This window comes from Dendrobates tinctorius, unplaced genomic scaffold (genome assembly GCF_039654945.1).
Source record: "Dendrobates tinctorius isolate UK_male_01 unplaced genomic scaffold, ASM3965494v1 ptg000086l, whole genome shotgun sequence".
In the NCBI taxonomy this organism is placed as follows: domain Eukaryota; kingdom Metazoa; phylum Chordata; class Amphibia; order Anura; family Dendrobatidae; genus Dendrobates; species Dendrobates tinctorius.
In genome coordinates, this window is record NW_027361754.1 from 49,814,453 (window position 1) to 50,058,245 (window position 243,793).

General features: G+C 43.8%; 4 protein-coding genes across 7 annotated transcripts; 2 read left to right on the top strand and 2 right to left on the bottom strand.

Moving 5' to 3' along the window:
* Positions 1-11,893: 11,893 nt before the first annotated feature.
* LOC141097879 (transcription factor HES-5-like) lies at positions 11,894-14,517 on the bottom strand. The gene is made up of 3 exons (XM_073585381.1): positions 14,419-14,517; positions 14,127-14,307; positions 11,894-12,921 (listed from the first exon to the last, which is right to left on the bottom strand). Exons 1-3 carry the CDS (start codon positions 14,476-14,478, stop codon positions 12,653-12,655), a joined length of 510 nt encoding a protein of 169 aa, XP_073441482.1. The 5' UTR covers positions 14,479-14,517; the 3' UTR covers positions 11,894-12,652.
* A 77,050-nt stretch (positions 14,518-91,567) lies between these two features.
* Positions 91,568-201,031, top strand: PANK4 (pantothenate kinase 4 (inactive)). 4 transcript variants are annotated; one of them, XR_012234074.1, is made up of 20 exons: positions 129,972-130,125; positions 136,924-137,006; positions 143,744-143,952; positions 144,132-144,315; positions 146,043-146,135; positions 146,393-146,546; positions 147,384-147,565; positions 147,658-147,739; positions 147,919-148,019; positions 150,011-150,166; positions 150,640-150,752; positions 151,329-151,416; positions 170,235-170,386; positions 174,508-174,563; positions 175,016-175,065; positions 175,775-175,879; positions 176,014-176,114; positions 176,690-176,758; positions 183,586-183,707; positions 199,590-201,031. XR_012234074.1 is itself a non-coding variant. In XM_073585384.1 (19 exons), exons 1-19 carry the CDS (start codon positions 91,683-91,685, stop codon positions 181,964-181,966), a joined length of 2,205 nt encoding a protein of 734 aa, XP_073441485.1. In that variant the 5' UTR covers positions 91,568-91,682; the 3' UTR covers positions 181,967-182,144. The 4 variants fall into 4 exon arrangements, 2 of the variants coding, with proteins under 2 accessions (XP_073441485.1, XP_073441484.1); XR_012234076.1 differs by having other exon boundaries at positions 183,606-183,707; XM_073585384.1 differs by lacking the exons at positions 129,972-130,125; positions 183,586-183,707; positions 199,590-201,031 and adding exons at positions 91,568-91,695; positions 181,753-182,144.
* Positions 117,648-119,746, top strand: LOC141097881 (transcription factor HES-5-like). The gene is made up of 3 exons (XM_073585382.1): positions 117,648-117,991; positions 118,095-118,260; positions 118,368-119,746. Exons 1-3 carry the CDS (start codon positions 117,938-117,940, stop codon positions 118,595-118,597), a joined length of 450 nt encoding a protein of 149 aa, XP_073441483.1. The 5' UTR covers positions 117,648-117,937; the 3' UTR covers positions 118,598-119,746.
* LOC141097883 (probable glutamate receptor) lies at positions 194,994-243,244 on the bottom strand. Its single transcript, XM_073585385.1, has 11 exons — positions 243,128-243,244; positions 226,109-226,181; positions 215,735-215,766; positions 213,721-213,771; positions 213,066-213,248; positions 210,771-210,997; positions 203,370-203,467; positions 201,593-201,813; positions 200,804-201,029; positions 199,876-200,126; positions 194,994-198,501 (listed from the first exon to the last, which is right to left on the bottom strand). The coding sequence occupies exons 2-11, from the start codon at positions 226,164-226,166 to the stop codon at positions 198,412-198,414; spliced, it is 1,437 nt and encodes a 478-aa protein (XP_073441486.1). The 5' UTR covers positions 226,167-226,181; positions 243,128-243,244; the 3' UTR covers positions 194,994-198,411.
* Between the last annotated feature and the right edge of the window lie 549 nt (positions 243,245-243,793).

Genomic DNA, 243,793 nt, shown 5'->3' on the forward strand with positions numbered 1-243,793 from the left:
ACTATAAACAAAAAAAACTTTTCAATCCTTTTATCTATTGTCCTGTTCCCTATTGTTGCCTCAATAAAGTTTTTCACTTTGTTTGTAGCTCTGGACTCAGGGTCCTCCTTTTTTCTTTCCAGGATAGGATTAGATGCCGTTTTTTTATGTGCAATATAATCATTATAATTTGTTATAACTAACCACAGTTGGTTACTATGCCCAGACAACGCCGGGCTCTTCAGCTAGTCATTAATAAAAAACACAATACTATCACCATAAGTGCCGTTATACACAGGAGATCTGTACTTAGTATGCAGTGTCTGTGTACAGGTAATACAGTGATCATCAGTGACATTATACACAGGAGCTCTGTATATAGAGTGTAGTGTAAAGGTGATCACTGGTGACATTGTACACAGGACCACTGTATAAAGTATACAGTGTATAGTGTCAGTGTGCGGGTAACACATTGACTCACCAGTGACGTCTCTAGGTGAAGTCCTTCATCTTTGCTTTTCATCTTCATCCACCACTGACCGCCGTCACTTCTTCCAGCCAGGGCTCGTGTTTGCAGGAAATAACACTGCTATCAAGAGCACCGCTTGCAGAACACATTAGTTATTTTTTTCCCAAATTCGAATCTACACCAGATGAAGAAAAAAAGGCGACAGTGTCGCTCTGCACAGTAACAGGACCGCCTCCACCATTTAAAACAGTATGCTCAAAAAATAAAATAAATAGATCACTGCAGTAATAATATCCCTTAATTAGCCCTATGGTAGTAATATTCCGCATCCTGGCCCCTGTGTGTCTTATTCCCCATCCTGGCCCCATATGTTCTCCCATCTTGCTCTCCTGAGTATCCATTCTGCCCCATGTGATGTCCCATCCTGCCCCATATGATCTCCCGATCCAGGCCAATTTGTCCCAAGATCCTGCTCCTTCTGTCCCAGGATCCTACCCCATCTGCCCCATGATCCTGTCCCATCTGCCCAATGATCCTGCCCCATCTGTTTCCATCCTGCCCCATGATCCTGCATCATCTGTCTCCATCCTGCCCCATATTTCTGCCCCATTTTTCTCCATTCTGCCCCATGTCTCCATCCTGCTCCATGTCTCCATCCTGCCCCCTGTGTCTCCAATCCTGCCTCGTCTCTCCCATCCTGCCTCTTGTCTCCATCCTGCCCCCGGTCTCCATCCTGCCCCCGTGTCTCCCATCCTGCCCCGTGTCTCCTATCCTGTTCTTATGTCTTCATTCTGCCCCCTGTCTCCCTTCTGCCCCGTCTCCATTCTGCCCCCTTCTCTCCATTCTTCCCCGTGTCTCCCATCCTGCCCCTGTGTCTCCATTCTGCCCCATGTCTCCATTCTGCCCCAGGCAGGATGGAGACACATGGTCCATGTGTTTCCATCCTGCAAGTGAAACATATTGTGGCTTGCTGCTTTCAATAAAAATAAAAAAACCTTTCTCCTTACCTGGCCACGCTTCTGCGGCGATAATTCCTTCAGGCATTTCAAGCGCGCACTTGCCGGTGAATGCCACTGACATCAGCTGCCAGTATCCTATTGGCTGGCGGCTTTAACTATTACCGTGCTGGCCCGCACGGTAGTAGAGTAACTGAACCTGCATCTCGAACGCAGGTTCAGTTACTGCACCGGCAGAATCCTGCTGCTGGGGCCTGGAGCAGAAGAGACTGGGCCCAATGAGGGCCCCCCTGCTGATTGGGCACCATATGCCAGCCATGGCAGTAATGCCCTGATGGCGGCCCTGATTACATATACCTAATGATAGTGTTGCATCTTAGGGATTTACATTATATTTATGCACACAGGCAGGTATCACCATCAAAGGATCTGTCTCAACATCTTAAATGTTTAAAGAGGATGTCCGCTACTTTTTCATAACTTAGGATGGGTCATCATTGTCTGATCAGCCATGGTGTGACACCCGGCACCCCCCACCGATCAGCTATTATCGGCGGCGGGAGAAAGTACTCACTCGCTGAGCTGCTTCGTGTTCTGATAGTGGCCGGGCTTGGTACTACACACCCGCCTCCTATTCAAATCAATAAGAGGCAGATGTGCAGTACGGTAGTACCCTGCGTGGCCACTATCAGAACACGGAGCAGCTCCGCATGTGGGCACTTCCTTCCGGCAGCCGCCACTGAGAACAGCTGACCGGTGGGGGTGCCAGGTGTTGGATCATGGCCAATCAGATATTGATGACCCATCCTAAGGATAGGATAGGTCATGATTCAATCAAAAAGTAGTGGACCACCTCTTTAAAATTTCAAAATGGTTGTAAAAACAAGCAACTTTACAATTTTTATCTTTTATTAACAACCCTCTTTGATCTCAAGAACGGAGAGATTTATAATTTTATGGGTTACTGTTCATTACATAATTTATTGGCCACATTTGAAGTCTATCGTCAGTGACCCGTTTCCTAGGCAAGGAGCACAGCGCTTGCAAGCTTTTTACTGCCCAGCTTACAAGCCAGGTGTCACGGGGTCCTTCTCTGGTATCACACAATCAACAGAGCATGCGAAGAGTGAACAATTCCAAGACCTTTATTCAGGCAAAAATACGAAAAGGTCCATATTCAGTCCACCACACAAAGGATAAGATAGTCCAGAATAAGAATGCAGTCCAGTATCAGGATAAAATGTCCAGGGAAACGAGATTCCAAAACACTCTAGCACCAGAGGATAAAAATGGGTCCTTCTCTCTGAAATGCAGCCTTTTCACCATCTTGTCTCTACCGGAACTGACTTGTCCAGCTGCCGTTCTTCCCCCCACCCCCTTCCTTGTCCAGGGGTAGTCAAACAAGTTACCTCCCAGAGGAGAACAAAAGGCCTTAGGGATTAATGCACTACAGGGGGTCATCAAGAGACAGATACAATGAGGCTGTAGGCTTACAATGTAATAAGAAAAACACTATGAAAATAACTGGAATTGTTAAAAATAGGAATATACAAAAAATGACATCCACATAACATATCACACCATCACAACCTCTCCCCCCCCATAATAAGTGAGCACGCCATGAGGTCTACACAGACCTCTGGCCTGCTCACTTTAGTCCACATTGCTCAGTTATTTATAATTCCTTGTACAGTGGCGGGGGTAGGTCGGCCTGGGGAGCCTATGGTTCTTCTTGTCGAGACAGTCCATCGGCGTTCTGGTGTTGGCTTCCTCGCTTGTATTGGATGGAGAAGCTGTAGGGTTGTAAGGACAAGCTCCACCGCAGCAATCTTCCATTGTCCCCTGATATGCTATTCAGCCATGTGAGGGGGTTGTGGTCTGTAACAATTGTAAAGTCTCTGCCATACAAGTAGGGCTGCAATTTTTTTAGTGCCCATACGATGGCAAGGCACTCCTTTTCAATAGTGGCATAGGCAACTTCCCGATCCAGTAGTTTCCAACTGGCAAAAGCAACAGGATGTTCTTCTCCGGCGGCGTTCACTTGGCTAAGTACTGCCCCAATCCCAAAGGTGGATGCATCTGTCTGCACGAGGAACCTGCGTTTATAATCCGGGGCAGCCAAGACAGGAGCAGTGACGAGGGCAGTCTTTAATGCTGAAAAGGCATCCTCGCATGCAGGCGTCCATGTCACATTCCTAGGCATGTTCTTGCGGGTCAGGTCGGTTAGGGGCTTGGCCAAGGTGCTGAAGTTAGAAACAAATTTGCGATAGTAACCAGCAGTTCCTAAAAACGCAAGTACCTGCTTTTTAGTCTGGGGTCTACACCAGTTGCTAATGGCTTCCACTTTGGCAGGCTCAGGCCTTAGTGTCCCACCCCCTACTCTATGCCCGAGGTACTGCACCTCAGCCATCCCTATTTGGCACTTATCAGGGCGAATGGTCAGTCCTGCAGTAAGGATACAGTCCAGCACTATGCCCAAGTGTTTAAGATGTTCCTCCCAGGTTGTGCTAAAAATGGCGATGTCGTCTAAGTAAGCACAGGCAAAGTCCTGACATTGTTGTAACAGTTGATCCACCAGTCTCTGGAAAGTAGCGGGGGCAGTTTTCATCCCAAAGGGCATTCCCAGGAACTCATAAAGCCCAAATGGAGTAATGAAGGCTGAGCGCTCCCGAGCGTCCTCCGTTAGGGGTATCTGCCAGTACCCCTTGCTCAAGTCTAACGTGGTCACAAATTGGGCACTGGCCAGACGATCCAATAGATCATCAATCCTGGGCATGGGATAAGCATCACTCTTGGTGGCATCATTTAGTCGTCTGTAATCAACGCAGAATCGTGTTATACCATCCTTCTTGGGGACCAGGACGACAGGAGAGGCCCAAGAACTGTGAGATGGCTGAATAACTCCCAGTTGTTTCTTCTCCTCCAGTTCGTTCTTTATCATGCCTTGAACAGCCTCTGGAACCCGGTAGGCAGCCTGCTGGATGGGGCGTTGTCCGGGGGTTTCCACATGGTGACTGGTGAGAGTAGTCTTCCCCGGCTTTGAGGAGAAAGCAGCAGCCCTCGGCCTTAGTACGGCGACAATATCGTCCTTTTTGTATATCCGATAAATGGGAGCCCTGGGGCACTTGTTCCAGTGATCCTCCCGCTTGGGCAACCTGGAGGAGATCTGGGAGATACTCGTCGTCGGCGGTATCACTAGGGGGGTGGCAGACAGCTAGAACAGGCAGAGATCGGTCGTGGTAGTCTTTCAGCATGTTAATGTGGACAGTTTTCTGTCGTCGACCACTAGAGTCCAGGGCAATAACATAGTTAGTGTCATTAATTTTCTTGACAACCTGATAAGGGCCTTCCCACACTGCTTGAAGCTTGTTGGCAGGGGAAGCAGTAATCATGAGCACTTGCTGTCCTTCCATAAATTCCCGGTTCCTGGCATTACGGTCATACCAGGTTTTTTGTCTGGACTGGGCCATTCGCTGATGTTCTTTAGCGAAGGTAGCTAGCTGGGCGAGACGGTCTCTGAGCTCTAGAACATAGGGAACGATGGGCATTCCGGTATCTGAGATGTCTCCCTCCAATTGTTCTTCAGAAGAGTGAGAGGCCCACGGACCTTCCGGCTAAACAGTAGTTCGAAGGGAGAGAACCCTGTGGACTCTTGGGGAACCTCCCGATAGGCGAAGAGGAGATGTGGCAGGTACTTTTCCCAGTCTTTTTCAACGTCAACAAAAGCCCTCAGCATATTTTTTAGGGTTCCATTAAAGCGTTCACATAGTCCGTTGGTCTGCGAGTGGTATGGGGTGGTGCGAATGGCTCGAACACCACAGGTATCCCATAGGGACTGGACCAGATCTGACATGAACTGAGTGCCTTGATCCGACAATATTTCACTAGGAAACCCTACCCGGGTAAAGATGGTAACAAGGGCCTCGGCTACCTTTACAGCTGTAATACTGGACAGGGCCACAGCTTCAGGATACCTAGTGGCATAATCCACCACGGTCAGGATATATTTTTTCCCTGACCTGCTGGGGTGGGCCAGAGGACCTATGATGTCGACGGCTACACGTTGAAATGGTTCCTCAATTATGGGCAGGGATTGCAGGGGTACCTTATGTTGAGCTCCTGGATGCCGCATTCACTGGCACACATCACAGGTGCGGCAATAATGGGCTACCGACTGCGAGACGCCCGGCCAGTAAAAACTTTGGGTGAGTCTCTTTTCAGTCCTTTTTCTCCCTTGATGCCCAGCCAAGGGGATGTCATGGGCCAGTTGAAGTAGCTGTGCCCTGTACTTCTGAGGGACAATGAGTTGCCTGGTCATTGCGTCAGGGTTGCCCTGGTCACTACCCTTTGTTACACGATAATACAGTCCGTTTTCTCGAGTGAAGCCATCCCCATTATCTCCCATGTATCCAATTTCTGCCTTTCACCTAAGGGCTGCTAAGGAAGTGTCACCCTCTATTTCTCTCCTAAACTCCTCTCTGTCCCAAGACCCTCCCAATGTAGTAGCAGCGAAAGTATTGCTTACCGACTGATGCGGTTCGTGGTGGTAGCTCCCCGGTGGGGTCCGGATGACGTAGTGCTTGAAGGGCCTGTAGTCGGGTGACTGCTCCCACAAATTGGCACTGTAACTCCCCAATGTCGTTCCCAAGGAGGATATCTGCAGGAAGTCCTCCCATAACTCCAATCCAACACAGTTTTTCTCCACAACCATAATCCAAACGCACAGAAGCTCGCTGTATATATTTGCGGGCACCGCCCGCCAGGACAATGGGAATTCCCGGACCCTGGTAAATTGCCTCGGGTCGAACCACACGGGGGTCAGCGATAGTCAAGAATGCCCCCGTGTCTCTAAATCCTGACACTTTGTATCCATCAATAAAGACATCCTGCAGGTGGCAGGATGTCTTTAGCCGTTGCTCTGAGTAGCTAAAGGACAGAGGCCGGAGTCCGTACACTCCAGGAGGGGTATCTATGGTGCCATGGTCGGTGGTCCACTCTGGTGGGGGTGGTGGTAGCTCTTCCTCAGGTGTGGTGGAATGTACAAGATGCACTGGACGAGGTGGGGCTGCGTGGGGCTCCCTCCGAATCCTGGAGGGACAGCCAGACTGCAAATGTCCAAGTTGCCCACACCCATAACACCTCCTCTCTGTGATACCCCCAGGTCGTGGTCGGAACTGTTGGGGCCTAGGATTGTGAGGCGTGATTGACATCAGCTTGCGACTAGGTGGAAGGGCAGATATAATTGGAGGGGGACGGGGCGCGGGAGCAGGCCGTGGTTCATTGTCCAGAAGCCTCCTCCATTGCGGCCGGATAGTAAGGGCTTCATCGGCCAGGGCTGCAGCTCTATCCACGGTACACGGCGTGCGCTCCCGGACCCATTCCCGTACCTCTGCAGGGCACTTGGCAAGAAATTGTTCTATAAGGAACGCCTGTATAACATCTTCCACAGTAAAGGCATTTTCTGCTTCCAGCCATCTCCGACATGCTTCGGACATCTTATGTGCATACATCCTAAACGATCCCCCCGTGGTGCATGGGAGGTCTCGGAACCTGGCCCTATATGAGTCTAGGGTGATAGCATGGTAATCCAGGATAGTCCGCTTTACAATGTTATAATCCCGATTCCGCAGTGCATCAATGGTTCAGTAAGCCTCCGCCAAGCTTCCGTTCAGGAGCCCCACTAACAAACGCATCCAGCTAGAGTGGGGCACCTCCATCACAGCACACTGCTGCTCAAAGTCTTTGAAGAACCCCTCCACATCTCCAGAAGCCTCATCAAATGGCTTAAACTCTGTCCGGGTGATCCGTACAGGCTCCCGGATTGTTGGGGTTACACTCCACATTGCGTTACTCCCTTTTTCAAGCTCCATTGCTTCCTGTCTCCGCTGTGCCCGGCGGGCAGCCTCCTCCTTGTACTCCTGAGAGACGCCGGGGCCCAGAACCGCCATCTCTTCTTCATACCACACCAACCACTGGCTTTTCTGGATGGGGATCCCTGTCTCCAGTGCTCGTCCTTCAGACATCTGGGAGGAGGTGGCCGGGCTAGCGCCCACTAGTAGATCGATTAAGGCCCCTTTAGTCAGTCCCTGGTAGTTCAGGCCCAGGTCTCTGGCTCTCTCCTGTAAACTGCATACAGTCCAATTTCTGCACTCACTCTGTGGGTGGTTCTCCATTGGGTGACGCTCTGTTGATCCCACTGCTGCCACCAGTTGTCACGGGGTCCTTCTCTGGTATCACACAATCAACAGAGCAAGCGAAGAGTGAACAATTCCAAGACCTTTATTCAGGCAAAAATACGAAAAGGTCCATATTCAGTCCACCACACAAAGGATAAGATAGTCCAGAATAAGAATGCAGTCCAGTATCAGGATAAAATGTCCAGGGAAACGAGATTCCAAAACACTCTAGCACCAGAGGATAAAAATGGGTCCTTCTCTCTGAAATGCAGCCTTTTCACCATCTTGTCTCTACCGGAACTGACTTGTCCAGCTGCCGTTCTTCCCCCCACCCCCTTCCTTGTCCAGGGGTAGTCAAACTTGTTACCTCCCAGAGGAGAACAAAAGGCCTTAGGGATTAATGCACTACAGTGGGTCATCAAGAGACAGATACAGTGAGTCTGTAGGCTTACAATGTAATAAGAAAACACTATGAAAATAACTGGAATTGTTAAAAATAGGAATATACAAAAAATGACATCCACATAACACATCACATTTCTGGACAGCTTACCAAAAAGTCACAGACAGATAATACTTTTGAAGGGCACATATTAAATCATTATGCTTATCAGTGATCCAGGTCTGCAGCCCATATGTCTGATATGAAAACATCAGCTGCATTGACTGGAAACTGTAAAATGATGATTACAGTAAAAATAATCTGTAAAAATTTCTTCAGCTTAAAAAAAAGTCTTTATTTTTTTTACATACAGGGCAAAAAGTAAAAAGTGCCCTATTTTTACGGACAGTCCTGGAATTTTTGGACGGTTGGCATCCCTGATGTAACTGCAGCTCTGCAGTTGGCCAGGTCACTTCATGCTCATCAGAGGTTTCAGACGCCGAAACTGCCCCTGCGTGCAGAATCAGAGAGGGCATAGTTCATATTGGTGTCTGGTCTGAACTATTAATTTTCAGGAGCAAGCAACAAGCAGGGAGGAGAAAGGCAGAGTAGCGGTGCACTCCTGAAGAAAGAAGGTAAGACAACCCCTTTTAGGGTTCTTTTACACTTGCCGTTTTTTTTGCGGCTCGTTTTCCTGGGCCTCCTCGGATTGCCGTTTTTCCCTGTTGTAACAAATTGTTGGGAAAAATACGGCAGTACCATTGAAACGTATTGCGGCTGTGTCCGTGAACCGTGAAAAATATTGAGCAAGCTTTTTTCACGGTCGTATACACGGCCCTCACGGCCATACGGGACACAGCGCTCCAACGAATTTTTGAAGCCCGTTTTTGCGGCCCCATAGAAACGCATTGGGGCTGCAAAAATGGGCCGGAAAAACACGTGTAAAACCATCCTTAAACTAACAAGTAAAATGTTGGTCTGGGTGGATCTGTGACACTGTATATAATGTATTTCTGGAGACTAGTGTGATGCTGCCCTCTGGTGGCTATGGTGAGTTTTTCTCCTTCTTTATAGTCTGATTTTATGGTTATTTGTACATATAGATTATTAGTAAGGCGTCTGTGTCCTGAATCTATTGGTGTAGCTTGCCGTTCTTTAGGTGGATGCAGTAGTTACAGACTACTGCTTCCATCTAAACACCAAGTTTTCCCTACATTAAAAAATGGGCTAATTTACTACATTTTCATTCATTAAACAGTTTCCACCAGAAAACTGCCATAAAACTGATGCAAATGTTGCTACATAGTTCCCCAAAAAACTGTGCATGTCTTTTTTTTGGGAAGTAGACGTACTGTAGCTAGGAGGTGAGAGGTGTAGATCGCTGGACAAATTCCTTATAATTTACAATAGCAGAAATGTGACCCAGTCCCCGGCTGGAATACATCTTATGCAACTGAGAAAAGTCCCAAACTGATTAAACGTGAATATGAGGCATCTTTCTCCAGCTGTCTCTGCATACAAAATGCCACCTTTGATGACTCGTCCCCTTATCTTTTTAGAACCGTCCTATTGATCTAAACTCTCTTGCTTCTTAAGAAATTTGGAACATCGTGGTCCGTCCTGAAAAGGAAAAATAACGGGCAGACGTAAATTTGCGCTGAAACGTGAGCTTTCCATAGTGAGAAGGCAATTCTGTTGAAAATATACGAATCCTGCCCCCTCCAGAATAATCCTGCCCAATTTTTTTTTTTTGCCTGGAAACAGGTGAGAAAAGACATAAACTGATTGCACAAATATGGGGTTGTGCCAAAATGTATGCCTTTTTTTTTTTAAAGCCTAATTGTCATATCTTGTGCAAGATAATTAGTAATATTGCCCACAAGGGGGCAGAATGCACACTAATAATAAGATGGGTGAGACTGAAGACAGGACAATGTGAACAAGCCCTATATACAGTACATGATACACGGATGGACCCTAGAAATGTTGGCAGCTATGCCGGTTAATTATTCATCAAGGATCTTATCACCTTCCCTTCTAATCATAGATGAATGTCACTTCTGCATCCAGCAGGGGGCAGCATCGGTTAGTGTCATTACCGCCTTCTCGTTGAGTTGTGCACAGTACTGAATATGGAGGCACTGTGGATGATATTTTATGGACAGTCACTGTCTCCTTGTGCACAGTACTGAATATGGAGGCACTGTGGATGATATTTTATGGACAGTCACTGTCTCCTTGTGCACAGTACTGAATATGGAGGCACTGCAAATGATATTTTATGGACAGTCACTGTCTCCTTGTGCACAGTACTGAATATGGAGGCACTGCAAATGATATTTTATGGACAGTCACTGTCTCCTTGTGCACAGTACTGAATATGGAGGCACTGCAAATGATATTTTATGGACAGTCACTGTCTCCTTGTGCACAGTACTGAATATGGAGGCACTGCAAATGATATTTTATGGACAGTCACTGTCTCCTTGTGCCCAGTACTGAATATGGAGGCACTGCAAATGATATTTTATGGACAGTCACTGTCTCCTTGTGCACAGTACTGAATATGGAGGCACTGTGGATGATATTTTATGGACAGTCACTGTCTCCTTGTGCACAGTACTGAATATGGAGGCACTGCAAATGATATTTTATGGACAGTCACTGTCTCCTTGTGCACAGTACTGAATATGGAGGCACTGTGGATGCTATTTTATGGGAGGCTGTCAGGCACGATACATATAGAATTTTAGTGCAAACGCTTAGTTATTCTTCACTGTTGATCCAACCTTCGCATCTCACCTGGATTATCCACCCGTGTGATATGTATGGAACAGACCAACAATCCCCTGGCGTCTGTTGCTGAGAGAAAGAAGGATGAGCCATGCTGAATTTTAACATGCCCCATCCTTTGTCCCTTAGAGGTGATGACAGCAGCTGACATCTTTTTCTATTATCATTTTTTGTAGAAAAAAAAATCAACTAAAAATGTGCATTTAGATAATAATTTGCTTTTATTACATTTTTATAGTTGGATTTTTATTGTTGCAGTTCTTGGTTGATTCCCTGCTATTTAGTAACTATATTTACTAATTATACCTGGCTGCATTGCCAGGCTATAATTTCTGCTACCCATGGTTTGGGCACACATGAATCAGATGGCAGGTTCCTCTTAAAGGGAATCTGTCAGCAGGATTTCACACTCCAAACTATTTATATGCACATGTAGCTCTTTCATTGCCAACTCCAGCAATACCTTTAAAAGGCAAGGATGTTCCTCCATTACTGAGAAATTACCGTTTTAATTTATATGTAAATGAAGCTGAAGAGCTATGGTAGATCTGAAGCCTCTGTCACTCCAGCTCTATTCTAGTCGCCTCCTCCTGCTTGAATGACATCTCCTTTGCCTGGAATCACTCAGCACAGAGGCTGTAAGTCTAGAAGGAGTTGGAAACCCTGGGTGGGGAGCTGGAGTAATGGAGGCTTCAGATCTACCATAGCTCTTCAGGCTAATTTGCATATCAATTCAAACTCTGGTTTCTCAGTAACAGAGGAACTGACTGACCATGTAAAGGTATTGATAGACTTGTCTTTGAAAGGTCTTCATGAGCATATAAATCGTTTGGGGAGTGAAATCCTGCTGACAGATTCCCTTTAAAGCATAATGAGATATTGTAAGGCCTGTAGACTTCTATGGGCAATGTAATATGGCATATTATGTGGGTTACAATAAGCTGTAGTACAGAATAGTGCATGAAGACTTATACATGGTGCAAGATTAACACAGATAAACCCTTGTGTTATACAGTGTCCCATCAAAAATGGACACAATATATTCTTTTTTTTACTAATTATTATACAGTACTTAATACGTAATAGTTTACATAAATACGGAACTTGCATTATAATTAAAAAAGGAAAGAAAACAACATTTCCTATATAAAAGTATATTTAATTCTCACTTAATAAAGACAAGTAAAAGCGCATATATAATATGCAGACAAGAACATAATTCCAAAGTCCTCTTTAGAAGCAAAACACTTTGCAATTACAGAAGACAATCATGACTTTCAAAATGAAATACATTGTCCTCACTTCGCCTTTATCATAAAGCATAAACTATTTTATCAAAATTAACAAGTAGTAGAAATATTCTACATACATAATACATAACCCGGATCAGGACTCGGCCTGGGATCAGACTACAGGGCTTGGGAGCACATAGGGCTCGGCGTCCTAGTATTAGGGTTATGGGCTTATGTTTAAAGCTACAAGCTTTTACATCGAACCTTGAGAATTTTCTCATACAGAAGCAATCTAGAAATAGATATCGCAAAAATATTTGTATGTGCAGTCAGAAAACTGCAGGTACCATGATGGGGGCGTGTAGGGAGGCCGCTCGTCATGATACTAGAAATTATAAAATCAATCAATACAGCTGTGATAAGGTTGTACCCCACCACCGCTCTGTGGCCCAGATCTTGATAGAGATCTACAAACGTTGCAGTATGCAATACAGGTGAACAGAGGTCAGACTCTAACTTTGAGTCATCAGCCACACTCTGTTCTTTCAGAGAAGAATCTATCAACCTCCTAGCATTCGAGGTCGAGGAAAATGTTTCCTACAGAGCAAGAGGACAACGACTGAATATACTTCTAAGTCCTCTGGGTTCGTGAGTGAAGAGTCTATCTACCAAGGTCTCCAGAGTGCGCTGCAGCTGCTGCTACTCAGATCTGAGGGCTTGATGTGACAGTATCTGGCAGGAGATGAAGGAGAAGATGATGATGAAGAAGAAGAAGACATGGTGGCCTCTTCATTCAGCTTGAAATGGTTCAAAAGTCTGAGTTCTGTTGTCCTTTGATTTTGGTGGAGGGCGAGGAAGCTGAGGACTTCATTGAAGCATCTGTTGTAGCCATCACTGAACTCAATGTGTAGACTGTTATTTTGATGGACTATGTCTGAAAAAGAAGAAGAACGTTAGGTACTTGGCTAGAATGCAAACAAATTATACAAACTATATATATAGTGTAGCCTTTAAATACAAATATATTGTATATATATGGTTTAGTCTTGAAATACAAAAAAAGGAGATAAAAAATATAAAAATATATACATACTTTTTGTATTCTTTAAGACTAAACTATACTTATATATATGGTAAGTTTAGTCATGAAATACAAAAAAAAAATGTTATATATATATATATAATATAAATATTTTTCTTAACTGTTTGAAGCATGGAAAGTTATGAAACTTTACAAATCATCATTTTATTATTTTATTAGGGGATTTATTTTCATTTCTGAAAAATTTTTTTTGTATGTAACTAGGTTTCAAACCCCTGTTTTCCTCTAGTCTATGTGCTTACTTGCCTTTAGTCCATTGATAGCAGAACATACTCTTTTGGAGCACAGATGATGGCAGTGATGGGTCAGTCCCTATCTCCTCCTCTGAGTGTTCTGCTTATCAGTCCCTATCTCCTGCAGCAGATTATCCCCAGAGTTTGTAAGATAAAGGAGCTGCACTGACACTTTCTCTGCCATCATCAGTACTCCAAATGAGAATGTTCTAATATCAATGCAGCTAAAGGCTTGCAAGCAGATTGGGAAAAAGCAGGGGTTTGTAAGTTACTAGTACCTACATGCATTTGTTTTTACAAATATGAAGATAAAGCCCCAAATACGGTACGTGCAAAGTTTCAAATTTTCCATACAGACAAAAATCTTAAACAAAAATGAAAGTTTAGTTACATTTTAAAAATTAAAAATGTTAAGTTTTATTAAAATGTGAGAAGTTTTAGTCAGCGGAGATTTGGGTGCTGAAACCTTACTGATTTCTACAAAGAAGGGGCAAGCGCTGAAAATGGGCTCATGGAAAGTCTGTCTTCAGTCTCGGAGCTGTTCTTGGACTTGTAAAAAGTTTCTGCAGCCCATCTCCAGCCTTGGAGGAGCGCAGCGCTTGGATGAGCTCTTCTGCCCCTTTGTTTTAGAGATTTTTGAGGTTCTCAGCACTTGGACCAACACTGATTTAGATTTCTAGGATGATTTTATGACATTTCAAAAGTTTTCTAAAAGTCCAATTACACTTTTAACAACCAACTTCTTACAACCATGGCAAATTCTAGAAGGATTAGGATAAGCTAAATGTGAAAAGACATACTCACTGTTGGTTGTGGGTAGAGTCTGCTGCTTGAGGTAGGTGACGGCCATCTCTAGTATGTCGGCCTTCTCCAGCTTGACATTGGGCTGTTGCTTGCGGAACGCCTTTTCCATGAGAAGCTTGAGTTGCTCGATGCTGCTATTAATCCTATCTCTGCGCATCTTCTCCACGATGGGTTTCCTCATCTGTAGACGGAGGATACATCGCATTACTACATTGTCACCTTGTGTCTTCTACATGTATAGTTGTTCAATATTTCTCGATTGTTGCACTACACGTCGCATTTTGGCTCTTACCTTATTTTTTTCCTTTGGGGAGACCTTGTGCTCCTCCAGGTACACCGTGACGGGCGCCATGGATAGAGATGATCAGATCCTTGGATGTAGTGTTGTGGCGGAGCCTCCTCTTTATACTCCTCGGACTGGCTAACGATATGTGAGTCTCAGGTCTGATCTAGTTTCCCACACTCTGCAGCCAATGGTAGGACGTGGACGGACAATAGAGGAGGCGTCCATTATGTCATGCTGCATTGACAGTGAATGGCTGGGGCATAATAAGCTCAGAGGAGCAGGTGGGGAGTGTGTGAGCGGGATACAGTGTGCTGGGAAAAAGCTTCCGTTACCAGTACCGGACCACTGACTAATGCCCCGATCAATAGCATTCTGCCAACACACACTTAGCAATTCGCAGCAATTCAGGAATTTCTTAGCGCTTTGCTTTTCGCGGGAAGATGCTAATCACAAGAGACAGAAATGAGTGGGATAACACTCTAATCTCTGGTGGGATAACACTCTAATCTCTGGTGGGATAACACTCTAATCTCTGGTGGGATAACACTCTAATCTCTGGTGGGATAACACTCTAATCTCTGGTGGGATAACACTCTAATCTCTGGTGGGATAACACTCTAATCTCTGGTGGGATAACACTCTAATCTCTGGTGGGATAACACTCTAATCTCTGGTGGTACACGTGCATACACTCAGAGACCCACCAGCGACAGATAGAGAGATAGGAGGATAGATAGACAGATGATAGATAGATAATAGATAGATATGAGAGCTAGATCGATAACAGATAGATAGATAATAGATATGAGAGATAGATAGATATATAATAGATAGATAACAGATAGATAGATAATAGATAGATATGAGAGCTAGATCGATAACAGATAGATAGATAATAGATATGAGAGATAGATAGATATATAATAGATAGATAACAGATAGATAGATAATAGATAGATATGAGAGATAGATAGATATATAATAGATAGATATGAGAGCTAGATCGATAACAGATAGATAGATAATAGATATGAGAGATAGATAGATAACAGATAGATAGATAATAGATAGATTTGAGAGATAGATAGATAGATAATAGATAGATATGAGAGATAGATAGATATATAATAGATAGATAACAGATAGATAGATAATAGATAGATATGAGAGATAGATAGATATATAATAGATAGATATGAGAGCTAGATCGATAACAGATAGATAGATAATAGATATGAGAGATAGATAGATATATAATAGATAGATAACAGATAGATAGATAATAGATAGATTTGAGAGATAGATAGATAGATAATAGATAGATATGAGAGATAGATAGATATATAATAGATAGATAACAGATAGATAGATAATAGATAGATATGAGAGATAGATAGATATATAATAGATAGATAACAGATAGATAGATAATAGATAGATATGAGAGATAGATAGATAATAGATAGATAACAGATAGATAAATAGATAGATAATAGATTGATATGAGAGATTGATAGATAATAGATAACAGATAGATAGATAATAGATAGATATGATAGAAGTAAAAGATAGATAACACTGGTCAACAGCATTTTTGGTGCCAAAGATATTTCATCGAATTTAGGGTATTTTTGGGGTGCTGATTCTGAATATGTCATCAGTTTTGCCAGATTGGCTCAAGTTTTTGAGATTTTTGGTATCTTATTTATAGCACTTGTTGGTAAATGCGACGCATCATCTCATTAATTTCTTTGGATTAGTACTTGAACTGAGCAGTTCTCAATATAGTTTTGTGTTAATTAGTGTTCTAAAAGTTTGTTCATAGCTTGATTTTTGCACTAACTTTATGTTGTTGTCTGTTTTCCAGTGAAAAGCATGAACTCATCATGAAGAAGTTGTCTTAACGATCCAGACTCATTCTGTTACATTTGTGGTGAATATACACTGCCAAAACATAGAAGAAACATAACACACTTCGTAAAAAAAGTGTATTTTGCCTATTTTGGGGTTATGCTTGGGGACCAAGACAAGTTTTGGGCACCACACATAGTGTGCAAAGCATGTATCGAATTATTACGAAAATGGAGCAAAGGACAAAGAAAAAGCTTCAAATTTGGTGTTCCAATGGTGTGGAGAGAGCCAAAAAATCATCATGATGACTGTTATTTATGGTAAACACAGGTACAGGCACATCTTCACAATGAGGGACAGGCCTTCTTGCAGATTCCATGTTACTCCCATTTTCGTTTCTTATGCTTATTGAATCCTTGCACTTGCACTGCACAGAAATAACAGTCATCATGATGATTTTTTGGCTCTCTCCACACCATTGGAACACCAAATTTGAAGCTTTTTCTTTGTCCTTTGCTCCATTTTCGTAATAATTCGATACATGCTTTGCACACTATGTGTGGTGCCCAAAACTTGTCTTGGTCCCCAAGCATAACCCCAAAATAGGCAAAATACACTTTTTTTACGAAGTGTGTTATGTTTCTTCTATGTTTTGGCAGTGTATATTCACCACAAATGTAACAGAATGAGTCTGGATCGTTAAGACAACTTCTTCATGATGAGTTCATGCTTTTCACTGGAAAACAGACAACAACATAAAGTTAGTGCAAAAATCAAGCTATGAACAAACTTTTAGAACACTAATTAACACAAAACTATATTGAGAACTGCTCAGTTCAAGTACTAATCCAAAGAAATTAATGAGATGATGCGTCGCATTTACCAACAAGTGCTATAAATAAGATACCAAAAATCTCAAAAACTTGAGCCAATCTGGCAAAACTGATGACATATTCAGAATCAGCACCCCAAAAATACCCCAAATTCATTAAAATATTTTGGACACCAGAAAAAAAAATTTTTTTCGTTGACCTGTGTAATAGATAGATAACAGATAGCTAGATAATAGATATAAGAGATAGATATGATAGAAGTGATAGATAGATAGATAATAGATGGATAGATAATAGATAGGAGATGGAAACAAATACAGAACATATATAATAACAGAAAGATAGCATAAAGGAATGCATTAGATGGTAACAATTATAGAAGATAGATAGATATGTAAATATAGATACAGTGGCATGTAAAAGTTTGTGCACCCCAGGTCAAACTTACTGTTATTGTGAACAGTTAAGCAAGTTGTAGATGAAACGATCTCTAAAAGGGCTAAAGTTAAAGATGACACATTTCCTTTGCATTTTAGGAAAAAATATATATTTATTATCGTCTTTTACAGTTTGAAAAATTATAAAATGGAAAATGGGGACATTTCTGTTGATATCTGATACAACCTAGATAAATATCACATAATCCTGCAAGTCAGCGCCAAGGTTTACGTTATCTGTACATAGCAGCGCACGCATCTCATGGTGACATACCATCCAGTAAACCCCCCAAGTTCTCCCTTGTGGAACTGTAGGAGAGAGTGCCCCCGCTGTGTAACCGGGCCGGAACCAAGGGGGTTGTCACCAAGGTTCCCAGGGGATCTGTTTCCGGGGGAAGGAATTAGAGGATGGAACAGAGACTCTTCTAGAAAGTGTGGGGGGGAGCAACTATAAAAGGAGCACAGGAGACCAGCAGGGGACACTCGATGGGGAGAGAGAGAAGGAGCAGGAAGTCTAGGTGACACCGGCGAGCTGAAGGAAGTCAGCGCCTGCAAGGGAGATTAGACAGGGACTCACTGGTTCCAGGGAGAGGACGGCACCGAGCAGCGCAGCAGAGTGACATCGACCGGACACCTGCGGTTGCGCTCCAGACACAGAGACCCGTGACCGCCGCAGCCTCGATCCTGACTGCGGCTGCGGCCTGTACGCTGCCACCCGCGGCCGCCACTGCTCCACTCAAACCCGCGGCTGCGGCCTGTACGCTGCCAGCCGTGGCCGCCACCGTCTCACTCCGTCCCGTGGCTGCGGACTGTACACTGCCACCCATGGCCGCCACTGCCTCACTCCGTCCCGTCCCGCAGCTGCGGCCTGTACGCTGTCACTCGCGGCCGCCACTGCCCCTCTGTCCCGCGGCCGCAGCCTGTACGCTGCCACCCACGGCCGCCACTGCCCCGCTCTGTCCCGCATCTGCGGCCTGCACACTGCCACCCGCGGCCACCACCGTCCCGTTCCAGACCACGGCTGCGGCCCATACATCTAGGCCCGCAGCTGCCACCGCCTTGCCCCCGCGAGGGGCCTCAACATTGAGGAACTCTCCCGGAGCCTGTTGTGCCCCTTCGACTCCAGGGCGTCGGAACGCCAGAAACTTGCGACAACTCCTCGCCGGCTGGGCCCAGAGGCTGAGACGCCAAATGGACACCTCCCGGACAACAACTCTGCAGGACGTCAGAGCAGGATAAGTGACACTCCGTTGATAGTTGATAATAATCTCAGGACTCGAAGTTGGCCATATCGAGGTCATATAGTTGCCGGCACCGGCCGGGTAGTATATATCGGGTTATTCATGTGTATTGTTTTTTAACTCCCTGCGTCACTGCATCCTGCGTACCTGCGAGTACCACATTACTATATAGAAGTGCCTGGTATACCGTGGATCTTGTGGACGAGCTGGGCCAGATTTCAGGCCCGTCTTATCTTGGCTATGCAGCGAGCAATAACCCGGTAGGCTAATATACAGTGTGTCCGTAAAGTCATAGTGCACTTTTGACCAGTCACAGGAAGTATACAGTATACAATGACAAAGTCCATGACACCCTTAGACTTTTACTTTTGGGGTTATGTGAAGCAACGTGTACATTGAACGTATCAACATTAATCACTTAAAACAGAGAATCACAGACATTATTCATTCTGTTACCATGACTTTACGGACACACTGTATTGCATTACATATGTGATGTGTCTCCGGTCTGTGCCACATTTGGATATTTCCAGTACAATTGATTAGGTGCGATCGCATCCACGAGCTAATACTGATCTGAGGGAATGGCCTGATGACAGATCCTCTGTAAATACTAGGTTACAAGTATAAAATGCCATATGAACATAAGCCCTTTGTCTGGCCGGGCAGCACACTAAACACACGTATTGTCTTTTACCTACATGTAACTAAACCCAGGTAGGACTTAAGCTCATAAGTCTATTGTCCTCTCCACACTTTTGTTATAAGATCGGGCCCTTTGTGTGGTGGAGCAGCTGTGGGGCTTTCAGGCCCCTTTGTAAACTTGTGGGAAAGTGTCTGTCACTACTTCTCAGACGGCCTCATAGAAACCAAAGATTAGCTCATTCTGTGTGTAACGGCAATATGGTCCTCTGGACATCTATCCCTCTTTTTCTTCTGGTGCCCCTCAGATGGTGGTCATAGATTCTCCTAATGCCTGGAGAATGGAGATGAGGACCTCACTCATCCCAAATCAACATTGGCAATCTCAACTCAGATTTATTCCTTAGTCACAAGGGTGTCATTATATGTAATGTCATTATACTGTATGTGATGTCACGTGCATCTCTGCAAAATAAACGTCATGATCCCAGTGCAGGTTATTGAGCTGTACGTCAGGGGTTAATGTCTGGAGCTTAGTGCAGGTTTTGACCTGCACACCTGGGGTTAATGATTGTGGCCTCTCTTTGGTTCTGGGAGAGCTTCTTAAACCCCTGGGAAGCTCCAATCCCTGCCAGTTATACTTTTGTCTTTGGCCGAGTGTGGTGACCTCTGTGTGCCTGTGCCTGTTCGTTGTTATAGCTTGTTTATATAGTTCTGACCCGGTTCTGTTCCCCGTTGTGAGTTTGCCTGTTGATTCGGTACTGCGCTATCCTCTCTGTGTATGACTCGTGGCCTGTGATCTGACTACTCTCTGCTCGTCCCTCTTGTACCTTGCAGCTATCTCTGTGTATGACTCATTGGCTACGTCCTGACTATCCTCCCTGTCTATGCTCCTTGGTAACTTTGACTCGCAGTTACCCTGCTAGGAGTTCTCTTGCAGCTCCTAGCTCCCTGGAGTTTAGGCCACGCCTCTAGGAGTCACGTGCTTCAGGTCCTGCGGCTCAGAAGTACGCATCTACTCGGCTGCTGCCCGCTCCACAGGTATCGCTGAGCACAGTTCGCTTTACTCAGGACACGCGCACTGGCTCACTGAGCAAGTTCAGTGCGGTGTTCCTGACAATAAATAGACATGCTGCGGTCTGGTGAGACGCGTCGTATGTCCGTCTCCACGAGTTTGTGGACACATAGTGGGCATGGAATTTCTAGAAATCCCATCCATTATGTTCTAACATCTGGACACTGGGGGATGGACGCTGCACAAGTACACCCTCAGCATTTACTGATTGTGTTCACATACCCTTAATCGTCAAGCTGCATCTCTTCCGTGGAAAATGTTGGAAATTAAAATTTATATTTGACACATAGAATATTGAAAAAATCCTATGTGTTTCGTACCATTTTATGGAAAAATGGATCTGGACGTGGGTTTGTGTGCTACATCTGTTTGGTCATTGTTGCTCATGGGTAAGAAACAAGTTTGAAGTTAGTCACTTAAAATACGCTTGTCAATTGTGTCAGTAGAATGGGGCATGGCTTTCCTTCTAGCAGAACAAAATGTGACAGATTTATTTATTTAATTACTTGGCACTTCTCAGCCCAAAATATATACAGTGGGGAAAAAAAGTATTTAGTCAGTCAGCAATAGTGCAAGTTCTACCACTTAAAAAGATGAGAGGCGTCTGTAATTTACATCATAGGTAGACCTCAACTATGGGAGACAAACTGAGAAAAAAAAATCCAGAAAATCACATTGTCTGTTTTTTTTTCATTTTATTTGCATATTATGGTGGAAAATAAGTATTTGGTCAGAAACAAAATTTCATCTCAATACTTTGTGATATATCCTTTGTTGGCAATGACAGAGGTCAAACGTTTTCTGTAAGTCTTCACAAGGTTGCCACACACTGTTGTTGGTATGTTGGCCCATTCCTCCATGCAGATCTCCTCTAGAGCAGTGATGTTTTTGGCTTTTCGCTTGGCAACACGGACTTTCAACTCCCTCCAAAGGTTTTCTATAGGGTTGAGATCTGGAGACTGGCTAGGCCACTCCAGGACCTTGAAATGCTTCTTACGAAGCCACTCCTTCGTTGCCCTGGCGGTGTGCTTTGGATCATTGTCATGTTGAAAGACCCAGCCACGTTTCATCTTCAATGCCCTTGCTGATGGAAGGAGGTTTGCACTCAAAATCTCACGATACATGGCCCCATTCATTCTTTCATGTACCCAGATCAGTCGTCCTGGCCCCTTTGCAGAGAAACAGCCCCAAAGCATGATGTTTCCACCACCATGCTTTACAGTAGGTATGGTGTTTGATGGATGCAACTCAGTATTCTTTTTCCTCCAAACACGACAAGTTGTGTTTCTACCAAACAGTTCCAGTTTGGTTTCATCAGACCATAGGACATTCTCCCAAAACTCCTCTGGATCATCTAAATGCTCTCTAGCAAACTCCAGACGGGCCCGGACATGTACAGGCTTAAGCAGTGGGACACGTCTGGCGCTGCAGGATCTGAGTCCATGGTGGCGTAGTGTGTTACTTATGGTAGGCCTTGTTACATTGGTCCCAGCTCTCTGCAGTTCATTCACTAGGTCCCCCCGCGTGGTTCTGGGATTTTTGCTCACCGTTCTTGTGATCATTCTGACCCCACGGGGTGGGATTTTGCGTGGAGCACCAGATCGAGGGAGATTATCAGTGGTCTTGTATGTCTTCCATTTTCTAATTATTGCTCCCACAGTTGATTTCTTCACTCCAAGCTGGTTGGCTATTGCAGATTCAGTCTTCCCAGCCTGGTGCAGGGCTACAATTTTGTTTCTGGTGTCCTTTGACAGCTCTTTGGTCTTCACCATAGTGGAGTTTGGAGTCAGACTGTTTGAGGGTGTGCACAGGTGTCTTTTTATACTGATAACAAGTTTAAACAGGTGCCATTACTACAGGTAATGAGTGGAGGAAAGAGGAGACTCTTAAAGAAGAAGTTACAGGTCTGTGAGAGCCAGAAATCTTGATTGCTTGTTTCTGACCAAATACTTATTTTCCACCATAATATGCAAATAAAATGAAAAAAAAAACAGACAATGTGATTTTCTGGATTTTTTTTTCTCAGTTTGTCTCCCATAGTTGAAGTCTACTTATGATGTAAATTACAGACGCCTCTCATCTTTTTAAGTGGTGGAACTTGCACTATTGCTGACTGACTAAATACTTTTTTTCCCCACTGTATGTTATCCAAAATGTTTGTTTTATCTTACTTTATAGCTGTTTCCTGTTAGGCTGTGCCATTTAATCATAGAATCATAGAATGTTAAAGTTAGAAGGGACCTCCAGAGTCATCATATCCAACCCCATGCTCAATGCAGGATTCACTAAACCATCTCAGACAAATGTCTGTCCAGCCTGTTTGAAGACTTCTATTGAAGAAGAAATCACCACCTTTCATGGCAGCCATTTCCACTCATTGATCACCCTCACTAATTAAATCTAGGAAAATGCTGAGGGTACGTTGCAAGGATATAAATATATAAATATATGTCAGTGTAGAGCATCTCTTGTGTACTAATCCAAGAAAACACAAAAGGTTCGGATGACTGGGTGACCAGAAAAGCAAGCTACGTAACTCCAAAATGGCTGAAAACAGTTGCAGCATCTTGATCACACTTCCCAATTGCCCATACAACTTCAGTAGCTGATGGCAGAACATTTGCTTACCGACAGCTATTACTGCCAACCCCCTATGCATGCTCTGTTTGAGCAAGTGTCCATGTACTACCTAACATTAACTTTTCAGCTACAGGCTGAATTTACCGCTTTTATTCTGACGTACACTCAGCTCTATGCCGATCCACCCTTCACACTTATCACTTCATACAGTGGGGAAAAAAAGTATTTAGTCAGTCAGCAATAGTGCAAGTTCCACCACTTAAAAAGATGAGAGGCGTCTGTAATTTACATCATAGGTAGACCTCAACTATGGGAGACAAACTGAGAAAAAAAAATCCAGAAAATCACATTGTCTGTTTTTTTTTCATTTTATTTGCATATTATGGTGGAAAATAAGTATTTGGTCAGAAACAAGCAATCAAGATTTCTGGCTCTCACAGACCTGTAACTTCTTCTTTAAGAGTCTCCTCTTTCCTCCACTCATTACCTGTAGTAATGGCACCTGTTTAAACTTGTTATCAGTATAAAAAGACACCTGTGCACACCCTCAAACAGTCTGACTCCAAACTCCACTATGGTGAAGACCAAAGAGCTGTCAAAGGACACAAGAAACAAAATTGTAGCCCTGCACCAGGCTGGGAAGACTGAATCTGCAATAGCCAACCAGCTTGGAGTGAAGAAATCAACTGTGGGAGCAATAATTAGAAAATGGAAGACATACAAGACCACTGATAATCTCCCTCGATCTGGTGCTCCACGCAAAATCCCACCCCGTGGGGTCAGAATGATCACAAGAACGGTGAGCAAAAATCCCAGAACCACGCGGGAGGACCTATTGAATGAACTGCAGAGAGCTGGGACCAATGTAACAAGGCCTACCATAAGTAACACACTACGCCACCATGGACTCAGATCCTGCAGTGCCAGACGTGTCCCACTGCTTAAGCCTGTACATGTCCGGGCCCGTCTGAAGTTTGCTAGAGAGCATTTGGATGATCCAGAGGAGTTTTGGGAGAATGTCCTATGGTCTGATGAAACCAAACTGGAACTGTTTGGTAGAAACACAACTTGTCGTGTTTGGAGGAAAAAGAATACTGAGTTGCATCCATCAAACACCATACCTACTGTAAAGCATGGTGGTGGAAACATCATGCTTTGGGGCTGTTTCTCTGCAAAGGGGCCAGGACGACTGATCCGGGTACATGAAAGAATGAATGGGGCCATGTATCGTGAGATTTTGAGTGCAAACCTCCTTCCATCAGCAAGGGCATTGAAGATGAAACGTGGCTGGGTCTTTCAACATGACAATGATCCAAAGCACACCGCCAGGGCAACGAAGGAGTGGCTTCGTAAGAAGCATTTCAAGGTCCTGGAGTGGCCTAGCCAGTCTCCAGATCTCAACCCTATAGAAAACCTTTGGAGGGAGTTGAAAGTCCGTGTTGCCAAGCGAAAAGCCAAAAACATCACTGCTCTAGAGGAGATCTGCATGGAGGAATGGGCCAACATACCAACAACAGTGTGTAGCAACCTTGTGAAGACTTACAGAAAACGTTTGACCTCTGTCATTGCCAACAAAGGATATATCACAAAGTATTGAGATGAAATTTTGTTTCTGACCAAATACTTATTTTCCACCATAATATGCAAATAAAATGAAAAAAAAAAACAGACAATGTGATTTTCTGGATTTTTTTTTCTCAGTTTGTCTCCCATAGTTGAGGTCTACCTATGATGTAAATTACAGACGCCTCTCATCTTTTTAAGTGGTGGAACTTGCACTATTGCTGACTGACTAAATACTTTTTTTCCCCACTGTATGTTCCCGCAGCTGTCTTGCCATAGCGCTGCAGCCAATCTGCCCTCCTCCAAAACACTTAATTTAGGAACTGTGTTTGTGTTAGTGATTTTGAAATTAGTTGGATGCACTCCTAAGAGATCTCAGATTATTGCAGAACATTTGAACTACTTGCAATAAATCAATTTGCCGTAAAAAAAATTTTGAGAAAAATGTCTATTTAAATTTTCAAACGATTCACTCTTCTCCAATGCTCACTTACTCTTTGCAAATACAAGAGGATCTGATTAAAAAAAAATATCTGGAGCTCGTCCTCTTTCATACTTTATATTTTTGGGCTTTCATGTAATATAATAGGCAAAAAATCTAAGGGTTAATACTGTACCTTTTATGCCTCTGATATCTAAAATATCACAATGTGTCCTATTGGATGTTACATTAAAAAGGCATTCCTCCTTAAAACACCGATAATACCTCCACTATAAAGTTTCTTTTATGAAGTACAGACAATAGTGGTGCACCCGATTGACAATTGCAAAAAGTCTTATTGTACTTTTCTGTTTTCTCTATCTGTATAAATTACTTGCAAAAGAATCTTTTAAGCACCTATCTCGTCTCCAAGATTGGGCTCTGCTTCCTTCTCATATGGCTGCTGCCTTTTGCTTTGCTCCACGTCAGGTTTCACTACTTGCTCGGAATATCTCGATGACATCATCATCCAAACCCTTTTTAAGGTCGGCATAGACCTACAGTTCGGTCCATATATATTTGGACACAGACAACATTTTTCTAATTTTGGTTCTAAATATTAACACAATGAATTTTAAACAAAACAATTCAGATGCAGTTGAAGTTCAGACTTTCAGCTTTCATTTGAGGGTATCCACATTAAAATTGGATGCAAGGTTTTGGAGTTTCAGCTCCTTAACATGTGCCACCCTGTTCTTAAAGGGACCAAAAGTAATTGGACAATTGACTCCAAGGTTATTTCGTGGACAGGTGTGGGCAATTCCTCCGTTATGTCATTTTCAATTAAGCAGATAAAAGGCCTGGAGTTGATTTGAGGTGTGGTGCTTGCATTTGGAAGGTTTTGCTGTGAAGGAAACATGCGGTCAAAGGAGCTCTCCATGCAGGTGAAACAAGCCATCCTTAAGCTGCAAAAACAGAAAAAAACATCAGAGAAATTGCTACAACATTAGGAGTGGCAAAATCTACAGTTTGGTACATCCTGTGAAAGAAAGAAAGCACTGGTGAACTCATCAATGCAAAAAGACCTGGGCGCCCACGGAAGACAACAGTGGTGGATGATCGCAGAATAGTCTCCATGGTGAAGAGAAACCCCTTCACAACAGCCAACCAAGTGAACAACACTCTCCAGGAGGTAGGCGTATCTATATCCACATCTACCATAAAGAGAAGACTACATGCAAGTAAATACAGAGGGTTCACTGCACGGTACAAGCCACTCATAAGCATCAAGAATAAAAAAGGCTAGACTGGACTTTGCTAAAAAACATCTAAAAAAGCCAGCACAGTTCTGGAAGAACATTCGTTGGACAGATGAAACCAAGATCAATCTCTACCAGAATGATGGAAAGAGAAAAGTATGGCGAATGCGTGGTACAGCTCATGATCCAAAGCATACCACATCATCTGTAAAACACGGCGGAGGCAGTGTGATGGCTTGGGCATGCATGGCTGCCAGTGGCACTGGGTCACTAGTGTTTATTGATGATGTGACACAGGACAGAAGCAGCCGAATGAATTCTGAGGTATTCAGAGCCATACTGTGTGCTCAGATCCAGCCAAATGCAGCCAATCTGATTGGTCGTCGTTTCATACTACAGATGGACAATGACCCAAAACATAAAGCCAAAGCAACCCAGGAGTTTATTAAAGCAAAGAAGTGGAATATTCTTGAATGGCCAAGTCAGTCACCTGATCTCAACCCAATTGTTGAGCATGCATTTCACTTGTTAAAGACTAAACTTCTGACAAAAAGGCCCACAAAGAAGCAGCAACTGAAAACCACCACAGTGAAGGCCTGGCAGAGCATCAAAAAGGAGAAAACACAGCGTCTGGTGATGTCCATGAGTTCAAGACTTCAGGCAGTCATTGCCAACAAAGGGTTTTCAACCAAGTACTAGAAATGAACATTTTATTTACAATTATTTAATCTGTCCAATTACTTTTGGTCCCTTTAAAACAGGGTGGCACATGTTAAGGAGCTGAAACTCCGAAACCCTTCATCCAATTTTAATGTGGATACCCTCAAATGAAAGCTGAAAGTCTGAACTTCAACTGCATCTGAATTGTTTTGTTTAAAATTCATTGTGGTAATGTCTAGAACCAAAATTAGAAAAATATTGTCTCTGTCCAAATGTATATGGACCTAACTGTATGTGTAAGAGTATTCAGTCAGGGTGGTTTTCCATTGCTGTTTGTTTGGAGTTTGCCGTTGACTAGTGTCTTCAGCTACAATCATCTTTGCCATTAAACAGTGTCTTCAGCTACAATCGTCTTTCCAAACTCCTGTGATTTCTACACATGCTATTTAATCCATAGACTGTTGTATGAATTGTAAACCATTATTTAGAAACTATTCACATGAAGTTGCAATAATCTCCATGAATTCTTGTGGTTTCTGCAATCAGCAACCTCTGCTACCTGCTGTTAACCCACCATCTGCTGTATGTGTAAGAAGAACCAGGTCAGGCGTACCTTTTCCATGATGGATCTGGATCTTTCGGGACTGTCACCTTTGTTGCATGGGGGAAAGCTTAAGGCCCTGGACCGGCCTTTGCACTCAGTGACAGGGGGCGCGGCTAAGCTTAAAAAGCCGTAGCGCACGGGAAACAAGGCAGTCTTGGCGGGAACGCTTGGTGCGCAGGTGAACAGTGTGAGTGCTCCGACCTCGGAGCAGGCCCAAGTCTGAGGGGCCGCAGCGCCATGACCAGAGACTGCCAACAGACACTTGACCCGCATCCGCCAACACCGCTGACACCACTGACGCCACTTATACCGCTGACCGTGAGTTATAAGGCCCGTGGGAGGAACATAGACACACGCCCATACTGGCAGGAATGCCGGTTGATCCGTTTTGAACTGTGCCCTGATAAGTCCTCATACAGTCGCCGCACAGTGATTACCTCTGCCCAGGATAGAGACTTTTTCCTCTCTGTCCCTTCATCTTCTGGACCCAGAACCCTCGCCAGGACCACGAGGAATCATTGCTGTCGCCAGGATACAGGATGCCATCTTCTCTAGGACTATGCCGGACCCCATACGCGTCATGGTCTTGGCACCAACGTTTACACCCAGGACTCCCACTGCTGAAGTCGCTGGTTTGATAAATTTATTACCTCTGACATACTTGCCTTATCTACCTAAACCTGTTTTTAGTTATAATACTCCCCACTGATGTAAGCCCTTTCCCCACTTCTCAGTGGGGAGTATCCACTGTATTATTAACCCTTGCTCTGCCTCCGGTCCGTTACTGCATCCCGCGTTCCTGCTGCATCTTATTTATGCATTACAAAATGCATTCTAGAGACTGTTCAGATTACATTATAATCATCTCTGTAAAACTCCTGTGGTTTCTACAACCTTCATCTACATTCAGTGATTCCCAAATTCCAGTCTTCATGGCCCGCCAAAGCATCATTTTTAGGATTTCTTTAGTATTGCAAAGGTAATGGAATTATCATCAAGGCATGAAAAATTGCCACAAAGTCTCTCACCTGTGCAATACCAAGGAAATCCTGAAAACATGGTCTTTTTGAGGGGCTATGAAGACTGGAATTTAGGAAACACTGATATATATCCTAGTTCACACATGTCATTTAACCCTCCTCTTGCTCTCCATTGTTTGCCTACTGTCACGATCCATTTTTGGATTCATGGCAGCTCTGGTTCCTCTATAATTTAAATGTGGCCTTTTTCCTTTCTGGCCAGCATGGGTTAATGTCAGTTTCCCTGGCTGGCAGCCTTGTGGGTGGTGACCACTCCCACCACCCTTTAAATGTTCACCTGATGCATCAGCTGACTGTTGGTGATAAGAGTTTCTCTGGAGACCAGCCGTGCAGTTGCAGCTCTCTGATGTCAGCATTGTAGCAGCTATTTCTGGAGTTTGGTGTCCTGTTTCTGTGTCCTCTGTGGTGTGGAGCTTGGCAGTGGAGCCTGGAGCTAGGTTGTGTTTTTACTTCACCTGTCTCATGATTGTCACTTCACCCTGTGTTGCACCATCTGCAGTGGTGATGCTAGCGCCCTTGCCAGCCAGTGCACTAGCCAGGGCAGTGCTAGGTGACAGTGAGGGACGAGGTTCCTGATGACGGTGGGGGGAAGGACCCACTTAGGGTGTTAGGGGACTGCAGGGTCAGGCTCAGATTTGAGCAGGAGGTGACCTGCCCTCATTTCCTATCGGCAGGACCTTGATCTCCCCATTTCGATCCCATTGTGTGAGTGTTGTGCCGTCCACTGACCGACCCCCTGTTGGGATCGTGACATCTACACTCCCAGCTCGGTGACTTCTGCTTTGCTTGCATGGGGTCTAGTATAGTCCGTAATCATGGTCCATGCTGTTGTGTCATCATCCCAACCTATAGTTTAGTGCAGGGTTCGCCAACTCCAGTCCTCAAGGCCCACCAACAGGTCATGTTTTCAGGATTTCCTTAGTATTATTGCCCAGGTGATAATTGCATCACCTGTACAGTACAAGGGAAATCCTGAAAACATGACATGTTGGTGGGCCTTGAGGACTGGAGTTGGGGAACCCTGGTTTAGTGGATCCATCTCTCCATTTGAGCCCAAACAGAATCTGTCAGGACAAGTTTATTATTGAAACTAGTGACACGCCTGTAAAGGTCAAAGTACCGCAATTAAAACGATATCTCGCCAGTAGTTCCAATTTGCTTAGTAACCAAGCTTTAAACCCACATGCAAATAAGCCTGGAAGTGCTCTAGGCGCTCATCAGTGTACTCTGAGGGCATGGACACACCTCCTGATCACTTCTAACCTAATTTGCATATGGCTACAATGCTTGATTTCTTAGATCTAATATATAAAGCTCAATGTGTGTGTGTATGTCCGGGATTGGCATCTTCACCGTCGCAGCTACAGCCACAAAATTTTGAACAGTCACACGTCTGGACCCCGAGAGCGTCATAGGCTATGTTGTGAGGCAAAATTTTAACCCCGCGCGTTCCAATTCACCAAACAATTTTGCCTATTATTCTTATCATTTCTATGGTGTTATCGTCCTTCTGTAAAGCTGGAAATAACACAATTTATTACCGTGCCAACGCAGACCACCCTCTGACACAGACTGCAGGGGGAGCCCAGTGTCACACAGGATAGGATTAGATATACGGCTCAGCAGTCAGTATCACACAGGATAGGATTAGATACACAGCTCAGCAGTCAGTATCACACAGGAGAGGATTAGACACACAGCTCTGCAGTCAGTATCACACAGCATAGGATTAAATACATGGCTCAGCAGTCAGTATCACACAGGATAGGATTAGATACACAGCTCAGCAGTCAGTATCACACAGGATAGGATTAGATACACAGCTCAGCACACAGTATCACACAGAATAGTATTAGATACACGGCTCAGCAGACAGTATCACACAGAATAGGATTAGATACACAGCTCAGCAGTGAGTATCACACAAGATAGGATTAGATACGCGGCTCAGCAGTCAGTATCACACAGGAGAGGGTTAGATACACTGTTCAGCAGACGGTATCACACAGGATAGGATTAGATACACTGCTCAGCAGTCGGTATCACACAGGATAGGATTAGATACACAGCTCAGCAGTCAGTATCACACAGGATAGGAATAGATACATGGCTCAGCAGACAGTTCACACAGGATAGGATTAGATACACAGCTCAGCACACAGTATCACACAGAATAGTATTAGATACACGGCTCAGCACACAGTATCATACAGAATAGGATTAGATACACGGCTCTGCAGTCAGTATCACACAGGATAGGATTAGATACATGGCTGAGCAGTCAGTAACACACATGATAGGATTAGGTACACAGCTCAGCAGTCGGTGTCACACATGTTAGGGTTAGATACACGGCTCAGCAGACGGTATCACACAGGATAGGATTAGATACACTGCTCAGCAGTCAGTATCACACAGGATAGGATTAGATACACAGCTCAGCAGTCAGTATCACACAGGATAGGAATAGATACATGGCTCAGCAGACAGTTCACACAGGATAGGATTAGATACACATCTTAGCAGTCAGTATCACACAGAATAGGATTAGAAACATGGCTGAGCAGTCAATAACACACGATAGGATTAGATACACAGCTCAGCAGACATTATCACACAGGATAGGGTACACAGATACACATGTTGTTTATCAAAAGGCTCTTGAATGAGTTGAAAATAAAATACTATCAATACTTGGGTAATCGTTTAGTTAATTTGTATTGCAAATATGTAGTGTTGAATATATGATGTAAAATGTTTTTATGTGCAATATAATCATTATAATTTGTTATAACTAACCACAGTTGGTTACTATGCCCAAGCAACGCCGGGCTCTTCAGCTAGTCTGAAACAAATAGCTACAAATCCGGTGTCATGCTATTGCTATACCAAGGCTAGTTTCACACTAGCGTATGGAGGTGCTGCGGAGGGATGTGGACTTCCTCCATGAATCTCCGCCCATGGCCGCACCTCCTCCTGTCAGCTCCGCCTCCGTCAGCAAGCGGCCTGCATACCCTGTCTTTAGCATTAGGTATGCAAGCCGTGCTGATGTATGCGGATGCCTACGCATGTGTTGTTTTGATGGTGCGGTGACCTGCGCCGAACGCAACGTGTTGCATTTTGGTGTGGTCGCCGCACCGTCAAAATGACGCATGCGGAGGCATCCGCATACATTGGCATGGCCTGCGTACATAAAGCCCCCGTTATACATAGCGATATCGCTAGCAATATCGCTGTAACGTCACCGATTATGTGACGTTATAGCGATATTGCTAACGATATCGCTATGTCTGATGCTTACCTCCGACCGCTCCCCTGCTGGTCGCGCGAGAACATCCTGGATCATTTCTCGTCGGGCGCTTCCTGCTGGACTTCCTGTGGCGCCGACGAGCAACGCGTGGACATGGGAGGGAGGACGTCAGGATCGCCGCGTCTGAAGGGTAAGTAGCGACCCCCGACCCCTGCTTTGTCGCTGGTGAGATCTGCCTGTGTGGCAGCTCACTAGCAACCACTTAGCGATGCACCAGCGATCCATATCGTTGTCGGGATCGCTGGTGCATCGCTAAGTGTAACGGTACCCTAATGCTAAAGATAGGGTACGCAGGCCTCACGCCGACGGAGGCAGAGCTGACCGAAGGAGGTGCGGCCTTGAGCGAAGCTTCACGGAGGAAGTCCGCATCCCTCCGCACCTCCTCCATATGCTAGTGTGAAACTAGCCTAAAGGCCCCGTCACACATAAAAATGCACCAGCGATCCCGACAACAATACGACCTTGTCAGGATCGCTGGTGCATCTCTACATGATCGCTGGTGAGCTGCCAAACAGGCAGCTTCACCAGCGATCAGCACCAGCGAGGACGCTGGTCTCTAAGATAAATATCAGGTTACTAAGCGGCGCGCCTCACTTAGTTACCTGATGTGTACCTTAGAAACCTGCGTGCTCGCGCCGGGAACTGCCAGTACGCAGGTTTCTAAGGTACACTAACTAAGTGACGCACGCCGCTTAGTAACCCGATATTTACCTTAGAGACCAGCTCCCAGCATCTGCTTAGAGCGCTGGGAGCCTCGCTGATTGTTGGCTCCCGCGGCCACATGCAGCGATGCGCACTGGCCAGTGGGAGACCAGCGATCAAAAAATGGCCCAGGCCGATCGAGCACTATCAGCGATACCCGGCATGGGGGCCGGTCACTGATCCCCTCACACACAGCGATCTCGCTGGCGAGATCGCTGTGCCGTCACAAAATCAGCAATCTCGCTAGCTAGATCGCTGTGTGTGTCGGGGCCTTAAGACTTATACATCCAACCCAGTAGTTTCAGTAATAAAATGGTCTTAATAGATTGCATTCAAATAACAATATGTGATACCTCCTATTACGCCCATGTGCCATTTTTGAAAGTAGAGAGCATGTTCAATAAAATCAGATTTTTTTATACATTAAAATAGCAGATTTCATTAATATTCATAATTATATATAACAAAAAAATCTTAGAACACTTCCTGAGCATTGATAATTGAGCTAAAAAGCTTCTTTAAGGAGAAAAAAGGTGAGTCCGTTACTGCCCTCTGCACTTCCCCGATGACTGGAAGCCAGCGGCCTATGTTTAAGTATTCTCTTTATTTATTTGAGCAGCATATTTAAAATGGTATTTTCCTTTAAATTACGACTATGTCTGTCTGTAATTAAATACATATTTTTTTTGCTGACCGGTTCAATTTAATAAATGGTTCGCATATAAATCCCCAAATATACAATGGACGTGTGTAATATGACGGATTTATAGTTTATGCCTATCTAATCAACTGTGGATACTTTTATTCTGTATGAAAAAAATATTAAAAAAGATAAAAGGAAAAAAGTTATAACATCGCTCACGCGTCTTCTAGATTCATCATGATGCCCACTTTATTTTTTAAAGTGGCGTGAGCAGTACGACAATACCATGAAGAATGGAGGCATCAACGGATTAGTAAGAAATGCTCCCCACCAAAAAATAAAACAAAACATCTTTTGATTTTGCCGTAAAAGTCAAAATGAAATAGAATCCACTTTTCAGATAAAAGACAGAAGAAATCAGAAACGCTAAGCTTTCGTCCGAAAGAAAAAACTCGACAAATCTCATACTGGGTTGGGTTTTGGACAGATGTTAATTGTAAAGGTAAAATTATGGCAAAGAAAGAATTGTGGAAAGTTCTAAACCTTCAAAGGCTAAATAACGGTCAGAGGCTCCAAGCGTCGGCTGTGATCGCTGCATCCCAGATGGCTTTTTGACGTCCAGCATTCCCACCAAACACAAAGACAAAGTCAAGCACCATTGCTAATGGGTTTTGTTGGTCGGCACACTTCTATTATACAGGGGAAGGGATAGATCATAGGAGAATAGTGTGGGAAAGCGAAAAGAGAGGAAATATTTTACCTTATTAGCTTAATAGGACATATCATCGGCCAGAATGGCTCAATGGGCAAATGGATAAATAGACATCAGGAGTGACATGCTGAAAGCTGAGTTTGATACTGATACGACAAACATGAGATGGGTCATGAACTCAGCTTACAGGCAGGACGGCTCAGAGGATGGTGAGAATAATGGATTGTGTTGGGGTATAAAGGGTTTGCAATCTGTTAAAGATTTCAGGTTGAAAGTTGGATATACAATGGTACAGTAAAATGGGCACTGAAGGGTATTTTGGTCTCTTGAGGCTAGCTGATTTGAACGGAGTATGTCATGGTAATGTAATAATTACAATAACTAATAAAACAGTATAATATCTGCATCATACAATGTTCAGGGTATTGAAGAACAAGTAGTCCTGTGTTACACACCTGTCCCGGGTTCAGCCCTGCTGCCCTCACCACTAAACTCTGTTGTGCTCAATATTGGGCTTTGCAATTGCCCCGGCGTACTCCCATGAGATCATTTGCCAATATAGGGCCTACCAAGACACACACCCATGTCTTGATATCAGGGCTGCCACTAGGAATTTCGGGGCCCCATACTGGCAACATTTTTGGGGCCCCCTTGACACGCTGCCCATGCTCCACGACTCAAACTGTCCCCAGCCCCACCACTGTCTCTTGGAAAAACTCCACTTCGCACTAATCACACATTAACAGTTCCCAGCACCAGATCACACATATAGCCAGCAGCTTTTGTTTTGGCCAAAAGATTTTTTAAGCCACCACCACGACAAGGTAGACTCTTTTGGCCGAGCTCTACTCTACTCTAACCTATTAAACATTCGTTAAAATATCCAATACAATTTAGGTATATTTTTATTTATTTTCAATTTTTAAAATGACCAATAATATCACATATAAGGGACAAATACCTCCGCATCATGACCAGACACCATATTGCGACCACATAGAGAACTATAATACCACATACAAGGAACAGACACCACCACACCATGTCCAGACCACATATTACCACCACAGTGACCGAATAACATCACATACAAGGGACAAATACCACCGCACCATGTCCAGATCACATATTACCACCACATGGTGACCAATAATACCACATACAAGGAAAAAAAAACACCACACCATGACCAGACCACATATTACCACCACATAGTGACCAAATAATAGCATATACAAGGAACACATACCGCCACACCATGGCCGGACAGCAAATTACCACCACATAGTGTCTGAATACTACAATACTGATCATTAATAAAAACAAATTACTAATCTACTATATAATCATCTAATTCTGTCTGTCTGTAATGGAAATACCGCGTCGCTGATTGGTCACGGCCGGCTGGGCGCATCCAATCAGGGACAGGCGCTGTCCGGCCTCGAATTGGCATGAAATTCGAACGGCGCACGCCATGGCTAACGTTGGGAGATCTGCGGCGCCAGCTGCTGATCTCCCGACGGTTGCCGCGGGTCATCTCCAGTCGCACGGAGGTCAGCGGTGCTGCACCAGGGAGCTGACCGACGCAGCGCTCAATGTGCGGAATGCGGATGGTACCCAGGGTCTGGAGGACTGGAGGAGAGGAGACTCTCCTCCAGGCCCTGGGTACCATAAACCTGTAAAAAATAGAATTAAACTAAAAAGTAGTGATATACTCACCTTCCGGCGGCCCCCCCGGACTCTTTCCCTGCTCTCACCACACGCCCGGCATCTTCCGGTCCCAGTAATGCTTTGCGCGAAAGACCACTGATGAAGTCGCACTCTCGCAAGAGTGACATCATCTCCGGTCCTTCGCGCTAAGCATTACTGGGACCAGAAGATGCCGGGAGCGTGGAGAGGAGATCGGGGGCCATCGGAAGGTGAGAATAACCTTTTTTTTTAATTTTTCTAAATTATTTTTTACATTCTGTCTTTTACTATTGATGCTGCATAGGCAGCATCAATAGTAAAAAGTTGATCACAATTGACAAACACTATGCTTGACATGTGTGACCAACCTGTCAATCACATTCCAAGCGATGCTTCAAATCGCTTGGAATGCGCTTGAATTACGCACGCGAAAATCGTGTGAAAAATGCATGTTTTCCGCGGGAAATTTCAGCAGCATTTCTGCAACATGGGTACTTAGCCTCAGCGTGACACGCAGCAGCAACCAGGCCCCCGCTGTGAGATCGCTGATCGTGGTGGATCATCCTGGACCATCTTTTGAACGTCGGTCTCCCGCTGGCCATATTCTAGATTATCCAATGCGTTAAAATCGGGCCACCATCTAGCATCACCATAAGTGCCATTATACACAGGAGATCTGTACTTAGTATGCAGTGTCTGTGTACAAATAATACAGTGATTATCGGTGACATTATACACAGGAGCTCTGTATACAGTATCAGGTACAGGTAATAGAGTGATCAACAGTGACATTATACTATACACACGAGCGCTGTATATATTGTACAGGTTATACTGTGATCAATGACATTATACACAGGAGCTTTGTATATAGAGTCAGTATAAAGGTAATACAGTGATCACTGGTGACATTGTATACAGGACCGCTCTATATAGTATACAGTGTATGTTGTCAGTGTACAGGTAACACACTGACTCACCAGTGACGTCTCTAGGTGAAGTCCTTTATCTTTGCTTTTCATCTTCATCCAGCCAGGGCTCATCTCTGCAGGAAATAACACAGTTATCTAGAGCAACGCTTGAAGAACACATTACTTAATTTTTTCCCGACTTCTTAACTACACCAAATGAAGAAAAAAAGGCGACATAGTGTTGCTCTGCACAGTAAGAGGACCGCCTCCCCCATTTAAAACAGTATCCTCAAAATATAAAATAAATACATCACTGCAGTAATAATATCCCTTAATTAGTCCTTATGGTAATAATATCCCTCATCCTGGCCAACCATATGTTCTCCCATCCTGCCCTCATGAGTATCCATTCTGCCCCCATGTGATGTTGCATCCTGCCCCATCTGTCCCGTGATCCTGCCCCATCTGTCCTCTGATCCTGCCCCATCTGTCCTCTGATCCTGCCCCATCTGTCCTCTGATCCTGTGGGGAGGAGGACTCCCATAGAGTGAAGGATCCCCAAAGAGTGACTGGGCCGGAACCAAGGGGACCGCCATCAGGGTTCCTGAAGGAACGACACCAGGGGGGCAACAAAGAGAAACACACGACTGAAGGTGACATGGCAGCAAGGGGCGGGGCGAGGATAAAAGGAGCAGGGAGAGCACTCAGAAGTCAGTTGGCAGAGAGGCGCACAGGAGACAAGAAACTGTGTGATATAGAGAGGGACGGTGTTATGGGCGTTGGAGAGTTGGGAGACGTTCAGGGGTCTGTGAGGGGTAAGCAACGTATTCACCGAGCAGTGACTGGTGCTCTACCCTTACCGGGGGCCGTACTCTGCCCACGGTTGGTCGCATCTGTGCTCGCTGTTCCTCGCCCTGCTGCGGCTGGTCCGCTACCCCTAGCCACCGCCACTATACACCAACCCACTGCAGTGGCCTGGACACTGCCTCCCTGCCTCCACCCACGGCTGCGGCCCTCACATCACCGGCCTCAGTGGACGCCACCTCGCCATAGGCGGCAGTAGAGGCCTACGTCCTGTCTACAGAGGGACCCTTAGTAGAGGCCGACCAACTGTCGCTTAAAAGACTGCGAAATAACTGCGCTTTGAGGCGGGAGCCGGCTAAGACATTCTGAAAGCCCACCCCGCTGTCTCTGCAGGGGGTCATCTACACCCAGGATTACCCCAGCTCCAGGATTCCTCCAGGGCCTGTTGCGCCCCAACGGCACAGATCCTCCAGGGCCTGTTGCGCCCCCACGGCACAGATCCTTCAGGGTCTGCTGCGCCCCAATGGCACAGATCCTTCCGGGCCTGTTGCGCCCCAACGGCACTGATCCTTCTGGGCCTATTGTGCCCCCAGCGTCAGGGTTATTCCAGGGCCTGGTGCGCCCCAATGGCAAAGATCCTTCAGGGCCTGTCGAGCCGCAGCTTCCCCAGGATATCGGGGCGTCAAAACAACCGCATCAGCGTCCTCGAAGCAGCCACGCCTGTGACCCTGAAGGACGCCTGGAAGGATAAGTTGACTTTAGGAAACAAGGACCATAGTTGGCCGTACGTGGCCCATTACACCCGGTCTAGCCGAATTAGTCACATTCTCAATAAGAAAAGTGTTGTTATTGTTGAGTCCCTGCGTGGACAGATTGGTGTTATCCCTGTTGTTCATTCAGAATAGCCCCAGTGGCTCCAATTCATAAACGTTGATTTCAAAAACCATGCTCAGTCTCGTGTCTCGTCACTGCATCCTGAGAACCTGCTGTACCCTACAGTCCTGCCCCAACTGTCCCATGATCCTGCCCAGTATCCTCAAAAAATAAATACATCACTGCAGTAATAATATCCCTTAATTAGCCCCTATGGTAATAATATCCCCCATCCTGGCCCCCCGTGTGTCTCATTCCTGACTCCAGCCATATGTTCTCCCATCCTGCCCTCATGACTATCCATTCTGCCCCAATATGATGTCCCATCCTGCCCGATATGATCTCCCCATCCAGTCCCATCTGTGCCATGATTCTGCCACATCTGTCTGCATTGTATCCATCCTGCCCATGATCCTGCACCATTTGTCTCCATCCTGCCCCATGTCTCCATCCTGCCTCATCTGTCTCCAGCCTGCCCCAACCATCCTAACCCATGATCCTGCCCCATCTGTCACCTTCCTGCCCTATGATCCTACCCCATCTGTCTCCATCCTGCCCCATCTGTCTCCCATCCTTCCCCCTGTGTCTCCCATCCTGCCACCGTGTCTCCCATCATGCCACCATGTCTCCCATCCGGCCCGTGTCTCCCATCCTGCCCCGTGTCTCCCATCCTGCCCCCGTGTCTCCCATCCTGCCCCCGTGTCTCTCATCATCAAACCGTGTCTCCCATTCTGCCCCCGTGTCTCCCATCATGCCACCGTGTCTCCCATCCTGCCACCGTGTAGCCTATCCTGCCCCCCATGTCTCCCATCCTGCCACCGTGCCGCTTTCAATAAAAATAAAAAAGCTGTCTCCTTACCTGGCTGCGATCCTGCGGCAATACTCCCTCCATGCAGTTCAAGTGCGCACTTGCCAGAGAATGACAATGACTAGCTGACGGCTTTTAACTATTGCCGTGCTGGCCCGCATGGCAATAGAGTTTCACTGAACCTGCGTCTCGGACACAGGTTCAGTTACTGCACCGACAGAATCCTGCCACTAGGGCCCGCTGAGCAGAGAAGGGGGGCTCGATGTGGGCCCCCTCTGTTCATCGGGCCACACACGCCAGTCAGAGCAGTAATGCCCTGATGGCGGTCCTGCTTGGTATTAAGACTTTAGTGTTCCTGAGACCTGTCTGCGGATTACAGGATGTATCGGTCTGCTTGTGGCTTCCAGGACCACTGCTACCTGTCTGCAGTCTTCAGGACGTCTCCTGTCTGTCTCCAGCTTCCTGGACCTCAGCTACGTGTTTCCAGTCTTCTGGTCTTCTGCGGTTTCCAGTACCTCTGCTACCTGTCTCACCTTGCCTGCTGCACCGATACCCATGGCCCATGTGTGCACCCAGACCTTGGGCTTGAAGGATCCACCTCACCTAGTGAGTCTGACATACTGGAAGTGATGATGTGGTCACCACTAATCTCAACATCATCCACTCTGTCTGGGATTACATGAAGAGACAGAAAGATTTATACAAGCATCATCCACAGAAGATACTGTGGGTACCAAAAGTATTCAGACCCCTTTAAATTTTTCACTCTTTGTTTCATTGCAGCCATTTGGTAAATTCAAAAAAGTTCATTTTTTTCTCAATAATGTACACTTTGCATCCCCATCTTGATGGAAAAAAACCAGAAAAGTAGACATTTTTGCAAATTTGTTAAAAAAGAAAAACTGAAATATCACATGGTCATAAGTTTTCAGACCCTTTGCTCAGTATTGAGTAGAAGCCCCCTTTTGAGCTAGTATAGCTATGAGTCTTCTTGGGAATGATGCAACAAGTTTTTTTACACCTGCATTTGGGGATCCTCTGCCATTATTCCTTGCAGATTCTCTCAGTTCCGTCAGGTTGGATGGTGACCGTTGGTGGACAGAATGGTCACTGAGTTAAGGCCCTTTTACATTTAGCGATGCACCAGCGATACGACCAGCGATACGACCCGGTCAGGATCGCTGGTGCATCGCTAAATGATCGCTAGTGAGCTTTCATACAGAAAGATCTCACAGCGACGCAGCGCACGATACTTACCATTCACACACAGCGATCCTGCGTCCTCCCGCCCGCCTCCAGCGTCGCTCGTCGTCACAGCAGGAAGTCTCAGCAGGAAGCTGACGACAAGAAATGGAGCCGGACATTCTCGCGCGATCAGCGATGAGCAGCGGGGGAGCCGGTCGCTGGTAAGTATCACACATAGCGATATCGCTAGCAATATCGCTATAACGTCACAAAACCAGTGACGTTTTAGCGATATTGCTAGCGATATCGCTTAGTGTAAAACCCCCTTTATTCCGAAGCCACTCCTTTCTTATTTTAGCTGTGTGTTTAGGGTCATTATCTTGTTGGAAGGTGACCCTTCGGCCAAGTCTGAGGTCCAGAGCACTCTGCAACAGGTTTTCATCCAGGATATCTCTGTACTTGGCTGCATTCATGTTTCCTTCAATGGCAACTAGTGATGTGCAAGTATACTCGTTGCTAGGGTTATCTCCGAGTATGGATGTGCTTGGAGATTTAGTTTCTGTCACTGTAGCTGCATGATTTGTGGCTGGTATACAGCCTAAATACATGTGGGGATTGCCTGTTTGTTATGAAATCCCCACATGTATTCAGGCTGTCTACTCGCTCATCACTAATGGCAACCAGTTGTCCTGTCCCTGCAGCTGAAAAACACCCCCATAGCATGATGCTGCCACCACATTTCACTGTTGGCATTGTATTGGGCAGGTGATGAGCAGTGCCTGGTTTTCTCCACACATACCGCTTAGAATTATCACCAAAAAGGTCTATCTTGGTCTCATCAGACCAGAAAATCTTATTTCTCATAGTCTGGGAGTCCTTCATGTGCTTTTTTTTAGCAAACTCTATGCCGGAGGAGAGGCTTTCATCGGGCCACTCTGCCATAAAGGCCCAACTGGTGGAGGGCTGCAGTGATAGTTGACTTTGTGGAACTTTATCCCATCTCCCTACTGCATCTCTGGAGCTCAGCCACAGTGATCTTGGGGTACTTCTTTACCTCTCTCACCAAGGCTCCTCTCCCACAATTGCTCAGTTTGTCTGGACGGCCAGGTCTAGGAAGACTTCTGGTGGTTCCAAACTTCTTCCAGTTAAGGATTATGGAGGCCTCTGTGCTCTTAGGAACCTTGAGTACTGCAGAAATTCATTTGTAACCTTGGCCAGATCTGTGCCTTGCCACAATTCTGTCTCTGAGTTCCTTGACCAGTTCCTTTGACCTCATGATTCTCATTTATTCTGATATGCACTGTGAGCTGTGAGGACTTATATAGACAGGTGTGTGCTTTTCCAAATCAAGTCCTATCAGTTTAATTAAACACAGCTGGACTCCAATGAAAGATTAGAACCACCTCAAAGAGGATCACAAGGAAATGGACAGCATGTGACTTAAATATGAGTGAGCAAAGGGTCTGAATAATTTTGACCATGTGATATTTCAGTTTTTCTTTTTTAATAAATTTGCAAAAATTTCTACATTTCTGGGGTTTTTTCAGTCAAGATTGGGTGCAGAGTGTACATTAATGAGAAAAAAATGAACTTTTTTGAATTTACTAAATGGCTGCAATGAAACAAAGAGTGAAAAATTTAAAGGGGTCTGAATACAAGATGTTTGGAACAATCTCTCTGCCGAGTTCCTTCAAAAACTGTGTACCTAGAAGAATTGATGCTGTTTTGAAGGCAAAGGGCGGTCACACCAAATATTGATTTGATTTAGATTTCTGTTTTTTTGCATTCTATTGATAAAAATAAACTATTAACACTTTTATTTTTTAAAGCATTCTTACTTTTATATCATTTTTTCCAAACCTACCGAAAAGCTTTTGCAGAGTAATGTACATTATGGGGGTTGTCTTTAAAAAGTCACTGCTCGGTCCATATGCCTTAATATGGTATAAGACATCATAACAGGAGGTTTCCCAATATTGAGATGTCTCTTTGAGCCAAAAGGAGAGCCGTAATGTGTCTGAGATGCAATATTTTATGGCCAAAAAAGGTTTTAAAACCCAAAGTTAGAGAGGATAGATCCAGGACCATCGGCCGAGTATTAGTGGTCAACAATAGTGAGACTATTATTATTATTATTTATTTATATAGCACCATTGGTTCCATGGTGCTGTACATGAGAAGGGGTTATATACAGATTACAGATATCACTTACAGCAAACAAACAACCAACTAACAATCACAAACTGATATAAAGGGGAGAGAGGACCCTGCCCTTTCGGGCTTACATGCTACAGGATGGTGGGGAAGGAGACAGTAGGTTGGAGGGTTTACAGCAGTTCCAGTGATGGTGATGCGGTAGCTCAAGTAGTGGTGAGGACGCAGCGGGGATCACTGCAGGCTGTAGGCTTTCATGAAGAGGTGGGTTTTCAGGTTCCGTCTGAAGGATCCGAGCGTGGTTGATAGCCGGACGTGTTGGGGCAGGGAATTCCAGAGGATGGGGGCTATTTGGGAGAAGTCTTGGAGGCGGTTGGGTGAGGAGCGAATAAGTGTGGAGGAGAGAAGGAGGTCTTGCGAGGACCGGAGATTCCTTGAGGGAAGGTATCTGGAGATTAGTTCAGAGATGTATGGAGGAGACAGGTTGTAGATGGCCTTGTAGGTCAGTATTAATAATTTGAACTGGATACGCTGAGGGAATGGGAGCCAGTGAAGAGATTTGCAGAGGGGAGAAGTGGAGGAGTAGCAAGGAGAGAGATGAATTAGTCGGGCGGCAGAGTTGAGAATGGACTGGAGAGGTGCAAGGGTGTTAGCAGGGAGGCTACAGAAAAGGATGTTGCAATAGTCGAGGCGGGAGATGATGAGGGCATGCACAAGCATTTTAGTAGATTGAGGGTTGAGGAAGGAACGGATTCGGGAAATATTTTTGAGCTGGAGGCGACAGTAGGTGGAGAGAGCTTTTATGTGCGGTTTGAAGGACAGGGCAGAGTCAAGGGTTACTCCGAGGCAGCGGACCTCCGATACGGGGGAAAGCGTGATGTTGTCAATTGTTATAGAAAGGTCGGGTAAGGAAGATCTGTGAGATGGGGGAAAGATGATCAGTTCAGATTTGTCGACATTGAGTTTGAGGAAGCGAGAGGAGAAGAAGGAGGATATGGCTGATAGACACTCTGGGATTCTGGAGAGCAGAGAGGTGATGTCTGGGCCAGAGAGGTAGATCTGAGTATCATCAGCATAAAGGTGGTACTGGAATCTGTGGGACATTATGAGTTGCCCCAGACCAAGTGTGTAGATTGAGAAGAGTAGGGGTCCTAGAACAGAGCCTTGGGGGACTCCAACAGAGAGAGGGTGGGATGAGGAGTTAGTGTGGGAGTGGGAGACGCTGAATGTGCGATTGGAAATGTATGAGGAGATCCAGGATAGGGCGAGGTCTTTTATGCCAAAGGAGGAGAGGATCTGTAGTAGGAGGCAGTGGTCAACTGTGTCGAAAGCAGAGGACAGGTCTAGAAGCAGGAGTATAGAGTATTGTCAGTTAGCTTTGGCTGTATGTAGGTCGTTGGTAATTTTGGTCAGGGCTGTCTCAGTGGAATGATGGGGGCGGAAGCCAGATTGTAGATTGTCAAAGAGCAAGTTAGATGAGAGGTGGGAGGAAAGTTCAGTGTGGACATGCTGCTCCAGGAGTTTAGAAGCAAATGGGAGCAGCGATATTGGGCGATAGCTGGACGTGGCTGTTGGATCGAGGGTTGGCTTTTTAAGGATAGGTGTGATTGTGGCATGTTTGAAAGCAGAAAGGAAGGTACCAGAAGTTAGTGATAAGTTGAAGAGGTGGGTTAGGGACGGGATAAGTGTGGTGGTGAGGTTGGGGAGGAGGTGGGATGGGATGGGGTCAAGTGCTCAGGTTGTGAGGTGCGATTTGGAGAAGAGGCGATTAAGCTCCTCTTCAGTGATGTTGGAGAGAGGGGTTTGGGCATTGGTCTGGTATACAAAGGGGTTGAGGTGGTTGGGCAATAAAGACTTGCCGTGTTTGGTCTATCTTGTTTTTGAAGTGTGCGGCAAAGTCCTCGGCAGAGATTAGGGAAGTCGGAGGTGGCAGTGGTGGGTAGAGGAGGGAGTTAAAAGTATTGAACAACTGTTTGGGGTTGTGGGATAAGGAAGATACAAGGGATGTAAAGAAGGCCTGTTTAGCAGAGGTGAGAGCTGATTTGAATGCAAGTGTTGCTTGTTTGAGTGCAGTGAAGTCGTCTTGCAAATGTGTTTTCTTCCAGCACCGTTCTGCAATTCAGGATGCTTGCCGAAGCTTTTTAGTGGTGTTATTGTGCCAGGGTTGTCTATTGGTTCGTCGCACTCTGTTATGCATGACAGGGGCGAATGAGTCGATGGCTGATGCAAGAGTGGCATTGTAGAAACTAGTGGCAGTGGCAGTGTCGTGGAGTGAAGCTATGGAGGACAGTGGTAGAATAGAGTCAGAGAGTGTGTGAGTGTCTAGATGTGCAAGGTTTCTGCGGGAGTGCGAATGCTGCTGGACGTGGGTGACAGGTGAGGAGGACAGGGATGAGAAAGTGAGTAGATGGTGGTCAGATAAAGGGAGAGGGGAGGTGGTGAAGTTAGAAAGAGAGCAGAGGCGGGTGAAGACAAGGTCTAATGTATGTCCATCTGTGTGGGTGGCTGAGAAGGACCACTGAGTAAGTCCAAAGGATGAAGACTACATCAGTTATATACTGTCATGATAGGAGTGATCACTTCACAACAGCCACAGGTTGGAGGTTACTGCTCTAAGGAGTTTCTCTATAATTGGCACTTTTGTGATAGTGTTTCTCCATTTGGTCCCATTTAGTAGTTTGGTGCGGTTTTCAACTGTTTTAGTGTTTTTGTACTCTGTGCCTATATTGCTATATCTGTCTAAGGCTGCTTTCACATATCAGTTTTCTGCCATCAGTCACAATCTGTTGTGTTTTGAAAAAAACGGATCCGGCAACTGATGCCGCTGGATCCGTTTTTTTCTCATAGACTTGTATTAGCGACGGATTGAGACGAATGGCCTCACCTTTCGTCCGTCGTTTGCCGGATCCGTTGAATTTTTTTTGTCCGGTGGCTGGAGACGTCGCACAAAGCTACGTTTTTTGTGTCTGCCGAAAAATCGGACAGCGACGGATCTGTCGCTGTCTGTTGTTTGCTAGAATGAAAGCCTATGGGAGCAGGATCCATCGTCATCTGTCAAATGATGGATGCCGGCTATGGATCCGTTTTTTTTAACTGAGCACGCTCCTGACAGGTTAAAACAGAAAAGAAAGAATAGATATATACACATAGAATATATATATAATAATAATAATAATAAATGTTATTTCTATAGCGCCGACATATTCCGCAGCACTTTACATTTCAGTGGGGACTTGTACAGACAATAGACATTACAGCATAACAATAATCACATAGATCATAACAGATACCAAGAGGAGTGAGGGCCCTGCTCGCAAGCTTAAAATCTATGAGGAAAAAAGGTAGTATATACAGTGCCTTGCGAAAGTATTTGGCTCCCTGGAACTTTTCAACCTTTTCCCACATATCATGCTTCAAACATAAAGATACTAAATGTAAATTTTTGGTGAAGAATCAACAACAAGTGGGACAAAATTGTGAAGCTGAACGAAATTTATTGGTTATTTTAAATTTTTGTGGAAATTCAAAAACTGAAAAGTGGGGCATGCAATATTATTCTTCCCCTTTAAGTTAATACTTTGTTGTGCCACCTTTTGCTGCGATCACAGCTACAAGTCGCTTGGGGTATGTCTCTATCAATTTTGTACATCGAGAGACAGAAATTCTTGCCCATTCTTCCTTGGCAAACAGCTCGAGCTCAGTGAGGATTGATGGAGATCGTTTGTGAACAGCAGTTTTCAGCTCTTTCCACAGATTCTCAATTGGATTCAGGTCTGGACTTTGACTTGGCCATTCTAACACCTGGATACGTTTATTTGTGAACCATTACATTGTAGATTTTGCTTTATGTTTGGGATCATTGTCTTGTTGGAAGACAAATCTTCATCCTAGTCTGAGGTCTTTTGCAGACTCCAACAGGTTTTCTTCAAGAATGGTCCTGTATGTGGCTCCATCCAACTTCCCATCAATTTTAACCATCTTCCCTGTCCCTGCTGAAGAGAAGCAGACCCAAACCATGATGCTGCCACCACCATGTTTGATAGTGGGGATGGTGTGTTCAGGGTAATGAGCTGTGTTGCCTTTACGCCAAAATATAGTTTGGCATTATTGACAAAAAGTTCGATTTTGGTTTAATCTGACCAGAGTACCTTCTTCCACATGTTTGGTGTGTCTCCCAGGTGGCTTGCTGCAAACTTTAAAAGACACTTTTTATGGATATCTTTGAGAAATGGCTTTCTTCTTGCCACTCTTCCATAAAGGCCAGATTTGTGCAGTGTACGACTGATTGTTGTCCTATGGACAGACCGTCCCACCTCAGCTGTAGATCTCTGCAGTTCATTCAGAGTGATCATGGGCCTCTTGGCTGCATCTCTGATCAGTCTTCTCCTTCTTTGAGATGAAAGTTTAAAGGGACGGCCGGGTCTTAGTAGATTTGCAGTGGTATGATACTCCTTCCATTTCAATATGATCGCTTGCACAGTGCTCCTTGGGATGTTTAAAGTTTTGGAAATCACTTTGTATCCAAATCCGGCTTTAAACGTCTCCACAACAGTATCACGGACCTGCCTGTTGTTTTCCTTGGTCTTCATGATGCTGTCTCTGCTTCAAACAGAACCCTGAAATGCAGGTGCATTTATATGGAGACTTGATTACACACAGGTGGATTATATTTATCATCATTAGTCATTTAGGGCAACATTGGATCATTCAGAGATCCACAATGAACTTCTGGAGTGAGTTTGCTGCACTGAAAGTAAAGGGGCCGAATAATATTGCACGCCCCACTTTTCAGTTTTTGAATTTCCACATAAATTTAAAATAACCAATAAATTTCACAATTGTGTTCCACTTTTTGTTGATTTTTCACCAAAAATTTACATTTGGTATCTTTATGTTTGAAGCATGATATGTGGGAAAAGGTTGAAAAGTTCCAGGGAGCCGAATACTTTCGCAAGGCACTGTATGTCATTGAGACACACATATATATATATATTTATAATTCATAGAGTTCTACATAGCATAATAGCCGCTAATTTAATTGCCGGCTTCAGTAAAATCATTCCCGAACCCGACATGATATGACACATGGTTTACATATATTAAACCATGTCATATCAAAACGATTTATATATGACAGTGTTTAATCAATTTAGTAGTTTGTGTTAGGAAAAATTTGGAACTCTAGGGGGTTAAATTTAAGGCTATAACTGCAGAAAAAAATTGCTTGGGCTCACGTGCAATTTTCTCCATCAGAGATGGAAAGCCAGTGAGTGAGGGCAGATAATAATAGCCTAGAGAGGGACCATTGTTTTGGCCCCCCCCCTGGATAAAAAAATCTGCCCCCAGCCACCCAAGATAAGGCGCATCTATAAGATGTGCCTTTTCTGGCACTTAGCCTCTCTATTCCCATGGCCTTCAGTGGTTGCTCATGGGTTAATAATAATGGATTAATGTCACCTTGCTATTGAAAGGTGACATTAAGCCAGGTTAATAATGGAGAGGTGTCAATAACACACCTATCCATTATTAATCCTATAGCAGTAAAGGGTTAAAAAAGACACACACATTAATTAAAAATTCTTTTAATGAAATAAATACACAAAGTTTTTGACCACATTTTATTATTCTGCCAATCCAAAAAAAGCCATTGTTCTGTAAAAAATTTAAAAAAGCAACAATATACATACCTCTCCGCCGTTCAGTCAGGTCTCCCACTGCAATCCATCACAAGGGGTTAACTAGTTTACAACGGGGACCGGTGCTAATGCTACCGGCCCTACTGTAAACCACTGCAGAATGAATGAATTCATCTCTGTGCAGGCGCCCCGGATGACTGGAGATGAACTGATTAGCATGGGAAAGTTTCGGAACTTTTTCCCATGTTGTCAGTTCACCTCAGGTCAGCCGGGGACTATGCACAGCCTCACCGACTACCGCTGATGTCAGTACTACACGGAGTCCCTGGCTGACCTTAAGTGAACTCGATAGCGTGGGAATGTTTCTGAACTTTTTCCCACACTGTCAGATCACCTTCGATCAGCCGGGGACTCCGCGCAGACTCAGTGACGTCAGTGGTAGTTGGTGAGGCTGCGCGGAGTTCCCGGCTGACACATATGGGGTATTAGCATGCTCAGGAGAAATTGCAAAACAAATTTTGGGGACCATTTTTCCTGTTACTCTTGCGAAAATAAAACAAAATTGGGTCTAAATTTTAAAAAAATTTGAAAAAGTTAAATGTTCTTTCATTCTTTTTTCCCACATTCCATAAATTCCTGTGCACCTGAAGGGTTAATAAACTTCTTGAATATGGTTTTGATCACCTTGAGGGGTGCAGTTTTTAGAATGGTGGCACTTTTGGCGATTTTTTTGTCATATAGACTCCTCAAAGTCGCTTGAAATATAATGTGGTCCCTAAAAAAAAGGTTTGGCAAATTTTGTTAGAAAAATTAGAAATCGCTGGTCATCTTTTAACCCTTATAACTTTCTAATAAAAATAAAGAATTTTTCAAAAATTGTGCTGATGTAAAGTAGACATGTGCGAAATGTTATTTTTGAACTATTTTGTGTGACATAACTCTCTGATTTAGGCCGGGGTCACACTTGCGAGTGCAATACGAGAAACTCACGCGAGTCTCTCTCCTCAATACCCGGCTCTGCCACCGGCACTCGGGACTGGATTGGGCGGCTGCATGTCTTTCTATGCAGCTGAACACTCCGGTCCGAACCACCAGCAGCAGTGACGGATATTGAGGTGAGAGACTTGCGCGAGTTTCTCACATTGCACTCGCAATTGTGACCCCGACCTTAAGGGCGTAAAAATATAAAGTTTGAAAGTTGCAAACTTTTCCACTATTTGGCAAATTTCCATTTTTTGACAAATAAATGCAAGTCATATAGGAGAAATGTTACCACTATAGTGGAGTTCGATATGTCACGAAAAAAAAATCTCTTAATCAGTGGGATACGAAGAAGCGTTACAGAGTTTCAACCACAAAAAGTGACAGTGGTCAGAATTATAAAATTTTGCCTGGTCATGAAGGTACAAACAGCCTTGGGGATAAAAGGGGTTAATACCAATTTCTGTTGGAATCTGCTTGAATCTGGTTCCATTTAGAAGCACCAAATTAGCCATGCTTATGTCAGTGTTAGTGTCTGCTCACATCATGTTTCTGCCACACTTTTGTAACTCCATTAAGGGGGTATAAACTACCGAAGAATGGGATTCAGATGTTCTGTCATCGGAGACATAGACTTCATTTATCAAACAAAGTCCAATAATGAAGCTTTGCATTCCGTTTTAGTCTTTTTCCAGCCATATCTGTCTTTCAAGTCAGAAACAATGGCGTAGTCTGCTGTGCAGTTACGGTATTTCTAACTTCAAAGACAGTTATAGTAAAAAAAAAAAGCTGAAATGGAGTCCTAAGCAGCATTGTGGGACTTTGTTTAAAAACTGAAGTTTATGATCCGTCTGGTGCACGTCTGAATCCAATTTTTTGGGGATTCAAATGGAACCCCAATGGAGTCAGGAACATGTGGCAGAAATGTGATGTGAAACCAGCTCTAGGGTAAGTTCACACTATTGCTTGGGATCTGTTTCTGACAGATCCATTTGCAAATGGAAAGGAACAGAAGCAGATCTCAAACAGGTAGCAATAAAAAAACACAGATCCATTCAAAAAATGGAATCTTTTGCTATCGTTTGTATCCATTGTTTCTGAATACTTCTAGTTTTCTGGGCAGTGCTCAAAAACAGATCCTTTAACTGGAAAGCATAATGGATGACCACAGGATTGAGTAGACCTTATCTCTAATATCTCACCTGACTGTGTTCCCTAATGAGAAAAGAAAGAGATAGGATCTAATTAAAACCTCTCTGGGAAAGATGAGGGGATAATTGTCTATGGTCAGGGGGCATCTCACCTCCCTGATGCACAATGCAGAAAAATATGCCTTGCGTATCCTATAATTTTCTGCATTGTGCATTACGGGATGCGGGCGTCCCCTAGATCATGCAACATTACCCACAACTATTTCCCAGTTAGGCTCTAATTAGAGCTAAGTTGGATCCTATCCTTTCCCAGTTCATAGATCGGTGAGTCACAAGAGTAAGGCAAGCCATACACATTACATGGCTGCCGGCCAAACGGTGCTTTGGCCGATCGTACAGCCGACAGTCAACTCAGCCAAAACTCCCATACACAGGAGCCTGCTTAGTTGAGCGCTCATGTTTCCTCTATGAAAAAGCCAGTGGCAGTCTGAAATGCCTGATTGACATCTTCCTCAACCATCAGTCAGCCGATGCTCCCATACACAATAGACGTCAGACGAGCCTGGTGATATCGACAGGTTCAGCCGACATTAATCTATGCCGGGGTCAGACTAGCGTGTGCAATGCGATAGACTCACACGAGTCTCTTGCATCAATACCTGGCACTGCTGCCGACACTCGGGACCGGAGTGTGCGGCTGCATAGAAATACATGCAGCCGCACACTCCGGTCCCGAGTGCCGACGGCTGTGCCGGGTACTGATGCGAGAGACTCGCGCAAGTTTCTCGCATTGCATGCAAGTCTGACCCCGGCCTAATGTGTATCTTATGTGTCTATGCTATAAGGTCACCTTGTCGCTAGTGAATTGATATCAATTTTAATACAAAAAATGGTAACAGAATTCTGTAAATTTTTACACGTGTAGCAATAATGGGATTCATGCATTCATTAATTGCATTGTACTGGTCTATAGTGTTTGTAAATTGAAAAAGTGCATAAATACTAAATATTTAGATAAATTAGCACTTATTCCAAATATAAAACTGCAAAAAAAAATCTGGAATTTTACAAGACTAGAAGAAGACCAAAGAAAAACACGGTTTAAAGGCCAAAATTTATCCCTGTGCTAGAAATCCGAAGACGGCAATAACATTTCTGCTGCAGATTTGCTGCTGGCTGCACGAGGAATAGCTCCATTGTTATGGCTGAGGTTTCAGAAATCCTATTCACTTGCATGGGATAGTAATTGTTAAATTTCAGAAAGATTTCAGCATGAAATACACATAAAAATCCATGTCAAACTGGGTCTTATAGTTATTTATACGGTCTTACTTCGGTCTGTTTCCAGGAAATGTAATACTTCAGCACCTATCAGGTCTTTCATTATCAGGATATTTCCTATAAGTCAGTATAGTAAGGGCTCGTTCACACATGCTTGGATAGCACACTGACCAATGGTATTCAATAGGGCAGTTCAGCTGACATTTTTTTCAAACGGAAACCATAAGGAAAAATCAGATCCCATGAGGTCCGTCCATATTTCATCCAGTTTTTATCATTACATTGGATTTGTAAACTATTGTATTGGTAATTAAGTGATCGTAGATTCAAGCCCTCCAAGTGGACTAATGCAAAATTTTAAAAAGTTTATTTCTTTTTTTACAACATACAGTGGGGAAAAAAAGTATTTATTCAGTCAGCAATAGTGCAAGTTCCACCACTTAAAAAGATGAGAGGCGTCTGTAATTTACATCATAGGTAGACCTCAACTATGGGAGACAAACTGAGAAAAAAAAATCCAGAAAATCACATTGTCTGTTTTTTTTTTCATTTTATTTGCATATTATGGTGGAAAATAAGTATTTGGTCAGAAACAAGCAATCAAGACTTCTGGCTCTCACAGACCTGTAACTTCTTCTTTAAGAGTCTCCTCTTTCCTCCACTCATTACCTGTAGTAATGGCACCTGTTTAAACTTGTTATCAGTATAAAAAGACACCTGTGCACACCCTCAAACAGTCTGACTTCAAACTCCGCTATGGTGAAGACCAAAGAGCTGTCAAAGGACACCAGAAACAAAATTGTAGCCCTGCACCAGGCTGGGAAGACTGAATCTGCAATAGCCAACCAGCTTGGAGTGAAGAAATCAACTGTGGGAGCAATAATTAGAAAATGGAAGACATACAAGACCACTGATAATCTCCCTCGATCTGGTGCTCCACGCAAAATCCCACCCCGTGGGGTCAGAATGATCACAAGAACAGTGAGCAAAAATCCCAGAACCATGCGGGGGGACCTAGTGAATGAACTGCAGAGAGCTGGGACCAATGTAACAAGGCCTACCATAAGTAACACACTACGCCACCATGGACTCAGATCCTGCAGTGCCAGACGTGTCCCACTGCTTAAGCCTGTACATGTCTGGGCCCATCTGAAGTTTGCTAGAGAGCATTTGGATGATCCAGAGGAGTTTTGGGAGAATGTCCTATGGTCTGATGAAACCAAACTGGAACTGTTTGGTAGAAACACAACTTGTCGTGTTTGGAGGAAAAAGAATACTGAGTTGCATCCATCAAACACCATACCTACTGTAAAGCATGGTGGTGGAAACATCATGCTTTGGGGCTGTTTCTCTGCAAAGGGGCCAGGACGACTGATCCGGGTACATGAAAGAATGAATGGGGCCATGTATCGTGAGATTTTGAGTGCAAACCTCCTTCCATCAGCAAGGGCATTGAAGATGAAACGTGGCTGGGTCTTTCAACATGACAATGATCCAAAGCACACCGCCAGGGCAACGAAGGAGTGGCTTCGTAAGAAGCATTTCAAGGTCCTGGAGTGGCCTAGCCAGTCTCCAGATCTCAACCCTATAGAAAACCTTTGGAGGGAGTTGAAAGTCTGTGTTGCCAAGTGAAAAGCCAAAAACATCACTGCTCTAGAGGAGATCTGCATGGAGGAATGGGCCAACATACCAACAACAGTGTGTGGCAACCTTGTGAAGACTTACAGAAAACGTTTGACCTCTGTCATTGCCAACAAAGGATATATCACAAAGTATTGAGATGAAATTTTGTTTCTGACCAAATACTTATTTTCCACCATAATATGCAAATAAAATGAAAAAAAAACAGACAATGTGATTTTCTGGATTTTTTTTTCTCAGTTTGTCTCCCATAGTTGAGGTCTACCTATGATGTAAATTACAGACGCCTCTCATCTTTTTAAGTGGTGGAACTTGCAGTATTGCTGACTGACTAAATACTTTTTTTCCCCACTGTATGTAAAAGTTTAAATCATCCCCTCTTCCCAAATAACAAAATCAATAAGATAAAAAAGTGAATACTTTGTATCGCTGCAAACGTTATTGTCTAAACGAGTAAAACATTAAATATTTTTCCCATCTCTGCAAAAATAGGGAAAAAAACGAAATGACAGAATTGTTGTTTTTTTGGTCACATCGTCTCCCAAAAAATAGAATATAAGGAGATTAGAAAGTTGTAGAGATGCCAAAATTTTACCAATAACAACAGCAGCACATATCCACAAAAAACAAGCCCTTATACAGATTTATCGATTGAAAAATAAATTAAAGACGTAGCTATTACAATGTTGTGGCTAAAGCCATTTTTTTTATAGTAGCAAAACAAAGAAAAATTTTTATCACTATTACCATACTGACCCAAAGAACAAAATTGCAAGATAATTTTCATTGCAAAGTCAATAAATTAAAAATGGAATAAAGCGGCAGAATTGCTGTTTTTTATTTGATTTTTTTCAATTCGCCGCCACTTGAAAAAAATTTTAACTATTTTTCAGTACATTGTATGGTAAAATAAATGGTGTCATTCAAAACAACTAGTTAAGAAAAAAACAAACTATGTGGATGTAATAATAAAAAAAGTCAGGTCTCGAGGAAGAAGTAAAAATAATGCTTCTTCAAGGAGAAAATGACCCAAAACTGCCTAAGTCAAGCCTAGGTGCACAAAGAATTTTATGGCGACTTTTTGAAGCATGAAATGGAGTCTTTTTTGCAGAGTTTGTATTTTTTGAGCAAACTGAGCCGATCCTCTAAATTTTGGAATAATTTTGTATTTTTGAGGAGGATCTGAAGGGTTTCCTCTAAGTTTCTGCTCCAAAAACTCTTTAAAATACTCAGCAGAAACTCTCCGAAATCTCAAAACTTCTCAAAAACTTGGGAGTTTCTGCTCAGTTCCCGCTCCAAAAAAACAGCAAAAGGACACATACTTCAAACCCCCAATTCTAAAAAGAGCCATAAATACAAAAAAAGTGAAAAAGGGCTAAAAAAAAAAAGTAATGAAAGCATTAAATATATCTTCATTTACTCTTAGCAAAGATCTGGATACAACAGCACAATAAAGATGCAGCATTTTTATGTGGAGGCGCCGTAATGTACCATAATATAATTTCTATCGGGGCATAAAATGGAAAATAAAACGTATGTGTTGCTCCTTTCATCTCTTTAGATATTATCTCGTATTAGCAGCTAGGAATAAGTATAGTCAGGAAATGATTAATTGATAGATTTTCATTTCTTTTAGGAAGTACGTTGTAAAAGCTTTTACAATATAAGGTTTCTTTTGCACAATGCTAATGGAACCTCTGGCCCGGACAGGGGCACCTTCCGTCCTGACAGATGCCACTTTTCCTTCTTTTTTAATGGTTGACACTTTCCCGCTCGCTCCCAGGCAGATGTTAAACCCGTGATAGGATTTGGTTACAAGTCTCTGATTCTGTGAGTTCCAAGTAGCTCAGAGTTTCCCACACTTTTGCTCTATACAATTCATTCATCCACAGAACAAAAGAAGTGTGCCAGGCTACATGCTGAATTAGCAATGGTATTTAACTTTGTTTTGTATTCTCTGGATATCACAGAACACAGGCCCGGCCATCTGGAGGCAACTGTGCGCTGACTGCTGCATTGATCAAGATCTGTCGCTCCCCCCGCTTCTAATACTTGGCAAGAATTATAGTTTTTGTTTAGATTTTGCTTACAGTAATTAATAAAGTAACAACATTCAATAGTACACATCAAAAAATCAAGACATTTTTGATGGGGGTCCAAACTGAATTAACAAATAAATTGCACTTGTCTGTACCCCTTATCGGTATTAAATGTTATTTATCCCTTTCCACAAACGATGCACGTGTAAGGATGTGTTTGGATATTTTGTTTGTTTCCTTTTTTTTTATAATCAAAACCGAATAAGTGATTCCTTGCATCAGTTATGCAAACGGAAATAGAGGGGCCACATTAATTAGTATGGGGTCTGTCTGGGTTCCGTTTTTTAGAATGGAAGAAAGAGTTCTGCAAACAGACTCCAAAATTCTCCATATGGACCTGATGATAATTAGTGGGGCAACTCTACTTCCGTTTGTGACTTAACAGAAAGTCAATAGAGCCTAAATTCCCATATTTAGGGCTTGTGGACACGACCGATTTATATCAGACGAGGGTTATCTGTGGTTTTTACGGATTGCACGTGTACCTATGATATGCTATGGGGCAGTGCACATGTCTAATTTTTATTTCCTGCCAAGTGGTCCAAGGAAAAAATGGAAGAAATATCTGATTTTGACATGAGTATCATATCAAAATCAGCAATACAAGTCTAGGGGTCCATGAAAAATATTGGACTGCACTCACATAACATTTTTCACAAACTGTCAGACTGGAGAAGAAGGAGAAACTTTTTTTTGTTTCTCCACCTCTGAGAAAAACTGATGCCACTCTGACCAAACTCTGATCAAAACTTTCTGACCATTTCTCTCGGATGGATAGAAGACGGTCGTGTGCACCCACTCTTGTCTATAAACTACAGCCAATCTTCGTGCGATGGAGATCCTTGATTGACAGGTCTCTCCCTTGTGTGTAAATAGGGAGATATCTAGATCGAACCCGTTCTATCGAGCACTTCAACGCATACAAGCAGTCCCTTGCCAGCTTCAAGTACACGCTCTCTGCCGCAAAACAAACTTACTTTGCATCCCTCATATCCTCACTGTCTCACAACCCTAAACAGCTTTTCAACACTTTCAATTCTCCGCCCCACAGCACCTCCTCCATCTTCTCTCATTTCTGCTGAAGACTTTGCCTCCTTCTTTAACCCCTTCCTGCCATCCGACGTACTATCCCGTCCACGGTACCCGGGCCCGTATTCTCAATTCTGAACAGCCAATCGCAGCGTTTCTCATTGTTTCAGCCAATCAGCTTGGCTGAAACAATGATGTCCTAGGCGGGGATCGAGTACCGATGTACTCGATCCTAGAGCCGGTGCCTGGCAACGCCAGGCACCGGCAAAAAGCACCCGGATTGGCGTGATCGCCGATCTGATCGATCGCGCCAATCGCAGTGCACAGCGGCGCTATATCGCCGCTGTGCCCTGCCAGTACCGGCCAGGATCGGTGCTATATTAGCACCGATCGTGCTGGAGCCTGATGCAGGCCCAGCAGGGCCTGCAGGAGTTGGCTGGCGCGATCGATTAGATCGGCGATCGCGCCAACCACAGGGCACAGCTGCGGTCACCATGTGACCGCTCTGTGCCCTGCTGGTGACCTGGGCATGACCTGCCTAGTAATCGGAGCTGTGAGCTCCGATTCTAGGCAGTTGCCATGGTCACCAGGCAGATCAGGGATTGGTGGGATCGATGTAATCATTCGATCCCACCAATGACAGGTCACAGCAGCGATGTGACCGCTCTGTGACCTGCCCCCTGACCTGCCTCTGACCTGTCTGACCTGTCTTCAGGGGTCCTCACTCTAGCTGAGGATTCCTGCAGAGAGGTCGGATGCAGCAAGAGCTCCTGTGCTGGGTATTGTGGTGCCACAGCTTGTAGCATCACAATCCCTGCCGAAGAAAGAAGAAGAAGAAAGAAAACTACAATTGTAAGTGTTAATTGATCCCTGATCCCCTGCCCAATCTATCTTCACCCCCCCAATCTATCTTCATCCCCCCATCCCCCCTCCACCCCCCCTCTTACCCCCCTTCACCCCCCCCTTTACCCCCCTCCACCCCACTTTTGCGCCACCTCCGTGCGCAGCCGGCGAGCGTTGATCGGTGACGCAGTTCACCGATCAACACTCGCGCTCGCCTTTTTTTCCTTAGCCCCCTTTGCGCCACTTCCGTTCACACATTCCGCAGCCGCAAAAGTTGGATAAGTGACACACGTCACTTATCCAAGCTTGTGCCTGCCGTTTTTCATTTTTTTCACCCCCCTTTGTGCCACCTAACTACAACCCTAACTGTTGATCCCTGCCCAATCTATCTTCATCCACCCCAATCCCCCCATCCCCCTATTTTTACCCCCCTCCACCCCACTTTTGCGCCACCTCCGTGCGCAGCTGCCGAGCGTTGATTGGTGACGCAGTTCACCGATCAACACTTGAGCTCGTTTTTTTTTCCTTAGCCCCCTTTGCGCCACTTCCGTACACACATCCCGCAGCCGCAAAAGTTGGATAAGTGACACACGTCACTTATCCAAGCTTGTGCCTGCCGCTTTTCATTTTTTTCACCCCCCTTTGTGCCACCTAACTACAACCCTAACTGTTGATCCCTGCCCAATCTCTCTTCATCCACCCCAATCCCCCCATCCCCCTTCCCCCTATATTTACCCCCCTCCACCCCACTTTTGCGCCACCTCCGTGCGCAGCCGCCGAGCGTTGATTGGTGACGCAGTTCACCGATCAACACTTGAGCTCGCTTTTTTTTCCTTAGCCCCTCCGTACACACATCCCGCAGCTGCGAAACTTGGATAAGTGACACAGTTCACTTATCAGAGTTTGCCGGTTTCCTTTTTTTTTTCCACCCCCCCCCCCCTTGCGCCACCCCGTGCGCACATCCAGCAGCCTAGTTTTGATAAGTGACACTTATCAGCTAGGGCCTGCTGTTTTATACTTTTTTCCACAGCTTTTTCTTTACAGAAAGTTTACACCAATCACTCCCCCCCCTCACGTACACATACAGTTTTCAATAAAGTGTACACCCAAGCACCATATTTACACAAAAATGTCATCAAATTCATCCCAACAGCGCTATTCAGTGGAGGAGGCATATGCTTTACTTGCCTCCGAAACTGATAGCGATTTGGATGACGATCCGACTTTTCTTTATTTTTCGGATTCTTCATCCTCTTCTTCTTCCTCTTCCCCCTCCTCATCTTCCTCCTCGAGTCCTGCGGAACCGCCACGCAGACGCTCCAGGACAGAAGATGAGGCAGCGCCCACCATGCCCGCAGCTGACCCAGTGCTCCCCGTATGGACCTCGCCCCCCGAAAATTACGAGCCACTGATTCCTGATTTTGTGGCAGAATCAGGAATCAAGTTTGACACCACCGGCCTCACAGAAATTGACTTTTTCAAAGTCTTTTTCTCTGAGGATTTTGTTAACCTCATGGTGGAGCAAACTAATTTGTACGCTCGTCAATTTTTGGAGCAAAACCCGCGTTCAACATTTTCAAACTGGTCTCCTGTAGACGCAGTTGAAATGACGCAGTTTTGGGGCCTGGTCCTCCATATGGGGATACTGAAGAAGCCGGAAATTCGGCAATATTGGAGTGTTGATATTTTATACAACACTCCAGTGTTCCGAATGGTCATGGCCCGGACGCGTTTTGAGGCCATCCACAAGTTTCTGCATTATACTGATAATGCAGCGTGTCCCGCACAAGATGACCCCAACTTTGACCGTCTGTTCAAAGTTCGGCCGGTCATCGAACACTTCAACAAAAAGTTTGCTGAAGTGTACGTGCCCCAAAGGGACATCTGCGTGGATGAGTCCTTGGTTCACTTCAAGGGAAGGCTGCGATTCCGTCAATACCTGCCCAGTAAGAGGGCCAGGTAGGAATCAAACTCTATAAGTTGTGTGAGAGTACCTCAGGGTACACCCACAAGTTTAGAGTTTACGAAGGGAAGGACACCCGGATTGAACCCCCTGAGTGTCCTCCTTTCCTGGGAGTGAGTGGGAAAATTGTGTGGGATTTGGTGCACCCACTGCTGGATAAAGGTTATCACCTCTACACTGATAACTTTTATACCAGCATCCCACTCTACAAATCCCTCTTTGAGCGACGTACCGCAGTCTGTGGTACTGTCCGCAAAAATCAGAGAGGCCTCCCGAAGACGCTACTTGGGCAGATGCTCCGAAAAGGTGAGAGCAGAGCCCAATGTAGCGACCACCTGCTGGTGGTCAAGTACAAGGACAAGAGAGATGTCCATCTCTTGACCACCATACACGGTGATGGCAGTACCCTCTGCACTGTACGGGGTACCTCTACACAGGTCCTCAAACCGACATGTGTAGTGGGGTACAACAAAAAAATGGGGGGAGTTGATCTCTCCGATCAACTCCTCCAACCGTACAATGCATTGAGGAAGGCCAAGGTGTGGTACAAAAAGCTAGCCGTGCACATCGTCCAAATGGCAATGCTCAACGCATTCCTGCTGTCACAATGTGCATGCCCCAGCTTATACGGCGTACCTTCATTTCCAGGAGGTAGTGGTTAAGGCCATGATGTTTGGCGCTCAGGAAGGAGCGGGCCCCAGTACTTCAGGAACTGAAGGTGCTCGTATTGTCCCAGGTCAGCATTTTCCGGGGGTGGTCCCGCCAACCCCAAGAAAAGGTAAGCCGCAAAAAAGGTGTCGAGTGTGTTATAAAAAAGGAATACGCAGGGACACCACTTACCAGTGCGACACCTGCCCCGAAAAACCTGGCCTGTGCATGAAGGATTGCTTCAAATTGTACCACACCTCAATGCACTACTAATTTACATTAGATTAGTTGGGGGCACATCTAGATTTGTTCATTGGGGGTCTAGTATCCAAAATGATGTCATATGTGGGTTTTTTTCCTGTTTAGGCACATCAGGGACTCTGCAAATGGAACATGACGCCAGCAGACCATCAAAGTCTGCATTCCAAAACAACACTACTTCCCTTTCGAGCCCCAACGTGTGCCTAAACAGTTTTTTCCCACATGTGGGGTACCAGAGTACCCAAGACAAATTGGACAACGACTTTTGGGGTCCAATTTCTCCTGTTACTCTTGGGAAAATTAAAAATTGGGGACTAAATGATCATTTATGTGGGAACAAAACAGGATTTTATATTTTCACGCCTGGGCATTATAATCTTTAGTGAAACACTTGGGGGTTCAAAGTGCTCACCACACATCTAGATAAGTTCCTTAGGGGGTCTAGTTTCCAAAATGGGGTCACATATGGGGGGTTTCTACTGTTTAGGAACATCAAGGGCTCTGCAAATGGAACATGACGCCCGCAGACCATTCCATCAAAGTCTGCATTCCAAAACGTCATTACTTCCCTTTCGAGCCCTGACGTGTGCCCAAACAGTAGTTTTCTCCCACATGTGGGGTATCAGGGTACTCAGGACAAATTGGACAACAACTTTTGGGGTCCAATTTCTCCTGTTACTCTTGGGAAAATTAAAAATTGGGGACTAAATGATCATTTATGTGGGAACAAAACAGGATTTTATATTTTCACGCCTGGGCATTATAATCTTTAGTGAAACACTTGGGGGTTCAAAGTGCTCACCACACATCTAGATAAGTTCGTTAGGGGGTCTAGTTTCCAAAATGGGGTCACTTATGGGGGGTTTCTACTGTTTAGGAACATCAAGGGCTCTGCAAATGGAACATGACGCCCGCAGACCATTCCATCAAAGTCTGCTTTCCAAAACGTCATTACTTCCCTTTCGAGCCCTGACGTGTGCCCAAACAGTAGTTTTCTCCCACATGTGGGGTATCAGGGTACTCAGGACAAATTGGACAACAACTTTTTGGGTCCAATTTCTCCTGTTACTCTTGGGAAAATTAAAAATTGGGGACTAAATGATCATTTATGTGGGAACAAAACAGGATTTTATATTTTCACGCCTGGGCATTATAATCTTTAGTGAAACACTTGGAGGTTCAAAGTGCTCACCACACATCTAGATAAGTTCCTTAGGGGGTCTAGTTTCCAAAATGGGGTCACTTATTGGGGGTTTCTACTGTTTAGGAACATCAAGGGCTCTGCAAATGGAACATGACGCCCGCAGACCAATCCATCAAAGTCTGCTTTCCAAAACGTCATTACTTCCCTTTCGAGCCCTGACGTGTGCCCAAACAGTAGTTTTCTCCCACATGTGGGGTATCAGGGTACTCAGGACAAATTGGACAACAACTTTTGGGGTCCAATTTCTCCTGTTACTCTTGGGAAAATTAAAAATTGGGGACTAAATGATCATTTATGTGGGAACAAAACAGGATTTTATATTTTCATGCCCGGGTGTTATAAACTTCTGTGAAGCCCTTGGGGGTTCAAAGTGCTCACCACACATCTAGATAAGTTCCTTAGGGGGTCTAGTTTCCAAAATGGGGTCACTTGTGGGGGGTTTCCACTGTTTAGGCACATCAGACACTCGTCAAATGCGACATGGCGTCCGATCTCAATTCCAGCCAATTTTAGGTTGAAAAAGTCAAACGGGGCTCCTTCCCTTCTGAGCCCTGCCATGTGCCTAAACAGTGGTTCCCCCCCACATATTGGGTATCAGCGTACTCAGGACAAATTTGACAACAACCTTTGGAGTCCAATTTCTCCTGTTACCCTTGGGAAAACAAAATATTGGGGACTAAATGATCATGTTTGTGGAAAAAATATGATTTTTTATTTTCACGCCCGGGTGTTATAAACTTCTGTGAAGCCCTTGGGGGTTCAAAGTGCTCACCACACATCTAGATAAGTTCCTTAGGTGGTCTAGTTTCCAAAATGGGGTCACTTGTGGGGGGTTTCCACTGTTTAGGCACATCAGACGCTCGTCAAACGTGACATGGCGTCCGATCTCAATTCCAGCCAATTTTAGGTTGAAAAAGTCAAACGGGGCTCCTTCCCTTGTGAGCCCTGCCATGAGCCTAAACAGTGGTTCCCCCCCACATATTGGGTATCAGCATACTCAGGACAAATTTGACAACAACCTTTGGGGTCCAATTTCTCCTGTTACCCTTGGGAAAACAAAATATTGGGGACTAAATGATCATGTTTGTGGAAAAAATATGATTTTTTATTTTCACGCCCGGGTGTTATAAACTTCTGTGAAGCCCTTGGGGGTTCAAAGTGGTCACCACACATCTAGATAAGTTCCTTAGGGGGTCTATTTTCCAAAATGGGGTCACTTGTGGGGGGTTTCCACTGTTTAGGCACATCAGACACTCGTCAAATGCGACATGGCGTCCGATCTCAATTCCAGCCAATTTTAGGTTGAAAAAGTCGAACGGGGCTCCTTCCCTTCTGAGCCCTGCCATGTGCCTAAACAGTGGTTCCCCCCCACATATTGGGTATCAGCGTACTCAGGACAAATTTGACAACAACCTTTGGAGTCCAATTTCTCCTGTTACCCTTGGGAAAACAAAATATTGGGGACTAAATGATCATGTTTGTGGAAAAAATATGATTTTTTATTTTCACGCCCGGGTGTTATAAACTTCTGTGAAGCCCTTGGGGGTTCAAAGTGGTCACCACACATCTAGATAAGTTCCTTAGGGGGTCTAGTTTCCAAAATGGGGTCACTTGTGGGGGGTTTCCACTGTTTAGGCACATCAGACACTCGTCAAATGCGACATGGCGTCCGATCTCAATTCCAGCCAATTTTAGGTTGAAAAAGTCAAACGGGGCACCTTCCCTTCTGAGCCCTGCCATGTGCCTAAACAGTGGTTCCCCCCCACATATTGGGTATCAGCGTACTCAGGACAAATTTGACAACAACCTTTGGAGTCCAATTTCTCCTGTTACCCTTGGGAAAACAAAATATTGGGGACTAAATGATCATGTTTGTGGAAAAAATATGATTTTTTATTTTCACGCCCGGGTGTTATAAACTTCTGTGAAGCCCTTGGGGGTTCAAAGTGGTCACCACACATCTAGATAAGTTCCTTAGGGGGTCTAGTTTCCAAAATGGGGTCACTTGTGGGGGGTTTCCACTGTTTAGGCACATCAGACGCTCGTCAAACGCGACATGGCGTCCGATCTCAATTCCAGCCAATTTTAGGTTGAAAAAGTCAAACGGGGCTCCTTCCCTTCTGAGCCCTGCCTTGTGCCCAAACAGTGGTTCCCCCCCATATATTGGGTATCAGCGTACTCAGGACAAATTTGACAACAACTTTTGGGGTCCAATTTCTCCTGTTACCCTTGGGAAAATAAAAAAATTGTTGCTAAAATATTATTTTTGTGACTAAAAAGTTAAATGTTCATTTTTTCCTTCCACGTTGCTTCTGCTCCTGTGAAGCACCTGAAGGGTTAATAATCTTCTTGAATGTAGTTTTGAGTAGCTTCAGGGGTGCAGTTTTTAGAATGGTGTCACTTTTGGGTATTTTCTGCCATATAGACCCCTCAAAGTGACTTCAAATGTGAGGTGGTCCCTAAAAAAAATGGTTTTGTAAGTTTTGTTGTAAAAATTAGAAATCGCTTGTCAAATTTTAACCCTTATAACTTCCAAACAAAAAAAATGTTGTTTCCCAAATTGTGCTGATGTAAAGTAGACATGTGGGAAATGTTATTTAGTAACTATTTTGTGTCACATATTTCTCTGTTTTAAGGGCATACAAATTCAAAGTTTGAAAATTGCAAAATTTTCAAAATTTTTGCCATATTTCTGTTTTTTTCATAAATAAACGCAAGTTATAGCGAAAATTTTTTACCACTAAAGTGAAGTACAATATGTCACGAGAAAACAATCTCAGAATCGCCTAGATCCGTTGAAGCGTTCCAGAGTTATAACCTCATAAAGGGACAGTGGTCAGAATTGTAAAAATTGGCCCGGTCATGAACGTGCAAACCACCCTTGGGGGTGAAGGGGTTAAGCAGAATATCGATACGATCAGAGAAAGTTTTGGTCCGCAGCCCCCAATGCCCCTCTTAGCCGCTCAGCCCTGTTCTTCCAAAACCAGCTTCTTCACCATGACAGAAGATCAGCTCTCCACCCTCCTGTCAAGATCACACCTCACCACTTGTGGGCTTGACCCGCTCCCGTCCCACCTCATCCCTAACTTTGCCACAGTCTTCATCCCAACTCCAACATACCTCTTCAACCTTTCACTTACTAATGGTGTCTTTCCCTCATCCTTCAAACACGCCTCAATCACACCCATCCTCAAAAAGCCCTCCTTCGACTCATCCGCTGTGTCTAACTATCTCCCGATATCTCTTCTCCCTTACGCCTCAAAACTACTGGAACAGCATGTATATCTTGAACTGTCCTCCCACCTCTTCTCCTGTTCCCTCTTTGACCGGTTACAATCTGGCTTCCGACCGCATCACTCAAATGAAACTGCCCTAAAGTCACTAACGACCTACTAACCGCCAAGAGCAAGCGACACTACTCTGTCCTCCTTCTCCTGGACCTGTCTTCTGCCTTCGACACCGTGGACCATTCCCTCCTGCTGCAGATTCACTCATCTCTTGGCATCACAGACTTGGCCCTATCCTGGATCTCATCATACCTAACTGTTATGATTGAGTCACCGTAGGAGGCAGACACAAAAATAGAAGCTACGTCCAGAAAACCAGAGAAGTTGGCAACTATCAGATTGCAGACCCCTGAACCTATCAACACAACTAGCAGTAGCCGTGGGGGGTTCCTACGATGCCCTAGACCCCTCGATCACAGCCGGAGCGCTAAATAGCCTAAAGACAGAAAAGGAAATCTAAACTGCCCCAGAGCAGACCCCAAAGTAAAAGGCAACCCCCAACACATAATGACGGTGAAGCAAGATGAAAAAACACTCACACAGATAGAAAGATAGGCTGAGCAAATGATGGGGCCCAAGCTAGCTAAACAGAACAGGAAAGGAGGGTTGCTGTCTGCAATCTGCCAAAACCCTATCAAAGACATAAGCCAACAAGCTGATATGAAAAAGACCCTGAAGCAGCTAGGCTTCAAAAACTAAATCAGCACTCAGGTATTTTCAGAAGACAGAGCAAAAGGAATTCAGCACACCCCAGCAGGGAATGGCAGAAATCCAGAAAAACAAAGCAAAACAAAGTCTAAGCACAAATGCAAAAAGCCGAGCAGAAAACTTAGCTTTAGAGGAGCAGGAATTCAGACTGGTCTCCAAGGATCCCATAGAGAAATCACCCGCAGGGCAGAAGGGCGTCGGCAGCCTTATATCCAGTCAGTAACTCCACTCAGCCAGTCATCATCATCAGACTCAGGTGTTTGATAATCAGGCTCACTACCTTTCTTTACCAGAAGAGGGAGTTCCTCGGGCCTCAGTAGTGAAAGGGAAAATGAACTCACAACACCTAACAGACCGAACATTTAGTGTCTCCCTCTCAGACACCACCTCCTCACCTCGCCCCCTCTCTGTCGAAGTCCCGCAAGGTTCAGTCCTTGGACTCCTACTCTTCTCCATCTACACCTTCGGCCTGGGACAGCTCATAGAATCCCACGGCTTACAGTACCACCTCTACACCGATGACACGCAGATCTGGACCTGACCTCACCTCCTTACTGACCAAAATCCCACAATGTCTGTCTGCTATTTCAGCCTTCTTTTCTGCTCGCTTTCTCAAACTGAACATGGACAAAACAGAATTCATCATCTTTTCGCCATCTCACTCTACCCCTCCACCAGACCTATCCATCAATGTCAATGGCTGCTCTCTTTCCCCAGTCCCGCATGCTCGGTGCCTTGGGGTGATCCTCGACTCTGCCCTCTCTTTCAAACCACACATCCAAGCCCTTGCCTCCTCCTGCCGCCTCAAACTCAAAAATATTTCCCGGATCCGCACATTCCTCAACCATGAAACCACAAAAACACTAGTGCACGCCCTTATCATCTCCTGCCTTGACTACTGCAACCTCCTACTCTCTGGCCTCCCCTCCAGCACTCTGGCACCACTCCAGTCTATCCTACACTCTGCTGCCCGACTAATCCACCTGTCTCCCTGCTATTCCCCAGCCTCCCCCCTATGCGAGGCCCTTCACTGGCTTCCTATTGTCCAGAGGCTCCAGTTCAAAACCCTAACCATGACATACAAAGCCATCCACAACCTGTCTCCTCCATACATATGTAACATGGTCTCCCGGTACCTACCCGCACGCAACCTTCGATCCTCTCAAGATCTCCTTCTTTACTCCCCCCTCATCTCTTCTTCCCACAATCACATACAAGACTTCTTCCGTGCTTCCCCCATACTCTGGAACTCTCTGCCGCAACACATCAGACTCTCACCAACAACGGAAACCTTCAAGAAGAACCTGAAGACCCACCTGTTCAGACAAGCCTACAGCCTGCAATGATCCTCGGTCTACTGAACCACCGCACAACCAGCTCTACCCTCTCCTAGTGTATCCTCACCCATCCCTGTAGACTGTGATCCCTCGCGGGCAGGGTCCTCTCTCCTGTACTTGTGTGTCCATTGTCTTGCACATGTTCATTGTACTTGTCTATATTTCCCCTTTTCCCTATAAAGCACCATGGAATAAATGGCGCTATATAAATGTATAATAATAATAATAATAATAATAATAATAATATCTGGTAATCAACTGGAATGGTGTGGGGAGAAGTAAGCTAGGGGGCACTGGACTAGTCAGGAAGAATTCTGTTTCTCATGTCCTAGAATGGAATGGAGTAAAATAACTTAAAAGTGCAGTTGTGAACAGTCTAGTCTTGTTGGTCGATCGCTGGTAAAGGGTGAATTGTACATTCTAGCTGAAGGATTTGTAATACATAATGGGGAATTGGAGGTGCATGTCATCATTGATACAGTAATAGCATTACATTAAGGCAGAGATACACAACATCATATGGTCTTAGACGCCATCTTGAGCTGCCTTTGGCAGTGCATACTATGACTGTCCAAACTGATGTAGGCCACACAGAAAGGGATGGCAGGTTCAGAATTATTGCACTTCTGGTTTCATGGTGACGTCTGTCGTGCACAGCATTGCCCCCAAGGCACAGGCAGCAGGAGATGCATCCACTGTAGTGAGACAAGCTGCTGATCATTTTTGCTCATCCCTGCTTTCCTAATATGGAGCATCAAAGCAGAAAATATATTGCCCTATTATTACATTGCGTCATACCTATTTGTACACAGATATGCCGCAAACCGTGACAGTTATTCAATATAACCAAGAAGATACAGCTGCACCTTGAGATGCTATAATATGGAAACATTGAATATATGATGTTGGAACTGCATTACCGCTATAGAAAATATGTTAACATATGAAGGTACTTAGCGCACAAATTGGTCAATTCATGACAGCTGAACAGCTAGGGCAAAGCGTACCCTTCTCATTGAATGACAGAATCATACAATGTTAGAGTTGGAAGGGACCTCCAGGTTCATCGTGTCCAACCCCCTGCTCATTGCAGGATTCACTAAACCATCGTAGGCAGTTGTCTGCCCAGCCTCCATCTGAAGACTTACATTGAAGGAGAACTCACCACCTCTCGTGGCAGCCTGTTCCACTCTTTGATCACCCTTTTTTTGTTGGAGCTCTGACCTTATATGCCTCTCCAGCCTTGCTGTGGCTGTCAGGCCACTCATGAATTGGCCGAAAAAACAACGAAATAAGCCAGCCCAGCTCTGGAAAAACATTCTTTGGACAGATGAAACTAAAATCATGATCCAAAGAACACCACATCCTCTGTAAAACATGGTTGAGGCAGTGTGATGGCACGGGCATGCATGGCTTCCAATGGCGCTGGGTCATTAGTGTTTACTGATGATGTGACCGAAGACAGAAGCAGCTGGATGAATTCTATAGTTTATAGGGCAGTGATGGCGAACCTATGGCACGCGTGCCAGACAGAGCACGAAGAGCCCTTTCAGCTGGCACACGGCCAAGGCGGCACGCGGCCAAGGCCTCGCCTCACTATTAAGAGCTGCAGCTTCCTCAAACACAGGGTCAGGAAGGACGCTGCCGGCACAGAGACCGTGGAGAGGTGAGTGTGGCCGCTGGTGTGTGTGTGCCGCTGGTGTGTGTGTCGTGAATGTGGCCCTGTGTGTGTGGAGAGGGCCAGTGATGGCGGTGATGGGGAGAGGGACAATGATGGGAGTGATGAGAGGGCCGGTGATGGGGAGAGGGACAATGATGGGAGTGATGGGGACAGGGCCAGTGATGGTGAGAGGGACAATGATGGGAGTGATGGGGAGAGGGACAATGATGGGAGTGATGGGGAGAGGGCCAGTGATGGGGGGAGGGCCAATGATGGCAGTGATGGGGAGAGGGACAATGATGGCAGTGATGGGGAGAGGGCCAGTGATGGGGAGAGGGACAGTGATGGGGAGAGGGACAATGATGGGAGTGATGGGGAGAGGGCCAGTGATGGGGAGAGGGACAATGATGGGAGTGATGGGGAGAGGGACAATGATGGGAGTGATGGGGACAGGGCCAGTAATGGGGAGAGGGACAATGATGGGAGTGATGGGGAGAGGGGCAGTGATGGGGGGAGGGCCAATGATGGCAGTGATGGGGAGAGGGACAATGATGGCAGTGATGGGGAGAGGGACAATGATGGGAGTGATGGGGACAGGGCCAGTGATGGGTTGAGGGCCAATGATGGTGGTGATGGGAAAAGGGACAATGATGGCAGTGATGGGGAGAGGGATAATGATGGGAGTGATGGGGACAGGGCCAGTGATAGGGAGAGGGACAGTGATGGGAGTGATGGGGAGAGGGACAATGATGGGAGTGATGGGGAGAGGGCCAGTGATGGCGGTGATCAGTGATGGGGAGAGGGACAATGATGGGAGTGATGGGGAGAGGGCCAGTGATGGGGAGAGGGACAATGATGGCTGTGATAGGAGTGATGGGGAGAGGGACAATGATGGGAGTGATGGGGAGAGGGTAATGATGGGGAGGAGGAAATGATGGAGGTGGTGGAATGGGCATATTTCTCCAAGAAGGGGATCATGATGGGGCATACTTCTGCATGAAGGGGATCATGATGGGGCATATTTCTGCATGAAGGGGATCATGATGGGGCATATTTCTGCATGAAGGGGATCATGATGGGGCATATTTCTACATGAAGGGGATCATGATGGGGCATATTTCTGCATGAATGGGATCATGATGGGGCATATTTATGCATGAAGGGGATGATGATGGGGCATATTTCTACATGAAGGGGATCATAATGGGGCATATTTCTGCATGAAGGGAATCATGATGGGGCATATTTCTGCATGAATGGGATCATGATGGGGCATTTCTACATGAACGGGATCATGATGGGGCATATTTCTACATGAAGGGAATCATGATGAGGCATTTGGCACGTGTTGGCACTTCGTCATAAATAATTGGGTTTTAGGTTGCAGTTTGGGCACTCGGTCTCAGAAAGGTTCGCCATCACTGGTATAGGGTGATACTTTCTGCTCTGATTCAATTGATGATACAGTACAGTACAGATGGACAATGACCCAAAACATACTGTAATATACTCCAGGAGTATTTTAAGGCAAAGAGGTGGAATACTCTGAAATGGCTGAGTCTTTACCAGATCTTAACCCCATCGAGCAGCATTTTGCATGCTTAAGACAAAACTTAATTCTCACAAAAAATCAACACCTGAAGTCACTGCAGTAAAGGCCTGTCAAAGCATCACAAAGGAGGAAACCCAGTGACGTCCATGACTTTCAGATTACAGGCAGTCATTGTCTGTAAAGGATTCTCTACAAAGTATTAAAAGTGAACATTTTATTTATGGTAAAGTTAATTTGTCCAGTTACTTTTGAGCCCCTGCAATGAGGAGGCTTTGAAGAAAAATGGTTGCAATTCCTAAACATTTCACAGGATATTTTTGTTCAACCTCTTTCATTAAACGTCACCGCATAGTGGCGCAGCTACATGCAATTGTGTAGATGCGGGAGCCCCATAGAGAAGGCAAAGACAGCTTATTATCGCCTTTGCCTTCTCTATCACTGTATACATAGCACTAAACAAGTACTGTATATGCAGTAATGGGAAGTGCTGATGGCGCTTCCTCCACCATACACAGCGGTAATGTGATCGTTGTGTATAGGGAGGAAACAGGAGCTGCTGGGTCTTAGGAGAGCCAGACAACTCTGCTATGTAGCTGGAAGTCTGAATTTCTCCTGTAACTGGGGCTAATATACCATCCCCAGTTACAAATTATTATTATTATTATTATTATTATTATTAATAATATTTATTGATTCCATGGTGCTGTACATGAGAAGGGGTTACATACAAATTACAGATATCACTTACAGTAAATAAACTAACAATCACAGACTGATATAGAGGGGAGACAGGACCCTGCCCTTTCGGGCTTACATTCTCCCTCACCCATGACAGCACCACGGAGAGAGGGGATCCGCCCTTCAGGGACAGGAACCTACAGATAAAAAGGGCGGTACCTCTCCTCCGCCTTCACACTTCTATAAGTCCCAAGAGGTAGTCCTTCCTTCATTCTGCCCAAATCCTAAAAAGAAGGGAGAAGACAAATTCCACACCTTAGACGTGATGAGGTGCCTAGTGCAGTATCTAGAGGCCACCAAGAAATGTAGGAAGGAAGGCTCTCTCCTTGTGTGTTTTCAGGGACCTTGGAAGGGACTCAAAGCATCTAAGAGTACCCTGGAAAGGTGCATAAGGGATGCGATTGCCCTGGCATATTCATCCAGTGAAAATACCATTCCGGAAGGGTTGAGAGCCCATTCCACAGGAGTGATGGTGACCTCATGGGCTGAAAGATCTGAGGTATCAATAGAAAAAATCTGTAAGGCGGCCACCTGGTCATCACCTTCGACCTTTTTTAGGCACTATAGATTAGATCTAGCCTCTACGTCTGACCTGACCTTCGGGAGTAGGGTCCTTCAGGCGGTGGTCCCTCCCTAAGCTACCAATCTCTGTAATTCTCTCCGTGGTGCTGTCATGGGTGAGGGAGAATAGCTTAGTTACTCACCGATAACGGTGTTTCTCAGAACCCATGACAGCACCCGCTTATTCCCCTCCCCTTCACGAGTGTGGTGGGCACGTTTTACTGTTAGTAGAGTGTTTCCGTTTAGACACGGTGCTTCTGATAATAAGCAATATTATAATGTTATGCATATATTTCTGTTGTCTAACTAACCTGGAGACCCTCTGATGCTCTGTAACCAACTGAAGGCGGAGGAGAGGTACCGCCCTTTTTATCTGTAGGTTCCTGTCCCTGAAGGGCGGATCCCCTCTCTCCGTGGTGCTGTCATGGGTTCTGAGAAACACCGTTATCGGTGAGTAACTAAGCTATTCTACAGGATGGTGGAGAAGGAGACAGTAGGTTGGGGGGTACAAATGAAATTAGATGAAAATAAAAAATATTTCAATATTTAAATGTCTCCCAAAAGGTCTTTTATGACTTTATGGAGAGCACAATGTATAAAATAAATGAAAAATAACAGGCAAAAGATGAATAAAAATGTTATTGTCAATCTAAAAAATAGTCATTAAAATATAAAAATGGGAAAATAGACATGTATTTCCATTTATTTTCCCTCCAATATCAGCAAAAAAGGGAATAATGCAGTGAAAAAAACGTATGTAGCCCCCCAAAAAATAATGCAGAAATTAATTAAATATCTGAATGAGAAAAAAATATTACAGCTCTTTAATCATCATGCAGGACCCCACCTCCCCAAATGTGCCTGTTTAGTAAATGGGGTGAAAGGTCTAGTTCTGAACTAGTTAAAATCATACATGACTCTTTATTTTTTTTAGACCATTTAGTCCTCAAAACAACACGGCAATGTGTACAGCTCCATAGACTACAATGCATATAAGTCAAAAACACGGATAAAAGACACGTACGAGAAGAACAGACGTCTGCATGAGGCCTTACGGTTGACGAATGAGCACAATGAAGGCAGAAGGCCATTTTATGAAGCTTCTGTCTACCGCATGTTTCTATTGAGATGATAATATAATGACTACAATTATTATTGATCATTTTTAGTCTGATCAATGCCGGGACTTCATTGAAAAACGCTGCTAACGCCTCCAATCGAACTGAGATCCCCCCTGAAAATGAGCAAGAGATCCACAGGGAAATCAATCATGGTAATTTTTGTGGATGATCTGGGCCTCATGTATTAAAACTGGAACAGACCTAAATGTTTGGTTGACATAGGCAACCAATAGAATTCCAGATTTTGTTTTTTAACAGGTAAGAACATTACATTTTTTAACAGGTAAAAACCTGATTTCATGCCATGTTTTATATTAGTATTCAAACATTACTTAAATGTGAATTAAGTCTGTAAAAATTTCATTCAGATATTGAAATGCCACTTTTTATATTTGTATTTTATGCTGTAGAAGTTTATGATCCTGTAGAAAACCGCCAAAACCGCAGCGAAACCGCAGCAAAAACCGCAGCGTGTGCACATAGCCTAAAGCCTATACTCGCCTTCCCTGCTGACTCCTTTCCAACGGTGTGGGCATTTGCGGTGAGGCAATGAAATGACACGTGACGCCCAGCGCCCAATCAGCACTGGCATCACCATTTCCACATTCGGACAAACTGAACATGATGAAGTACAGGATCAGCTGTAGCTAGTGACAACATTTACATAATAGGTGCAGAAATGGTGCTGAAATTCTGCAACAACAAAACCTCACCAAGAGCTCATGGTGGGAACATAGCCTAATGCATGTCAAATCCAGATGATTCCTGACAGTCTGGTCAGTGCTCGGATCCTCCACTTTACCCACGATCTTCCACGGCAAACCAAAGATTTATCACTTGCTTCAATGTCAAGGGGGCCAAAAGTTTGACTATTCTGTCTTCATCTTTGCAATAGTAAAGAAATTTTGAACACCAACGTAGGAAGGGATTCTTTACGTAAGAGCAGTGAAAATGTTTTGGTAAACCCACTAAGACCTCATTCACATACCAGTATTTGTATGCCAAAACCAGGAGTGGAGCATACAGAGAAAAACTAATTGAAAGTTTGATCTATGAATACTGATGTGTGAACAAAGCCTAACAGAGATTCGGTCGATTTCAGGAGATAAGTTGTGAAGAATTTTTCTTGTTATCTAAGGGCTCCATCAGATGTCTGGGATCATCATATATTTCTATGAGACTGTCACGCTCGGGGTCGGTAGACGCGCAGCCAGTCCGACCATGTGATCCGAGATCGGAGCAATGATCATGGGCGCCTATCTTTGAATTAGAGAAAAAGACTGGTACCCAATTGGTATAAAGATGGACACTTACTGTAAGGAAGCAAGAGTCTTTGAAACATACAGAATGGCTTCTATGATAAGCTGTCTAGGAGGACAGGTCTAGGAGGGCTGTTTTTCTCTGCATCAACAAGGCAGCAAAATAGGCTAAACTAGCTAGACCTGTGGCCTCGATTCATCAAAGAGTTTGCTCCTGAAATCTGATGTAAAAGCATTGCAACATTTTTTGTGCAATATGTTGCCCCAAAATGTTATGACTTGCGCCGTTTTGATGCCAGCTCCTTCACGTATGGAAAACTGGGCAGCATATAGCTGGGGTATCAGCTTGACAAATTCATTATACTTTGCGTCACAAAAGTGCCGTTAATTTTTGCAGAAGTGTACTCGAGTACGGGTTGTGGAAAAAATGCTGCCAAGTAAGAATCCTTTCTAAAATAGAAGTGTTAATAGTTTATTTTTTATTAATAAACAAAATGAATGAGCAAATAAGGAATCTAAATCACATTAATATTTGGTGTGACCGCCCTCTGTCTTCAAAGTGTCATCAGTTCATCTAGATACAATTGTATGAAGGCAGATGTATGAGTAATTAGTTATACCAAACAGGTGATAATAGTCATCATTTTCATATGTATGTAGAAATAACCATTAAGTGAAACGGAAACAGTTGTGTTCAAGGCAGAAAACTGAGTGATAGACAGCCAAATTCTCCTACAAAGGTGAGGCTGTGGCAGACTGTTTCATGTGTCAGGTCATATACAGTAGCAAGACTAAGCACAGCAACAAAACTCAAGGTGGTTATACTGAATCCAACAAGGTCTATCTCAAGCAAATATTTCTAAGCAGACTGGGGTTTCAAAATGTGAAGTTCAAGCTCTTTTGAAAAATACCCAACAGATGGCCAATGTTTAAGACCGTCTATGCAGTGGTCGGCAATGGAAATTTCATGGAGCAGATGAAAGATACATCAGGCTTACTTCCCGTCAAAATCAGAAGATGTCCAGCAATGCAATCAGCCCAGAATTTGCAGCAACAATGGGACTCAGCAACACCCACCTACTGTTCAAAGAAGTTTGGCCAGAAATTATCTTAAGGGAGGAATTGTGGCAAAAAATGGAACACCGTTGACAAGGAAATGAGTCCAAGAGACTCAACTCTACATGAAAACATGGGAACTGGGGTGCAGAAAAATGGCTGTAGTCGCTGTTTACTGATGAGTCAAAATGTAAAATATTTAGCTGTAACAGAAGGTAGTTTGTCGCCGAAGGGCTGGAGAGTGGAAGAATAATGAGTGTCTGCAGGAACAGTGAAGCACGTTGTAAGTTTGTAGATGCATTTTCGCAAACGGAGTTGGAGATTTGGTCAGGAATAATGCTGAGGAATACAACCAGATACTTATCCATCATGTAATACAATCAGGGAGGCATCGGACTGACTCCAAATTTATTCTGCAGATGGACAACGATCCCAAACATCCAACCAATGTAATTAAGAACTATCTAGTGTAAAGGCCCCGTCACACTAAGTCATATCGCTAGCAATATCGCTGTAACTTCACTGGTTTTGTGATGTAGCAGCGATATTGCTAGCGATATCACTATGTCTGATACTTACCTCCGACCGGCTCCCCCGCTGATTATCACCGATCGCACGAGAACGGCCTGGACCGTTTCTCGTCGTCAGCTTCCTGCTGTGCTTCCTGTGGCGCCAACGAGCGACGCGTGGACGCGGGCGGGAGGACGTCTTCATCGCCTCGTCAGACAGGTAAGTAGCGACCCCCGACCGCTGCTATGTCGCTGGTGAGATCTGCCTGTGTGGCAGCTCACTAGCGACCACTTAGCGATGCACCAGCGATCCTGACCGTGTCATATCGCTGTCGGGATCGCTGGTGCATTGCTAAGTGTGACAGTACCTATAAGAAAGAGTCATTGAAATTATGATATGGCCCCCCAAGACAACAAAGCCCTCACCTGATTACATGAAGAGATTTGCACAAGACTATTAGCACAGAAGATCTGTAGTTAGTTCTCCAAAATGCTTGGAACAACCTGTCGAGTTCCAAAAAAGGTGTAAGGGGGTAAGGTTTCTCCTTGTGGAGAATGACATACCAGCTCTGGCTTGTCAAGGTAAGGAGGCTTATTCACCGTGCAATGCTCCTCTGGGAAATTTAATATGCAAATTGCCTCTTCAGAGAGGAAGAGGACTTGAACTCTATAGCACCACCTGTTGGTAGTAGCGATCCTACAAGTCACAATCAACCCGCTGGTATGTCACTCTCCACAAGGAGAAACCTTAACCCTTAGACCTCAGTCCAGAGCCTCTCACCTAGCCAAATCAGTTCTTATACTTTGCCCGAAACACCGTGTCTGCAAATTGAGATTCTGATTTGACTTTTATCCTAAGTCTTATTGCAAGACTCGTTAAAGGGTTGATTGTGACTTTTAGGATCGCTACTACCAACAGGTGGTGCTATGGAGTTCAAGCCCTCATCCTCTCTGAAGAGGTAATTTGCATATTTAAAAAAATTATGCGCAAGTGACAAGTGTAGAGGAATTGATACTTTTATGAAGGAAAATTATTTTTTTAAATAACATTCTTACTTTGCAGCAGTTTTTCAACACCTGCTTAAAACTTTGCATAATACTGCACATATATACGCATCCCTATATTCAATGTGGGCATACATCTTAGTGTAAATAGAGTAAGGTTGTATTCTTTTGTTTTTATATATGCATATATATCGTGTGTGTTTATGTATATACAGTATATAATATACCGTACGTAGCTAGATATAGAAGTACCCTGTACCATTATATTTGAATATGTACAGCTATAGCCATATATATCAAGTCGATTTTTATATGGCAATTAAAACTGCCCATTAATTCCTTACATCCGGCACCTGGTTGTTCTAGTTGGGGGTCACATCTTTCCCACATCGTCACACATTATTGAAGAAGTCCGTCTTTTGTCTAGCTATTCATGTGCACGCAGCTCTATTTGCACTCAAGTTTAACCCTTTTATGCAAACACCAGCATTGTCATCTTTATAGTAGCTGGGTTTCTAAGGTAAAAAGCTCATATCTGGTTTATAGGATCTTAATAAAAAGAAATCAAATATAGAAACATCAAAAATGTCCATTTTCTCCATTGATGTTAAAGAGATTGTCTGCTGAATACAACCATGGTGGCTTCTCTAACCCTCGGAGATCAGCAATTAATTACATTTTTTGTCAGCAGCCATCTGAGCTTTCCATTGAGGCCTTTCACAAGTGATGGAGTTGCTTTTACAGAACAATTTTTCCTTTTTGCTCCTAGAATGGATCCTTGTGGAGATGGGGCACCCTTTATGATGTCCATTTTCTTTAATACATACTCGTGGATATAGCTTCAGATATGCGTTTCAAGGGAATCTGCAACCAAAATCTGTCATCTCTGAACATATTGTAGTATTTATTGCTGATGTTACTTTGTATTTATTATTATTTCCTCAATTTTCCTAGTTTTGTTATTTGATTTGTGAAGCATATTAACTGTGCTTCACATGAATAAGCTGCGGTACCGAAATGCAAAACTGCAGCATTTTGTGGTAAAATTGGGTATACAATTTGGAAATTGCTGCAAGCTGAGAACTGCAGGTAAAACTGCAGCTTAGTATGCAGTGATTTCCAAATTATCCGAATTTTGGTGCACATTTGTAGACTTCACCTACAAAAATAGCTAAGCACCAAAATATAAGTAACAACTTCTATGCTCACTTTCCCTGGTGTCTCCTGGAAACAGAACCCTGGATCTCTACTGGTCTCTATGCACGCGGACTCCTGCAGCCATCATGTGATAAAATGTCATTGCAGAAGCCTGGCGGTACAGAGACCAGAAGATGACTAACGAGTCATGGAAATGCTATAGGAGGTGACATTCACCTATTTTCTAGACAGAAAATACACAGAAATTCCGCCAAGAACAAGTCCTTAGAACCTAAGAGTTGTTGGTTGGAAGATGCTGGGGCATCAAGAGATATATTAGACCGCAGGTAAGCTGTCAGTTTTTAAAGTTGATGTGTTGGAAGGAGTGATGAATGAACATGCTTGGATAATGCTCGGGTGTTATCAGAGTATCTCGGGCGTTATGTTATGTTCGAGTCCCTGCGGCTGCATGATTTGTGACTGTTAGATAGCCTCAACACGTGCAGGGATTGCCTGTTTGTTAGTGAATCCCCACATGTGTTGAGGCAATATTTCAGTTGCAAATCATGCAGCCGAGTACGCCCGAGATACTCTGATAACACCCGAGCATGCTCGGGTAAGACATTATCCGAGCATGTTCACTCATCATTAGTTGGAAGAAGAAAAATGTGCAAACATAATGATCAACTTTGACATAGGTCAAATAGTGAGAAAACGAACACCGAGTTTACAGTGTCAAACCGGCGGTATTATAGGTCTACCAGTCAGCGGTCGTTTAATAGATTGTTGAGAAAGGGCTACAGCATTTAATATGCAAACAGAATGAACAGTAATAAATTGTTCTGTGTGTATAGACTGTCATTGTTTTTGGCAGCACATGTCCTGTTTACACAATGAATGATGAGCTGCCGAGAACGATTATATGTTAAGCAAGCCAAAAGATCAATTCATTTGGAAAAAGATCGTTTAGCTTGTTCATCGGATAAACAGCAGCTTGCTTACCTGATTATCTATCTGAAAATGAGAACTTCTAAGAAAACTCTGTAGTGTAAATGCAGCCTAACTCAGGGCACCTACAAAAGGGAAAGTTTTGTGGGGTGTTACCAGTATGCAGAGGTTAGTACTTTCCAAAACATGTCCAAAGATGGTCAACTAAGGACAGGATCTTTGGTACCACAGAACAAAGTCAATGCTGGCTATGATGTAAATGTGTCAGCAATGGAAGAAGGTGACATGGTTTGATAACATTTTATTTTTTAGATCATGTAGATGGCCGGGTGCACTGGCATCACTTACATATAGGAGAGATGGCATAGGGTGTACTGGGTTGCCCTCTCACACCCAGGGCAGCGGGGTACTCAGTACCGGGCCGGTGTCAAGGCGGGAATGTGTCACAGCAGCGGTGACCTGGTCCGTGGCCCTGGGCGCCCAATATCAATGGCGGTGATGTTAATGGTGTTAAAGTTTATTAGAATAGTTCGTGACGCCACCCGTGGTGTTTGGCAAGTTGAGCCAACGCTACATGCAGATCCGCTGGGACTCATGGTGTGGTGCAGCAAACATGGTGTAGCTCCCCACAGGTGGAGCTGGAGTCCCAGGGCAGTGTAGGTGCAATGGATGAGGAGAGGCACAGAATGGTATAAATGTTGTTACCCATGTGTAGCGGTGCTGGAATAACTGGAGGACACCAGGGTGTGCGGTTCCAAGGCTTTACTCACTGTTTGCAGTTCACACACATGCCTGCCTCCGTACTGTGTTCTCCAGGTCAGGGCTCCAGCCAACCTCCAGGCCAGACAGGGTTCTCCCTTCCACACTCCGCCAATATGTACCTTACTGAATGACTCCTCCAATGTGCCTTTAGGTGCGAAGCACTCCAGTACTTAGTTACCCTGGAATGCCTCTCTCTAGGTGTTCCTAGTCTCTACTTGTATGACAGACAGCTGTAGCCTGCTTCAGGGACTCCTCACTGCGTCCCGGCTCTCTATTCAGTTGCTGTTGTGTCCCAAGTCTATGATGGGAGCAAGGCGCTAGTGGCTCACTACTCCGGTGTCTGTTGCCGGGCATAAAGATCCAATCAACCTCGGGGACCGGGCCCCGGCCTTTGCGCTCTGGACTGGAAGGGTTCTCTATCTTTCTTCAACTAGCTTCCCACCGTCCTTCTATTCTCCTTCGTTCCGATCTGTTCTCTCTCTCTCATGGAATGTTAGGTTATCAATCTTATCAGTCTCTTTCTCTGGTCTTTCTCGTGCCAGCAGCCCAGATCACTGGGACCATCTTCACTCTTCTCTCTCTCTCTCCAACTAACCAACTAACTCTCACTCTTCCCACTCTTTTGTATAATCCCACTCCACCCGCCTCCCAGCACATGTCGTGTTACAAAGCAGGGTTCCACGAGGGGTGCTCTGCTAACCCCCAGCCTGAAGCTGTTAGGTGGCCCCACTGAACTATCCTGTGTGTGGAATGCAGGTGTGGAGCGTGGTCAGGAGTTCCCACCTTACCTGGATGGTGGGGCACTATACCTTAGGAGAAGGTGCAGTACCTCTGTGGCGACTGAAGCCTCAGGGGCGCCACAGTACCATGAGAAGATGCAGGGTATGGATTCATGGATTCAGTTGGTTCTCTCCAGGTTGTTGAAATCACACCTGGTTCTCCAATGTTGGGAGCGAGATCTGGTTCTCTCCCCAGAGCAATGAAAACCTAAAGAAATGAACTGGGGTATAAGTTGGTTTGCATGCAGCATGTAGACGCTTGTTCACACTGGCCACTAAACAGAAAAAACCTACCTAAGATAAAAACAAAGTAAGCGAATACCCTGCAATAAATAAACAAATGGCAATAGTGCATGAAAATAATATAGGGTACTTGGGTAACATAATTTTAATCATAAAAACATAAAGCCATCTCATCACATCATGGTGGCCCTATTCAGGATGGTCCTAACATCTAGTATTAAAACATTACCATGTGTCAAAATGGTGTAAATGTGAATAAGGGCTGAGAAGGACTGAGGCCCTAACTAGTGGACAGCTATATAAACATAAGGTCCAGTTCAAAGAAAAGGGAGGCTACACCCTTATTTCCACGGAGTGCAAAAACCTGAAAAGAAACCTAAAGAAATGAACTGGAGTATAAGTTGGTGTGCATGCAGCATATAAGAGCATTTTCACACAAGCAACTAAATGGACAAAACGTAAGATAAAAACAAAGTAAGTGAATCCTCTGCAGTAAATAAATGCTAATAGTGCATGAAAATAATATAGGGTCACCGTGACGTGGTGGGATGGCTTTTATGTTTTTTTAATCAAAATATCACTAGGATGATGTTGCAGAGTGCCAAAAAACTTGCTCTTCACTGAGTCTGCCATAGCTCTAGCTACATAAGAAATTTTGCCACAGGCCCTCGTTGTCTATGATATCCATATCTCCTAATAGGGTCTATACAGAAATAGTAAGAACCAACTTGATAGATGCTGCATGCCGAATCACTGCTGAAACACTGACAATAAAAACTGACCAAATTAGTCTTTTTCTTGCATATGAGAAAAATCACTGATTCCTGTATGAGGTTTTAGCTTAGTGTTTCTGCGCATAGAGAGCTGTCAATCAAAGTGCCGATGCATGCTTACAGCCGCCTCTCACTATGTACTGCGCGGTGACTGAAGCCTCTCTGGCTGAGCCTCAATGATTGAAAGCAGCCGGCTCCTGGGAGGAACAAAATTGATTTTCTCCCTGCAGCTGCGCTTTCAGTAAGGCGGCTGGACCTCATTATAGCGCCAATAACCTACAAATTCTCCCTATAGCTGCAGGTTAATAGCGTTAAGTTAATAGTGTTTGGGGACATGACTTGTTCCCATTAACAGTATACCTACTTTTTGGCCACCTTGTATATTTTTTTTTATATATATATGTTTTTACTTAGTAAACTAATTTCATCCTATACTCGAAGTGAGTGCCGATGGGAAACATTTTCTTATTGCATCTTTTGGCTAAATTAAAAAAAAAAGCAATTTTGCAAAGTTAACGTGAACACTGATATTTTCTGGGTATGCGTGAAGGGATATTGGAAGATTCTTTGTAATGCTTCTATAAAATGACGGAATCTGCTTCCAATTTTGCTGTTCTAAAGTTCTAGCAAGGAGCAATTTATGTGCTATTTCCAGCCGATGAGAAGAACATTAAGCGCTTTTTCCTCCGCTGGTAAATGGAGAGCCATGAGAAAATCTTCTCCATCTTGCAATGTCCATGTGCTTTACAATACAAGGACCCTCGAATAAAGCCTGGGAGTTCATGGAGCATAGAAATAATAGCAGCCTGACAACAACGTTATTAGCGCCAGACTGTGGACGTTTGGGCTTCCTCTTCTTTCCCACAGTTTCCCCCCTCGCAGCAATTGATGACATCTTTTCTGGACACAATAGAAGTGTGTCTTGCTACTAGTACTCACATTAGTGCGGCTGTTTGAGATGAATGAATGGAGGGGAAATCTTACCCCACAAAGACCATCTGGCTATCTGTTCTCATGCGCTAATAAACCTTCAGCTTCTCTTTCCCAGGGACTAGCAAATTGACAGGAGGCCCCCCCGTGGGTGTTTTCAGCTTACCTGTTGCTTAAAGCAATGACTGTCAAATTGAATTATTTTAATGTAATTTTATATTGACAATTGGATATTTTGTAGCAGTTCATACTAGAAGTCTGTTTATTATGGCTCAGCTTCCATTAGGGCAGAATAATCTATAGCGTCTGCTACTGTCGATAATCAACAAAAACCACAAGAACATGTATGCGGCGTTTAGACCCTGTTGCGTTACATGAAAACCGATCGGCAGTTGTTTAATGGCCTGTTATCCACAAATCTATGCACACAGAAATATGGTGAGATGGATAAAGAACAGTATTTTATCGGCAGCACATCAAATCTGTACACACGAGCGTATAAAAATCGTTGAGTAGCTTCCAGAAAATTGGGACTTTTTTTTTCTCACTAGTCATCCTTGCTCAATCCGTTTTCTTTACAGTACCTATTAATCATTTACAAAACCATTTACAGAATTGCAATGTATCTGTAAAAATCGGATGCTAGACTGCACCCCGGTACGTCATCTGATTTTTTATGTGCACCTGTAGACTTGTGCACAATGCGATTTTTTTTTTTTTTTTCCACATACAGATTCAATCAGTGAAAAAAAACGCTCATCTGCTCTGTCCCTTTCAATAATGTTGCTGTCTGTTTTTTTTCACGGACGGCACATGGTTGCGTGAATTAGCCCTACCGATGATATTTTTTTTTAGCTTGCATCTAACGAACAAGCGTTTTGATTGTTGCTGCATTGTTTTGACGGACTGAGAGTTGTGAATGCACATTCCTGCAAACACTTATTCCCTTATCAGCGCGTCTAATTGGACCCTAAAGGAACCCGTACACATTAGATGGAAGTCGGCGCTCCTGAGTTCCCCATGACAGACATCTCTACCGGTGGCCTACCTCCGGAAGAACAAAGTGATCGGCAGTCCGAAATCAGACCTATCTCATCAACATCTCCCTCCACAAATCCATACACATTTAGAGTGTTGGCCGAACCTGTCGATATCGGCCACATACTAGGATGAGTGAATGGGGACAAATTATATACAAGTTGTGGAGGAATAGGCGGAATAAAGTCTGTAAGGCAACAAGACAAGACAATCCGTTGCGAAAATGGAATTTATTTTAAATTTCAAGATGGGAAAAGCGTTTTTCTTGGTATCATAAATTGGTGAAATTGCAAAATGCTTTTAATAAAAAGCAACTTTGCACTTTACTGCTTATTCTGCAATTCTATAGTGTGCTACACCTTGCCAAGGTTACCGGCTACCTCTGCAGTCTATTAGTGATGGCCAGTCTCCTAGGCATAGAGTGCAGCACTCCTCGCTATGCAGACGGCAAGCACTGCTCTGATGTTTTCGAGATTGCTAGATCCCGCCATGTCCTTGTTACGGGCTGGCGGAATGCACCCAATAAATAAAGATGAAATAATAGAAGAGGTGTGTTCGCAGCCTGGGCCCAGCGTGCAGAGGTGACCAACTGCTGCTGAGCAATGAGGGACAGGCGTGTAGGAGGAAAGCCGGACACCAGTGGGTAACCACTGAGCCGGTGCTAGCAGGCACGAGCTCCGTTACTTCACGTAACACGTACCAGCCGGCGAACAACCGCAACCTGTTAGCGTCACAGGTCACGGTAGTGTGAACCACTGCTTGCAACGTGTGCAGTGTCCGCCCTGACGGACGCCACTAACCAGCTAAACGACAGTGCTGGAAAGCGCACACATGGCGCACGGCGCTACTGTAGCGGACGCTGCAGTAGCAATGGCCAAGGAGGCCTATACTGGCCGACGCCCTAGGCGCTAGCAGTAGATGAGGAGCAACACTGCAGCGCTATGCAGTGTTAGAGCTAATGTGCTGACTCTAATTCCTAACCCTAACTCATGCGTAATATCCAAGGAGGGGGGAATTATAATGCGTCAGTCACCAGGCTCATTCATCCATCATCATACATACACTAAATACATTAGCCTCAGAATCTATCATAGCGCATGGCGGGGCGGCCATGCGAGCCTTTTCGGGACCTTCCTGATCCTCCAGATGGACCAATCAAAACTGGAGAAGGACCTGAGCATGTGACTCCTGATCCCCAATGGGAGATCGTCTCATGCGCATGCTCAGTAGACTGAAGGAAGGACTTAGACTCTGGAGTCTTTTGCTGCTGGACAGGTTGCATTGCCATAACTGGACCAGAGGTGGCAGCAGCAGCAACCGAACCCACAATGCTGGTGTGGGCAGAATGCCGGGATTGTGGAGTCTGCTGAGCAGGCTCCACTGCGGCTGGAGGGGAATGGGAAACCGCCAACGGCAAGGCTCGGGATTCCTGCTGTGCAGCGCTTGGAACCTGACACCTAACAGTCTCTATGCTTATCCAACACTGCGGAGGCATTCAGCATCATAGAGCTCATAGTTCGGACCGGCAACTCAACCATGCACCGGCCCAAACTGTCAATCTTCCATTGTGCTGGGAAGCAATGGAACGTTACACTCATGAGGATAAAACTTGAGAACAGTCCTTATTATAAACTACTAGCTACATTATTATACTTCCAAAACAACTAATTAACAATTCCCAATAATTAGATGTAAGTGTATGTTTGTAGACCAAGTATCCTGCACCAAAACATGGACACATGTCTGACTTTGCTATGAGTCACAGATCAAACTCGATAACACAAGTCTACATGTTCATGAAAACATCGGATATCACTAGGATGCCACCGGTGTGCTTTATGTTTTTTCGCAGACTGTCTGATAATTGAACCTTGAGAAACCTCCAGCACAGGGGCAGACCTACCGCCTGTGCAGACTGTTCATTGAACGGGCCCCGGTAGAGAAGGGGCCCCTCCAGCCTCCTGCACCACATGGCTAATTATTCAGCTTTCAAATTAGCCATGTGGAGGGCAGGAGGAGAGGAGAGCAGCATGAAGCATTGGCGGACCTGTGGTGACGTCATCGTCATGTGATCAGGGGCGGAGCTGATCATAGGCCTTCACCATTGATCAGCTACGCCCCGTGATCACATGACAATGACATCACCACAGGTCCTTTAGCAATAGCTGAGCTCACACAGGAGCTGTATCCAGGTAAGAATTTTTTTTTTCATTTAATTATTATGTTTCCCCGCAGGATGGAGACACATGGACCATGTGTTTCCATCCTGCCACGGCAGATTGGACACAGGGGGGAGGCAAGATGGAGACGGGCATGATTGGAGACCGGGGCAGGATTGGAGACATTGGGGTAAGGATGGAGACGGGGCAGAATTGGATACACGGGGAAGGGTTGGAGCTACAGGGGGCAGGATGGCAGACACTGGGGGCAGGATGGCAGACACAAGGGGCATGATTGGAGACACGGGGCAGGACTGGAGACACGGGGGGCAGGATTGCAGGTACAGAGGGCATGATTGGAGACAAGGGGGCAGGATTAAAGACATGGGGGCAGGATTGCAGGTACAGGGGGCATGTTTGAAGACACAGGAGGCATGATTGGAGACAAAGGGGGCAGGATGAAAGACACAAGGGGCATGATTGGAAACAGCAAAATGGAGAAAGCGGGCAGGATTGGAGACACAGGGGGCAGGATTGGAGACAGATGGGGCAGGATCATGGGGCAGGATGGATACGATGGAGACAGATAGGGAGATGATATGGGGCACAATGGATACTCATGAGGGTGGGATGGGAGAACATATGGCTGAAGCCAGGAATGAGACACACGGGGGCCAGGATGGGGGGGTATTATTACCATAGGGGCTAACTAAAGGATATTATTACTGCAGTGATGTGTTTATTTTATTTTTTGAGTATACTGTTTTAAATGGGGGGACAGTCCTGTTACTGTGTAGAGTGATACTATGTTGCCTTTTTTTCTTCATGTGGTGTAGTGTAGAAGTTGGGAAAAAAATAAGTAATGTGTTCTGCAAGTGGAACTCTAGATAACTGTGTTATTTTCTGCAGAGACGAGCCCTGGCTGGAAGAAGTGATGGTGATCTGTGCTGGATGAAAGATGAAAAGCAAGGATGAAGGACTTTACCTAGAGACGTCACTGGTGAGTTAGTGTGTTACCTATAAACTGACACTATACACTGTATACTATATACAGAGGTCCTGTGTATAATGTCACCAGTGATCACTGTATTACCTGTATGTTATATACAGAGCTCCTGTGTATAATGTCATTAATCACTGTATTACCAGTACACAGACACTGGATAGTAAGTACCGATTCCCTGTGTATAATGACACTTATGGCGATAGTATTTTTTTTTTATTACTGATCAGTATTGTAGTATTCGGTCACTATGTGGTGGTAATATGTGGTCTGGACGTGGTGCTGCGGTATTTGTCCCTTGTATGTGCTATTATTTGGTCACTTTGTTGTGGCAATATGTGGTCTGGTCATGGTGCGGTGGTATTTGTTCCTTGTATGTGATATTATTCGGTCACTGTGGTAGTAATAAATAGTCTGGTCCTGGTGTGGCGGTATTTGTTCCTTGTATGTGGTATTAATTATAGGTCACTATGTGGTGGTAATATTGTGTCTGGTCATGGTGCGGTGGTATTTGTCCATTGTATATGATATTAATGGTCATTTTAAAAATTGAAAAAATAATACAAATGTATCTAAACTGTATTGCATATTTTAACAAATATTTAATAGGTTACAGTAGAGTAGAGCTCGGCCAAAAGTGTCTACAGTGTTGTGATGGCGACTTAAAAAATATTTTGGCAAAAAAAAAAATCTGCCGGCTATATGTGTGATCTGGTGATGGGAACTGTTAATGTGTGATTGGTGAGAAGTGGAGTTTTCCAAGAGAGGGCGGTGGGACTGTGGACAGTTTGAAGGGTGGAGGCGGGGCTGGGGTGAAGCCTGGGCGGAGTCTTTCGGGGGCCCCCCCAAATTTTCCCAGTATGGGGCCCCGAAATTCCTAGTGGCAGCCCTGCCCCTGCCCATATGCTGCAGCAGTTCAGAAATGTGCGGAGTGCGGACACTGGACAGTGTGGAATGGATGGATCCTCTTTGTCTGGCCTGCCCTGCCTGCTCCAGGTAAGAGTACTACCAGAGCTGAGTAGGACTGAGGGACTGGGCCCGAGGCGCAGGCATGATTTTGGGGGGGCTCCTGGGGTGGGGGAGAACTGAACATGGCATGCATGATTTTGGGGGGCTCCGTCCTAGGGGAGAACTGAAGCATGATGGCCTGGCTGCTCATGAATGGGGGGCCCCTGGCCTGGGGAGAAGGGAAGCATGGCCTTGGCTGCTCATGAATGGGGGGCCCCTGGGGAGAAGCATGGCTGCTCATGAATGGGGGGGCCCTGGGGAGAAGCATGACTGCTCATGAATGGGGGGCCCTGGGTGAGAAGCTTGGCTGCTCATGAATGGGACAGCTCATGGGGGGGAGAAGAAACATGAATCGGGCGGCCCACATAGGGGGAGAAGCAGCATAAACTGGGGGGGCCACATGGGGAGAAGCAGCATAAACTGGGGGGGCCACATAGGGCGAGAAGCACTATGCCAAAAGTAGAACGCATATGGGGCTGAGCATTATGAAACAAAGGGAAACAGGGGTGCCTATATATGTCACCTATCTATATGTTTACATAACTTTGTTGCCCTATGAAGGACGGGGGGAGGCCCCGAAAAATTTCTTGCACAGGGGCCAACTACAGTCTCTGTCCGCCCCTGCTCCAGCAGTATTTTACCTAAGGGAAAAACTGATGAAAACTGACCAAACTAATGAATCTGATCCCAAACTGATGAATCTCAGACTGTTTTTTCACATATGAGAAATATCACAAACGGATATCGGAATGAGCCCTTATGGTGGACATACACAGCTAGACGTACTTTGATGGTTGAACAACCACTGAACATCCTCTGGTCAGCTACTGTTATGCTGATGCAGCCATTTTATTCCATATTAGCCCTGCCTCTTGTTCAGACTAGTCCCAAATGTTCAGTCACACCGGGCTAAGAATTCCAGTGATGTGTCACTTACTAGGCTGCGTTGTTTCAATAAAACCAGTGTTTTATCAGCTGGATTTTATCATTACAGGACTAGGTGTCTTTTGCCTCTTGGTCCAACTTTGCCCACACCACTAATTAGCAGATAATTCATTGTACACAGAAAGCAGCCAATCAGTGGTGTAGGCAGGGTTATACACAGCTCAGTATTCAGAGATCTGCTAGATCTGCAGCACAGAAAACTGTGATTGTATCAAAATGACAGCATTCAGACCAGTAAGTGATATATCACTGGAATCAGGATATCAGCCCCTGCATCATGCTGTTCTCAGTTTACATATCAAAAACCTGCTGACAGTTTCCCTTTAGAGTGAGCAATACACTTAAGTTTATGGGAGAGTCAGGAGAGATTGCTGTCGACTGAATGCTTGCTCGACTGACTTCTGTCTATGGTGCATGGTGTCAATATATCAATGGAGGATACATCATTCTTTATATACCTAGTTATGTTTGGCATTCAGGACAACAGACATGTTGGGTGATAGTCCCTGTACCACTAGTAATGTTATGACACTAGTCAAAACAGATGAGACATATTTGTCCCCCTTGTTTTTCAGAAGTTTAACACATAGGCAAATTAGGCATCTGACAATTAGTGAAAACCGAAGAAGAAAAATGAGCATATATCCTGTAATAAGTAAACTGTAATAGTACATATAAGTAACATATATTACTTAGCACTATTTTGATAAAAAAAAAACATAAAAGCCATTCCCCCACGACAAGGTGTGCCCATTGGGACTGTCTTGTCTGCTTTTACTCTTTTTTGATCAAAACACTGTTAACTAAAAAAACAAAAAAAAAATCACATACACGTTACCATCCATATGTCTTGTGTTTGTCAAGGATCCATTACAATTATTAAAATAGAAAATGGTATTTAACCATTTATTAAAGCACCACTCCAGTGTTTTATTTATTGAAGTACTGGAGTGGTGTTACTAATGTAAGATCCCTGCACCCAATATTGTTGTCATGCGTCTGGGTTCGAACCCTTTATCCTGTGCTTTGTGGTCAATTCTCTGTCCACCGACCCACAGCAGATGTTTAGTTTCTGTTATCCTTGATTCAGTCTTTTTAGGGTAACAGGTGTTTTCATTTACTCATTTGTCTGCACTATCATCTTTTGGGTTCAGCTTTGTACACTTTCCCCCTGCTGGTGATTGTCCTATTTGGGTATCCAGCCATAGTGCAGTAGATTAAGCCAGTTAGTGAAAGACCAGCTAGGGTTTATCACTCTGTTGTTTGTTCTTTACCCTGCACCTATATTCTGTTTCTTTTTAGGAAGGTGGCGGGATGTTTTCTAACAGTACGTACTTAATGCTTTATTTTGTATTTTGTGGCTTGTCTTACTCACTCTGGAATCTCTCTCTCTTTCAGCACACTTTCCCTTCTGTTGGTAATTTGCACTTTTCTCTGCCCTCCCGATCTTTAGGAGGAACGTGAAATGCTTGACAGTCTTTCAGGCAGTGTAGGTCTTAGTCGCCATCATCTAGTCTGTGGTTAGGGCTATCTCAGCTCACATAAGAACCACTAGGGTCTGTGGGGTCAGTAGTCTGTACAGGAACCGGAAAGGTTAGTTTCAGTTTTTAGTGTGTTACCTATTTTCCTTAGTGAGTTGCTACACAATTGTAACAGCTATACTCATCATTAGCCATCTTCAGCTCTTCCTGGTGCTGTAGCAGTCCCATAACACCATCTTAGGCCAGTTTCACACGTCAGTGGCTCCGGTACGTGTAGTGACAGTTTTCTCACGTACCGGAGACAGTGACACACATAGACACATTCTAATGAATGGGTCTATGCAGATGTCAGCGTGTGTCCGTGTGCAAAATACGCTGACATGTCCGTTTTTGTGCAACAGCACGGATCACACGGACCCATACAAGTCAATGGGTCCGTGTGAACATGTACCGCACACGGATGGCGTCCGTGTGCCATCCGTGTGCCGTCCGTGTGCGTTTTAAGAAGTCATAGGGTTAACATTGAAACCAATTTTTTCAATACATGGACACGGACACATGGACAGCACACACGAATGGTACACACGGACATACGGATAGCACACGGATCACACACGGATGGCCTACGTATCCACACGGAAAGCTCCGGTACCGGTTTTTATCTGGACGTGTGAAACCGCCCTTAAGACTGGGCAGAGTCATTGGTAACGGTAATAAGCTTTCAATGTAAGTCTACAAGAGCCAGAACAAGGTTGTCATAGACTTGCATTGAAAAGTGACCTACAGCTCACTCCAGCAGATTGCACGCAGGCGTTAAAAAAAGGACATACAGATGTGATATCTATATGAAAAACAGATAAATGGAACACAATGCAGATGGAAAAACATTTTTTTTAGGGCGAATACTGGACGATTTTCCCATGTTTGTCTGCATTCTGTGTTATGCTCTACGTCCCTTTTGTCCTGTGTGTCTTTTTTTGCCTATTTGGTAAATTGCCAACTTTACTATCGGGTTAAACAGCACGGAGAGGTCCAGCTTCACATCCACATCTCTCTTGATTTCAGCTTCCCCGTTCTATTAACCTCAATGTGCATTGTTAATTGGACTGTGCACAATTACAAACCAGATTTTGCTGAGAATGGTTGAGTCATTGGCTGCCCGTACGCTGAGAAACTGGAGCTTTCAATGGGATGTGAATTTTCTCAGAGTCCCCCACAGTTTTCCGTCTATTTGTAGCTTTCAGAATAGAGGACAAAAGAAGTGTGTCGTACAAGAAGCAAATTACTGATGATGTTTAACTAGCTATTGTGTCCAGCAGCAATTCAAGTGCCCATAGGCCATCTGGATCGCTCTTTTCCCAAGGAATACATTGATCTGGCAGCATTGTCAGAGTCAGCCAGGACCTGGGAATGCAGTGCCCCTTGACATCAAAATGAGCTGCTGAGGAGGTGAAAAGGGCCGGTTTTAAGTATTTTTAAGAATGGCTAAAATAACTGACAAGGTCCCTTTCTCCATCACGTCATTGTGCCCAAACGGCCTCATTATGTGCTCCGTGCTGGAAATATCATTTTTCTTATCGGATGGCAGTGATGACCATGATGAACACGTTTGGTCTCTTTTAAGCCAGACTGATGAGTTTGCATTGATCAGAAAGTAAAAGAGACCAAAATAATTATGCTGAGGTTGTATATAAAGTGCAGATTGGCAATGGGTCCTAACTAGGGATAAGGTGTTATCTGAGCATGCTCAGGTGTTATCCTTCAGCATGCTTGAAAAATATGTTCGAGTCCCGCAGCTGCACGTCTTGTGGCTTTTTGACAGGCGCAATACATGCAGGTATTCCCTGACAAACAAGTAATCCCTGCAAGTGTTGCGCCTGTCAAACAACCGCGGGGACTCAATCATATATTTTGAGCACACCGAAGACACTCGGATAGCACCTGAGCATGCTCAGATAACACCTTATCCCAGCACATTTGCTCATCTCCAGTCTTAACTAGTTCCAAACCTGATGAAAAAAGGCTAAATTAACACTATATTGATAACCAAACATCCTGACCGAGGCTCTTTTTAAAAGGCCATAATATGGTTATATTGGGTTCCATGTTGATCTATACTTGATTCTGTTCAACCACTTATGTAGCATTGGGAAACAACATTTGCAAAATTCTTAGAGTCACAAAATTACAAATGTGAGAAAAAAAGAATGCAGTGACGTGACTAATGCTACTACTCCGGACTGCTGGCCGGCAGCCATGCATCAGCAGGTAAGCTCCACTTTGAACAGTATTGGTTGTCAACATGATCCTATAGTTCTGTGCTGTCCTATAACTGTACTCTATAGGACGCAGGCAGCTGAAGACTTAAAGGGGTATTCCCCTCTTCAAAATCCCTTCCCAATATGTAGTAGGTGCTGTGAGACAATGAGTAAGGATTGGAATCATATGGGAGGGCCATTATGTATTCCCCAGAATGTGCTTAGAAACATACTGAACCGCTGGAGTCCATTGTCATCACAGCCACATCTGTGTTTACTATGCAAAATAAAAGTAAGTGTGGACTGGGTCAAGTTATTTGACCAAGTCAGTTTCAGAAAATCTGTATTGGGCTTTTATTTTTGGCGAGATCTGTAGGATGGTACTGGGACGGATCTCTTACGAATGGCCCATGGCCACAGTGTTCATTCAAACCTGCAGTTAAGGTTTGGGTGTGTCAGTTTTGTGTTGGATTTCACATGTAGCAGAGCTGAAGGTGCTGTGGACATATGCTTGGCTGTGTGAAGCTAACACAGAACAGAGCCAGCGACATGGATGACCATTGATAAACTGTAAAATATGTGGATTAACAGCACGTTTTCGATATGATGTCTGCAGGGGTATCCACTGCAAGAGGACCTTAGTGGTGATGTCCCATGGAAATTTACCCTTACTGACAAATTTGGCCTTATTATGGTGCATTGAATAACTTTTATGGGAATGTGTCTTCATAAATTGACCTATTGTTTAAATCAAGTGTTTTTTTTTATGTGTCTAATGAGCAAGTGCAAAGATCATTGTGAAGAGAGGGGGGGAGTAGTGTCAGATGTGAAATCATCTTATGTAATTGGTAAATCCTGTGTTATCAGCTGTCATTGGAATCCTGCCTCTGATGATAATGAGCCTGCTGAAAACTTCCTGAAAGGAGTTAGGAGGGAGACTAAAAAAAAAAACCCTCAGTGGCCAGTGTGAAAAGTACAAGATTATATTATAATTATTGTTCTTTAATCATAGGGTTGTACTATAGGGCATTGCCTGCCAACTGTCCCAAATTTGCCTGGGTTGTCCAGAATGTTGAGACATATTCGCTGTCACTGTTGATGTTAGTGTTCTGTCCACAGTAGACTCAGGCCTCCCTGTGAGCAATAGTTTCATGTTGTAGTGATGTGGACTCTTGGCAGTAAAGATGCTGCTTACAAAAAGCAGCTTTTGTGGTGTTATTTTATTGTCTGTTGTGCATGACCATGAAGTTTAGTACCCCGCAAAAAATAATAATGCAACTTCCTTAAAGTTTTTGCACCAACAAATCAGCAAGACCTGGTACCTGCATTTTTACACTTACTCATTGCTTTCTATGGGTGAAAATAACGCTGCAAAAGCATTGAAAGTTCGACATGCTGCAGTTTGCAAAAACGCAGTATTTTCCAAATCAGTCAGAAAAAAATGAATGTGTACATAAGATTTCTGAAATCTCATAGCTTTTGCCGGTACTGTAAAAGTTTCAAATTTGCATTAAAAATATGCAGCAAAAACGCAACGTGTGAACATAGCCTAAGGGTTCTTGAATGGCTCCCACAATGACACTGAAGTGCTACGCCGCTCTTATGATGCCTCAGTGTTAATTAGCTTATTAACACAAGTGGGAAGGGGAAAGAACAAGGATCTACGATATTTAATATACAGTGGGTGCGGAAAGTATTCAGACCCCTTTAAGTTTTAAACTCTTTGTTTCATTGCAGCCATTTGGTAAATTCAAAAAAGTTTTTTTTTTTTCTCATTAATGTACACTCTGCACCCCATCTTGACTGAAAAAAAACCCCAGAAATGTAGAAACTTTTGCAAATTAATTAAAAAAGAAAAACTGAAATATCACATGGTCATAAGTATTCAGACCCTTTGCTTAGACACTTATATTTAAGTCACATACTGTCCATTTCCTTGTGATCCTCATTGAGATAGTTCTACTCCTTCATTGGCGTCCAGCTGTGTTTAACTAAGCTGATAGGACCTGATTTGTAAAGGCACACACCTGTCTATATAAGGCTGTATTCACACGTTTTTACCAAATAAAACGCTTAAAAGAAGCTTCCCATTCATTTTAATGATTTCCGCACTTTCTGTGCATATTGATGCGTTTTTTTCCGTGAAAAAACGCATCGTGGAAAAAACGCAGCATGCTCATTAACTTCACGGAAAATTCCGCATTTCTAGCTATTTTCGATATGACTGGGACCGCTCCGGAAAAAACAGCATTAAAAACGCGCGTTTTCTGGGAAGCAGTCAGGTTTTCATGTAGAAATTTTCTGCGTACGTGTGCACATAGCCTAAGACCTCACAGTGCATGTCAGACCAAATGAGAATAATGAGGTCAAAGAAACTGGCCAAAGAGCTCAGAGACAGAATTGTGGCAAGGCACAGATCAGGCCAAGGTTACAAAAGAATTTCTGCAGTACTCAAGGTTCCTAAGAGCACAGTGGAGTCCATAATCCATAAATGAAAGACGTTGGGACCACCAGACGTCTTCCTAGACCTGGCTGTCCAGCCAAACTGAGCAATCGTGGGAGAAGAGCCTTGGTGAAAGACGTAAAGAACCCCAAGATCACTGTGGCTGAGCTCCACAGATGCAGTAGGGAGATGGGAGAAAGTTCCACAAAGTCAACTATCACTGCAGCCCTCCACCAGTCGGGCCTTTATTTCAGAGTGGCCCGACGGAAGCCTCTCCTCACAGCCAGACATATGAAAGCCCGCATAGAGTTTGCTAAAAAAAACACATGAAGGACTCCCAGCTTATGAGAAATAAGATTCTCTGGTCTGATGAGACGAAGGTAGAACTTTTTGGTGATAATTCTAAGAGGTATATATGGAGAAAACCAGGCACTGCTCATCACCTGCCCAATTCAATCCCAACAGTGAAACATGGTGGTGGCAGCATTATGCTATGGGGGTGTTTTTCAGCCGCAGGGACAGGATGACTGGTTGCCATCAAAGGAAACATGATTGCAGCCAAGTACAGAGAGATCCTGGATGAAAGCCCCTTCCAGAGTGCGCTGGACCTCAGACTTGGCCAAAGGTTCACCTTCCAACAAGACAATGACCCTAAGCACACAGCTAAAATAACAAGGGAGTGGCTTCAGAACAACTCTGTGACCATTCTTGACTGGCCCAGCCAGAACCCTGACCTAAACCCATCTGAGCATCTGTGGAGAGACCTAAAAATGGCTGTCCACCAACGTTCACCATCCAACCTGACGGAACAGGAGAGGATCTGCAAGAAAGAATGGCAGAGGATCCCAAAATCCAGATGTGAAAAACTTGTTGCATCATTCCCAAGAAGACTCATGGCTGTACTAGCTCGAAATTGTGCCTCTACTCAATGCTGAGCAAAGGGTCTGAATACTTATCACCACGTGATATTTCATTTTTTCTTCCTTAATAAATTTGCACAAATTTCTACATCTTTTTTTTCCAGTCAACATGGGGTGCAGAGTGTACATTTAATGAGAAAAAAAACACTTTTTTGAATTTACAAATGGCTGCAATGAAACAGAGTGAAAAATTTAAAGGGGTCTGAATACTTTCCGTACCCACTGTACCGTAAAAAAATGAGGCCGAAGAAACAGAAAACCTTTTATATATCTGTCCCTTTTAATGACCGCAATGAGAGTCTAAGGCTATGTTCACACATTATGTTTTTGCACCGTTTTTTTTCTTTTTTTTTTTTTACACAAACTAAAAGATGCTTTGTTCATTTCCAGCAAAAGTTGAGGTTTGAGAAATTTCATGCACAGGATTGCTTTTATTTTTTCCCCTGACTGAATTGAAAAACTGAGGCGTTATGAAATCTGTAGCATGTCACTTCTTTCAGTGTTTTGCAGCTGTTTTTTTACCCATAGAAAACAATCCGAAAGTGCAAAAAACACAACAAATTTTTTAATGCATTATTTGCTATATTTTTTTGAAGCATTTTTGGTGACTAAAACTAACTGTATTAAACATGTACTGTAGACAAAGCCAACATGTAATACACACTTGAAAATCACTGCAAAAAACCTGGCGTTTCAAACACAGCATGTTTTGGATGCAGATGGCTATGTTCAGACTGGGTTTTTTTTGGAGGAGTCAAAAAATGAGCGATTGGAGGCATATTGTTTACAAAAGAAGTTTTAGGAGTTTTCCCAGAATTGTTTTTCAGCTTTTTGATGCAACACAGCCTCAAATGTAGCACATTTTATGAGGAGCCACTTCAAAACAGTGACATGCACTTTTTTTCCCAGAAGTCGTTTATCATGAAAGAAAATAAAAACTCCTCACATAAAACACAAAATAGATTTTCCATAGAAATAAATAAGAAGTGTCACGGAGATACTGCGACAGAGAAGGGGCTGAAGATCATGGTGTCTGGTCACACAAAATCCTGTCCTGATTAGAACTGCTTCAGCATCCTATTAAACAGTGCAGGTTTTCCCTTGCTCTGTCATGGCAACGGTTAATCAGTTCAATTGATCTCCTGGACCTCTCCATCCTGAATTGCCTCAGCTGTTCTGTGCTGGCTACTCCCCCCTGGTATATATACTGGCCACTGGCACTTGGGAATTGCCAGTGATAGGCCGGGATCACACGTGCGGTAAACACGAGTCTTGCATGTTAATACCCTGCACTGCCGCTGGCATTCAGGAGTGGAGCGTGCGGCTGCATGTATTGCTATGCAGCCACACGCTGCGCTTCCGAATGCTGGCGGCAGTACCGGGTATTAATATGCAAGACTCGGCCGTGTTTCTTGCATGTGTGATCCCGGCCATAGTTCTACTTCCTGGTTAGGTGCGGGAGGAGAAATTCAGTGTTTGGAGTTGGCAGTTGGAGAGTTGTTCATAAGATTTCTGTTGGGAGTTGATTTGCAAGCTTATCCTTATCCTCTCCTATTTGGTTTCCCCTTCCTATCCCTCCCCTGTGCTCCACTGTTTTGTGAGTATATTTGTATGATTGTAGTTTAGTTTTCGTTCATCCCTGTCTGTCTGATTAGTGTAACACACTTCAGCCTCACACCTCCCTGGTTGGGGGAGGGAACTGATGAGGGTTAAGCTAGGATAATAGCAAGGTACGTGATCCATGGCATCAGCACCATTCGGGGAGAAGGATAGACTAGAGCGCCCCCTAGTTTGAAGGATCAGGTAGGTGCCCACAGTCACCAGTCACTATGTGACAGGAAGAGTCTTCACAATATTTTTGAAATGGCTTTTAAAGGGACTGGGTCAGGCAATTCATGCTGCTCAAACCGCAGGCAGCATGAATCTCAACCTGGCTGCACGACTGCAGCCAGGTGTAGTTTATACTATATAAAGAATTAGTTTAGGGGGTTATTCACATTTTTTTTTTTCAGAACAGATTGTTCTTCCCTCCCTCCAAAAATAAAAAAAGTTATTTCTTTTATCCTATCTCTTTTTAATGAAGGGGCAGTCAATAAAGACAGCACATAAATGGAGTTAGTGTTGAGTGAACATGCTGGGATAAGGTGTTATCTGAGCATGCTTTAGTGCTAACCGAGTAACTTCGGCGTGCTCTTTGTTTGAGTTTCCGTGTCTGCATGTCTCACGGCTGTCAGGCAATACCTACATATGTTGGGGCTGTCGAAAAGCTGTGAGACATGCAGCCACGGAGACTCAAACATAGTGTACGAGCACACTGAAGTCTAACATGTATGGGGGTCTCCCATCTCTTCCTCCAACAGATGATGTATTGATATCAGTCAGGAGAGATAAAGTTCCAGCATGTCAGACTTCAGACTGCCGAACCTTTCGTTCTTGGAGACAAAAGCCAGCGATGGAAGAATCTGGCAGCAGCTCTTTCTCTCCCTCCTCTGAGCGCTCCTGCATGTGGAGGATTCGGGAGACATGGCTGTCACCCAAACAATCAGCCGAACTATCATTTGGCAGATAGACATCTAAAGGGGATGTGGCCCCTTACTCCAGTAGGGAAACAAGAAGTAGTAGCTGCCACTTGTCTCTGATGATATCGAAGTGGCTCATTTCTATATTTTAGGAGACCTAATCAGTCTGGATGATGCTGTTCCGCTGTACAGCACCAGGCACATTTCATTTTTCCACCAAAACTTTTTTTTTTTATTAGATCCACCTAAAGTAAATGATTGCATCCCTGATTAAAGGGTTTTTATTGTGGCAGTTTTAACCCTTGATCCATCTGCTGATTTGTGTGCCCACCGGATATTGTAGATATGAGTTGGCACGTTTATCATGGGATATAAATGTTTGAGTAAGATGGACTCTGATCTTGCCGGGTTGCAGTTTTCGGTGATGAATGATATATGGCCAGAAAACTCAGTAACCCTCATCATCCAGAATATATGATCCACTCAAAGTACATTTCACATAAATTAGGGGCAAGGTTGGATTATTGGATTTGTTGGAAAAGTGGATAATTTTTCCAGTAATCTCTCCAGCATTGGATACACTGCATGCTTCAGATTTTCCCCACTGCGCTTCCATCTACATTGTGTCCTGATTTTTGTGTGTGTTGAAAGGGTAAAATCTGCAACACAATCCCCAGCAAGATCTGCATCTAACAAGTGCAGATTTGGCTGCAGAAAAATCTGTGCCAAATGCATAACGCTTAAACACGCACAAAAAATGTCAGAAAACAAGTCTGTGTAGGAGCCTTAAAGAGGTATTCCCATCTCCAATGTCCTATCCTAATATGTAGTAGGAGTAATAATAATATTAGCAAATATCTCCAATTAGAAATGTAGTATAGTTCTTCTGATTCACTATGCTGCTTACCCCATGTGCCGGGCATTGCAGTAGCTTAGGTATCAATGGTAATGACTAGAGTTGAGCAAAACGGGTCAGTCAAATTCAAAAGTCGGCGACTTTCGCTGAAGTCGGGTTTCATGAAACGAAACCCGACCATAGCGTGAGGTCGGCCATGAGGTCGGCGACCAGAGCGCCAAAGTCGCATTTCAAATGATGCTTCCAGCGCCCTTTTTCAGCCAATGATGGAGGACGCACACTTTGGGCACCGCGATGACATAGGCATCGGTCACCACCATCTTTGAGAAGGGCATGCAAGTGATTGGCTTGCTTTGTGTGGCGTCACAGGGGCTATAAAAGGGAGTGCACGCCGACTGCCATCTTACTTCTGCCGATCTTAGCATTAGGGAGAGGTTGCTGCTGCTGATTCAGAATAAGGGAGAGCGTTAGGCAGGGAAGAAGAACCAAAAAACTACTGCTGTTAGTGAGTTCCACTTACAACACAACAGTTTGTGTGTAGTGACAGGGGAGGATATATTTTTGTGCATCAGCTCTGTTGGTTATTAGGCTGCCTTATAAGGCTCCTGTCATGATACCAGTGCTGGGTGACCGGCACTTCTGGGGTTAATGTTTTGATCTCAGTGCAGACTCTTACCTGCACACTTAGGACCTATTATGGTGGCCTCTCATTGGTTCTGGGAAAGCTTCTTATAGCCTCAGGAAGCTCCCATCCCCCGTCAGTTATACTTTCACCCTTGGCATTGTGTGGTGACCCCTGAGTGTGTTTGTGCTGTGTTCTGGTTGCTTGATTCTCTGTGTACGACTTGGTCTGTTCTCTGGATGTTGCTTTGGATTCTGCTTGGTATCTTCTATGTCTGTGGGTCGCCCTCCAGTCCCAGGGCAGTGGGGTACTCGGTACCGGGCCGGTGTCAGGGGGAAAGTATCACGGCAGCCGTGACCTGGTCCGTGGCCCTCGGTGCCCAATGTCAATGGTGGTGTGTGGTTAATGGAATTGAATAGTTCGTGATGCCACCTGTGGTGTTCGGCAAGGGAGATGTTAAGCTGACGCTGCAGACAGATCCTCTGGGACAGATGGTGGGATGCAGCAATGGTGGTATAGCCCTCCACAGGCAGGGCTGTTGTCCCAGGGCAGTGTAGATGTGGGGATACCTTGATGGTGTAGTGTCTGGTACAGGGAATGTAGCAGTGCTGGCGGACGCAAGAAGGAATGGAGGACACCAGGGCTTGCAGTTTCAACGCTTTACTCACAGATCTTGGTAACCACTGGTGCCCGCTTCCATGCCATGTCCTCCGGGGCAGAGACTCAATCAACCTCCCGGGCAAGTTAGGCTTCTCCTCTCCAACACTCCGCCAACATGTACCTTTCCTGAACGACTCCTCTATTGCGCCTTTAGTGTGAAGAGCTCCAGTACCGTGGTACTCTGAAGTTCCTCCTGTCAGATGTTCCTGACAACTCTACTTGTATGACAGACAGCTGTAGCCTCTATCGGGGACTCCTCTCTGAGTCCTGCCTCTCTATTCGGTTGCTGTTGTGTCCCAAGTCTTAGTTGGGAGTAGTGCATTTACAGCCAACTACTCCACCGGTGTCTACTGCAGAACCATAAGTGTCCATACAACCTCGGGGACCGGGCCCCGGCCTTGCGCTGAGAACCTATAGGCAGGGTTCTTCTTCCAACCCACAACTCCTCTCTGTTCTCCTACTCCTTCATTCCGCGCTGTTCCTTCTCTCTCTTATGGAAGCTTAGGTTGCAGTTCTACATCTTTCTCCTTCTGTTCCTTTCCCAGTGCCAGCTGACTCAGATCACAGAAACAGCTGCAGCACTCCTTCCACCATCCCTTTCTCCTAGGGAGCCCGTTCCACTAAGACCAGTCCTCAGCCTCTCCTGACTGACTGTCTTCCTCTGCCTTGACCTCCTGTCAGCCTGCTCTCTGACTCAGACTCCCTGTCTGACTGACCTCCAGACTGATCTGCCCCCTAATTCTAAACCTTCCCAACCTTTTATATGATTCTCAACTCCACCCACCTCCCAGCACATCTCGTGTTACGAAGCAAGGACCCACGAAAGGTGCTCTGCTATCCTCTAAGCATGGAGCCGCAATCCGGTCCATTGCTGAACTAGCCCGTGTGTGGGTGCAGGTGTTGGAGTGTGGAAAGGAGTTCCCAACTTACCTAGTTGGTGGGGCACTACACCTTAGGAGAAGGTGCAGTTCCTCTGTGGCGACTGAGCCTCAGGGGCGCCACATCTGTTTGGTTTTGACTTCTGCTTGGCCCTGACTATCCGTTCTGTCTCATCCCTGGTATTTTACTGATATCTCTGTGTATGACCTCCGTTTTGCCTGACTGAGTATTTCTGTATAGTGTCCTGCCATCTCTGAAAGCAGGACGCTAAGTCCTGCCCCCTTGCAGTCACATGACCGTAGGTCCTGTGACTGCTTGCTAAATTCAGCGTCCACAGGTCCTGTGTAGCTGTACTTTCCGGCTGTACCTGACCCCGGGCCCCCCTACAGTGCGGGTGAGTCCCTGCTCAGCGGAGGCTGCACGCCGGCGCTGACAGGATCCTGACAGCTCCCTGATAGCTGCATTGCTGTTTGCACACTGCTGTGCAAACTGCTTTTTTAAGAGCAAAAATACTTTTCTTCCTCTTTTCTGCACAGTTACCAAGCATTCATTTTTCCACCCTTTTGTGTGCAGCAGTCCTGCTTATTAGGCTGCCTGCATCCATACTTGGACTGAGAGCATCATTGTCAGCCTCCTAAAATCTCTAGTGAGATCCAAATTCTCACCAATACTATATACACCCTCCACCTTGTCATACACCATCCAATTTCAGCCTGTTACATTGAGGTGTAATCACTACTGGGCCTGAGACAATAGTTCAGCGTCCTCAAATCTATAGTGAGATTCAAATTGTCACCAATCCTATAGACACCCTCCACCTTGTCATACACCATCCAAATTTAGCCTGTTACATTGAGGTGTAATCTCTACTGGGCCTGAGATACTAGTTCAGCATCCTCAAATCTCTAGTGAGATTCAAATTCTCACCAATACAATATATACCTTCTACCTTGTTTTACAGTACCATATAGCTGGTGGTATTTTGGGTACATTTTCACAAAATTGAGGAAGTATGGTGGAAGAGACTGTGGAAGTGGGTGGGGGTTGCCAGCTGGTCCTGATGGTGGTGGTGTTGGTGGTGCATCTGTTGGTAGTGGCAAAAGCACAATAGCACCTAAGGCAGGAGGTGTTGAGCCTGCGTCATCGTCTGGCTCCACAAGGCCTCGAAGGCTCCCCTTTGTGGGAGTAGGTAAACAGCTTCAGGAACAAGTTTTGGCTTACATTGCTGACACATCCTCCAGCTCTCTCGCCTCCTCTTCTGAAGTTTCAAAAAATAAAAGCACTGAGTCGTCAGTGGAGGCTCCTGGTCAGGAACAACACCTTTCCTTGTGTCCTTCACCCCTACCAAAAGTGAAGGATGCGGCAGGCCACACTTCAGATTACTCCATGGAGCTCTTTTCACATACCATGCCTGGGTTATCAAGTCAAATCGTGAATTCCCCAGTCCAAGATGAATGTGACATGGAGTGCACTGATGCACAGCCACTGCTAGATTTTTCTGATGGTACATTCACTCAGAGCACTACATTGTCCTCGCAGTGTACTGAGGCAGAATCAGACCCTGATGAAACTCAGGTGCCCCTTCCCGCATACTATACCACTACACTACACGGTGAAACAGAGGAAGGTGCACATGAAATTGAAGAGGAGGTGATGGATGACCCAGTTGTTGACCCAGATTGGCATCCATTGGGGGAAGAGGGTGCCGATGCCAATAGCTCAGAAGAGGAGGAGGATCCGCAGCAGGCAACGACATCACAACAGCTGTTATCTGGCAGGACCGTAGCAGTCCAAAAACGTGTTACAAAAACCAAAAGAGTTGCAGGACAGCTTGGCCAGACGGTCAAATTAGCACAGCGTTTAAGGCCTCAAAATGTCTTCCATAGTAGGAAGAGTGCAGTGTGGCACTTTTTTGAACAAAATCCTAATGATCAGGCAAAAGTTACCTGTAAGAAGTGCGCAAAGACCTTTAGCCGAGGGAAAAATCTGAGAAATTTGAATACCAGTTGCATGCTTAGACTTTTAACCACCATGCACTTGCAAGCGTGGACGGACTACCAAACCTCACGTACCACATGTGCACCTGCTCCAAATGAAGGTAGTCAGCAACGCTACATCGCTTCCTCCACTGTAAGCCCACCGGTTAGCACACCACCAGCAGCAAATGTCGAGTTGCCGTCGCAAGGGCAAAGCAGTCATGGAATCACAATGTTATTGCTACGAAAGACTGAATCTAGGCCATCAGCAACACCATCACCAACTCTCTCTCAGTCCGCCATGTCCACCGCTAGTTCCACCATATGCAGCTCTCAAGTCCAGCTCACCCTACCAAAGACTCTGATTAGGACAAAAAAGTACTCATCCTCTCATCCGCGTACACTGGCTTTGAACGCCCACTTTGCCAAACTAATCTCATTAGAGATGATGCCCTACCGGTTGGTTGAAAGCAAAGCTTTCCGCGAGCTCATGGCCTATGCAGTACCACGCTATGACCTACCCAGTCAGCACTTCCTTTCTCGAAAAGCCATCCCAGCCCTCCACCTGCATGTGAAAGACCGCATTGTCCATGCACTCAAGCAATCAGTGAGGGGAAAGGTGCACCTCACAACAGATGCATGGTCCAGTAGGCATGGCCAGGGCCATTACGTGTCCATCACTGCGCACTGGGTTAATGTGGTGGATGCAGGGTCCACAGAGGACAGCGGCGGTGGGACAGTGCTGCCTAGCCCACGGTATAGGAAACAGTTGGCTGTAGGCGTTCGACCCTCCTCCTCCTCCTCCAGAAGCAAAAGCTCGTCCACAGAGCGCAGTCGCACGAGCTCTCCATCCGCAGCTGCCAGTGTTGCACACGAGGTGTCCCACTATCGAACAGCTAGTGGTAAGCGTCAGCAGGCTGTGTTAAAGATGATGTCTTTGGGTGACAACAGACACACCGCGGATGTACTGGCCGACTACTTGCAGCGACAAACTGAGTCATGGCTGGGCAGTCTACATCTTGAGGCAGGCAAAGTGGTTAGTGATAACGGCCGGAATTTTGTGGCAGCCATAGCCCTTTCAAAACTCAGACACATACCTTGCCTGGCTCACACCTTGATCCTGGTGGTGCATTGCTTCCTCAATAATTATCCGGAGTTAACAGCCCTGCTCCATAAGGTATGAAGACTGTGCTCGCACATCCACCGGTCGCCCGTACACTCCAGTCGTATGCAGAAGCTGCAGCGATTGCTCCACCTTCCCAAGCACCGCCTAATTATTGACATTGCAACAAGGTGGAGCTCCACCCTGCACATGGTTCAGAGGCTGTGCGAACAGAGGCAGGCTGTAATTCATTTGTGGGAGGATACACGGTCAGGCAGTTTGCGGCCAGACATGGAGTTGTCTGGTGTGCAGTGGTCGAAGCTGAAAGACCTCTGTAAAGTCCTTCAGTGTTTTGAGGAATGCACACGGCTGGTAAGCGCAGACGATGCCATCATAAGCATGAGCATCCCACTTATGCGTCTGCTCATGCAAACTTTGACGCACATTAAGGAGCAGGCGTCTGCAGCCGAGGAGGAAGAGGAGGAGGGAAGCCTTGATGACAGTCTGCCATTGTCTGCTCAGGGAAGTCTCGTGGATGAGGTGGAGGAAGAAGAGGAGGAGGAGGATGATGGGGATTATTTTGGGGAGGAGGATGCTTCTCAGGGGGCAAGAAAAAATGTTGGCGTGGCAAGGTCAGGTACAAGGTTTGTGCGTGATTGGAAGGATGTTGATTTGCCAGAAAGTGCTCCTCCACCCAGCACTTGCAGTGCATCATTGACACCTGGAACATTGGCCCACATGTCTGATTATGCCTTGCAGATCCTAAAAAGGGACCCCCGCATTGCCAAAATGATGAACGATGATGACTACTGGTTGGCCAGCATCCTGGATCCACGCTATAAAGGCAAATTCTAAAACATCCGAAAAGAAAAAAGAAGCTATGCTTAAAAGTAACAATCTTTATTAGAACATAGTTAAAACCATGAATATAAAAATCACAATAATAGTAAAAGTGGGGGCACTACAAAAAAAAGCCACATCAAGGATAATAAGCACAAAAAGTGCAAGATATGTATGCAACAAATACTGAAACCAATGCTGAGGAACGAGTATAAATGCATAAGAGAGGAAATAAATATTTAAATAAATGCCAGTGCATTCCTTACTTAGTATAAAGCATTATAGATATGCATATAAGGTATTCAAAGCATAATCCAATTATCATACAGATAATAAAATCCCCCTAAGCATTGTACAAGAATGTGTTAGTGTAAACAAATCACTTAGCATGGGCAGATGTAAGGGCACTGTTACACCTAGCGATGCACCAGCGATCACGACTAGCGATATGACGCGGTCAGGATCGCTGGTGCATTGCTAGGTGGTCGCTAGTGAGCTGTCACACAGGCAGATCTCACTAGCGACATCGCTGGGGACGGGGATCGCTACTTACCTGTCAGACACGGCGATCCTACGTCCTCCCGCCCAGCTCCACGTGTCGCTCGTCGGCGCCACAGGAAGCCCAGCAGGAAGTGACCGACGAGGAATGGTCCAGCAGCTTCTCGCGCGATCAGCGATAACCAGCGGGGGAGCCGGTCGGAGGTAAGTATCATATGCAGCGATATCGCTAGCAATATCGCTGCAACGTCACAAAATCGGTGACTTTACAGCGATATTGCTAGCGATATCGCAGTGTGTAACGGGGGCTTAAATGAATAGGGAGCTGCATAGCCAGTATATGCTAATGCTGGATAAGGCAGCAGCAAACCCTGAAAGACATGTGCAAATAAGAAATAGATAAAGATGGCCAGTGCATATTACCTCAAGGTGTGGATGGAAGGACCCCGACGCGCGTTTCGCGGCAGCTTTTTCGAGGGGCTCCTCTTTGTCGGACTCCGGAAATATACACGCAGATTTTTAATGTTTAAACTATGCTATATATACCTGCTATCCAGTGATACTGTACCCTTTCTCAACTTTCTACAATCTTGTAGAATCCATACTGGGCCTGAGAACGTCTGAGTCTGCCTCCTGATTAGAGATGAGCGGTGTTCGAGTCGACTTGTTCGCCAAGTTAAAATTCCAGCTGTTTTGGGCGGTGTTCGAGCCGTTTGTCGAACTCGAACACTTTGCTTAAAATTCGGCTGTTCGAGGTTCCGTTTGAGAACGGTTCGTTCACCAAAAGTGTAACTTCATTTTCACATTAATAATGGTTTTCAATGTTAATAGACTGTTTCATGGCATAGTAGCGGTGTGTGTTAGCAAGCGGTGTAGTACACCTGTCAAGGAGCTACACAGTGTGTGTTTCTAATAATTTTTTACCGCATCTTGTCCAGAAAATCCTTTAGGGCCTTGTAGCACTGTCTGCTACTCAGCAGAGTAGCCCACCAGTGAACCTAGCTATGCCGCCTGTTTATGAAAGAACCAGTTTTTGACTGCATTAAGCACAGTTAATACTTTGGGCCTAGTAACTGTGTCTGCTACTCATCAGAGGAGCCCACCCGTGAACCAAGCTGTGCCGCCTGTTTATGTAAGAACCATTTTTTATCTCCATTTAGCCCAGTGAATACTTTGGGACTAGTACCGGTGTCTACTGCTCAGCAGAGGAGCCCACCTGTGAACCTAGCTAAGCCGCCTGTTTTTATGTAAGCACTGTCTGCTACTCAGCAGAGTTGCCCACCCGTGAACCAAGCTATGCCGCCTGTTTATGTAAGAACTGCGTGCTACTCAGCATAGGAGCCCAGCTGTTAAGCAAGCTACAGCACCTGTGGTTTGGACACTTAATTTTTCCATTCTTTCTGGAATGCCGGTTAGGCCTAATTCCAGTTGACCTGCACTTACTGGGAAATCCTCGTTCGCGGGGAAGAATTGGAATCCCAGATCCCCATCACTAACGGTGTTCAGTGGGTTATCTGCACCTGTAAGCGACACACGCTGGTCCTTTCAGTGTAGCGTGCATGCAGCCCCGGACATGTAAGGGCATGACAGACCTGTTATTGCTCGATCTCGCGTGTCCCTCTAGTAAGCTTGACGCGTACCGCGGGGGCATGCCGTAGTCTCTTTCGTTAACGGAATTAAGCTGACAAATCGCTAGCACAACTAAAAACGGACATCCACCACCACCCACTGAATCGACAAAGCTTGCAATCTGTCCATCTTTTCTGTAGCTGGCATGGTTGAGGTTTCCCGGGTGGAGTCGAATTAAGCGGCAGGCTCCACTCCAGGTGGTGCCCTTCTGGACATTCCTTTAAGGCTCAGCTTTGCAACCATACTACCCCCGGAAACCAAACACTTTGCCTTCATGGACGCTGTTCGGAGGTTCGTGGGAATAACGCTGCCCAATCAATCGGCAGTTGGCATAATTTATGGTGGGAAGTCCGACGGTATATGATCGTCTTCGATTTCAGATTTTTTTTTTTTTTTTGTATTTTACATTTTTATTCCAGCCTTTCTTGACTTCATAAGGGCATGACATGCCTATATCTGTGTCACCTTCTCCTCCTTTTACTACTCCACCTCTTTTCTATATGTAGTTGCCCTTTTCCATGTTGTTTTTGTATTCTGAGCATTTTGTCTGCTTTGGGACACCTTTTAAGGTGTTTTGTAATTGTTTTCTATGTGTTAGTATGTGTTTGTGTTTGCCTGCCATTGTTTTCAATGGTGTTCGACGGTGCTCGTCGAACGTTCGACGAACATTCAACGAACTTGCTTCCTGTTCGTCGAACCAAAATGAACTCGAACACTAGCAGGGTGGCTCAACACTACTCCTGATATATAGACGTACATTTTTAATGTTTAAACTATGCTATATATACCTGGTATCTGGTGATACTGTACCCTTTCTGCCAGGAAGTCCTCCTCTACCCACCACTCTAAGTGCATCATTGACACCTGGAACATTGTCCCACATGTGTGATTATTTCTTGCGGCTCTTCTTGTTATATTGTGGTGTGATCCATCCTGAGCGTGTGACAGTCTGTGGGTTACTCCTGCAATTTAGATGTACATATAAAAATTACCACAACACTAGTGTATACAGCTGTACGCTTGTGATACATTTCCCATTTCCTGCTTTTTATATTCTGGTCTAATCCAAACTGACCAAGTGAGAGTTATTTTCTGACTGTGGAAATAAATACTGAGATTGACAACAATGACCCCTACACTGTGTACAGCTGTACTCTTCAGATCCATTACCGTTTTACGGCTTTTTATATTGTTGTAATCCATACTGAGCCTGAGAGCATCTGTGTCTGCCTCCTGAAATATCTATGGAGATTTAGAGTGTTTAAACTATACTGTTGTGAGTTCATTTTCCCCTTCGTCACTGGGGTCTGGTGAACTCCCTATTCTGGTAAAGGAAGGTAATGAGCCTGATTATCAGGCACCTGAGTCTAATGAGGATGACTGTCTGAGTGGAGTCACGGACTGGATATAAGGCTGCCAATGCCCTTCTGCCCTGCGGATGATTTTTCTGTGGACTTCTAGGACACCAGTCTGATTCCTGCTCCTCTAAAGCTAAGTTTTCTGTTTTGCCTGTTAGCTTTTTGTTTTGTTTTTTTGTTTTCCTTGCTTTTCAGTATTCTGCCATTCCTTGCTGGGGTGAGCTGAATCTCCTTTTGCCTGTAGCTCTGTCTTCAGTATATTCCGGAGTACTGACATAGCTTTTTTGAAGCCTACCGTATTCAGGGCCTTTTTCACTGTCAGTCTGTTGGCTCTTATTTTTATAGGGTTTTTCACGGATTGCAGACAGCAGCCTTCCTGTCCTTTTCTATCTAGTTAGCTTGGGCCCCGTCTTTGCTCAGTCTATCTTTCTGTCTGTGTTAGTATTTTCATCTTGCTTCACCATCATTATATGTTGGGGGCTGCCTTTGCTTTGGGGTCTGCTCTGGGGCAGTTTAGATTTCCTCTTTCTTTCTTTAGGCCTATTTAATTCTCCGGCTGTGATCGAGGGGTCTAGGGCATCGTAGGAACCCCCCACGGCTACTGCTAGTTGTGTTGATAGGTTCAGGGGTCTGCAATCCGATAGCTGCCAACTTCTCTGGTTTTCTGGACTTAGCTAGCATTTCTGTTTTTGCCTCCTACGGTGACTCAATCATAACAGAATCACCCGCCATACCGCAGATCCTAGGGTACTCAATAGCAGGAAAGAATTGTGTTAAAAAAAAAAAAAAAAGTGTGTGTATATTCTTTCCTCTATATCTCTGAGGCCGTAGGGGGAATTTTTTTTTCTCTCAATGGAGATAAAGCAATTGTCTGATCGTGTGGAGCAGCTCGCTGCGGAAGTGCGGGGAATTTCCGCCTCCCTTGCTCATTCACATGCTGTTGAACCAAAGATCCCTACACCTGATGTATTTTTTGGGGATCGATCTAAATTTTTGAGTTTCAAAAATAATTATAAATTATTTTTTGCCTTGAAGCCTAACTCGTCAGGGAGCTCCGCGCAGCAGGTTAAAATTGTCATCTCTTTGCTGCGTGGCGATCCCCAGGATTGGGCGTTTTCTTTGAAACCAGATGATCCTATTCTGACTAATGTGAACGCATTCTTTCAAGCTTTGGGGTTGTTGTATGACGAACCTAATGCTATTGATCAGCCTGAAAAGACCCTGTTGGCATTGAACCAGGGTCGAGATTCTGCAGAGTTGTACTGTCAAAAGTTCCGAAAGTGGGCGGTCCTTACTACCTGGAATGATGGTGCCTTGGTTGCTCTCTTTCGGAAGGGTTTGTCAGAAGCCGTAAAAGATACTATGGTGGGATTTCCTGTTCCCTCTGGTCTGGACGATTCTATGTCATTAGCCATTCAGGTTGATCGGCGTTTACGTGAACGCAGGATTGCACGAGAGGTGTTGCCACCGGTTGAACAGACGTCTGAACCTATGCAATGTGATAGAGTTTTGTCTAAGGCGCAACGTCAGGAGTTCAGAAGGCGTAATAAGCTGTGTTTTTCTGTGGAGATGCCTCGCATATTATTTCTGTTTGTCCTAAACGAGAGAAACGCTTTGCACACACGTTTTCTGTTGGTGGTGTTCAACCTAAGTTTCTTCTGGCAATTACTCTGATCTGCTCCCTGTCCACATTTTCCGCAAAGGCTTTTGTGGATTCGGGAGCAGCGCTAAACCTAATGGACTTGGATTTTGCTAAACGTTGTGGATTTCTGATGACACCTCTGCAGACGCCTATCCCTTTGAGGGGGATTGATGCTACTCCTTTGGCTAAAAATAATCCTCAGTTTTGGACCCAGGTGGACATGCGGGTCGCCCCAGACCATCAAGAAAATTGCAGATTTTTGGTATTGCATGGTCTGCATGATGCCGTTGTTCTGGGGTTTCCCTGGTTGCAAATTCATAATCCAGTTTTGGATTGGAAATCTGTGTCTGTGGTGAGTTGGGGTTGTCGGTGTGCCTTTAGTGAGGCTCCGGTTTTTTCCACCTCTCCTCAGTCGCATGATGTTCCTGACTATTTGGCGGACTTTTATGATGTATTTAGTGAGAATGAGTCTGCGTCCTTGCCTCCTCATAGGAGTTATGACTGTGCAATTGAACTAAGCCCGGGGTGTAAATTTCCCAAGGGTCGGCTCTTCAATTTATCTGTACCCGAGCATGAGGCTATGCGGTCCTATATTAAGGAGGCGTTGGAGAAGGGTCATATTAGACCATCCTCTTCACCCTTAGGTGCCGGGTTTTTTTTGTGGCCAAAAAGGATGGTTCTTTAAGGCCTTGTATTGATTATCGTGCCCTCAATAAAATTACTATTAAATATCAGTATCCGTTACCCCTGATTTCGGATCTATTCTCTAGAGTTAGAGGTGCTTGCTGGTTTACCAAGCTCGACCTCAGGGGGGCGTATAATCTTATCCGCATTAAGCAGGGGGATGAGTGGAAGACGGCGTTTAATACTCCGGAGGGACATTTTGAGTACCTGGTGATGCCTTTTGGGCTCACTAATGCCCCTTCTGTCTTCCAGTGCTTCATGAACGATATTTTCCGAGACTTTGTCGATAAATTTTTGATTATCTATCTGGATGATATTTTGATCTTCTCCAAGGATTGGGATTCTCATGTGGAACATATTCGGACTGTGTGCCGGATCTTGAGGGAGAATTCCCTGTATGTCAAAGGATCGAAATGCCTTTTTGGAGTACAGAGGATTTCATTTTTGGGATTTATTTTGTCTCCGTCAACTACTGAAATGGACCCGGCCAAGGTACAGGCCATTTATCATTGGGTTCAGCCCACTTCTTTGAAGGCCCTCCAGAAGTTTTTGGGTTTTGCTAATTTTTATCGGAAATTTATAGCAAAATTTTCTAGTATTGCCAAGCCATTAACTGATCTGACTAAGAAGGGTGCTGATGTGTTGAATTGGTCTCCTGAGGCTGTTGCTTCCTTTCAGGAGCTGAAGCGAAGATTTACCTCCGCCCCGGTTTTGCGGCAACCTGATGTCTCACTCCCGTTCCAGGTAGAGGTGGATGCTTCTGAGATTGGTGCAGGAGCTGTTTTGTCCCAAAAGGATCCTGTAACATCTAAAATGAATCCCTGTGCTTTCTTTTCCCGAAAGTTCTCTCCATCTGAACGTAACTATGATGTGGGGAATCGGGAACTGTTGGCCATGAAATGGGCATTTGAGGAGTGGAGACATTGGTTGGAGGGAGCTAAACATCAAGTTGTGGTCCTCACTGACCACAAGAATTTGATTTACCTAGAGTCGGCTAAAAGCTTGAACCCTAGACAGGCTAGGTGGGCCTTGTTTTTTACACGTTTTGATTTTGTGGTCTCTTTTCTTCCTGGAACTAAGAATGTCAAGGCAGACGCCCTCTCTAGGAGTTTCTTTGCTGATTCTCCTGTGGTGACCAAGCCTGCTACCATCTTAGGCGAAGGGGTAGTTCTTTCTGCCATCTCGCCCGATTTGAGACTTGCTCTGCAAGAGTTCCAGGAGGACAAACCTGAGCGTTGTCCCAGTGAAAAGTTGTATGTTCCTGACCAGTGGAAGAAGAGAGTGATGTCTGAAGTTCATTGCTCTGCATTGGCTGGTCATCCAGGTATTTTTGGTACTAGAGATCTGGTGAGCCGCTCTTTTTGGTGGCCCACCTTGTCTCATGATGTCAGGAATTTTGTGCAGTCCTGTGGGACTTGCTCCCGGTCTAAATCTTGTTCTCGCTCTAGTGGGTTGTTGATGCCTTTGCCGGTCCCCAGGAGGCCATGGACCCATATTTCAATGGATTTAATCTCTGATATGCCGGTCTCTCAAAGAATGACTGTTATTTGGGTGATTTGTGATAGGTTCTCTAAGATGGTTCATCTTGTACCACTCCCTAAGTTGCCATCTTCCTCTGAGTTGGTGCCCCTGTTTTTGCAACAGGTGGTTCGCTTACACGGGATTCCTGAGAACATTGTATCTGACAGAGGAGTTCAGTTTGTGTCTAGATTTTGGAGGACTTTCTGTTCCAAGCTGGGAATTCAGTTGTCCTTCTCTGCTTTTCACCCTCAGACCAATGGGCAGACATAGAGAACAAACCAGACCTTGGAGTCGTATTTGAGATGTTTTATTTCCGCTGATCAGGATGATTGGGTTTCATTTTTGCCCTTGGCCGAATTTGCTTTAAATAATAGAGCTAGTTCTGCCACTTTGATGTCACTTTTTTTTTGTAACTTTGGGTTTCATCCTCGATTTTCTTCAGGGCAGGTGGAGCCTCCTGCCTGCCCAGGTGTTGACACTGTGGTGGAGAGAATACACCAGATCTGGGACCAAGTGGTGGATAAGTTATCTCTCTCCCAGGAAAAGGCCCAGCGGTTTTCCAATCGACATAGGACCATTGGTCCCCAGTTTAAGATTGGTGATATGGTGTGGTTATCATCAAAAAATATTGCTATGAAGGTGGCTTCTCCTAAGTGTAAGTCTAGATTTATTGGACCTTACAAGATTTTGGAGATTATTAATCCGGTCTCTTTTCGTTTGGCTCTTCCTGTCACATTTAAAATCCATAATGTGTTCCATAAGTCCTTGTTGAAGAGGTTTGTTGAACCAGTTGTTCCTGGGGTGGCACCTCCAGACCCTGTATTGGTTGAAGGTAACATGGAATATGAGGTAGAGAAAATACTGGATTCCCGTCTGGCTAGACGGAGACTCCAGTATTTGGTTAAGTGGAAGGGTTATGGTCAGGAGGATAATACCTGGGTCTCTGCCTCTGATATTCATGCCAAAAGATTGGTGCGTGCATTTCATCGGGCTCACCCTGATCGCCCTGGTGGCGTGGTTGAGGGTTCGGTGACCCCTCCTCAAGGGGGAGGTACTGTTGTGAGTTCATTTTCCCCTTCGTCACTGGGGTCTGGTGAACTCCCTATTCTGGTAAAGGAAGGTAATGAGCCTGATTATCAGGCACCTGAGTCTAATGATGATGACTGGCTGAGTGGAGTTACGGACTGGATATAAGGCTGCCGACGCCCTTCTGCCCTGCGGGTGATTTCTCTGTGGACTTCTAGGACACCAGTCTGATTCCTGCTCCTCTAAAGCTAAGTTTTCTGTTTTGCCTGTTAGCTTTTTGGTTTGTTTTTTGTTTTCCTTGCTTTTCAGTATTCTGCCATTCCCTGCTGGGGTGAGCTGAATCTCCTTTTGCCTGTAGCTCTGTCTTCAGTATATTCTGGAGTACTGACATAGCTTTTTTGAAGCCTAGCATATTCAGGGCCTTTTTCACTGTCAGTCTGTTGGCTCTTATTTTCATAGGGTTTTTCACGGATTAACACAGCAGCCTTCCTGTCCTTTTCTATCTAGTTAGCTTGGGCCCCTCTTTGCTCAGTCTATCTTTCTGTCTGTGTTAGTATTTTCATCTTGCTTCACCGTCATTATATGTTGGGGGCTGCCTTTGCTTTGGGGTCTGCTCTGGGGCAGTTTAGATTTCCCCTTTCTCTCTTTAGGCCTATTTAATTCTCCGGCTGTGATCGAGGGGTCTAGGGCATCGTAGGAACCCCCCACGGCTACTGCTAGTTGTGTTGATAGGTTCAGGGGTCTGCAATCCGATAGCTGTCAACTTCTCTGGTTTTCTGGACTTAGCTAGCATTTCTGTTTTTGCCTCCTACGGTGACTCAATCATAACACTATACTATATATACCTGTTATCTGATGATACTGTACACTTTGTCTACTTTTTATATTCTTGTCTAATCCATACTGAGCCTGTGAGCATCTCTGTGTGACTGATGGGATATATAGGGAGATTGACAATTATCGTTTGACTGTATAGAGCTGTACGCTTCTGATACAGTACCATATATCTGATGTTATTTTGGGTTCATTTTCTGCAAAATTTTGAAGTTTGGTGGAAGAGGCCGCGGATGTGGGCGTTGGGGGGCCAGCTGGTGCTGATGGTGGTGGTGCATCTTCTGGTAGTGGCAAAAGCACAATAGCAACTAAGGCAGGAGGTGTTGAGCCTGCGTCATCGTCTGGCTCCGGAACGCCTGGAAGGCTACATTTTCGGGAGTAGATTAACCGCTTTTAAAGCCGGAGCATCAGGAACTGGTTGTGGCTTACATTGCCGAAACAGACTCCAGCAAATATGCCTTCTGAAGTTTCAAAAAATGCAAGCACTGAGTCGTCAAGTGCTGGCTCCTGGTCAGGAAGAACCCCTTTCCTTGTGTCCTTCACCACCACTAAAAGTGAATGATGCAGCAGGCCACACTTCACATTAGTCCATGAAGCTCTTTCTATCATACCATGGTTATCAAGTCAAATCGTGAATTCCCCAGTCCAAGATGAATCTGACATGGAGTGTGGGTGGCCAGCCAGGGCAGTGTGGTTAATCGGTATCGGGCCAGTGTCTCAGAGGGATGTGTCACGTTGGTGGTGATGACCCGTTCTGTGGCCCTGGGCGTCCATGCAAAGGGGTGAATAACGTTTATAGGTGAATGATACGTGACGCCACCTGTGGTTTCTGATCAGATTGACCCGCGCTGCAGTGTCGCTTCTCTAGGACAGATGTTGTGGTGCAGCTAAGATGTAGAAGCCCTGCACAGGTAGGGCCGTAGTCGCAGGGCAGATGAAAGAGTTGGTAGATGGTGTGCAGTGCAGGATGTAGCAGAGCCGTGCGCCAGGCGCAGGAGAAAGATGACAGACACAGTCGTGCAGTTCCTTTACCTGTACTTGGTAAGTGCCGTCCAGGACCCAGAGTACAGATGGAGGAGTTGGTCAGCCTGGAAGCAAATTTGGAATTCTCTCTCTGCAGATAGGTAGTGTGGCCTCCGTTCTAGCGCTTATCTGAGGTACTCGCAGTACTGAGTTCACTGAAGTTCCCCCTGTTGACTCTTTTTTGGAACTTTCTCGTATGGCAGGCAGCCATAGACTTTTCCTTCTGGCTCACACACGTCGCTGCTGGGGCCTCCGAGCCTTAGTTGGGAACAGAGCATTTACAGCTGCTACTTCCTCTGGTTTCTACTGCAGGACCGTCAGTGTCCCTAAAAACTCGGAGACCGGAATCCGGACCATGCGCTCCAGCTAGGAGTGAGCCTTAACTTTGCTCATCCGCCAGCTCCCCTTCTCACATCCACACACTTCCCCTTCCCTTCATAGACTGCCCTAACTTACCTCCTCCCGACCACAGAGAGCAGCTCCTTAGCAGTCAGGTTCAGAGGTCTCCCTGCTGGCCTGGAGTGGGAACTGTGTTGTGTGTTGGTTTAACAGCTAGAGAGATCCTTCGTTGCTCCCAAGCATGACATCACACTCCCTAGGAGGAAGGTAATGCCACTGTGGCGACCGTACTCCTGGGGGCGCCACAAGTGCACTGATGCCCAGCCACTGCTAGATGATTCTGCTGGTACATTGACCCAGACCTCTACATTCCCCTCGCACTCTACACAACCAGAATCTGACCCTGATAAAACTCAGGTTACCCTTCCCGCATAATATACCACCTTACACGGTAACAAAGAGGAAGGTGCAGATGAAAGTGCAGGTTCCTTGAGCAGATGGGGGGGCATACTCACGGGCGATGGCACTGGCACAGGGCCCCTCATAGTACGCAAAAGTGTCTCTGCCGCCGTCAGACACACCGCCGTATTATGAGGGGCCCTGTGCCAGTGCCGTCACCAGCGAGTGAGCCCCCCCTGCTTGCTCAGGATCACAGCACTTGCAAAGTTGAAATACTTACCTCTCCCTGCTCCAACGCCGTGACGTCTTCCACGTTTCCTGACAGTGACATTCTGGTCAGAGAGCGCAATGACATCACATCTGTACGCCCTCTGTCTAAACAGTCCAAGTGCAGTGAGATGGAAGATGGGGATGACGAGGAGTCCAGACTAGTACAGGGATTCCCTAGCGAGGAGACTTATTTAATTGTTTTCAATGTTGGGACAGCAATTTTTGGGGAGCACTATACTCTGGAGAATGATATACGGGGCCCACCATACACTGGAGCATTCCAAAGGTGGACATCAGACACTGGAGCACCATTTACAGTGCCCATTATACACTGGAGCATTAGAAATGGGGCCCATTATACATGGAGCATTATTTGGGCCCATAACACAGTGGAGCTTCATCCATGGGGACCAACATAAACTGTAGCATTATGTGGAGCTCATCATATACTGTATCGAACATTATATGGGACCAATGATTCTGTATGGAGAAATATATGGGCCTCATTACTCTGTATAGCGCACTATGCGGTGGCCATAATACTGTATGGAGTAATATACTGTCCGTTTTTGGAGCTATTGGAGAATTTAAAATGGATATCAGTCATGAGATGTAAGAAGTGAAGTATTTTTCATTGTACTGTACCGCTATTTCTCTGCCGTATCAGAGGATCATGAATTGTGGCATGTGTTAAAGGAGCCCAGTGACACTCTTTGGCCCAGGGCCCACGAAAATCTGGAGCCAGCCCTACCCCCCCCACACACAATTTTAGCCAAATAACCCCCAGTTTTCAATGCCTAACTATTATTATAAAGTAAATTAAGGTTGACAAGCTTAAGTAATAAGAATTGATGTTTTTGGCATTAAAATGGGCACTGTAGGTGTGTTTCCTGTCCTTCACTCCCTGCCGACCTTGGTTCCCCATTGACTTACATTGGGTTTCGTGTTTCAGTCGGCCTTCGACTTTCCACAATAATCGGCCGATTGCATTCGTCCCAACTTTTGAGAAAGTCGGGTTTCATGAAACACGACTCGACCAGAAAAAAGGCAGAGTCGCTCATCTCTAGTAATGACCACTACCAGCTAACTAACCAATTGTCACTATATGAATGGTCCTAACCATGGATACCTAAAGAACTGCAATGCCCTGCACATGGGGTAAGTGACATGGCTTATCAGGAGAACTATACTACATTAATAATTGGAGATGTTTGCTAATATTATTATTACAGCTACTACATATTAGGATAGGATCTTGGAACTGTCAAGACTGGAGACTACAAAGCAACAGCAAGTATAGGATAAGTTGTGCAACAAACATTTGTGCAACTTTCTGTTGTGCGACTATTTTAGAGCTGAGATTTTGCTGTAAATAAAACAACCAAGTTGCATTTCACGTACGATTTGCATTGAAGTCTCGGGCAAGTGTATCGTATGCAGTGAGAGCCAGGAACCCCAACACATTTGGAAACCTTTGCGACTCTGTATGGTAGGTGACAATGCGACACCATAAGAAATCACGACATCCAATGTTGCAATGCGTCGCATGACACATATCGCCATGTAGCCCTTGCCTAAAGGGGATTTTGAATTTTAGTAAATCCCTGTTCTCCAGCTGCATTTAAAAAAAAAAAATTAAAAAAACACGCAAAAAACAGTGTTGGACCCCAGAACGGTGAGTAAAGCACAGTCTCAGCTGCTGCTCTCGGTTTCTGTCATTGCCTGCAGCACTGACGTCACATCAACAGCGCTGCAGCCAATAAGTGAATTAAGCAGCTCTGTCCGAATTGATGGTATGATTGGCTGCAGTGCTGTCGATGTGACGGCAGAGACTCCATGCTGAACTTGTGAAGGGTGAGGAAAGCATTTTTTTTTTTTTTTTTGCTGGTGGGAGAAGGATTTTCCGAACCTGGAAAACCCTTTTATTGGTCATACAGATCTCTCCCTAAAACAGATATAAATTTTAAGAATATTACAGGATTTACCTTTTATACTGTGTTGATAAAAGTTTATCCTTTTTTTTTTGCAATATAATTACTATTACTTATGGCCACTGTGTGCCGAGCTCTACAACATCTGTTCTTAGTGCACATGTTTGACTGGCACGCTTCAAAAAAAGAGCAGCGTCCTGCAATGTCTGTGTTCTCATCGGGACGCGGTCTGATTACAGCGATGGGAAGCCCTTTCCCACGTTCTCCCACCTCATTCTAAAGCCTGTCCCTATTGTATACCACACTCTCCACCTGCTCTACTGGGAGCAGGGTATTATCCTCCGGCAATTCACAGTCAATTTACCATGCTGTAATAGATGCCTTCTCTATTGTCCTGCTGAATGCATGTATTCGCTATGTGAGTGTGGGAAAGTCTAACAAGTCAGGGACTCATGCTTTTGTATGCAAGCTCCGGGGTATAAATAGAGGAACCCTGACTCCACATCTCAGATCACTTCTGGCTCAAGACTGGAAATCTGGCAGCTCCCTGCACACTTCTAAGCATGGCACCTACCAGCATAGCTATGGATAACCTCTCCCCAAAGGAAAAAAATAAAGTAAGTGGACATTAGTCTTGACTCATGCACATTACTCTCCTAAGATGTTTTATACTCCATGTATGAACCCGTTAACTTATATTTTTGCATTGTTTATTTTTAGATGAGAAAACCTATCGTGGAGAAGATGCGCAGAGATAGGATTAATAGCAGCATCGAGCAACTCAAGCTTCTCATGGAAAAGGCGTTCCGCAAGCAACAGCCCAATGTCAAGCTGGAGAAGGCCGACATACTAGAGATGGCCGTGAGCTACTTGCAGCAACAAAAAAGTAAGTAGAGTCATAGTTCTCACTGAGTCACACAAAGTCTAAGACCATGATGTAGCTCTAAAATCCAAACTGGAACAGTTGACTTATCTTGTATCGTTTCTTTCTAGATCAATCCCAGAACATCCATGGTGAACATCTACAGTGTGATTACAACCAAGGTTATTCCTGGTGTGTCAAAGAAGCTCTACAGTTCCTGTGTCATGACCCACAAAGCGGAGAGGCCAAAACAAAATTGCTCAACCATTTGAAGGTACCACAGAGTATTCCCAATCTCGCCTACCCTTGTGACCAGAAAAAAGTCACCAATGGTCCAGTAAAGATCTGGAGACCTTGGTGAACAGGAGGACTTTACAGAGAAATAGAAAGGAACTATGATCATAAGTAATGGACTTCTGCCAGTAAGGAACTATGTTCTACAAAAGTACGTTTGGAAAAAGCGGAAAACAGCTCTTCAGCATCCGAGAGACTATTCCTGAAGAACGTCCTATTATCCTAAGGATAACTTCAAAAAGTACTCAACGTTTTACTCGTTGGGGAGATATTAGGTTGCCCTGCAACATTTAAGTGGTTATTGTGTGACCCTATAGAGTAGGAGGGAACACCTGGTGAAGGAATTTCTACTCCTGCTCAATCTGCAATGTGTATCTTCTAAGAAGCGATTGTGTTAGACCAGTGTTCCCCAACTCCAGTCCTCAAGAGTCACCAAAGGTTCAGGTTTTCAGGATTTCCTTAGTATGGCCCAGGTGATAATTGCAGTACCTGCACAGGCAATAATTTAATCACCTGGGCAATACTAATGAAATCCTGAAAATATGACCTGTTAGTGGCTCTTGAGGACTGGAGTTGAGGAACACTGTGACAGAAGGTTATTGAGAATGGTTTCCATTCTCACCTCTTCCATGAAGAGCCATGGGGCCTTAGTATTCCTGATGGAATAATCAAAAATGTTTTGCGTTTTACTACTTCTATGAAGCTCATAACGTAAGGTGTTTGTCTACGAGGCAACTTGAGACTTCCAGGCTTCAGAAGCCATAGCTTGCCTTATTATGTCTGTAACTTTGTTTTTAAGTGTCTAAATACCCATATTGTATTCTCCAAGAAGAAAGCTATCGAGGTGATATTGTGTACCCGAATGGGTTTTATATAGTCAGCTTGCTCCACGGAGATGTCTCCGGAGCATCCTGAGAATGACGTATCTTTTGGAAAGACGACTGTTGTAAGCCATGATGAAATATTTCTCAGATGTTCTAAGGAATATTCATTCATCATTACATTAAAAGATAATTACTTTTTGTTTTAAAAAAGACGCGGTACAGAATATTTTTGTATGGTAACTGCAAATGTAGTTACTTGTATTGAATTGTATTTTGCATCCCAGGGGATGTTTTCTTATGCATTTTGTTTCTTTCACAGAAACTGTGATTTCATGGTCTCACAAGGCTAAAAGGAATATTAAATTGAAAAATAAAATATTCCCTAAACTTTATTCTATTTCATCTGGTGTGAACTTCTTTCTGACATTAACTTTCATCTGTACATTTGCACTAACAGTTAGGGGTATGTGCACATGGGACATACGCAGTGGATTTTCCATCATGGAGGAATTTACTTTTTTCCTACAGGGGTATCAATGTGTATGAGAATTTTATTTTTTACATTCTAAATGTTGTGTAAATTGACCTGCGCTACAGATGTGCAATGCGCAGCGTGTCGATTTATGCTGGAGATTTCACCCTTTGCAAAGGATGAAACTGATGCAGCATTTCCTCAATAAAATCCACATTTGCACAATTCGGCGCAGATTTTGTCACTGCGGACGTCACATCTGTATATACCCTTTCACGTTGCGTTGGTAGTGTATGAGCTACAAGCTTTCTGGCTTCTTCTGTACATGTTAAAAACCTTCATATACTCCCATTCATCTGACCGAGGCCTATTTGATCACACTTTGGTAGTATGTTGCAATTCTGTACAGTAGCATCTAAAAAAAAATACACTTTTTACAATAAAGTCCTATGGCCCACTCTCACAGACTTCTGTTAAATGTTGGTAGCTTTTCCAGGTGCATGCAAATCTGTGTGATCTAGGACCGATAATAGACGGACTGGCCGCGTCCGACCTAAGTGTGACAGTCTATAGAAATACATGAAGCTGTCATGCTCTGGTCGGAAGAGTCACGGCCAGTCTGTACATGAGCGGTCCATAATCGGACTGAGATCCACGGACTTCTGGATGAGATGTCAACAGAAGGACAAAATGCAATGTGAAGGGAACCTTTGAGAATTCCTATACTAGCAATTCCACAATGTAATGTTAAAGAGTCTATTAGCTCTACTGCAAGAATTAAATATGCACATAGTAAAAAAAAAAAAAATCACTTCTTTAATTGCTGCTTCCAATCCATAGAAACTGATGCATAATTAAATATGCTAATTAGAATATGCCTCATCTCACTCGCTGGTGATGGACAGCGCTGTCCTGCCCGAGCTTTCTCTGCAGAGATATTGCAATCCAGCTCTGTCAATCACCAGTGTGGGTGGAATGGTGCGCTGAGCCTCTTGGCCACAATACCGGTGTGCTGAGCATCTGAATTAGCATATTTGATACTTTTAGGGTTATAATTGCAAAATTATGTTGACACGGACATATACAAAATCGCTCAAATCATCCGGAAATGGGGACGATTTTTATCTTGCTCGTCATTCGCGCACAATTAATGTACAGACCGTGTGCAATAGTGTTTTTTTTTTTTTTGTTTTTTTTTTAACAGCAGTTAGTAATCGCTCATCTCCACTGCCCCATTGTATAACATCTGTCGGAGATGGTTTAGTGAATTCTGCATTGAGCAGAGGGTTGAACGCGATGACCCTGGAGGTCCCTTCCATTTCTAACATTCTAGGATAGAATAGCATAGCCACATGCGGGAAGTAAGCGATTCTCATGCATTCCTATGGGTGCGGAATCGCGGCAATTCTTTGCGATTCCGCACAAAAGAATGAACATACTGCGATTTTTTTCCGCGATGCGATTCTGCAGCGGAAAAAAGCACAGCATTAGCACAGCATGTGCGGAATGCCATAGGAATGCATGGGAGGCGTTCTGTACACGATTTTTAAACGTTTTCGCGCCGAAAATCGCGGCAAAAACGCTTAAAAATCGCATCGTGGGCACACAGCCTAAAGGTGCGTTTTGTTTTTGTTTTTTTTTATAGGGACTATATCCACTACAAGACTGTGGCCCTTATTCATCCAGACTGGTGTTTTCGCCAATCTTGGATGAAAAGTACATTGGAGGAAGATTTGCCAAATTAAGGTGAGGGTGCCTCTTAATGAATTTTGAATGTCTTTCAGCTGCCATGCACCATTGCAAGAAAAGTTCTATATCTAGACACCGGAGTACATTTGCTGTAATTTATGGCATTTAATATATATATATTTTTCTTTTTAGTAAATCATGATGAATTTGTTAGCCGCACTTGTCCATGCCCCTTCTCTTCCAAGCTCAAAAAGTTTTTCAAAAACTGGGTGGAACTGGAAGGTACCGGTGTGAAATTACCAAAAGTTTTGCCCAATATATACTTTTGGTTTGGGCTGACAACCTAGGTGAGAGTAGGACCTGTATTCTGTTAATACCTCACACAGGTGAGCAGTGGGGTATTTGGATTTTCAATGCTCCTGCAGAAAAATTGTAGAAAAGTTTTTACAAGTACAGTAAATAATACCTTGTTTTACAGAGATCTGATGTGTCAGTCATGAGAAATTTAGCAAAGAAGCAATATAAGAATATATAAGGTCAGGAGCAGGCTAAGATATTAGTGTATGAAGACAGGTGCAGGCTCAGGTATTAGTGTATGAGGACAAGAGTAGGTTCAGGTATTAGTGTATGAGGACAAGAGCAGGCTCAGGTATTAGTGTATGAGGACAAGAGTAGGTTCAGGTATTAGTGTATGAGGACAAGAGTAGGTTCAGGTATTAGTGTATGAGGACAAGAGTAGGTTCAGGTATTAGTGTATGAGGACAAGAGTAGGTTCAGGTATTAGTGTATGAGGACAAGAGTAGGTTCAGGTATTAGTGTATGAGGACAAGAGCAGGTTCAGGTATTAGTGTATGAGGACAAGAGCAGGCTCAGGTATTAGTGTATGAGGGCAGCTGCAGTATCAGGTATTATATGAGGTCAAGCGAAGGCATTAGTGTATGAGGACAGGTTCAGGCTCAAGTATTAGTGTATGAGGACAGGTGCAGGTACAGTAAATAGTGTATGAGGAGAAGTGCAGGCTCAAGTATTAGTGTATGAGGTCGGGCAGGCTCAGGTATTGGGCTATGTGCACACGTTGCAGATTTAGATGCGGATCCTCAGCATTTTTGGCCTCATGGATTTGTATCAAATCCGCAGTGTAGTGCACAGCCAATGTTAGTCAATGGGAAATTAGGGTTTGTTGTGCACATGCTGCGGAAAAATCCCCGCAGATTTGAAGCATTTTTTTTCCGCAGCATGTCAATTCTTTTTGTGGATCTGCAACATTTCTGCACACATTGACTTCCATTGTGTCAGGCACATCCGCAGCAAAACCACAGGTGTAAAAAAGATCTGCGGATTTGCTGCGGATGTGGGTGCGAGAAACGCTGCTGATCGGGAGAAAAGAAGAGTGTGGGTGGAGCTAAGCGGAGACTGTGTGCGCGTGTCTGTCTGCAGGGATCTGCGTGTATGTGTGTGTGTGTGTGTCCCCCTGTCCCTGTGTGTGTGCGCTGGTGTGTGTGGGTCTGTGTAAGCAGCCATTGTCTGATGGGACTACTGCTCCCATTCGGCTATGAATGCTCACAGTGATAGCATTGCCGATGATGGGAAAGTAGTCCCATCAGACAATGCATGTGTTCAGTAGTAAAAAAACACAAAAACATACAGAGCATACATTACAGACAGTTCATATAACATAGAGTACATACTTACCAATCACCTAGTCCCCTAAGCCCTCGATTTCCTGTAATAAAAATAATAAACCAACCTATACATACCTTTCTGCCATAGTACAGTTAATAACGAGTGTCCCACGACGATCTCCCATGTAGAACACTGACATCAGGTGATGTCAGTGCTCTACAGGGGCTCCCACGATGAACTGACAGGCGGAAGTAATCCTCCACTGTGTATCCCTCCGCCGCCGGGAAAGGGGTCCCGTAACCCTAATTCTCATGCAGCTTTGCCGTAAAGTGAGAGCCTGAACTCAGGTAACCTTTTCAGTGATGCACTACAAGAGCCATTGTCTCCTGTCAGTGCACTGTTGGAGGCCCTGTAGAGCAGTGTCATCACCCTATGTCACTGTTCTACAGGGGAGATCGTCGAGGGACACTCGTTATTAAATGGACTACATCAGAACAGGGAGTATTTGTTTACTGTATTTTTTTCTCCAGGAGATCGAGGGCACTGCATGGATTAGGCGTCTAATAAATATGGCAAAACTGTGTAGTGTTTTATTTCATTAAGACTTTTTTCTGGCTGTCTTTTTTTTTTTAACAACTATAGGTGTCTTATTGAAGCCTCTCCATTACTAACCGGGCTTGATGTCACCTTACAATACAAAGGTGACATTAACCCCTTATTACCCAATATGCCAGTGGGAAGAGAGAGGCTAAGTGCCGGAATTGGCGCATTTTAAAGATGCGCCATTTCTGGGGCGGCTGGGGGCAGATATTTGTAGCTGGGGAAAGGGGGGGAAATAACCATGGTCACTCCCTATGCTATGAATATCTGCCCCCAGTTGTCTGCTTTCCCTCTCTGGCAGAGAAAATTGCACAGGAGCACACGCCTTTTTTTCCAAAATTAAACATATTGTTCATTAATAAACATCGGCCTTGGTATTATATATCTATAGATATATATGCAGGGCCGCCATCAGGGTATTAATGCCCTTACTGCTGTATGGGGCCCGGTGAGCAGCAGTACAGAAGGGGGGGACCCGCGGGTCAGTGGCCCTGCTCCTGTGCTTCTAGTCATCAGGGCCCAAGTGATGTGCGTCATTGGGCCCCAAGTGCTGTGCACTGCGGCTGGGCCTACGGCGCACACATCAGCACAGCCACCACAGCGGCCGATGACAGAGAGCTACACGAAGTGGAAGAGCTGAAGGACCTGTGGTGATGTCGTCATTATCACAGTCCTTCACCATTTATCAGCTCCGCCCCCGATCACATGACGATGACGTCACCACAGGTCATTCAGCTCACACAGCAGCAGCTGTCCTGGTTGTGTGCACCTTGTGTTCTCTGGTATAATACCATCTTCGCCGCAGGAGTGCGGCCAGGTAAGAAGAAAGCTGCTTTTTTTTTCATTTTATTATTGAAAGTGGTAATATATTTCCCCGGCAGAATGGAGTCACACGGGGGCAGACAGGGGCAGAATGGAGACAAGCGGCAGATTGGAGACATACAGGGGCAGGTTGGAGACACGGGGCAGGACTGGAGACACACGGGCAGAATGAAGACGGGGACAGGACTGGAGACACACAGGCAGAATGGAGACAAGCAGCAGATTGGAGACACACGGGGCAGAATTGGAGATGCACGGGGGCAGAATGGAGATACGGGGCAGAACTGAGACACGGGGCAGGACTGGAGACACACAGGGACAGGATAGGAGACACATGGGCAGATTGGAGACAAGCAGCGGGTTGGAGACACACAGGGGCAGAATGAAGACACGGGCAGGACTGGAGACACACACGGGCAGAATGGAGACACACAGGGGCAGAATGGAGATGAGCAAGATAGGAGACAAGAGGCAGATTGGTGACACACAGGGGCAGAATGGAGACACGGGGGCAGAATGGGAGACAAGGGGCAGATTGGAGACACACGGGCAGAATGGAGACATGGGGGCAGAATGGAGACTAGGGGCAAGATGGGAGACATGGTGCAGGATGGATTCGATGGAAACAGATGGGGCGGATGGGACAGGATGGGGAGATCATATGGGGAAGGATGGGACATCACATGGGGGCAGAATGGATACTCATGAAAGCAGGATGGAAGAACTTATAGCTGGAGTCAGGAATGAGCCACACAGGGGCAGGACTGGAGACACACAGGGGCAGAATGGAGACAAGCAGCAGATTGGAGACACGGGGGCAGAAATGGAGACACACAGGGGCAGTATGGAGACAAGCAGCAGATTGGAGACACACAGGGGCAGAATGGAGATGGGCAAGATGGGAGACAAGGGACAGATTGGAGACACACAGAGGCAGAATGGAGACACGAGGGCAAAATGGAGACATGGGGGCAGGATTGGAGACACGGGGCAGGATTGGAGACAAAGGACAGAGTGGGAGACAAGGGGCAGGATGGGAGACAAGGGAAAGATGAGAGACACATGGTTGCAGGATCATGGTGCAAGGATCATGGGGCAAGATTGATTCGATGGAGACAGATGGGGCAGGATCATGGGCCAGATGGGACAGGATTGGGAGATCATATGGGGGCAGAATGGATACTCATGAGGGCAAGATGGCTGGAGTCAGGAGTGAGACATATGGGGGCCAGGATTGGGGATATTATTACTGCAGTGATGTATTTATTTTATTTTTTATGGATACTGTGCAGAGCGACATTGTCGCCTTTTTTTCTTCATCTGGTGTAGTTTAGAATTTCAGAAAACATTAAGTAATGTGTTCTGCAAGCTGTGCTCTAGATAACTGTGTTATTTCTTGCAGAGAGTAGCCCTGGCTGGAAGAAGTGATGGCGGTCTGTGCTGGATGAAAGATGAAAAGTGAAGATGAAGGACTTCACCTAGAGACATCACTGGTGAGTCAGTGCATTATTTGTACAATGACACTATACACTGTGTACTATATACAGCGGTCCTGTGTACAATGTCACCAGTGATCACTGTATTAAATGTACACTGACACTATATACAGAGCTCCTGTGTATAATATCACCAGTGATCACTGTATTACCTGTACATAGACACTGCATACTAACTACGGATCTCCTGTGTATAATGGCACTTATGGTGATATTAGTATTGTGTTTTTTTTTTTAATTAATGATCAGTATTGTAGTATTCAGTCTATATGTGGTGATATGTTGTCTGGCAATGGTGTGGCGGTATTTGTTCCTTGTATGTGCTATTATTCAGTCACTATGTGGTCTAGTCATGGTATGGTGGTATTTGTTCCTTGTATGTGCTATTATTCGGTCACCATGTGGTGGTAATATGTGGTCTGGTCATGGTGCAGTGGTATTTGTCCCTTGTATGTGATATTATTCGGTCACTGTGGTGGTAATATGTGGTCTGGTCAAGGTGCGGTGGTATTTCTTTCCTGTAAGTGCTATTATTCGGTCATCATGTGGTGGTAATATGTTGTCTGGTCATGGTGCGGTGGTATTTGTTCCTTGTATGTGATATTATTAGTCATTTTAAAAATTGAAAAATAAAAATATACCTAAATTGTATTGGATATTTTAACGAATGTTTAATAGGTTAGAGTAGAGCTCGGCCAAAAGAGTCTACCTTGTCATGGTGGCGGCTTAAAAAATCTTTTGGCCAAAACAAAAGCTGCCGGCTATATGTGTGATCTGGTGATGGGAACTGTTACTGTGTGATTGGAGAGAAGTGGAGGGGAGAGTGGTGGGGCTGTGGACAGTTTGAGGGGTGGAGAGCGGGGCTGGGGTGGAGCCTGGGTGGAGTCTCAAGGGGGCCCTGAAAATTTTGCCAGTATGGGGCCCCAAAATTCCTAGTAGAGCCCTGTGTGTATATATGTGTATACAGGGCCGGCGTTAGGGGCAGGCAGACCAGGCAGCTGCCTAGGGCCCCCGCTCCCCAAGGGGCCCTCAGCTAGCGGCACATCATGCCACCGCTATGGGGCCCCTATTAGGAAGGGGGGCCCGCCTGCCCCCAGCGCCGACTCCCCCGCCACCACCGCATTGAAGGAGGCAATGATGGGATTGGAGGAGAGACGCTCCATCTGACGCTCCCTCTCCCATCATTCCCCGCTCTGCCTCCGACACAGCGGGTGCGTGATGACATCATCGCTCACTCACTGTGTGCCGGGCAGAGCAGGAGACAGGAGTCGGGAGCAGCGCAGGCACGAGGAAAAGGTGAGGAGTGTTTTTTTTTTTTTTTTTTTTTAATCAGTGTGAGTACTGGAATGTGGGGCCATTCTGGGAGAGCTGTATACTATGCTGGGCTATATACCATGCTGGGCTGTATACTATGCTGGGCTATATACCATGCTGGGCCCTTCTGGGAGAGCTGTATACTTTGCTGGGCTATATACCATGCTGGGCTATATGCCATGCTGGGCTATATGCCATGCTGGGTTGTATACCATGCTGGGCTATATACAGTACTATACTGGGCTATATACCATGCTGGGCTGTATACCATGCTGGGCTGTATACCATGCTGGGCTGTATACCATGCTGGGCTATATACCAAGCTGGGCTATATACCATGCTGGGCTATATACCATGCTGGGCTATATACCGTGATGGGCTGTATACTATGCTTGGCTATATATCATGCTGGGCTGTATACTATGCTGGGCTGTATAATATCCTGGGCTATATACCATGCTGGGCTGTATACCATGCTGGGCTGGGCTATATACCATGGTGGGGCGGGGCTATATACCATGGTGGGGCTGGGCTATATACCATGGTGGGGCTGGGCTACATACCATGTGGGGCTGGGCCACATACCTTGTGGGGCTGGGCTATATACCATGTGGGACTGGGCTATATACCATGTGGGACTGGGCTATATACCATGGTGGGCTGTGCTAGATAACGTGTGGTGCTGGGCTATATACCATGCGGCTGTGTTATATACCATGGGGGGTACATTTTACATTATATTATATGGGGGAGGCTGTGTTATATAATATGGGGCTGTATTATATTTATTATATTCTATGGGGGGTGATTGCATCATACTTTGAGGGGACTACATTGTACTATATGAGGAGGCTACATTGTATTCTATGAGGGGCTAGATTATATTGTATGGGGGTTTCATTATACTATGAGGGGGCTACATTATGTTCTATGGGGGCTACATTATACTATATGAGGAGGGCTACATTGTATTCTATGGAGGGGCTACAATATACTATATAAGGGGCTGCATTATATCCTATGAGGGGGTTGCCATATATTCTATGGAGGGGCTACATTATACTATATGGGGGGGCTGCATTATATTCTATGGGGGGGTTACATTATATTCTGTGGAGTGGCTGCATTATACTCTGGTGTAGCTGCATTATTCTCTAAGGGGTGGCTGCATTATATGTAAAGTCCAGAAATAGAAGGCGAGAACCATCACAATAGTCCACACATCCGAACCATCATACGTGTATGAAAGAGACGCAGCCAGCAATACAACTGTTTAACCCTTAGGTGCACATTCATTGAAAATAAGCTAATCCACATAGCAACAAATAGTAGAAAAGAGAACGGCACTCACCAGGTCCTGTGGAAGCGCCTTTGTAGCGCGAAACGATCGTCGTTGCTATTTCCTTTTTCACCCGTTCGCCCGTTGATATGCTTTTATAATAAAGCCTTGGCTACATTACCCGGTGAGTGCCGTTCTCTTTTCTACTATTTTTTGGCTGCATTATAAGAGAAGGGCTGCATTATATTCTGTGGGGGGTTACATTATATTGTATGGTGGGGTTGCATTATACTCTGTGGGGTGGCTGCATTATGCTCTATGGGGTGGCATTATACTGTATCGAGGACTATGGGGAATACATTATATGAAGAACTATGGGGTGCATTATACTATGGGAAGTGAATTGTACTACATGGATGACTATGGTGGTGCATTATACTATATGGAGGACTATGGGGAGTGTATTATATGGAGGACTGAGGAGTGTATTATACTATATCGAGGACTATGGGGCACATTATATTATATGGAGGACTATGGGGTGTAAACTGTAGATGTGCTGCTGATAACATGATACTGTATGGGGACAGATTGATCCATTAGTGATTGTTCTGTCCCCATCATTCTTTCTCAGATGGTGTAAAGAGGCCTGGAAACAAGTGTTGAACAACTTCAAAATTGTCGAACACACTAGTTTAGGGGCCTGAACTCGGCGCATGTCAATACAACCGAAATGCTTCTGTGTGATGTGCAATATGTTAGCATTTGGGCCCACATTTTAAACTTTGCCTAAAACTGGCCCTGTATTTATATGTATGTGCGTGTGTATAACTATATATATAAATATATATATATATATAATGTATCTATGTGTGTGTATATATATAGTAATCTCGATAGATATATCGATAAATCGACAGATATATTTCAATATCTATAAATCAGATAGATATAAATCGATAGATCTATAAATCTAAAAAAATACAGCACAAAAAATGGAGCAGCACAATGTTCACCGGTGCACAACATTATATCCAATATGCCAAAATCCAAATATCAGTAAAAAGGAAGGCAGCACTCCATTTTAAAGTGAAAAAATGTGGTTTTTAATTCAGACCCACATGGCAAGCGACGTTTCGGCCACACTGAGCCTTTGTGTATGCGGACAGGCTCGGGCATCAGCACATCACCTATGCTAATATATATGCACATTCTCTGCAGGTTGTCCCCTTAGTAACGGTTTTGTGTGGCTGTGTGAGCGCTTGAGCTGCGCCCCTTTATACTCGGTCTTGCCTCATTATCATAATATATGCAGAACGTATTCAAATTTATGCGCAAAGCTTAGCAGGACATCCAACATGGCTGCAAGTGGAGGCAGAGGGAAGAGTGGAGCCAGCATGGACAAAAGCATCACCCTCCCCGCAGACGAGATATTCCGCAACTTGGAGAACGCCAAGCGCTTCGCTATTGACATTGGTGAGTCGGACGCCATTGATGCCCGGGCGAGCAAGAAGCGCTAATAAATGCCATCAGCCTCCCAGTTCTAGCAAGTTAGCCCGTCTACTCTATACTGCCCTTCACCGCATAGCCCTATGGGAAGTGTAGTTTCCTGTAGCTAATATCAGCTAGAGTCTGCATAGACTTCAAACTACATTTACCTGAAGTCTTTGCTGCTGCGTTGGTTTCTGGAAGTTGTAGTTTAAGCTGACCTCAGGCGAGTGTGTGCAACTGAGCGAAAAACTACACCTCCCGTGATACTCCTTCTGCTGTCTGTAGAGACGTGAAGTAGAAAGTAAACAACCTGCTGTAACTGTTTCCACCTCAGTGAAGTATACTGTGCGGTTTTCTGATGAATATCGTGCAGGGAGGGTTATATATGTATCAGTGCACTTACTGTTTACCACAGGAGGGCACCTAGTGGTGTGATGCAAGAGATTGGTGCGCTTAATTATTAACCCTCTCATGGGAGTGTCTGCTTTAATAATGGTGGCATACGTAAGTGTAGCGTCATATGTCAGCGGTAGCTGTAGTGTGAATTGAGACTTACAGCCCATATGGTGCTGCAGAGCTGCATGCTTAATTCTGCTGTATGGACCGTCAGACGACCTGTGTATGGCGTCATACAAAGCTACTTAGAGGGGCGTCCTGCCAGCAACGTGTAGTATCCACGGGATGAATAGGGCATTGGTGGGACCCCAACAGTTTGAGACGGGGGTTTCTGTGGAGCTCTAGACCACATTCGTGACTGACTCCATTCACTGATGTCGCAAGTGCACCCTACTGCTCTGTTCATATGGGGGATCCGGGACCCCCACTGGTGAGTGCCATTCTTGTGATGACCCCATTAAAGTGGTTGCCCAGCTTGGTGTGTAAGTTGCTTTAATGTGTGCGTAGTGCTAAAACATGAGGAAGCTTTCCTTCATTCATGCACCACTCGGAGCGTGGTCACGTCACCCGACGCATCACTGTCGTCTATTACTGTCCGATATTGCATTGTTCCTCGTCATTCCTTCCCCAGCACACCATGGACCCAGCGCTGGATGTTCTGGGTGGTCTGCTCCGGTTCCGGAAACAATGACTGCTTCAGCGGTTAGGTGATTGGTACAGCAAGTCATCAGACTTTAGGGTATGTGCACAAGTTGCGGATTCTGTTGCGGATCCGCAGCGGATTTGGTCCTACGGATCCGCGGCAGGTCTGCAGACATTGTACAGTACAATGCAAAGCAATGGGATTTCAAAACTGCAGTGCACATGCTGCGGCTTTTTCCGTGGTTTTAAATCCGCAGCATGTCAATTCTTCGGATTCCGCAGCAGTTTGACACATGTTCCATTGTCTAGGTGTCAAACCGCAAGGGAAAACCGCAGGCCAATCTTGAGATAAACCGCAGGTCACTTTACCTGCGGTTTTACCTGCAAATCCATGCGGAAAAATCCGCAGCTGAACCCGCACTGTGTGCACTCACCCTGAGGGTGTGTGCACACGTGGCGGATTGTCCTGCGGATTTTTCCGCGCGGATTTGTCAAAAACCGCAGGTAAAGTGACCTGCAGTTTTTCTGCGGTTTAGCCTGCGGTTTTATACCTGCCATGTAGCAGGTGCCAAACCGCAGTGGAATCCGCAAAAAGAATTGACATGCTGCTGTTTTGAAACTGCAGCAAATCCGCGCGGAAAAATCCGCACTGTGTGCACTGCGGTTTTCATTGATTATAATGGTACTGTACACCGCAGCAGAAACTGCTGCGGAACCACAGCAGAATCCTCAGCGTGTGCACACAGCCTTAGGCTAGTTTCACACTAGCGTTTATTCGACGCAGCGCACGGCGCAGCTAAGCCCCACCCCCTGCCGGCTCCCTGCCCGCCCCATCCGGTCATCGCCGCCTACTATCGCACATGGACGCTTGCGATCTGCGCACCCTATCTTTAGCATAGGGTGCGCAGATCGTGCGCTAGTAGGATTTTGGCGTGCGCTGCGCACTTTTGAAGGTGCGCCGTGCGCGCCGAAATCATGCTGCGTTCGGGGCGCACCTTCAAAAGTGCGCAGCGCACGCCAAAATCCTACTAGCGCACGGCGAGCGCACGATCTGCGCACCCTATGCTAAAGATAGGGTGCGCAGATCGCAAGCGTCCATGTGCGATAGTAGGCGGCGATAACCGGATGGGGCGGGCAGGGAGCCTGCAGGGGGCGGGGCTTAGCGGCGCCGTGCGCTGCGTCGAATAAACGCTAGTGTGAAACTAGCCTAACTGTGACCACTGCAGACAATCACAGGCTGCAGAGGTCCTATGATATTTGAATATTGCTGTCACTGTTTCCGGAGCAGCCTGTGCCGGCTCCACAGGGATGATGGGGATAGAATGCATTCATTTTTATTTTTTTGATAATCCATGCTGAAGAACATATATTCTATTTTATTTTTTTGAGTGCAGGTCCACCCCTTCAAGGGCTTGTTCATAGGAAGCATTTAAGGAAACCAGGATGGATGAACACAAAACTTAAGCACATGCTAAAAAGGAAGAAAAAAATGTTTATAAAATGGAAAGAGGGAGGCATATCTAATGAAGAATATAATGCTGTCTGCAGAACCTGCAGGGCACAAATCAGATTATCTAAAGCTGACAATGAATTGAGGCTTGCAAGAGATGTCAAAAGCAATAATAAAGGATTTTGGGGATATGTCAAAAGTAAAAGAAAAGTCAAAGATGCTATAGGATTTTTACAGGATGAAAATGATGAAATGGTAAGACAGGATGTTGAGAGGGCCGAACTTTTAAATTCCTATTTTGCATCTGTTTTCTCTCAGAAAGGAAATGTAACATCAACAGTTCTTCACTGACTGTCCTATTAAGGGAATAGAAGAATCCAGGATATCTATAAACAGAAAGATAGTGAGGAAACACTTAGCTAACCTAAATGAATTCAAGTCTCCAGGTCCAGATGAATTACACCCCAGAGTACTGAAGGAGATAGCAGAAGAAATTTTTGAACCCCTCTCCATAATCTTTGAAAATTCTTGGAGAACAGGAAAAGTCCCAGAAGACTGGAGAAGAGCAAATGTTGTTCCTATCTTCAAAAAGGGGAAGAAGGTGGACCCAGGCAACTATAGGCCGGTGAGTCTGACTTCTATACCAGGAAAGATCTTTGAACAAATTATTAAACAACATGTATGTCAGTACCTGGATAAGAATGAAGTGATTAAACAGAGTCAGCATGGGTTTGTAACTAATAAGTCATATCAGACTAGCTTAATTTCCTTCTATGATGGAATCACAGATTGGGTGGATCAAGGAAATGCTGTAGATATAGTATATCTTGACTTCAGCAAAGCATTTGACAAAGTATCTCATACAATCCTTATTGAAAAAATGACTAAGTATGGAATGGACAAGGCAACTGTTAGGTGGATTCATAACTGGCTTAGTGATCGGACCCAAAGAGTGGTCGTAAATGGCTGCACATCCAGTTGGAAGAATGTCTCAAGTGGGGTACCACAGGGCTCTGTCCTGGGCCCTGTATTGTTCAACATCTTTATCAACGACTTAGATGAAGGAATTGAGGGTAAACTGATTAAATTTGCCTATGACACAAAGCTAGGAGGGATAGCTAATTCTAGAGAAGAGAGAGAGAAAGGATTCAAAAAGATATAAATAAATTGGAGCAGTGGGCAGCAACTAACAGAATGGTTTTTAACAGGGAAAAATGCAAAGTACTACATCTGGGCAATAAAAATGAAAAAAGCATATGCAGAATGGGAGGAATAGGGCTAAGCAACAGCACATGTGAAAAAGACTTGGGTATACTAATAGATCACAGATTGAATATGAGTCAACAGTGTGATGCAGCAGCAAAATAGGCAAATGCAATTCTGGGATGTATTAACAGAAGCATACAGTCTAGATCACGTGAAGTCATTATTTCCCTCTACTCCTCTATGGTCAGACCTCATCTGTAATATTGTGTCCAGTTTTGGGCGCCACATTTTAAATAAGACATAAACAAACTGGAGCAAGTTCAGAAAAGAGCGACCAGAATGGTGACCGGTCTGCAAACCCTGTCTTATGAGGAAAGGTTGCAGGATTTGGGAATGTTTAGTTTGCAAAAGAGAAGACTGAGAGGAGACTTAATAGCTGTCTACAAATATCTAAAGGGCTGTCACATTGAAGAAGGATCATCTTTATTCTCATTTGCACAAGGAAAGACTAGAAGCAATGGGATGAAACTGAATGGGAGGAGACACAGATTAGATATTAGAAAAAACTTTTTCACAGAGTGATCAATGAGTGGAACAAGCTGCCACGAGAAGTGGTGAGTTCTCCTTCAATGGAAGTCTTCAAACAGAGGCTGGACAGACATCTGTCTGGGATGGTTTAGTGAATCCTGCTTTGAGCAGGGGGTTGGACCAGATGGCCCAGGAGGTCCCTTCCAACGCTACGATTCTATGATTTTTTTTTTTTTTTGCTGAATAATCCAAGTTTAGTAGGCCGATTTAATCTATCTGGATGACCCATGTTCACATATTGCATTTCTATAAAGAAAAATAGAGAAACGTTTTTGTTGCAGTTTTTAGGGGAAAAAAATGCAACAAGGCCGCGACGTGTGAACACCCCCTAATGACTGTGCTACAAGATGCAATTATAATGTAAAAGTAAATGCACAGTGAAACGTTTGTTTATGCAGAAAGTCAACTGCAGTCACTTTTTTTTTGTTCTTTGGGTCAAAACGGCATAATCTGCCTTTACTCCTAGGGTGTGAGAACGAGCAGTGAGGCAGCTGTATTCACATTGCAGCCACGGTGCATTTTTGTAGCCAAAATCCTGGTAATATCGCAACTTTATTGGCACAATTTAATTAAAACTAAAAAAAAATAAAATGTAAAAAAACAGCATGGTTGCAAAATGTGAACGCTGCTGAATGTTGAGGCCAGGAGGAGCCATCAATTAACCACTGCAGTTTTTTTTATTTTGTAGTGGAACAGCTGCGTCATCTGCAAAACCCGGTTAGTGACCCTACAGGCGATGCTCCCAATTATTCTCCATTAACGCAAACTGTCTTATATCTTCATGATGGTAAATGGCTCAATGTGCAGTGTGTACGCGCCCCTATATAATGCTATAGCGGCACTATAGGCATATAAATATATAACCTTGTGCGATCACTCGCTAAGCAGGATCAGCGCTTCTGTAATCTCGCCGAACTCTTAAAGGGACGTCTTAATCTCTCTCAATCTAGAGATCTTTGTGTAGATGTATGTTTTTGGCTATTCTTGTCATGCACAGGTCCACCTATGGATGATCGCTATTTTACACTTCAATACAATATACTACATAAGTCACAAATAACATATTTTTTTGTGATCATTGTGATTTCATTTTTGCTCTCCAAACAGTATGTAAATAGTTATTCCCATTTTTTTTAGATGGATACATTTGCAAAGTGCTTGTAAAAACTAGAAAACCAGCAAATTTGCAATTTACCTTTTAAAATGTGGCCCTGTTTTTCTTAAATTTTTACAGGAATTTTTTTTTTTTTTTTTTTTTACTCCTTGTGGCCAATGGGATCTTTCTAGCAGTGGTGGTTGGACTTTCGAAGTGCTCACAAGCTCTCTTCTCTATTGAGCTTGTAAGCACTACCCTGAGGTTGGCTGGATCACTGGAGCGCACGATTAGATGCCCCATATTGCTGCATTAGGGGCTGGTGCGTCCGTGGGGCCTGTGCTCAGTACCCGCTGGACAGAAGCTCTGTGGATCTTACTTCTCAGGATTCCTCTATGTCCCGTTAATCAAAAGCCACAACATCTGTTCGTCACGGCATTGAGCCGTCAATCAAAAGCCGCGTATACAATCCTAGGCGCTAATAGATTCACGAGCCTCCCGCCCCTGTTCAGCAGCCAGTGGCTACTGACCTGGTTTATGGTCCGCAGTCCCGCAGATAGATCCAACCATCCCAACTTGCTGGCTGTAAATCACCGATCACCGCTGATGGACTGCAGTGGTGGTCGGTGACTCGGGCAACAAGTCGTAAACAATAAAATTAAAAATCTCTCCGTTCTTGAGGATTTTTTTTAGCTAAATTGCAAAGTTGCTCTTTTTCTGCTGTCACAGTTGGAGACTTCTGATGATATGCAGGAGATTATTTTTGCAGTCCAGTCTGAGCCTAAAGGCGCAGAGATCAGCATCAGCAGCCCCGACCTATTAACCGTGTCTTGACTGTGGTCTTAGTCTCCTTTCTGCTGTCTGCACAGTCTATGACGGCACGGACTGTTCCCTGGCGCTGCCCTCTGTTTGCCAGGTTAGAAGGGAAATATTTCTCATGTAGAAAGACGCGGGTCCAGGGATTTGGGCTAGGGGTGAATAAGCTACAAATGTGCCAGACTTATGTGTTTGGATGTTTGCTCCAGTTTTTTTCTTTTCTGTTTTGTTTTTTTTTTTCCCCTATATTTACAAAGTCAGTAAATCTAAATAATCCTAGGGGTATCCCATATACAATATTTATCACCTATCCATCCATTTATAGATGATAAAAAAATAACATTCCCTGGGGTCCTTCTAATGGGACCCCTTACCCCATTGATCTCAAGAATGGAGGCGTCCGAAGTACCTTGTGACTGGTGCTGTATTGAGCATGTGCGACCACCATTGACTAGAGCCGTGGTCGCACATGCTCAATAATGCTCCATTCGCACACATGACTTTTTTAACCCCAATTCTCATAATATTCTCATGTCTGGTGTCAGTGTCTGCTGTGAATTATTTTCATTGTATGTCTGCTTTTCCTCCCCAGGTGGATCCCTAACAAAGTTGGCCTATTATTCTACTGTACAGCACAAAGTAGCCAAAGTCCGGTCATTTGATCATAGCGGGAAGGTAATGATTTATACGTTCACTTCTGCCATAAGTTACAGGGTTTTGTTTTGTGTTTTTTTTTATTACTGTGGTTAAGTCCAGATAATTTTAATTTTGAGTCAATTTCTTACAGTCTGAAGACTACTTAAGAGCTATTCTCATCTCCAAAATCCTATCCCAATATGTAGGAGGTATAATAATATTAGCAAATACTTCCAATTAGAATTGTAGTATAGTTCTTCTGATTAGCTATGTTGCTTACCCCATATGCAGAACATTGAAGAAGCTTAGGTATCCATGTTTCTGACCACTAGCAGCTAGCTGTCACTATGAGTGGTCATATCCATGGAGACCTAAGTTACTGCTTGCTTGTATATGGGGTGAGCTACATGGCTTATCAGGAGAACTATACTACATTTCTAATGGGAGGTGTTTTCTATTTTTATTATTATTCCTACTACATATTGGGATAGGATCTTGGAGGTACTCTTATCTCTTAACTAGTATTTATCATTACTTTATGGTCAATCCCCGTTACCCCTAGGCTTCCACCGATCCTAAAAATGAAGAAGCCTCAGTCTTTCCGCTGTATATCGGTGAAGTGTTGAATCCTGTAGGAGCTCTAGAGGTCAGACCCCAATGATCATAAAGTGAACTCCTAGTGATGTGCAAACATTTTTTTTTTTAAATAGAATACCTTTTTAGCAGGAATGTGAAATTGGTAAAAGTCTTGTGCTTTAAATCCTGTTCTTGTTAAATTTATTTCTCTATCGCTTCATTGGGGGACACAGGAAACCATGGTGTATGCTGCTGCCACTAGGAGGCTGACACTATACAGAAAAAAAGTTAGTTCCTCCTCCGCAGTGTACACCCCACCGGCAGGAAGTAGGATGTTCAGTTTAGCTTAGTGTCTGTCTCCGGTGGTTAACTCCGCCTCCTCCTGGCCGACTGTCACTCCGGCGGTTAGACACGCCCCCAGTAGCCTCCTTCAGTCGGCCTTTTCGGGTAGCGCCCTCTTCTCTCCCCCTTCAGTGGCGCATATTCAACGCGCACCTCGCTGAGGTCACCATTTTCTGGTGTTTGTTCCCGGAAGATGGCGTTTTTCTGAAGGAAACCGAACATCTCCTGCTGTCACTGTTAGTTCTGTTCAGGGGGGAAACTGGATTAAGAGGTAGGCTTCAGAACATGCATCTTCATGCCTGTATTTCTGCTCTGCAGACAGTCTCCCCTCAGCATATATCCTTCCGTCCCCTAACCTTCTAACTTTATGTAGAGTCACTGATGTAATAGTACTCTAGAATCGTGTAATTTCCTGGCCTAATTGTAATCTTCTGCCACATGGTCTCTAGTGCATCACTATGTCTGGTATAGCACACAGAGGCTTGGAGAGCTACGCTGCTAGCTTCTGTATTTGCCGCATGGCGTTGGCCTGGTAGGGGGTTTCACTCGCATGTTTTTTTCATCGGAGATCTGATTTAGTCACACGGCTGTTGTGTTTTCGGCCATTGCAGATATGTGCCTTGATTTCAGCAGAGCAACACTCAACCATTGCTTCACACATAAAGGTGCTGGAGCCCTGGCATAGCATCTGCTCCCATATCTACGGCTCACAGGCACTCGCCCTTCCTTTTTTCCTGCCATTTCAGGTGAGTCAGGAGTGTCCTCTTTCGCGTTCATCTGAGTCTTTTGCAGCTTTTGCCTAAGCACCCGTCTAATCACCACTCGTGGTGAGGTGCCGGCATTTATTGCTCCTGACGGGCTGCAGCTGCGGTTACAGGCTGCGTCCAGGTGAGTCAAATACACCTTTCAGATGCATATTTCATTGTTAATAACATCTGTGGTTTGTTAACACTTGAACGTAAGCACTACAATGTCCAAACGGAGCGGATCTCTGTACCACAGAGCGGATCTCGGTAGCAACATAACTTGATTCTCCACCCTCAGGTGGGTCAGACACTCTCGTGTCAGGTACGGATGGTCGCGGTTTTACTGCGGCATGCTCTGGACCCTATGTGCGAGTTGCCCCTCAGGAGTTTTTGCCACACCTTCTGATCAGTTTACAGCAGGTGTTACGTCTACCTTTAATGTTTGGCCAAAAGTAGTTTATAAGTTCTAGTCTGTCCTAAGGGCCTTCGAGCTACCACAATGCCTAAGCTCCTTATCTGTTGGAACTTACTTATTCTTTCTTACAGACGCCGGGTAAAGCCTCCAGCAGCTCAGACAGGTAACTTCTGACCGTGACTGGAAAATGTATCCCACCTCAGACAAGAGTGGAATCTGACTCTGCGCAAGCATCGACCAGGGTAGAAAGCTGCTCCAGTCTGGGATCCAAGGATGAGTCTGGTGATAACGCGTTTCTTCCTTCAGCTAGAATTGTATCTTTCCCAGTTATCCTCAGGCGTGTTGTCTTAGACTTAGGTAAGCGGGTCTACTCACCGCAATCCCCTCCCTGCTCCAGAGGGTCCAGGATGGATTTGGTCGTTTACATCGTCATACGGATTGACCTGCCTTTCGTCAGCCTAGTTGTCCCGTGGGGGTCTATTTTATCTACCTAGAGCCAACTTTCCTTACAGTTGACATAGTCCATGTTTTGCATGGACTTTTCTTGCTCGCCTAATCTCTTTTCTAAGTCCGGCTGGACTATTTTTTTCCATATCCACCCTCATCCCTGAATGATGGGTTTATCTTCCCTTTGATCTCAAAGTAATCCAGTAGCCTTCGTTCTACCTGCATAGTCGAGCAATCTGTTGTCTCTTCATAGCCATCCTGAGCCTACATCGCGACGATGAGATCCAGGTTATTCCCAGGTGCCATTCAGTACGTTTCCAGTGTTCGACTCTTTAGCAGGTTCCCAGTGGCCTGCTCTCAGGTCCTGTCATTTTCTCACAGAACGGACTTCAGCCGTTTCCAAACAAGGGGGTGCCTCGGTATAGCTCTTTTCTCCTGAGTGCTTCGCAAAATTGGACTACTTCTGCGGCTGCGAACCCTCCGGTTCCAAGTTTTGCACCACTATGGTCCTTCCTCTCCAAGAAGTGCATCCCTCAGGGATGCCAATGGCAAATTCACACAGTAATTGGTAAAATTCTATAGCTGCGTGGCCTAGCTTGCTCATCAGAGCATTCTTTCTAGACACCAGTCGGAAGATTTGACCGTCCCAACTGTCCAAAAATTTTTCTTGCATTTAGTCATGGGTTTTCGCCTATCGTTCCTATCTAAGGTTCCATTTGGGCTTTCGGTTTCATGAGCGAAATTATCCCCAAAGAAGTCCCTTACCAACTTTCCGTTCTTTCCATGTGGCTCCAATAGGCCAAATCATTGATGAGATCACCGGAAGGACAAGCGCTCTCCTTCCTCAGGCAAAACCTCGTCATTCTTCAGCGTTTTTTTCCTCAGCGTGACTTTGGGGATCTAGGTTTGAGTCCAGTCCATACTTGTTTTTCTCAGGAAGAAATTTTCTTCTTTCAGCATTTGCCTCCTGTGAATCGCATGATTTTCCCTTGTTCCATGAAGCTCTAATCCAGGTCCTGATTTCTTCAGGACTTTGGCGATATCTGCGTTTGCAACGGACGGGTTCCTTTTCCTTCCAGTTGGTAGCCTGTCCTTTCAGACTCTCAACCACCCTTGGGGTCTCACAGAGCCTGTAGCAGCCGTGGTGCACTTCCTGTGGATCAAGGGTCCACTCTCCATCATTCTGAATTCCCTTTCTTTCGTCCGCCTCAAACTTTTACTTTGTGACGCTCTCGCATCAGGCTGGGCAGCATGGTGGTCTTGCAGCGCTGGAGTCCTGGGTTCGAATCCCACCAAGGACAACATCTGCAAGGAGTTTGTATGTTCTCCCTGTGTTTGCGTGGGTTTCCTCCGGGCACTCCGGTTTCCTCCTACACTCCAAAGACATACTGATAGGGAATTTAGATTGTGAGCCCCATCACGGACAGTGATGAAAATATGTGCAAACTGTAAAGCGCTGCGGAGTATGTTAGCGCTATATAAAAATAAAGATTATTATTATTACCTTGCCACCACAACGGTATTTATCAAGCTCTGGCTTGAAGTGTACAGGTCCTCTGGCCTCCAGGTCAGCGTCTGTTTGTAGAGTCGCCGGCTCAGAAAGGACTGCGTTCTTTTGAGTATGATGTACTCTGCCCGGCAGTGTGTGTCCTCCTGGCGGTACTCTTTGTGCCTTCGTCTGGCACCTCTGCAGTGCGATGACATGTCCTCCACAGGTCCATGAGGTGTTCTTCAGAGCCCATGCCTAGCTTTGGCAAGTGCCGATTGGGGTAAAAGACCTCGCAGGTGACCTTGCAGGTGACGAGGGTGACTTCCTCGTCCTGATTGGAGTTGTTTGCTGTTCCCTCCCCTTGGGGACTGCTTTGGGACGTCCCATGGTTTACTGTGTCCCCCCAATGAAGCGATAGAGAAAACAGGATTTTTAGTTGCTTACCGTAAAATCTGTTTCTCGGAGCCTTCATTGGGGGACACAGCACCCTCGGAAGCTGAACAGCTCCATTACTACATAATATTGTTACAGTGTGGATTTGTGTTTTCTGTGTTTTTATTTCGTCTACAGATTACTTCTCCTACTGCTTTCTCACTAACTGAACATCCTACTTCCTGCCGGTAGGGTGTACACTTCGGAGGAGGAGCTAACTTTTTTTCTGCATAGTGTCAGTCTCCTAGTGGCAGCAGCATACACCATGGTTTCCTGTGTCCCCCAATGAAGGCTCAGAGAAACAGATTTTACGGTAAGCAACTAAAAATCCTGTTTTTGTCAATGTTTTTCATATCTTATTTATCTTTCAAATCACAGTCTGTATTTAAAAAAATGAATAAATAAAAAAATTGCAATTTTCACACTGAACGCTGGAGCTTTGCTAAACATCTACTTCCTATTACTGCAGGAAATGCACATGTACACCAGCAGAAATTGACTGAATCCTATCTGATCTTTTGTATTGAAGCATCTAATGACCATGTTCAGGGATGGGGAGAAGGAGAGCTGGGACATCAGCTATTGTGAATGGTGCATCCTGTATTATCTACTGTATGTAGAGGTGTTATCAGTCATTGAAAAGAAGGGGGAGGAGGTGAGCTGTGACATCACCGATTGTGAATGGTGGATTGTGTTCTCTACTGTATATGGAAGTGTTATCAGTCATTATACAGGAGGAGGCGGTGAGCTGTGACGTCACCAATTGTGAATGGTGGATCGTGTCATAAGCTGTGTATAAAGGTATTGCCATTGTAATCCTGCCTGTAATGATAATATCACCTATATATGGATACAGAATATCCATAAACCACTCACGCAATAGTATAAAATTAATATGGTTTTATTCAACATTCATTTTAAAAACGTGTATTATACAAACAAAAAAACCCCACGTATTTGAGGTTTATAACAAAGAGGGCACTACAAGTACAAGAAAGAGGGTGGTAAGTCAAGCACTATAATATAAGGCAAAAGTACCACATCAGATCAAATCAGTTCATCATAAGAAATGTGATTACCAAATGGACATTTTATAAATTATTCTGTAATAAATTTGATCCATGCCACTTTAGATTAAATCAGTTCATGTTACGAAATACGGTTACCAAATGGACAACTGATGAATAAGTCTGTAATAGATCACGGTATAGTCCAAATGAATCATGCAAATGGAATTGTTGAGAAGTCAATGCTTACCCATGATATGATGTATCAATTCATAAGACGCAAATGCCCCAATGCGCGTTTCGCTCACATGCTTTCTCAAGGGGAGTGTGTCAGTTACTCTCTCCTGTCATCGTTACATACATAAGCCACTCAAATACAGGCCAGTAGTAGCCGCCCCCAGGTGCATCAGGTCCTGCACTTTTCTCCAGTGCGTGTCAGAGGAGAAAATGTCTCCATAACGTCATCGACACACGCCAATAGTTTAGAGACGCCTTCATTGGTGCAGGGATCATGGATTTAGTGTGCATGTGCATATTGGCTCAATTTTAGTGAAGTACATCGGATATCACCATATTTACATAGTCCCCATACTAAAATAACAGATCCTATCAGCTATATAGGTAGAGTGCAGAAAATGTACACACAAACACATACAAATCTCTAATGTGTGTGCATATTTTCTGGACTCCACTTGTGTAGTAGATTTGGCTGATGGGATCTTTTATTTTAGTATGGGGATTATGAAAATTTGGCAATACCCTTCCGCCTTCCCGAGCATGGATGGGGAGGGGGGCTTCTGCCTTCCCGAGCATGGATGGGGAGGGGGGTTTCTGCCTTCACGAGGATAGGTTGGGGAGGGGGGTTTCTGCCTTCACGAGGATAGGTTGGGGAGGGGGGCTTTTGCCTTCCTGAGGATGGGGGACTTCTGTCTTCCCGAGGATGAGGATCTGCTCAGCCCAACTGAATGGAGCAGAGGTGCACACACGCATATGTTCATTGACTATGGAACTGGTGGAGTAAGCCGAGCGCCGTCCTCTGCAGTCCTATTGGCAGTGAACAGACCGGAGATCAATAACGTGCATGCATCTCCGCTGCATTCTGATGGGGCTGAGCAGTGCCCCATACTTGGGATCGCAGGGGGTCTCGCAACAATTAGTGCATTATTCCCCATGTTATGGATCAGGGATAATGTTCGGTTTTGGGAATACGCGTTTTTGGGCTTAATTAAAGCTATATGTCATGAGTGCTCCCCACCTCAGATGATTAGAAGTGTGTAAATAGAGGGTATTGTCTGTCTCTTATTAATATTTTTCCCTCTTAGGATGCAGGCCGAGCATTATTATATGAAATATCGGAGCAAGAAGAGATCACGGCCCGACTGCATTTCATCAAATTTGAAAATGCCTACATAGAAACCTGCCTGGACTTCATCAAGGACCATCTGGTGAATACGGAGACCAAGGTTATAAAGGCGACTGGCGGGGGAGCCTACAAATTCAAAGACTTAATCGAAAAGAAATTAGGATTAAAGTAAGTAATTCGTTCAGGATGAGCCACATCGTGGAGGCAGTGAGCCGGTGGGGTTCTGGCCACTAGCCATGTGGCTTTCTAGAAGAGCTATCGTATTTGGCACATGTTGGCAATGTGGCACACAGTTTTTCACTAATTACAATAATAATTACACAATATTATATATTTTTTTCCTTTAGAGTTGACAAGGAGGATGAGATGACCTGTCTGATAAAGGGCTGCAACTTCGTGCTGAAGAATATTCCTCATGAGGCATTTGTGTATGTGAAGCATGCGGATCCTGAGTTTCGGTTTCAGACCACTCACCCCAATATTTTCCCCTATTTACTAGTGAGCATCGGCTCCGGAGTATCGATAGTTAAGGTAAGTTTTAATACTTTTGTTTTTGCTATCACAATAGGTCGCCAGTTGTGATGAGCGAACGTGCTGGGATAAGGTGTTATCTGAGCATGCTTGGGTGCTGAGTGTCTTCGGCGTGCTCAAAGAAAATGCTCGAGTCCCCGCTCCTGCTTGTCTCGCGGCTGTTCGACAACCTCAACATGTGCAGGAATAGCCTAACAAACAGGTAATCCCTGTGTGTGTTGTGGCTGTTGAACCGCCGCGAGACATGCAGGAGCAGGGACACGAGCCTTTTTTTCGAGTACACCGAAGACACTCTTTTAGGATGAGCATGCTCAGGTAACGCCTTATTCGAGCACGCTCGCTCATAACTACTCGCCAGTTAAAGGGATTCCCTTTTGAAGACGCTATTTTTTTTCCAAGTTTGAAAGTTATCCTGATGCCGTGAGATAGGAGATTACTTTTCCAACTGCTGAGGTCCCCACAGGTCTCAAGAACCGGCCCAGCGTGATTGGAGACAGGGTCGATTGTGTTCACTGCTCCATTAATTCAAACAGCATCGGATGACCATCTCCAGCGCTCTCATAAAAATGTAGTGCACCATCTTTCACTTCGTTCACACCAGACTCTTCTTTGCCCCGGTTCTCAGGATCACTATATCCCTATCTCCACGCATAGGAGATAGCTATCATACTTGAGAAATACCCCTTTAAATGCATGTATTTGGAGCTAAAAATCATTTTGCAATTGGGTTGCATTACATATATTTGCCTTGTGTAGCACTGGCTACAGAATGAGTTATGAGGATCACTCAGTGAGCTGTCTAAAGGCCCCGTCACACACAGCGAGATTGCTGATTTTGTGATGCAACAGCGATCTCGCCAGTGATCTCGCTGTGTGTGACATGCATCGCGACCGGTCCCCCCGCCGGGTATCGCTGATCGTGCTCTAATGTCCTGGGCCATTTTTTGATCGTTGGTCTCCCGCTGGCCAGCATGTATCGCTGTGGCAGCAGGAGACCAACGATCAGCGAGCTCCCAGCTCTGTAAGCAGACGCTGGGAGCTGGTATCCAAGGTAAATATCGGTTAACTAAGCGCGCGCGTCACTTAGTTACCCGCTGTGTACCTTGGATACCTGCGTGCTGGCGCTGGGAGCTGGTATCCAAGGTACACAGCGGGTACCTAAGTGACGCGCGCTTAGTTACCCGATATTTACCTTGGATACCAGCGTCCTCGTTGGTCCTGATCGCTGGTGAAATCTGCCTGTTTGACAGCTCACCAGCGATCATGTAGCGAGGCACCAGCGATCCTGACAAGGTTGTATCGTTGTCGGGATCACTGGTGCATTGTTAAGTGAGACGGGACCCTAACGGTCAGTTTCTATTCTTTTTCTGCGCTTTTTTTGGTTGATTCATGATCGCAGATCACATCAAAGATAAAAAGACTTACAAAGATACATAGACTTTTTTTTTATTGAAACTCATTTGCAAAAAAAATATTTTTATCTCCAAATACATGGAATTAAGAAAATAACATTGTCCCTAAAGAGGTTGGGATGAGGCATATCACTGGGATTTTTCATGAGTATCCTATCACTAGGGGGCAGCAGTGAGCCTGTCTCCTGTCTTACGTTATGATCACTCCTACGAGCATTCCTGGCGATTACTCAGCATCTTCATGCATGACGCGACCTGCTCCATGTACAAACGACGTTTGTTCACTTTTTATGCCACCTCTGTATGTTTTGGCAGGTAGAGACCGAAGACAAGTTCGAGCGCATCGGCGGCAGCTCTATAGGCGGCGGGACGTTCTGGGGGCTCGGAGCGTTGCTCACAAAGACGAAGGTTAGGAACTCTGTATATTGAAAAAATACACTTAAAAAAACAAAAATGAAAACATAGATGTGGAGCATGTTTCTTGTTGTCCCTCTGGAAATAAATTGCCAACTCCATTTTACTTGTCATTAGGCATGTACTTCAGTCACTCCTCGTATAGTATGTGTAAATCGATGTCGTATTATTCCTGTTTTATAGCGGTTGTTCTAGTGTTTCAGACTTGTGTTTGCCGCCCTGACAAGTTTTATAACTTTTTTTTTCTCTAGAAGTTTGATGAATTGCTGCAGCTGGCCGCAAAAGGACAACACACGAATGTCGACATGCTGGTGAAAGATATCTATGGGGGCGCTTATCAAATCCTGGGTTTAACGGGAAATCTCATTGCAAGTAGCTTTGGCAAATCTGCCACTGTAGATAAAGGTACTAAACATATATAATATAATTATGCGCAACCCACACCTACCATGTGTACTCGTGTCATCAGTGGGATACATGCTGATGCCAGCGACAGGACGGTGCCATTTGCGACTTGCACAAGGCATTGTATGGATCTCGGTGTATAAATCCTCACTGTTGGCACATTTCTCCATGCTTTGCTAGTATTTTCCCTGGAGAAACGTGGTGAGGGCAAGCCGAACTGAAGTTGCACATTTGGATAATGTACGTGACTTGCTGTCAAAGACTTATGGCACAGTCCAACGCCCGTGCAAATCTATCCAAGATCGGACCGCAATGCAAGGATTTGCCTCGGGTCTCTCAGCCCAAGCATGGCCGCCTCGTAGATTTTTATCAAGCTGTCACGCTCAGGTCAGGAGACCTGCGGCTAGTCTGTGTATTGCGGTCAGATTGTGGACCTATTTGCGTGGATATCTGCGTGCCTCCGTACAGTGAGGTCTATGCGTGCATAGTCGTGTGCAGCCTTTTGATCAAAAAGTTGTGTGGTTGCTGGAGTCCTGGGATCAAATCCCACCAAGGAGTTTGTATGTTCGCCCCGTGTTTCGTGGGTTTCCTCCGGGTTCTCCAGTTTCCTCCCACATTCCAAAGACATACTAATAGGGAATGTAGATTGTGAGTCCCTATGGGGACAGTGATGATGCCAAGTTTTATGGAATAAGTGAGTAAAGGAGATAAATACAATATTGCGTCTTTTAACACTACATTTATATTCAGTATGTGCCGGTAGCCCTGGCGTTCGAGTGTCTGCAAAATTACCTTTTTTTTGGTCTACTTTATTATTTTCTTTCCTTCTTCTTCTAGAATTTTCCAAAGAAGACATGGCAAAGAGCTTACTACATATGATCAGCAATGATATCGGCCAGCTGGCTTGTCTCTACGCCAAACAGCATAACCTTTCTCAAGTATACTTCGGGGGCTTCTTTATCCGGGGTCACCCTGTCACTATGCACACCATCACATACAGCATAAACTTCTTCTCCAAGGTGAGTGCAATTACTTTGCGCATTAAGAATATCTACATGTGTTTAAAATATCTGCTGTGTACTCACTGCTGCCCTGTATTTCTGTTTTTTAGGGGGAAGTTCAGGCACTTTTTCTCAGGCATGAAGGTTACCTTGGGACAATTGGTGCATTTCTTAAAGGAGCTGAGGAGGATAGTAAGTATGAATAAGGAAAAGCTCTGTACTGTGAAGTCTCGTTCTTCTCCCCTGCACCTGATAGACTTAATGCAACCTTACTTTAGTGATCAAATAACACCCGGACCCCTCTGTCTCCTGCTCCAGACACCAGCAAAAGTTATTGTAGTGAAAAGCATATTATTTCCTTTTATACCCAGATCCCAACTTGTACAGCTGGGGAGAAAATTACGCTGGTAGTTCCGGTCTGATGAGCACCTCTCCGGACGTCTTCCCCATGCAGCGGTCACGGAGTGGAACGGTGAGTCTTGTTCTGTAGATCAATGTATTGAGAGGGATCAGGAAAGGAAGAAGTCACCAGGGACCTGCCAGAGTCTAGTCATCAGGTCTGGTTAGCAGTGCATGGGCATAGACTTTCTGCACTTCTGCAGGAGATCGCTTGCACCGATTATTTCTAATGATCATTGGGGGTCTCCATATCCAGACCCCCAAACGTGTGTGTGTAAATAAAGCTGATATCAGTATGCTGCTCTAAGCGCTAGGACCTCACGGATTACATTGCCAGGACTACATTTGTCGTGCCCTGAATCTCTCGCCTGCACTTGTGCTAGTTGTTTCATTCTTTCATGTGTCGTTTCTTACACAATTTTATCTTTTTTATGTTTCTTTTTCTTTTTTTTTTTTTTTACTTCCTCCTTCCCTCATTTTTATATCTTCAGTTTTCAGTAAGTAACTCGTTACATGTCGGTATTTGTAGAGCTGTGGTTCTGTCCCATTGTGTCTCTTGTTTGTTGTGCCAGCAGAAGTAATGAATCCACTGGGAGAGACACCCAATTTACACCTTCCCATGATGTTCTGTAGAAACGAGCGCGTGTTTCTGTGCACATCTGATTTTTCTCAGTGAGCGGAGAATCATTTCTGAAGAATAGAAGTTTTCTAGAGTTCTGATTCCTCCATAGATTGCGTGTAGAGTCGGAGCAAGTTCATTCGCAGGACCCTCATCTGTGATCTATGGCCACCGGATGGGAACCTTGTGAATGCCTCTTACCCCCCCAACATCCGCCCGCTCTTCTATTGTAAGTCACACCCCAACAATGGCGCTGGGCCGCCTGATCTAAAGAGCTGGGGATGTTGGGAGCTGGGAGGCTTTCAGTGAGTGATCTGTGTCCGATCGTTTGGGTTTTTTGAATTGATCCGCACCCTAATTGCTTGTTAAAGAACATCTGGATTTTAGGTATTAACAAAAACACTAGGGAATTATGTTCTAAGCAATTGCCTAGATGTTCTACAAGGTTTCATACCCACTTCTGTATGATGGATCCATCGCGTGGGACCCAAAACTCACTTTGGATTCACGTGAGATGACCGTGGACATAGAGAACCTATGTATTCCCACTAGTAATCTGTAGGATTCCTGATTGCTACCGTTCAGGACTCGAGAGTTTGCTTAGATCCTAAGGATTATTCCAGGATTGCCTGATGGCTTTGAATGCCCCCTCCCTCTATATAATCCCATCGAGATATATAGATACAGTTCATTGCAATTATTTTATTTTTTTTTTATAGTTGCACAAAGTGTTTGTTGGTCCTAGAGGAAGGTTTGTGGCCAATGCATGTGAGCTGTTCCATGTATACCTGCAATGTCTGATACTATACGCTGCACATAGAAAAAAGCAAAAGCCAGACCTCACTTATACCTTTTTTGTTTTTCCGCTGGGGCCTTCTATAGAAAAATGCGTCTCCTACTCAATTTAAAAAAGAAAAAAAAGTGATTTTAATTCATACCAAAATCTACTGAAATCCCCTGTCGCCTCCATCTCTGTACTCCCATAGCGTCCTGTGTCCGGGCTTCATAGATCGTTAATTTTCCCTATGTACCCTATATTAAAGAAACTACAGCTTACCACGCAGAAAATAAGTCCTCACACAACGGCATTTTATTTTATCCCTTTTTTATCTTTCGATCGCTGCAGTCAATCACAGGCTGGAGCGGTTTTACTAACTTTCAAACAGAGCGGTTATTGCTCATGGTGCAGCCTGCACTGGATCCACTGGACAGCCGGAAACTGAGTGTCCTATATTATTTTTTTTTTTTTTTTTTTTTTTTTTTAGTGCACCCATGCCTTTAAAAAAAAAAAATTTTAATCAGGCAATCCTTTTAAAAATGATCAGATGAACTCTTTCTGTCTTTCCATCCATTGAATATATTCTCGTAGACCTTTATCCATGCCTGTTATTTCCAGCTGCTAATTCTGTAGGTTATAGATCACGCTATGTCTTTGTGCTCCGCAGTTTGACATGTTGGAGATGGACCGTCTGGAACGACAACTAGTAAATCTTCCTTTGCTCTTTGATCCGTCTTCCTATGTCCCGGACACAGTGGATCTCACAGAAGACGCCATGGCTCGAGATTACTGGCTCACCTGCTTTGAAGATGCTTTAGAAGGTGTAAGTCTTGTTATAGGGTTTAGAACTTTGCTGCCCCCATGCGGTGACAATGCAGATGACAACTGATAGTATTTTTCTTTTGTTTTGCCAATGTCTAGCTTGAGTTAAAACTTTTTACAAAAAGTGTTGCAAAGTTTACTCTATTATGGTCATCTGATTAGCTTATTGTGGTATATGTTAAAATGCTGGATAAAATCCAAGATAGCCAGAGGTGCTTTTAGTGTTCGGATCGTTGTCACACAGACCCTGTAAGTGGTGTAACTAAAGTAGCCAGTATTTTGTTCATCTTTAAACTTTAATTTGTAAGGTAAGCCTTAAGCTAGGTTCCTTATTTTGGGTGTACAATGACAGTCCCTGTGCATATGGTGCTGTAGGAAAGTGACCATAGAGCATGAAAGTGGAGCGCTGTCCGATGTAAATGATGAAATGTAGTCTGTGCAGTGTAATGATTCTAATAACAATCTTTGTATTAGGTGGCGAAACGAGCTGTTGCCAGTCAGCCAGATGCAAAGGATGCAGCAGATCGGGCTGAGAAGTTCCAGCAGAAATACTGGAATAAGCTGCAGACATTGAGACACCAGCCCTTGTAAGTATCGGGATACGTTGTAATCATGGAGACTGGATGACTGCATTTATTTTATTTTTATTCTCTTTGCTCTCATTATATAATCTGAAACAGTTTATACATTTACCCACACAGTTTATTAAAGGGGTGTTACGGTCTACACAGATTATCAGAATGGGGACTAGTCTCCATCATTCTGGATGACCCTGGCCACTCAAATATGCCAGCTTGTATGTATCATTCTGAAATGCTGCAGTGTTTCAGAGAAAACCTACTTTAAAACACCTGCCGAGAACGATGCAAGTAAGTCCGCCGGTCTTTGGCACCTTCTTTCCACCCGATTTTCCCCTTGACTAACCAGTGTCTGATTGTGTATGGTGATAGAGCTGTCAGTTTCGGGGAGCGGGGGCTGGGAGGAGGCACAAGGGACCGACCTCTTCTACCAGTTATCCTAGAGACATCATCCCTCAGCCAGAATTTTAACGTATGTTTTCATTAAAGCACCGCAGAAATTCATAGCGACTCGTACACGGCTGGAACAATGGAGCCGGTGTCTGATGCACATTAATGCGTCTTCTACTCTTGAATCTCTTGCAGCGCCTACGGGTCACTGACCGTCCGCAGCTTACTAGACACACGGGAGCACTGCCTAAATGAGTTTAATTTTCCGGACCCCTATTCAAAGGTGAGCAAGTATTAATGTGGTTTTACCAGTGTGGTAATGACATTCACAAAAGTGATGAGACCCCATAGAAATGATGATAAATTGCCACCCAGGCCAGAAGGACTTGGTTTGTCCCCCCTCTTCATGTCCTTTCCTTGACCTTGGGACCATTCCACATCCTCGTCCTCACTAATAATGCAGTTTCTCTGGAAGAGGGAGTTCTGAACAGGTTATTGCTGCCCAAAATCAGAACAAATGGGACAAGGACTTTGCCCCTTCATTATTGGGGTCCCAGAATGGCATTTGTAGCCTGTGTGCTCGCCTCCCCCCTCTGCCTCTCGCCTTTCCCTCATTTTTTTTGTCTTTGTCATTTAATGTTGTGACACATTGTACCCATGGAGGCTGGTAGTAGATACAGAGTAGGGTATTTGTCATTATTTTGTTTTCTCTACCCCTTTAACTGTGACCAAATAAATAACTAAATATTTTATATTTTCATTTTTTTCCACGAACAAGAACTTTTTAATTTTTTCAGTCCAGTTCAACTGGACTTGTCTTGTATTGGGGCATTATGTAGACATTGTCATGATCCAAACATGGAACAAAATATGGGATGTTTGGACAAAACCTAAGGAGGCTGTCTGAGGGTAAGAATCCACCCTTGGCTTCCCCTTTAAATTATCATCTGAAAATTTTTCTATTTTCATGTTAGTCACTGGGGCTATTTTAGCCTCATACTTCCTTTCCTTTCAGGAAGAGTTTTCAGAAGTCTCTATCAGCAGAGGCAGGATTGTCACAGCTCACCTCCTCCCCTTCTCTTCGCACATGCTCATTAGTCACTTCAATTCAAAAGATGGTCAGGATTAGTGATGGGCGAGCACTAAATTGCTTGGGTGCTCGTTGTTCGGGTTGAGCAAATTGGAATACTCGGGTACTCGGACAGAACAACAAACCCAATGTAAGTCTATGGGAGACCCAAACATTTTTACCGTGATCCCCCCCCCCTGGGGGTCCTTTAATGGTCTAAAAACGTCTGAAAATGATGGAAACACTGCTCATATGACACAGGGACATCATGGGGATCGCCCCTGGAAGCAATTCTCACTCATTCTAGTTCACAGCTTTAAACAATGTTGTCAGAGTTTCATGCCATTTTTACCAGTGCACCAAAAAACATACCAAAACGAAATCAAAACGGATTTTGCTGGGAAATATGTTAAAGTACATCCTTTCCAGGTTAATGACTTGTATATAAGGCAAAATAAATAATCCCAGACCAAAATGTTCCTCCACCACTTGGGCTATGTTCAGACGCAGCGTTTTTGAAGCGTTTTTCAACTTTAGCATTGCTTTCAACCATTACAAATGCATTCACTGGGAAATGTCATTGTAACATTTACCAACCCTAGCTGGCCATGTGGTGTGTGACACATAAGCAGGCACATCTTGTTTCATTTATGAAGGAGGGACTCTTAAAGTCACAGAGCCTATTTTTACAGGGGCATCAGGCAGCATTAATCTGCTTAAAGGGCCATTATTAAACAGTGGGTCTCCTATGCTGTTATTGTCTATGCAGTGAGTGGATGGGCTGCCAAGAATTACGACACACCCCAATACCCCTTTCACAAGAGATATCCAGAATGGCTTCCATAAAAAATGTTGCATTGAATGCAAGGCCTGCCCTGCTACCAAGTCATATGCACCTCAATAAGCCTTTGAACCCAGGTACTGGATGGGCCCAGGAAAATCCACTTCACATTATTCATTTTGTCTTCCCATTCTGTTTTCTTATGCATTGACTGCAAGACCTGCCTGTAACGTCCGTCTTCGGTTCTGGGCTGCAGCCAGGCAACACCCCGAGAAACACTGATACCCTTTACCCCTATACAGGGATCTGGATTTACAACAGAGCCCAGGAGGTACTGTCTGAATAGGAGCAGCGGCCAGAGCAGGACGGTCGTCAGAGTGAAGTACAAAAGCGGCAGGCAATAGCAGAGTCAATTTCAGGCCAAGGTCAGAGTCAAAAACCATGAGGGCGGCAGAGGTACAGAATCGTTAGGAAGTAGCAGAGTCAGAATATCCAGGCCAAGGTCACAAACCAGGAGAGTAGCAGAAGTACAGAATCGTCAGGCAAAAGAGGGGTCAGAAATCCAGGCTGAGGTCAGAGTCAAACAGAAATCAATCACTAAGTAACACACGGGAACCAAGAATATATCCGGCGGCTTGCAAGACCAGTCCCAAGGTATTTGAGGGATCAGGTCATCCCTCACAGGTTCCTGGACTGGTGATGTCATTAGGGCCGCCCCCAGGACCAGGCCAGATGGTGTTGCAGTAACCCTCTGATGACTGACAGAGGGGCGGAGCCTGCACCCACCAGATGCCTGCGCAGGAGCCACTTCTCTGTCACCACCATAACTCACGGGCGGACCACGGCGCCTCCCAGTGGCCGAGGCAGGAACAGCCGTCCCCGAGTCTGACAGTGAAGTGGCGGTCTGGCGCCTCCTTGTGGCCGTGACCGGAACAGCAGGCCTCGAATCCAACGGTGACGTGACAGACCGGCGCCTCCTAGTGGCTAAAGCTGGGACCATAGGCCCTGAGTCTGACGGCGACGTAATAGAACCAAGGCGCCTCCCAGTGGCCGAGGCAGGAACAGCCGTCCCCGAGTCTGACGGCGAAGTGGCGGCCCGGCGCCTCCTAGTGGCTGCGACCGGAACAGCAGGCCCCAAATCTGACGGAGACGTGACACTGCCCTGCTGCCAAGTCATATGCACCCCAATAACTCCAATCCCCCTTGGAAGAAATAGGGAGGAGGAACTATTACCAAAAAAATGTGGGTGTCCTAGACTTGGAATTTCCCCTGTGGGGTACACCTCAACCTTTTTTAGAACAAGTCTGTTACGCACAGCCTAACCACCCACCCTTGTTAATAATGCGACACTGGCTGTAGCTGCATGGAACACGTAAACTCTTTTGATCTAGTGGCTGCGGATGATCAGACGTGGAGGAAGGCCTGGTTAAAAAAAATAGGCCCAATTTCTAGGAGCTGGTCTCCTAGACTTGGAATGCCCATAATGTATGGTCTGGCATATATTTCCCCTTGGGGGTGTACATATTTTTTCTATTTTGGTGACGGGCATCATAACACCCTTGCCAAAACATAGCATGGCTGGAGCATGACTGAATACGTTCACCCTGTTGTTCAAGTGGTGGTGGACGGTGAGGAGGAGGACACCAAATAGCCAAAATCAGGAAGGGTATATCCATGTTTGGTTGTGAAGAGGTGCATGAGAATACACCTCCCAAAAAATACACTACATTGGATTTTATGCTTCGCTGTCATCATTTGGTGGTGTCGAAGTCAGGCCCAATCCATCCCTTGTTCATTTTTATAAGCGTAAGCCTATTTGCAATTTCCAGAGAAAAGCGAATGCGCTTATCTGTGATAATGCCACCAGCAGCACTAAAAACCCGCTCGGACAAAATGCTAGTGGCAGGGCAGGCCAGGACCTCCAAGGCATAGAGAGCCAGCTCATGCCACGTGTCCAGCTTGGATACCCAATAATTAAAAGGCATGGAGGACGTTGGTACAGTCAGCAAGGTACTCCCTCAACATCTTAGAGAAGATTGCATTCCTTGTGAGCTTACGCCGCGAACTTTGCCAGTGTTCCCCTGCCTTTGCTGGAGTGGACTTGTGTCTGTCTCGCCTGTCCTGCTTGGTTGGCCAATGAACTGTTATCTCTGCCGCCTGCGTTTTGAGATGGGAAATTTTTTTAATAATTCTGCAACAATGGCCCTATGGTACTCCACCATTTTGGTACACCTGTCTGCCTCTGGAACAAGAGATTGAAAGTTATCCTTGTACCGTGGGTCTGAAAGCGTCACTAGCCAGTAATGACTGGTACCCAATATTTTGACAATACGAGGGTCACGGAAAAGGCAGCGAAACATAAAGTCAGCCATGCGTGCCAGACTGGTAACAGGCAAGCCTTCCGTGTCCTCACCAACAGGCCGAATGATCAAGGTCTCCTCCTCCTCTTCCTCCCTGTCCTGAGGCCATCCACGCTGAACAGACGGTATGATGGTATGACAGTTGTAGTCCCATCTATAGCGCATGAGAGTAGCTCCTGTTCCTCCTCCTCCTCCTCCTCATTGTCAACCAATCCACATTGGGATGACACGAGGCTGGGTTGTGTATAATCACCCTGTATGGTTCCTTGATCCATGTCCTCGTGCTCCGCCTGCAATGCCTCCTTTTTCATTGTGAGCAGAGAGCTTTTCAGAATGCAGATGAGCGGGATGGTGACGCTAATTATGGCTTCATCGCTGCTCACCATCTTGGTGGACTCTTCAAAGTTTTGGAGGATGCTACATATGTCTGACATCTATGTCCACTCCTGAGGTCTTATGTGTGGAGTCAGACCTGAAAAACGACGGCCTTGTTGGTGCTGCTATTCAACAACTGCCCGCTTCTGCTCACAAATCCTTTCTAACATATGCAGTGTAAAGTCTCAACGCGTGGGGACATTACACACCAGTCGGTGAGCCGGAATCTGCAATCGCTGCTGAAGCACGGCAAGGGCGGCTGAAGCTGTAGCTAACTTTCTAAAATGTGCACACAGGCACCGTACTTTAACCGGCAGCTCCAGATAGCTTTTTAGAAGACGTTGAATAACGAGGTTCAGCACATGGGCCAGGCATGGTACATGTGTCTGTTCGCCTCGCCTCAAAGCCGCCACCAGGTTCCTGCAATTGTCACACACAACCATGCCTGGCTGGAGATTTAGCGGTGTCAGCCACACATCTGCCTGCTCTTTCAGAGCAGTCAACAACTCTTCAGCATTGTGCGGTTTGTCACCTAAGCAAATTAGCTCAGTCTGTTACTGCTTTGCTTTGGCAGTGCTGCAGTGCTTCCAGCTTGTGACTGATATGCTCATTTCTGACATGGAGTCTGAAGAAGAGGAGGAGGTGCAGGAGCTGTACACAGTGGGGGCAACCCTGATTGACATAGGGCCCGCAATTCTTGGCGTCGGGAGGACGTGTTCCATCCCAAGGTCTGACTGGGTCCTAGCTTCCACTATGTTAACCCAGTGTGCCGTCAGAGAGATGTACCCTCCCTGGCCACAAGCACTTGTCCACGTGTCCGTGTTTAGGTGTACTTTCCCAGTAACTGCTTTGTTGAGGACACGGGTAATGTGGGACACGTGCTTGTGTAATGCCGGGACGGCACATCGGGAGAAATAGTGGCAGCTGGGGACAGAGTACCTTGGGACGGCCTCCGCCATCAGGTTGTGGACAGCTTCCATCTCCACGAGCCTAAAAGGCAACATTTCGACCGCAAGCAGACGAGAAATATGAGAATTAAGTACTGTGGCCTGTGGGGCATTGGCTGCATATTTCCGCTTATGTTCCAATGACTGGGATATGGACAACTGAAGGCTGCGCTGGGACAAGGACGTGGACGTGCTTGATGATGGTGCTGTTTGACTGTGGGCAACGGCAGGTGTAGGGCAGGAGGGCAGGTGGCATCTTCGCATGCAGCTTGGACAGGGGATAGGCTTGCACGCACGACAGTGGAAGAAGCAGTAGTTTCACCCGCAGACACTGTTCCTGGAGCCTGGGGTTGGGGCCACAAAGTCGGGTGCTTTGCTGCCATGTGCCTGATCATGCTGGTGGTGGTAAGGCTTGTAGTTTTGCTACCCCTGCTGATGTGGGCATGGCAAGTGCTGTAAATGGCCTGTTTGGGGTTATCGGCAGAGTCTTTAAAAAATAACCAGACTCGGGAAGACCTAACAGTTGGACTGGCAACTTCTGTCAGGTTGGTGTTACGGGGAACGGTTGCCCGCCTTCTGTCTGCACCCACCACACTGCTTCTTCCTGCCTGAGGAAGTGCGACACCTACCTCCCCCTGTGTGCTGCTGTCCTCGCTCTGCATGTCCTTCTGCCAGGTTAGGTCTGTTACTACATCATCCACCACCTCATCCCACCCTGGTCCTCCTCATGACTTTTCGGCAATTGGGTCTCATCATTGTCCACCTCTTGTGACCATGGCTGCTCAAATATTTGTGCACCGCTACATGGAATAGCATCTTGCCCCGCTTCTAGTGGATCAGGTGAGAGGCACGAATCTCCAAATGGAAAACTGAACAGCTCTTTAGAGTGTCCCAATGTGGGATCAGTTGTCTCAGGGCATTCAGCATGGTGGGAGGAAGGAAGATCAGGGTAAGGAATATGCGGTCCAGATTCACGGCTACTGTGATTTGACCGTGTTGAACACAGGGGTGCTGTTGGTGGTGGATAGTAACTGAATGTATTATCCGCTATCTAACCAACAACCTTTTCACATTGCTCAGGCTTCAATAGTGCTGTCTTGCCACAGTCCCCTAGGAATTCAGACACTAAGGTCCAGCGAGAAGATGTGGGTGTTTTCGGTGGGCCAATTTCAGCTTGCCCACGGCCTGGGCCTGCACCATCACCATCACGCCCACTTCCCTGTCCCTTACCACGTGCCTTTCCCATTGTAAATGGAATAGAATATTAAACATGTTCACTACACGTATTTTTTTGCTAACTAGTGCTGCATATCAGTACTGTGACACCCAGGACAAAAAAAGGAAAACTGGCCAAACTTGTTTTTTTTATGGCTAATTAGTGTTGTATATAAGTACAAACTTTGAGCACGCTCAGATATGAGCTGGCTTGGAGATACCACACCAAAAAATGTGTGGCCTGTATTCCAATTACACCTGGAGCTAGATATATACGGCTAATATATCCCGCAAGTAGCAGCAGCAGCACCAGAACACAGGAAGGGAATGGACCCTCTTGATGTATGCAGTGCTCTATATACACACATACGGTGCCTGCAGGTCTGGCACTGATGTGTATAGAGCGACGTACAATCCCCTGCCTACCTAACACTGCAACCTATATACTCTGGAATTAGTCCTTAGAAGGACTATTGGTTTAGCTGGATTTGAGTAGTTTAGGATGGTAGACCCCACACTAACTAATAAATCCCCAATTCTCACCCTATATCGGCAGCGGCTCTCCCTACACTATCTGAATCCAGAGCTGAATGCGCCGAGCAGGGTGGTGTCCGGTCTCTTATACCCCTGATGATGCTGTGCGGCCAGCCAATCACTGCACAACCACAACAAAGATGGCTGCGACTGGCAGACAATCCCTGCATCGTGATTGGGTCTGTAAAGTCCGCCAAAAAGCTGGGTGGAGACCCGAGTTTCCGCAGAGTAATCCCGGAAATGCTCGGTGCTCACCGAGTGCATTGAGTACCGTGATACTCGGTCGAGTAATGAGTAGTGGCGAGCACGTTCGCTCATCGCTAGTCAGGATCTGACCATTTTGGCTAATGTACGTATGAATTTCCTGAAATAATAGGAAGCATGACTCCTAAAATAATAAAAAGCCTTGTGTTATGAAGAAAAAAAATGCTAAAATTTATATACATTTAACACCAAAACCTTCCTTATATCAGGTAATTGACTGATGTTTCCCTTTATCACACCCCACCCCCCTCTCCCTCATTTTGGGGTGCTATATTTTCAGCTGATTTGCTATTTAATAATCTACAGCACTGCCAATACGGCGGATGTGCCGCCTAAAGCCCTGTCAGGGAGCAGATTAATTTTTAGAGAAATGTCGGAAGCTGAAACACATAATAAGCCATTTGGTATTCACAGGCTTGTACTCCGTCCGGTAAAGAGCCGCTCTGCTCCTCAGGCTCATGAATATGTAATGAGACAATTAGCATTCATTTGCTCACATGTCTGAAATCTTCTCAGCATTGACGACAGGCTACAAAGCCCGAGGCCAAACGGCAACATAAAAGCAAACGTTTGCCACTTCCTAGTTTAATATCAAGCAAAACCAAGGAAAAAACAATGTGTGTATACCCTAATGAAAATAAATAAGTAAAAAAGCAAGTGCATTAAATAACATAGGGTACTTGGTAAACACTGTTTTGCTCAAAAAAGTATAAAGCTGTCCCACCACGGCAAGGTGTACCCATTTGAGACAGTAACTACACTAACGGTAAAACCTACCTAGTGTGAATAGTGGCAGTGAGTCTCCAGGTCCCAAACGGACACCCAGCTTAAGAGGGACTATAAGTGAACTACACTGTTCAGTAGAAAGGAGGCCACACCCTATTTGTACTTTCTACTGAACTGTGTAGTTCACTTATAGTCCCTCTTAAGCTGGGTGTGCTTTTGGGACCCGGAGACTCTCTGCCACTATTCACACTAGGTAGATTTTACCGTTAGTGTAGTTACTGTCTCAAATGGGTACACCTTGCCGTGGTGGGACAGCTTTATACTTTTTTGATCAAAACAGTGTTTACCAAGTACCCTATGTTAATTATTTAATGCACTTGCTTTTTTACTTATTTATTTTCATTAGGGTATATACACATACTAGAAATAGGCCCGATGCTATTGCATCGGGAGTGCGCTGAAATGAACATCCGCGTGGCTTTGGTGGGGGATTTGAATCCCCGCCCCGCCGGCTGAGCTAATGAGCGGTGCCGGGTGGGATTTGAATGCATGCATGGCCCTCTCATCCCCCTATCCTGGTATGCATGGTCCTCTCACCCCCCTATCCTGGTATGCATGGTCCCCTCACCCTCCTTTCCTGGTATGCATGACCCTCTCACCCCCCTATCCTGGTATGCATGGTCCTCTCACCCCCCTATCCTGGTATGCATGGTCCCCTCACCCCTCAATCCTGGTATGCATGCTACCCCTCACCCCCCCCCCCCCCCATCCTGGCATGCATGGTCCTCTCACCCCCCTATCCTGGTATTCATGGGCCTCTCACCCCCCTATCCTGGTATGTATGGTCCCCTCACCCCTCAATCCTGGTATGCATGCTACCCCTCACCCCCCCCCCCCCATCCTGGCATGCATGGTCCTCTCTCCCCCCCATCCTGGCATGCATGGTCCTCTCACCCCCCTGTCCTGGTATGTATGGTCCCCTCAACCCCCTATCCTGGTATGTATGGTCCCAGAACCCCCCTATCCTGGTATACATGGACCCCTCACCTCCCTATCCTGGTATGCATGGTCCTCTCACCCCCCAATCTTGGTATGCATGGTCCCCTCACCCCCCGATCCTGGTATGTATGGCCCCCTCACCCCCTATCCTGGTATGCATGCTACCTCTCACCCCCCTATCCTGATATGTATGGTCCCCCTCACCCCAATCCTGGTATGCATGGTCCTCTCACCTCCCCCAATCTTGGTATGCATGGTCCCCTCACCCCCCTATCCTGATATGTATGGTCCCCCTCACCCCTATTAAACTGCACACATACAAAAACATTTATACTTCCCTTTCTTCCCTGTGCTCCAGCACTGTCATGCTCTGTCGGGGGAGGAGTGTGGCGCCGGAATACGCGCATGCCCATACCGCGCTGTCCGACTCCATATTGCTGAAGACACACTGCAAATGTGTCTTCAGTAAAATGGCGCCCGATGGTGCTATGCGCATGTGCGATTCCAACAACGTGCACTCCTGCCCCGGTCTCCGGTGAGAAGAGAAGCGTCACGGCAACGCTCTTCCCGATTAGGTAAGTATATAATCCCCCCGCCCCACCGGCGGAGCCAATGAGCGGTGCCGCGCGGGATTTGAATCCCCTGCCAAGCCTCAGCCGGCGGGTGGCTCAGTCAATGAGCAGAGCCGCGCGGCTTGGCGGGGGATTCAAATCCCACGTGGCAACGCACATTGGCTAAGCCGGTGGGGCGGGGGATTTGCCATTTTTGTCACAGCTTCCGGCCACGGTGGATTGTGGGGAAAGCGTCACAATCGGCAGAAGCTGTGACAGAGCCAATTGGCAATTATATATTAGATTGTTTTTTCCTTGGTTTTGCTTGCTTTTATGGCCAGTGTGAACATGCTTTTACATCATGCATGTCATTCAAATATACTCCAGTTCAGTTTTTTTGTTTTTCTAGTTTAATATCAGTATGATGGCCCGGGTGGGGGCACGGTGATGGACGGGCCGGAGCACTTTTTTTTTTTTTTTACATATTACCAGTCACCTCACTTTATTGATACGCGTGGCTGTCCTATAATTGAGCCGACTTGTAGTCTTACGTGATGCATCTTGAGTGGCTACGGAAGAAAAACTCAGTTTTCCAAGACCAGAAATTGTAAGAATTTTAGAAACTACACCATTTGTGCCCATAGCTGTTTTGGTTTTGTTGCTTATTCCCATTCATTTAGATAGGACAGAACTACAATACCAGGCACGGCCTATAGACAAGAGGGGTGCAATTTCTAAAAAAAAAAAAAATATATATATATATATATATATACTGTATATATAGTGGTGCAGTGACAGCTAGGGGGCGCTGTGTGGGCGTCTCAGGACATGCATACAGGCATGTCCATTATTGTAATGGATAAAGGATGAACGGCAGGATGGTAAATGACCGATATGTATCACAAGGTGGGTGGCCTTGTGATGGAAGCTGGAACTGGTATTAATCAGCAGATATTCTGCTGAAGGTTTGTTACTCTGTATTAGGGAAAGCTTCCAGGTGGCTTGGTGAGATGGGTGGGACCAGTCACCTACAAACCCACCCAGAGGCGTGTGTCTGAACGCCCATAGTAAAACCTGTATATGTGTGTGTATTGCTGGGTGTCTGGAAAGGACCTGCAATGAGATCGTAGCCATGTCATCCATACCTCACCTGTGGGTGTCGCTATGGAACATATAAGGTGATCAGGGTAGGTCACATGAGAGAGTGCATGGATCTGATTGGGCCATGTGGAAGGTCCCGGAAGGCCTAGGTGCTGGAAGGTGTGCTGCCTCCCTGAAGAGCACATGCTGAGGCCGCAGACCTAGTGAGGCCTGTGTATATTGGCCTATGTGTGTGGAACAGTCCCCAGGAGGGAACGGACGTTCTGAATGAGAAGCAACTAAGAGGTAACCCTGGACAGGGGGAAATAACTGGGAGGCTATAGAGCCTGTTTGCTGGACAAAGCACAGCCTGTGTGACCACAGGGCTAAGATAGCGGAGCACTATTATGAACATTCGTGTGGTCTGATGTAAGACTATTACCTTTTCTTCATGCTTCGATGGTTCATGCTGTGTAACACTAAACCGTATGGACTGGTTATGTTGAAAAACTCTGACGGACCCTATTAATCGGCTGCCAAGCGAGTGCCCCCAACATGAACAATAGGCGCTACCTTACAATAGTTTATATATATATATATATATATATATATATATATATATATATATATATATATATATATATATATATACACATACATACATACATACACACAGTACAGACCAAAAGTTTGGACACCTTCTTATTCAAAGAGTTTTCTTTATTTTCATGACTTGACTATGAAAATTGTAGATTCACTCTGAAGGCATCAAAACAATGAATTAACACATGTGGAATTATATAATTAACAAAAACGTGTGGAACAACTGAAAATATGTCTTATACTCTAGGTTCTTGAAAGTAGCCACCTTTTGCTTTGACTACCACAGGATCTTGCAGCAGCATGCTATTCCATCCGGTTTGTGTTTAGTTGGACCATCATTTATTTTTCAACAGGACAATGACCCCAAATACACCTCCAGGCTGTGTAAGGGCTATTTGACCAAGAAGGAGAGTGATGGGGTGCTACGCCAGATGACCTGGCCTCCACAGTCACCAGACCTGAACCCAATCGAGATGGTTTGGGATGAGCTGGACCGCAGAGTGAAGGCAAAAGGGCCAACAAGTGCTAAGCATCTCTGGGAACTCCTTCAAGACTGTTGGTAGACCATTTCCGGTGACTACCACTTGAAGCTCATCAAGAGAATGCCAAGAGTGTGCAAAAATCAAAGCAAAAGGTGGCTACTTTGAAGAACCTAGAATATAAGACATATTTTCAGTTGTTTCACACTTTTTTGTTAATTATATAATTCCACATGTGTAAATTCATAGTTTTGATGCCTTCAGAGTGAATCTAAAACACAAAAATTGAGCTGATACACATGCAGAATATAAATCCATGTTGACATTGGCCATAAAACCTGCAAAAGACAAAGTGAGCAAAAACCCTGCTGTAACTAAATAAGACTGGTGTCTACTGTTTGGGACCTAGTCCTTTTGTCTGCCCTTGTTCACACATTGAGGTCAACTTTGACACAAGGCAAGGTTTTTAATATTAGACAGTGTAGGACTGTCCCGAACAGAGTTACCGTGTCGTGGTGGGATGGCTTTCATGCTACTTTTGATCAAAAACAGTATTACTAAAAACTCTGCATTATTTAGATGCACTTTTGCTTTTACTTATGTAGTTACAGCAGGGTTTTTGCTCACTTTGTCTTTTGCAGGTTTTATAATTTTCATAGTCATGAAAATAAAGAAAACTCTTTGAATGAGGTGTGTCCAAACTTTTGGTCTGTATGTGTGTGTGTGTGTGTGTGTGTGTGTATATATATATATATATATATATATATATATATATATATATATATATAATCTATATCTACACACACAGTGGGGCAAAAAAGTATTTAGTCAGTCAGCAATAGTGCAAGTTCCACCACTTAAAAAGATGAGAGGCGTCTGTAATTTACATCATAGGTAGACCTCAACTATGGGAGACAAACTGAGAAAATAAAATCCAGAAAATCACATTGTCTGTTTTTTTTTTCATTTTATTTGCATATTATGGTGGAAAATAAGTATTTGGTCAGAAACAAAATTTCATCTCAATACTTTGTGATATATCCTTTGTTGGCAATGACAGAGGTCAAACGTTTTCTGTACGTCTTCACAAGGTTGCCACACACTGTTGTTGGTATGTTGGCCCATTCCTCCATGCAGATCTCCTCTAGAGCAGTGATGTTTTTGGCTTTTCGCTTGGCAACACGGACTTTCAACTCCCTCCAAAGGTTTTCTATAGGGTTGAGATCTGGAGACTGGCTAGGCCACTCCAGGACCTTGAAATGCTTCTTACGAAGCCACTCCTTCGTTGCCCTGGCGGTGTGCTTTGGATCATTGTCATGTTGAAAGACCCAGCCACGTTTCATATTCAATGCCCTTGCTGATGGAAGGAGGTTTGCACTCAAAATCTCACGATACATGGCCCCATTCATTCTTTCATGTACCCGGATCAGTCGTCCTGGCCCCTTTGCAGAGAAACAGCCCCAAAGCATGATGTTTCCACCACCATGCTTTACAGTAGGTATGGTGTTTGATTCATGCAACTCAGTATTCTTTTTCCTCCAAACACGACAAGTTGTGTTTCTACCAAACAGTTCCAGTTTGGTTTCATCAGACCATAGGACATTCTCCCAAAACTCCTCTGGATCATCCAAATGCTCTCTAGCAAACTTCAGACGGGCCCGGACATGTACAGGCTTAAGCAGTGGGACACGTCTGGCACTGCAGGATCTGAGTCCATGGTGGCGTAGTGTGTTACTTATGGTAGGCCTTGTTACATTGGTCCCAGCTCTCTGCAGTTCATTCACTAGGTCCCCCCGCGTGGTTCTGGGATTTTTGCTCACCGTTCTTGTGATCATTCTGACCCCACGGGGTGGGATTTTGCGTGGAGCACCAGATCGAGGGAGATTATCAGTGGTCTTGTATGTCTTCCATTTTCTAATTATTGCTCCCACAGTTGATTTCTTCACTCCAAGCTGGTTGGCTATTGCAGATTCAGTCTTCCCAGCCTGGTGCAGGGCTACAATTTTGTTTCTTGTGTCCTTTGACAGCTCTTTGGTCTTCACCATAGTGGAGTTTGGAGTCAGACTGTTTGAGGGTGTGCACAGGTGTCTTTTTATACTGATAACAAGTTTAAACAGGTGCCATTACTACAGGTAATGAGTGGAGAAAAGAGGAGACTCTTAAAGAAGAAGTTACAGGTCTGTGAGAGCCAGAAATCTTGATTGCTTGTTTCTGACCAAATACTTATTTTCCACCATAATATGCAAATAAAATGAAAAAAAAACAGACAATGTGATTTTCTGGATTTTTTTTTCTCAGTTTGTCTCCCATAGTTGAGGTCTACCTATGATGTAAATTACAGACGCCTCTCATCTTTTTAAGTGGTGGAACTTGCACTATTGCTGACTGACTAAATACTTTTTTGCCCCACTGTGTGTGTGTGTGTATATATATATATAATATATATATATATATATATATATATATATATATATATAATATCTCGCCATTTTTTACTATATGTTAACTAATTTCCCAACAACGGTTTTGTAGTCTTATAGCCCTGATCTACGTCTCGGACATATAACACCCAATAAATGGGATGAAATGAAGTGAAGATTAGACTGAATCTGTGTGGTTTGCTCAGTAAATATGGGTGTTTTTTGTTTTAATCATGTAACATATACAGAAAATGTCTCTTCTTAACTGTCTGAAAGGGAAATTTGCATCAGAAAGTATATTCGATATGCTCTAATTCAGGCAAAGGTCATTTTTCAGTAGGCGGAGGAGGTGAGCTGTGACATCTAATCTGAATGGTGAATCCTGTGTTATCAGTCATTGTACAGGGTGATGAGAAGAGGAGCTGTGACATCTATCCTGAATGGTGGATCTTGTGTTATTTATTGTATATAGAGCCATTTTCAGCCTCCTCACCTCGGCCATGTCTATGAGCACCTTGTACTTCTGACCTCCAGGGAGGCTGCAACTCTGGAATATGACAGCACTGGATGATAATGGCTCCTGTTCACTTCACCTTTGATTCTTCTCAAATCTTTTAATCAGTTATTGTGCACTTTTTTTTTTTTTTTTCTCAACACCTTTTTGACACATAGTTGTCTATTTGCAACAAAACGTTTGCTGGTTCTGTGATTGCCCCTGTAATTTCTGTAATTTCTAGATTGCTGCGTACTCTAAAGGGCCTGTCACACCAATTGATATCGCTAGCAATATAGCTATAACGTCACCGATTTTGTGACGTAGCAGCAGGGTGGATTTGATTTAAATCTAACTGATTTAAATCACGATTTAAATCACTAGTCAGTAAGGCTTGATTTAAATCAGTGATTTAAATCAAAGTTTCTACCTAAACTAGTTCTTGTTACTTTAACATGCAAGTAGATGAAGATTTTTAGAATCACTTTTTATATTACCTTTTTCTCCCCAGTTTAATGGGTTAATCATTCATATTTGGACACCACTGTTCTGTTGTACTTAGGAAGGAGAAAAATAATCCTGACCTTAATAACAATTTAAATAGATTTATTCAACTGAAACAATAACAACATTACAGCATAAGTTATTTGCTTAAACAAACATCCATGTTTTTTAACTAATTTGGCTAAACAAAATATATATATATTTTAAGAAACTTAGACTGTCAGCCCAGCCGACACATGAAAAACTTAAATACTACTGTCCCTGCTGTCCTCTGTAGCTCACTTGTCGTCATCTTCATCATCATCTTCTTCTTTGTTCCTATTCATAATCTGGAAAAGAAAAACAAGCTTTCCTGCTTTATTGGGTCCCAACCGATTTCTCAATTTAGAATGAATGAGTCCAAAGGAAGAGAATATTCTTTCAACGCCTGCAGAAGAAGCTACTGCTGTTAAAAGTGAAATCATTACTTGAACAGTCTCTAAATCCAAGCGCTTAAGTGACTTCCACCAGTTTACTGGTGTGACCTTCCTTAAAATATCTTCAGCAAACATATATTTCTTGAATGGTTCCCCCTTAGCTCTGAAGTTTATTATAGTTGGCATTAAAGATGGATGATTGCTGGATACCCATGTCATAGCTAACTCCTCTTCCTCAGCACTTAGGTTTTGACCCTGATATTGGATATTGACAATATTTGCCAAAAAATGAGCTGGAGTCAGTGCTTGTCCCATTCGTTTGTTTACTGCTTGTAATTTAATTCTGTCCATGTGTAGTTCTGTTTTTAAGTGTTCACTCAGTTCCTTCCAAATTTCAACAGCATCCGCAATAAAACAGCTATTTTTCTGTATTTTGTTTAAAGCTTGAGAGATGGGTTTCAGGAAGCTCAGCATATGTTCAACATTTCTCTTAAGCCCAATGTTGAGGATTTTGGCCGTGACAGTGCCATCTATTTTATCTCGATTTTCTTCACAAAGTGTCATCAGAATAGGCCAGTTTGTGATATACTGCTCTAAACAGTCCACCACAGAGTTCCATCTAACATCTTGTGAGAGCGTTAGCTTGGTTCCACCCATCCTTTTCAGAGCTGCTGCAGCAAAATGATTATTACGGAAGTATTTAGCAACTTCAACAACATTAGCCTTTATTTCTGCAACACTTAAGTCTTTGGCTAAGAGGTGCAGCAAATGAGCACTGCAACCATATGTTATTAGCAGCTTTGTATTCCCTCCCTGCTCTTCTAAATCTCTTCTCATCTTGGATACGTTTGCAGCATTGTCAGTGACCAAACTGCGTACTAGACATTTGAATTTTTGTTCACATGTCGTTATAGCTTTTACTGCCACTTCTTGTAAGTATTCTGCTGTGTGTGCATTTCCTGACGTATCAGTTGTTTGTGCAAGGAAGACTTTACCTTCTTCTGTTGTTATACAAGCACATACAATAGGATCATTGTGGACATTACTCCACCCATCAATACTTAGGTTAACAATTTTACCCTCCAGAGCTGTTGCACATTGCTCCATTTCTCTGTCATACACTTGATCCAGCAGTTTCCCTGCAACATCAGCTCTGCTGGGTGGACTGTATCCTGGTCTCAGTGACTGAACCATATTAATGAAATGTGGGTTCTCAGTCAGACGGAAAGAAGAGTTCGTTGCATAAATAAACTGGGCAATTTTTTCATCAATCAACTCTTTTTCTAATCTGCTAGTTCTCATCACAAACCTATCTATGGTGGTTCCAGGAGGTAAAGTTTTTTTCTTCCTTTTGGGTGATGGTGATATGTGGCTGTGTGTCTGATGATGATGCTGCTGCTAATGAAGCACTATCCTGGATGGATAACTCTGAAACTGTAGAACAGGATGATGGTGATCTTGGAGGTGGATAGTTTCCAGAATCCATGAATTCCCCTAAACAAAAAAAGTCAATGCTGTTATTTTATTGTTTATACAATTTCTGCTTATTGTACACAACACATCACTGCCCCTGCCCCAAAAGGAATATTTGTTTTTCTTCATAACTGTACCAAATGACAGTAACATGCAGTAATAATAAGAAATATAATTTTTCTCACACATGACGGTTCAGTCTTTAGAAATAGGATTCAATAAAAATGTTTACCAACCTGAAGATCCTGCCTGTTCAGAAGTGTTTCTTTGGTCATCTTCATCACCGCACTTCTCATGATGTTGCCTCATTTGCGCCACCAGGCCTTGCATCTCTTTGTTGCATCGTTTGCATTTTGCACGCATGCCTGCCTTACCGATAGGCGAAGGAGCTTCATTAAAATATTCCCAAACTGGGTCTCTTTTACGGCCTGCTGCCATTATAAGGAAAGAATGTAATAAACCTCAGATCGTACACACAAACAGATCCAGACTTGTCTGTCTGTGGCTATGCTGCAGTATTGTGCTCAAAGTTTCACTTTCATTTTCTTGTCTGCTTGCCCTTCCTCCTCCTCACACTTAGATTCACATTCTTCTTGTGTTGTGCAGATCTATTCCACTCCAAACAATCAGAAACATATTGTCTAACTTCTTGGACTTGGCACTGAAGGGGTTGATTCTGTATTCATAGGTTTGTAGAACAATAGGATCAAGGTCTTTTTCTCAACTCTGTTCATGTTGTAACATTTGCCGTGAAGAAGAGGCTGGGACCTCTGCGGAGTCAAATTCAGTTTTGAGAACTGTGTAAGTAAAGCGAGCGTCTGTGATAATATAGGAGAGAAACTGCCCACTAATCCTACAGAAACCTCTGGAAGAGCATGGCATTGTGAATGTTACACATATACAGCCTTTATTCTACTGAGTTAAACAACTCAGCTTTATCTCATGATGGAAGAACCTTTGGATGGTAAAATATTTTCCTCAAAAAGCAGTTTATTGAAAAAAATCCGATTTAAATAAAAAAAATCCGATTTTTTTTTTTTTTTTTTTTTTTTTTTTTTTTAAAAACATTGATTTTTATCCACCCTGCGTAGCAGCGATATTGCTAGCGATATTGCTATGTCTGATTCTTGCCTCTGACCGGCACCCCAGCTGGTTATCGCTGATCGCGCGAGAACGTCCTGGGCCGTTTCTCGTCGTCAACTTCCTGCTGGGCTTCCTGTGGCGCCGATGAGCGACGCGTGGACACGGGTGGAGGACGTCAGGATCGCCTTGTCTGACAGGTAAGTAGCGGCCCCCGACCCCTGCTATGTCGCTGGTGAGTTCTGCCTGTGTGGCAGCTCACTAGCAACCCCTTAGCGATGCACCAGCGATCCTGACCGCGTCATATCGCTGGTCGGGTTCGCTGGTGCATCGCTAAGTGTGATAGTACCTTAAAACTTTTATCAATTTCTGGAGTCTGTGAAATCTGTGTTTTGGTTCATTTTGAATGAGGAAAAGCTGCCGAATTTAGGAATAGTATGATTGACAGGATCTCCTGGGCTGAGTAATCCTCCACATGGCGCACATCTGCGCGCCCCTCTGCTGCGTCATCACCCTTTATGTGGATGGAGATAATGCAATACTTTTCCTTGTGCCGTCGTCTTGTTCCTCATAACGGCATGCTGGTAATGGTGACTTTTTGGTCCAATAGAGGCCAACGAATCTAAGAGGGAATTGATCGGACGGGTCTTGCAGCGAGCGATCCAAGCCCGGGGTAAGAAATCCTTCAGTTCTTCCTTCTGTAAAATCCAGTCTCTCATGTTTTTCTTCCAGGTAAAGCAGAAGGAAAATGACTTGGCGTTAAAATATTATCAGAAAGTTATCAGATCTTTGGAAACTTTGGGCTGGGAGGAGAAACAGTTTGCACTGGTGAAAGGACTTTTAGCAGGCAATGTCTTTGACTGGGGAGCAAAAGCAGTCTCCGAGTAGGTGTTCAATGTTTTCCCACCGCCATATCGTCTGTAGATAACCTCCTGTGTTTTGCGATAAGCTGGGGCTACACAGCGGCTTTGTTGTGCGGATAAAAATGCTGTATGCCGCAGCAAGCGGACTAGGTCGCCTTATGATCTGCAAGGTACTGCGACAGTGAAAAGCAAGGCATTTAAATATAGAATTGGTTCCAAATGTTTGCATCTTGCTTTTTACACCATGGCGACCCTGTTCCTTGCACCGTGCTGCGATGTAGCAGAGGTACACGAAGATCTTTGGCTGCATGAGAATGTGTTAGGTTGCTTTCACATTGCGTTCTTTGTCCCTGTCAGGGCATATGTCCGAAATCCCCCACAAATCTGGGTCCTGACGCATACGCCGACAACAGATTGTAATGGTGACGGCAGAGCAAACGTGCTCTGCCGTGCACTTTTTTGGGGTTTGTACGCTTTCAGGAGGCAGACACGCAGATGCAGTCTACTAGGTCTGAGTGTCCGACTTTTATGCGTACATTCTGGAAAAGAAAGTGCACGGCTGAGCATACGTTCGCTCTGCCGTCACCATTAGTCTATTGGCCCAGCTTGGCACGTGCTTCTTGACCCGTTTTGCAGGGTATTTTGGACATATGCCCCGACGTGGACACAACGCAATGTGAGAGCACTGTAATGGCCAAAATTGCCACGTAACCCCAACCTAAACCTTGTATGTATGGTGATTATTCCAGCAGATTGTTAGCGTATTCCTACCTTAGAAATCTAGACACTGAAAATATTAAATGGCCAGACAACCCCTCTCAGGCTAGTTTCACACTAGCATTCTTGGGCGCAGGGCCGCCGCTAAGCCCCGCCCCCTCCGGTCAGTTTCTCCTCTGATCGCATGAGGCTGCATGCGATCAGCGTATCCTATATTTAGCGTTGGATACGCTGATCGTGCGCTTGTCTGATTTTGCTGGCGCTGCGCCCAGCGCACAAAAATGCAACACAGCGCGTTTTTGTGCACAGGGCGCAGCGCCAGTAAAATCAGACAAGCGCACGATCAGCGTATCCAACGCTAAATAAAGGATACGCTGATCGCATGCAGCCTCATGCGATCAGAGGAGGAACTGACCGGAGGGGGTGAGGCCAGGGGGCGGGGCTTAGCGGAGGCCCTGCGCTGCGCCCAAGAACGCTAGTGTGAAACTAGCCTTAAATGTACTGTTTTACGGGCGCAGTTCCTATACATCTTCATGGTTGTACCCCTTGTAGTCTGATCCTGCAGCCATGAAATATTGGCAGAAGGAAGAGCGGAACAAGTGACTACAGAATCTGACTACACAGGAGATGTTTGTAGTCTGTTACCATGGAGACATTCAAATCTACAGTTGTGGCCAAAAGTATTGACACCCCTGCAATTCTGTCAGATAATACTCAGTTTCTTCCTGAAAATGATTGCAAACACATTCTTTGGTATTATTATCTTCATTTAATTTGTCTTAAATGAAAAAACACAAAACAGAATGAAGCAAAACATTGATCATTTCACAGAAAACTCCAAAAATGGGCCAGACAAAAGTATTGGTACCCTCAGCCTAATACTTGGTTGCACAACCTTTAGCCAAAATAACTGCGACCAACCGCTTCCGGTAACCATCAATGAGTTTCTTACAATGCTCTGCTGGAATTTTAGACCATTCTTCTTTGGCAAACTGCTCCAGGTCCCTGATATTTGAAGGGTGCCTTCTCCAAGCTGCCATTTTTAGATCTCTCCACAGGTGTTCTATGGGATTCAGGTCTGGACTCATTGCTTGCCACCTTAGAAGTCTCCAGTGCTTTCTCTCAAACCATTTTCTAGTGCTTTTTGAAGTGTGTTTTGGGTCATTGTCCTGCTGGAAGACCCATGACCTCTGAGGGAGACCCAGCTTTCTCACAATGGGCCCTACATTATGCTGCAAAATTTGTTGGTAGTCTTCTGACTTCATAATACCATGCACACGGTCAAGCAGTCCAGTGCCTGAGGCAGCAAAGCAACCCCAAAACATCAGGGAACCTCCTCCATGTTTGACTGTAGGGACCGTGTTCTTTTCTTTGAATGCCTCTTTTTTTCTCCTGTAAACTCTGTTAATGCCTTTGCCCAAAAAGCTCTACTTTTGTCTCATCTGACCAGAGAACATTTTTCCAAAATGTTTTAGGCTTTTTCAGGTAAGTTTTGGCAAACTCCAGCCTGGCTTTTTTATGTCTCAGGGTAAGAAGTGGGGTCTTCCTGGGTCTCCTACCACTTTTCATTCAGACGCCGACGGATAGTACGGGTTGACACCGTTGTACCCTCGGACTGCAGGGCAGCTTGAACTTGTTTGGATGTTAGTCGAGGTTCTTTATCCAACATCCGCACAATCTTGCGTTGAAATCACTTGTCAATTTTTCTTTTCCGTCCACATCTAGGGAGGTTAGCCACAGTGCCATGGGCTTTAAACTTCTTGATGACACTGTGCACTAGTGTAATGACAAAAAATTTTTTTTTATGAAACCATGTGCAATGGAGGAACTTTTATGGGTTATTTAAGAATAAGTATTGCTTTTTTTTGTTTTTTTTTTTAAAAAGTTCCCCCTTTCATTCAAATGAAATAAGGCAAAAATTGTTTTTTCCCCCCAAAAAAGGACATGCAATTTTGCATAATTGAAACGATAATAGTAATAACTAAGCAACTTTTATTATTCGTTTTTTAACAAATACGGTATAAAACAGTTAATTATAAGTACAATATGTACAAAAGAAGTGTTTAAAAATTATTTTTTCCTATGAATTTTAGATTCAAAAATTCAATTTGTTTCGATTTCGCATGTAGTTCCTCCATCAGTTTTACAGCACGTTCAGCATTTTGGTTAGATCTGGGAATGTCAATTAATGACTCCTCGACCAACCAGTGCGCCTTCAAACACTTAAATGCCTTCTTCTTCTGCCTTTGCCGTTTCTCGCTGTTGAACAGAAAACTGAAGTTTCCAAGAATTTGGCAGTTCGTTGGCATCCGCGTGAGATTGGAGAGCTTTTCAACATATGGAATACTTGGATCCCTTTTACGTTGAGAATAGGAGGGCAGATTCCTCGTCCAGATAGACCTGTTTGCCTTTACACTGTTGCTGGAATTTCTAGAAGACCTTTTCTGAATGACCTGTCCTGCACTTCTTGATCGTAAAACTTGAAGCTTTGCACTGAAAATGAAAAGATAATACTACATTACAAAATATTTTAAAATATTCCAGAATGTTCTAGATGTGAATAAAATACCACTTTTTGTTACAACTTAGAAAGATATTTTCTTTATAGATTTAAATTAAAACACGAAAAATCTTTTTTTTGAAATGAAAAAGAGGGGGAACTTTTTTGAATATTTTACAAATTTGATGATACTAATGTCATTTGTATGGAATTGTTCCACCAATGTAAGGGGTTTCATTTTCGTTTTGCAAAATTTTTAAAATAGTCATCACCCTACTGCGCACAGTAGACACAGGAACATTCTGGTCTTTGGAGATGGACTTGTAGCCTTGAGATTGCTCATGCTTCCTCACAATTTGGTTTCTCAAGTCCTCAGATAGTTCTTCGGTCTTCTTTCTTTTCTCCATGCTCAATGTGGTACACACAAGGACACAGGACAGAGGTTGAGTCAACTTTAATCCATGTCAACTGGCTGCAAGTGTGATTTAGTTATTGCCAACACCTGTTAGGTGCCACAGGTAAGTTACAGGTGCTGTTAATTACACAAATTAGAGAAGCATCACATGATTTTTCGAACAGTGCCAATACTTTTGTCCACCCTCTTTTGTATGTTTGGTGTGGAATTACATCCAATTTGGCTTCAGGACAATTCTTTTTGTGTTTTTTTATTTAAGACAAATTAAATGAAGATAAAACCAAAGAATTTGTGTTTGCAATCATTTTCAGGAAGAAACTGGGTATTATCTGACAGAATTGCAGGGGTGTCAATACTTTTGGCCACAACTGTACATAGGAACTGTTTTTAGTTGTCGTCATCTTTTGACCATTTTTCTATAAATTGTCTTGTGTTATTCGGGTCGGGGGTTAATAAATTGTTACACTGTAGGGAAAAGTAAAACTCTTCTCCTTCTTGTGTCTGATTTAGTGTTTTACAGACCGACCCCGAGTTTGGGTTCGAGGAAGCAAAGAAGAAGTTACAAGGTGAGTTTAGAGAGTACATGCATGGATATTATGTGGGTATTGTAACTTTCCACTGTATGATGGATCTTGGGGAATATATAAAAAAAACAAACTATTTTTAGCATAAGAACTTTTTTGATAATTTTCCAAGTAATTTTTTTTTTTTTTTTTTCAAACTAAAGTTCTAAAATCTTTGAGTTTGGCCACTGTTTAACACTTCCCTGTTCAATAGATTACTTTTCAGCAGTCTCATTATCAGCACAGACAAGATTACAATGTGAGGTAGCACTTGCATATATAAAAAAAAAATTCACAATAGGTGGTCGCAGCTCACCTCATCCCCTCTCTCCCTGCACAGATCAAAGAGCATGCCTATAACGCTGTCCCAAAGAGGGAATGGACACCTCTTTATATGAGGTTTTAGGTTAGACATTGCTGTGCACCTGTTCTCATTTTTGTCCTTTTTCCTACAGCTAGGCCTTGGCTTGTGGACACCTATTCAGCTTGGATCGAAAGGTTAAAGGTGCGGAACGTTCATCTGTCCTTTGTTTTGTGACATTTTACACAGGGAGAATAAGAAACGATTAATATACTTATATTTCTACTTCTGTGATCATAAAAGCCATCCCACCGCAACAAGGTGTGCCCAATCGGGACAGTCCTATCCTCTAGTATTAAAACCAAGGGTCACCTTGTCGCTGTGGGATGGCTTTTATGTTTTTTTCAATCAAAAACAATGTTTACCAAGTACCCCATGTTATTTTTATGTTCTATTACTACCTATTTACCTAGTGCTGGATATACAGTATACTCATTTTCTTTCTATCTTGGGTGTTGTCCACTTCATACACTGGGTATCGGCTGCTCTCAGATAACTCTGCTCCTGTTCACTTCAGTAGGAGCTGAGCTGGAATTCTCACCATTGGCACTGTGCAGTGTATTGAGCCGTGCTGCGCCGGTCGTTGCTGGAGCTAGGGTGCTGGTTGTCGGAGTCCCACTAATCCGATATATAGATACTCGCGTGCTTAAAGGGATTGACCGTACATAACGACTGTTCAAAACCAAGTTTTTCACCATGGCATGGCCATTTTTTTTTCTTATTTCTTTTTTTTCTAGCATTTCGCATCCTGGACAACCCCCTTTAAATGCATTTTGAGAAATGGTGCATTTTTCTTTCTCTCCTATAATTGCAGTATTGGGGGCTTTTCTGATCAATGATTTTGCTTTTTCAGGGTCCTCCACATAAATGTGCCTTGATATTTGTGGACAACAGTGGCATCGATATCATCCTGGGAATTTTCCCGTTTGTTCGAGAACTGCTGTCTCGAGGTACCGAGGTACAATACTCTCATCTCGATTGTAGCAGCGATTTTGTTCTCTTGTAAATTTCTCTACAACATCGGGTCTTCCTTACCGGGATATCTGTACATTGGTCCCATTGTATAAAGTAGGGTCTGCATTTCTTCCGTAGGTCATCCTGGCGTGTAATTCGGGACCGGCGCTAAATGACGTTACCTACAATGAATCCCTGATCGTCACCGAGCGAATTGCCGATGTGGACACGATAATACAGTGAGTCTTACCGGACCCGTGCTTTACTATTTACTTATTTTAAAACCGATATACTTATTAACCAGATCACGTCACAGTCCGTGAATCTTAACTTCCATGATTTTGATTGCTCGGCTTTTGCTCCCCAAAGGCATACATATTTGCTGGCAGATAAGATTGAATCAGAGGGGATTGAGCACTGTCAATGTTTACAGCAGCTCAATTAACTCTTTACGTGCCGCAGTCAGTAGCGATCGACTGTATTTAAAAAGTGTGACAGAAGGAGGTCATTCCCTCGGTCACTCCAATGGCTTCCTGCAGCGAGATGATTGCTATGACTTCCAGGTCTGCCATAGGTAAAGGCTTAATAAACAGTTGGTTCATTGTTAAAAAAATACAGTACAATTTTTCCAAATACAGAGTATTTTAATTTAAAAAAGCACCCTTACCCTGCCCCCACGTATCTGGTCTTACCACATCTGTAACGACAGTACGTGATAAATAATAATTTTATTGTCGTGTATGCCTAAAGGAAAAAGAAAATACTGAATTTACATTTTTTCATTTATAACCGTTTTGTTTCTTTTTTTTCTTAGTTCAGCATTGCAAGACGAAAGGTTGACATTGGTACAAACCGGCTCAAGTTCTCCTTGCTTGGATCTTAGGTGAGTCCAGCTTAATTTTTTCATTGCTCATTTATCAATCAAAATGACAGAAACCATTTGTGTCACTTTGTAGCTTGTGTTATGCAATTTTTTTACCACAATAATAATAATCTATATAGCGCCAACATATTCCGCAGTGCTTTTCAATTCAACAGTTCATATACAACAGTCATACGGAACAACATTAAAGATAATACAATAATTAAAGCAAAGAAAATGACAACCCTGCTCGTGAGAGCTTACAATCTACAATTAGCTTACAATCTACAATAAGCCCCAGACATAGTACTGGGGCTTATTTACAATGATGGTCCAGCTATCTTGAGGGAATGGGGGATAGGTGAAGGCTGCATGAGCTGGTGTCACTAGAGATGAGCGAATATGTTCAGAAAACGATCTCCAAGCATAAATTCGGCACGAATATGGTACAGTGGTACATTCGGATTCGTGATCGATAACACAAGCATTTTTCTTAAAATTGGAAAGAGTCCATAACATTCAGTAAAAGATAGATAAAAGCCGTCAATTCATGTGCCGCATTCAGTAAAATCACAGCATGACAGGTTAGAATAGATATAAACACATCGAATTCATATATATACAGATATCAGTGACACACACTAATCTTCGTAACCAGAGGAGGGAAAGCAGATGGCTGGGGACTGATGTTTGTAGCCTGGGAAGGGGGTAATACCCATGGACCTTCTCAGGCTATTAATATCAGCTCACAACTGTATACTTCGCCTATACTGGCTGTTAAAATGGGGGACCCTAAAAATATGACATGGGGTCCCGCTATAATTAATAACCAGCAGAGGCTATGCAGACAGCTGCAGGCTGATATTAATAGCCTAGGAAGGGGCCATAGATATTGCCCCCCCCCTCCTAGGCTAAAAACATCATCTCTCAGCCGCCCCAGAAAAGGCGCAATTCTGGCACTTAGCCTCGCTCTTCCCACTTGCCCTGTAGCGATGGCAATTGGGGCGATAGTTAGAGGGGGGGTTAATGTCACCTTTGTATTGTCAAGCCCCAAGGTTAGTAAAGGAGAGGCGTCAATAAGACGCCCCCCATTACTAACCCCATAGTCATATTGTATAAAAACACAGACACCCAGAAAAAGTCCTTTAATTGAAAGAAACACACAGACTCCTTTAATAATCTTAATTAAACCATGCTTGTGACCTCGCCAATTCCCCCGATGCCCTCGTCATCTCCAAAAGAGGTGTAAACAAAAAACAAAATTCCTCACCTTTCCACAGAGATGCTTTTAATCCATTTGTCCCACTACGGGTCTAGCTCTGCTACATCTAGATGGCAGGCTGCATGGATGCATGATGCGACCATGCAGTCTGTCATGCAGCAAACACAGAGCAGCGTGTGCTTAGGGTCTGACTGTGAGGGAATGGGTGAGGTCATAAGTATGGCTTAACTAAGATTTATTAAAGGAATTTTTTTCTGGGTGTCTGTGTTTTTATACAGTATGACTATGGGGTTAGTAGTGGTGGCGTGTTATTGACACCTCTCCATTACTAACCTCGGGGCTTGATGTCACTTGACAATACAAAGATGACATCAACCTCCCAACTATCACCCCACTTGCCACCGCTAACAGGGCAAGTGAGAAGAGCGAGGCTAAGTGCCAGAATTGGCACATCTTAGAGATGCACCTTTGCTGGGGCGGCCTTAGAGCTGATGTTTTTAGCCTGGGTTGGCGAGTATACATGGCCCCTTCCTTGGCTATTAATATTAGCCTGCAGCTGTCTGCATAGCCTTTGCTGGTTATTTATTATAGGGGGACTCCACATCATTTTTTTTAAAGGCTAATTATACAGCTGTGAGCTGATATTAATAGCCTGGGAGGCTCCATGGGTATTACTCCTCTTCCCAGGCTATAAACATCAGCCCCCAGCCATTGGCTTTCCCTCAGCTGGTTACGAAAATTTATGTGGGAGCCCATGCCATTTTTTTTCCAAATAATAATCTTTTATTAATTAAATGCAATAAGCTGCACACACACTGGACTAATTGTATTTCTCACAGACATCTATATATCTACCTATGCTATTTGTATTTACTGTATGTAATCCATCTCTTCTATCCTGTCTGCTCCTGCAATGATTTTACAGTTAACGAATTGCCGGCTTTTCTTGTATCTATCTATGATATGATATTATATTGCCGGGCAAAGCACCAGAATTGGCGCATCTAATAGATGCGCTTTTTCTCGCAGCTACGGGCTGCTATTTTTAGGCTGGGGGGGCCAATATCCATGGCACCTTACCAGCCTGAGAATATCAGTCCCCAGCTCTCTGCTTTAGCAAGGCTGGTTGTAAAAAATGGGGGGGACCCACGTCGTTTTTTTAAAATTATTTAAATAGTTAAAAATACGGCGTGGGGACCCCTCTATTCTTGATAACCAAGCTTGCTGAAGCTTACAGCTGAGGGTTGCAGCCCCCAGCTATGAGTTTTGCCTGGCTGGTTATCAAAAATACAGGGGAACCCACGCAGTTTTTTTTTTTTTTAATTTATTTACAGCGCAGGAGCAGCTGATGAATACTCCCATCCACCTCTCCTGGTCTCACTGTTATTAGCGGCAGCAGGTGTCAGCTGATGAGAGCTGTAGTCCCATCAGCTGACTTTAGTGACTGGAGGTAAACTTTTAGACTTCCGATCACAACTGAGCGCTCATGCTGTCCTTTGATAGCGGGTTGAACCGCGGCTCTGACTGGTGGGGATGATTTCAATGCCGATCAGAAGCGCTGCGCCGGTGTTTCCCATGCTGTCGCTCAGCGTGGGAAACACTGGCTTTTGTGCTGTGTATGTTTGGCTATATTCGGCGATTTAAAACGGCGAATATTGCAAATTTGGCGATCGTGCGCAGAATCGAACATTGAAATAATCGCTCTTCTCCACTGGTCACCAGTTAATATTTGTAGTGATTTTGGATGTTGTGGGTCTTGATTTCTTGGAGCAGCGCATTCCAGAGGATTGGTGCAACTCGTAAGAAATCTTGGAGCCGGGAGGGGGAGGTACGTATTAGTATGGATGTTAGTCGAAAGTCGCTTGCAGAGCCTAACAAGCAGGTATGTCGATTAAACAGAAATGAGGGAGGAGATGTAGGAGGTGTCGCACTGTGGGACAGGTTGTGGGTGAGAACAAGCAGCATAAATTGGATCCTATAATATATGTGGAGCCAGTGCAATGACTAGCACAGAGCGGAGGCGTCCGAGTACCTGTTAGACAGATAGACAACCCTGGCTGCTGCATTTAGGATGGTCTGGAGAGGGGAAAGTCGAATGAGGTTGAGACCAATTAAGAGCACTACAGTAGTCCAGGAGGGAGTGGATGAGAGCAAAGATGAGGGTTTTTGTTGTTTCCATGGTGAGAAAGGGGTGGATTCTAGAGATGTTCTTTAGGTGTAAGTAGCAATAGTGGGAAAGAGATTGTATGTATATAGGAGGTAAAGGAAGATTGGTGTCAAACATAACACCCAGACAGCATGCCTGCTGCCTAGACATTGTTGTGGGCCCACACCCAGAGAGAGCAGTGTCAGATTTCGGGAGGTCAGTGGACACCTGGAGCAGAAAAAGTTCAGTTTTGGCAAGGTTGAGTTTTAGATAGAGCGTGGACATGATGTTGGAGACTGCAGACAGTCACTAGTGTTCTGTAGTACAGCGGGGGTAAGGTCAGGGGATGACGTGTATAGTTGTGTGTCATCAGCATAAAGATGGTACTGAAAGCCAAATCTGCTGATGGTCTGTCCGATTGGGGCCGTGTAGAGCAAGAAGAGAAGGGGGCCAAGCACTGAGCCCTGAGGGACCCCAATAATGGAGTAATGATAGTGTTTGAAGGAGGAGGGAAAATTACCAGAGGAGAGGGAGAGATTGGGTAGTTACGACTGGAGAGAGAGACTGCAGGAGATGTGAGAGAATGGGGTCCGTAGTGCATGTAGTAGGAAGAGAAGAAGAGAGGAGCCTGGAGACGACTTCTGTGATGGGGTGAGATGTGAGGAGGGATGGGAGTCACAGAACTTGGTAGCTGGGAGCGGATTTCCTGACGAATATTCTCTATAAAGTGGGAGGTCAGGTCATCAGCACAAATGTCTGATAGGGGCCTGTGCTTTCAGATTGAGGAGGGAGTTAAAGGTGTCAAAGTTTTTTTGGGTTGTTCGATAGTGAGGAGATCAGGGTGGTGGTGTAGGTCTGTTTGGCGAGGTGAAGGGCAGAGTTATAGGTTCTTAACATAAATTTGTAGTGGATGTAGTCTTTTGGTGTGCGAGTTTTCCTCCATAGGCGTTCGGCACTCCTAGAGCATCGCTGGAGAAATCCAGTTTGCGGTGTCAGCCAGGGCTGTTATACTCTGTGTTTGGAGATTCTGAGGGTGAGGGGCGCCACTTGGTACAGGGTGCTTCTGAGAGTGGCATTGTAGTGGTGCACAGGCAGTTCAGGAACGGTAATAGAAGATTGGGGATAGTGATGCGTGTAGGATATTTGGAAGCCTAATCTTGGGCAAGGACTTATGTCAGAGTTGAAAAAAGATGGCATCGGATGAGTATTTTCACATTAGTGGTGTCAAAATTATTATGGACTGGAACAAAAGTTGGAGATTGGCTTCTTTTTTTCTCCCTGGCACTTTTGATTATGCCTTAATGTGTTTTCCTGTTCACTGATCTAAAATTGATTTGAAGCAATCACTTAAAGGGATTATCCTAATGGCTGTTGGCTGCCTATGATCACATATTGGTGGTAAATGTGTGATTATAGGTGTCCAAATGCTGGAACCTCCACAGACCCTGAGAAGGTGTGAATGGACAGTACTGCCTCCTGGCATCTGCATGGCCGAGTGAGCTCGCCTGTGTGCGTTGGCTGAGGTGGCCATGTGGGTTGGCCGAGGTGGCAGTGACGTCGGTTGGAGCTGCAGTTTCAGAGAGAGACACCGACCGAGACCTGCCGGTAGCTTCTTGGTTCTGATAACTTTCTGAATCTTGTCTACAGTCGCTTGGACAAAAGCCTCGCGATGCTGGTGAAAGAGAGAAACACCGACCTGGTGATCATTGAAGGGATGGGCCGCGCCATCCACACAAACTACTATGCAGTCCTGCAATGCGAAAGCCTGAAACTTGCCGTCATCAAGAACTCATGGCTGGCGGAGAGACTGGGAGGCAAAATCTTTAGTGTCGTTTTCAAATACGAGACTCCACCCAAATGAGACGACTCCACCGCAGCACAACCCATTCCTCAGCGCTAGTTTTATTCGATTGTAAAGAATGTATTTTTATTACAGGGATGGGGGGGACATTGCTGTATTTATATTGTGCTTTTGTGGTGAGATAAAAGGGACTGCCTGCGCCCATATAAATATATAAATAAATTTAAATTATATATGACTCTTTTACACTATTTTGTTCTATAAACTTTTACATCGGGATCCTGAGAATATTGATGTTACATTTTTATTGTGCTTTATTCATCAGGGCTCATGTAAGGGGGATTTTTTCTGAAAGTAATTTGTATTTTTTAGGGGGCATAACCTTTTATCTTATCTATCTGATAGAGGATAACTTGCTATTCACTGGCGATCCAGCCAATGAGATCCGGAAATAGCAGAGCGCTGCACTTGGCAGTCTCATAGACAATAAATGGAGTGGAGCTTAAGCTGTTAGTCTGCAGATATTGGGGTTAATAGCTTTAATTTTGTTTCAGTAGCTGCAGTCCTTAAATTTTATTCTTCCCTGAAGCCGCCGGCTTTCAGTCATACGGTCGTGTCAGTACACAGTGCGCAGCGGCTCTAAGTGCGCCCCGACACTTTGACTGATTGCAATGCATCAAGGAAAAGCAGGCTGAGACTGCTGTCAGTCAAAGTGCCAGGGCGTGCGTAGAGCCACTGCTCACTGTGTACAAACATGACTGTATGACTGAAAGCCGACGGCTCGCAGGAGGAATAAGGTTACATTTATGACAGGAGTTGTGCTTTTAGCATGGCAGCAAGGCACACTTCTAACTAATTAGTCTGCAGATTAACCTAGTATCTGCAAGTTAGCAGCATTATCAGACGTGTCTAGTTCCCTTTAAGGTTAAAGCTACACAATGTCTGTAAAAATGTCCTAAACATCTTCTTGCCTGTGACTATTTGGGATAATCTTCAACTTGTTTCCCATCAATTATTGTCTTCCTGAAGCAATGAAATGAAAATGCAGTACATACATGTGACTACTGCAGGCAATCACTGGTCTCAGCAGTGATTCTTGCATGTACAACATAAAGCAGAAACCAGTGATTGGCTGCAGTGGTCATGGGCATGTACTAACTGCACCCTTTGCAAATCTGATTTACGTAAAGATTAATAGTTTATTTTCCCATCAGTTGAATATCCATTTGCACCCAGGAAGGTTTGCATGAACTGACAGTTTCCCTTTAAGCACCTTTGCAGAAGCTGCAGGGCTGATGCTCCGGTGGTCTTCTCCAGTCTGTTTTCCTGGAGTAAGGACACACGATACATGCTAGTGACTTTAACCGGACAACGCCGCCTGTTTACATAATAGCTGTTTACTGACAGGACTATACAAGTTACTAAACACTATCTCATGTGCTCCAAATGTAAATTCTAATCACAGACTGAATTTATTCTAAGGTGGATTTACACATCTGCGGGTCTCCTGAGATCGGCATATATGGGTCAGGAGTTCCTCAGATGATCCATACTTGGACCGTGAAACATAGGCATGTGAATCCGACCCAAGTTCTGTAAAATCTGCTTTTTTGGTTTTTATTTTCCTTTTCCAGGAAATCTTGTAGATATCTGCACTCGATCTTCTGTTTCTGTTCTAGCAAAGGTTTTTATTATTCAGTATTTCCAAGAAGAAGTAAATGACTGTGGAACGCAGAAATGTTACGTCTTGTAATGGAAGCTTCGGACGATCCTGGTAGTGATGACTTGTAAAGCCCAGAAGGTAAATGTTTCTACTATGCACAGTTGTAAAACTGAGTTTGGATCAAAAATATTTGTTTTGGATCCACTATTGGTGAAACAAAACTTTGGAAAAAGGTTTGGGTACCCGAGTCTTCATCTCCACTGATAATTTAGCTTCCAGTGTGAAAAGATTTCTCGTTTTGTTTGTTTAAATCAAGATCATGATTTAAAAAAAGTTGCAAAAGGGATGATTGCCACCACTGTTGGGTATCAGTTTCAATTTACATTATACACTGGAAAAAGTTTCAGTGCAAAATTTTAATGCAATGTGAACATGGCCTTAACATCAGAGGGGTAAACTGTCTTCCCATGTAATACAAATAGTTGTGTGAAAGTGTTTGCTCCCTTCCTGATTTCCTATTCATTTGTCGGTTTGTCACACTTAAATGTTTCAGATCACCAAACAAATGTAAATATTAGACAAAGATAACACAAGCAAACACAAAATGCAGTTTTTAAATAAAGGTCTTTATTATTAAAGGGAATCTGTCACCCCATTTTCGGCCTATAAGCTACGGCCACCAACATCAGGGGCTTATCTAGAGCATTCTGTAATGCTGTAAATAAGCCCCAGATGTAACCTGAAAGATAAGAAAAACAAGTTATATTATACTCACCGGGGGGCGGGGGCGGTGGGTGTTGCGGTCTGGTCCGGCGCCTCCCATCTTCTAGAGATGACGTCCTCCTCCTTACTTCTGCCGCTGCTCCTGCGCAGGCGTACTTTCTCTGCCCTGTTGAGGGCAGAGTAAAGTACTGCAGTGCGCAGGTGCCGGGAAAGGTCAGAGAGGTCTGGCGCCTGCACACTACAGTATTCTGCTCTGCCCTCAATTACTTTGTTTATCAGTCTGGAACAGGTTATAAAGCCATTTCTAAAGCTTTAGGACTCCAGAAAACCAGTGAGAGATATTATCCACAAATTGCAAAAACATGGAACAGTGGTGAACCTTCCCAGGAGTGACTGGCCAACCAAAATTGCCCTAAGAGCACAGGGATGACTCATCCAAGATGTCACAAAAGATCCCACAACAACATCCAAAGAACGGCAGGCCTCCATTGCCTCAGTTAACTGCTTCCTGACCGATGGTAGATAAACGTCGGCGCTTGCTGGCCTTTGTGCAGCGCTGACGTTTGTCTACGGTCGGCGGTTTTGTGCCCCCCGGGACCCCCACGTACCTTATAAAGCGGGGATCCTGGCGCACAATGCTTCTTGTGACCCCCGACCTCATCGAGACCTGATTGGTTCTGGTCCTGATGACGTCAGCGTCACAGCAGCCAATGAGAGAGATCACTGGGAAAGTTTGTTGTAGCAACGAGCTTTCCCGGCGAATTGCCTCATAGTAATGCTGTTTCTCCTCTGATCTCCTGTCAGTGAGAGATCAGAGGAGAAACAGTGTGACAAGTGCTGCTGGCAACAGCTGTGCCAGTCAACAATCTTTTCAGAAAATAAAAAAAAAAAGCAGATACAGCAGGTTAGGGCTAGTGATCTAGTTAGGGTTATTGCTATAGTTACTGCTATGGTTAGGATTAGTGCTATAGTTAGGGCTAGTATTAGGCTAAAGTTAGGTCTGGGGCTAAAATTAGGGTTAGAGTTGTGGCTAGGGTTATGGTTGGGATTAGTGTTAGGGGTGTGTTGGGTTGAGATTAGGGTTAGAGGTGTGTTGGGGTTAGGGTTGGAATTAGAATTGGAGGGTTTCAACTGTTTAGGCACATCAGGTGCTCTGCATACGCAACATGACGCCTGCAGACCATTCCATCAAAGTCTGCATTCCAAAACGTCACTACTTCCCTTCCAAGATGCACTGTTTGCCCAAACAGTAGTTTTCTCCCGCATATGGGATATCAGCGTACTCAGGACAAATTGGACAACAACTTTTGGGGTCCAATTTCTCCTGTTACCCTTGTGAAAATAAAAAATTGGGGGCTAAAAGATCATTTTTGTGAAAACTAAGATTTTTTTTATTTTCACGGCTCTACATTATAAACTTTAGGGAAACACTTGGGGGTTCAAAGTGCTCACCACACCTCTAGATAAGTTCCTTGGGTGGTCTAGTTTCCAAAATGGTGTCACTTGTTGGGGGGTTTCCACTGTTTAGGCACATTAGGGGCTCTCCAAACGCGACATGGCGTCCGATCTCAATTACAGCCAATTCTGCATTGAAAAAGGCAAACGGCGCTCCTTCCTTTCCGAGCTCTGCCGTGCGCCCAAACAGTGGTTTACCCCCACATATGGGGTATCGGCGTATTCAGGAAAAATTGCACAACAACTTTGGGGGTCTAATTTCTCCTTTTACCCTTGGGAAAATAAAAATTTTGGGGCGAGAAAATCATTTTTGTGGAAAAAATTATTTTTTATTTTCACGGCTCTACGATATAAGCTTCTGTAAAGCACTTGGGGGTTCAAAGTGCTCACCACTAGAGTTGAGCGATACCGTCCGATACTTCAAAATATCGGATCGGAATGGATCGGCCGATCTTTAAAAAAAAGTATCGGTATTGCCGATGCCGATACCGGAAGTCCCATTCAAGTCTATGAGACTTCCGGTATCGGAATTGGAAAAACCCTTTCCTGCCCTTGTACAGCCTCTCGGGGGTCTGTACGGGCCTTCCGGGGGTCTCTGCCGGGGGGCTGTGCCGGCCTGCCGGTGGGCTGTGCGGACTGCCCGGGGTCTGTACACCCTGTGGGGGTCTGTACCGGCCTGCCGGGGGGCTGTGCACCCTGTGGGGGTCTGTACCGGCCTGCCGGGGGGCTGTGCCGGCCTGCCGGGGGGCTGTGCACCCTGTGGGGGTCTGTACCGGCCTGCCGGGGGGCTGTGCCGGCCTGCCGGGGGGCTGCGCTGATGTCCGGGGGTCCGTGCAGGCATCGTCCGATGGGACTACAAGTCCCATCGGGCGATGCCTGCTACCATGACAGTGATTGACACATTAGCCAATGATGGGACAGTAGTAGTCCCATCATCCGGCTAATGTGTTAAATATAATAAAAAAAAAAAAAATACTACATACATACATACTACATGCATGCTACATACATACTACATACATACTACATATATACTATATGCATGCTACATACATGCTACATACATACTACATATATACTACATGCTACATACATACTACATGCTACATACATACCACATATATACTACATGCATGCTACATATATACTACATGCATGCTACATATATACTACATGCATGCTACATATATACTACATGCATGCTACATATATACTACATGCATGCTACATATATACTACATGCATGCTACATATATACTACATGCATGCTACATACATGCTACATACATGCTACATGCTACATACATACTACATGCTACATGCATGCTACATATATACTACATGCATGCTACATATATACTACATGCATGCTACATATATACTACATGCATGCTACATATATACTACATGCATGCTACATATATACTACATGCATGCTACATACATACTACATGCATGCTACATACATACTACATATATACTACATGCATGCTACATATATACTACATGCATGCTACATACATGCTACATGCATGCTACATATATACTACATGCATGCTACATATACTACATGCATGCTACATACATACTACATGCTACATGCATACTACATATATACTACATGCATGCTACATATATACTACATGCATGCTACATATACTACATGCATGCTACATATATACTACATGCATGCTACATACATACTACATGCTACATGCATACTACATATATACTACATGCATGCTACATATATACTACATGCATGCTACATATATACTACATGCATGCTACATATATACTACATGCATGCTACATATATACTACATGCATGCTACATATATACTACATGCATGCTACATACATACTACATACATACTACATGCTACATACATACTACATGCTACATACATACTACATGCATGCTACATGCATGCTACATACATACTACATGCTACATACATACTACATGCTACATATATACTACATGCATACTACATACATACCACATGCATGCTACATACATACCACATGCATGCTACATACATACTACATGCTACATACATACTACATGCTACATACATACTACATGCTACATACATACTACATGCTACATACATACTACATGCTACATACATACTACATGCTACATACATACTACATGCTACATACATACTACATGCTACATACATACTACATGCTACATACATACTACATGCTACATACATACTACATGCTACATACATACTACATGCTACATACATACTACATGCTACATACATACTACATGCTACATACATACTACATGCTACATACATGCTACATACATACTACATGCTACATACATACTACATGCATGCTACATATATACTACATACATACTACATGCTACATACATGCTACATACATACTACATGCTACATACATACTACATGCTACATACATACTACATGCTACATGCTACATACATACCACATATATACTACATACATACTACATGCATGCTACATACAATACATTCATACAATACATACATAGACATACAGTACATATAACATAGAGTAACATACTTACCAATACTTGTCACATTGTTCCCCGAAGCCATTGTCTTTTACGGAATAAATATTAACATAACAAACCACAAAAATACTCACCCATGATCCGAAGCAGTCCACGAGTGTGTCCCACGACGATCTTGGGTAGAGAACTGCAGCATCAGCTGATGCGACCGCTCTCTACGGGCTGCGTGGGAATTTCCCACACAGCTTTTACCATAAAGTGAGACTAGGGACTTTTTTTTTTTTAAGTGGCGGAGGAATACAGTGCGGAAGGATACCTACCTTCCGTCATTGGATTCCTGCAGCCCGTAGAGAGAGGCAGCATCAGCTGATGCTGCAGTTCTCTACCCAAGATCGTCGTGGGACACACTCGTGGACTGCTTCGGATCATGGGTGAGTATTTTTGTGGTTTGTTATGTTAATATTTATTCCGTAAAAGACAATGGCTTCGGGGAACAATGTGACAAGTATTGGTAAGTATGTTACTCTATGTTATATGTACTGTATGTCTATGTATGTATTGTATGAATGTATTGTATGTAGCATGTATGTAGTATGTATGTAGTATGTATGTAGCATGTAGTATGTATGTAGCATGCATGTAGTATGTATGTATTGTATGAATGTATTGTATGTAGGATGCATGTAGTATGTATGTAGCATGCATGTAGTATGTATGTAGTATATATGTGGTATGTATGTAGTATATATGTGGTATGTATGTAGCATGCATGTAGTATGTATGTAGCATTCATGTTGCATGTAGTATGTATGTAGCATGCATGTAGTATGTAGCATGCATGTAGTATGTATGTAGCATATATGTAGTATGTATGTAGCATGCATGTAGTATATATGTAGTATGTATGTAGCATGTAGTATGTATGTAGCATGTAGTATGTATGTAGCATGTAGTATGTATGTAGTATGTATGTAGTATGTATGTAGTATGTATGTAGTATGTATGTAGCATGCATGTAGCATGCATGTAGCATGCATGTAGTATGTATGTAGCATGCATGTAGTATGTATGTAGCATGTAGTATGTATGTAGCATGCATGTAGTATATATGTAGTATGTATGTAGCATGTAGTATGTATGTAGCATGCATGTAGTATATATGTAGTATGTATGTAGCATGCATGTAGTATATATGTAGTATGTATGTAGCATGTAGTATGTATGTAGCATGTACAGTGCCTACAAGTAGTATTCAACCCCCTGCAGATTTAGCAGGTTTACACATTCGGAATTAACTTGGCATTGTGACATTTGGACTGTAGATCAGCCTGAAAGTGTGAAATGCACTGCAGCAAAAAAGAATGTTATTTCTTTGTTTAATTTTTTTTTAAATTGTGAAAAGTTTATTCAGAGGGTCATTTATTATTCAACCCCTCAAACCACCAGAATTCTGTTTGGTTCCCCTAAAGTATTAAGAAGTATTTCAGGCACAAAGAACAATGAGCTTCACATGTTTGGATTAATTATCTCTTTTTCCAGCCTTTTCTGACTATTTAAGACCCTCCCCAAACTTGTGAACAGCACTCATACATGGTCAACATGGGAAAGACAAAGGAGCATTCCAAGGCCATCAGAGACAAGATCGTGGAGGGTCACAAGGCTGGCAAGGGGTACAAAACCCTTTCCAAGGAGTTGGGCCTACCTGTCTCCATTGTTGGGAGCATCATCCGGAAGTGGAAGACTTATGGAACTACTGTTAGCCTTCCACGGCCTGGACAGCCTTTGAAAGTTTCCTCCCGTGCCGAGGCCAGGCTTGTCCGAAGAGTCAAGGCTAACCCAAGGACAACAAGGAAGGAGCTCCGGGAAGATCCCATGGCAGTGGGGACATTGGTTTCAGTCAATACCATAAGTAACGTACTCCACCGCAATGGTCTCCGTTCCAGACGAGCCCATAAGGTACCTTTACTTTCAAAGCGTCGTGTCAAGGCTCGTCTACAGTTTGCTCATGATCACTTGGAGGACTCTGAGACAGACTGGTTCAAGGTTCTCTGGTCTGATGAGACCAAGATCGAGATCTTTGGTGCCAACCACACACGTGACGTTTGGAGACTGGATGGCACTGCATACGACCCCAAGAATACCATCCCTACAGTCAAGCATGGTGGTGACAGCATCATGCTGTGGGGCTGTTTCTCAGCCAAGGGGCCTGGCCATCTGGTCCGCATCCATGGGAAGATGGATAGCACGGCCTACCTGGAGATTTTGGCCAAGAACCTCCGCTCCTCCATCAAGGATCTTAAGATGGGTCGTCATTTCATCTTCCAACAAGACAACGACCCAAAGCACACAGCCAAGAAAACCAAGGCCTGGTTCAAGAGGCAAAAAATCAAGGTGTTGGAGTGGCCTAGTCAGTCTCCTGACCTTAACCCAATTGAAAACTTGTGGAAGGAGCTCAAGATTAAAGTCCACATGAGACACCCAAAGAACCTAGATAACTTGGAGAAGATCTGCATGGAGGAGTGGGCCAAGATAACTCCAGAGACCTGTGCCGGCCTGATCAGGTCTTATAAAAGACGATTATTAGCTGTAATTGCAAACAAGGGTTATTCCACAAAATATTAAACCTAGGGGTTGAATAATAATTGACCCACACTTGTATGTTTAAAATTTATTAAAATTTAACTGAGCAACATAACTTTTTGGTTTGTAAGATTTATGCATCTGTTAATAAATCCTGCTCTTGTGTGAAGTTTGAAGGCTCTAACTTATTTGCATCTTATCAAACCTGCTAAATCTGCAAGGGGTTGAATACTACTTGTAGGCACTGTATGTAGCATGTAGTATGTATGTAGCATGTAGTATGTATGTAGCATGCATGTAGTATGTATGTAGCATGCATGTATTTTTTTTTTTTTTTTACATTTAACACATTAGCCGGATGATGGGACTACTACTGTCCCATCATTGGCTAATGTGTCAATCACTGTCATGGTAGCAGGCATCGCCCGATGGGACTTGTAGTCCCATCGGACGATGCCTGCACAGACTCCCGGACATCAGCACAGCCCCCCGGCAGGCCGGTACAGACCCCCACAGGGTGCACAGACCACCGGCAGGCCGGCACAGCCCCCCGGCAGGCCGGTACAGACCCCGGGCAGTCCACACAGCCCCCCGGCAGGCCGGCAGAGACCCCCGGAAGGCCCGAAATGACGGCGCATCATGATGCGCACACACCGCGCATCATGATGACGTCATTTCGGCTGTCAATCAACTTTGAACTTCTGATTCCGATTCCGGAATCCGATATGATATAAGTATCGGAAGTCAGTATCGGAATTCTGATACCGCTAATATCGGCCGATACCCGATACTTGCGGTATCGGAATGCTCAACACTACTCACCACACATTTAGATAATTTCCTTGAGTGGTCTAGTTTCCAAAATGGTGCCACTTGTGGGGGGGCGTCCACTATTTAGGCACATCAGGGGCTCTCCAAATGCGACATGGCGTCCGATCTCAATTTCAGCCAATTCTGCATTGAAAAAGTAAAACGACGCTCCTTCCCTTCCGAGCTCTGCTGTGCGCCCAAACAGTGGTTTACACCCACATATGGGGTATCGGCGTATTCAGGAGAAATTGCACAAAAAAAAAATTATGGTTCATTTTCTCTTTTTACACTTATGAAAATAAAAAAAAAATTGGTTCTGAAGTAAAATGTTTGTGAAAAAAAGTTGAATATTTATTTTTTCCTTACACATTCCATTCATTCAAGTCAAGTACCTGAAGTTGTTAATAAACTTCTTGAATGTGGTTTTGAGTACCTTGAGGGATGCAGTTTTTAGAATGGTGTCACTTTTGGGTATTTTCTGTCATATTGACCCTCCAAACTCACTTCAAATGTGAGGTGGTCCCTAAAAAAATGGTTTTGGAAATTTTGTTGTAAAAATGAGAAATTGCTGGTCAACTTTTAACACTTATAACTTCCTAACAAAAAAAAATAATTGTTTCCAAAATTGTGCAGATGTAAAGTAGACATGTGGGAAATGTTATTTATTAATTTTGTGCGATATGACTGATTTAAGGGCAGAAAAATAAAATTTTGAAAATTGCAAAACTTTCAAAATTCGACAAATATCCTTTTTTTAAAAAAATAAATTCAAGTCATATCAAAGAAATGTTACCACTATCATGAAGTACAATATGTCACGAGACAACACTGTCAGAATCACCAGGATCCGTTGAAGTGTTCTAGAGTTATAACCTCATAAAGTGACACTGGTCAGAATTGAAAAAATAGGCCCAGTCACGAAGGCAAAAACAGGCTCTGTCGCGAAAGGGTTAAGGTCAGTGTTCATGACCCCACCAAAAAAAAAGACTGGGCAAAAATGGCCTGCATGGCAGAGTCCCAAGATGAAAACCACAGCGGAGCAAAAAAAGAACATAAAGGCTAGTCTCAGTTTTGCTAGAAAATATCTTGATGATCCCCACAAATTTTTGGAGAATAGTCTGTGGACTGATAAGACACAACTTTTTGGAAGGTGTAGGTCCCATTACATCTGGTGTAGAAGTAATATAGCATTTCAGTAAAGGAGCATCATACCAACAGTAAAATATGGTGGTAGCAGTGTGATGGACTGGGGCTATTTTGCTGCTTCTGGACCTGGACGACTTGCTGTGGTAAGTGGAACCATGAATCATGCTGTCTACTAAAAAATCCTGAAGGAGAAAGTCCAGCCATCTGTTTGTGATGTCAGGCTGAAGTGCACTTGCGTTATATGCAGCAAGACAATGATCCAAAACACCAGGAAGTCCAGCTGGCTTAATGTAAACAAAATTAAGACTTTGGAGTGGCCTAGTCAAAGTCCTGGGCTTAATCCGATTTGAGATGCTGTGGCATGGCCTTAAAAAGGTGATTCAACTTGCCATCGTCTGAGTTCATACCCTTTATTATCTCTTAAAGGAGAGTGTGCAGAAATTCATGCGCATTAAAACTATGAACCTGGAGATGTTGATCTCATTGCTAGGCAACACAAACAACAAAACTGCCTGGAGTCTGAGAAATATATACAACTATTTTAATGGAGATGTGGTCAGCCCGAAAAATGTGTACATGAGGAGATGGGAGTCTGACTTGAATATAGTTATGGCGGATGAACATTGGGACAGCGCTATTAGGTCAACTTACCGATCTGGTATCTCAATGGCGCTTCACGAGTCATATTTTAAGATCTTAACCAGGTGGTATCTCACTCCTATTAGATTGGCCCATATAAATAAGGAACATTCCCCTCTTTGTTGGAGAAACTGTGGACAACAAGGAAACTTGTTTCACTTATTTTGGGGTTGTACAAAGATCAAAGACCTCTGGAAGAAAGTGTCACTCCACATAAATTCTTTTTCCCAAAACTTTGAAGTCACACCGCAAAGAGCTTTACTATCTCTGGATTTTTAGTGGTCAAAAACGCAATAGCGTACTGGTGGAAGAAAACAGATCCCCCTCTTTTCTCAGAAATTCTAGATAAGGTTCACCAGCATAGTTCCCTAGAAAAGAGGTTTGCTCTGATTAATGATGGTATGACTAGATACACTGTGAAATGGAAAGTGTGGAATGCTAAATTTTGTAATACTTAGCTATTATTTATATTGGTTTGAATTTACTAGCTTGTCTTCGTCTGCACGAACATTGCATGATGTCTTGTTATTCTATTTAATTAATTAGCTGTGTATTTGTAAGGTATTTTAACATGGACTTGAGTTCTCTAGTTTTTATTCCCTTTTCTTTCCTCTCCCTTCCCTTTCCCTTAATGTTAATTCCCTTCCTCTCCCCTCCCTTTCAACCCTATATTATTACTAAAATTCAATAAAAATGTTTGAAAGAAAACTAGTCCTAACCCAGATCAGCCACTGAGGGCAACAAAAATCAAACTAGGGGCAACAAACCACCTCCATGAGCAGAGGTTGGCTGAGAGGGCATTTCTAGAAAGACCAACGCTAACTGCTGTTTTTTTTTTTTTAAGGGAATTAATGAAAAATAAGCAATTAAGGTATTACTTTTAGTTTTTTGTTAATAAAGTTTTATGCAGGTTGTTTTTTTTCCATTTAAATAAATATATATATTTTTTTAACCCTAAAAAAAAAAAAAAAAAAAAAAAAAAAAAGGTGATTCATGCTCGAAACACTCCAATGTGGGTGAATTACAATTCTGCAAAGCTGAGTGGGCCAAAATTCCTTCAGAGTGTTGTAAAAGACTCTATCAGTTATTGCAATTGCTTGATTGCAGTTTTTACTGCTAAGGTTGGCCCAACCAGCTATTAGGTTTAGGGGGAATCACTTTCTCACACAGGGCCACTGTAGGTTTGGATTTCTTTTTACCTTGATAAAGATCTTCATTTTAAAAACTGCATTTTGTCGTCATTTGTGTTATCTTGGTCTAATATTTACACTTGTTTGGGGATATGAAACAATGAAGTGTGACAAACATGCAAAAGAGTAGGAAATCAGGAAGGGGGCAAATACTTTTTCACAGAACTGTATGTTTGGCCATCCACAAGTTCCCTGATAAACACTAATTGCCATGGGCTTCTGAAGACTGAGTTGCGGCAATCATTAAGTCTTCATTGAAAAAAGGGGTCACTTTGATGCTGCCTGTCGAGAAGCACTGTTGTGTACACTGTTGAGGGGGATTGTTGGGGTAGGAACCGATATGATCAAGGACAGACAATGCCAATTTTCTTACTGTTTTTCATTTTTCACGTTTATTAAAGGAATCAATGTAGCAAGTCAATAAATGTTAGAATACATCCACGTTCTGTATATATTCTGCTTGCAGATCTCACAATCACCACTGGTTAATACTGTTAACACCAATAAAAAAAAACATACTATATCTGTAGAGATCTCTAGCTGCCTTTTATACCACGATGTCCCCTGCCCCATCACTACAGCATTTACAACATGCTAAGGTAAGTTTGCTCTCGGTGAGATTGACACTGATGGGAGTGATTGTTCCCACTGTTCTAAAGTAGAAGTCATTGTTTATGTATTTTCTTAACAATGCTTTTTCTATGGTTGTAAATTATCAAATCCTACAAATGAACCTCTTTATGTACTACTGGGATTAGATCAAATCTGCATTAGTCTTCTCCCTCTGAATTCCTTATACTGTCATCTTAAACAGGATCAGTCAATTCTCATGAATATGTAAATTTTCTACCTGGTGTAAATGCCGCTGTTTTCCTGAATCCGGTGATTTTTTTTCTTTTGTTCCTACGCCTGTCCGTTCCAGAGATATGGCCATCTCTTTTCTGTGTAGTAACTTGTCACTTTAGCCAAGTGGGCGTAGTCTGAAACTCTTCTGTCATCTAAAAAAAGCCACACCTAGTTGGCTAAAAGACTAGAATTCTATACAGGGAAGAGGCTATATCTCCGGACCGGAGAGGAGTAGAAACGAAAGAAAAATCTCTCCCTCTCTCTTTAAATTTGATACACTGGCGGATCCGTCCAGAAAACGGATCCGGTTCATCCATTTGTTGCATAACGGAAACAGATCCTTTTTTTCCACACTTTGGCGGATTTCAACTGACGTCAAACAGCTGAAGTGTGAAACAGGCCTTAGGAGTGTCTGGCACTGTGCCTGCTACACTGAATGGGACATTGTGTGTAATTTTGAATCATCCGATCTATGACTTCCCCACCAATGAAATATTGATGGTCTGTCCTCCAGAAAGTCAATTAATATCTCTCAAAATCTTTTAAATTCTGTAGTTACCCCAAATATGCTGGATTGACTTTGAATTCATTTTTTGAGCAACACATAAAGGGTAAAAATAATTGATATTAAGCTTTGACATGAGTTTTTATGTCACAAAAAGTACAATATGTAAGTAAATCTCATGTCATTGGAGCATAGTACTCCCGGGGCAACATCCACTTGCAGCAGTGGATAGTAGACCACCAAAACTAGGATTTGTGACATTTCTGGGGGAAGAGCGAGTTCTCCTTAGAGACCAACTCAATATAGAGTGTGACAGGCAATGCTCCATGGGAAAATCTTATTCAAATTAGCCCTCACTAATTTATAATGTTGGCTTTGATCAGGACCGTATCACATTAATTTTTTTGGATCTGCACAGGTGAATGTACATTGTATTTGTAGCTTTGTCACTACAAAAATGGCTCGTGAGTAATCATAGGTGTGCATTCAGTGCATTCTCGTCTGCCTTAGATCAGAATTAAATTGTCTGACCACTATTTCTTCACTATGAACGTGTGCTCGGCCGAGCAGGTGCTCAATATCTTGTAGGAAGAAACGATTGGGCATGTGGTTACTTAACATGCCCAATCCATCTTTCCCTCAATCTGTCTTTTTGAAGACCTGTGAGAGCATCACCCATTTATATAGCAGATGGTGTTCAAAATCTAAACATCCAATTTCTATCTTATTTTTTCAGGCTGCCCACATTAATGCTCTTTATCACTAACCTATAACACGCTCAATAACCCCATTATTTAATTTTTTTTAAGCACAACGCTTAACTACATGCAAAATAGTAATGATCTGGGCTGCTTCAATCTAGATTATAAATTTGGCTTGACAGTAAATTGAAGTATTGTTTATTTTTTACTTTTCAATTTCTTTATGGAAGTTAGCAGGTCTGATTTTAGGGTATATTTTGAGTTGTAGACCTCCCTCAGTGAAAGCCACAGCAGTGTATGCAATTTTTGTTTTTGCAAAAATGCAGTATTGCCACGCATTGCAATGCAAAGGCTGAAAAGGGATAATCTTACCTACAATACTGCTATTTAAAAGAAAAATGCCCCCATGTGTCAGTATATCTTTTAATTAAATGTATGAGGCATTTTTTGCAATTGGGTTTCATTCATAAGTTTGCCTTCTAAAGTTTTTGTGTTGCAGTGCTTATTGCAGAATGACTAAAGTGAGGATCCATCAGTGAGCATATTTTGATAGCAGAATTTATAACCATATGACAGTGGAACTAAAATTTGTGGTTATGAATTGGCCAAGAGGAGCTCCGAAGAAAGGATAAGGGCTCTTTCAGATGTCTGTGATCATTGGTCCAATCATGGATCGCAATGCACAAGACTGAGTATCACCACTTTTGCACTCAGGGGCGGGAAACGCATGGTCAGTCCGATCTGGAACCGATGATCACAGACATCTGAAAGAGCCCAAATAGTTAAACTCTTCCCGTCAGAACGAGCTCACTAACCGATTCTCAGATGACTCATTCCACAGCCAGCACTAGACATAGCAGGAATATGGCAATAACCTCTGTACTGCACTATTTGCAGTGAAACCAAATTTGAAAAGTTGTTTTCTATGATCTTGGCCATCCTTGCTTCTTCTGACCTCTTCCAAGTCTGCTCCATTCAGGTTGGATCAGGCCAGTTTGACCTTTTTGAGCCATGCCTGCTCTTTCTAAAGACTGAACAAAAACAGGAAGGAAGACTTTTTGTTTACCTTGAAACTTTTTTCAAGCATTCCTATCCATGGCTTCGGGCAGATGTTAGTTGCTAACACTTGTTTGATTATAGGTCATTGGGAATACAACCCCCCCCATCTACTTTTTAGAAGTCTATTACCCACCCTAAAATGAGGTTTTGCATTGTTTTACATTGTCGTACATTGATAGTCTCAGATCTTTGTGAATATCCGTATGGATTGATTACGTTGAAGTTTTAATAGACTAACAAGGTCAAAGAACTAGGCCTCGTGTCGGGAGTTTGGGGGCTTCGTCTACTGAGCGATTATGTACAAGTTAACCAAATATTAGTGGTTGCTCAATCTGCCTTTTAGGATATAAATTCTCTCCTATTGTTTTCCAGCCAATAATTATTTTTTTAGATACACATGTACCTGATCAGTGAGTGAGGATGTGATCGTTATGTCATGTTACCCCTGGGACATAAGAGAATCTATACTAAATTAAGGTCTGAGAAAACAGTCATTTTATAATTGTTAAAAAAAACAAAAAACCAAAAAAACTGACTTTGAGAGAGAGAGCATCGTAATCATGACTGGTCATTGCACGAGTACAGAAAGGCACCTCTACAGCAAGCAGGTTATTCACTGCAAATTTACAAGTCTTCATCGATTTTTCTCATTTCTCCAACCAGCCATGATCTTATGGTTGCACCTTTTCCAGACTTTCCCGATTTTGTGTTCTTCCAAAACGCTGACCTATTTCTTCTGCGAATGCAGAGCAGCAAGATTTCTGCAAAGACAAATGCAATGGATGGTAACCGTGGTGCGTTTGAAAAAGGCTTATACATGCCGTAAAGAGTTGTAGGACTCCAAAGAGGTTATCCCTCAAAAGCCAGAAACCCTCGCCTCCAGATAGGTAGTGTGCCATTGGAACAGGACACGTGCAGGCTTTGCGAGAAGTGTCAGGTCATAACTAGTGATGAGTGCAAGTGCTCCTTACCAGTGTTTGCCAAGGGTGCTTGGGTATCCATAGAGTACTGCGGGTGCTCGAGTGACATGTTCCAGTCCCCACAGCCTTAGACATCCAAAAAACGTGGGATTGGCTGACATACGCTGGCAATCCCAACATGTTTTGTGGATGTCTAACAGCCATGAAACATGCGGCCGTGGGGACTCTAATGTGTCACTGGAGCACCCGCAATACTCAATGCAAACTTGAGCAACAAGCACTTGCGTTCATCAATAGTCGTAACGACATTCAGAAGTCAGTGGCTCTTGATATAACTTTTTTTTTTTAAAGCTTTCCTACAGATTAAAGTTAGCGGAAGCCACAATTGATGTTGAGGAAGGGAGATAAGGATTAATGATTAGCGGACGTGCTCAGGTTCTAACCAAGTGATTTTGTTTTGGCCTGTCTGTTAGGCAATCCCTGCGTGTGTTTTGGCTATCAAACTGCTGTGAGACATGTAGCCGGTGCGACTCAGACATGTTTTTTGAGCACGCCGAAGACAGTCTGTTAGTATCTGAGCACGTTTGCTCATCACTAATAGGGACCTGTCAGAATCTGGACAAATCTGGGACTCGTAGACATCAAGAAAATTGTCACCATAGACTGTATTGTTGATTCTGAAAATCTAGAGAACAATATTTCAGAGTTTGTACTTGCATGTAATTTAAAGTTTTTATTAATCTAGGAGCAGCAAGTTGATCGCCATGATTTGTGGTTCATAGTAAATGTCATTCATTCACTACAACCAGTTGCTGTACAGTCATCTTACCAATTGGTGCTTTGTAGTATGGAAATATAAGTGAGGGTGAAAGAATAACCTGTCGACCCCAGAGTCCAAGCATGAGATTGTCCTGTGTTGCCCCCTGTAGAGTCCGAGAACGACCCACGTCGCCTCCGCAGAGTCCGAGCATGAGAATGACCTGTATCGGCCCTGCAGAGTCCAAGCATGAGACTGACCTGTGTTGCCTGCATGGAGTCCAAGCATGAGAATGACCTGCATCGGCCCCAGAGTCTGAGCTTGGGAACCACTGAGGGATTAAGGATGTTACGCGATGTGTATGTGGTGACGAAGGCGTGAACGCTACTTTCTGTACTGGAAATATAACATTTTGCACTCTATGAATTCAGGATGGGATCCGATCAAGGAATATTTACCTGCTGTTGGTCGCCCTTGCTCTTTGATTTACACACCAACTCAATGAATGAAACGATCAGTGCCAGAGCCAGACCGATGCCCAGAATGAGAAAGATGCCACCCAGGGTATGGGGTCGTACTGGCACCCAGCCAGACTGCGCTTGTGTTTCCGTACACGTGTTTTCCCACCACTTTTGGCGTAGATACTCCAGATTGCCGGTTTCAAATTGTTCCAGAATCGCGATGGTTAGAGGTCTGATGAGAGGCGAGTCTGCAAACATGGAGAGGAGAAATATGGAGATTTTATTCTGTGCCACCAATGCAAATTTAGAGCTCCTACCAAAATGAAGGCTGTCCCATTTATGCTGGGAGTTTTAGAACTTGTTCACACTGCATCTTTTTTAGTCCCTTTTTTTTTGTATCACACTTATTTCTATGTAAAAAACTACTCAGTGATCAATACATTCACGCTTATGAACGCTGACACGGGACGCTGCAGCATCTTGTCCAATTAAAACGGTCGTGCCCAAGGCAGATCTTATGGTTTAATTATTGTGATCACAGATGACGCAGATGATTGCTCATGGCCATATCACTATTTACCTGCAGGCATCCACTGACCAACATGTGGGTCTGACATTTTACCGCCTGGTGCATGGCACAGCTGGGTATGTACAGCTATGCCCCATCACCAGCCTCATCATAATCCACACGTAAAGTTGGCCATACACAAGATGGGAGCTCCTCAAACCTCACCATAGACATGTACATTAGGCTCAGCAATGCATAAGTGTTTAGCCTCCTTACAGATCAGAAGATCGGGCATGTTGAAATCCAACATGCCTTATCTTTTTTATGCCATCTTAAATGTTAACCACACGTCCCCAACAATAACATTTTGGTTACATGAAATGATGGCAGAAATCAGCAAAACAGATTTAGAAATACCTGATGAGGCAGCAATGCCGTAACCTCTGCCTCCAATAATTTCTGGCACGCGGACAAGATCACAGTGTTTGGCCACCACAAAGTCTTGGCTGATGGATTCCCCCAGGAAGGCGTAGTTTGACTCTCTCACTTTTTGGACTCCTTCTGAGAAAGTCTTCACGAGGACCCGATCCTTTCTTTTATCCATGTACTCATAAATCATTCGGTAAGTTGGGTTCTTAGAATACTGTATGGAAGGTAAATGAGGGGTCGGGGTATCATTTCTTTTTAGGATATGAAATCTTTGGGGCGTTTTTTTATTAAACATGTTTTTTTTGGCTGAAAAGCATTTTTTTGCAAGGGGTTTCATAACTTTCTTTGTACTGTGTAATTTCTACAGCCTTTGATTATCACTGTACATAAGCAGATCACAGAATGAGTTATCAATCAAATCGGTCAGTAACCTTGTCACATTGCAGGGGGGGGGGAGCGGCCCTTATGCTTGTACTCCAGAATGATCTATAAAGGCTACACACGAGACCAATGACGTGGCTGGTAAGGCACTCTATGTACTGTGATACATACAGGCTGTAGAAGCCAAATCAGTGTTTTAATTGTATTTTAAAAATGCTTTCTAGCCAGAAATATTTTAAGTGTTAAAGCCCCCAATATTATACATTTATGTATATGAAACTACTATCTGATTTTGAGATATTTCATTTTAATGACTCAAAAAATTACAAATCTTTGGCCACAAATGTAGATTATCCATTGACTAAATGGCAAAAAGTCGAAACGAGATTTAGTTACCTTAAAGAAATTGAAGGTGGAGGAGTTGGCTAATGTCCCAAACTCAACTTTATTTTGCTTCAGCAAATCATCAAATTTTTCAATCTTTAATGTTTGATCTTTGGCGTTATTTATGAATGAGGCAAAGCTGGCAACATATGCAGCCAGCAGAGTAATGGAAAAGAGCCACCAAATAACGGCAATGATTCGGGCAGACACAGACTTTGGTTGAGGCTCCACACCTGTGAAATATAAAGGAGATCATTTTTTATACATATTATTAAATTGTTTTCTAATACCTGATGAGACTGGTGTATGTACAATGAAAAATCTATTTTAGAATGACCTTTATATTAAAAAGAATCAATGACCAGGTGTTTGCTTTGTAATCTAACAACAGCGTAATGTAGGGGTTGAGACCCTGATTCCAATGATGTGTCACTTACTGAGCTGCTTGCAGTCATTTTGAGACACAGTTTTCTTTGCTGTAGATCTAGCAGAGTTTAGAAGGCTGAGCTGTGTATAACCCCACCCACACCACTGGCAGTTTTCTGTCAATGTGCACAGAAATCAGCCAATCAGTGGTGTGGGCGGGGTTGGACCAGGAGGCACCAGACACCTAGTCCTGTAGTGAATCTCCTGCTGATAAAACACTGATTTTATTGAATCGGCAACACACAGTTCAGTAAGTCACACATTGCTGGAATCAGTTTCTGCCCCTTCAAATGCCCTCATTTGTAGAAGTTCAACATTAGATTCAAGGAATATTTATTGAAAAAATCACAATAAAAACAGATTAGACATAATACATATAAATACAGAACATACAAACGGAGAAGACATGAAGGTAAGCAAGGGATGGGTGTAGGGTCAAAAAATGGGTGGACAGATATTATAAGTGCATATTGGTAGCGCCAAATGAAAACCTAAGTAACTACCAGTGGGGCCCGAGGGAGTTGGAGCGTTCAGGACCTACTATGGGTAAGCTATTGAATGGGTGCTATGGCTTGTTCTGTTACTGACACACAGATTTGGGGTATATCTGTGTCAGTAACATAACAAGCCATAGCACCCATTCAATAGCTTACCCATAGTAGGTCCTGAACGCTCCAACCCCCTCAGGCTCCACTGGTAGTTACTTAGGTTTATTTGGCGCTACCTATGTGCACTTATAATCTCTGTCCACTCAGCTTTCCCAGGTCTTACTATTTTTTGACCCTACACCCATCCCTTGCTTAGCTTCATGTCTGCTCCGTTTGTATGTTCTGTATTTATATGCATTGTATCTAATCTGTTTTTATTGTGATTTTTTTCAATAAATATATGTGTATTCATTCATTGTGATTTGCTGCTACTTCTTTTTTTTCTAAAGTTTTTTGATTTCGCATTTGGAGTACTCCACTGTACTTATATCTTGGTTATATTGTAGGAAAGCCTGATACGAATATGCTCTTAGCCCCACTACATATATTGTGTTTTTTGATTACCCTTTTAATAGATTCAGGGAGCTCATGAGTCCAGTTTTATTCAGTCTCATCCCACCCAGCCTGACTGACAGCTGCTGTTTGTACTAAGCATTGTGAGATCTCAGCAGGGTGGAGGGACACTGACAAGCTGTCAGTCAGGCTAGATGGGAGGAGATTGAGTCAGACTTTCATAAAAGATTATACTACTTTGAAACTTCATGTCAATATTGTAACTACAGCGGCCTCATCAGGTCTAAGATTTATTTAATAATTTATGCAGTTTGTATTGTGAAAACTGTAGACTGATCCTCGTTAAGGAAGATGTGACTTACCTTGCAGTGTGAATGCCCCCATGCCAAACCAAAGACTGTTCAGGAAAGTATACTGGTTCTGTTCATTGGAGGGTTCGGCCCATTCACATGGACTTAACCTTATAAAATAGAAAGTCACTGTCAATTATGTGTTACATTACATGAAATTAACGGATCATCCTTGTGGAGATCTACCGTATTTAGTTTTTAGCACAATGACCTAGGAGAAAACTGTCCCTAATGGTAACATATGAATGTGCAGAAAACTAAGGGCATTGATTGGCTGCAGCGGTCAAGTGACTGATGATTGGGATGTCATTACCGAAGGAGTGTCGGCGCTGGACCATGTACGACCATGGGCAGCATTCTGTGCTACACTGTTAACCGTATCAGTGTCCTAAAAGCACCAATTCAATTAACAGTTGTGACAGAAAATAGAGCCATCGGCGTGACACTGCACGCTTCCTTTTAGACTGCGACCTGCCGGAGGCCGACGCTACACAGGGGACATTGGTGGTACAATGATGTCACTGCATTGTGCCACCAGTATCCACTGCAAGACTGTATAAAAAAAAGTAGACGGAGGCTGCGGAGGATGAGGTGTCTGGAGTAAGTGAGTATAAGGATTTTTATTAATGGGGCTGTGGAGGACCATAATACTATATAGGGTGCTGTGAGGTGGACTATCATACTATATAGGGGGCTATGATGTGGACCATCATTCTATATTGGGGACTGTGGGGTGGACCATTATACTATATAGGGGGCTGTGACATGGATCATCATACTATATAAGGGGCCTGTGGGGTTGACCATCATACTTTATAGAGGACTGTAAGGTGAACCATCATACTACTGTAAATAAGGGCTGTGGGGTGGACCAACATACTATAAAAGGGGCTGATGGGGACTCCTGAGAAGACCTTCATACTATAGAGGGGGCTGTGAGGTGGACATCATTCTACATAGGGTGCTGTTGGGGGAACACTCATCCTATATGGGGGGTTGTGGAAGGACCAACATACTATATAGGAGGCTGTGAGGTGGACCATCATACCATATAGGGGGCTGTGTGGGGTTACTGTGGTGGACATTATATTGTGTAGGGTAGCTGTGGTGGACATTATAATGTGTGGGGTGGCTGTGGAGGCCATGAAAATATGTGGAGGTCTTTTGTGGCCATTATACTGTGTGGGGAGCTGTGGTGACCATCATACTGTATCGGGTGGTAATGGGGGACATCATACTATGTTGGCTTTAGTAGACATCATACTTTATATAGGGGACTGTGGTGGACATCATGCTGTATATTGTGGGCTGTGGTGAATACCATGGGCTGTAGCCAATGGGGGAGCAGTAGTGACCATCTTACTGTATGGTGTCATCATACTCTATGGAAGTTATGAAAGGGGTATCCTAGTGGGTGAGACCACTTAAGGGCTTCAGTAGGGGCAAAATAATTGTGCAAGTGCCATAATACATATCCCTCACTGTGTCTTAAAGAAGTCCTCCCATTAAAGATTTTATCCTCTTAATATATTGCAGTCATCATATTATATAGCACTGTGTACGTACAATTGCTCATTTTGCCTTTCTACCCAGATAATTCTCTTGTCTCTATGTAGAAACAGGAAGTCTCTTTTTTCCTGCATTTATCATCCCTCTCTTCAACTTCTGACCCAGGTTTCCCTCTATACCCTTGCCAGTGACTCATATAGGGAAAAGAGACGTCCTGTTTCTACACAGAGCTTGGAAGGATTCAGCTAGTCTGTTTTTAATCACGTGATGTCATAGACCTATTGGAAAACAGAAGAATTATCTGAGTAGAAAGGAAAATTAGCAATTGTAAGTACCCAGTGCTATAGAATATGATGACTGCAATATGTTAAGAGGATAAAAATTTTGGTGGGAGGAGGAGTGCTTCATTAGAAAGTTGGGAGGTATACCTTTCTGTGACTGTTGCTATGGGGCACCTGTTATCTATGTATACGCCCCTGCTCAGGAGCATTATTCCAATAAAGAGTCACTGAGTGTCATTATAATAATGTTCCCCTGTGCCTTCTTATAGCTATGCAGCACCATACAGTAATAATGTACTTTTGTGTTGCCTAATAATTACCTTGTGCCTCATTTAATTTTATTCCCCTTGAAGCCTTATAATAATGACCCTGTACCACTTTATAATAATAAAAACAACCCCTTTGCTGCTTTACTATTATTATGCCTCCATGGATTTCCCTATAATGATAATGACTCACTTGGTTTTTATACCTTGAGAAAGGTGCTGTTCTGGTGCAGAACCATGTTGGTATTAATAAAAATCGTTTTGGAATCCCAAGGCTCTTCATTCCCGCAGCGCAGCCCGTCTAAATGTGTCAGCCTCCATTTTTGCAACGATCCCCCATTGTGTCTTTTTATAATACCTCCCCATTGTGCTTCCTTATAATCATGAGGGGGCACAGAGGGATGTTATTTCTAGAGGGTTCTGTATAACTGTAAGGAGGTGCAGCATTTTTACTACAAGGAAGTACAGAGGGAACATTATTACTGTGTAGGGGCACAGTGAGGGCATTGTTATTGTGTGGGGCACCATAGGAGGGTACTATTACTCTATGGGGCAAATAAGGTGCATTATGACAGGCTAGAGCTTTGTTAATAGCACTACATGGTTTGCGTAGAATTTGAGGAAGGTCCTGGAAAAGTAGTAAGTCAAGAATGTCTGCGCGTTACATTTTACAGGGACAAATTAAAGATGGAAGAAGAGGTCATGGTGGTCTGGGCCAAATGGAAAAGAAAAGGGAAAATTAATGGTTACAATCAGCAAGAACATCACTCATGAGAACCTGTACAGTACACACATGTATGGTCTGCTGATCACTGGTGTAGAGCCGATATTACCATTATATGGTCACTGTATGGTGGTGATATCAGTCCTAGTACAGTGGTTTTAGTGAAAGTTCTCCAGGCTTGAAGTTGCACACTCTATGTGCAGTTTTATTATTATTCAATCTTATATAGCAATATTATTGGTATTAGAAATATTGGTCTTGTAGTAAATCTTGAATTTCCCCATGTAGGGTTATATTATTAACCCCTTCATGACCCAGCCTATTTTGACCTTAATGACCTGGCCATTTTTTGCAATTCTGACCAGTGTCCCTTTATGAGGTAATAACTCAGGAACGCTTCAACTGATCCTAGCGATTCTGAGATTGTTTTTTCGTGACATATTGGGCTTCATGTTAGTGGTAAATTTAGGTCGATAATTTTTGCGTTTATTTGTGAAAAAATCAAATTTGGCAAAAATTTTGAAAATATCGCAATTTTCAAATTTTGAATTTTTATTCTGTTAAACCAGAGAGTTATGTGACACAAAGTGGTTGCTAAATAACATTTCCCACATGTCTACTTTACATCAGCACAGTTTTGGAAACAAATTTTTTTTGTTAGGAAGTTATAAGGGTTAAAAGTTGACCAGCGATTTCTCATTTTTACAACAAAATTTACAAAACCAGTTTTTTTTGGGACCACCTCACATTTGAAGTCACTTTGAGGGGTCTATATGGCAGAAAATACCCAAAAGTGACACCATTCTAAAAACTGCACCCCTCAAGCTACTCAAAACTACATTCAAAAAGATTATTAAACCCTTCAGGTGTTTCACAGGAACTAAAGCAACATGGAAAGAAAAAATGGACATTTTAATTTTTACAACAAAAATTTTCTTTTAGCTTCAATTTTTTCATTTTCACATGTGCAACAGGATAAAATGGATCCTAAAATTTGTTGGGCAATTTCTCCTGAATACACAGATACCTCATATGTGGTCATAAACCACTGTTTGGGTACATGGCAGGTGTCAGAAGGGAAGGAGCACCATTTGACTTTTTGAATGGAAAACATGCTGGAATATTTAGCGGTTGCCATGTCACGTTTGGAGAGCCCCTGTGTGCCTAAACATTGGAGCTCCCCCACAAGTGACCCCATTTTGGAAACTAGACCCCCCAAGGAACTTATCTACATGCATAATGATCACTTTGAACCCCCCAGGTGCTTCACAAATTGATCGGTAAAAAAAAAGTACTTTGTTTTTCACAAACATTTTCTTTTAGCCTCAGTTTTTTCATTTTCACATGGGCAAAAGGATAAAATGGATCCTAAAATTTGTTGGGCAATTTCTCCTGAGTACACCGATACCTCTTATGTGGTCATAAACCACTGTTTGGGCACACGGCAGGGTCCGTAAGGGAAGGAGCGCTATTTGACTTTTTGAATGGAAAATTAGCTCAAATCGTTATCGGACACCATGTTGCGTTTGGAGAGCCCCTGTGTGCCTAAACAGTGAAATCCCCCCACAAGTAACACCATTTTGGAAACTAGACCCCTTATGGAACTTATCTAGATGTGTGGTGAGCACTTTGAACCCCCAGGTGCTTCACAGAATTTTATAACGCAGAGCAGTGAAAATAAAAAATCATTTTTTTTCCTCAAAAATGATTTTTTAGCACGCTATTTTTTTATTTTCACAAGGGTAACAGGAGAAATTGGACCACAAAAGTTGTTGTGCAATTTGTTCTGAGTACACCGATACCCCATATGTGGGGGGAACCAATGGGCGCACGGCAGGGCTCAGAAGGGAAGGAGCGCCATTTGACTTTTTGGAATGAAAAATATCTCTCCATGTCGTGTTTGGAGAGCCCCTGTGTGCCTAAACATTGGAGCACCCCCACAAATAACCCCATTTTGGAAACTAGACCCCCCAAGGAACTTATCTAGATGCATAGTGAGCACTTTGAACCCCCAAGTGCTTCACAAAAGATTATAACGCAGTGCCGTGAAAATAAAAAATATTTTTTTTCCTCAAAAAATTATTTTTTAGTGCGCAATTTTTTATTTTCACAAGGGTACCAGGATAAACTGGACCCCAAAAGTTGTCCAGTTTGTCCTGAGTACGCTGGTACCCCCTATGTGGGGGGGACCACTGTTTGGGCACACGTCGGGGCTCGGAAGAGAAGTGACATTTTGGAATGCTGACTTTGATGGAATGGTCTGCGGGCATCATGTTACATTTGCAGAGCCCCTGATGCACCTAAACTGTGGAAACTCCCCACAAAAGACCCCATTTTGTAAACTAGACCCCCAAAGGAACTTATCTAGATGTGTGGTGAGCACCTTGAACCCCCAAATGCTTTACAGAAGTTTATAACGCAGAGCTGTGAAAACAAAAAATTTTTTTTCCTAAAAAAAAATTATTTTTAGCCAGCAATTTTTTTCCACAAGGGTAACAGGATAAATTTGACCCCAAAAAATGTTGTCCAGTTTGTCCTGAGTACGCTGGTACCCCATATGTGGGTGGGGACCACTGTTTGGGCACACGTCGGGGCTCGGAAGAGAAGTAGTGACATTATGAAATGCTGACTTTAATGGAATGGTCTGCGGGCAGCATGTTACATTTGCAGAGCCCCTGATGTACCTAAACTGTGGAAACCCCCCACAAGTGACCCCATTTTGGAAACTAGACCCCCCAAGGAACTTATCAACTGTAGATGTATGGTGAGCACTTTGAACCCCCAAGTGCTTCACAGAAGTTTATAACGCAGAGCTGTGAAAATGAATCATTTTTTTTCCTCAAAAAATGATTTTTTAGCTCGCAAATTTTTATTTTCACAAGGATAACAGGAGAAATTGGACCCCAAAAGTTGTCCAGTTTGTCCTGAGTACGCCGATACCCCATATGTGGGGGGGAACCATTGTTTGGGCGCACATAAGGGCTGAGACTGGAAGTAGTGATGTTTTGAAATGCAGACTTTGATGGAAAGGTCTGCGGTCGTCGTTACGTTTGCAGAGACCCTGATGTGCCTAAACAGTAGAAACCCCCACAAGTGACCCAATTTTGGAAACTAGACCTTCCAAGGAACTTATCTAGATGTCTGGTGAGCACTTTGAACCCCCAAGTGCTTCACAGAAGTTTATAACGCAGAGACGTGAAAATAAAAAAATAATTTTTTTTCCACAAAAATAATTTTTTAGCCCCCAATTTTTTATTTTCCCAAGGGTAACAGGAGAAATTAGACCACCAAAGTCGTTGTGCAATTTTTCCTGAGTACGCTGATACCCCATATGTTGGGGCAAACCACTGTTTGGGCACACGTCTGGGCTTGGAAAGGAGGGAGCACCGTTTGACTTTTTGAGCGCAAAATTGGCTGGAATCAATGGTTGCACCATGTCACGTTTAGAGACCCCCTCATGTGCCTAAACAGTGGAAACCCCTCAATTCTAACTCCAACCCTAACCCCAACACACCCCTAACCCCAACACATCCCTAACACTAATCCCAACCCTAACCATAACCCTAACCCCAACACACCCCTAACCCTAATTCCAACCCTAACCCTAATTCCAACCTAAACCTAGTTCTAACCCTAATTCCACTCTAACCCTAATTCCACCCTAACCCTAGCCCTAACCCTCTTTCCAACCCTAACCCTAATGGAAAAATAAAAATAATTTCTTTATTTTATTAATTGTTCCTGCCTATGGGGGTGATAAACGGGGGGTGTTTATTTACTTTTCATTCTATTTTGATCACTGTGATAAACTCTCACAGTGATCAAAATAGAATGAATGAATTGCAGCTGGCGGGCGCACTGCGCATGCACCCGCCATTTTCCAAGATGGCGGCGCCCATAAAGCAGGACCGCGGGACACCGGGAGCAGGAGAGGGACATCGGAGGAACCGGGGGGTGGGGGGGTCGGAAGGTGGTGGGAGCCTAGAGAAGGGGGAGGGGAGCAGATAATGACGGCGGCGGCACATTGCCGCCGTCAGTCGGTATCGGGGGCCGATCGGGGTCGGATCACGGTCTCCAGCCATGTCCGATGCAACTGCAGCATTGGCCATGGCTGGATTGTAATATTTCATCAATTTTCATTGATGAAATATTACTATCGCTCTGATTGGCTGTTTCACTTTTAACAGCCAATCAGAGCGATCGTAGCCACGAGGGGGCAAAGCCACGCCCCCTATGGTGAAGAACAAAGCCCCCTGTATCTGCGGGTCGGGTGACCTTTCAGTGACCTAGGTCACCCGACCCGCAGGGGGGCTTTAAAGTCGTGACGCTACATAGGCGTCATGGGTCGTTTTGGCACGACTTTTCATGACGCCTATGTGGCGTCAAAGGTCGTGAAGGGGTTAATAGACATTCCCATCTGGTGCTTGGGGACAGGGACAGCATGGACCTGTGTGCTTTCAATTGCCAGGGCTGAATTTCAGTCCCAGTCCGTCCCTGGCTGGAACGGCGGGAGATTCAAGGAGAAATCAATAGTTATTTCCTTACTTGTTTAGCATTCTGCAATTTAGGGCCAATTTTGCTTATTTCCATAAACCCCATTAATGACTAGGACAAGCGCTCTGACCGTTCTCACCTTCCCACGAGGAACAGGCACAGGCAGGTAATCACATAGGAGATTATGATTCCTATCCACAACTCTCTGCTGAAAGGATTCAGGAAGCCGAAAAGGTAAGACCCCTCTGAAGAGGACTCTTTCTTGAGGAGTATGCCGATGCCAGTCTGCAGGTAAGGTTTGGTGAATGAGATAACGTTTTCTCGCACCGAAGTAATGGTTAAAGGAGCCACTGCCAAGTCTGCTTCCTAGAAGAACAAAAAGATGTAAATTAAACCAATCTGAGGTTTTTTTCACCCATATCACAATTGTATCAAGTAAATGAAGTCTCCTTGTTTTCCTAGACACAGCGCCACCCTTAGCCAAGGGTCTTGTTAGGTATTACAGCTTGTCTCTATTCAAGTGCAATACCAGATACAGTCCACAGACAGCAGTGGCACGGGTTCTAGAAAAAAAGTAAATCACTTCTAATGCCGAACAACTCTAACTTTAGTGTCATTAATGTTCAGGCGTGACGCAGTGCTGTGGTAGAGGTTCCACATACTATTTGTGCTCCCTTATAACATGGTCTGAAACTCAGTTTTGTCCCATAGTTCAGATCTACAGGTCTGTGTGAACGTGCGGCTATTATCTGTCCATAGACTTGTGGAAGTCTGTGGAGTCATCCTAATGTGTGTAGGTCCATCACACTGTGTGGGTGACAGTTGTGGCCATAATACTGAATGTGGGAGCTGTGGTGGCCATCAAACTGTGGGGAATGTGATATCTTCATACTGTATGGGGGAATCGCATGGTGTGTGGGAAATCATGCTATATGGGGATGTGGTGCCATCATACTGTTTGGGGGACTGTGGTGACATCATACTGTAGAGGGGCATTGCGCTGCATGGGGGAAATAATACTATATGGGGGATGTGGTGCCATCATACTGTATGGGAGAATCACACAGTGTGGGGGAAATCATGCTATATGGGGATGTGGTGCCATCAATCTGTAGCGGACTGTGGTGACATCATACTGTATGGGGAAATCATGCTGTATAAGTGATGTAGTGCCATCATACTGTGCGAGGGGGACTGTGGTGACATCATACTGTATGGGGAATCACACGGTGTAGGGAAAATACTATCTGGGGATGTGGTGCCATCATACTGTGTGGGGTGCCACAACAGTTTTTCTATGACCAAATGCAGTTTTATTGTCCACGTGTTTTTACAAGTAGAACTTGTTGCTATGCTTGAATCGTACCTAATTTTACAGTTTTAAAAACTGTTTGGCAAAAGTAGCATGCTAAATGTCATAGAACTTGCCATATTTAATAAAAATAAGTGTTTTATTCCGTGCAGCTCTATGCAGACATCCACTGCTAGGTTTAGAAACCTTGAGTGGGATGCAGTGCTACAATAGTGCTATGGCCCCATTATTTATAAGATAGCCGTGAAAATTTAAGGAAATGTTTGCTGTAAAAAGGTCTAATAGTTATCACTTTTATATTTCCATTTTTAAAAAGTTTTCTACTCTCAATAAGATGGACACCAAATCCTTGCCGTCATGTAAAAAAACAAAACCAGATAATACTCGTCCTTCCAAGGTCCAGCACTGTCTCCCAGCGGCTTCTGCTCCAGTCTCTGTTTTGGCTGCACCAGTGACATAATTGCTGCAGTGCTGATTACCACTGCAGCCAATCACTGAGCTCAGCAGCTCTGCTGATGAAGAACGAACAAGCTTCTGAGCTCAGTGATTGGCAACAGCAGTAATGTATTTTGCAGTTGTTCTGTTGCAGCCTAGAGACTAGAATAGTGGTGCTGGACCTGGGGAGGGTGAGCAATATTTCTAGCTTTATTTTACATTCCTGGAAGTTATTGGGGTCCACAGATCTAGCCCCTGGATGATGACAAGCATGTCCATATTTATTGAGAACAAAAATTTAAAAATGGGAAAGATTGTAGCTAGTGATGAGTGTACGTGATTGAATAAGGTGTTATCTGAGAATGCTTGGGTGCTAACCGAGTGTCTTTGGGGTGCTTGAAAAATATGTTCCAGTCCCTGCAGTTGCATGTCTCGCAGCTATTCAACAGCTGCAACACATGGAGGGATTGTCTAACAGACAATCCCTCCATGTGTTACAGCTGTTGAATAGCCACGAGACATGCAGCCGCGGGGACTCGAACATATTTTTCGAGCACGCTGAAGATACTTTATTAGCACCAAAGCATTCTCAGATAGTACCTTATCCTTGCACGTTCACTCATCACTAATTTTAACGAAGCATTGGAAAGTTGGATAAATTGGAAAGTCAATAATTATGCTACTTACCTTCCTAATAATCTCCCCAACCATCCCATTCCACGCTCCATTCTGGTCCTTGGCGCCGTACCGACCATCTTTCACCACATGTAATGTGTAGTTAAACTCCAAGGCTTGAGAAAGCTCAGACAGAAGATCCACACAGTATCCTTCTAATTCACCCGAGTCTGTCATCATAGCGAAGGGCTGCTCCTGTTGTGGAAGATTGGAAAGTACATTATTAAAAGGCAGCTTGCCAGCAGCTCTCCCCACCAAAATCTTGCACAAACGCTGTAGTTCTCGGGGGCGACACATGCACAGATTGATAGTCCAGCTCTCGGTCATAAGAACATTTCTGCGCATGTGCCACCCGGGAATAACAACGTTTGCATGAGATCTCATGCGGGGGAGCAGCTCACAGAGAAGAGTGACCTGTCAGTCACTGACAAGGGGCCGGCGGTGGGAGGGGAAAGAGGGAGAGAGCTGTCAGTGCAGGCGAAAGCCCTCTGCACCTGCGGCTCTTTTGCATGAAAAGTCATTAATAGATTTCTATGGCGGTTTCTAAAAATGCTTCAATTACCAAAAATCACCAATTAGAGAGAGATTGCTTTATTTCTTAAATATAATTATATGTATTATCACGGAGACAAAGCCTATTGCCTATAAATCTTCATCAAGTACTTGCCAGAATAGTGGTGACAATCACTGTTTTTGGAATTTGACGCTTTGTTCTTCCCTGCAATTAAAAATTGAGTATTAATGCTAGAGTTTTCAGTTTACCATCAAAGCAAATCTATCAGCAGTTTTCTACTGCTCAAATTGGGCAGGAAGAGAAAACTACGTCTTGGACCAGATTGACACAGTTGTTCGTGGTCCATACTAAGACAATGCGATAGCTCCATAAGGACCCCCCAATTATTGCAAGCTTTTAATAGTAATAGGCCAAAGAAACTTTTTGGTCCCCCAAGCTCCCGGGCTTGGGTACAACAGCAACCGCTGCATCTATTGTAGTTACGCCCCTGGTTGTAACACATGTGAAATGGACAGGATTATGGAGAAAAATAGTGATTTTTATGGATGGGGTTAGGAATTGTAAGCCCCACCATAAAATAGAAAAAAATTACAAGCCATAAGGCCACCAGCACTGCTTATTGGATCCAGCCTCAGTATAAATTTTAGCTTACTCACAGAAAAACGGTTGAGTCTCCTGGGCACCATATCTTAAACACTGACCCCTCAAGAGTTACGGAAGTGATTAAAAGTCGCTGGGATGTGACCTATAAAAATTGCTTCTGTTAAAGGGGTTTCAGAAATCCCCTGTTCCCCTGACTGCAGTTTGCAAACAAACCAAGCCTTGATCACCCACCCGAGATCAATCACTGAGTCTCCACCACTGCACCTGGTGTCTTATTGTCCGCAGCGCTGGCATCAAAGCATAGACAGCACTGCAGCCAATCAGCAGCTTGTGCCATCAACTTAGGCCTGTTTCACACATCAGTTTTTCAGATCATTTGTAATCCGCGAAAATGGCGGAAAACAGATCCGTCGGCGGATTGATAGCAACGTGTGGCACTGGACCGTTGCATTTACGGATCCGGCGAAGGTTGAATTTTAAAGGTACCCGTGCCTGGAAAAAAGGAGAGAGAGAGAAGCATTTCAGGGTTAACACTCCTCCCGCCTTTCACCTTTTGAGCATGCGCAGTTAAAAATAGCGGACCGTCAACCAAAAAAAAACGTTGCAGTGTCCGTCTCGTCCGCCCAGGAGCCGCTAAAATTCTCGCGGATCCGTCAAATAATGGACCCAACGGACGACCATCAGTCAAAATCTGCCACTAATACAAATCAATGGGGGAAAAAAACTGATCCGCCCCTTTTTTGGCAGATCCGTTTTTTTTTTTTTATAAAATTGGCGGATTTTGACTGATGACCAAAATTGGATGTGTGAAACAGGCCTTAGGCAGATCTGTTCATAACTCACCGATTAGCTGCAGCGCTGTCAATGTGACATCAGCGCTGCTGACATGACAGCACTGCTGACAATAATAGACACTGGGAGCAGCAGCATAGTCTCAGTGCTGGACCCAGTAAGGAGGAGTAAAGCCTAGTTTTTATAAAAATAAAGAAAACTTTGCCGTTGGACAGGGGTTTTGGAAATCCAGAAAACCCCCTTTAAAAGAAAAATGTTCCCCGCTTCTCTGAATCTCATTTCCATCATCTTTTGTCTGCTTACATCTAGTTATTGGCCACAAAATATGCGAGATCCATGGACCTTATATGCAAGATCCATGGACCCTATATGCGAGATCCATGGACCTTATATGCAAGATCCATGGATCTAATATGCGAGATCCATGGACCTTATATGCGAGATCCATGGACCCTATAGGCGAGATCCATGGACCTTATATGCAAGATCCATGGATCTAATATGCGAGATCCATGGACCTTATATGCGAGATCCATGGACCCTATAGGCGAGATCCATGGACCTTATATGCGAGATCCATGGACCTTGCATGTGACTGACTGGTAAAGGAGCCCTAATTTTGGGCTTCTGGCAGACATTGCCACATAGAGAATAAGACGAGGCTGTTGCTGCCATATGGAAGACATGTTGTGAGTGACTTAATCCTTCTTCAGTAACCATAGAAACAGTTGTTGCTATGCTCCTTTTTCTCTCTGGTTCCAGATGTTTTTACCTTTAAGTGAAATCCATCTGATCCTTCTGCACCTTAAAAGGCAAAAAAATAAATAAAATTGTTATCAGGATTTCAGAATTAGAGTAAAGATGTAAATTCCTTCCGCATACACCATAAATCAGTCACTTATTAGAAATACGCTGGACTAGGATTGCACAGAGATTTCTCTGGGGTCGTCAACAAGAGGAAGTTCTGACCACTGAAGAAAGATGTAATGTCGTTTAAATGACATGAAAATATAATTACATCCAAAAAACAAAGCACTGGCTGGTCCAGCTCAGACTTGATTGCCCGTTTTTCTTGTTTTCATGAGATTCCTTGTTTTTTTTATCCTCTACATAATCCTTGGCAAGACATGGAAGAGTTGTAAAACAAGCCGGGCTGTTTTCCTTTCCTCAGCTTGAGTTGACTGCTCAGAGAATGCATCGTCTTGTTACCTATTCAAAGCCTCTCGCACATAAAAGTTCTTTTCAAGAGAAGTTGAAGAGCTGCCGGAGAATATTCCGAGAAAACGAGTTTGTCAATTGATGCTGTCAGATGCCCCAGCGCCTCACAGTACGAGGCTGGCAAAACCTTTATCTGGTCTTTATTCCAACTGTCGTCCTCTACGGAACCGTAAATAATTGGGCGTTGGTATCCCCCGCAATGTGAACCAGTGAGGCGCAGAGAGCTTCCACCTGGTTATAATTGCTCATTTGCTATTGTACTGACAGATGTTTATATGCAACAACACCTGAAGAAATATTTGGGGATGTAGAATAAGATTCCCAGATTTTTTTATCTTTAGTTTTACTAACAGATTTGACTTCAGACTGCAAAGCACACTTAAAGGGGACTTGTAACCTGGGCACAAGTGGCCAGTTATTTCTCTTAGTTTATTCCCACTGCTGTCCTGAGTATTCCACTTTTTGTTTTTTTAAAATCCGTCATACGGTTCCAGAGATATTGACCTTTTTATTTACCAAGAGACATGGCTTACAGGTTAACTATACAGAGCAGTGTAAAGACACACCCCAGAGGATGCTGTGAGCCACGCCTCCTTAGTAAAGATTAAAAAAAAGTAGCATTAATTAAAAGGCCCATATCTCTGGTATTCTAGGATGGATTTAAAAAAACAAAAACGGCATACACAGTGGAGAAACGAATAAAATAAAAGCAAAAACTGAATCCTTTTGACCCAGTGACACCACCTCTATAAAAGAATAAAAACCCTAAGTCCAGTCCGACTTTTAATGGTGCCAGCACGGATTGCGATGTCCCAACTGACCGCAGGTCCCCTTACCCAAAATCAACAGCTTCATGTATGGCTATGGATAATCAGGAGACCAATGGCCGGTCCAAACATGATGATCTGTACTTCTATCATGAAAATCAGATGTGTGAATGTGGCCTGAGAGCGGTAGTTTGCATTGCTCGCTTCCATTCTGTAGGCTCAATATAGTAGTTCCTGTCCCTTGATGTCTACATTAAAACTTTAAAGGATGTGGCCTTGTTTGGGGCCTTAAAGGGTTAGTCTGTGTTTTGTTTATTAACAAATGTATTGAGGACATGATGTGTAGCTTTTACTAATATATAAAAATTACAGGTTCAGCTCCTGCACTCATTTTGGCCAGATTCACACTCTTACGGAATGCAACTCATGCTCCAGCAGAGCCACCATCAGGGCATTACTACCCTTGCGGTTGTATGGGACCCGTTGAGCAGAAGCAACAGGACTTCTGCCCCCGGGGTAGGGGTGGGTTGCCACTCATATCTTGTCGGCAAAGGAGCTTTCTTGGTGCTCCACTCCCGTCCACAGAACGGCATCACACGTAGCTAAGAGCTCCCTCCGCCTCTTCTGTGTTGGCGTCTTACTGTATTGAGGATGTGATGGGGAAGCACAAGCAGAAATAATGATGAATTGAGACTGGGGAATTGGGTACAGCAAATGATTATGAATTGAGATTGTGGGATGGGGTATAGCAAATTTTTATGAATTGAGACTGGGGTGGAGAACAGAAAATGATTTCATTGAGACTGGGGGATGGGGTACAGTAAATGATTGTAATGATTCGAGACTGGGTGGGGAACAGAAAATAATGACGTAAGGTGGGGTTTGTGGGAGAGCAAATTATGAATTGAGGATGGGGGAGTGCAAATGATTAATTGAGGTGGAGGTCCTGTTACTGTGCAGGGTGGCACTGTGTCAATTTTTTCTTCATTTGACAGTGTAGAAGTTGGGGAAAAGTGGGGAATGTGTGTTTGAAGTGGTGCTCCTGATAATTGTGTTATTTTCTGCTGAGATGAGTCCTGGCTGGAAGCAGTGATGGCGGTCTTCAGTGGATAAAGAAAAGTGAAGATGAAGGACTTTATACAGTGACGTCTCTAGCTAATGTCACTGGTGATTACTGTATTACCTGTACACTATATACAGAGATCCTATGTATAATGTCACTGGTGATCACTGTATTACCTGTACACTATACAGTCCTCTGTATAATGGCACTGTTAATCACTGTATTATCTGTACACTGACACTATATACTGTGTATAACGTGACTGTTGGGTCAGTGCTACCTATACACTGACACTATATACAGAGCTCCTGTGTATAAGGTCACAGAGCTCCTGTGTATAAGGTCACCAGTGATCACTGTATTATCTGTAAACTAACACTATATGCAGAGCTCCTGTGTATAATGTCACTGGTGATCACTGTAGTAACTGCACACTATACAGTCCTCTGTATAATGGCACTGTTGATCACTGTATTACCTGTACACTGACACTATATACAGAGCTCCTATGTATAATGTCATCAGTTATCACTGTATTACCTGTACACAGTATACAGAGCTCTGGTGTATGTCACTCATGATCACTGTATTACCTGTAGACTATATACAAAGCTCCTGTTTATATTGTGACTGGTGGGTCATTGTGTTACTCGTACACTGACACTATATACAGAGCTCCTGTGTATAAGGTGACTGGTGATCATTGTAATACCTGTACACTGTCACTATACACTATGCTGTTATGAATGGGTCACCGAGGAGGAAAACTAAACAAGCTAAGTCACAGAAAACCAGAGAGGTTGGTATCTATGCAGATTGCAGACCCCTGATCCTAACCACACAACTAGCAGCAGCCGTGGAGCGTTCCTACTATGAATCTAGATGCCTCGTCACAGCCGGAGGACTAAATAAGCCTAAAGCAAGAAAAGGGGAAAACTAACTGCCCCAGAGCAGACCCCAAAGGAATAGACAGCCCCCACACATGTATTGATGGTGAAACAAGATGAAAACACAAACACAGGCAGTAAAATAGGCTGAGCAAACGATGGGGCCCAAACTAACTAGAAAGGACACGAAAGGAAAGACACTGTCTGCAATCTGCCCAAAAAAACCCTACAAAAATAATGTCCAACACTTCTGATAACAAAATTAACCCTGAAGTCACTAGACTTCTCCCACTATATCAGCACTATGAAATATTCTGAGACAGAGCAAAAAAAGAGGCCAATCTAATAAAGGACAAAAAGCAAATTGGCAAATACAGATAAATAAGAGTGGAAATTCAGCACAGCCCCAGCCGGGGCTGGCTGACCACAAAAAAACTGAATAGACCAACAAAATCAAGTGTGAACATTAGCAGAAACACTTAGCTTGAGATGACTGGAACAGATCTGAAAACCAAGACCTGAAAAGCCAGAAGGAATCACCAGCACCAGAATAGGGCGTCGGCTGTCTTAAATTCAGTCTGAGATTCCAGAGATCCAATCGTTATCCTCATCAGGTGGCAGATCTCTACTAATTAAATCAACCTCACTACCTCCTGTTACCACCAGGCGTAGCCCAGAAGGAGAACTCACAACTGGTAGACCAGAAAATGAGTTCACAACGCTATGCTATGTACAAAGTTCCTATGTATAAAGGTACTTATGGTAATATTCATATTGTGGGATTTTTTTTTATTAATGATCAGCATAATAGTATTTGGTTGCTATGTGGTGGTATTTGTCCTTTGTATATGGTATTATTTGGTCATTATGTAGTGGTAATATTTGATCTGGTCATGGTGTGACGGTATTTGTTCCTTGTATATGGTAATATTTGGTCACAATGTGGTGCCAATATGCAGTCTGATCATGTTGTGATGGTATTTGTCCCTTGTATGTGGTATTATTCAATCACCACGTGGTGGTAACATGTAGTCCGGTCATAGTGTGATGGTATTTGTCTCTTGTATGTGATAATATTGATCATTTTAAAATAAATAAAAGGAAAATAAATAAAATATACCTAAAAAGAGTATTGGGTATTTTCACACATTTTTAACAGGTTAGAGTAAAGTAGGGTGCGGTAAGAGAGTCTACCTTGTCATCACGGCGGCCTAAAAAAATCTTTTGGCCATATCAAAGCTGATGGCTATGTACAGTATGTGATTTGGGGGTTTGGTGGGAACTTCTAATGTGTGATTAGTGAGGATGTGGTGCAAACTGGAGTTTTTCCAAGAGTGGGTGGTGGGACTGTGGAAAGTTTGAGGGGTAAAGGCAGAGCTGGATGGGTGAGCCTCATGGAGGCTGGAAAATGTTGCCAATATGGGGTGGGGGTCTAAAACTCATTGTGGCAGATTTGTGCTCTGGTCGAAGGTTCTCCTGGCCCAACTCAACAGCCTCATAAGCATAGATCTGTTCAGGGGACTGCGACTGGTGCATGCATTGGGGGCCGCGAAACATCGATGTGTGAATCCAGCCTTCTTCACAGACTGCTCAGCTCTACTGGTATAAAAATCACTGATGGTGCAGAAGCATGTGGCCAGACTTATCAACCTCCTCCACATGAAAAACAGCTTTGAAAAACATCACTTATCTATAGCCCCTTGAACATGCAAACTGCTGATGACTTCTATAATAAATTCTGCAGAAGTATTACAACATAAGTGGTCTATTTACATGGCAGAACATGGGGGTCATCATTAAGCCTTTAGCTGCCTTGGGAATCCATTGGAAGCACCCCAGAATCGCATCATGGTAATGAGGGGCTTCCAGAATTAGCCTCCTCCCCCTGTAAAACCATTTAGGTGTTGCCTTCACTATTGACTGTGACATGTAAGTGATCAAAAGCCAGGATCCCACTTATCTCTGGTCTGGGACACAAGAGTGGGGTGTCGGCTATGTCATACAGCCAGCAGTGACTTTGTATACTTATATATAGGTTTGGTAACCTGGTGCCCAGAGACTGCAGTTTTAAAAGATACAGAGAACAAGGTATGATGTATATGGTACAGCACAACCAGCAGCTCCGAGCTAATATGTAAGCATTGGTGAGTCTAAAAGGGGAGTGTTTCTCTTTGTGGAGAGTGCCAAGCCAGTCTAAGGAGACTTATAAGCCATGCATTGCTCCTCTAGGGAAATAAAAACTCCAATAGACTTTTCAGACAGGAAGACGATGATTTGAACTCTAGTGCCACTGCCACCATTTGGATGTAACAATCCTAAAAGTCAATATCAGTCCTTTAAAAAGTTCTTGTTGTCACATGACTTAAGATGAGATGTCAATCCAGACACTATTTGCAGACTCGTGTTTCAGGGCGTTTGCCCCTCATCAGTACAAGCAGGAGATCTGATTTGGCTGGATGAGAGGCCTCTGCCAGGGGTTCTAAGTGGGAATGTTTTTACTCCCAAGCTGGAATAAGTAGATTATAGGTCATGGAATGATCCTATGGGAAATCTTATCCTAAGTCATGTGGCAGGCATTGCTAAATGGTCGATATACTTTTTTTTAGGATCAGGCTTCCTATAGGCGGCACTAGAGTTCCTGTCCTTTTCTTCTCTAAAGAGGATTTGTGATGAGATGGATGGTGAATAATTTATTTGGAGATGAGCTTATATATCACCGGCCCGATCTGCCGTGAAATCTTGGCTAATATTCAGATTGAAGTATGGTAATAATGAAAGCCCTACCATGGGGAGCTGTATAACTGATGGGTATTATATAAAGAAGCCATTGTAACCCTTATACAAAGGCATATTTCAGTTGAATTGGATCCAGATGACTGAGAACATGGCTCATTAACCATTTCTTTGCTACAATGTGAATGTTGATCTTATATAGGGAGTTTATTTCTATATAAACTTAGTAGCCGTCTGCAGTAAAGCAGACGGCTCAGGTTTAGTTTATGCTGTGACTATACAGACTTTATATTATACCCATGTATCTGTGGCAGAAGACGGGCACCATCTGTATAACAAACAAGACTTTAAGACTTATATCTATGGCAATATATCGTCCTCCTAGTTGGAGATTGTTACTCATTTAGATCAGTTTTTCATTTTCCCCATCATAGAATAAATTTGATATGAGTACCAGTGGGTTGCCATTGCCCAAGGCAAGTATATTGCACCCCCCTAACCCAAGAACCAGTTGTGGTCCAGCATGGAACCCCTTCTTCCCCAAGCAGATACATTGTATTATAAGAAAGTACTGATCTAATTATAGTTTGCCCTTCGGCCTCCTAATTTTTTTTTTTTTCGTTCTTTTTTAATGAAATTGAAAAATAAAAAGTTAGACATTGTTGGAACTTTTTTTTTATTTATTATTTTATTACTGTAGCCCTAACCTAAGTCGCAATTGTAACCCTAACCAAAATTGTAAAGCGTGTATGAAAGTAACATTTTTTTTTTTTTTAACTTATTTTAATATAGGGGAAACTTTCAAATTTGTGAAAGCTCCACCAGCATTTCTCGAGTGAGAATCGAGGCTGGGAGCTATGGGAGAGAACAGTGCATGTGATTCAAACTTGTCTTGTTCAGTCTCTGTCCCTGCCTATGCAGAGCACTGCAGCCAATGACAAACTCATGTCAACTGCTGCATTCTGCATAGGAACTGGCAGCAGAGACCAAGATGGCACCGCTGCCCCTTGCTGCTTAACTGGTTGAGCTCACCGGTTGCACACATATTGCTTACTGCTGGTCCTCCTATACAATCTGAGAATGGGGGTTCCAAAATTTTGTTCTCTAGTAGAATTTGGTAAACCACCTCTGTGCCTCCTATGCTATGCCACTGGTAAGCAACCTGTTCACCTGAGAATGTAGGTCATTATTCTGTAGGGTGCTTCCTGGAATAATACATTTAGAAGGACATGTCTGCTCCCCTGACAAATCCATGGTGAGAAATGAGAATTCCTCATGAGATAACAATTGTGAAACATCTATTTTAAAACTCTTTTTTGTTATTCCTTTATTTTTCCTACTTGAAATGTATTAATAAAATGACAACTGGGTGTTCGCACTTGTGGGTATGTTTGTATACAATATCCACATTGATTGGACAAAATTAAGGAAAATGGCGACACCCAGTTGTCAATTTGTTTATATTTTTCCAGAAAGGATACCGGAGGAATGGTAAAGCTAAGAAAAGATGATCCACATTTCTTATTTTCTCCCTTTAAACTCTTAGTATGTGCTCATTTTGGTGGGAAAGTCTACGCCATTACACCTCGTACCATTACTTTGCTGCCAAAATATGATTACGAGACCTCCCTTCTACTGCACAGTGAAGGCTAACGTGGCACTTTTAGGCATGATAGCTGTCTTTTTGTTTTTCTTGTGGGTCTATATTGTTAGGTTCCCAGTGACAGTCCGAATTTGCTAATTTTTTCTGACATGCATATATATGATATACTTCGCAAAACAACCCACCAACCTTGAAGAGGTTGTCCACTGCTTTAACACTGATGACCTATCCTTAGGATAGAAAAAATGGCAAACAGCACTTACAGGATCAGGGGGATGCACGCTCACAGTCCATAGACCCAGTCGGACAATGGCTGAATAAATCTATATAATTCTCACCTGGATTGGATGCTGCTCTTCTTTTTCTTTTTGGGCTATCCTTAGGATAGGTCATCAATGTCTGATCAGTGGGGGTACGACATCCAGAACCCTCACTGATCAGCTGTTCTTGGTGTCGGAGTTGCCCAGAAGTGCTCAGTTATGGATCTACCATTTATTTGAATAGATGGTAGATGTGCAGTACCCAGCTGCGGCCACTATCAGTAGAGAGAGCAGTTCTGTAACTGAGCACTTTTGGTCCCTCCCCGTATCTAGAATAGCAGATTGGTGGGGATGCCAAATATCGCACCCCCACCGATCAGACACTGATGACCCATCCTGAGAATAGCTGCTCAATGTTAAAGTAGGAGACAACCTCTTTAAAGGCTTTTGCACAGAATTTTTGTTTTATTGTTTATTAGTATCTTAATGCAGAGTTAAAAAGTGCCGGTCGGTCAATTCATGCTGCCCGAACCGTAAGCAGCATGAATCAGAGTCTGGCTGCGATATTCCAGCTGTGTACGTTTTATACTGAAAATTTGCACATGAAGGTGGAAATAACAGAACTGGAGCTATGCAGATACATTAAAGCAAGTGTAGTGCAATATACAAACATGGTCAAAATTATTGGTACCCATCGTTTAATGACAGAAAAACCCACAATGTTCACAGAAATAGCTTGAATCTGTCAGAAGTAATAATAAATCAAAAATCTATGAAAATTAACAAATGAAAGTCAGACATTGCTTTTCAACCATGCTTCCACAGAATTTTAAAAAAATAAATAAAACTCATGAAATAGGTCTGGACAGAAATGATGGTACACCTGAAAATAATGTGACAAAAGGGACATGTTAAATCAAGGTGTGTTCACTAATTAACATCACAGGTGTCTTCAATCTTGGAATCAGTGAGTGGGCCTATATAGAGGGCTACAGATACTCACTGTGCTGTTTGGTGACATGATGTGTATCACACTCAGCATGGACCAGAGGAAGCGAAGGAAAGAGTTGTCTCAGGAGATTAGAAAGAAAATTATAGACAAACATGTTAAAGGTAAAAGTTATAAGACCATCTCCAAGCAGCTTGATGTTCCTGTGACTACAGTTGAACATATTATTCAGAAGTTTAAGCTCCATGGGACTGTATCCAACCTCCCTGGACGTGGCAGCAGGAGGACAATTGATGACAAATCAAAGAGATGGATAATACAATTGGTAGCAAAAGCGCCCAGAAAAACTTCTAAACAGATTAAAGGTGAACTTCAATCTCAAGGAACATCAGTGTCAGATTGCAGCATCCATCATTGTATGAGCCAAAGGGGACTTCATGGGAGAAGGCCAAGGAGGACACCATTGTTCAAATAAATCATAAGAAATCCATACTGGAATTTGCCAAACTACATGTTGACAAGCCACAAAGCTTCTGGGAGAATGTCCTATGGACAGATGAGACAAAAATGGAACTCTTTAGCAAGGCGCATCAGCTCTATGTTCACAAACAGAAAAATCAAGCATATCAAGAAAAGAACACAGTCCCTACTGTGAAACATAGAGGAGGCTGTGTTATGTTCTGGGGCTGCTTTGCTGCATCTGGCACAGGGTGTCTAGAATCTGTGCAGGGTACAATGAAATCTCAAGACTATCAAGGTATTCTAGAGAGAAATGAGCTGCCCAGAATCAGAAAGCTTGATCTCAGTTGCAGGTTTTGGGGCTTGCAACAGGATAATGACTCAAAACACACAGCTAAAAGCACCCAAGAATGGCTAAGAGGAAACATTGGACAATTCTGAAGTGGCCTTCTATGAGCCCTGACCTAAATCCTATTGAACATCTTTGGAAAAAGCTGAAACATGCCATCATGAAAAGGCAACCTTCAAACACGAGACAACTGGATCAGTTTGCTCTTGAGGAGTGGGCCAAAATACCTGTCGAGAGGTGCAGAAGTCTCATTGACAGTTGCAGAAATCGTTTAATTGCAGGGATTGCCTCAAAAGGTTGTGCAACAAAATTTTAAGTTACGGGTACCATCATTTCTGTCCAGGCCTATTTCATGAGTTGTTGTTTTTTAAAATTCTGTGGAAGCATGGTTGAAAAGCAATGTCTAACTTTCATTTCTTCTTTATCATGGATTTTTTTTATTTATTACTTTTGTCAGATTCAAGTTATTTCTGTGACTATTGTGCGTTTTTCTGTCATTAAGCGAGGGGTACCAACAATTTTGACCACGTGTGTATACACTGTAGCAAGTGAAGACAGCATCACCCTGGATACACACAGACCTCACATCCAGCCTGCATTACTGGGAGAAACACTCCCTTAAGAGTAAAATGTGAAACATGGATCAGGTTGCAAACTTGGATTTCAAGGGAGGTTGGGTTGAAAAAAAATGAATACTGACTGCAATTATATATGTAAAAATATTTTTCCCACATCAGTTTTCTTAACATGTTAAGGAAATTAATGGAGATTGTCAATACTACCTTGTGCTGACAACTATAGAGATAATGAAGTTGCTTAGTAGTTGAAGTGATTATTTACAGAATTTACTTTACTGACCCGTGTCCTCCATCCAAAGGATGACAAGCGTGAAGACCAGAACCAGGGATTTCTTCATGGCCGTCACTGAAACCTAAAGAAAAGCAGATTTTCCAGTTACGTTCACTCTCCAAATCCGTTGCTTTCTGTTGCCAAGGATGTTATTTTACTCCTGTTACTAGGGTTATCGCTCTTGTTTTCTGTCCAATAATTAGCAGCTCCTGGATTCAATCATTACAGTCACGTACCCCAGGAGGAGGATGATTTATAGATGTAATGTAGAGGATTCTCTGTATAAGAAGATCAGAGATGATCAGGAAGTTGGCCCCGGTGTGCCCTCTTCTCTCATAGTGAGGGGTGGTTTCTATAATAAGATGGGACTGGGAAATATTTCTATATCAGCTACTATAGGTGAGCTAAGTATCAATTTTCTGAATAAATCTATTTCTAAAGTTGCTATTGACATGAAATTCTCACCAGATGTCGGTAACAACCCATCCAATTCACACAAGCAAATAAATCAAACCATAGATGTCCATAAATTAACTTATGTGTAATAATGAGAAATGAGACAGGGAAAAAGAATTGAACACATGAATAAAGAGAGGTGAAAAAGCCATGGAAAGTAGTAACACCAGCTGAAATCTCTCAGTAATTAGAAAGCAATCCTGCCACTTAGTGACAAATAATATCAGCTGGTTCACCTGATGGTCTCTTAAAAGGTGTCTCTTTACCAAGGTGCCACAGGAGAGACATCTCATGATGGGTAAAACCAGTGACCTTCACAACTTTGTTGTTTCAAAATATACTGATGGAATTGACAGAAGAATTTCTTAACTATTGAAGGTTCCAGTGAGCACTGTTGGGGCCATAATCCGAAAGTAGAAAGATAATTTCACCATAAACCAGCTACCACCAGGTACTCCCCGCAAGATTTCAGACAGAGGAGTGAAAAGAATTGTCAGAAAAGTTGTCCAAGAGCCACATACCAGCTGTGGAGAGCTACAGAAAGACCTGAAATCAGCAGGTATAATGGTTTAAAAAAATTTGATAAGTAGTGCACTCAAACTCTATATCCTGTATGCACGCTCACCACACAAGACTCCATTGCTGAACAAAAAGCATGTTCAAGTGTGTTTAAAGTTTGCTCAACAATATTTAGACAAGCTTGTGACATACTTGGAGAATATAGTCTGGTCAGTTGAGATAAAAATTGAACTATTTTGCTGCTGTAGTGCACACCATGTTTGGGGACAAAAGGCACTGCATATCACCCTAAAAACACCACAACAACAGTGAAGTTTGGAGGTAGGAACATCATGGTGTGGCGCTGTTTTCAGCATACAGCACTGGCAAATTTCATGCGATAGAAGGAAGGATTAATGGACAAATTTCCTGTGACATTCTTGATAAAAATCTTCTACCATCTACCAGGATGATGAAGATGAAACGAGGGTGGACATTTCAGCAAGACAATGATCCCAAACACACACCCAAGAAAACTCTCAATTAGTATCACAAAAAGAAAATAAAGCTGCTAGAATGGCAGAGCCGATCACCTGACTTGAATCCAATGGTAAATTTATGGAAAAAACTAAAGCTCAGAGTTCATAGAAGCAGCCCATGGAGCTATCAGGATGTGAAGAGTGTTTAAATTGAAAAAAAAAGCCAAAATCCAACCTGAGCAATGCCTGAGACTAGTTTCTCCATACAGGAGCGTCTTGAAGCTGTCATCTCTAACAAAGGCTTTGGAGCTTTTGTACGAACTATGAAATATATTTCAGTGTGTTCAGTACTTTTTCCTGTGTCATTTCTCATAATTACATATAACAATCTGTGGTTGGATTTCTTTTCCTGTGTGGATTGGATCTGTTGTTACTAACATCTGGTGAGAATTTATTTGTCAATAACACCTTTAGAAATAAATTTTCTCAGAACAGCTATGTCCTGTAAGTGATCTGGGGTAATTAAAAAATTGATAAAGGGGCTCAATCAGTCATATGACCCAAAAGTGCTACTTACAGAGGACCTGTCACTAGGTCAGACTACATCAGTTATTACTCTTATGTTACAGTGGGTACGAAAAGTATTCAGACCACTTTAAATTTTTCACTCTTTGTTTCATTGCAGTCATTTGATACATTCAAAAAAGATCATTTTTTCTCATTAATGTACACTCTGCACCCCATCTTGACTGACAAAAACAGAAATGTAGAAATTTTTGCAAATATATTAAAAGAAAAACTGAAATATCACATGATCATAAGTATTCAGACCCTTTGCTTAGACACTCATATTTAAGTCACATGTTGTTCATTTCCTTGTGATCCTGCTTGAGATGGTTCTACCCCCTCATTGGAGTCCAGCTGTGTTAAACTAAACTGATAGGACTTGATTTGTAAAGGCACACACCTGTCTATATAAGACCTCACAGCTCACAGTGCATGTCAGAAAAAATGAAAATCTTGAGGTCAAAGGAACTGGCCAAGGAGCTCAGAGACAGAATTGTGGCAAGGCGTAGATCTGGCCAAGGTTACAAAAGAATTTCTGCTGTACTCAAGATTCCTAAGAGCACAGTGGTGTCCATAATCATTAAATGGAAGAAGTTTGGGACCACCAGAAGTCTTCGTAGACCTAGCCGTCCAGCCAAACTGAGCAATCGTGGGAGACGAGCCTTGGTGAGAGAAGTAAAGAAGAACCCCAAGATCACTGTGGCTGAGCTCCAGAGATGCAGTAGGGAGATGGGAGAAAGTTCCACAAAGTCAACCGTCATTGCAGCCCTCCAACAATCAGACCTTTAAGGCAGAGTGGCCCGATGGAAGCCTCTCCTCAGTGCAAGACATATGAAAACCCACATAGAGTTTGCTGAAAAAACACATGAAGGACTCCAAGACTACGAGAAATAAGATTCTCTGGTCTGATGAGACAAAGATAGAACTTTTTGGAGATAATTCTAAGGTATGTGTAGAGAAAACCAGGCACTGCTAGTCACCTGTCCAATACAATTCCAGCAGTGAAACATGGTGTTGGCAGCATCATGCTATGGGGGTATTTTTCAGCTGCAGGGACAGGACAACTGGTTAAAATTGAAGGAAACATGAATGCGGCCAAGTACAGAGATATCCTGGATGGAAACCTCTTCTCAGACTTGGCCAAAGGTTCACCTTCCAAAAAGACAATAACCCTATGCTCACAGCTAAAATAACAAATGAGTGGCTTCAGAACAACTCTGTGACCATTATTGACTGGCCCAGCCAGAGCCCTGACCTAAACCCAATTGAGCATCTCTGGAGAGACCTAAAAATGGCTGTCCACCAACGTTCATCATCCAACCTGATGGAACTGGAGAGCATCTGCAAGGAAGAATGGCAGAGGATCCCCAAATCCAGGTGTGAAAAACTTGTTGCATCATTCCCAAGAAGACTCATGGCTGTACTAGCTCAAAAGGGTGCTTCTACTCAATACTGAGCAAAGGGTATGAATACTTATGACCAGGTGATATTTCAGTTTTTCTTTTCTAATAAATTTGCAAAAATTTCTACATTTCTGTTTTTTTTTTCAATCAAGATGAGGTGCAGAGTATACATGAGAAAAAAAATTATCTTTTTTGAATTTACCAAATGGCTGGAATGAAACGAAGAGAGAAAAATTTAAAGGGGACAGAATACTTTCCGTACCCACTGTATTTTCGAAACGCCCTGATTACTTCCTGTTTTTTTATTTTCTTAGATGTACAATATGGTTCCAGTGATATGGGCCTTTTTATTTAGCGCTATTTTTTTACATAGTTACATAGCTTTGAAGGCTGAAGGAAGACCTTATGTCCATCTAGTTCAGCCTATTTTTAGTGCAGCTGTTCTGCATTGTTGATCCTGGGGAAGGCAAAAAACCCACAGAGTAGAAGCCAATTTTCTCCATAGTGAAAAAAATTCCTTCCCCTAAGCTGGGTCAACCATCTACCTATAATATTATGTTATTCGTGACCTTCTATACTGTTACTCACAAGAAAAGCATCCATTCCTTTCTTAAATTCATTCAGTGAGTTGGCCTTCACCACTTCCTCAGGAAGAGAATTCCAGAGCCTCACTGCTCTTACCATGAAGAACCCTCTTCTATGCTGGTGCAGAAATTGTCTTTCCTCCAAACGAAGAGAATGCCCCCTTGTTCTTGTCACAGTCCTTGGCACAAACAGTTCATTGGAGATCTCTGTATTGCCCTCTGATATACTTGTACATATATATTAGGTCTCCCCTAAGTCTTCTCTTTTCTAGAGTAAATAGACCTAATTTTGATAACCTTTCTGGGTATTGTAGTGAACCAACTCCATTTATCATTTTAGTAGCTCGCCTTTGAACCCTTTCAAGTTCAGTAATGTCTTTCTTGAGCACCGGCGTCCAAAATTGCACACAATACTCCAAGTGTGGTCTGACGAGTGATTTGTACAGAGGGAGAATTATGTTTTCATCTCGTGTCCCCAGACCTCTTCTAATGCATCCCATGACCCTATTTGCTTTGGTGGCAGCTGCCTGACACTGGGCACTCCAATTTAGCTTCTTATTGACTAAGGTGCCTAAGTCTTTTTCCATGTCTGATTTCCCCAGCAGTTTCCCATTTAGTAAGTAATTGTAGCACCTGTTTCTCCTTCCCATGTGCATAACCTTACACTTATCTGTGTTAACCCTCATTTGCCATTTTTCAGCCCAATTCTCCAATTTACTCAAATCTGTCTGTAGTTGCAAACTGTCCTCCTTTGTGTTAACTACCTTACATAGCTTTGTATCATCTGCAAATACTGATATTTTACTGTGTAAGCCATCCACTAGATCATTAATAAATATATTAAATAGTAGGGGGCCCAATACAGAACCCTGTGGTACCCCACTAGTAACCCTGGCCCAATCTGAGTATGCCCCATTAGAAAACAAAGTGGTTATTATCACTAAGCCAGCTACCTACCCATCTACACACATTTTCCCCTAGCCCAAGCTTTCTCATCTTACTTACCAATCGTTTATGTGGGACAGTGTCAAATGCTTTAGAGAAGTCGAGATAAAAGACATCCAATGATTCTCCTTGGTCCATTTGAGAGCTTACATCCTCATAGAAGCTGATCAGGTTAGTTTGACAGGAACGATCCTTCATAAATCCATGTTGATATGGAGTTAAACATTTATTACATTGAGATATTCTATAATGGTATCCCTTAGAAACCCTTCAAAAATTTTACCCACAACAGATGTTAAGCTTACCGGCCTATAGTTTCCAGGTTCCCTTTTACACCCCTTTTTGAATATTGGTACCACATTTGCTTGCCGCCAATCAAAAGGAACAGACCCTGTTTCTATAGAGTCTTTAAATATAAGGAATAGAGGCCTGTCTATCACATTACTTAACTCCCTTAATACCCAAGGGTGAATGCCATCAGGGCCTGGTGATTTGTCAATTTTAATCTTACTAATGCGGTTCTGCACTTCTTCCTGGGTTAGGCAGGTAATACTTAATGGGGAGTTTACATTATCACTCTGCATTTCCCCTGGCAAATCCTTTTCCTGTGTGAACACTGTTGAGAAAAAAGTATTTAAAACATTTGCTTTTCCCACATCGCTCTCTATGATTTCACCCTCATTGTTCTTTAAAGGGCCGACACCATCAATTTTATTCATTTTACTGTTTATATAATTAAAGAATAGTTTGGGGTTTGTTTTACTTTCCTTAGCAAGGAGTCTCTCAGTTTCCACTTTTGATAAATGTATTTGTTTTTTTACACATTTTATTTTTTTCTCTGTAACTTTTTAATGCTTCTTCATTGCCTTCTTGTTTTAGCTTCTTAAATGCCTTGTTCTTGTTATTTATTGCCCTTTTTACATCCTTATTTAGCCACATTGGTGTTCTCCTGTTCCTAGCCCTTTTATTTCTGTATGGTATGGCTAGCTCGCAGTGGGTGTGTAAAACTGATTTAAATATTTCCCATTTATTTTCTGTGCTCCTTGTGGTCACTGCTCCCTAGGTGCCCATCGACTCGTACTTCTGTTATTCTATATGGCCTGTTGCTTAAAATTAAGTCCAGAAGGGCTGTCCCTCTAGTTGGGCCCTGCACAAGTTGTGACAGATAATTATCCTTGGTCACTGACAGAAATTGGTTTCCTATCTGAGATACGCAGGTTTCAGTTTCCCAGTCTATGTCGGGGTAGTTGAAGTCCCTCATAATAATCACCTCATTGTGATTTGCTGCTTTCTCTATTTGTTTCAATAATACATTCTCAGTGGTTTCTGTTATATTTGGTGGTTTATAACAAACCCCTATGAGGATTTTATTACTTTTCCCTCCTTGTATCTCCACCCATAGAGACTCCACCTCTTCATTTCCCTCTTGAATATCTTCTCTTAGTGTGGGCTTTAAAGTGGACTTTATATATAGACAGACTCCACCCCCTTTCCTTTTTTTACGATCCCTCCTAAACAAATCATATCCTTGCAAGTTAGCCGCCCAGTCATAGCTGTCGTCTAACCATGTCTCAGTTATTCCTACTATGTCGTATTTTTCCTCATACATTACCAACTCCAGATCTTCAATCTTATTGGTCAGGCTTCTTGCCGTTGGTCACCATGCAGGAAAGAAGTTTTGCTTCCTTTTTCTTAGCTTCCTTCTTACGGCCTTTACTACGCGGGTGTGGCTCACAGGGTAATTACAGACAAACCCCTGAAGATCCTGTGAACCACACCACCCTTGGTAAAGACCATAATAATGAGAACGAAATAAAAATGCCCATATTTCTGGAAAAGTATGACAGATTTAAAAATAACAAAAAGCGGAGTATGACAGGGAGCAGTGGGAATAAAGTAAGAGCACAAGCTGGCCATTTTTGACTTGGAGACAGGTGATTGTTAAAGAGGATCTGTCAGCTCTTGCGATATTTCCACTTTAGTAAATATCTGTATTTTTAATTATCTCACAATTCTGGATCATCTTTTCTTAGAACTTTCTCAGTGATTGTTATCCGCCATGGACATGTATGAATAAGTTGATGTTACTAGTTGGAGTAGGGGAGTCCCTACATACGCTGATACTGCACAATCAGTGCTGACTATGTAGGGACACACCCCTTTAATGAGGAGAATATTAACACCTAGGTGTCAATTTGTTTATAAATTTTGAAGGAGGAAAAGGAGATAAAAGGGGGTTTTACACATAGCGATATCGCTAGCAATATCGCTAAAACGTCACTGATTTAGTGACGTTATAGCGATATTGCTAGCGATATCGCTATGTGTGATACTTACCTCCAGCTGGCTCCCCCGCTGTCTGTCGCTGATCGCGCGAGAACGTCCAGCTCCATTTCTCGTTGGCCGCTTCCTGCTGGGCAAGACGAGCGACGCTGGACGCGGGCGGGAGGACGTCTGGATCGCTGTGTGTGAAAGGTGAGTATCGTCCGCTGCGTCGCTGCTGCATCGCTGTGAGATCTTTCTTTGTGAAAGCTCACTAGCGATCATTTAGCGATGCACCAGTGATCCTGACCGGGTCGTATCGCTGGTCGGATCGCTGGTGCATCGCTGTGAGATCTTTCTGTGTGAAAGCTCACTAGCGATCATTTAGCGATGCACCAGCGATCCTGACCGGGTCGTATCGCTGGTCGGATCGCTGGTGCATCGCTAAATGTAAAAGGGTCTTAACTCCACAACACAGATCTAACAAGAAATGTTTCATAATTTGTTTTTTTTCATGAAGAATATATATATTTAGGTCAGAGGAACCTAATGGTCCTCTCAGATGTCCATAGAAAAAAAAAAATCACTGTTTTTTGCAAGTAACAGAATCAAATACTCTGCAACAAAATTAATGATGACAAGTCCTAATAAAAGGTCCAAGGAATTTGGGAAGGGGATGGGGGGAATTTATATTTACAGACAACATCCATCAGAAATTGTGAGGATGCAGGGTGCCATGGGTTCATGGAGAAAACACCAGCTTAGTATTTTAATTGCAGACGAAATAATTATAATCTCCAGCCAACCATGAAGTTGTTAGAATGACTTTACAGTGATGTTAAGGCCAAAACATGGAAGAATGCAGTAATGTGATGGGTCAATATGGGGTCTGCTGAAAGACACATGTCTAATAACTGGTGGTGGGACTTTACCATCAGAATAAACATAGTTTATGAAGCCTACTGTATTCTCACCCATCCCTTGTAGATTGTGAGCCTTCGCGGGCAGGGTCCTCTCTCCTCCTGTACCAGTTATGACTTGTATTGTTTAACATTATTGTACTTGTTTTTATTGTGTATACCCCTCCTTACATGTAAAGCGCCATGGAATAAATGGCGCTATAACAATAAATAATAATAATAATAAGCCCAAATGGTGCCATTTATTTAATGGTGTCTATTATTCGGCTTTCGACACCTGGACCCATGCTGTCCTTCCTCTGAGCTATACAGTTGGGTAAAAAGACTTTCAGGATCATGGTCCTGTGGCCATGTCTGTAGATATCATCTACCAGACCAGAGGGCTGCGAATCACCATTGACCTGCTGTGGTAGCCAAAAAGGCCTCTTCTGATTGGTTGGCCAGGCCCAAGATTATAATTGTGGCATGGCTTTGTGTTGTAACCCACATGACATTGTGCCAGTTCTACCTAGAAGAAGAGGCGCCTGTGATACTGACATCTCAAAGGAGGGTTGCAAAGCTCTGGCATGACAGCCTTGGACTTTGGATGTGGCCACTAGACCAAGGGTCCTGGGAATCGATTTGCTCAACTCTACTGAACAGAGATCTCCATAAAAACCCTTGTTGCAGCAATAGCACGAACCATACATGTTTTTACACATTATACTTTGGTGAAAGTTGTCTTAAATAGGTTTAAGGCATTGTACAACTAAAGTAAAACATTGATGATCCATATTTGGGAAAGGTTATCATTGTTTGATTGGGTCCCACCCAATAAATGGTAACCTTTCCAAAAAAAGATGGATCATCAATCTTTTACTTTAGTTGTTTTAGACTTCTAAAGCCGTAAAGTGTCTAAAACAAGTGACTGGTCCTTCTGTGGGCTTTTGCTGGGAAGCCACCACTGTGTTATTTATGGTATTAATCCCTGCAAAAAAGGTTAAAATGACGCTACAGGGAAAACACTGCTAGCTTTTTCCTGAAGCATCTGCTTCGAATATGACGCCAGCACACTGGAGTCTAAAAGAAGACATGTGCACATACCCAGACTGTCCTGGATAACAGATTGGTGCCGGCCAGGTAGCGGTTTGGGGTCCTTACTCCTTATAATAGGTTCCCTTTACAAGCATCTGTATATGTACAAAGCTCCTACAAATTAGCACAATAGAATCCCAGCATTAGAGGTAGAGCATATTGATTTTGTGACAGACAGTGACCGTGTCTTAACAACGTAGAGCTGCAAATGATTAGTGAACCGATGTTAACAGAAGAAAAGATGGAAGTGGAAGCTACAGATTAAGATTATTTGTATAGTAGTAAATTGAGGTTCTCGACAATCCAGTGCATGAAGTCTCCGATGTAAACAATTTAATATATTATTCATATATCTTATTGGATACTGCGTGTTACTTGCTTTATTGCGGTCAGTGAATATAATCACGGATTTGATTGACAGCATGAAAAAATAATTGTACATTGTCTCTACCAGCGCTCTACTGTAATTACTTTCACGTCTCTGACTTAGAGTTGCTTTTGGAGAGCAGAAAATAAAATTTTGCTCCATTTTTTGGGTGGTTGGATCTAATTGACAGCGTTTAAGATGCAAAATATGTCAGATGTCGTTCTGGACATCAATCTAATAAGCGAATCCATGTTTTCAATTACTTTGCAGACATATGTCTTCCCGATAGAATTTTGGCAGGTATTTCCCAACATATTTCATTAACTGATGTTAGACGCAGATCTCGCGGCATTGCTTCAATGTGGAAGGATCCGAATCCCTAGAGGTCCCTACAAGAAACCTTTACAGGATAAAAAAAGCACATGAAATAAAAAGGGGACTATTGTATTTATTCAATGTGGTTGTAATAAGCCACTCACTAGGAAACAAGAATTGGGTACAAATCAAGAGCCCCCTACAGAAAAATATTCACCGCCAGTGTATTGGATGCAACGACTGCAATTTATAGGGTTCATGTAGCCCCTCCCTTAGTTTTTGGTTTTACAAGGAATTTCCAGATGGCGTGTACACACTCACACTTTTTTTTTCATGGAAAAGGCCCAGTCTTCATCCATTATCAGCAATGTAACCAGTATTAAGTATATGCTAGTCGGATCCACCTCGCCGATGAGCTGTGTGCCAATATAGGCTACATTTACAGCGGGAGGACAAATGCCACCACCGCCAGAAAACCCTATGGACCTATAAATCTATTTTATCCAGTATGTTATTGCCCCTTCAAAGAGGAAGAGGACAGAACTCTAGTTCCACCTATTGGAAGCAGCGATCCTTAAAGCCAATATCGACCCTTTGACGAGCCTTGCCAGAAGACTTAGGATAAAAGCCAAACCAGAGACTCAATTTGCAGACAGTGTGTTTCAGGCTACTGCCCCTCATCAGTGCAAAATATGAAATCTGATTTGGCTGTACAAGAGGCTTAAGACTGGGGTCTAAGGGGTAACGTCTCTCCTTGTGGAGAGTGCCAAGCCTGGCATGTCAGAGGGAGGAGACTTATACGCCAATCATGCCCCTCTGGGAAATCAAATATGCAAATTTCCTCTTCAGAGAGAGGAAGAGGCCTAGCTTGTCACTCCACAAGGAGAAATGATACACCTTTGATCCCCATCTTAAACCTCTCACCTAGTCAAATCAGATCTCATAATTTGCACGGATGAGAGGCAATACCTTGAAACACAGTGTCTGCAAATTGAGATTCTGGTTTGGCTTTTATCCTAAGACTAGGCTCATTAAAGGGTCGATATTGACTTTTAGGATCGCTGCTCCCAATAGGGGAGTGCTAGAGTTTCTAGTCCTCTTCCTTTCAGAATTTCAGAAGAGGAAATTTCCATATTTAATTTCCCAGGGAAGCATGCCTGGCTTATAAATCTCCTCACTCTGACATGCCAAGCCTGTCTGTCACACTCCTCAAGGAGAAAAGATACCCATATACGGTATGTATATATGCACACACACATTTATAGACATATATCACACAAATATACGTAGATGTATATTTATATACAAACTGCTATTACAGGGGTATTCTCAAAATAATCATGTCCTTTTAGACAGGACCTTAAAAGAATAATTGGGTCTTGAAAACCTCATTTAAAGTGATATCTCTGTACGTTTGTAACCATTATTTATCTATTTTGTTCTTCAATGCAGCTATAAGTAAAAAAGAAAAAAAAAAAACTTTGCAAAGAAGTCTTAATAAATCCAATATCCTACCTTTCTGTCTATACAGGTTCAATGCAGACCTATATGTTGTCAAGGTAACAGACTACAAACAATCCCATGTAGTCTGACCATGCCTCTACACTCTTCACACTTTCCATCTGTTCTTTTATTCTCTCACCTATTTAAAGGTGTTGTTTGGAATCAAAAAATATTACTGAAAGCAGGATTATTTACAAAAATAGATAAAAACAATACGTCAATGCTCAACTTTTAGACACCCAAAGTCTTAACATGTATATTGTAGGCAATCACTGGTTTTGCCTGTCCTGTTGCTGAGGCCAATGATTGGCCTCACCGGTTATGTTTATGTTTGATATGTCTTCTTCAATGCAATGAGAGTAAATCACTGGAGACCACTACAGTACTGGTGCGGAGGCTGTCAAGGTTTGAACAGTTGAGTAATCATTTTTATTATTTGCTAACTCATTATCATTTTCTTATTCCAAAGAGCTTCTATAATAAAAGTTTACAATATATACTCATCTCTATTTTTCTATTGCTCATTGTGGCATTTCCATTGTTTTTCAGACACCGCCCCGTACATTTAGTATTAGTGGTGCCTGGTGTTGAAAGAGGGCGGAGCTACAAATAATTGAAATACCAGGCATAGCCTCTAAAATAAATATGGCGCTATGCCTGGTAAACCAGGAAAAGGCCACAACACTCACTAGAGCACTTCCCTCAGTGGCTGGTGTGCGAGGAGTTGGGTCTGTTCCTATCCTAAGGGTAGGTCATCAATATTAAAGCCCTGGAGAACAATTCCTTTGCAATCACATTACTAACCCTAAAATAAACAATAGGTATTCGCTTTTTTTTTTTTTTTTGCAATTATTGATATTTTATATATTTGGCTTCTTAGTTGCAAAACCCCACCTTCAACTTTTTTCACTAATGACATTTAAAAAAATAATTTAACAAAAGTTTCGCCCATCCATCTACCCAAATATGCAGTTTTAAAGATGACTTATAACTAGAGTTGAGCGAATTTGTTTGGATTTGGTCGGCAAATCTGAATTTGCCATATTCATGCCATATTCGAACCTTATTCGTGTCGACTGTATGTTTGATGATCGGTTCCGAACATATTCTGTAATTTCTACTCCCACTGGCTCTAATGACGTCCGGCTGTGTCCAACGAATATTGCAAAAACAAAATTCGATTCCTATCGTATTCGGAACCGAATCCAAACAAATTTGCTCAACTCTACTTATAACAAGTTTAACCCCTTTCTGACATCTGACGTAATAATCCATGACCTAGGCCAATTTGACCAAGGACGGCTCATTATGTCATCACGATCTCCCGCGATCGCGGTGGGTGCGCAGGTGATCGCCACCGGGTGTCAGCTAATTCTGACAACTGACATCCGGCACTAGGTGCCAGGAGCATTCCTCCCGAGTCTCTCTGCATGGCTAAGTAGTACTGTACAGCCATATAAGGGGTATTGCTACGTTCAGTAGAAATTGTGGGACAAATTTTGTTACCATTTTTACCCACTTGTGTGAAAATGTAAAATCTTTGGCTAAAACAAAATTTTGTTGGTAAAAATGTAGTTATTTTGTCTTCACTGCCCAATGGTATAAAATTCTGTGACACACCCATGGTGTCAATATGATCACTGCACCCCTAGATGAATTCATTGAGAGGTGTAGTTCATAAAATGGGGTCACTTATGGGAGGGGTCTGCTGTTCTGGCACCTCATGGGCTCTTCCCAGTGGGTCATGGCACCTGCAAATCATAACAGTAAAATCTGGCACTCTTTGCCTTCTGAGCTTTGCACTGTGCCTGAAAAATATTTCCTGTAGGGTATTGGCCTACTCAGGAAAAATAAAACTCAGCTTGTTGTAAAAAAAATTCCCCAATAGCCCTTAGAAAAATTAAAAACTTGGGGCTAAAACAACATTTTAGTGGTAAAAATGTGATTTAATTTTTCTTCACTGCTCAGTGGTATAAAATTCTGTGGGGCACATGTGGTGTTAATGTGATCACTGCACCCCTAGATGAATTCATTGGGGAGTAACGTTTTGTAAAATGAGTTCACATATAGGTTTTTTTGTTGTTCTGGCACCTCAGTTAAGGGCTATGCCAATGTGACATGGCACCCTCAAACCATTCCAGGAAAATTTGAACTCCAATATGGCACGCCTCTTCCCTTCTGGTGCCTCAAAAGTAGTATTCCCCTACATATGGGGTATCAGTGTACTCAAGAGAAATTGCATAACAATTTTTGTGGGTCCAATTTCTCCGGTTACCGTTGGTAAAATAAAAAATTGGGTGTGAAAAATTATTTTTGTGGAAAAAATGATTTTTTATTTTCACAGCTCTATGTTATAAACTTCTGTGAAGCACTTAGGGGTTTAAAGTGCTCACCACACATCTAGACAAGTTCCTTAGGGGGTCTAGTTTCCAAAATGGGGTCACTTTTGGGGGTTTCTACTGTTTAGGCACATCAGGGGCTCTCCAAACGCGACGTGGTGTCTGATCTCAATTCCTGCCAATTTAGCGTTGAAAACGTTTAATGGCGCTCCTTCCCTTCCGAGCTCTGCCATGCACCCAAAGAGTGGTTTAACCCCACATATGGGGTATCAGCGTACTCAGGACAAATTGTGCAACAACTTTTGGGGGCCGGTTTCTCCTTTTACCCTTGGTAAAATAAAAAAAATTGAATCTGAAGTAATTTTTTTGTGAAAAAAAGTTAAATGTTAATTCCAAAAATTCTTGTTAAGCACCAGAAGGGTTAATAAACTTCTTGCATGTGGTTTTGAGTACTTTCAGGGTTGCAGATTTTAGAATGGTGCCACTTTTGGGTATTTTCTGTCATATAGACCCCTCAAAGTGACTTCAAATGTGATGTGGTCCCAAAAAAAAAAAAGGTGTTGTAAAAATGAGAAATCTTTTAGCCTTTATAACAAGAAAATTTGGTTCCAAAATTGAGCTGATGTAAAGTAAACATGTGGGAAATGTTACTTATTAAATATTTTATGTCACATATCTCTGTGATTTAAGGGCATGAAAATTCAAAGTTGGAAAATTGCGAAATGTTCAACATTTTCGCCAAATTTCCATTTTTTTCACATATAATCCTGAGTCATATCGAAGCAATTTTACCACCTTCTTGAAGTACAATATGTCACAAGAAAACAATGTCAGAGTCACTGGGATCCATGGAAGTGCTCCAGATTTATTACCTCATAAAGGGACAGTGGTCAGAATTGTAAAAATTGCACCGGTCATTAACATGCAAACCACCCTCGGAGGTAAAGGGGTTAAAAGTAGCCAGTTTTTGCCGTTTTTCTATTCCCATGGCTCCATTTTTTTTTCAAATCCGCCATACGATTTCAGTGATATGGACCATTTTATTTCATGCAAAAGTTTTATGATCTCTACGAAGGGGGGTGGCTTATATGGTAATACTGTAGTGTAAAGATGTGACGGGGAACCCTCCTATGCTTTTCCCCTCTTTGTTCTCCTAATTGTGTGCGGTTCCCTAATGTTCATTAATGTGAATGTATTTGATGTGTCCTGTACTGTAATGTAAATGTTCTGTGTGTTGTGAAAAGGATAAAGGCTAGGATAGGATATAAGGTAGTATAGAACAATAGTGGGGCTAGAATAGAAGGGGCATAATAGAGATAGGGAATAGGAGTGTTAGGTTAGATACAGGCAGCATAAGGGTTTTCCAGAGAGGAGGAGTTAGAGTAGTGTGGTGCAGAGCATTGGGGATATAGGACAGACACTTCCTTGTTAGGCAGCAGGGCCTGGACAGCCTTGCCCAGGCCAAGGAGTAAGGAGCAGCAGTGTGAGAGACAGTCTGCCAGCCATGGGGATAAAGCTGCTATGACAAGAAGGGGCCCCAGGCTGAGGGTGGTGTAGTCGGTCACCAGCAAGGACAGGACCGTTCCAAGAAGGATCCGGGGTCTAAAACTGGAGCAGGTGAAGTGAAGATGGTGAACCTGGCACCTTTTCCTATTGAAGCAGGACCAGGGGATGGTAGGAAGCTGGTGGGACTGAAGACACGGATGGGACAGGGATTGTCCAGAAGCAAGGCAGGAATTTCCAGAAGAGAGTTATAAGGAAGAATAGAGGCTGCCCGGAAGGCATTGAAAGCTAGAGAGATGCTCCTCTGCGTACACTGTACTGCATGTGTGATGAATACCCTACTGCTCAGTAAAGTTAAACTGTTGGAAAAGAGTAATGTCTCGGAGATGGTTTGTGAAGCTCGGGAATGCGGAGCTGGAGTGACAGAAGCTGAGTGGACTCTGACCGTAACCGTGAGTGCACTGCTACACATGCTGAACATGCAGCAGAAGGGACATTGTATTTGCTCTGTGGGGCACCAGGGTGTGGGAACACTACCACTCATTGCCATGACTACCACCCTGGCCGCCTTACAAAAAAGCAGAGTAGACAAAAGACACACCCCAGAGGATCCTGTGAGCTATGCCCCAGAGGATCCTGTGAGCATCACCCCCTTGTAAACACCATAAAAATTTGCTGAAAATAAAAGTGTCTGTATCTCTGAAACCATATGGCGGATTTGAAAAAAAAACCAAAACATACAGTAAATTCTGTAGAGCAGAAAGATTAAAATAGGAGCTAAAACTTTCCACTTTTGATTTGGTTGACAGCTACTCTGTGAGGTCATTCCTAGTCATCAGTTATTTATGAACCCAAGTATAAAACACTCTCTGCTAAGGCACTATATCAAAAACACCACAAATTATAATAGTTTTTGACCAAATTTAGGTTGAAAATGAATTATTGTGCATAGGAAAGTAATGTCTTCTTTAATTTTATTGGAATTTACGGGTAGTTGTGGGTTTTCAAACATAATGCGATTTAAGTATCTTAGGAATTTACAATACAAAAGACATTTTCAAGAAGGGATAATATCAGAAACCGAAAAACAAATGTGGCCCTACAATGCACAAAAGGGCTTAATCTTCTTTTAGTAATTACCTACTTCTACAGGCTTTATAATTCACAAGACTATGCAAGATCTTCAGAATTTCTCAGAAAATGAGGTGCTCTCCCAATGCCAGATATAAGAAATTCTGTTGCGTTGCTAGGTAATTGAATCAGTAAAAAACATTTCACTATAAATATCCCTGTTGTTTTTCCCACCTTAACCTATTCTGGTCCTGTATGGCCACTCCCAAAAAATATTTTCTGTACTAATAATCCAGCTAACAGCAAACTTTTTTTTTTTTTCCCAAGTTTGGCAAAAATAAAAAAAAAATACTCAAATATGTAAAAAAAAAATTAAATTCTTCTTAACATTTACAGATACAGTTTCTTAGTGACGTCAGTAATGATAACACAATAACAAAAACACCGCAAAATAGCAATACAATTAAAATTCATCAGTATTTTGCCTTTTCAACTACGTTGCAATGCTGAAAAACCTATAGTATATGAAATATAAAGTGCAAAAAAAGTCTAGATTTGAAAGAATCATAGTAAATGTTTTACATATAATTTTTTATATTGAAAATCCCCCCCCACAAAAAAAATAAATAATAATATTTATATAAATATAATTTTATTGTGTTTTGTCGATAGTCTTAACAGAAAAAAAGCACAGTTAATATAAATTCTCAGGTTACCCTCTTGTAAATTAAAATGGTCTTACCACTTAGTTCTCTTGGAAGCGGAGTGCTGTGTTCTGTAATTCTCCTCTCAACAGCAACTAGAGAGAAAAGAGCTTCTTAGGAAAACATTGCAAATCCTGCAGTTTCAATAGGAGATGCTGAGGATTGGAGGAGGAGCGAGCCAGCCTTATGGTTTTAGTGGCCCCTTATTGGAATGTGTGTATTACTGCTTCTATTTTTCACAGTGATTGACTGGAGGATAATTATGTGCTCCCTTTGGGAGAATAATAATAATAGCAATATTATACAACCAGACTGGATGGGGAGCAGCATTCAGAAATTCATCCAGGGGAAAAAAGAAGATTTGAAAAGCAAAGATGGTTTATTTTTTCGCCTTTGTACAATAATTACCTACAAGAGAAAACAAAGCAAATTTGTATTTAAAAAAATAAGATCAAAAATGTTACTTTTTTTCAATTTATTTTTACCGCTACTGGTTTATATTCCATTAGCATGCGTTATTGTTTTACATATACAGCTCTGGCAAAAATTAAGAGACCACCACATCAAAACCCTGTCATGGGCAGCCCATTCTCCAGACCTGAACCCCACTGAAAACCTCTGGAATGTAATCAAGAGGATGATGGATAGTCACAAGCCATCGAACAAAGAACTGCTTAAATTTTTGCGCCAGAAGCAATGTGAAA

Bases quoted from the DNA above. Each gene is read 5' to 3' on its own strand.
- LOC141097883 (XM_073585385.1), bottom strand. From the start codon at position 226,166: ATGAAGAAATCCCTGGTTCTGGTCTTCACGCTTGTCATCCTTTGGATG. The intron at 213,772-215,734 runs GTAAAAACATCT...TTTTAATTGCAG, and splicing joins CAGATGGATTTCACTTAAAG to GGAAGAACAAAGCGTCAAAT. The intron at 201,030-201,592 runs GTAACTAAATCT...CCTTCCATACAG, and splicing joins CCACCTTCAATTTCTTTAAG to TATTCTAAGAACCCAACTTA.
- PANK4 (XM_073585383.1), top strand. From the start codon at position 130,008: ATGGCTGCAAGTGGAGGCAGAGGGAAGAGTGGAGCCAGCATGGACAAA. The intron at 130,126-136,923 runs GTGAGTCGGACG...TTTCCTCCCCAG, and splicing joins GCGCTTCGCTATTGACATTG to GTGGATCCCTAACAAAGTTG. The intron at 176,759-181,752 runs GTGAGTCCAGCT...TCTTGTCTACAG, and splicing joins TCTCCTTGCTTGGATCTTAG to TCGCTTGGACAAAAGCCTCG.
- LOC141097881 (XM_073585382.1), top strand. From the start codon at position 117,938: ATGGCACCTACCAGCATAGCTATGGATAACCTCTCCCCAAAGGAAAAA. The intron at 117,992-118,094 runs GTAAGTGGACAT...GTTTATTTTTAG, and splicing joins CCCCAAAGGAAAAAAATAAA to ATGAGAAAACCTATCGTGGA. The intron at 118,261-118,367 runs GTAAGTAGAGTC...GTTTCTTTCTAG, and splicing joins CTACTTGCAGCAACAAAAAA to ATCAATCCCAGAACATCCAT.
- LOC141097879 (XM_073585381.1), bottom strand. From the start codon at position 14,478: ATGGCGCCCGTCACGGTGTACCTGGAGGAGCACAAGGTCTCCCCAAAG. The intron at 14,308-14,418 runs GTAAGAGCCAAA...CTCCGTCTACAG, and splicing joins CCCCAAAGGAAAAAAATAAG to ATGAGGAAACCCATCGTGGA. The intron at 12,922-14,126 runs GTGAGTATGTCT...CTTCTTTTTCAG, and splicing joins GACTCTACCCACAACCAACA to ACATAGTCCATCAAAATAAC.